This window comes from Pseudochaenichthys georgianus, chromosome 13 (assembly GCF_902827115.2).
Source record: "Pseudochaenichthys georgianus chromosome 13, fPseGeo1.2, whole genome shotgun sequence".
NCBI classification, from domain to species: Eukaryota; Metazoa; Chordata; class Actinopteri; order Perciformes; family Channichthyidae; genus Pseudochaenichthys; species Pseudochaenichthys georgianus.
This window is the reverse complement of record NC_047515.1, coordinates 19,005,338-19,293,695: the sequence shown is the minus strand read 5'-3', so window position 1 is coordinate 19,293,695 and position 288,358 is coordinate 19,005,338. Positions and strand designations below refer to the sequence as shown.

Here is a 288,358-nt window from a genome sequence, read left to right as displayed (position 1 = left end):
GCCAATCTGGGACAGGACACGACTAAATGCTCCAATGTTTCTGCCATAAAACAGAACGGACAGCCTCCCCTTGTGCCTGGGTCAAAATGAGCTCTGTATTTGTTAGTGGCTATTGCACCGTGTATAATTCTCCATTGGATGTCAGCCATCCGTTTTTCAACCGGAGATTTATACAGGATCCGCCAGCTGCCCTGAGGGGAAGAGCCCAAGCCAAACACATCCGTCCACCTCGACTCTCTGACGCCTGCAAGCGAGCTGAGGTTTAACACCTTTACGCAGCTAAGGTATAGCTTCTTCCCATTGCAGGCGCTGAACGTTCCAGGTGTTAGAGTCCCCAGTGATAGCAGGAGACCCTCCTCCTCTCTCCATTCCCCCACCGCAGGACCCACACTCAAGGCAGGAAAGACATACTCATGTCCCTTTCTCCACTGGTCAGCCAGATCTGCATCCAGAGCAAAGGTCAGGTGGGATGGCGACAGCGACTGCCACACCTCATCTACCAGGTTCTCCAGAACTCGGGTTGATCGAATGCCCGTCACCTCAGCCAGTGTTTCCATGGAGACCCCCGTCAAATGGCCAAGTTTTACCACTCCCGCTTCAATGAACGCGTTCTTTAGGGTGGCTGAAGAGAAAAGGGTTCCAGAAAGAAAACCAGTGTCAAACAGTGGCTCCTCAAACAGCCACATCCCAGGCCGGGGGTCGGGTGGTCTGGTAAAACTCAGAATCTTCCAGGCATTGATGACTGAGCAGTAAAAAGGTGTAAGTCCAGTTATCTTGTACGCAGGGGCCTTCAGCAGAAACAGGTGTTTATCAAAACCAAAGCCCCCCGCCCTCCAGAGCAACAGCCGGGCCATAGCCAGCCAGCAGGGAGAGGCACCATACAGCAGCCGCTGAGCTGCCTGCAGTCTAAAAGCAGCAGTCCTTGCAGTAATGTCCACGAGGCCCTGCCCCCCCTCCGCCACAGGCAGGTACAGGACCGATGCTGGCACCCAGTGATGACCCGACCAGAAGAAATCCACGAGGAGCCGCTGCAGTTGTTTCATGAGGCCCGGCGGTGGGGTTAACACCTGCAGTCTGTGCCACAGAGACGAGGCAACCAGATTGTTGGCGACAAGAACTCTTCCCCTGTAGGACAGCTGGGGGAGCAGCCATTTCCATTTGGCTAATTTTGCTTGCACCTTTTCCAGCAATCCCTCCCAGTTCTGTGCCACCATGTCCTCGGACCCCAACCAAACTCCCAGGACCTTTAAACCCTTGTTTCCCCAGCTAAGGTTACCAGGAAGACTGGGCCTATTTTCAAGACTCCACTGACCTACCAAAACTGCCTCACTCTTCTCCCAATTAACTTTGGCTGAAGCAGCCTTCCTGTACAAAGCTAGACTGTCCTGTAGCTCCTGGATATCTCGCTGACCCTGGACAAAAACACTGACATCATCAGCATAAGCTGATACAACCACCGGGGGGGCCTGAGCTGACTCTGGCAGACACAGGCCCCTCAGCCGGTTTCTAAGTCTGCACAAAAGCGGCTCGATGGCAATACTATACAATAGGCCTGAGATAGGGCAGCCCTACCTGATCCCCCTTTTAACTGGTACAGGTCTGCTCAGCCCTCCCCCCACCTTCACAACACAACATGCATCACTGTACAAACACTTCACCCAGGACACAAAATGCTCCCCAACACCAAAAGCCTGCAATGTGGCCGCCAGAAAGGTGTGATCCACACGATCAAACGCCTTCTCCTGGTCAATAGAAATAATACCAACATTTATATTATACAGTTTACAAACATCAAAAGTGTCTCTCATCAAAAACAAATTGTCCACAATTGATCTGCCAGGGATGCAATATGTCTGATCAGGACCGATAAGAAGTTCGATAAAAACCTTCAGTCTGTTAGCTAAGACCTTTGACAGTATCTTATAGTCCGTACATAGGAGAGCCACAGGTCTCCAGTTCTTCAGCAGGGTTAGATCTCCTTTCTTAGGCAACAGTGAAATCACTGCACGCCTACAGGAAGCTGGAAGAGTCCCTTTCCCAAAGGACTCCATCAACACTTCTAGCAAGTCATGTCCCAGAATACTCCAGAAATGTTTAAAAAAGTCTGCAGGTAAACCGTCTATGCCGGGAGCCTTGCCGGAGGCCATCTGTGTCACCGCAGAGGTCAGTTCCTCCAGCGTAATGTCAGAGCCCAGGGTGTCACTTTCGGCTGGACTCAGCTGTGGAAGACCCTGAAGAAGTTCATCAGCAGCTTCCACGTCACAACCTTCAGCTTTGAACAGGTCCGTGTAGAAGGACACTGCATGCCTCCTCATCTCAGCAGGCTCAGAGGTTACCTGTCCATCGGGGAGACGCAGACATACCATCTGCTTCCTTTGGCCCACAGACCTCTCCAGGTTGAAGAAGAAGGTGGTTGGTGCATCAATGTCTCTCATGGAAGTGAAACGGGCTCTGATCAGGGCTCCCTTGGCCTTCTCCTGAAGAAAACAGTTAAGCTGTTGTTGTTTTAGGAGGGACTGTTCTATATCTCGAGCAGACACACTCTCTAACTCTCTGATCTCCCTCTCTAACTGCTCTATAGCTCTCCTAATGTTTGCAGTGGAGTAGGCTGTATACTGTTGGCAGAACACTCTAATCTGAGCCTTTCCTACCTCCCACCACTGACTCAGGGAGGGAAAAGACTCTTTCTTTGATTTCCAGTTGATCCAAAATAATTTAAAATTCTCACAAAAAGTCAAATCTTGTAAAATTGTAACATTAAACTGTCAGAACGATCTCGGCTTCTCTGTGTTGGATAAAACTAAATCTAAAGAAACTAGCTGATGGTCTGTGAAACCAACCGGTTGGATGTGACAGTTCACTGCACGAGTAATAGAAGAAGCAGACATGTAAAATCTGTCTAGCCTGGCTGCACTGACGCCCCCATCTAGCATTCTCATCCAGGTGTATTGTTTAACAGAGGGGTGTTTCGTCCTCCACACATCCACTAAGTCAGCCTCTCTCATCACCTGTGACAGTAAAAGGGACGACTGAGGATGCGGCTCCCGTCCTATTCTGTCTAAAGTGACATTAGTGCAAGCGTTCCAGTCCCCCCCCAGTATCACACTCCCCCTGTACACTAGTGTCCAACTCATCTTTTAATAACTGAAACACAGATACACGTGCAGGGCCCTGATTGGGTGCATAAACATTAATAAAAGTGAAAAAGAACTCTAACAGTTCCACCTTCACCATCAAGGCTCTACCTGCCACTATCTCTGTGCTGGATACAATCTTAACATTTAGAGAGGGGGAGAAAAAAACAGCTACTCCAGCACTGAGGTTTGAGCCATGACTGAGTACATACTGACCCCCCCACCACATCCCCCAGTCCGTCTCATTCAGGCTATCACTGTGCGTTTCCTGCAGAAATATCACATCTAATTTTTTCTGATTAAAGACCTCCAGCACTAAAGCTCTTTTCTGTGCACTTCTACCCCCGTTAATGTTTAAAGAAGCAACCCTTAAAGCCTGCATCAGAGGAAGGAGATAGAGAAAGATAACAGACAGGTACACACAGCAGAGAGGAGACACCCAGTGTTGCATGATCATGTTGACATTATTTAGACCTTTTCAGTTTCCCCCCTTTTTTGCTTCCTTTCGGAACTTTTCTCATATTAGTCACATGCTTCCTGAGACGATAGCGTTTCTTTTCATCCAGCAGGTCTAACCCTACAACTTTCTGAAGAGTGCTCACCGTGTGAAGAAACTTGTTAGTGTCAGGGAAAAACTCTCTCACTTCCACTGCCTTGCCAAAGGACTCATCTAAAAAGACATTAATTTCTTCCAAAGAATATATCTCTGCGTTATGAGAGAGACTATCTGCAATTGAAACACAGTCAGAATCCCCCTCACCGTCTGTGTCCATCTCTGTCACCTCATTAATGTCTGCAGCCTGTTGAAGCTCTTTTTGCCTCCCAGAGCCAGACGGCAGCTCCTGCTGCGTGCCAACAGCCTCCACCTGTCCCACAGCCCCGGTCCTCACCTGTCCCGCTACATCATCTCCCACCCGTTTACCTGTTTCCACATGTTCTCCTCTCACACTCACCACATTCTCTACAATCCCCGTTTCATCTCTCCCGATATTCATCTCTACTTCATCCGCAGCCCCTGGGGCCCCGGCGGGTGCAACAGCAGCCCCCGCGACACCGGGCTCCGCGGCCGCCGACCCAGCGGCCCCGGCCGCCCCAGCGACTGGCTCGGCGGCCACGGGCTCGGCGGCCACGGGCTCGGCCGCACCCGGCGGAGCGGCGTGCCGTCTCTGTGGACATGCAACACGTTTGTGACCCGACTCCCCACACTCAAAACACTTTACGTTCCCTGAGCTCGCATAAACCATATAAAACCCCTCTTCATGCCTCACCCGGAAAGACACATCCAGTGTCTGAGTGGGACAAGTCAGAAACATGAACACCTGTCTCCGTAGAGATTGGACATGTTTTAACTTTTCATCTTTACACCCCAGAGCAACAGTGCGGAGATTACTGGCAAACTTACCGAACCGCTTCAGCTCCCGTTCCAGCGCCTCATTCGGGATGAATGGAGGAACACCAGACACAGTGATCCGCGTGGACGGTGTCGCCAACGGCGAAACTTGGATATATTCCTCGTTTACCATTAATCCGCTCTCAATAAGTTCGGTTACATATTTCTGGTCTTTCAAAAAGACCACGACCGCTTTGTTCATGCGGGAAGCATAGGAGATGTTTACATGGCCTACCTGCTCCCCCACAGCCAGCAGCACCTGCTCCACTGTGCTTGCGGCCTGAGCCACCAAACGCACTCCGTGTCTCAGAGACACCGGCGGCGCCCCGAAGGACGCCATCCCAGCCACGAGGCACGGAAAAACAAATTAACCGTACTTGGAAAGAGTACAAATATCCCCACGTAAGATCATACAGTGAAAGAAAACGATTGAAACAGAAACAAACGAACTAAAAATGAAAATCCCTCTTCCCTCTTCAAAAACACACCTCCACCACAGAAGAAGAAGAAGAAGAAGGGATGGAGGGATGTATATGCAAGGGGATTTCGTGAAGCCTGTGAGCGCGGGATGAGAGAAAGGTTGACATGAGCAGATGTCAGACACAGAGAGAGCAGGCACAGAGGGCAATACGACCTGGCCCCCACCAGGGGGTGCTGGTGAGTCGGGCTGTCTCCGAGGAGGAAGACGGAGGCCTGTGACGTCACGACCCGTGGTGCGCGCACGCCGTGCGGTGGTTGGCTCTGGAGCGGGAAGAGCTGTGTGTGTCGTTGTTCTTGCCGTTGTGCTGCTGTAGGCTTTGTAGAGGTTGAACAGTCTAGCCTTGTTGTCATTTCGGTGAAAGTGGATGCCGTTTTCTTTCAGGAAACGTTGGAGTTGAATGACTGTCCACCTCCTGAGTTCGGGCTCCGTTTCGGAGCGTGGCTCCGTCCGAAAGGCAGCGAGTGCGCCGCTGCGAGTGGCCGGGGGCTGCTAATGAGGCAGGCTGCCGTTGGTGGGGAGATTGGAGCTGGCTGTGCCTGTTGTGGCCCCGGTTGTTTGCCCTCGCTGGTGGAGTAGACGAAGCCTGGGACCTGTCTGGAGTTGGAGGTGTCTCGTTGGGGGAGCTTGAGTGGGAGCGGTGGCGGCTGGTGTGTGGGACACTGATTGCCGAGCGCACGCGGCTCCGTTCGGATGCTTGGCTTAGATCCAACTGCTGAAACGTGGATGGCGGGTAGCCGATGTCGAAGAGATCTTCGTCTGACTCCGGTGAGTTGATCAGCAGTTCGGGATCCATGGTAAGTTGAATGTTCTCGTGGTAGCGTTTAGCTTGTTTGAACCGTGACGACGCGCTGCGTGAATCACGGTCTGGCTGTCAGTCCTTGAAAGGATGGAGACAAGCAGTGGCCGGAAGTTTTGCCGGATATAAATAGGGGTGGCCGTGGTTCGAGGCGGAGTTTTAGGCGTGGCCATGCTCCTGAACCTATGTTAACAATTTAACCTCATTTCATAACGAACGTAACGTGGGAGAAAATACGTTTCTAGCTAAATGTAATTGAGAATGCAGTCTAGTTCTGTGGGAACGTACTTTTTAGGAGACAGGGTTGCCATAATACATTCTGACGAATAATACAAATGATTATGAATACAAATAAAATAAAAGAAGCCTCCCGTGAGTTACTACAAGCTATAAAGTAGATTTTAAAAACGTTTTATAGAATAAAAAGCTCACTGCAGGACTTTGTAGAAATGCGTGTGTGCACCACGACAAAGGAGCCTCATTCACTTTACATTGGCTTTGTTTGCGTGGTGCAGACACGTAAATATAGCAAAGTTCGTGACTCCACCACGCAATGCGGTGTTAAGGAGTCGTGGTGGAGTCACGCATTCTGGTGAGATCAGGTTGCAACTGATTTTAGCTATTTTGTTTCAAAATGTTAACAAAATTAACTCTGCCAAGGTATTATTAGGATGTTATTACATTTAACATGTCTGCTTGACAAAATGTGTTTGGTGATTAACACTGAACCCACCTGCAGGGAGGTCAAGTTATAGGCTACTTCCCTTGTTGCTGCTTTGTGTGCAAACTGTTTCAGGCTGTGACCTATTTAATGCCCGATATGTGGTTTGTACTTGCTGTGGAAAACAGCCTTTGGTGAGTTGTGCTTATCTGTGTTATACAGAAATGTACAAACTCAGCATTTTACTGAAAGCATGCATCGTAACTAAAATCTCGTTATGGCCGCCCATCAGTAGCCTAGTTTTTAAAGTAGTAAATAGCCACAATACATATTTTTTAGATCACATTTATCAATTTACGTATATACTGTATGTCAAATGATTTCTTAAACATTTAAAAAAGATAAAGGATATATCCCAGCATGTATGTTATAAGGATTTCATTGTTGTACAGTGTGAACTCTATATTCAGCTCCACATGTCAGCCAGAAAAAACAGTGACTATGCTTGTTGACATCGTCCTGTCGTCCCCTGTGTAGCTATACAAATCAATAGAAAAGGAGAAGAGGATAACCACAAGAATCATTTTCAGCTTTGCACGTTAGGAAACTCCCCCCCCCCCCCCATATCACTAACCAAACCCAACTGTCTCGTTTCAAAGTTAAAAATTAACCTGCCAGGTTTACGAGTTCATCTCAGCTGAACATTACTTGAGCATGTTGATCCCGCTTCTTCTGCAAAATATGTTTATACTGTGCACACTAGACTGCCTGTGGTTTCCAGGGGGATAAAAGGATCAGGAGCAAATCTTTCTTTGGCAATTAATTCTACTGATTATACAAGTTTGAATAAATCATATCTCTGAAGAGCACACGCTGTTTATTCATTTGGTTCTGCTTCAATTGTTCACCTTCATTTTGTCTTTCACAATGCAAAAAAACCCAGATCTTATGGAGCTACGTAGTAAGATCGAGATACCTTTATCTACCATCTTGGATTAAAAGGACATTTCAAAGCAGAGAAATAACATATTGACTAAAACAAAAATGCTAAATGTTTATCCGTTCCTAGAGCAGTCAGAACATTCAGACCAGTTAAATATTGATGACTTTGTTAACAGTGGCGGGGAAAGATGTGATTTCTGAATGAAGGGACAGAGCCTGTCACATCTGATGCACTGTGAGCCGTGACATGTTGCTCCAGCATCCGACCCTATCCTCTCCTGGGGGCATTTTGGGTAATTGCTTTCTCAAATGCAATCTACAGATTGTCCTTCCCCCCCCCCCGCCCACCACCCATCCTTTCCTAAATTCTTAGTAATTTCTCCTGACCCACAACTGAATTCAGAAGTGTGTGTTATAGGCTAATATAACAGGATTGTGTACGCATCAAAGCAACCGTGCTTTACGCCAGTGCTGTGCTATCCACAATAATTTGTAATCTTGCCTCATCCTTTTGGTCGTTTCCTAGACTTTCCCCAAACAGCTAAACCGTTTACTCCACTGTCACGGCTGCAGGCAACTGAGAGGAAAAGATAAAGTCACATATCGTGAGACATACAGGCGACTATTTTACAACAAAAAAATCAAACAATCATGCACAACTTTTAAAATAAGAAAGATTTCAATGTGTTAAAAAGTAATACTTAAAGGAGACCTATCATGCTATATTTAAATGATATAGTGTATGACCATACCTATATAAGGTATATTTATACATTTTATTTTTCAAAATACCAAACAGATAATTTTTTAGACATGCCTCGTTTCGCTCATTTTCGCTTTATTCTAAGCCTGTCTTTGAAAATTCTGAGCAGCAGCTGACCACGCCCCCCTGCAGAAGAGCAGGCATGAGCCGGCGAGAGTCACGTTACCGTGCTTGCTGTGATTACGAGTGTGGAATAAACATGTCATCTCAGAGCAAAGCATGTGTTCAAGCATATTATCAATTTGATCCAGAAACTGACCCTGAAGCAGCGGAGGTTTTGGTGGAGGTGCAAAAATCTCGGTTGCAGCAGGACGTTTCTGAATGGTTAGCTGACAAGCTGTTGTCCCTCCTTATTCCGTTCATATTTTGGCTAATTAGCAAGAATGCAATGTGTACAGTTTGTAACGCAAAAACAGCGATATATATATATATTTATAAAGGGAGACATTCATATTTTCAGCATATATACAATGGCTTCATTGCGTTTATTAATAGTTTACAGTCCTTTTCTTCCAACATCGTGCAACAACCGTTGGAAAGTTGAATAACTTAGGATGATAAAAAGTATAACTCCAACAACACCTCAGTTGTCAGCAATGTGTGTAGTTTCATGTGTTTTTAAAAGCTCAGTTATTGACTTCTTTGTGCAAATTGCGCCACGATGCCTTCTGAACAGAGAATGTGTGCTGCATGGAGATACCACAGGTAACATTTTTGACAGCTTTACTAAGTTGTCTGTTTAAATACATTTCACATGTCATTCAATATATGTTTATCACAATGTGTCAAGACAGATGCAGTAACTTGAGGACTCTGTAACCTGTATGGTGGACCATCCTGGATTGGAGCCTGTGTGCCTAAATGTGTTCTCCCTGCAGAATGCATTGAATATTTACAGAGCTGAACATGGTGGACTACAGTTGAGGCAAATAGAGCAGTTAGTGGTTTGTTTGTTTTGACTGAAATTGTAAAACGAATGCTAATATTGTTCATGGAAATACATACTGGTGTATATTGTAAGGAAATATTTGTATGTATTCATGTATGCAAACTATGAATAAGCTTAAAATGGGAAATGATTTGTGTAAAAACTGTGAGCTGGATTTGGGGCCTGTTGACATGTGGTTTTTGAGAACAAAGGAAGATGGGGGAAGGTAAGGGTTTGATTTACAGTCAACTCAGATCTAGGAGATAATGAAGCTAAGCTACTGTGATTGGGGAAACTTAAGAAGTGAGGTGTTGGTGATATTTGGGCAGCCAATCACGGAGGTCTGGAAGGGAGGATCAGATAACTCCTCCCATTGTAAGCGATGTATTAGACAGGAACCACGCTGTGTTCAGTCTCTTTCCTCTGGCTGGCTCACGTGAGTATCAGGTAAATATGGGATCCCAAAGATAACTGTATTGAATTTGTACTGTATTGATTGTATTGCATTGTCATATTACCATTAAAGTAGATTATTGTTAAACGGTTAATTGTATGCTCTAGATTCCTTCCTGTATGATAACCAGCTTGTTAGGGACGCACGGAGATTTGAAAAGCGGACTAGTAATCCCTTCAAATTTCTAACAAATGGTGACCCGACGTGCCTGGTAAACAAGGTTGTGGAAAAATCCGGACGACCGGAATGGGTCGGGAACAAACACTTTTAGACATCTCAGACAATCAGCAGGGCCCTGCAACTACAAATAAGGTAAAACTTTAGGATTGTCTGTAGGCGTTTCACAGTGTTTTGGAAGTTTAAATGGAATATACAATGCATATTTTACTATGTTAGGAAAGTTATATACAACACGTGAACGTTGATCGCAAGGTAGACAGAAAGTCTGGCGTAACGTAAAATAGAGCAGTTTGGCGTGGACCTCAGGTATACTTATTCCTGAGTGGCGTGGAAACGGTGCAGTTTGTGGGTTGCGAGGTTATATTCCTGCACGACAAAACCTGGAAACTCGATATTTTAGATCGGGTCGCCGTTTAAAACTGGGGTTAAATAGCAGACCAAGGCTAAAAGCTAATTGCCAGCGGTCTGTTATATGTTGAATCGGGGGAAAGAGAACACGGACCTCACCGAAATTGTGACGGGACCGGCTCTCGTTTCCCTTTGTCTGTAAACTTAATTTGAAAAGCTAACGTGTGATAAAGGGCTCGCTAAGATGCCCCATGGAATGGTCACATTCTTTATGGGTGTCGAAGCGGGGTCTTGTTTGTCTGTTGAAATAAACATCACATTATCAAGCTGGACAAACTGTACGGGGAATAAATCTGTGTGATTTTTACCTAAAATACCTGTGTGAGCGATTGTCTGTGGAACTCAGACAATGCACTCAGAAGAGTGAAGCTCATTTGTGCTCTGCTGCTGCCATCTAGTGGCTGAAAGGGGGGGAAGCACGTTAACAACGACAATAGCCCAGTATATTAATACAAGTGAACACATATTAATTAAGTCAGATAAATAAAAGCGAAGTGAATATGGAACGTCAGAATGGTTAAGAAAATTCTGAAATTCCAGGGAGTTACCGGGAGCAATGGGAACAGATTAAGAGATTGATTTTAAGTGGAATCAAACAGGGGGCTAAAGAAAAGGCTTGTATATTTAAATAAATAAGAAACATTGCATTGTGAATTTCGTACTATTCGTCAGTAACTGATCATTCAAATATATTTCAGAGGAACTTAATTGCATACAGTAACGTTGAGGGAAAGTAGAAAGTAGTTTGCTGAGTAGGCTATATGTAGTACATGCAGGTTAAAGTTTGATTAAAATTGAATATAATAGTGTATTTTTCCACCTACATTACACATAGAAAGATGAGAATTTGTTAAACATTAGATAACGAACTCACTGTAAGAAATATATATTGTAATGTTATTTAGGAGTTGTATTGATCTGTTTCTTGATTGTTCTGTCTGTTGGTTGTCATTGTTGATTAGTAAAGACCTTGTTTTATGTTGGTAAATGTAATGGTAAAAGAGCAAGCTATTCATCACAATTGTATTTTTAGGTTATGAATAAAACAAAAAGTAGTAGCCTAAGTGATAAGCAGAAGAGTTTTTGAACGCTTGTCAGTCAGAAGGAATCTATTAATGTTTATATGACAGGGGTGCTTATGCCCGCTTCGGTTTTCAATGTGCGCCATCACGTTAAAACAGAGGATTGGTGGCATTTTCAGTTCATTGCTTGCTTCCACACGCCTTTCCCCCTCCTTGTCTCTTTCATGACTTTAGTTAATGCATTAGAACGATTGTTATCGTAACTTTCCGTGTTTCTAGAAGTCAAACTCACTGTTCATATTACGGTGTATATTTCCGGAACGGCCTTTCAAAATAAAAGCCAAAGGCCGCTGTTCGCCAGAGATGCCTTCACAATAAAACAGTAATTAGCTTAACAATATATTTAACTTATATTATGTCCTTAAATATTGATTTTAAGTCATTACAGTTTTCAAATACGGCGCGGATTGAATACAGTTATTTGTGTATTCTGTAACCTCACCATGCTTGTAACACAACTTAGATAAACAATTTGAAAATGAATAGAATTAACCAAGTAGATAGAATAAGCAAGTGGTAAAGGGGGTTTCCTGTTTGGCTCATTTGGTTTAGAACTGAAGTAAGGAAGAATAGTGTTTTATGAGAACTGTCATTCCTCATGGTTTCTAAAGATAAATCATCAGTTTGTATGGACTTTGATGTAGAGATAGGATCATGGTGGAGAAGGAAGACCTTTTTTGGTTTCAAATTAAAGAAGATTTTAAAGATGAAGTAAGCAGGACTTCAATTAGACAAAAGAGATTTTACAATGTGGTTTTACTACTTTTAATGGAGTAAAGAATCTGGGTAGACTACTGCCATTGATTTGTTTTAACATTCACATGTTTCAGCATTCCTGACCATATAGACACTCAGCCGTTTTATTTTGTAACCCGTTGGGAGAGAGATTTAAATTGAGTTTTTCTCAGTAGCTGAATGTGATTACAGCAGCATTGGATAGTTCTGCACCACCTTTTGGGTTCTCTGAATCAGTGTGTTGGTGAAGAGTTGCTCACTGCGAACAGAAGAAGTGTGCAAAGAATGCATCTCTGAGGAGATATTGACATTATGCTTGTGCCTCGTTGTCAAGGCAACAGTGGTGTGAAGAGGTATTGGGGGATTTCTGCCGTACAGAGGACAACGTGTGTCAACGTGTGTCTGCCAAGTGATTCCTTCCCTCATCTCAAAGCCAGGGAGAGTTTCCTTGGAGCCCACTGACCAGGGCCGGTCCTAGCTTTTGGGGACCCTGCCACTGACAACAGCTGCATCACTGACTGTGCTCATTATGACAAGATCTTGAGACATGCTTGTCTCAGATTGTTCTGGAGGAATGATGCAATGATTTTACAGCATAATTGTGCAAGAGTTTCCCAGTTGGTGGTGTAGAAACCTTAATGCTTAGTGTTTAGATAGGAGGCTGCTTGTTTATATGATGGTCTGGAATGCTGAAAAGATTAAAGTTTAATATTCTTGGTTAGCAAACAAGACATCTGATTATTATGTCACACGTAATAATCTTGTTATAGAAACTAGCTATGGGTAAAACGTGTGGTTGTTATACCATTGTTATCATGAACAAAAGATAAATAAGGAAATAGTATCTGCTTAAAGATGAATGGATTTCATATCCTAGAGGGGATTAGTTATTGTGAATACTCCACAAGGTATCTACTAATGTATTGTAAAGAACTTGAATTGACTTGATAAATAAGTGAAGATAAGAAGATGTATTAACCATAAATTAGTCAATTGGTTAATAAAAAATAGCGGTAAAGAGGAAAACTATTAAAGTGAAGTGAAAAATCATTCTAAAACACACTGATAGAAAAGGGAGGTGGGGCATGATGGAAGTATGCACTAGACTTTTTATTCATGTGTGAATTTGGTAGTGTTTTAATTTGTTACAGTATTGATCAGTTCAAGGGGAGAGTTTTAGTAACAGCTCTATAAGATCAGACAAATATGTATTTACATAGGTCATGTTGAAGGGAAAGCTAGTTATAAACTAAATATAGTATTTCAATTTGAGGTACTGGTTCCACCATTGTGGCATAGTTATTACCATAGGAGGGCTTTCGGATGGACATACGAAAGGACTTCTGTTTTTAAATCCTTGATAAAGTAGGGAGTAATTGTTGCATGTTCGGACACCCAGGGTTCTACGCACTGTTAAAGAGGGTAACATTGTTCTTTAAGTACACCAGAATTGAAGATAAATTAATAGAATGAGTTATGGAATACATAGCAGAGCTTTACAGATCCTAGTAATGTTTTGACACAATATAATAGTGATGTACACAAGTTTCTGAAATATATCTATTAGTCATTTTAATACTAATTAGGTGTAAATGAATTGCAGTAATAGTAGTAGTACTCTAAGGAGGTGACATTTTTTTGGCTAGACACTTTTCAGGGAATGTGGGAAACGGCAATGAGGGGTTGGAGATATCTTGAACATTATAGTTGTAATTGTGAATTAATAAATGATGGCGCTCCATATATACAGATTTTTATAGACGGAGGATGCTGGCCTGTGCTGGAACATCTCTGCAGAGCACGACACATGGCCAAAAAGACTGAGACCAACTGACCTTTGACCCTGACCGACAGGGTAACTTGGGAAGGCACTGTCACTGACTGACTCTGAGGTGTACCTGACCAAACTTGACTTGACAACCTGACAGTGTGAGTGAGTGTATGTCTGCATCTGATCAGTGCAACTGCATGATTTAAAACAATGACTAATCAAGCATGTTTTTGGACTAACACATTATTTTTGTGTGATAATAATGTGTGAAATGAGAGGTTTCCTAACATTGCACAAAAGGGGAAACCGTTTCTAATCTGCTTGATGATATTTCACTCCCACAGGAGGTGGCGGTTTGCAGAATGTGAAACTCAAACTATGACATTTGAGGATTCTGTTTCTTTTAGGACTGAAAGAGGGAGAGAAACACTTCATTTCACTGAAGTGTTTACTGTGGAAATAATGGATGTACATTTGGGAAAAATGTTGGGTATTGTCTTATAATCCATTATGACCTGAAGGTTTTCTTCCCATACAGGATTTTATTTACACATGAGTTAATGTGTAAAAAAGGGGGAGTGTAAACTTCACAATGTACATTTTTCATTTAGGGACTGAAAGGAACCGGCTGCTCAAACTCGATTGTTCAATCTGATCATTGATTGACAGTTTTAGAATTGACCTGCTCCATATCTGGGGATAAGATACTGTTTTATGAATGTTGACATGTCTCTAATATTGATTTAGTTATAGCAGGTGACACAAATAATGAATCAGTGGCCAAGGGGCTACCAGAGAGATGTAAGTCCAGAATGGAATACTGAAGAAGCTGACCTGTGAGTAATGTTTCAACAGGTATTAAAGTAACTGAGGTTTGAAATGTAGAAAGAACATATTTACAGTTAAGTTCAAACATAGTAATGTAATGAGACAAAATGTAATTTAAACACCATCATGTAACTAGCCTGGTAAAGAAGTAAGAGCCATAGACTTTATTGTTTAGGTCATTATGGGGATATACATTTCATCTACATTTATAATAGAAAGATATTTGATGACAGTTTGTGGGAATTCTGTATTCATTTTTTCAGCGGGATAATATCTAAGCACTGACGGGTAGAAGCAGTATCACCAGGAAGACATTCACTTTGTTAGTATTGTGATTTTGGTTGTTTTTGAATCACAAACATTAGTGTGTTTCTTTACCAGAAACATTAGCAGTTCAAATCATATTTAGATTTTTAATGGGATCTCAAGGATTTCATTTGAAAATAAACACAGATGCTTGTCAGAAATTCAGAGCTATTGAAATATGTTATTTAGTTTACCTAAAGATGTTGGGGTTCTCATTTAGTTGGCACAGTCCAAGTATTAAGATTCTGAAGCTGCACAATTAATTTAGAAAACCTGTGCACAGACGTCTGTTGTTTTAAGACACCCCACCAACAGGCTCCAAGTGGCCACGCACTGGTGGGTCAAACAGCCGAGGGCCCCAGAGCCCGGAGCGTAGGCTTGAGGGATTTGTATCAGATTTCTCCACACAGGTTGTTGACGCCAAAAGGGGGACCCGAGACGCAGGAGGCTGACTGTCAGCAGGACAAAGTGGATCAACCCCAGGCTCTCTGGCCCCGACCGAGTGACCCAGCGGACATCCCATGCCGTCCGCCTACAAGGAAAGGGGGACAACTGGTACCACTGGAGCCAGTGTGCGGTCGGGAAACCACCTGCTAGGACCAGGGGACGACATCAGGACGGATCTGGCTCTCGTCATGGAGGTCGACTCGGATGCTGTCATCAGCGGACTGGAGGAGAAGGACCTCGAGGACATCCATCCAGCAGTTGTCCCGGGAGGCATCATCATCGGACCGGAGAAGGAAGATCGGGAGGACATCTATTCAGCATCGACTCGGAAGCCGCTATCGGCGAGCCGGAGGAGAAGGAAGACATCTCTCTAGCAGGCAACCCAGAAGCCGCCGTCAGCGGATCGGGGGGACAAAGACACGGCAAGCCAGGACGGCACAGGGGACTCCACTCTCCGCTGAAACAGGAGTGTGTGTTAAGTACAACAAGACGGTGTATGGAGCCAGCCAGGCCTGCCAAGCTATGGGCAGCCTCTACCATGACAGCTGCTTCACCTGCAGCGCCTGTAGTCGAAGGCTGAGAGGGAAGGCGTTCTACTATGTCGGAGGAAGGGTTTTCTGTGAAGAGGACTTTCTGTACTCTGGGTTCCAGCAGTCTGCAGACAAGTGCAACGCATGTGGACATCTGATCATGGACATGATCCTGCAGGCCCTGGGGAAGTCGTACCGCCCCGGTTGTTTCCGCTGCGTCATCTGCAACGAGAGCCTGGACGGAGTGCCCTTCACTGTGGACACTGAGAATAAAATCTACTGTCTGAAAGACTACCACAGGGTCCTGGCGCCTAAATGTGCTGCGTGTAACCAGCCCATCCTGCCCTCAGAGGGGTCTGATGAAACCATTCGAGTTGTATCCATGGACAAAGACTATCATGTGGGTGTTGTTGTGTGCCGTGCATCCGCTCATTATGTGTCAGACTAATCAGTTCCACCATTGAGGGAAAAGCTGCTTCTCCCCCTCCTGCCACTGTTGGCCTGTGCCTCGGAGGGAGAGGACGAGTATGGAGACTCAGCAGACAAAGACGCAGTTTTTTGACATGTTTTGGTCTCTCTCTCATTCTGCCATAAGAAATTGCTATGAAGGGCTGTTTCCAAATGTTTAAAGGGCTCTAAATATAATGTTGAGAGATGAAAACAGTGGAGAGGAGTGACAATAGTTATGTTTCAAAATGCCTTGTGTAAGTTTATCTCTTGAGAAGGAGATAAAAAGGGGGAATTGTAAGGAAATATTTGTATGTATTCATGTTAGCAAACTATGAATAAGCTTAAAATGGGAAATGATTTGTGTAAAAACTGTGAGCTGGATTTGGGGCCTGTTGACATGTGGTTTTTGAGAACAAAGGAAGATGGGGGAAGGTAAGGGTTTGATTTACAGTCAACTCAGATCTAGGAGATAATGAAGCTAAGCTACTGTGATTGGGGAAACTTAAGAAGTGAGGTGTTGGTGATATTTGGGCAGCCAATCACGGAGGTCTGGAAGGGAGGATCAGATAACTCCTCCCATTGTAAGCGATGTATTAGACAGGAACCACGCTGTGTTCAGTCTCTTTCCTCTGGCTGGCTCACGTGAGTATCAGGTAAATATGGGATCCCAAAGATAACTGTATTGAATTTGTACTGTATTGATTGTATTGCATTGTCATATTACCATTAAAGTAGATTATTGTTAAACGGTTAATTGTATGCTCTGGATTCCTTCCTGTATGATAACCAGCTTGTTAGGGACGCGCGGAGATTTGAAAAGCGGACTAGTAATCCCTTCAAATTTCTAACAAAATGGCTTTATGCAATCTTTCATTCTGTCATTGTACATGTACTATTATATTATATACTACACAGCAATGGCATAACACACCCATGTGTACGACAAAAAGGTCCACACACAACCTTATGCTTTTGAAATCAGAATATTCTTTACCCATCCGAATAATCACGACACATTTGATATCAACTCGGAACTTTATTGTCAAAATCAACGGTTAAAAAAACCCATAAAAAAAACTAAATGTAGCCTAATTGTATTTTGTATAAATGACACTAAATATTTTACAGAAGCTTTGTGAGCTGGTGCTGGGGCTTCCTTGGACACAGGATCAGAGTGGTGATTCCGGCCTGCGTTGTCCTCAGGATACGCAGGGAGTTTCCTGATCCGTGGAATGTCGATGTTGGGTTCAGACAGCAGCCAAATTGAACCGTGTAGCGATGACCTCCTCCCTGTCAGGTCGCTCATAATGGTGCCGGGTCCACAAAGACTTGGTCGAAGATGAGGTCCATCAAGTAGGCCACGTAGGGCTGTGCAATGGTAAAAAAAGCACAACATGAAAAAAACTGAAACTTCTTTCTAATGTTTTTATTTTATATTTGTAAATAGTTGTATAATAAATATTTTAAACACTTACAGAATGTGGGGTCAGTCTTTACTGGTTTTGCTCTGCATTCTCCCTTCCTGGCCTTTGGGAACTGCAGTTTATACAGAGGGTTTCCAGTGGATGTAGTGGCTTGTGCACGCTCAGTGTTTTCATTGTAGTGCAGGGCTGCCAGGTACAGTCTTTCATTTCCGCCATGATACAAACAAATGTAAATAATAGCAAAGGATGTACAAATTGTCACTAATTAGTAAGTATGTGAGGTGCTAGCCTGTAAAGAAGAACACATAGTTAGAACAAAATCATGAGAAAATACTATTTGGATAAATATAGTCTGAAATCCCAAAAGATGGGGCTAAAACTCTCTATTTAGCAAAGCTCTCTATTTAGCAAAGCTCTTTGCTTAGCCTTTTCCAATCCGAGTTAGTTTTGAACCGTAACGTGCATGCTGTGTTTCTGACTCAATACAGATGATGTGTTGGAGAGGGGCTGAGCTCAGTAGACTGACTGTAATGAGTGCTAGCCACTAATTAGCCTGTTGCTAGAGGTAAGGCCTTGTCAACAACAACAGACCAACAGGGCTTTAGCTCAGTTTTACTCGTGGTGTGTCCCCCCCCTCGCATACATACACAGTGTTGTATCCTAACACACCCCCATTTATATTCAGGTGCGCAAACAAGTAAACACACAAAAGCTTTTACATATAACGCTGCAAAAACCGGCATGTCTCATTAGCGTAGCGTAGCGTAGCTTAGCTTACAGATCGATGATATCTGATCGTTCTTACAGACTACAATCACAAAAGCTTTTACATATAACGCTGGAAAAAACGGCATGTCTCATTAGCGTAGCGTAGCTTAGCTTACAGATCGATGATATCTGATCGTTCTTACAGACTACAATCACAAAAGCTTTTACATATAACGCTGGAAAAAACGGCACTTGCCTACAGAAGATTACGTTTGTTATTATAACTTACTCAATATGATTTTAGAGGATACAAAATACTAATAAATAGGAGAATAAATACTTGTGTTATCGCCTAGGGCGTGGCTTTACAGCCTTCACACAGATCGCCATTACGGCAGTATGTCTGAACATGTTAGCAAATGCCTGATAATTCAAATAAAAGACAAAGCAAAGACTGCGGAGCGTACAAAATAAAATGCTACAAAAATATATAAACACCTAACCGATTACTATTTGGGTTTGAGGCGACATTGATACGGCGAAGCTACATGCTACATGCTACAAGCTAGAGATAGCTTTATCAGGAAAAACACCGCTAAATAAAAACTTACAGCTTCAAAATTGGATGTGTCCTCACTGGCCTGGTCCCGGATGGTTGGTATTGATCCCGGGTTTAGCATTACTTTGGAGGCATATCCGTGTTGGACTTGAGACAAGTTCATAAACATGTCCGTCGTAAAATGTTTGGAACACACAAACAGAAATCTGCCGTGGTCTTCTGGCACATGTCCCTTGTAAATTAAGTCTAGCCACAGATTCATTTATTTTTCCACTGATGGCATTGCATGCAGTCCCCTGTCCCGAGTCTTGCAGCCAACAACAGCACAACGTTTAACTGGCTTAGACATCCTGGCAAGAGCAGGCAAAAACACAGATGTGGGTTGATTTAGCCTGCGGATAGCCTATATGCGAATGAGAGGTTTGGCAATGCACGTGGCCGTGGCTCATTCCCCTGATAGGTGGAGAGTTTGACCAATAAGCCGAGGACTTCTCTGTGACGTAGAAAAGTATTGAAATCTGGATCCGTTTTTTTCAGATCCGTTGCAGCCCCTTTTTTAGAGATTTGGCGAAGGAGGAAAATAGAGAGGGTTGTGTTTTCTGACACTTGGTGAGTTCCGTGGAACACCGGGGACACATATTCATGTATAAAAGACGTACAAAGGTGCATTTTGCATGATAGGTCCCCTTTAAACAGGCTTGAACTAAACATTAGTGTTGCCATGCCAGCTTATCAGAGGCACAATGTTTCAATCTTGGTCTCTCCTTGCGGACCTCAGGAATTAAACAAATTCTCTCTCTGTCTCTCTCTATCTCTCTAGGCTGCTCTGGCCTGTTGATCCATTCAGATTGTAATGCATTCTTCATTGCTGCCCTGGCATCCACATATCACCTGCCAGATCACAGGACAAATTAAACTCTTTTCTGCTGTTTCGGAATGACAATTAGGCTGACTCAGTGGTGTTTCGGCCAAGCAGAGCTGGAGGAGGTCATGGTGTTAAGTTGCTGCTAGGTAAGGTAACTGACTTATTGTATATTGCAAAGATACACTTAATTAACTTAGGCAAGAAAGGATGATGGTTTCTCTCATATGGAAGCATCATGTTGTAATCTTTGACCAGTATTTCAGATGCGCAGGTGTTATGTTAAATAGTAGAGGGCATTTATGTATTACAGAATATCTTATAAGAAGAGTGCTCTTCAGAATTTCCTCAAGTAATACAGTATAGGTCTACTGCTGCATGCTGTGTTTTGCCATGCAGCTGCAGCACAAAAAACCCTGCAACAACAGAAAACAAAGAATTATAGTCAGATCCAAAAGCAGATTTTGTGACCTCATTTATCCAGAAGCATTATAAAAGCAAGTATGGCAATTAGGGATGCACCAATAGAGACACAGATAGATGCTGACTGTATTCATTTAATCTAATTTACTAATGAGGACAATACAAATATACAGAGATGGTGATATAATGTAAAGTATCTTTTGCAACACCAGATTGAGGATACAATCAGCAGAATAGATACAATAGACTGTGTATGTGTGAATGATTGTTTATGCACTGATATACAGATAAAAGTTGTATGATTGTAAGTGTATTCAGGCATACATGACAAGTGGATCTGTTCAGTACTTAAGGTGAGTGGAAGTTTGCTGACAAACATGTTACTTTTAGCATTTAAGAATTGAAAAATTGCTGTTTGCAATAAAGAGCACACTCCCCAAGGAAGCAGGTTGAGCGCCTTGTTGATTGGTTAAATAGCGGCAGTCCATTCTTACTTAAGATTCTGAAGAGAAACTGTCCTTGATTCAATATATTGATCATCTTAAGTAGTGAATCAGGGAAAGAACAAATTAGAAGAGGGACAAAGATGGTGCATTTTTTTACACTGATTTATTTTTGCACAAACGGGCATAACAACGGGGAGTACAGGGACACAAATTGAAAGGACTTGGAGCAGGGCCGGCCCTCGGCATAGGCAGTATATGCGAATGCTAAGGGCGCATCAACCCAGACCCGGCGTCATGGGCGGATACTACAGCCATACCAATAAATGGCTCAGCCCCACCATGAAAAATTATGTTAAAGTAGGAAAAATAAAGTCTGCCAACTCGCGCGGAGTAAATTGCACAGACAGCAGTTAGTAAGATTGATTTCAGCAGTCACTTGTCTGGAAATACCGAAGACTAGAAACGGGTTTGAAGGTTTTGTCACGTAGTGATCGTCTTCTCAATAGAACATCTTTGATAATGTCTTCTGGCCAATCAGAATCAAGATAACGGCGTGGTGTTGTTGCAGGAAGTCCCGACGGAGAATACTTTTGCTGTAGTACATCCTTTATATACAGTCTATGAGTACATCTAATATACATCGATACAACATTACATGTTGATAGGAATCGATGTCGATGTCGATCCCCTCAGACCCCCCTGCAGGGGTTGGGTTTTCAGCATGTCAACTATTTCACCTGTGGGGAAATAGCAGGATTGGCTCCAGGTCGCCCTTTTTATTTACTACAAGACAAATGTCCCTTTTTATTTCATACAGTTCAATTTGGATTGAGACAGGGAAATAATCTAAACCTCACGCGTGGTGTTTCACTGTCAAGGGGAGCGTGTATGTAATTACATTGCAAATACTGACTTGAGCCCCACCACTGTATGGGTTAGCCCTACCATAGATTACCCAACACAAATACTCTGGAGCCGCCACTGATTATGTTTATTGTTGTTATTTGTAGGGCTTTGTCCTAATATATATATTTTTTTAAACTATGTTGAAAGATTAGTTTAATATAATTTTTTTTATTTTGCTATGAAATTCTGAATGAAATTCAGAATGAAAGGCTGCGCGCGAGATTGAGTGATCGCTGGGTTGAGTCGTGTGGGTTTTTGAATGAGATGCGGCACAGCAGCCTGTCAGTTTACTCTTGCTAGGTTAGTTTGGCTATTATCATTTCTATTTATCTGCAACAATGGATATCAGGAAGTGGTTCACGAAAGGAATATGGCAACTCAGCGCCAGATGCAGGCACATTAGAAGACATCAGTTACGTTACCAACGAGCTAGCAAGCCATCCAGGGACAAGGGAGGCTGGCAATCAATTATATATTTTTTTACATTTCATAACAACACAATTTCTCGATTTTGGATCAACAAAGTACATCTTATTATCTTATACTAACAGAACTACGCCTATATTGCGTACAGCGCACATTAACTATGGCACCCCCCCCCCCCCCCCCCCCAAGTTGAACCGCCCCAGCCCCAGTAAGATCCAGAGGTTTATGTGAAATTGTTCTTTTTTGGAAATAATGGTAGTGTGCAATTATAGGTTTTAATTTTGTTAATTTAAAATAAATCAAACTCCCAAAAAACATACACAGCTTCTGTGTGCTTTTATTAACATTGGAAATTACTGTGTAAGCGGCCGCGGGGGGGGAGAGCTTTAGAGAGCTCTCTCCTGAAAGACTGAGCGGCTCTGATAACCTCAGCTCAGTGAGGTAAAGGCACACCTTTATATGATCATTATAGTTATAAAAAAATAAGAGAATAGGTGAAAAACAGGAATAAAATACTATATGACAGTACAAAAAAGTTGTTATTAATAAACAAGAATACAGTTTGAAAGGGGAGTGATTTGTAAAGTATCCATAAAGAAAAAGAAAATCTACTTACAGTTCTGTTTCATCTGGGTGTTGAGAGATGTATCCATAGATCTCTTAATGTTGCTCTCAAAGTGCACCAGATTGATGCTTTTAACTTCATCATTTAAAAAAAAAAGTCTTCCCCCCCCCCACACTTAAATCATGTTCAGTAATGGTTGCTGAGCTTTAATCACTTAAATCCCTGCCATCACTCTGAGTCTAATCTTCCATGCGAATAAAGAAGCCTACAGTATAAGAAAGCAGCAGTCCTTCCTCTTGCATGGGAGCAATTGCGTTGCCTCTTTTTCCAGACCATATGTTGATGGTAATACTATACTAATGATGTCTAAATGTTGCTTGGAGAAATCCAACTCCAGCTCATTATACCAGATGCCTGGGGAAGGAAAACTCTTTATACAGACTCAAGATAGAGGTAATTGTCCTTGTGACCTCACTGTGTTTAATGCAACGCAAAGATTTGATATAATGGCTCATATGTTCAGGATTTGTTCAGTGTGCTGTACTGTTCAAAGGGCTTATTAGTGTCGGAAAGAAGACCATTTAAAAGCTGCAGGCTCAGCAGGTGAATACTCAACATGCTTCTGGCACTTTTCCTTTTTACTAAATGATCTAATTTAACGCAACCACGTCTGATTTAACAGCTCAAGTTTGTGAGTTTATACAATTACTGGACAAAATTGGTCACATATTTATGTGTTGCATGCCCCAGCCTCATTGAGCTACAGTAGTATGCTGTCAATAACTGATTGTAGTGTAAATAACTCAACACAATAGCAACTTGGATTTGCGCATTGTTGAAATCAATGGTTCTTACTATCAGCACTAGGCGGGGAATTGGTAAGTGCTTTTATTTCTAGCAATCACACAGGCTTGTAGCCAATTATTAGTAGAGCAGAAGTGCTGCTCTGATGATGTCCTGAGGCGGAAAAGAGTCACCGTAAAGCCAACACTCCATATCTCTAATCAGTGCAACATCAGACCTTCTGATCCACAAGTATTTTCTTTAAGGAAAAAAAGAAAGTTAGAGTGAGTGTTTATTAAATGTGACTCTTCAACCTAGTAAGCCCTTCAATGCATGTCCAAATATTTTTTTTTTATCACACTTACAGTAAGTCCTATGCCCCCATAGTAACTCTGACCTTGAAGAAAAAAATGAAGCTTATCACATATGAGAAGAATGTGAAAGGAATAATAACACACAGCTCTGGAGCAAAATAAATGATTCAACTGTGAAATATCTTTATTTATGCAATAAAGATGGACTTAGTCCAATAAACACAATAACATATTGGTCACCAGGGGATCTGTACAAAACAATACACATTGGTCAAAAGGCCAGTGTCTAATACTATTGAGACTAAACATAAGACCACAACAAAAATATATCACTTTTTTTTAAAGAGGCTGCAACACAATGTTAGTCAAATAAAAGTGTATACTACTTTATAAGTTATACTTATAGTTAACAAATGGCAAATTATGTCAATACCTAATAGTTAAGTCATGAATGGTAAATACCCATTGAAAACATCTATCAGTACTGGAGGTTTGTTATATTTAATTGAAGACAATAATTGTGTGACGGTTAAATCTCTCAATAAAGACAATATTTTTTACCTTGTATTTTTGTCTTTGATATTAGGGTTATTTTGTCAAGATGAACCTGGAATGTATATGATTTCCATAATTCTCACTGAATAAGTGAATTTGTAAGGCAAAGGTGAGAGGTAAAGTCACAATATTAAATAACAATATCAATTATAGCATTCTTAACATTGAAAAATCAGCTCGTTATTAATAATTCAAGTACTGATGTGCATTTACTAAACATTCGGTGGTAGGATTTATGGTAAAGACCATTTATACCAAAGATCACAATTGATTGCCATTAGTTAACAATATCCAATAATTAACATGCAGAGAACAATCATCAATTTAACCATTAGATTATTATTTGCCATTTGCTAAGATTGTTGTACCAAAATGCTGCCCACTCCTCAATGGTATCGTCATGGCAGTAAAATATCAATATGTGTTATAACGACTTTTAAGTTGCTATAACAATTGTGTATACATTAGGGGAAATGATCATATTGATGCTTTTATAACAATGTTTCATTATTAACAATCGTATTCCCAAACAAGAGAAAGTTAAGTATTTCAGTATTGTTTCTATAATATTATAATTACCAAGTAATGCACTGAAATTACAGGGGTGGCACTAAGGGAAGATAGACATACCTATTAGTAATCAAACAGCTAATTACCGGACCACCTATGGTGTACAGGCGGTGAAATAAAAAGGCAAGACAGCTCTCTGCTGGTTAGCACGTACCATTTCGCTGTGCAGGTTTGCAGTTAAATACACCCGAAAAACTCAGCAGCCTTTTCCCCTTTCATAGCAGGTATCAGAACCTTGACTAAGTAATCCTCTCACACACTGCTTCAATCCAAATCTATAAAACCTGCTCAGTCCTGAAAAGAACACAAACGGAATTTTAACACTGGCCTCCTTTTGTCCTCTGGTTCTGCAGAGAAGTGTGCTGTATGTGTCATAGCTGTCTTTATGTTCACAGTAAATACAACTCTACAACAATTACCTAGACACTCGTACACACACATACTGTAGATTTTGTCTAAAACATGTCGTAAATAATCAACTCGATGTAATGCACTTTGTCATGAAGTAACAGTGAAACGTAATGCTTTGGTCAAAGACATTAAATCATTTTAAATCTCTTCACAACATCAAATACAATTTAAGGCAAAAATCAAGAGTAAAGTAAAAAAAAAGTTCAAAAACATACATTGAAAATATTTCTTTTTACAATATTTCCTCATAGAAAAATATGTTTGACTTGCACAGAGTTTTTAACACGACCACAGTAAGACTCATTTCAACCCCCACTAGAAAGCATCAGATATCATCACAAATATATTGGTTCCACTGCAGATGTAGTAAATGGATGCAGAGCCATCCTTGTGGAAATTCGACTGGCATGGGCCGAATTGTACAATGTCCCACAAGCTATTGCTATTACAAACCAGCTAAACTACTGTTGTTAATAATGATATTACACTGCTATTAACAAGTTTTGATCACTTTTTACATCCATCAATCTGTAAACATGTTTTGGTCAAACCAACACTGTCCTACAAACTATCTGAGTTAAATGTTCTATTAGTTATATTAACCAACAGTGCACAATCTGCAGGTAAAACAAATACGATAAAATACAAATACAACTCTTTGTTTTGAAGCAATTACCGCAGCTAAATTGAGAAACCACTTCAATAGTGCAAATGTGACCTCAGCGGCTGAAGACCCGATCAGATGTGGGTGTTGAAATGCCTGTTCTGCCAGACTGGTCAAGGGGACGGTAGGGAGTAGTAAGCCGGCCCCAACGCGAGGGAGAAATCTAACAGTGGGAGTGAAATAGAGACAGAGGTCAGATCTTTAGGGCTCCAAATCGCAGAGCTGGTGTGCAGCTTGAACCTAAATGTCAGTGTCCAGAGGCCAATCCTATAATCTGTTGCAAAGTCTCAACAGGTTCAGAGTCATCACCGTCTTCACAGATTTCATCCTCTGAAGCTTGTGTGTGTGTGAATGAATACGAGGTACATTATTTTGATTTGACAATGAGACACATTTTGAGCTCCACACATACATTTGCAAAACATCCTTGCTGTCCCCTGGCAACTGCTCATGCACAAACATTGAGTGACAATCCACAGAGCAGGTCACAAAAAAGGGCAGAGTGTAGAGGGCCAAGCGTGAGCTGCAAGCGATGCCAGCAGAGGATCCAATGTACATGTACAACAGGTAGAGGTGACACTGTCAAATAATATAGGACATATTAGTTAAGTCTCATGTTCTGTACGATTAAATCATTTTGATTAGCTTTTGCGTGTTCTGTATTAGCATATTGTTCCGACAGGCTGTCACAGTGACTTGGCTTTAATATTCATAATTGCTCTGACAATATGTCCAACTCTAGAAATAGTCAATTTCAAGCATGGGAGAACATTGCATTGTAGCTCATCAGAACTTGGTTTATCATAATCATGGGCGGATCTACATTCTGTCCTAGAGAGCTGCTTATGATAGCATTCGTTTACACAGGTTGCCAGAAAAATGGCTCATTGTTACTTTTCTCCTGCACTGCTTCCTTCATTAATGATTTCTGTTTTCCTTCTTTATGTTGCGCTCTTAGACCCTACCTTGGTAATAAAATGCTCAGTGACTTAATGTGTAAAGGCTTTAATATATAAGGTACATCAAAGAACATTATCTAATGAAGGTGGGCGTTTATTGACTTGGTCAGGAGTCAAGACTAGCAAGCAAATCAATCTGTATTTGCATCAAAGCTACGCGGAGCATCACGCTCTTAGATGGCTTAACAGACGTGAGAGGCTGCAAATGTTCAATAAAATAACAGGTCTTGTTATTCTCTAATGGAAAACAATCAACCACACATTTACATTGCTTACAGGCACTATTAGAATTGTGTTCATTCTGCAAATTTCAATTTGATTATGTGACACATCAAACTGTGCAAATCCAGAAGGGCAAGAAACAGGTGATCACAAGTTGCAAACAAGCAAGCGCAACTAAAATGGAAGTAATAATTGCTTGTTGTACATGATCAAATGACTGCATTTGGTTATGCTAGGATAGTGCAAAGGAATTATTTTTGTAAAGAAGGGTGGCTAAAATAACAAAAATAAGAAAGGTTGTTAGAACCTGTAAACATTCTTTAAATCTTCCATATTTAAACACAAGATCTCACCTTGGCCCAGGACACTATGACCTCTTTGCTCTCCTCCTCGTCTACCCTCTTGCAATCCTTCCATCTCTTTTTTGACGTCAGGGAGTCGTGTCTCCACGATGTATGGAGGGCCGTCCCCATGGGCCAAGTCCTCCTCCACCTCCCCCTCCTCCCCCGTGGTCCTTATCTGACTCCGGCTGGCTCTGAGCACGCTCAGGCTTGGGGTTGGGGGTGCAGGGGGGGTCTGGCTGTTGCACAGACATGGTCCTGCGCAGGTGGGTGCGCTTACACAGGAAGTCAGGCTTCGCTGAGAGACCAAATGAGCCCTTCCTCAGGACCATTCGAACTGAAGGGGATTTCTTGGGTCTGGTTCTGTGCCCAAACTGAAGCGTGGACAAGTGCGCTGCATAGCCCTCGCTCAGGAACTGCATATACGACCAATCAAAAAGGGTTGGAAAACCAGAAGGAGAGATTAAAGTAAATGAGAAAGGCCAAGAGGAAAATGAAAGACTTTCAAATGAAATAGGAAGAAACTACGACGGAGTATTAGGGCCACACTTAGAAGAAAAAAGAGATTAGAAGAGATTTCGAGAATAAAGTCGTAATAATAAGCGAATAAAGTCATAGTTACGAGAATAAGTCGTAATATTACGAGAATAAAGTCATAATTACGAGATTAAAGTCGTAGTTTCATAAGTGACTTGAGAAGGAGACAACAGGAGCGTCCTGCAATAACATGAGGAATGTGGAGCATCTTGTGAAGCAGTACTTTAGTTTAGGTTTCTCAAATAACGAAATACTTAATCTTTTGGCACATCAGCATCAGATTATCATAAGTATTAGAACTTTGAAAAGGTTGTGCAAGAAACTATGTCTATTATTTCGAAGAAAGAACCAAACGGACTTGGAGGAGATTGTCTCCTTTCTGCAGGAGGAAATGGCTGGTTCTGGCCGACTACAAGGGTTGGTTACATCTACGAGCTGTTCAAAGGGGATTTGTTGTTTCACAAGAAACTATGACACTTGTAATCAAGGCTTTGGATCCAGAAGGAGTCAAACGATAGCCTTAGCCTTGTAGTGGAATCGGAATGAGCTCCCCATTGAAATCAGGACAGCAGAAAGCTTACACATCTTCCGGCGCAGACTAAAAACTCTCTTTCGATTACACTTCGAGCGTTAGAATTACGAACAAAGAATTGCTAACAAAGCACTTATATACTAATAAAGGACTGGCTAATCTAAAGCCAGTTGAGTAGCACTTGAAATGTTTTAGCTCTATGAAACCTGATGTACTTATATGATTCTGTTTTCTTCAAGTTTGTATCTTGGTGGTCGAACGCACTTATTGTAAGTCGCTTTGGATAAAAGCGTCAGCTAAATGCAATGTAATGTAGTCGGCCAGAACCAGCCATTTCCTCCTGCAGAAAGGAGACAATCTCCTCCAAGTCCGCTTCTCAAGTCACTTATGAAACTACGACTTCAGTCTCGTAATTATTACTTTATTCTCGTAACATTACGACTTTATTCTCGTAATGTTACGACTTTATTCTCGTAACTATGACTTTATTCTCGTAATATTACGACTTTATTCTCGTAACTATGACTTTATTCTCGTATTATTATGACTTTATTCTCGAAATCTCTCTGTTTTTTTTCTTCTAAGTGTGGCCCTAATACTCCGTCGTAAGAAACACAACACAATTCTGTAAAAAATGAAGATGATAAAAGGAAAATGAAATATAAATGTACATACCTGGCACTGATTTTGGTACTTCTTCGAAGGTCTGCCAACAATATAAATTTGTGAGGGACCAAGGCCAAGCATGTTGTAAACAGTGATGTCCTTCATGGAGCCGTAAGCAGAGTTGATCTTAATGTGACACTGGTGACAGAAGGAATTATCAGTCAGAGATGTGTATGGCATTTTGAAATAGCATGACCCAGCGCTACAGCCCTGTTAGCTTGCAAAAGAGTGATGTGAACAGACTGAAATCAAAATCAATTTAGGGCAGAGAACTAAATGTTTTACATGCTTTGTAAGAAAGGTGACGTGCTCAGAACAACGGTTTGTGAACAGTACCTCCTGTACGAGGTTCTTGAGGAAGATGGTCTTTTGCCGCAGGGGATCATGAACCAGGCCTTCAGAGAAGAAGATCATGCCATGGGGAAAATTGTGCTGAGAGAGCCAGGATACCACACGCTGCTTCTGCATATCAGGACGGCCTGTGATGTAGATGATCAGATATCCCAGGTCCTGCCAATGCCTGCATGTGAATACATTCAACAATTCAATGCCTTTACATTTTATCGGCTGTTGCACTATAACAAGAACCACAGGCTTTAATGCAGTAATCGCTGGCATACACATTCACTTCTGAAAGCATATCTTTCTAAACCTATTTGTCAATCTCTGAAGATGTGAATGTCATGTAAACACACACACACACACACACACACACACACACACACACACACACACACACACACACACACACACACACACACACACACACACACACACACACACACACACACACACACACACACACACACACACACACACACACACACACACACACACACACACACACACACACACACACACACACGCTGTTGCTAGTTACCTGACGACATCCACAGCTCCGGGGCGGACCTTGGGGTCACTGCCCATGATTGACACACTAGCAGCAAAAGAGCCATCGATGCTAAAGACCACACACTCCATGCCCCGTGGCAACACAGTCAGGTAGGCCTCTGCACTCGTTTGATCGCCCCTTTGGTATAGAAACAGAAAGAGTGAATGCATTTACTACACATTGTTGTAACTCCCTTCATGGCCTTGGCATCTTCACTCTAGCTGGACAAATACGGGATAATTCAAAAATGCTCTCCTCCATGCTTTGTATGATATGCTTACTTGACAACCATTTTTATTGGATACACTCCTAGGCCCAGCTTCTTGCTCTTGGGTACGGTATATGTGATTCTGCCGCTGCTGTTGGTGACGTCCGTGTCAAAGTGCACCCAGCGACTAGACTGAGGTTGTGTCATTAGCAGGATGTCCACCTAACAGGGCAGGATGAGTCAAGAGGTTGGAGATTAACAAATATTTATACCAATAGATACGTATATCTGGAGTAACCAATCATGTTGCTGAGTTTCACCTTTTCTCCGGTCAGAGTGACCATGTCCAAGGGGCCGTACATGAAGCGACCAACCAGCGTTTGGGGCCCATCCTCGGTCGCAATGACGTCATTCACCCTGTGGTTGGCAGTGACGTTCTGCAGTAAATAAAAAGAAGGAGCACAAAACACAATTCAGTTAGGAAACAGACATAAGGACAAAGACATTATTGACTGACTGGATTCTGAGTTTTAGACATTTTTTTCAACATTATGATCCCCAAGTTCAAAGATTAACATTCATTAACACCAATCAAACAAACATCTTGGTGAGTAATCGATTGACAAAGGGTTGGAGATGATTCAAAAATCAATCCGCAATCAATCAGCAAATGTTTGGCAATCAATCACTACGACACGTGGCGTGTGTTGGAGAGTGTTTCCGCTGAAATGCCAAATGCCTCTGAGGTAAGGCCTTCCAGGGATTTTTTATTGGAGTAGAGGCTGAGATGATATTCTGTTGACTTGAAAATGCACTGCAGTTTATTGACAGCACTCGCTAAAAACCTAAGTGAGCATCTTCCAATAAAGATATGCTGATGAGATCAAACATGTTGTGCTTGTATTTTACTGTTTCACTACATTGGCTAATGATAATTGATTGAATGGATGTGACATCGACCAAGGAAGTTAAACATTTCCAGCTGTTACCAGCATGAGGTTCTACTTACTGATTCACTGATAACTAGCACGCAGATTAAGCAAACCATATATGCACATACCTGGACACACAAACAAAATACAAAAAGAATCACAGCTACTGTGTGACGTGAGGAGTCCTTACAGTTTTCCCTGACACAATTCACTCCGTGTGGTCATACAGGAAATCTACATGCACCTCAGTATTACCATCCACTCACAAACAGGGTAAGAAGCAACATCCAACCTAGTGGTCCCTCTGCAGCTGTGACAAACTCCTTCTTACCAAGTCAAGGAAGATCACAAATAGAAGCCAAGTCTCATTGAATAGTATCACTCTGAATGAGATGGGCAGGCTGTGCCCAGATTGAATCAGCACGCAACATCTCTCATTTTCCACATTCTGAATCAAATACAGTAAAAGACAACTTGTTCAGAGCTGCTTTTCTTTGAGCTCTTACATAAGAAACATGTCACTGTGCCAAGATGACACTGAGAAAGACCTTCACAGACTAAGATACAGAAATGTTTCCATGTCAATCTGGCAATATCATTCTGATAATAGAAATATGAAAAGCAAGCAGTCACTTGTCTTTTGAAGAAGGCAGATCAAATGAAAACTCTTTGAAGTGTTATGAGATCGTGATTGTTCCTCTCTGCAGGGCCCAGAAGCATCAAGTATTTGTGTGCATCTTCATGCTTCAAGGTGAAAGATTGGGAGTTTTTAAATAAATTCAGATCACAGACCACTCACACAGTCCATAATACCACAACCTCGGCAGTGAGAGAGAACTCTATTTTTGATATAAATGAATGCAAGGCAGTTGCGGCAGAAGAACAGTAGCTGCTGTTCGGCTCTGAGTGTAAAGTGCTGTGTAAAGTGCTTTGTTCAATTATTCATGAATTCTTCCACGTAAAGTTTTAATATGAGCTTTTAAAAGTTAAATGAGCAGCCATAAATGTCATATTTCTGTTAGCAGAGAAAACTGGGTCAAAAGTGTATTCATATAGATCAAAAAGCAAAATAATTAATTACCCTTAGTTTGACATGTGTCCTCCTTCTGAGCCATTTTTCTCGTGGGCTGGAGGGAGAGAACGAAGTGGAGCCCAAACTGTCCGCTTCCTGGGTCTTCAAGGAGTCACATCGCATGAGCTGTCAATAAACACATGCGTATATCAGAGCAGCAGGGATAGAAGACATATTCATATTTGTATTTTTACCAGACAGCAATGCCCTGTAAAAAGCTAACTTTTGGATAGAAAATATTTTACTCAAGGGGGTGTAAAAAAGTAACAACATCGAAATAGACATCAGTACTGATAGTTGAAGTTCTCATTTTGCAGAATAATGTATATTGATGATTATAATTATTAATGAATTAAGGTGTTGATCAGTTTAATTTTAAAGCTTGTGAAAGTATTTACATTGCATAATTTTTTATCTATATTTTTTACGAATGATCTGAATCTGACAAGTAACTGATGATGTTACATAAATGTCGTTAAGCAAAAGTGTACAATATCTGCATCTCAGATGTAGTACAATTCAACTCAAGCAAACTACTGTACAAGTATCTACACATTTTACTTTAGTTTACTACTGGAGGGATATATTTAGTCATTTCTCAACTGAAGAATAACCGTTCACACATCAAATCACATCGTTCAGTTCAGCACACAGATCAGTTTTCTTTCTAATAGTAATAACCCAGTCTCATGTCAGTACCTTTTCCGTAAGATTTATAACATGGACGTTTTACCAAATGAAGTCTTGGTACAAAACCTGGAATTATGTTTCGGATCATCAATCACATCAAATGAGAACCTTTTATGTCAAGAGCAACACTGGCACAGATGAAGGACTGAAGGGGGGATTTGGAGTACTTGAATAAAATGACTTTACTTGAAAGAAGCCATGCATATCACTCCCCACTCTTAGACATAGAGAGGATATTTGTTTCATATAATTGTAAGACATTCTCTCACATACTGAGTTTGAACTGTCAAAACAGTACATAATTTAGCTTCAAAAAATGATGTTCCATGCAGCCCTTAAACTCCAAAATGATTATTTAATATGAAGCAGCATCAAGTGGAGCTGCCAACCGCTGAACCAAAATAATGATCTAGCTTTATTAGCTTCCTAATGGCGATAATAACGCTTATTTTTTCTAAGTGTTTTTTATTCCTGTCACTAGTCTCACAAAGACACTCTGCTCGAGCAGATATTGCTCCTCTGCTTTCATATAATCGAGATCAAAGCCAACGTTCGAAAGGGCTCAGACATGATCATAGGCGGCGCGTGAGGCTCAGGTTTGGGAAGGCTAAATAACTATTTTTACCTGACGCTGCCCGCCTCCGGCGTCTATAGAAAAGAGCTAAACTCAGTAGGCTTGTTTGAGACAAGCAAGACCTGCGCAGTTGCGATCAACGTCTTGCTAGTGCGTTGCATGATGGTTAGTCATTTTGTCCGACTTGCTCTGGAGGCTCGCCCACATGAGACTTTGAAATCTCGCGGGACAAAGACGCCCGCAGCCTTGAGAGCGAGGCGAGGCGAGTTGGCGCAGTTGCTCTCCACGAGCTGCGGAAGCGAAATGCTTGATGGGAAACGGCTCGCTGGTATCTCGAGCTGAGCGCTCATTGGTGGTTTTTACCACTTTCTGCTGATGAAACTCTCCAATTGGCTGGCAAAAGTTTGTTGTTGTTTTGTGTCAGTTTTACGTCACCACATCCATTCCCATTTTTCATCATTGTTCCACAATGTTTCTCATCATGAAATTAATATCTATATATTTTATACTATACTGCTTACCGTTTTCATACTTTATATATCTTAGCATATTCATACACACTGTTCATACTGCTCACAGGCTGATATCTAGTGTATTCATACCCCACTGTTTATTCATCATTCAATTCATTCTATATGTTATTCTGTAGGTTGTGTACATTACTTTCCACTTCACTACTTGTTGCACCTGGTTAGAAGCTAAACTGCATTTCGTTGTCTCAGTACCTGTAATATGTGCAATAACAATAAAGTTTATCTTTAAGTTAAACCAAATCATTAAAATAAAAATCTATTGTAATGTAATGATTTGGTGTAACCTTATTTATTGAATACATCATTTAAAATGGCAAGATTAAATCAAATTACATCCATGTTGTACACATCATAAAGCTTAAAGTGGCAGCTAAAGAATTAACACAGCAGCAGGTCTGTTCAATTCATGCTCATGAAGCTTCATGTGTGCGGATCTGAAGGGACTGATCATTTGTAGCCTGTCCACCTATCAGTTTTGCAAACATTAAGAGGGAGGAGCATTTCTAATTATGGAACCTAGTCACTGGTGTGGTTCCTCATCATGACTGAATTAACAAACCTATATAAAGCAATGGAGATCACCTTTGTCTACAGTGGGTAAAATGGAATTTCCGCCATTGCAAACCCAGCCAGTCAAGCCGACTCCGAGTCCGAGCTGTCCGACTTAAGACGAGCTTTTTGACACCTCCCCCGGCTGCGATCGGCTACTCTCGTCTACTTTCGAGGCGAGCCGCAATGTGTCTCAAACAAGCCTATTATTAACCAGCATCGTAGGACCGCTTAGCGAGATCTCGTTTGTTAGGGTTAGTTAAGATAACTCAAACATATCCAGGATGTGTCGATACGTCACGTTCACAGTCCCCAAACTCGCGCCGAGTAAATTGCAGACAGACAGCAGAACTTCTAGGATTAATTGTATATTTCGGATGGATAGATTTGTTCTTAAACGCCCTCGCATTGAGGTACAAGTCGAACAGGTGCCAGAGTCACACGACCCACCTGAAGAGTGAATAGTGAGTTTTGAATATATTTTGTAATAATGGGTCATTTGAAAAAGTGTTTTGTATGACAATAGAGATACAGGCCACCTGTTGTGTGCTGTGTCTGTCTCTCTCTGTTTACCTGTGTCTCTCTCCCTCTGTCTCCCTCCCTCTCCCTCTCTCTCTCTCTCTCTCTCTCTCTCTCTCTCTCTCTCTCTCTCTCTCTCTCTCTCTCTCTCTCTCTCTCTCTCTCTCTCTCTCTCTCTCTCTCTCGCGGCTTTCACACCAGCGCTTTTCAGTTTCTAGCTCCGAGCTGGAGCTTTTCTGGTTCAGCTCCGGTTTCCCTTTTCAGCTCCCGCTCTGTTCACACCGCCCACTGGCGCCCCAGAGCTGCCCCTGCTGCGTCATGGCGTCACCGTTTACATCGCTGCTCCCCAACGGAAGCCATTACGGCACTCACAACAACAACTGCGTCGGGTCGATGATCGTGTTGCTTTTAATCACACGAAGCCAGAATAAATTGAATAACGACTTCTCCAACCTTATACTTTGCTCCAGAGTGCCGTGGTTCATTGTTTATTAATGTGTTTCTGCAGCATTTACCGACCGCTGCAGTATTGGCTGCTCTACACGGGAGTTTATTCTCCCGTTAGCTCCCGGTTAGCTCACACTGCAGCGGCCGCTCTAAAGTATTCACTGTCCGACTCACACAAGCAGCTGATGCATATCCCCAGTTCCCCTTAGCCTAAGTGAATGTGTGTCAGTCTGAATTGACACTGTTTGGTATCACAACGCTGTTATGAAAGACGTAAGAGAGACGTAAGCGACGTCGCCTCTTAGCTCCAAAGCTCTTGCCTCTGGACCGACAATTTTTTGGAGCTGGAAATGAAGCGGATTCCGGAGCTAAGAGCCGGCGCCGCTGCGGTGTGAACAGGAAAACCCGGCGCTTTTCAGGCTCTAGCTCTGAGCCGGAGCTGAAAAGGCGCTGGTGTGAAAGGGGCATCTCTCTCTCTCTCTCTCTCTTCCTCTCTCTCTCTCTCTCTCTCTCTCTCTCTCTCTCTCCTCTCTCTCTCTCTCTCTCTCTCTCTCTCTCTCTCTCTCTCTCTCTCTCTCTCTCTCTCTCTCTCTATATGCCAACTTCTTTTGTTTCTGCCGCTGCGTAGCATGTTGTAACAACGTGGAATTAGCAGAATAGGCTATTGTATTGTTTAACTCACACCTGTTGCTCTCGATGTAATTTAGCTGATAAAAGGAGACTAATAAAAGCTAATAAAAGCCTCACGCGTGCGTTTCACTGTTAAGGGGTGCGATATAGCGTGTATGTAATTACATTACAAATACTGACTTGAGCCCCACCACTGTATGGGTTAGCCCTACCATAGATTACCCAACAAAAATACTCTGGCGCCGCCACTGATTTTAAGCAACACATTAAGTTGACGAAACACTCAACTCAAATGTAATTAAAGTCAGATCCACTCGTGTCTTAGACGGGGCAGTGATATCATAAACCTGTTGTACGCTTCCAAACACTCGGTAGTTTATTTGTTTTTTAACCAGTTGTTCTGTGTTCACCTTGCAGCAACTATGTGGCTTGTATCCTGGATTATATGTTTAAATCATGGATGTTTAAAGTTCATATTTGTCTAATATTAGTTTACTTTTCATTAATGAAGTATGACGCTGCGCTGTAACACAGTACACTTGTCCCTGTTTGTGATTGGTCAAATGTTTCTAACCCCACCCCTTTCACGTGAACGCGCTCTCAGCTGGTGAGAGAAACCCTGGCTTGATTTACCGAGTTGATAGCTTCTTATTATACATCCATGGTTGATAGGCTTGTTTGAGACAAGCGAGACCTGCGCAATTGCGATCAACGTCTTGCTAGTCCGTTGCATGATGGTCATTTTGTCCGACTTGCTCTGTAGGCTCGTCTACATGAGACGTTGAAATCTCGCGGGACAAAGACGCCCGCAGACTTGAGAGCGAGGCGCGGCGAGGCGGCGCAGTTCCTCTCCACGGGCTGCAGAAGCGAAATGCTTGATGTGAAACGACTCGCTGGTATCTCGAGCTGAGCGCTCATTGGTGGTTTTTACCCCGTGCTGCTGATGAAACTCTCCAATTGGCTCGGCAAAAGTTTGTTGTTGTTTTGTGTCAGTTTTACGTCGCCACTTCCATTCACATTTTTCATCATTGTTCCACAATGTTTATCATCATGAAATTAATATCTATATATTTTATACTATACTGCTTACCGTTTTCATACTTTATATATCTTAGCATATTCATACACACTGTTCATACTGCTCACAGGCTGCTGTGTAGTGTATTCATACCCCTCACTGTTTATTCATCATTCAATTAATTCTATATTTTATTCTGTAGATTGTGTACATTACTTTTCACTTTACTACTTTTTGCACTCCTGGTTAGAAGCTAAACTGCATTTCATTGTCTCAGTACCTGTAATATGTGCAATAACAATAAAGATAAATCTAATCTTGAGCAGGAACAAATGTATTTACTTAGTACATATTTGACATAAACGATTAAACACATGTGTGCATTCTTTATAAATGCAAACAGAGTCAAGCCGACTCCGGAGGTGGCGGTATGCACCTTAAAGTTGTTTGCAATCCGCCAAAAAAACCGAGAGAAGAAGAAGAAGAAGAAGAAGAAGAAGAAGAAGAAGAAGAAGAAGAAGAAGAAGAAGAAGAAGAAGAAGAAGAAGAAGAAGAAGAAGAAGCCGACTCCGAGCTGTCCAACTTCAGGCGAGCTTTTTGAGACCTCTCCCGGCTGCGATCGGCTATTCTCGTCTACTTTCAAGGCGAGCCGCAGCTCGTCTCAAACAAGCCTATTATTAACCAGCATCGTAGGACCGCTTAGCGAGATCTCGTTTGTTAGGGTTAGTTAAGATAACTCAAACATATCCAGGATATGTTGAACTGGCTTCGTAGTAGGCCTACAGGGCACAGGTGGCTGCATAGCAGCGCTAATAAGACACATTATACATTATATATTTATTTTACCAGGATGCTGTGACAGAAATATTTGGGAAGGCTTAGCCTTCCCTAGCCTACAGTACCCGCCGCCCCTGGACATGATGTGATACACCGGTCCTATTTATTTATTCTTTTTGGCCTGCTCCATGTTAGTTTCTGAGGATAATGGCAGCTATACACACATGGTGGATGTAACACTATAACTACTCAGCTGAGACAACACGTGCAGACCTTTAAAATACTAACCAGCCATAGAAGAGTTGGAACTTCTTAACGTCTGCATTTTGCTAATTCTAGTCATGCCAGTATACATAAACCAGCATAAACCTCCTGATCCTGGTAAGATTTGTTCAGATTTCAGTCCTAAAATCAAACATTTATGAAAAAAATAGCTCCCTCTGCTATGAGGCTCAGCTGTGAAGTGTGAGATGAATCCTAAACATCTTTGCACTAGATAAAGTATGCAGACCTCTTGATAATGATCCTTTCCTTTCATTTTGTGGACCACTGCACAATCCTCACGATCTTTAACATGATTTATCTAGGCTAAAATGGGTGAGGTAAAATGGGCATTTATCATGAAGTGTGTTCTTTACTGTAGATACACATTTCATGACTCATGGAAAGTAGCTCAACTTATGGTGTTCTTTATTCAAACAGAATTTACACATTAATTGTTAAATTGTTATGGTACATTTCTTTATATATTGTGTATTTTGTAGGTTTGTTGATAAAATGACCAACTCATGGCCAGACTTTTAGTTAATACATATGTGGTTTGTTATCTGTACGGAAGGAGATGATGATGTAATGACATCAGGACCTGATTACCTGCTGCTCTCATTTTGCTTTAACAATGTCATCGAAGTAAAAAAAAAAAAAAAAAAAAACCTGAGGATGCGGACTTACACTTAAAAAAATGTGCAAACTAAATACTGAGACAATCATTTTTCTCAATCTGTGAGAAAACAATAGCTGTCAACGAGGTTTTCCCACCTGCCGAAGAACAAAGGCTGCTACGTCAGTGGACTCCCAGTAGGAGGCATGAAAAAGGTGAGGCAGAGCCACCGTTGGGAAGGCGGTCAGCACATCCGGGCAGTACAGAGCATAATCCAGTCTCTTGGAGCCCCACCAGCTACTGGAAACTGAGACACACACACAAAACACACAAACACAAACATGTGAAAATATGAGGTCAATTTAAGAGCTGTGGAACCTCATGAACCTGAATAAACGAGACAAGCCAGTGAAGCTTCTTCTCTCTCCCTCCCACTCACTGTTAGTGATGGTGTTTCCCAGCTGGCCCATGAAGCAAATCGACATTTCACTTTCCACACTGGTCACGCTAGCTCTACGACCTCCCTCTTCTACTCCTCCTTCAGGCTTTGTCTCAGAGGACGTCTGTGAAGCTGGACCTCCAGGAGTTTTTCCACCTTCCAAAAACACATTTGGATGGCTTTGGATACTCTCCGCTAGGGAGGGTGAGAAGAGGAGAGAAAAGGACAAACAGAAAGGAGGATAAAGAAATGCTTTGATCATATAACAATTGACTGGCTTCAAAACGGGTCTTTAAATCAATGCTGTTGTTTTGCCTAATAATATGCTATGTATTGATTTGCTTTGTTCTTTATCAGGGAAAAATACAAGCACCATCAATGATGATCAAAACTGCTCCCACTCTTCATGGGGTTGAATCCAATTGTATTGACTGCAGCAGTCCTGAAAAACATGTTGCTCTTGGCTTTTGTTGACAAGTAGAATAATGTATCTGTAGAGGTTCCTCTCTCCCAGTGACGTCCCGACACATCTCCAGCCTATTTGTTTTGCGCTAACACTGTAGGAAAATTAAACATTTCCCGTGAGACCTGATTTCATCAGACATCATGGAAAACCATGTTAGATGCATAGCCTAGAATCACATAATTACAAATGAATATGTATGTTTCGGTATTGTATTTTTGTATACATAGGCCTATATCATTATTATTCTCCTTTTGAAATGTCTACTTGTGTTTATTGTTGTTTTTTCTTGTATGTATATCTTTAAGTTATGTGTCATGATGTCCCTCTCTTTCTTTGAGAACACTAACTGTTTCCCTCTTACTATGAAACTCAGTGTTTCTTCTAGCCAGACTCTGGAGAGTGCTCATTATCCTGTTACCAAGACCTTGTTGTTGCTGTGGATGTTGACTCATGTCTGAATGAGCCAGTCTATTCCACCGCTGTGTTGCACAGTGTGCCACAACTACTAAAAAGCAATGTAATCTATATATTTGTATGTGTGTCACAAGCAAACCAAGACTCAATTTGCCGGTGATCCCACTTCAGCAACATGTAATTCACCCGCTGCCATTTACTGTAATATGTATCAATCCACTGGGATGTCTTGTCTTCTGATGTGACCGAGTGGATATAAGGTAGGTACAGAGATCTGGAACAGGTGCAGGCTAGGGAGAGCCAAGATGAAATAAGATCAAGTGTGGTTGAAAATGTTTGCCTGAAAAACTGGGATTAAGAGGATTGTGCTGCACCATATTCTTTTAGTTTTCCCTGATACTTTTGTGAGTTTGCATGACTTCCACTCTCACTTACACAGACATTAGCATTACAGACTGTGGCTCCACTCTTGGCTGCTTTCAATATTTGTAAATGGGAATGAGTTTGGAGGTGCATGTATCCAGTTATCACCCAGAATAGTCAGTTTTGCTTCATGAAGCTGCCAGTAATTGGCAGATTAACCATTTCTCCGCATCCTGCTGGATAGGTTATAGGCTGTCACATGTTGCGTGTTCTGTCTGTGAAGGATCGGCAACCACCGCTGAATACAGATTAGGAGCCAACCTCTCAGACGAGGGGGTGTATCAGGTGTGGTTAATAAATATGGGCTGTACAGGTGATGAAGGTTATGGAATCTGACACACACTGCGATCGATTCAGTGATGCTAGATAGGATGTTTTTCGTCTAATGGCCCAGCTGTTCAGGGGTAGAAAGTATTTTGTTGGTTAGGGAAATAGTGGGTTTTTCATTAAATAAAGTGAACATATTTATCTTGTAATTTTTTTTAATGAATTCCCCCAAAAATATAAGGAAAGGCCTGTATCATTTATTTTCCTCTAGAAGTCAAAACCTCAAATCAATTGTATTCAATTACAGTATGAACATGGATTACTCTTTGTTCTTTATGCTTTTAATTTATGTTGACTTATCAAGAAAACACTGAGTTGCTGGCACTGAAGTACAAAAGGTATTTCAGAATTATTTGTGATATTGGTCACTCCAAGAACGCAGAGCCTTTACTGGCAGGGCTCCTGGATTATGGAAGGACCTGCCTGAGGAGATCAGGGCTGCAAACTCGCTGCACATTTAAATTCCTCTGTGTTTTCATGTATATTCATTTATGCTAATTATGTTTTATTACTACTGTTTGTTTTACTCTCTGTTTTTAAGTGGCTTATTTTTAGGTTATGTCATTCCTTGTGTGTATTTAAATGCATTCTGTTTTTCTGTAAAGCATTTTGTAACTCTTTGAAAGGAGCAATACAAATCAAGTTCATTCATTATATCATTATTATTGCAAAGACAGTTTTGAGGTTTCTTAGAAAGCTAACACAAAGCATGCTCACACAATCCTTCATCATACACTATCATTAACACTATGTAATATTGACTTTTTATGTAGATCTAATAAAGAAATACCAGAATGGAAAAAGTCATCACTTTACTGTAAGATAGACTTTAAAACCAGGAAAATACACTTATGGGATAATATGATATTAAATACCTAAGAAGAACAACCTTCTGGATCCGCACCAGTCTGGTTTCAAGGCAGGTCACTCCACAGAAACTGCTCTCATTGCTGTCTCTGAGGAACTGCACACTGCCAAAGCAGCATCCCTCTCTGCTGCATTCGACACGGTGAACCATCAGATCCTCCTTCACACTCTTCAAAAACTTGGAGTTTCAGGTTCTGCACTTTCCCTCCTCACCTCATACCTCAAAGACCGTACCTACAGGGTAACTTGGAGAGGGTCCGAGTCTGACCTCAGGGCTCTGTTCTTGGTCCCCTCCTCTTCTCCCTGTACACAAACTCGCCCGGATCAGTCATTAGCCCGCATGGTTTTTCATACCACTGCTACGCTGAAGACACCCAATTAATTCTGTCCTTTCCCCGCTCAGAGACCCAGGCCGTCGCACGCATCTCTGCTTGTCTAGCTGACATCTCTCAGTGGATGTCTGCTCATCACCTCAAGCTCAACCTTGAGACTGAACTGCTTTTCCTTCCGGGAAAAGATTGTCCCACTCTTGACCTGACAATCAACATCGGCACCTCTGTTGTTTCCCCGACTCAGACTGCAAGGAATCTGGGTGTGACCCTAGATAACAACCTGTCCTTCACTGCAAACATCGCTGCTACAACCCGTTGCTGCAGATACACGCTTTACAACATCAGGAAGATACGTCCCCAGCTGACCCAGAAAGCCACGCAGGTTCTGGTCCAGGCTCTCGTCATCTCACGCCTAGACTACTGCAACTCCCTCCTGGCTGGTCTACCTGCATGTGCCATCCGACCTCTGCAGCTCATCCAGAATGCAGCGGCTCGTCTGGTCTTCAACCTTCCAAAATGTTCCCACACCACGCCGCTCCTCCGCTCCCTCCACTGGCTTCCGGTAACTGCTAGAATCCACTTCAAGACACTGGTACTTGCGTACCATGCTGCGAATGGATCTGGCCCTTCCTACATCCAGGACATGGTTAAACTGTACACCCCAGCACGTGCACTACGCTCTGCATCAGCCAAACGACTCGCTGCACCCTCGCTGCGAAGGGGACCCAAGTTCCCATCAGCAAAAACACGTGGGTTTGCTATCCTGGCTCCAAAATGGTGGAATGAACTCTCCATTGACATCAGGACAGCAGAAAGCTTACACACCTTCCGGCGCAGACTGAAAACTCATCTCTTTCGACTCCACTTCGAGCGATAGAATTACTAACAAAGAACTGCTAACAGAGCACTTATATACTAATAAAGGGCTGGCTTATCTAAAGCCAGTTGAGTAGCACTTGAAATACTTGGCTCTATGAAACCTGATGTACTTATATGATTCTGTTTTCTTCAAGTTTGTGTCTTCCTGGTCGAATGTACTTATTGTAAGTCGCTTTGGATAAAAGCGTCAGCTAAATGCAATGTAATGTAATATTTAGTCTCACATTAAAATATTGATATATGATTAATATATTTCCCAGGCCAGCCCTAATGATGAATAATCAATAATATGAGAAAAGAAAACTAAGAAACCACGAAAAACAATAACAATATCACAATTTACATGATTTACAGTTTTCTATATTAGTGGTTTCATCCTGGAAATAGAAGTAAAAAAAAACTAAAAACACTTATTGCCACTAAAAGCACACAAACAGTACAATGTGAATCCCAGACTATACTCTCAGTAATAAAAAGGTTTGGTTAACTCAGATTACAAAAAAGATAAATCAAAAGGCTCTCAAAGGCAGAATTAGTTGTCTTTGTTCACACACACACATGCTCACACACATGCTCACACACACGCGCACACACACACACACACACACACACACACACACACACACACACACACACACACACACACACACACACACACACACATATACATCTGTTATTAATAATAAGTCTTGCTTTATATCTCTTAGAGGGACATAATGCTTTTTCAGTTTCTGGATGCTTTTCCCAGCACAATGAGCAGCGAGGGAGAAAATATTCTGACAGAGAGATAGAGGAAGGAAGAGGAAGAGGGAGAGAGAAAGGACAGATAGGTCCAATGACTGAACAAACATGCAATTTCAAAAGTTATGCTGGTGAGAGAGAATAAGGGGCATCAATAAATTGCTAGCAGGACAATGGTGACAGAGATAGACATAAAAGCCATTAATCAGGGAAAGCAGGAGCTTGGAGTTGTGTTTGTGAATCAGAGAATATTTTAAATACAATAAAAAACGGTTATACAGACACAAAAGGTCTATGAATGTCCATGATGGAAACCTAAAGATTGTAATTAAAGGGGAAAGGGAAGCAGCTGATGATGGTGGTAAAAAGAGGGACAATTAGAGAAAGCACAATGTAAAAGAGGATGATTGCACTGAGGCCTTGAAACGTCTTTGTGACTAAAAGAGACAGAACAACACTTTTGACTCGGTTAGGAAATGCCAAGCAAATCATACACCTCCATCTTAACATGAAAGCACTGTTAGCCACACGATTAATACTCATAAAAATGACAATAACTTAATGTACATTTTCTGTCTTTTACCATCATATTTCCCATTGGACCAGAGCTGGAAATCAATAGGAAGAGGGCTCGTGTTCTCCCTATTAGCAGCATTCATCATAATAAAAGCTCCACCGTTGACATGTGTTGATGTCAGCCTCGTACCCACAGGGGCCTGTTTTCATTGGCTTTCCAGACCTTCATAACAACTAATTACTATATTACAGTGCAGGAAATGGGTGATGTGTGCCCCTTTTTCCTCTGTGTGAGCCAGCTCCTTGCACTGTACAGTGTATGTCTGCAGTGTCCGTGTGCATCTGTCTTTAGTTTTTAATTAAACACAGAACTTGACAGCATCCACGCCCGATCAATGGAACGGGGCTCCAGACCCATAATTAAAATCTGGTGTAGCTGCAAGCCGGCGCTGTGTGTCTGCCTTTACACTCCATCACCTTTACTGCAGTATTGGCTCTTAAAGGCGTCAAGTATCCTACTTGGTGACTGTCTGAGAGTTATATCAAATTAACAGATCATCTACTTTATATGGGTAATTTAATATTATGTGTCAGAAACACAGATTACTCAGCAAATACATTTAATTTGTGAAGATTAGTACAATGATTTTGGGTGTGACTAATTTTAAATGGAACAATTACATTGCTGGCTTCTTCTGTCTGTAAATGTAGCTGTGTTTGGGCTCAAAACATATTTGTTTTTCATATAGTTATACATATTTCTATAGCCACAAAGTCTTATTGTTTTAAATAAGCAAACTGTTAGTTAAAGCGATCAGTTCTTGCCCTACTTTTCTCTCAGTGAGGAAGGTTGACTGAGGCGCAGGGGAACCAGGCGATGCATCTCTCTACTGATGTTTAGAGCTGGTCTCTAAGTCCCAAAAGTGGGTTAAAACATGCTTCAATAAATCACTGGCTCATTAAGACCCCATCTCTGCAACCAGGCCCTCCAGTCAGATTACAGATTAGTCTGGCATATACTGTGCTGGATCATCTAAAACAGGGGCTCCCAACCTTTTTCCCCGAGAGCCCCCCCAAATTACTCCTGTTGGAAGTTGCACCCCCCAAGACAAGACAAGGCAACAGCGGTAATTAAAGTTTAAAAGTCTCAAAAATGCTACAACTACTGTCACAAACTGGATGAATGTGAAGTATTTTGTTAAAGGAGGATGAAAGCGTAATTAAGGAGCACTATTGGAGTGACTTTGATGGTTATTGGACTCAGGATTAATTCATTTGGATTGCCGCTGTATGAAGAAATTAAAGGACGGCGCAAGTGGAAACAATTCACAAAGGTATTAAACTGTTTACAACACATGCTCAAAGTAAGCCGGATTTTGCCGATGTGTTTATGTGGATTCAAAAGTCGTAAATAATCTACAAAATGGAGGAGACCGATCTGATCGGAGCAACTGTGACGAATAATCCAACTGAAATCGGCATGGACAATGACTATGTTTTAAAAATGGGATGGGATATATGCTCCGTTTGCACATGTGCGCCTTTGATAATTCTCATTACTAAATCATGGAATCTCTAAACTGCTGTAATAGAATTCCTCAAATATTTCATGCAGCCTGGAAATTGAAAATCCACAAGGTTATTAATATGGTAATGCTATTATACCAGAAGATGGATTAACCAATGCAATATTCAAGAGAAGCTGCTCTCACTCAAGATTTCCAATGTCGAATCACACGTCCTACCTATGAGCATTGAGCGGCCGTCTCCGAGAGGGTAGCGCTGGTAGCGCGGCACAGCAAAGGGGGGCAGCTTGTGGAAGAGAGGCTGCAGCAGCGGCTCCAGTCTGGAGGCTGAGGGGTCCGAAGGGTAAAACAGGTTGAAAATCTGAGAGCAGGCTGGATGCAGCTGGCTCACTGTGGGTCAGAAAACACAAAGGAGAGGTAAAGCCATTAGGAGGTTTGTGTTGCAGCTGTGTCACATAAAAAATGTTTGACAAAGGTGGTTGGAAACAGGACAAGACAAACACAAAACCAAACCAGGTGAAAAATACTTTTATTTTTTATTTTATTGCTTTGAGAGCAACATAATCGTCAGTTAATTTGCATTTTCTGCATGTCTCTATTAGTGTTCCTTCTTGCAGTTACCCTGTCTGTTGTAAACTAAATTGAGTAGAGCGGAAAAAACGTAAAGATATGTTCTTTTAGTGTAAATCGTGAAGGGTATTTTTTAATAATTTCCTGGTAAAAGACAATCCAGTTAAAGTCGGTCACCTGACTGAGGTTGCATGTTATTGGAGTGTTTTTTCAGGTAAGTTCACATTAATAATAAGACAATAGAAGTGTGCAGAGATGTGGATGTGAAAAATGGCATTTTCTGATATAGAATGGGTTTTTGAGTCTCACCCTGGACGGTAGGCAGCACGGTGCGTCTCATGGCCAGCACCAGGCCCAAAGGGCAGCCCAGCAGGAAACAGTCTGCCACCTCAAAGTCGAATCGCCCCGGATTCAACACCAGACTGCTGCCGCTGCCACCACACACCTCCACACTATCCTTCATCAGGCTGGGGACACAAGGTGTAGAATGTTATCTGTATGTCGTCATGGCCTACCAGTCCAATTGTTTGCTACAGTAGTTGAGCTCAGATGCTTGCTCTGACAGTCCAACCCAGTCTCATGGAATTTCGTGTTCACCAACACCATTTTTAATCTATTGATTCGTGTTGGTTCACCAACACGATTTCCCCCTTTTTTTCGTGTTGCACAGCACGATTTTAAAAGCAATGTATTTCTACTGGTAATGTGTTTCGTGCCTGCAGCACGTCTTTTTCTCCGGTCGGGTCGTGGAAGACCGGAAGCTGTGTGGTTCATAAAAACATGTTCTTACTCAATATCAAGCCACAATTATTGCTTTTATTTTAAATCGTATAATTTCGGACTTTTGTTGCCGTCTGTGAGGAAAATAAATGGCTCAGAGCCTCAGGATACTGAAATCTGTATTTTTAAAATCTTTTGTTCCTTCTAATTTGTTATTCTTTTCAAAATAACACACTGTTATTTACTCACCAATAACACACAATTATCCTTGCTTTTATTTATTGGTTTAATTCCATAATCTTGGACTTTTTTGGCGTCCGTCAGGAACTGAATTTCAAAATAAAAATAACCGGAAACAGACGTAGGCCTGTAAGGGACATTTCGAGCATCATTGCGATTGTCAACATTTCTGAATTTAGGATGGCCGAAGACACTACACTACCCATAATCCCCAGCTATCGTTTAGGACTACAGTCCCCGTAAGGTTACAACGAGCGTCAAACAGCTGTTTGAAATGGAACGAAACCACGCCAGACTATCCAAAACTGGAATCGAACACCCCCCAGAACTACACACGCTGGCTATTGTGTTTCGCAAAATGTTCTATGGGACATCTCTACTGAACGTTTTCGTTTGTCCCACAATTAGAAGTTGCCAGTATTAAACACATTGGTATTAACAAATGTAAAACATATAATTAATAAATGGGTGAAAATCGCTTGTGTCCATAATGCGCAGCATTAATATATACCCACATGACAGCTCATGGTTACTTTGTAATTCTACTCCACTACAATTCAGAGGGTAACCTGGTATTTTTACTCCACTCCACTTATTTTAGTTACTTTGCAGATTCTGATTAATGATGTGAAATATAAACAACCCTTAAATCAGACTTTAGTTACACCTGAGTAAAATTCAGGGAAGGTGATTGTCAAGTGCCAACAATCAGGAGAGATATTTGATAGTTGGTGCTTGAGAAGACTAAACATTTATCTTTAATTGACATGAATGGAAACGAGTAATAAAGTATATTCATTACTCGTTATTCTCTACTAATAGTTAATTAAAGACTGTATGTTATGGCTATTTTGTACATCCCTTTCAAGATTTCAAGATTTTCAAAGGTTTATTGACATAATCATATACACAACTACGGTGTATGCAATGAATGAAAATCTTGGGTCACAGGTTCCTCAACAGTGCATTACAAGACATCTATCAATATGTGTGTACCTCCACCATTAAACTGTCAAATTCTGCACATTTCTTATACTATCTACATACATAAGAGTATAATTAATGTGTATAATATCAGTTAAAATAAGTGCTTCAACATAGTTAACATTGCAGGAAAGCAATATATTAGACGTTAAGTACTTTGTCAGGCTTAATATTTATCTGTAGATAGATACCCCCAAAGTTTTTTTCTTATTTAAAAGAAGACCTTAATCAAAAGTATTATTTAATGTTTAAATAAAGGTTCATTAATTTTTCTCTTTTGCACCTCCTCCTATTAATATCTTTGTACATCCTGCACTAAACTGTTTTATTGTAGAGATCACTTATAGTATCTTGTTGATTTTTTATATTCTATATTTCTATCACAGACCTTCTACTTTCCCCCTATGAAAGTATGTACTCTTAATATTTTTTTTATCAAATATAAGACATAAAAACAATAATTCAATAACGTGCTTTAACCACTAGGCGGTGCACACAAGGTACACACAGCCATAATAACGTTGTATTATTAGTGTTGGACACTTGTGTATGTACAACATCTGAAGATGTGTAGTTTTATTCATGCTTTCACATCATTTTACAGCATATTGCTATACTATTTCAGACTCAGTATTTACATTCTTATATTCAAAGAAAATCAGTAATATCTTTAAAAACTACAAGTCCTTTTCTATCAGCTGTGCACCGTTATGGTGTAAATATAACCTATCTATGAATTAGATCAAATGTAAAAGTCAGCCGAATTAGTGTTGATACTGCAAGGAGACGTATTGTGTGAAGAGAAATTGAAGATGTTGTTTAATTGTTGATATATTTATGATCCACGTCAAGTATTCAGTTTCGGCGGCATTTCTTCCAGTTTTTCCAAAGGTCTTCTCATCAGGGCTCTATAAGTAAAGAACTACGGCAGATCTGTAATATGTAATGCAGCCGAACCGTGTATTACAATGCCGTTATGTGATGACTTTCAAAGAGAAAAGCAAGAACACTCGGAATTAAGTATTATTTTATTCTTTGAAAATGATTTCCGGATTTCATATAATATAAACACCAAATCCCAGCATGCATTGCGGCTAAAACATCCAATAAACGAGCTTAAACCATAGCTGAGGATCTTGGGTAATCGCTCGAAATGCCTACGTCTGTTTCCGGTTATTTTTATTTTGAAATTCAGTTCTTGACGGATGCCAAAAAAGCCAGAGATGATGGAATTAAACCAATAAATAAAAGCAAGGATAATTGTGTGTTATTGGTGAGTAAATAACAGTGTGTTATTTAAAAAATACAGATTTCAGTATTCTGAAGCTCTGAGCCCCATTTATTTTCCTCACAGACGGAAACAAAAGTCCGAAATTATACGATTTAAAATAAAAGCAATAATTGTGGCTTGATATTGAGTAAGAACATGTTTTTATGAACCACACAGCTTCCGGTCTTCCACGACCCGACCGGAGAAAAAGACGTGTTGCAGGCACGAAACACATTACTAGCAGAAATACATTGCTTTTAAAATCGTGCTGTGCAACACGAAAAAAAGGGGAAAATCGTGTTGGTGAACACGAAATGCCATGAGACTGGGTTGGACAGTCAGATGCTATTCTTATTGGCTAAAGGTAAATTGTATAGCATTACACATAGTGATAGTTGGCTTGTCAGGATATAAGTATGTAACTGAGACTCCAATTACAAATTGATGCTGCAAGTATCCTTTGATAAGTATTTAGGGAGATGATATTAGATTGTTCATTTTATGATTAATAACGAACAATTAAATGTTTCAGGTCAGTAATAAAAGGAAAACACAGATTACTTTTATTTACTCTGTCAATTTAACTGTCATTATTGTGTATGTTAGAATTTGGAAGGCAAAAGTCTCAATGTTCACACAGATGAGTCAGTGATGCTTTTGCTTTGTTTTGAATCAATTGTAGGTAGGATAGTCTCAACACTCTGGGGTTCTTGTCAGTTTCGGGCCTTTATGACTCACAGCCTTGCAGCCGAGCCAGTCTCAGCCCAACGAGATCTGCCTGCTATCTAGAGTGCCAACATTTCCACATTAACGGCACGTCCACACTACAGCGTCGACAGCTTCAATCTGCCCATTCACTTTGAATGGGGTGACGTCACGTTGCCTCGCTTTTTCGCCAAACTGAATTGTGGGTAGCATAGCGGTCCGTCTCCGCCGTCTCCGGCGTAGCCATCGCCAGCCAATCAAATCCCATTTCGGAAAATCTGACAGCTCAAGCCGTAGCCAATCAAACCGCGTCTAAGCTGGGAGAGATATCCCGCCGTTCATTTCTATATTTCAAAAAAAGATGGAGGAGAAACTAATTATCGCTGTAGCAAATCACCCGGTTTTGTATGACCAGACCCTCTTCACCTACCGGGATACAAACCGGAGGAACCAGGCATGGAGGGAGGTGGCAGAGACAGTGGGTGAAACTGGTAGATTTTCACCTGTTTGGGGAGTTTATATATATATTGCTCCCATAAAATCCCCGGGGTTTTTTGCTTTGTATGTCGGGGGCGGGAGATTCATGTGATTGGTTGTTGGTCGCGTTGCTTGAATAAAATCCCCAAGCTACAGACACGCCCAGCTCCAAGCTTTTTTTGAAGCTGTAGTGTGGACGCTCCGTTAGTCCTGCATGGGGAGAACGGATTAGACAACAGTCTCTAGCCATCTTTAAAAGCCAAATCAATAGTTCGTTGATTGCCTTCCGATTCCATTTTTTTGTTCTGTTTTCTTTCCTCCGTGATGTGTCTGCTTCACTTCTTATTACCTTATTGCCACGCCATTAAAACATATTTAGTCTTTTGGTCTGCCAAAATGTGTTTTACTTCTGCTAATTATCCTCTCATGTATTCATTTCCTCAAAGAAATGTAAAGAAAGTACGAGTCGTACTGATTTTGACTTGAACTGACAGTGAACATGCACAATAAAAGTATGGGCAACTGTATGTTTTGTTCTTAATAGACTCAAGTCCCATGTTGCCATATTTAATTCATGACAGTTAGTAGTCTCTCTTAACAAGTTGACTTTTCATTCAGCAGCGTTGCCTGAGGGGTAGAAAGTAAAGTGGGATTTTTGCTGCCTGGATGGGCTACATTTCCATTTAGCAACTAAAGCACTTCACTGCAGATGGTTAGCAATATGTTAAATAAATATGACACATATTGCATTGGCTCACTATTATTGAGGTGGTTGTCGTGGTTTTATGAGGGAAAATGGGCAATGAACAGATGATGTGTATCGAAATGCCCCGCTCTGACACTGATGCCTACCTTTTAAACTAAAACATTGCACATTTAACTCCTGATGAGCACTAGACTATCACAAAGCCTATTAGAAGCTCTAACTGCACATAATCCTCTTTAGACTAGAGCATTTTAGACTAGACATCTACATTTGGAGAACTACGTCCGTTCCTCAACTTAGGAAGTAAGTTTATTTACCATTTGTTTAAATATCAGTGGAATTAGCCAGAACACACATCCCTAACAAAGATAGATTGGTGAGTCAAATTAATTTGCGAATGATCTCACAGCCAATTCCCAGTCGGGGACCAAGCAGAGTAAGTGTGCATGTGGAAAGGAGAAACCAGAGATAGAAATCCATCCTAGAAGCCAGTCCTATAGGAGGGATAATGTATGTAAGAGGAGAGGAGCTTTAATAAGTCCCCATGTTGACTGGGAATATCCACTGGGAGGTGCTGGGTAAAAGAGCTTATCCAGGAGTGGAGGTTACCCTCCACAAAGGAAGGCTTGTGATTAATCGCTATAGCAAGAAGTGAAAGGGCAGAGGAAGTGCACAGTATGAACACAATGTGGTGTAACTGTGAATAGGTGCGATTCTCTCTTCAGTGCCTCTGTTACTGTGATGGTGTGAGCCTAGTGGAGCATGTGATTTGAAATGGGAACACTGGTTGCATGAACTGAGTAAACGTGGCAGTAAACCCCCTCCATCCACCCTAACTGAGTTGAATTCACCTCCAGCAGACTGTCTGGCAAATGCACAAACGGGCTATTTATAGTCCAGTACAGACAGGTAAGCCAGCAGGGCAGTCAAGCTGATAATATTGATAAAGAGCAGGAGTGAGACAGGGTGAAACACTGGAAATCTGGAGTCCATCTGAACCCCTGACATTTGTGATCAACAATGCTATTTGACAGAAATAAATGTCAGCTATGTACGTCAGATGTTTTGTTTTTGCAAGGTTTGGAAGTTTGCGAGAACAACTATTTTTGGACAAAAATTGTAGTATTAATTGATATAATTGTATTTATTTGGCTTTTTTCAAAACGGTTCATCCTACAACAACCATTGCTGTGTTAAAGCAATCTGATAAGGATTAGGCATTCACCTTTAGGAATGTATGTGTAAAAAAAAATCACCTTATTTTGGAATTTGGAAATCCTGTTTATTTTGTACTGACAGAGATTTGATAGAGTTACTAAATCTTTCTCTGACTTAATGTATAGTGTGCCTGTGCATGACTGTGAACTGAATGTGTACCACCACTAGTATAGAAAAAGGAGAAATATGATGACCGGAATATCTGTTACTATTGACTAATTGAAATAATATTGAACCTCAATGAGGCAAAATAATTTATGAAAATAAAATGATAAATAAAATCTACCTGATTAAAAAAAATAAACCATAATTATTTACCTCAAATTTATCAAGAAAAAAGAAACGACTGAATACCTTGTTGATCTTTGATGGTAGACACTTAACTCAAATTCTTCTATATATTGTGCTGTCAAACCTTGTGGTATTTTCATGCTGTCCTACCTGGAGAAAAAGCTGTGCTGGCCTGTGGACGAGGTGTCTCCGTCATACGAGTCGCTCTGCTTGCGGCTGAGTGGCGGCCCGCTTTGGCTGTGCCCTTCGTTTGGGGCGGAGATATCGATGTTGCTCTTACTGAGCCTCTTGCTAGAACTCAGACCCAGGCTAGACTCTCCCAGTAGACCCAAATTATCCTGAGGAAGCAGGAGAGTATGTACATACTGTAAAGCCTATCACACTCGAAGCGATAGTTGCATTAGGAAATTACACAAAAAAACAGATGGGAACTGGAGCTTTTCTTTTAGATATGAGAGGATTTGAATGGCAAAGGGGAGGAGAAGAGATGGATGGCAGAGAGAAAGTGGAGATCCTGCGATGCTTAGCAGGGTGAAAAAGGACATCAAATGACAAGCTGCAAAAATATTAAACTGAAGATGTTAAATGCACACCATAGAAAAAACTACAAATGGTGCCCTGAAAATTTAAGATACATAAAATCAACCTCTGAAAACATTTGTGTGGAGGTTCCATGGTTCAAAATGGTGGACCAGAAGGTATGTGCCATTTACAGAGGCATTGCTACTTGCAGTAGCTTTATGGCACTGCTGTGATGCAGAGAGAGCTGAGCCAGAAGGGAGATCTCTCAATCTACTGATCCATCTTCATTCCAACCCTCACCTATGAAGGATGGGTCATGACCGAAGGAACAAGATGAATACGCGGCCTCAATGGTATCTCTGTTGGTATCTCCGCTACCCAACCCTGTATAAATGATTGACTAAAAAGACTAGTCAAGCTAAAAGACTTGCAAAGCTCGTACAGGCCAGTGCATCACCATTATTATCATCATTATCATCATGTTATAGCTGTAACAGTGAGTTCCTACCTTCAGGCTCTCAGTGCTGTTGTTCTTGCTGCTGTTGTTGGGGCTTCCAGGTCTCTGGTGGTTGCTAAAGCACAAAGCATCGAAGCACAGTACACCTCCCACACAGTCACCCATTAGGCATACCTGTCCGGAAATATATATAATTAGGTGAGCCTCCAAACACTGTATGGTGCACACAGTCAGGGAAAGATTTCAAAGGAAGACAATTGTATAAAAGAAATTGAAAAAAACATTTCTTAACTGGGACAGGTTGAATCATTGTTTACCAAATCCAGACAATATACAACTAGGATACAAATGTGATATTACTTACTAGTATGTTTGTGTTTAAACTTGCAATACATCTTTTGTTTTGTACACACTATCATTCTAGAGTTGTTCATCACAATTCAGCACCATTTATTTTTAATGTTCTGCAGCTGTGAGCAGTCTGTTGCATTTTGGGGGATCATCAGCTCACAAATCAAGCATTTTTTCCTGCCGCATTCCCAACATATTATTCAGAGTGTAATTTACGAGCAGTCATGTGGGAAACGGTTCACATAGCCATAGAAGTTGTAATTCTGAATCAGACATAATGTGATTTTCTGACATCTATAATATCTCACACGGTCCTGGTAGTGTTTTTCTTATCTTCCCTTTCTCCTCACAGGGAATTCATCATTAGTAGGTTTTTTTCCTTAGTTAGTTGAGGTGTTACCATCGTGGATCCATATGACTACTACTGTATCTGAAGCCAATGATTAATTAAAAATCCCAAGTGTAAGAAGGTAAATCCTCACAGATAATTATTGCAAACATAATAACCTTTCAATCAATCTTGGGGAAAATGCTGAAGCAATAAGAAGAAAGGGATTGAATTCAAAAAACGTAATTAGCGAACCAAAAAGTAGGAAAGGGACGATTTATAATATCACATATCAACATCATGTACCACAAACTCTACAGATATTACAAACCTATTGCAACCACAACTTTTGACAATAGCAATAACAAGTGCCGGTGTAATTTCTTTTATAGATATAACCTGTGGGGTTGAACCTCCTGAGAGTCTGTCTCATGAGGAGTGTATTGATCAGTGACTGTAATAACGTGCCTTGTGGTTGGTTGTATGTTCTGTCAGTTATCCCATGATTTTACTGTACTGTAATTGCCTTACATGGAGAGAAAAAGGTTTAATGAATACTTGGCTTAAGAAATTGAGGGTTTGCATTTCAAACAGGCGCTACACCAGCTTCACTATAGCAGCGAATAGAAAAAATTAATTATCTACAGAAAAACAGTAATTATTGTAGACGCGGCCACAGCACTTGACCTGCCTTTTAATGACACTAAGATTAGAGACTAGGGTGAAGACAGACCTGACCCGTGAATCCCTGGCCGTCCTCTGACTGCAAGAAACTGCGGTAGACCTGGTTGGCTCTGGCGATCACGGTTGCCACGGCATCCTGGTAGCGAGGTGAGACGATAGCGAGGAGGGGGAGAGCAGCCAGAGGCAGGTGGTCCACGCTGCTGGACACACAGCTCTCATCATAGCTGTACGGGTTCAGACTGGATGAGAGAAAAAAGGGAAGTAACAGAGATGCAATACAGTGTAACAAATTATAATAGATTGCATCATTTTCCGCTACTTAAGAAAGTCCTTAAGTAGTGTTTCCTTCAACTTTGTAAAAGGCGAGTCATCGGTTTTTAATACACAGTAATGTCCCCTTGACTTTCCTAAATGTATTAATATCTCATCTAATCTGATCATGATGTACTTTATCTAATTCGAGGCAAGGCTGTGTGTTTGTTTGTGTCTGAGAGTGTGTGTGAGTACTCAAGCATGATAAGGATAAGGAGAAGAGGGATATTATCTCGAGGATTGATATAAAAGAAGACATGGTGTCTTTATTGCTGTTAAGACATTCATTGAAAGACAGCAGATGCAAGTCAGGCCCTTCAGACACTTCATGTGACAGCTGGGGGAAAAGTAAAAGATGGCGTTGCCCTGGACTCTCTCCTTGAGCAGACGTGCCACCCCTGTCATCATCCATCAGATACTCTGATTACAGGAAGGAGACCAAACACCACATCAAGGCTGAAATATGTCGGCAGCCATGCACCTCACTGCAGAGAAGGGCACAACCTCTGTACAAGCATAATTCAACACTTTGGAAGGACACATTTGCTCTCCCTGATACCACTAAGATTTTAATATTAATCATTAATGAATCTCTATTCTATCTATTCAATTGAAATATATACTGTATATGTCATATATTTAGCGTGGCTCAACAAATTCAATAGGATTTAGATAATCATTCTTTGGGTAAGCATGATATGACCAAATACTTTTTTAGGAAATCTGTCTCAATATATTCAAACATCTGTCACACTTACTATAAGCCTGAAATCACACCCTCTATATACCAAACCCTTTGAATTTTGATAAGGAGACAGGATACAAACTACACATATTAGTCACACAACCAAGAGAAAAAAACATTGATAGCTTTTCATGGGCATTGGCAATTTGGAATGTGTGAAACAGAATTTCAACACAAAAGTATAACTTATTGTAGCTTATTAGCTATTGCCCAACACCTGGGCCCAGTGGTCTTGTTACAGTTCCTGCACACTTTCCATCTCCAATTCTAAACAAGCCCCAGGTGATACCTCACAGTATGTTAGCCAACAAGATAGATCTCCCAAAATACTCTTGCTATTCTGTTCTGTTTTATTTATTGGTATGCGAGTAACACCAAGCATGCCCATTGCGCTTCTGAGGTGTATGATGATGAAGTCTGTTCATTTTTTTATTTATTTTTTTAAGTTTCTATGGTAACAATATCCCTTGAAAATGACTTGTGGTAGTTGTCAGCAGTTATTGAGTAAATGGTTCTCCAACTCGGGGAATGATTGGCACCGGAGCAACTTAATATTCTTTCACTGATTGTGTCCCACTGTATGTTAGTCAGATTCAGCCAATTACTTGATTGTTTATACTGACTGCATGATTGTGGAAATCTTCTCATTACAGTAAACATAAAAAATAAAACACATTCCAAATCTAATTCATTGTATAAGGCTCGAGTCAAACTGTTTTAAAGTGTGTGCAGTGTTAAATTGTTTCGTTTCTGTTAAGATTTCGGCTTTCATTCATCTGTTTTTTGCTCATAAGACAATAAGATGTATGTAATACAGGTTTTATATGCATTTGATCATCTAAAAAAAACAAAAAACATCTTTGCTGGTATGAATATGTTGCCAATTAGACAACATGGTATATAGACAGATAGATGTATAAATGGATGGCTGGTTTAAAGAATAAGAACAAATAATAAACAGCAAACATACTGTGTGGTCCTTTGTTCAGGAGCAAAGTACTTCTAATCATATAAAAAAAACTCCATTATCATCATCATTTCGTCATCATAATTGTCCAACACCACATGCTCAAAACAGCCACAGACAATCTCGCTGGGATTTCAAAATAACATTCTAGAGGCTCTGTGAAACCTTTCTGGCAGAAAAGAGACAATTGATGTGATTGTTTTGCTTCCAGCAACGACATGTTCACCAGTCGGTCTACCACATGCAGGGGATAAAGCCACCTCCATAATCCACACTGCCAACACAATAGCAGACAATGACAAATCTGTGTTGTAGGGTGATTATTTACATCAGCCATCAGAGTAAATGGATTAAAAAACCCATTCTATTTGATATAAATATGTGAAAATTCAGCTGGAAAGCCATACACAACATTTTATCATTTGAATATGTGTATAATCATGTTTTGTTGGTAAAAGCTACATAAAAACAAAATCACAAAAGACAAATGTAATTTCAACTGTTGACCGGCTCCAAGCAGTTGGGTGCCGAGATGTCACAAAAACAAAGTGTGTCGAAGCTTCCCTTAGGAATAAAGGGAAATTGTTACAAAAACTCCCTTTACATGTATATGCAGTCAGAATGATTTAAAGTGAAATAAGTTGAACTCATTCATTTATATATTCTAAAGTTGCACCTTAGATAAAGTACATATGTGCATAAAGTACATGCTAAATATCACGAGATAAGGCTTTAAGACTAACATATGAAACCTTAAAGATTGTATTTCCCTGCTTTTCAGAGAAGCTTTTATGTTACATCCAGCATCAATTGACTAAAGTAACCTCACACCAGTTCACTTCACATCACTGACATCTATAAATGATCCAAGCTCAGACTCCATGTCATCTGTGTCCTCAGGGCACTGTCTGTTGGCAACCCCAATCCGACTGTTCCCCTGTTCTACAAGCATAATGTTTTTTTGTACTGTCTGTATCTATATGTCGGCATATATCTGTTGCTTTGTTTCTGTGTCCCAACTTAGCTAGAATCTATGTAATGTGATATAGTGAGAAATGTATATAATCAAGGTGTACAAACATTGATTATACTTAAACTAACTCCACATGTTACTGTGATAATTCAACCTTAATTGCAAGAAGAATTACATTGATATAAATAGATAGAATTGTTTACATGGGGTCCGCCTATGTTTTATGGCCTTAATCACATTATAATTATTAAACTTCAATTAACATGTTATAAACTGAATAGAGGCAGGGAAAAGCTGCCAAACAAAACAGCACTCAAACGGCAACCTGTGTGAGGACTCGGTCTGAACACAGCTATCAAGGGCAGTTTTTTAAGGCAGACTACATTTTGAGCCGCTTTCATGCAGATTTGAAAGAGAACAGCGGAAAGAAACCTTTCTATTGTATAATGTGTGACTGAAATAGCACTGCACACAGTTATTTGCATAACAAAGGTGTCACTGCCTCTACGGGAAGTGTGGTTTGAAATATTCAGCTCAGGAAATTCAAGCACAGCGTCATTTTTGCTCCAGGTGGAAGACTTTCTCTACAATAAAGTACCATCAGATCTCCTTAAACTTTAAACCATTTGTTTATCAGGTGCCTGTTTATTAAACTTAAGGAAGTTAAATGGAAATCCCAACATCCCAGCCGAGTGTAGTCCATGCTTTGTAGTCGCAGAGCCTTGATCTTATTAGAGTTGTGTTAACAACTGCTGCTCACACGTGCTCCCAATACACATACTTGCTTACTGAGAACAAAAATAAAAGCCTAAATTAATATTCCAATCACATTTCTACCTCTGAGCAGGTTCACATGACACAGGATGGGAACAGAAGTTTACCACCTGCTGCACTGCTCAACAAATGAGAGGTGAGAAACTCATTATTTCTGTTGCATAATAACTTGATTAAGCAAGCACTTGTTACGAAAGAGCACACAACAGAGGGCACATAAACAATTTGTTTGTGTGTCACAGAAATGAATGTGTGTCGGTTTGTGTGCAAGGCAGTTTAGTGGTGTAACATCCTCTCAACTACAGATTACTTTGTGTTCAGAATCGATGGTCCTTAATTAATTTAAGGCAAACAATTACGTCTTTGTCTATCCAAACAGATGCTTTGAAACAAATACTGTTCGATCAAACAACCCCAATCCCTTCTTCATTTACTGGCTTTAATTAATCTCAATAATGCCAACACTAGTTTCCACTAAAATGATGGTGATTAATAAACTGGGTATCTGCTTTCTGGAACAGATGGTGCTGTATAGTGTAGTTAGGATTTGATAGTATTTGATCAAGAAAAAACGAATTTGTTTGTCACACCACAGAAAAAGACCCACACAGTTTTAATGATCTTTAAAGAAAATGTTTCAAAATGTTCAAACAATAGGAAAATAATTAGCTTCTACAAAGTAATGTTCCTGTGGTCATTTCAAAAGCAGTAAAAGCTGGCATACCCAACTGTTAGATGTACAGAACTTTTCCTCAAGGTTTCATGGTAATGTGATGATGAAGTGATCCATTAACAACAGTGGGAAGAAGATAAGGCTGACTGAGCCGCTTATAACTCCAATCAGCCTCACCTCACGCAGCATAACCTTGATATAGACTCTATTATGCTGCCCCGCTATTCTCTTGGCTCTCGCCATATAATGTCAAACTGTTAAAGGTCCCATGTCATGCTTTTCCGGTTATTGCCCGTCCCCTTGTGTGTTATGAAGCGTTTTATGCATGTAAACGGTCTGCAGAGTCAAAACCCTCAAAGTACACCCTGTAGCGAGTAAACTCTAACACAGAAAATACCTCCCCCAAAAGCCTCGTTGGAGATTTCTCAGTTTCCATTGTTTACTTCCTGCCCCGTGTGACGTGGCTGCACCGTGCTACGTCACTTCTTCTGCTGATTGGTCCAAATTGACCAATCCACGGACTTCCTCACGCACTCAGTGCTGCAGGCAGCTCAGCTGATTTCTCCTCCCTGCTGCAGGCTGATAACAGACTGCAAAATTCTCTCTGCAGACCCATTCTCACATCGTTTATCAACCTTTTTCTTACTCAATATCAAGCCACACTTATTGTTTTTACTTCGGCTGTGACTTTGTGTGTGCTCAGGGTGAGTTTGGCTGTGTATCGCTAAACAAGGAAACAACACCTCCACGGAGCTTAGCGCGATTCACAACGTGAAACAATCGGACGTTGTGAATCGCGCTGAGCTCCGTGGAGGTGTGATTTCCTTGTTTAGCGAACAATAAGTGTGGCTTGATATTGAGTAAGAAAAAGGTTGATAAACGCTGTGAGAATGGGTCTGCAGAGAGAATTTCGCCGCGATCCCAACTGTTATCAGCCTGCAGCAGGGAGGAGAAATCAGCTGAGCTGCCTGCATAGAGTGTGTGTGTGAAGAAGTCCGTGGATTGGTCAATCGGAGCACACTGGGCTCACAGGGAGGAGGGGGGGGGGGGCAAGAGCTGCAACGAGCCGTTTAGTGGAGAGAGTGAATACACGTAGTTTACAGAGATGCTGAATGCGAAACAATGTGAGTTTGGAAAATTGCACAGTATAAATCTATTCTAGTAGACCTCAACAATGGAATTATGATCAGTGGAAATGGCCATGACATGTGACCTTTAAATCTGAAGTCAGATTCCTGCTTAATTACGCTTCCAATATTTTAATGGCTGGCTTAGCACTGCTCTGAGTCTTCTTAATTAGGGATAAGTCCAATAAATAGTAGCGAAACATCCCCTGCTGCCGAAGGCCACATCAATGAGTCTCTATCTCCCTAACCTGAGGTCACTAATGTTGCTCACGGACAAGTGCACGTTCTCCATCCATCTGGTTTCCTTAGTCGAAAAATATCTTGCAAAATGATGCCAAATGTAATGAGAGATGAATCCATTTAATTTCTCCCTCCTATTGCTAACGTGAAGTTTTCAATAGATTTGTTTATTTGTTTATGTTAAACTATGACCAAGGCGGTGTGCTGGCTTTGACAGGAAATCAATTTGGGAGACTTTTTCCTGTTGCTGTTAATTGGACAGGGTTGGATTTTTTTGTGTGTGGGATGTGCGAGCGTATTTATGGACAGCACCCGTCTGTTGTCTTGACACCCAGCTACTTGCCAGTAGTCAAGGTTAGTTCATTAGCAGGCAGAGCTAATAATGAGCGCTTGGATCCACTTTGAGCACAGCAGGCCTTCCACCAACACAGCAACAAGGACGACACAAGCTTAAACAATGTTCATTCTCTATGGGGACATCCTACAGTAAATAAGGAATTATAAAGCACTGTGACAGAAGTCTCCTGTTTGTGTGAAAGTTTGTTTTTGAGGCGCTAAGAGGTTTTGCCACCTCGACTCTGTGGTACGATTTTCTGCCAAGCTGTTACCCAGAATTTGAGTAAATTACCCACACAGCAGTGATTCCTTCCCGTGGGCCAGCCATTCCATTGTTTATGTTGGCAAGCAAATAAATGAGCCTCCGAACACCCACAAGTCTGACTCTGTCATTAGAGAAAACACTGCTGCCCGTTCAAATTGAAGGTGAATAAGTGTTTTTTTCCTGCTGTGTGGGCTGTATGAATGCCTACTAACTGCACATATTTTCATGTGTCACGTTTTAAGGACCTAGAGCCATCTAGGCACAAGTACCTTTTGTTTAATTTCACTGAAGAGAGCTAAAACAAACTTCTCATTGTTTTCAGAGATCAAATAATAATGTACGTATCCACCTCAAAGATCTGGTCAGGCTATAACAGAACAATTACATTATGAGAGAATGTAAAAAAGGATTTATAAAAGTATAAATGAATAAATTCAACGATACAAGAATGCACAAACGGAGAGACCACAATTCTGTTGATAAAATTAGGTACCGTTTAAAGCAAATCATTTCACAGAACAGTCTCGAAAGGGACCCCTTTTTGAGGGAGATCTCAAAGAATCTGTGCAGCAACAAGGAGCATGCTAGTAAAACATATTCCTCTTTAATAACATAGACAATAACCGGATGTTTATAGCATACCATTGCTTTTTACATATTGTGTTCCGCTCGACATGCAAATAATTGGGTTGCAAGGGTTGAATCAGATTGATATGACTCCGGTTCCTGGGCGACAGTGCTGTGCGTCCTCTGATCAACACTGATAATGTAAAAAAAAAAATCGTGCTCACGAGATACTAACCCGTTATCCCGACTTTTATTTTTTTCTCTCTTTTTTTATTTTTTTCGATGTCCCTTTAGGGGCTCCGTAAAAATAACCTCCTGTAGGAAAGAAAGTGTAAATATAACAATTCAAAACAGCATAAATACTGTGGAATTATTACACATTGGGCAACCTGTTTCTGGTTGTTTCTTTATTTTTCCATTGAAATTGTATATTTAATTCTCCTTAATTTACAATTGTATTTGTTCAATAATGTATTTCCTAATTACACAGTTTTGTTCCTTTGCGAGATAGCATTTCGATATGAATTAGTCTCTTTTAAATGTAATGTGTGCACATGCAAGAGCAGGCTGCAATAATGCAGTAAGGCAGCGATGCTCCACTCCAGTGGGAAGTTGTTGTTTTTAATATTTCATCTCAGGGTGTGGTGAAAGCTAAGCAGGCGTCAAGCTGTCGAAAAGAACTCAAATCTCTTTACACTTGTCCTGCTTCCAGTCACTGCCTCGCTCCTGCTAATGTCAGCCAAACGCATTCTCCCAGCTACGGTGATTAGTGACAATTCAGACAATAACATCCTTAGCATATAATTGGAGAGCAGCGAAAACTAAGTGACGCTGTCAAAGATAAAACTGGTGACCAGTGGGACATGTGGCATTAAATGTGAAATGAAATCATTAGTTACGCCTAAGCGACTCTCTGCACAGGCAGCAGACAGGACTAAAAAAAGAGCAAACGCATGAACACAGACACATTATAACCCTCTGCCTCTCAAATAAATCTTCTAGCAAGGAAAAGGACCTGTGAGTTGTAATGAAGATAATGCTGTATGACTTTTAATAAGGGGAGAATCATCTCCTGACTGCTGTTCATCACTGAGGAACGGCCATCCACAATTAACTACCACTCCTAAATTGATGCCACATGTGAAACCTGATTATAAAAGAACAGTAGCTTAATAGAAAAGGCAAGGCAAGGCAAGGCAAGGCAAGGCAAGGCAAGGCAAGGCAAGGCAAGGCAAGGCAAGGCAAGGCAAGGCAAGTTTATTTATATAGCACCTTTCAGCACCAGGCAATTCAAGGTGCTTTACAAAAATGAAAGACATTCAGACAAAGGCATTTAAAAACAGTAAAAGATAATAAAATAAACATTAAAAGAAAAACAAAAAAATGAAAGACATTAAGAAAATGGCATTTAAAATCAGTCATTAAAAAGAAAAGCTAATAAAATAAACATTAAAAGATCAAAGTTACAGTGCAGTCTAAGATATGAATAGTTCAATTATTTCGGTTCTTGATTTTAAATGTATTCACAGAACCTCCCTTTGGAAATCTGAATATTTCCGTCCCGATTGTTAATTTAGACTGATTGTTTTCACCATGTTTTGCTCGCATTGCATCCACAATCGAACCCTCAGGAGGGTGTACTAGCCCCCTACTCTGCTTTGCGTTCCATAACAAAGTCTTTAAGTGTTACCTGAACACCCCGTGTTACCAGAACACTATTTTTCACCCGTCGGTGCTGTGATACTTGTTCCTCAGTACAACTCACCTAAAAACTGATCGTAAACCCTGGCTACGATGGATATCCCAAATATCCTACTTTCGAGCAGTCCCCCTCATAAATGTCATGGAGTTTCAGACGGTTAATTACGTTTAAATTTAAAACATTAAAAGAAAAAATACATGGATCAAAGTTACAGTGCAGTCTAAGATATGAATAGTTCAATTAAAAGCAGTGACAAAAAGAAAAGTCTTCAGCCTGGATTTAAAAGTAGTAAGAGTTGCAGCGGACCTGCAGGTTTCTGGGAGTTGGTTCCAGATATTTGGAGCATAATACCTGAACGCTGCTTCTCCATGTTTAGTTCTGACTCTGGGGACAGAAAGCTGACCAGTCCCTGAAGACCTGAGAGATCTGGATGGTTCATAATTTAGCAGGAGGTCAGAAATGTAATTTGGGCCTAAACCATTCAGTGCTTTATAAACCAGCAGCAGTATTTTGAAATCTATTCTTTGACACACAGGAAGCCAGTGTAAAGAGTTCAGAACAGGAGTGATGTGATCCACTTTCTTAGTGTTAGTGAGGACTCGAGCAGCGGCGTTGTGAATCAGCTGCAGCTTCCTAATAGATTTTTTAGTGAGACCTGTGAAGACACCATTGCAGTAGTCCAGTCTACTGAAGATAAAAGCATGGACAAGTTTTTCCAAATCCTGCTGTGACATTAGTCTTTTAATCCTAGATATATTCTTTAGGTGATAGTAGGCTGATTTAGTAACTGTTTTAATGTGACTGTTGAAACTCAGGTCAGAGTCCATGACTACACCTAGATTTCTGGCTTTATCTGTTGTTTTGAACATTGCAGACTGAAGCTCAGCGCTAACTTTTATACATTCTGACTTTGCTCCAAAAACCATTACCTCAGTTTTATCTTTGTTTAATTGGAGAAAGATTCCTTAAATAACCTCCTGTAACATTAAAGTCCTCAACAGTCAGACCATAACTGCTCTATAGCAACTGTGTCCGTCTGTCAAGCTAGTAAGAATGTCGGTTGAATACAAAAACACAAAATAAAAACAAATTCAGGGAAGTGGTTGGAAGCGGTTGACCCAGGTTAACTAACATAATTATTATCAATTATAGTATTTTATACATCTTGAGAAGATTGGATCACGCTCTGATGTAAAAATAAACATTTTCACAGCAGACCTTTAAATATTTGGTATGAAAAGCCCAGGTTTTACAAATAAGACTAACTCTGTTACACAGTACAATTGCCCCATTAAGTCATGACAGCATGACAGAAATTACCAATTTCCACCTTATTAACATCTGTGCTGTTCTCCAACACACTACCTTCTTGTTGTGTTTTGGAAATGTTTTCAGATTTTCTTATTGTTGATATGATTATTATCTTATGTTCATGTGTTTTTTTCCTTGACCCTGAGAGGATTCTTTAAACTCCCTCAAGATTCTTTAAACTCCCTCAAAGAGCAACGCTTTTTCACCAGATCTCTCCTTGAAATGAAAAATGACTTGGCGTGTTTCTGGCTCATCTTCTGGGAGAAGTTGAAAAGGCATTAATACATCCATCTATCTCTACAAGCTTTGTACAACTTAACTCTAAGTCTAATTTTGTCATTACTTACAGGGTCTGGCAGCTGATAATGGCTGCTTATGTGACACTGAAATTCGCCATCTTTCTCCCTGTTACTTTAAAGTGTCAGAAAGGAAGCACTTCAGCAAACTCAGCAGCTGAAGGTTAATTATGTGTCACTCATAGTCCATCCATGTGTTTGTTTTAATTCATTAAATGGAATGTGTTAGATAAAATATCACTCGTCACCGGCTTGAGTTTCAATATCAGGATACATGTATTTATTATCCTTGCAAGAATGGAAGTAGTCATCACATACAGAGCATATGATACAACTAGTTCCAGAACAGTGTCCTTCAGATGCCTGATACAAGACAGGGTGTTACACAGTCACAAGATACATGTATACCGGTTCAAAGCAGTATTCTGGCATTAGTTCAGATTAGCTAAGGCCTGTATAAGCAATAAACATGACAGTCATATACCTATCTCCCTAGAGGCTGTGTCATCATGTGTAATCGTTGGAACATAGCTATGTTCAACACAGTGTCTCATAAGCTTCTTCTGGTAATCATACATCCGGTTACGTACACAGTTACAGTTAGGCCTTTGTTATCATGCTACTCTGATATTGAAAGAGTACATTCAGTATTTTCCCAACAGAATGGAAATAATTCCTCTGGCATTTTTCATGTTAAGATTCAGCAGTACCACCTACCCATATTTGCATGCAGCAATGGAAAAGTATGATTGATGCAATCAGCTTTGAGATCTGGCTCAGGGAAACAAATATACAGATGGGTGACAACTTAAAGGAAATAACCATTATCCATCTTATTCGTAGGTTGCGTTCCAATTGTCAGTTAACCCTAGGAAAGTTTCTAACTGAGTGAAATGACCCGGAAGTACCCAAGTGGCAACCGAGATAATGAATTCTCGAGATGATAGGAAAGAAGCTTTGGAACTTCCTTTATAACCTCCTTTAGCTTAGTAAACACTGGACCTTTCTTTACGAAAGGAAAGGAGAAAATGCTGCCCCAAAAGTGTAAGTGCAGTCGGATTCTCTGAAGCCCGGTCGTCTATTCCTAAATCCTTTTGAAACTATTCCTTAACACCGTGACGTTTCTCACAGAGGTCAATAAATAGTGGTTAGGAAAAGAGGATAGGTGCGTTCTTTTGTGCAATTTGACCGAAACCCTAGTCCCATTATACCTTGTGAGAATGATGCACTTCCAATTATTCCTTTACTAAATGTGTGTCTATGAGGGCAACAGGTGCTTCCTTTTCCTGAAACTTTTTGGGAAATAAATGAAATGCGAACACTACCTGTCACACTTCAAATGGGATAATGTGATCCTCCTTCTACAAAGGGATTGGGTTGGGGGGCTAAGCTACAAATAAAGCGGATAAAGTGTATTAAAGCAGCTTTAATGCTAGCTGTATAGATTATTGAAACCTTTAGAATTACACTAGAGGGATCTTCATGATTCTTTTATAATACAATGTTAACAATTATGAAAAAGACAGATCTAGGAGTGTGAGTGTGAAGCAAATTAAGGTTAACGAAAGCCTTTAAAACCACATATCGATTTTATCCATGTGAGACGCTTGTAAACGCAGGTGTGAGGGGCTAATGAGACCCCCTGTTAAGCTAACAGCACTCACTTGGACACCAGGGAGAAGGCCTCGGCGCAGACAGCGGGACATGGCACCAGCTTTATCTTCACGTGTTCTGCGGCAGCCTGGAAATGTCCCCGTGTTACCTTCTCCAGCACGGAGGTCAGGGTGTCCACATCTCCAGACTTTGAGCTCGGGTCTCCACCTGCTGTGTCCAAAATGTTCCCCCCATGCACCACTAGCAGCAGCACATGCGTCTTGCATTTTCTCTGCAAAAGGGTTCAGGTTGTAAAAAGGAAATACATAGGAAGATAAAAGAAGGAGTGTTACATACAAGCAGAACTGTGGGTATTTGTATAGGGTCTGGGCTTCATAATGATCCTACCTCGATATCCTCCAATCCATCAATGCTGCTCTGAGGGGCACAGCGAGGACCTCCCAGCTGGTAGAGACCCTCTGCATTAGATGAGAATCAGGAAATGTCAGGAAGGAAGGAAAGAGGGCAGAATAAAGAGAGAGAAAAGGGGAAAAGAAAGCGTCACTGCAGGAGCCACTTCAGCCAGATGCACCAGTATCAGAATCATAAATGGATATTGATCAGTAAATATGGTCAATATAACTAATGGCTCTTCATCTCTCTTCATTCCTACTCCAAACTGGGTGATGGGTCTATGTGCCCTTAGGCTTAAATGGCATAAAAATGTGATTCAGAAGTCAATACAGGGTTTTGGCTTCTCAGGCAGAAACAACAATGGACTTCTTTTCTAAAGACTAAGGATGAGAAAGATTGTTTCGACTAGAAGCATCTCTCGCTTACTCTCTCTCTCTATGGTGCAGTATTTCATGGGAATCTGGCCAAACTGATTACCCTCTCCGGAAGCCCCTCCATACTGTCATATTATTCCTGAGCTCTCTCCTGTCTCTCTTTCTATTTCTTTCTCCAGGCTCAAGTTGTTGTTTATTTGGCTTCCTCGTCTGGGGCCGACTGTCATGGGAGGATCTCACAGGCTCACACACTGTCATCTCCCTTCTACTCCGTTTCCTAGCCCACAGCTCTGCCTCCTCCATCAGCCTGCTTGTCTAGAACAGCTCAGCATGCACAAGCGACTTCAGCACACTGCACTATTTTGGTCGCAAAGTAACAGAAAATCAATGGAAGCAGGTTTTCTTTCTTCTGAAAGAGCAAGTTAGGGCACACAAATTCCGCCAAATGTCGTGTAAAGTATTTAAGAGTGGAAACTGTGTTGTGGGTTTTCACAGTGAGCTAAAAAACTAGTTTGAAAAGAAAGTGGGGGTTGTTATATGTTTACTGTGATTTTGAAAAACAAAGACACTGTTGGACAAGCTGGTTGCCCTCTGATTACAGGAAATATGATATGTCTAACACCATATTGTTTATATTGATAATCATTCCACAACTATGTACGGTACTAGAAGGTTTTCATAATCAATTCCCACAAATGTTAATCAGAGGCTTCCTGTAGAATTCAGCTAAAATTAAAAGGCAAAAATGATTTTCAAAGAAGAGCCAAACCTTCAGTTTCTTTGTAACAGAAAATCAATGGAAGCAGGTTTTCTTTCTTCTGAAAGAGCAAGTTAGGGCACACAAATTCCGCCAAATGTCGTGTAAAGTATTTAAGAGTGGAAACTGTGTTGTGGGTTTTCACAGTGAGCTGAAAAACTAGTTTGAAAAGAAAGTGGGGGTTGTTATATGTTTACTGTGATTTTGAAAAACAAAGACACTGTTGTTTTATATTGAGCAGCAACAATTATAACAATAATTGTAGATTATAATGTGTGAAAAATAACTATATATCAGCTTTTGGGGACACCAAACTATTTTAGCGACATCCAGCGTAGTGAAGATTTCTGAAACTCTAAGGAGCATAATATTTAAGGATCATAAATCAGTTGTACCTTTCACTTTAAAGTAATCATCACATTAAGGGCTATACAAATATATTCATATTTAATCACTGAATACACAAGAAACTATGAGAATTATATAATAAAGAAGACACTGCCAATTTGAAGATCCCTTAATCTTAATAAAATTCACTAGAACATGTTCTGTCTGCATTCAGCAGATTAGAGGAAGTGGCAGAGCTTCGCTCACCTCATCATTTGTGTGAGTAGCACACATGGGCTTCTAGTGGATCCAACGATAGATAAGACATTTCTCTGATATTGGAGGTATCCGACAAAATCTGTTGCCTAGGCTCAGTACAATAAACCAGCTTCCTGCAGTTTCAATGCCGGTAGAACAACTATTCTAACAATCCATAAGATCATTTTTTATTTTCATTTCATGTGCTTTCCCTAAGATGCTAATTCCTGACAGTCAATACCGTCCACCAGGTGCCTTGGGGGACTTCTTGGAGGAATTAGATAATCTCCTCTCACACACCCCTGAAACTGGCCCTCCCGCTGTACTTCTCGGAGACTTCAATCTCCAGACAGGGAAGATAGACGAACTAACATCTCTGTTAACCGCCTTTGCTTTCTCACTGTCTCCTTCCCCACCAACTCATAAAGCTGGCAATGTCCTTGATCTCATTTTCTCAAGGAACTGCACTACTTCTAACCTCTCTGTCAACCCGCTCCACACATTCGATCACTTCTTCATTTCATTCTCTCTACCCCTTTCCAAACATAACAAACTAATCTCTTCTCATCCTGCACCTGTCCGCCGTAACCTTCATTCCCTCTCCCCCTCTACCTTTGCCTCATCGGTGCTCTCAGCCCTCCCTTCCTCTGACTCGTTCCAACTCCTACCTCCAAACTCTGCTGCAGAAACTCTCCTTTCTACTCTCTCATCCTCTCTGGACTCTCTCTGTCCTCTCACATCTCGGCAGGCTCGTCAGTCCCCTCCGGCTCCCTGGCTAAATGACGCACTGCGTGCTAATAGAACCGTCCTTCGGGCAGCAGAGCGGAAACGGTGGAGATCCAAACACCATGACCACCTCCTAACCTAATCAGGCTCTCCTCTCCTCTTTCTCTGCTTCGATCTCTCAGGCAAAAAGCACTTTCTTTCAAGATAAGATCCAATCTTCCTATTCCAATCCCAAAAAACTATTTTCCATCCTCTCCTCCCTCTTGGACCCCCCCAAAGCCCCTTCCCCCTCCTCCCTTCTGTCAAGCGACTTTGTTAACCACTTTGAAAAAAAGGTTGATGATATTCGCTCTTCTTTTTCTGACTCACCTCTACTCACCACTGGATCACCAGACCCTCCTTTCACCCACACACTGACCTCCTTTTCCCCTCTCTCGCCAAGTGAGGTTCTTACCCTCATTACCTCTGCCCGCCCTACCACCTGTCCTCTGGACCCTATCCCTTCAAACCTCTTTCAGACTATCGCTCCTGATATTCTACCGTTTCTCACCCATTTCATCAACACTTCTCTAACTTCTGGTCACTTTCCAAACAGTCTCAAGGAGGCAAGAGTAAACCCTCTCCTAAAGAAACCCACTCTCAACCCGTCTGATTGTTATAAACTACAGGCCTGTCTCTCTACTCCCGTTCCTGTCTAAAACACTTGAACGTGCTGTCTTTAAACAACTCTCCTGTTATCTCCATCAGAACAACCTTCTGGATCCGCACCAGTCTGGTTTCAAGGCAGGTCACTCCACAGAAACTGCCCTCCTTGCTGTCACTGAGGAACTGCACACTGCTAAAGCAGCCTCCCTCTCCTCTGTCATCATCCTTTTGGACCTGTCTGCTGCATTCGACACGGTGAACCATCAGATCCTCCTTCGCACTATGCAAGAACTTGGAGTTTCAGGCTCTGCACTTTCCCTCATCACCTCATACCTCAAAGACCGCACCTACAGGGTTACTTGGAGAGGGTCGGAGTCCGACCCTTGTCAATTAACTACAGGGGTCCCTCAGGGCTCTGTTCTTGGTCCCCTCCTCTTCTCCTTGTACACAAACTCGCTCGGATCTGTCATTAGCCCGCATGGTTTTTCATACCACTGCTACGCTGACGACACCCAATTAATCCTGTCCTTTCCCCGCTCAGAGACCCAGGTCGTCACACGCATCTCTGCTTGTCTAGCTGACATCTCTCAGTGGATGTCTGCTCATCACCTCAAGCTCAACCTTGACAAGACTGAACTGCTTTTCCTTCCAGGAAAAGATTGTCCCACTCTTGACCTAACAATCAACATCGGCACCTCTGTTGTTTCCCCGACTCAGACTGCAAGGAATCTGGGTGTGATCCTAGATAACAAACTGTCCTTCACTGCAAACATAGCTGCTACAACCCGCTGCAGCAGATACACGCTTTACAACATCAGGAGGATGCGTCCCCAGCTGACACAGAAAGCGACGCAGGTTCTGGTCCAGGCTCTCGTCACCTCACGCCTAGACTACTGCAACTCCCTCCTGGCTGGTCTACCTGCATGTGCCATCCGACCTCTGCAGCTCATCCAGAATGCAGCGGCTTGTCTGGTCTTCAACCTTCCTAAATTCTCCCACACCATGCCGCTCCTCCGCTCCCTCCACTGGCTTCCGGTAACTGCTAGAATCCACTTCAAGACAATGGTACTTGCGTACCATGCTGCGAATGGATCTGGCCCTTCCTACATCCAGGACATGGTTAAACCGTACACCCCAACACGTGCACTCCGCTCTGCATCAACCAAACAGCTTGCTGCACCCTCGCTGCGAAGGGGACCCACGTTCCCATCAGCAAAACACGTGGGTTTGCTATCCTGGCTCCAAAATGGTGGAATGAGCTCGCCATTGACATCAGGACAGCAGAAAGCTTACACACCTTCCGGCGCAGACTGAAAACTCATCTCTTTCGACTCCACTTCGAGCAATAGAACTATTAACAAAGCACTTATATACTAATAAAGGACTGGCTTACCTAAAGCCAGTTGAGTAGCACTTGAAATGTTTTTGCTCTATGAAACCTGATGTACTTATATGATTCTGTTTTCTTCAAGTTTGTATTTTGTTGGTCGAACGCACTTATTGTAAGTCGCTTTGGATAAAAGCGTCAGCTAAATTCAATGTAATGTAATGTAATACGTGCTTAATGAAGCTTAGTGGTAGTTAGCAGCTGTTTATCAGCCCCCATTCTCTTCTAATAATTGACCTTACCTAGAGAGCACCCTTTTGGAAAGGCAACAATGGCGCAGTTCAGCAGCCTCATGGCCATTTCCAGTGGCTCAAAGCCCAGAGAGGCACACACTCACTGCAGGTATACAAAGTGCATCTGTTATGTACTGCAGTCTAAAATATTTGTAAGCTTATCTATGAGAGAGAAAGAGAACATTGGAGGGGTTGTGAAGATGAAAAGGCTCTACAGGGAAGTAGGAGAGTTGAATAAGAGAGGATGACATTGATTTATTGATCCAAGTCTGTTAGTTTACTCTTGTAATTCTGTCTGTGCAACTATGATACACAATGTAATCTCCCCCATCAAACCAAGGGTTGTCTTTTTGCAGCATGCCAAGTTTTTATTATGTGTTTCTTCTCAGATTTTGACCACATATATCTTTACATTATGGCATGGAGTATCTTTATGGAAATGACCTGCTGTGGTCATAAGTTGGAGCACCTCTTGACCTCTATGCCAATCATTTAATTTACATGACTGTTATGCCCCACCCTTTGGCAACTTTAGGAAGCAACTTTCTCAACTGTCCACCCAACCAAAATAAATCACAGAAGAAACCTCTCAATGTCCAGATCATAAGCACTCGTTTGACAAGTCTCTGAAAAACATCACTTCACTGAGCATGTAATTTGCACTCCAGTCAAGAACATAACAAAAGATGCTAAGAGCACCCAGCACTGCAACCATGACTCCTCTTCAAGGCTCAATGTGAAGCGGCTGATGTATTATCCTCATAACTTTATCAGCAACATAAAGTGCATGCTAGAAACACACAGTGTCCACGGATGTAAGGAATGGATGCAACCGATCTTCATGGATGGAAGAAAAGCAATCTATTTTTGTAACAACAAATTCTGGAATTCTTTCCTTTTTTTGAGAAAGGTCCCCAGTCCCCGAGCACATGTTGATTGCATGGGTTACAGAACCATAAGAGTTTCTATAGTTAAGATATATGTAAATAATTGACCTGGTAAGATGATAGACATTTTAAAAAGGGAGGTGAAGAAGTCATGTATCACTTGAATGGAAAGTGTGTCATGTTAAGTAGCACAAGGTTAGGGATCTCATTTGGAGGTGCGCTGCCTCCTGACTGGCTAAACATCCCCCTCTGACCCCTGGCACGGTGCAGGCATGCTAACACACTCAGCCATCTGCTCACTGCTGCTGGAATCAGGGTCTGTTGTGTTGCCCTACTGCGAAAAGACCCCAGGAGACGCCACCAGCTCCACTGCATGACAAACCTGCCGACACACACATGCACACAGCACAACTCACTCATAGACATTTATACATTCAGTGAAACGCACACACAGTCTATCCCTAACAGATCCCAGCTGCGCACTGTCTACATGCTGCTGTACTGCAAGATATCCTCCTACACACACACTCAACAAATCCTTCTAAAACAGTTTGTATCTTACGAAAAGTAAACATTATTACGGTGGCCCTGAAGTGCAAGACACCACAGCATTTCAGAAAACACCACAGCATTTCACAAAACACTACAGCATTTCACAAAACACCACAGCATTTCACAAAACACTACAGCATTTCACAAAACACTACAGCATTTCACAAAACACCACAGCATTTCAGAAAACACCACAGCATTTCAGAAAACACCACAGCATTTCACATTGGACGGAAAGGGTATTCCTTTAGGGAGAACACTTCTTGTTTGTGATTGGACAGAGCCAGCCAGAGAAGCACTGCTGTGATTGGTTGTTTTTGCTGCCAGTCAAGAAATGACGCTTCGTGATTGGTCAACACCCGACAGCCAAATATGTCCCAACCATGGTCCCACAACGTATGATCCCATTCCCAACACATCAGCCGTTAGCACACACTCAGAGCTCACAGCTCCTCATATCTGTTCAGAAACTGGACAAAAGTTAAACATGTACAAACCACAGACTGTCTATGTCATGGCGAATACAGTCGCTGCTTTATTTATGTCTGTATGACGTTGTTGTGAGTGTGGACGGAGCAGCTACAGGTTAGTTTAGCCTGATGGATCCGATTCAGAAAACACGCATTTTAAAAGCTTTTCGCCTGCCTGTCTGCCTGACTTGTCAAAGCGTTAATTCATGGTTTTTACTAACTGTTATCAGTATGTAGTTACTTCGGCATCACTTTGAAACGTGTATTACAATTAAATCACGGTCAAATATGTTCATTTTGTTGTAGGATTTACATGGAGATACGCCCCGTCCCCTCTCCAGCGCCTCTTGTTTGAATGACAGCATTGACAGGAGCAAACACAGCTGACAGCCGCGGTGAAACTCGAGCGATTAGAGCGATGCGAATATTGGGTGGTCTACCATAGTATTTACATGGAGATAAGCCCCTTAAAAACCATGAGTTAATAAAGCATTAATTATGTGTTTACTCCTGTCATTCAAACAAGACGCTGGAGAGGGGGCGGGCCGGATCTCCATGTAAATCCTATCGGAATCGAATCCATCAGGCTAAACTAACCTGTAGCTGCTCCGTCCACACTCACAACGTCATACAGACATAAATAAAGCAACGACTGTATTCGCCATGACATAGACAGTCTGTGGTTTGTACATGTTTAACTTTTGTCCAGTTTCTGAACAGATATGAGGAGCTGTGAGCTCTGAGTGTGTGCTAACAGCTAACGGCTGATGTGTTGGGCTAATCACGAAGCGTCATTTCTTGACTGGCAGCAAAAACAACCAATCACAGCAGTGCTTCTCTGGCTGGCTCTGTCCAATCACAAACAAGAAGTGTTCTCCCTAAAGGAATACCCTTTCCGTCCAATGTGAAATGCTGTGGTGTTTTGTGAAATGCTGTGGTGTTTTCTGAAATGCTGCGGTGTTTTCTGAAATGCTGCGGTGTCTTGCACTTCAGGGCCACCGTACATTATTGTACGTTGTTGTTACGGTAGAGCGAAGGAAGCAGGTAGGACCCAAATGCAGATTAAAGTGAAAAGAATTCCTTTATTTCAAGGCTATATATATATATATATATATATATATATATATATATATATATATACATACACACACACACACACATATACATATACATATACAGGCAGAACAGAACACTCACCGAGGACAAGCCAAATCACAAGACGAACCAACACTCAACACTGGGAGACAGGGGAATTTAAACACAGGGTAACTAGACACAGGTGGGACCAATCAGGGGTGGGGCTGACACTGAAGAGCACAGGAGACACACAAGGAGTGACAGGTGAAAACAATCAGGAAATTAGACACACCAGGGAAACTAACGACAGGAGGAAAAACAACTGAACTGACCGCCCAGGGGCACGGCAGAGGACCAGGAAGGGGTCTCGGGCGGACGGCCCGGGGGCAAGGCAGAGGACCAGGAAGGGGTCTCGGGCAGACGGCCCGGGGGTAAGGCAGAGTCCAAAAAGTGGGATTCGGGCGGATGGCCCGGGGGCAAGGCAGAGGACCAGGAACGGGTCTCGGGCGGACGGCCCGGGGGTAAGGTAGAAGCCGAGAAGGTGGACTCGGGCGGACGGCCCGGGGGCAAGACAGAGTCCAAGGTGGGGGTTATGGAGGGGCGAAGGCCACCGCAGCCGGGAAAGTCAGGGGGCCGGGCTCGAGGGCAAAGGCTGTGACTCTCAGGGGCCCGGGATCGAGGGTGAAGGCCGTGGCTCTCAGGGCACCGGGATTGAGGGTGAAGACTCCGGCTCTCAGAGGGCCGGGCTCGAGGGCGAAGACCGGACAGCTCCGGAGGCCGGGCAGGAACCGGTGTCGACCGGACCGGATCCGGAGGCCGGGCAGGAAAGCGCTGATGGGACAGCTCCGGAGACCGGGCAGGACCCGGTGTCAGCCGGACAGAAACCGGAGCCGGTCGGACAGGCTTCGGCAGGATCCCCCACGGAAGTAGACCAGGAGTTGGCAGGAACCCCGGCGAGACAGGTGATGGACATGGGGCTGGCAAGGCCCCCGGTAGAACCTCCAACGGCACGGGATATAGGGTTGGCAGGACCCCCGGCAGGGGAGCAGACAGCGGGACCTCCAACGATACCGGACCTAGGGTTGGCAGGACCCCCGGCAGGGGAGTGGACGGCAGGACCTCCAACGATACCGGACCTAGGGTTGGCAGGACCCCCGGCAGAAGAGTAGTCTGCGGGACCTCCAACGGGACAGGACATAGGGTTGGCAGGACCCCCGGCAGGGGAGTGGACGGCAGGACCTCCAACGAGAAAGGAGAAGGAGCTGGCAGGCCCCCCGGCAGGAGAGTAGACGGCGGGACCTCCAACGGGACAGGACATGGAGCTGGCAGGACCCCCGGCAGGAGAGTAGACGGCGGGACCTCCAACGGGACAGGACAAAGGGTTGGCAGGACCCCCGGCAGGAGAGTAGTCGGCGGGGCCTCCAACGGGACAGACATACGATTGGCAGGACCTCCGGCAGAGGAGTAGTCGATGGAGCCCCCAACGGGACCCGAGAGGAGACTCGAGAGGAGAACCAAGGGGGAACTCGAGAGGAGACTCGAGAGGGGAACCAAGGAGGAACTCGAGAGGGACTCGAGAGGAGACTTGAGAGGGGAACTAGAGAGGGGACTAGAGGAGGGACTAGAGAAGGGAACTCGAGAGGGGACTCGCAAGGGGAACTAGAGGAGGGACGAGAAGAGGGACGAGAGGAGGGACTAAAGGAGGGACTAGAGCAGGGACTAAAGGAGGGACCTCGAGAGGGGACTCGAGGGGGGACTCGAGGAGTGACTAGAGGAGGGACTAGAGATGGGACTAGAGATGGGAACTCGCGAGGGGACCAAGAGGAGGGACGAGAGGAGGGACTAGAGGAGGGACTAGAGGAGGGACTAGAGGAGGGACTAGAGGAGGGACTAGAGGAGGGACTAGAGGAGGGACTAGAGAGGGGACTCGAGAGGGGACTCGAGAGGGGACTGGAGAGGGGACTCGAGAGGAAACTTGAGATGGGACTGTGGCAGCTGGAGCCGGAAACCTGGCTGTAAGGTCCGGAGCGGAAGCCTGGACCCTGGCTGTGTAAGCCAGGTAATCCAGTATGGACGCAAAGCTGCGTGGGCCGGTACTGGAGCATGGAGGCATGGCTGCTAGCTTGGCTTTGCGCCTCCTTCTCTTAGCAGCCGCCTGTGGCATCAAAAAAGCTGAATCCGCTGGGTCCATCTTTGGTTGGTTCGTAATGTTACGGTAGAGCGAAGGAAGCAGGTAGGACCCAAATGCAGATTAAAGTGAAAAGAATTCCTTTATTTCAAGGCTATATATATATATATATACAGGCAGAACAGAACACTCACCGAGGACAAGACGAACCAACACTCAACACTGGGAGACAGGGGAATTTAAACACAGGGTAACTAGACACAGGTGGGAACAATCAGGGGTGGGGCTGACACTGAAGAGCACAGGAGACACACAAGGAGTGACAGGTGAAAACAATCAGGAAATTAGACACACCAGGGAAACTAACGACAGGAGGAAAAACACAGGGAAAAGGACCAGACAATATACCAAGAGGAAAACATGACGGGGAGAACAGCAAAACACCCAAACCAAGACATAGAAAACGTGACATAACACAATAATCGTAACAGTTGTCCTATACATTTCCAGCAAGACGAGTGAGCAGGGCGCCAACGTAACCCCCTGTATCTTAAATAAGTAAATGTTGACTCGGACAGAGCTCTCCACGGAGGGGAACGTTTTTGTTTTACCATCTATCCATTCAGACTTCCTCCCTGAGACGCTCTTTAAACTACGCCCCCTTACTTGTTTAAAGGCAGCTATGCAAGTCCTACATATATGAATATATGAAAATGAGTGCCAACTTTTCGTAGATTTAAGTATTGTGAATGAGAACAGCTAGACACACACAAATACAGCCGGTGTAAGTTTGGCAAGAGAGGCTCATTCAGTGCCTGTACCAAGGGGCATGCTGATCTTATATTCACCAAGCACCCTGGAATAAACATGTTGACAAATGTACCCTGAAATGTCATGTGAATAATTGATAACTGGTTGCTGCCCAAAACACTTAAGCTGGAGGTAAAAAACTAAATGTGAGAAAATAAAGACAGCAAGAAAAGTTCAATGATTACTGGATTATTATCAGTGAAGTCAATACGCTAAACGGTTTTTGAAGGATTTTGGAAAAGACAATTGTTAGCGAAGTAGTTTCTAATGATATAGCCCAAGGTCACATTTGTCTAAGAGTGGTTAATGGCTTTAGAAAAACACAAGTTACTATATCCTCAGACCTTTAATTCCTATAAGGAAAACTGCTCAAATAAATTACACTGATTGGAAATAAGAGCAGAAGTAAATTATTATGTGAAGCACTACTAGATGAAGGAAAGTCATTAATGCACCACATCACAGAAAGAAGTAGCTTAATGGAAAGACATAGTAAGGGTTTAGGGGCAATTGACCTTTTTCTACCTCGCTACAATGACGTGTTGTAAGGCAATTCTGCAGCACATAAACACTTATGACCACAATGCTCAATCAACATTTCGAATGGGTTCAAGGGAAGTTTTGCTGACATAGGTGGCTTTCTGCACGTGTGTGTACCCTTTCATTTCAAACATCTCTTCCCCCCATCTCCCATCCCACTCCTCCAGAGCTCCAGGCAGCAACAGAGTTGTTTGGCTGTGATTATATGCTCTCAAAGTGGGAACACAGCATTTCTTACTTTATATCCTGTCAGAACCACATACACACAGAAACGCAGACATGCACACACTTAATAGTCAGCACATAGAAACCGACTGTAAACATAAAAGATGATACTCCTGACATCGAGTCACTTGTTATCATTTTCTCACCTCTCCCTCTTTTTGTGTGCTGTCTCCTATTATAATTCTGCTACTTTTATCTTTGCAGCCGTTTTAAGTATTTTAGTTTTGTTTTCGAGAGACAGCCATGCAAGAGAAACCTAGACGATTGTGCCTTTGTGAAGACCTTGTGCTAAATATGACCAAGGAAAGGTGATGTGCAAAATACAGATGAGTCTCTATCTAAAATGTATTTTTCTTTCCACTTCTCTCTCCGCATGTGTTTCTGAATTGAGCCACAGGGTGCATGAAGAAGAGAAAGCTGTGGCGCTCCACAGAGAATGGATAATACATGTCTCTCTGGGTCACTGGAAACTACATTCTCACAATAGAGGATATTATGTATGGTTTTTGTTGGGTTGTTGGGCAGGACTTATAACTACGTCATCCCTGCATGATTTCACTGACGCATTCATTTCAGTTAATGTTATCCCAGCTTGGCACCCACACAAAGAAGCAGCCGACAGTCGGAGTTAGTAGTTTATCATGGAGTCGGTCAATTAACAAAAAGAAAAGATGCTTATGTAACAGCAGTTATTTCAGGTTAGACAGAAGTATACGGCACCAGTGAGTGAATTAAGTAGGGAAGAGATTGAGATAAAAAAAAGCACAGCATAAATATGCCGATAAGAGTGTTAGCATAGTGAACAGATGGGGAGCCCGGAAGATGCTTGAGTATTGGCTGATGCTAGATCGCACAACGTTACAGGGAAGCAATGAAGAAGAAAGAGTGCAGCAGAAAAATAAGGAGCTGTTGTGCTCCTGGCATTCCTGTCTGTCACTATCAACGTTGCCTCCGTTGGGAGGGAAAGACTTTACAGTAGCCGGTGGCTTGTGGAGTTATGAATGTAGGAAGATAGAGAGGTGGAAATATAAGAACATGATGAGGTGATGCGATTGGAGGAGAGTCAAGGAGCAGCGAGGCCGGGGGCAAATGGGTGGTTAGAGAAGCTGAGGAGAAAAAAGAGAGGGATGATGGAATAATGAAGAGCAAAGGGAGGGAAATGTATTTGAGGAACCGACAAATAGATGGAGATAAAAGTGTAGTGGAGGTTGCCGCTCAACTGCTTCACAGGCTGAGTAGTCCAGCTGCACCTTTAAGGTTTCCCGATTACTACGACACAATCTGATCCCGACTTCTCCTTTTGAAATGAACCACTAGAAATACATCATAATAATTTAACAGGTGGGGACTTTTAGCTGCCGTGACCCATTAGGTTTCAGATATGACGATTCAACATGATAGTATCGCGCTTTATACTGTATACCTGCAACATAAACTGAGCAGACCATTCATTTGGATGTACAAAAGAGAGGCTGAAAGCTCCACAGTTTTAGGGGTCACTCATAGCAAGAAACTCAGAAGTAGCACCCAACTTCCGCTCTATGGAGATTCATAGTCTCTTTGTTCTTAATGTTGTTCTTTAACTGTTTTGGATTACTCTCATCGCGCCATTAACATAATTTTCAGTAGCATCAGGCAGATGTTTCCTGCTATAACTCTTGATAATCCCCCTGAACACTATGATTTGACAACACTACATGATTCTGTTTGTTCCACTTTCGTTACTTTATCAGAGGATATGACCTCAGCCATTTGTAGTTGGTGGTGCTTTTTGAGATCTTCATTGCTGTTGCTATGCCCGTTTTCACCAAGCTAATCGATGTCTTTAAAATGCATGTGCCCCCGCAAGTGTAGGATGTAAACAAACAACTAAAGAACCTCAGCAGGCATTCTCATATTTGTTTGCAGCACTGTGTCTCTATTTTGGTAGCGTTTGACTGTGCAGGAACATAAGTATGAGGGACAGGGAGCGCAGAGAGGGAGAATTCAATTATCAGTACATAAGGGCTGTCCACTCCAAAAACGACAACTATAATTATAACTGGTAACATAATGATGTCAGAATCCACACTGATGAATAGTAACACAGTGGTGCCAACTGAACTGCACTGCATCTGTCTCTTTCAGAAACGGTCAGCTAGAAATGTTAAAATTGTGTATAGAAAACATAAAGGGCCTACTTATGAACATTCACCTGAGAAACATGCTCGAGCTGTTTACACAATAATCACAAAAAGAAGATAATAATCATCAGTCCTTTCATTTCGTTTTCTAGGTCAGAAATGGAAGGACTTGCATGGCACCCTGTATATGTGTTTGGATTTTTTTGGCTGTCAGGGTTTCCAGCATTGATCAAATGACTCTAACAGTGACAAAAAAAGAGACCTTTTGCGAATGTCATTATACTATAAACTGCCATTGTCTTGTGTGGTGTCTCGTCAATTGTGTTAGTTGTGTTTGTTTTATGTCTGTCATTTCATGTTTAGTCAGGTATGTAATTCCAAGTCTAGTCAGGTTTCTATGTAGAGTCAGGTTTTCTTGTTACTTCACGTCTTGTCTGTCTATTTTGAGTATGTCATCTCTCGTCAAGTCCCCATGTTTCATGTCATGTCTCGTTTTCCCATGTCCTGTTTTATTTTGTACTTACCTCTTGTCTTTCTCTTCAGGTCCTGTTACTTCCTCACTTTGGGTGTTTTTCCGCCATCGTCAGCGTCTGCCCCGCCCCTGATTGTTTCCACCTGTTCCCAATTCCCTCATGTTTAAATAGTCCTTGTCTCCCTTTCTCTTGTGCCAGTTCGTCTTGTTTCTATGTCCAGAGACCCAGCGTTAAACCAGAGAGGAGAGTTACCAGAGAGGAGAGTTTTGTTTGTTTGAAATCAAGAAGTTTTGTTTTGTCCTCGCAAGAGTGATTTTTTGTTAAAACTTTGTTTTGTTTTTTCTCATTAAAATATGAGTCGTCGCATTTGAGTCCAGTATTTTTGTACCCCGTTCTATCATCTTGGGTTGGAACTATTTTAAATAAGAATATAATTAGCATTATCTTCATATGAAAGGTCCTTTTTAAAAGGCTCAAGCTGAATGCTTGAAAGCAGTGTATGGGTATTAAAGAGTCCTGGAAACAGCAGTCTAGGGATTTTAGACCAAGGGATTTTAGACCGAGGGTTTTTAGACGCCTTCAGACACAGTACTTCAAACCCTCCGTATAAGGTAACATATACCCAGTCTTATTTAGCAGAGCTAAAGTGTTCGTACCAATGTCCCTTCTCCAATCCTCGACCCTTAAGTACGTGACCCAGTGTCATTCAAAATGTATTAAATGCACATGGAGGAGTCAAGGAGAATGAAGAGAGGAAACAGAAGAAAGAAGGCTTCCACGAAAGCAAGGATACACAGGTGCAGTCTATGAGGAAGTGTTATTGCTACATGACTAGAAATGTCATGACATGAGCCATAATAGGAAAAGAGCAAAATGTGGTTTCTGACATTTAGTATTAGAGACGTATTCCTTGAGGTTACACTTCATAATTAAAAGCAGAATTAATTGTATATATTTTTTTGAAAATATACATATAGAACTAAATACTAGTGATGGTGAGATGAAGCCTTATGAAGCTTTCCAGCCAATTGGTTTGCAAAAGGGTTCATCTCATGAGGCTTCATCATGGGCTTCATTTGAACACAAACCCCCCTGTTGGTCAAAGTGTGTAAAACAGGTAGATTGGATATCTCAACAGTGTGCTCTCTCATACCGAGTTCCCAATGAGTAAAGCCTTTGAATAACTCTAAACAACGAACATAAAATCATATTTTCATGTTAACAATATTGTATTTATTCCAGTTTAATGATTGTGATTGAAAAGCCTAAGGAGGCTGGTAAACATTGCAAAGAGGGATTTGAATTCCTTAATAATATTCATAAACTTAACCATGTTGTAGCCGGAGAAAGGCTAAACCATATCAAAGAATACATTTATTAACTACAATTATCTCATTTAGCTGTAGCTTTTATAAACAACAAAAAATACGTATTGTTCAGTCGTTGAACCAGGGACCCTGCGGTCATGAGTCAACTGCTTTCCAGCTGAGCCACAACACACACACTAAAGCTCCCTGAAAACACTGCAACATATTTATTCCTGTATTTATTTGTTCATGTTTTTATTCCTACATTTATTTATGCTTGTATCTATTTATACTTATGACATGTTCCGACCTCTATAAGTGAGGGTCTGAGCTCTCTTGATTCCATCGTGTCACCGGGCCCGGGTACAGGAGGGGTAATATGATTCTTAGTATACATCCATGGGTATTATGAGCGTTGTGGTTCAACCGATCTGAATCGCTTCGTGAAGCAGTCACGTGGTATCGACAGGCAGCGAGGCTTCGTTTGTCATCGATGACGTCACTGGCCCAAAACGATACAAGCCTCGATACATGCTTCACAAAAAGCTTCGGGGATTACTCGACACACGTTCCGAAGCCTCGGCGCAATACGTAACATCACTACTAAATACGATACTATACTATGAGGGATGTCTTACGCATTAAGCCCAGTGACAAGTGATGCAGTAGTAACGCTACAATTTTAAGGACGTCGGTTAACCGTGATGCTCCAGTGAACGAGGATGTCCAATTTCCCAACCGAGGACTCCTGTGTCATTCCATCGTTCCCTGGCGTCTAACAAGTGTGGAGCAAGGAAGATATGCAAGCAATGGAAATAAAAATGCAAATTGAGGTAATTGGGTGAATGTATGCTGAACTTCTTTAGCACCACTGATATGCGTACCAGCTCACCTGTCAGTAATGGAGACATGGCGCACAGTAACAGTGATCGGAGATGTGATGCAGGAGCGAAGAAACTCACTGGAACTGTCGACAGTTGTACGAGGAAGATATCAACTACATCCTGTCATGTGCAATCAACAGCTCTCGTCAGTTACTGTACCTTGCTCTGTGCTTTCGAATATATCTGTATTTTTATGATCAGTATTTTTAATATTGCACTTCACTTCAACACTGACATATTATAAAGCGGTATTGAAAACAGTTGCCCATTTATTGCACTACAGACAACATCACATTGGAAGATACTCGCTTTATACGTCCAACTCAGACTGCTGAGGCTCATCACAGAAACCTGTAACTCTTCTTAAAAATTGAAATTTGAGTGGCATATGACTAGCAATATTTAATATTTGTTTAGTAGTAGGAATGTATTGTTTGTTTTCATTCTTTTCATAGGAAAAAACACAGAATATCACCTTAAAAAAAATATATAACCTATCCTTGACCAACTAGGGCAGCTCTTCACAGGCTCTGGTATTGCTGCTGCAGTGGACCACTTCACAGATAATTTCTAGACTTCGTGAGTGGTTTGTTAATGGGATGTGTGGGGGGTGTAATTCACAGTGTGCCCACTTCTCCAGTTACCACCACATGAGTTAGTACAGCATCCCTGCAGGAGCGGGTTCTATTTCGTCCCTACTGACCGCCAGAGGCGGTGCTTTAGCACTGGATATGTCCATCGCACGCATGCGCAGCTCGAGTACCAATAACAACAAAGTCACCTGTGACCCACGTGACACCGGCTATATCAGCCGGTATTGTCAGAGGATCTGTTCCTTTCATCTTCTCGCTGCGCGAGGGTACCGTGGCTACATTTTTGTAGCCTACAGCGTTCAGGTTTGAACGTTTGATCTGAGGGATTTCTCTGCAAGCAGCTGGCCGTGTGCAGCTTCGCGACTGACAGTCGGAGCTACGGGTCGTTAAACGCGTCCTCCAGGAGCTGTGGCCGGCTGTGCGCTGTGCAGAGCCTCGACAGACAGGTTTGTGTAAGCTTGTTGCTGGTGATGGCTGTGTTTCCACACCCTCTCCCAGCCAAGTTGTCCTGATTACCGTCTTATTGTTTGTGGCTTAGACTTTCTGGTGACGACAGTGTTCCCGCTTCCTCTCCCATAAAGTTGCCCTTATGCTCTTTTGAAAGTTCTGCTTGTGGTGTTGTGCCCGAGCTATCATTAGCATTTGAGTCCCAGCTTTGGCTGCGTCCCTCATTCAATTTAGTATGGAAGCCCAGAGGGTCATACTTTAATCCCGTTTTTCGTTTAGATGCAGAAAGTAAGGTAAGTACTTTCTATTTCTTAGAAGCTATTATCTGGTCTTAACATTTGTGTTCTGACTTGGTCGCTTGATTGTTAGCAGCAGCCGCTTGGCTAACACCTTGCTAACTATTAACTCAGGGCAGTGCTCCCGCTATCTGTAGCATAGGGTTTGATTGCAGTAGCGCTAGATCGTTGTATTACTGCTCCTAGTACTAGACTCCTAGCACTAGGATGATATGCAGAGAACATCTTCACGGCGGGTGCTGTGTGCTCGGCATGTGCGGTTACTACTGTAACCAGGCACGGTTCTATGCGGGCTGTTCTCTTTCTTAGAAGCTAATTATCTGGTCTTAACATTGTGTTCTGACTTGGTTGCTTGATTGTTAGCAGCAGCCGCTTGGCTAACACCTTGCATGTACGGTTAAGCTTCATTATTTAACTCAGCCGGTGAGGGCAGTGCTCTCGCTGCCGCTCCTGGTAAACGCATGGTATGGTTGAAGTAGCGCTATATCGTTGTATTTACTGCTCCTAGTACTAGACTCCTAGCACTAGGACGATATGCAGAGAACAATCTTCACTGTGTGTGCCGTGTGCTCTGCATGTATGGCCATTAAGGAGGATTTCATGCTCCCAATATTATATTGTCTAGTGGGCAGCCGTTGGCTGACACTTTTAGGCACCGGCCACAGTTACTATTGTAACTACGGTTCCAAGCTGTGTAAGTACTGGCCATAGTTAATACTGTAACTACGGGGTTAAGCCGTAAGTACTGGCCATAGTTACTACTGTAACTACGGTTCCAAGCCGTGCAGGTACTGGCCATAGGCAATACCGTAACTACGGCTCTATGCTGTGTAAGTACTGGCCATAGTTACTACTGTAACTACGGTTCTAAACCATGTAAGTACTGGCCATAGTTACTACTGTAACTACGGTTAGATGCCGTGTGAGCCCTGGCCATGGTTACTACTGTAACTACGGTTCTAAACCATGTAAGTACTGGCCATAGTTACTACTGTAACTACGGTTAGATGCCGTGTGAGCCCTGGCCATGGTTACTGCTGTAACTACGGCTCTGTGCTATTCTCTTCTTTAGAAGCTAGTTATCTGGTCTTAAACATGTGTGTTATTTGACTTGATCTCGCTTGATCGTTAGCAGCAGCCACTCGGCTAACGTCTTGCGTATACTGTTAAGCTTCTTTATTTTACCCAGCTAGGTGAAGGCAGTGCTCTCGCTCCCGCTCCCTCTACCGGTAATGCGGATGTAGCTACATCCCTTTTTCTGTTCGGCGAGTAGTAGCACCGCTCTACTCTTCCCGTTCAGCAGGTAGCTGGTGAAGGCTGTGTTCCCGCACCCGCTCCCGGTTACGCTGCATCTGGCGTTCGACTCTAACTTAACCAGTGAAGGCAGTTCTCGCCCCCACTCCTGGTAGACGCCAAACGGCCTCGTTTTTCCGTTAAGCAGGTAGCTGGTGAAGGCTGTGTTCCCGCACCCGCTCCCGGTTACACTGCATCTGGCATTCGTCTCTAACTCAACCAGTGAAGGCAGTTCTCGCCCCCGCTCCTGGTAGGCGCCGAACTGCCTTGTTTTTCTGTTAAGCAGGTAGCTGGTGAAGGCAGTGTTCTCGCCCCCACTCCTGGTAGACGCTAAACTGCCTGGTTTATTCCGTTAAGCAGGTAGCTGGTGAAGGCAGTGTTCTCGCCCCCGCTCCTGGTAGACGCTAAACTGCCTGGTTTCCGTTAAGCAGGTAGCTGGTGAAGGCTGTGTTCCCGCACCCGCTCCCGGTTACGCTGCATCTGGCACTCGCCTCTAGCTCAGCCAGTGAAGGCAGTGTTCTCGCCCCCGCTCTTGGTAAACTGCCTTATTTACTAATCCAGCTAGGTGAAGGCAGTGATCTCGCTCCTGCTCCCTCTGCCGGTAACGTGGGTGTAATTACATCCCTATTTCTGTTGGGCGAGTAGCGGCGCGGCTCTACTCTTTCTGTTAAGCAGGTAGCTGGTGAAGGCTGTGTTCCCGCACCCGCTCCCGGTTACGCTGCATCTGGCATTCGTCTCTAACTCAACCAGTGAAGGTAGTGTTCTCGCCCCCGCTCCTGGTAGACGCGGAACTGCCCTGTTTTTCCGTTAAGCAGGTAGCGGGTGAAGGCTGTGTTCCCACACCCGCTCCCGGTTATGCTGCATCTGGCATTCGTCTCTAACTCAGCCGGCAGTGTTCTCGCCCCCGCTCCTGGTAGACGCTGAACTGCCGTGTTTATTAATCCAGCCAGGTGAAGGCAGTGCTCTCGCTCCCGCTCCCTCTGCTGGTAACGTGGGTGTAATTACATCCCTCTTTCTGTTCGGCGAGTAGCAGCAACGCTCTACTCTTTCCATTAAGCAGGTAGCTGGTGAAGGCTGTGTTCCCGCACCCGCTCCCGGCTACGCTGCATCTGGCTACCTACAGAATGGTTCATTCATGTAGCGCCTGTATGGCTTCTCTTGAGCCCGAGGACGGCCACGACCGCTGCCCCTCCTGCCTCGGCCACTTCTGGCGGTCAGTGGGGACAAAATTTGAGCATCTGAGGGAGGTTCTCACGGTAAACGCCTGCATGAGCTGTAGCTGCATGCCTCGGGTGCTCAGAGTGGCTCGAATCACTGAGGTGGAACGTCTGGCAGCAGCCAACAGACACCTCTCCTTGTCACGTCCTCCTCCAGATCAATTCGGCCGTTCCCGGCGACTTGAGGGAGCGATGGCTATGTGTGCTCCCCCCAATAGAAGGACTAGAAACAGGCTGTCCTCTAAAGTGGATCGGCTAGCTGCCGATAGGGGCATGATGAAGTCGCCTCTTGGCCCTTCAGCCTGGGCCCGGTGTAGGGGCTGCTAGCGGGCCGCCTGTCGTCCCCCCCCCTCCTTCGGTTGGCGCCCCTCCTACGGTTGGCGCCCCTCCTTCGGCTGACGCACCTCCTTCGGTTGACAGAGAGTCCTCCGTAGCGTACCAGTCGAGCCAGGGGAGCTGTTTAGATCAGCTGCCCTGGAGGCACTGGAGCGTGCCGCCCAAGCTAGGCAGACCAGGCAGCAGCACTCGGGTCCTCGCAGACCTGTGCCCGCTCCCAGCAGGCCCAGGGGCCGCTCTAGCAGCCGCACTCAGCCGCCGGATTACAGGGGTGGTCTGCAGAGGTCTTAGCGGCCCACTCAACCGCCTCCCAATGATTTTCGTGCCCCATGTCGCCCGCCTTCCAGGCGACCTCATGCCCCAGAGCCTTACTGGAACCCCCCAAGAGGCTCCAGGGTCCGGGGGGCTGGGCTCTGAAATCCCGGGGGTGGTCGGCGGCTGCTTTCCCAGCAGCAGCTCAGTTTCTGGGCAGTCTGTAATTCCGTCCCTTGGGTGGTTTTCACCTTAACCCAGGGGTACGGACCGCAGCTCCGGCCCCTAGCTTTCGGCTGGGTCTAATTGACAGTCGTCAGCGATCCGGCAGGGGCCCTACCTCTGGGCCAAGAGTTGTCCGTCCTTTTGTCCAAGGACGCAATCAACCCAGTAAGACCCTCTGCTTAGCCAGGGGGTTCTACTCGGCATAATTTCTCGTGAGCAAGAAAGTCGGCGGATTTTGCCCGATCTTGGACCTCAGAGGAATCAACAGATTCCTGAAGGTGCTGCCATTCTATAATTGCCTATCATTTGGCAGTGTATGATATTGAAGCAGACTGAAGAACAAAATTCTTGCCAAACACAAAAATACTACGAAAAAAACAGTGTCTAACGATGACCAACGTATTGTGTGAAGGAGTGGAGTACGCACAGGTGGAGTGGTTCTCAACCGAGGGATGCCTACTTCCACGTGGGCCGGGCAAGAGGGTGCCTTATATTCAGTTCCTCCGGCCCTTGGGCAGACTGGCAGCTGCCTCGGCCGCTGGGCCCTTAGGCCCGCTGTCGTTGCGCCCCATGCAGATGTGGCTGAACAGCCTTCACTTGGACGCCAAGTGGCACAGGCACAGTGAAGTCAGGGTGTCGCAGCATTGCTCCACTCTCCGTCACGCTGGAGGGGCAGGACCTATCTCCTGGTAGGCGTGCCCATGGGCGCCATCCCATCCCGCCAGGAGACCATCACCATAGGTGCATGTCTCTCAGGGTGGGGTGCAGTGCGGCAGGGCAGGACCGTTCAGGGTCAGCGGTCTGCCCAGCAGAGTGCGCGCCGGGTCAACGTGCTAGAGCTTCGGGCCGTGCAGCACTCACACACTTTCTACCCCAACTGGGGGGCAAGAATGTGCGTGTTCCTTGGGGACAGCATGTACATTGTTGCTTAGACAACAGTCCCTTCTAGATAGTGGACGTTCTCACTCCACTCTGAATTTATGTGGCTGCGATTCTGCCCGACATGTTCGGGTCGACGGCGCCACGGCGGGGTGCCACAGGTCGGTGTCCCTCTTTATGAGAGGGGCTTTGCGGCAGCGTCCCCCTTGCACCCCGAGGGCTCCGGCTTGGGACCTGCCCTTGCTGCCGGATGCCCTATCATCTCCTCCCTTCGAGCCCCTGGCCCAGGTGGGGCTTAGGTGGCTGCCCACGAAGGCAGCATTTCTGCTTGCCATAGCCTCAGGGAAGCGAGTCGGGGAGTTGCATGTCCTTTCCATAAACAATACATGCCCGAGGTGAAACTCTCAGGCGTTGCCCTTTGGGCAAATGTGGCATTCCCGCCCGGGGTCCTTCCACAAACTCACTTCAATCAGCCTGCCCAGCTGGCACGCTTTGACATTCAGGAGTACGGCACATCGAAGTTGCTGTGCCCTGGGGGTGCCCAAAGGGCGTATATCAAGGCTACTGCCTGTATACGGCAGGAGGAGCAACTCTTGAGTTTGCCCTGGCGGCACTAAAGGAGGTTAGGCCCTCTAACCAGTGGCTGCCCCACTGGGTTGTCGATACCATCTCACAGGCTTACGGGGCCAGTGGCCGCCCCCTGCCATCAGGCTGAGATGCCACTCTACAAGGAGCATCTCAACATATTGGGCTGCCCTGAGAGGGGTGCCCCTGGAGACCATCTGCGCCGCGGCGTCGTGGGCGTCTTCTGGCACATTCTCCAGTTGTCATCAGGTCAATGTCGCCACTCCCCATTCTTTGGGCGTGGTCCTTTTGCCGAGCTCCGCTGCTTCCAGTGGTGAGCAAGGGCTTGGATTCTTCATGACATTGTTGGTATAAGTCATCCAGTGCTAAAGCACCGCCTCTGGCGGTCAGTAGGGACGAAATAGAACGATAGTTACGGCTGTAACTACGGTTCGATGAGTCCCGGATGACCGCCAGAGTTCCCTGTCACTCAGAATTCTTGTGTGCTCGCGAGAAGATTCGGGGAACAGATCCTCTGACAATACCGGCTGATATAGCCGGTGTCACGTGGGTCACAGGTGACTTTGTTGTTATCGAGCTGCGCATGCGCGCGATGGACATATCCAGTGCTAAAGCACCGCCTCTGGCGGTCATCCGGGACTCATAGAACCGTAGTTACAGCCGTAACTATCGTTCTCTCATCTCTGCAGGACCAGACTGCACTCACAATGAAGCTCAGTGATTACAAGCTCTCACTTCAGATTGTCAGACCTCAGAGCTGGCCTTTACACCGAGAGCCGGTTCATTTGTCAGTAAACAAAATCCAAAACGAATTGATTGCTAACAGCACAGGACTGACAGGGGAGCTGTGAATCACTGTTGCTATTGAATCCATGTTAATATAATATAATTTAGTTCTTTTTTGTTGAACTGATTGTGATTGTTTCTTTGCTGCCATTCAATTTAAAGCCACATTGTTTTTATCACCTGCTGTCTCGTGACATAGGGAAGCTTATGTAGCAAAGAAATAAATGTATAAATGATATAGCAATAACAATTTTATTTCAAACAATGTTTCAGATGCGCATAAAGGCACCGCAGCAAGAGAGCAGAACACAGACATGTATCGAGCTCAGCGCTCCTCCTCAGGCATCTGCGACCACAGAGCAGGAGCACTGAGCTCGAAACACATTGTTACTGCATTGTTAGATCTTAGCCACAATTATGTTTATCTGCTGCTCACTATGTGCTTTCGTTTATTCAGGCTCATATAAAGCCTCAATGACTAAATGTTCACCCTTTGCAAGCATGGAGCCTCCAATCTTTTCCCTTTTAGAGTAAACTGTGAGCTAATAAGATGTTTTCACAGGAGTTGGTTGACCGAGGCATAGCCTGAATGCCCGTAAATGAGAAAAAAAACATGTTGTTAGATAGCCAGAAACACATCTGTTATGGGAAGCCCATTTAGCTTTTTTTCTGCTGGATATGCTGCGCACAAACAGGCAATAACACTGTGTCCTGTGGGTCCTGTCCCAGCTTTGTTCACACCACAGTGCAACAGCATTTTGCCAAGCACTTTTCTTTTTCTAAAAAATAATTTATTAAACCATGTGTGTCCAATTGAGATGATAAATATAATCTCCAAGGGAGCCTTGTACTAATTTCCATCAAGAAAATACATATTACTTACAATTAGGCTATAAAATTGCACCTCAAAGATGAATAAAAGTCTTGTGTAATAAACACACACTAACACAAGCCCCTGCAGTGTTAATGTGTAGATTTATAGTGGGTCTCAGCACAGTTGAAGTGAACAATTTTCCTGTACCCATTGCACCTCGATAAATGAAACCAGGATTATTTTCCTTTTTGTTTTACTCTTTCTGCCCCTAGAACTCAAACATGACTTCATACAGCTTTAAATAGAAGCTACAATTCATCCACCGTATCCACCATTATCATCATTCAGTGACTCATAAATCTGATTACACATTTGTGAATTTGTGTGTGTAGCATGTGTGTGTATCTGTTGCTGTGTGTGTTTGTGTGTGTATTGTACCATGCGACTGGTCCTCCATGTGTCCCATAGTTTCGATCTGCTCCACCAGGTCATTTGAGTTCCACTGACTCATGCCCAGCAGAATGGCGCTTTTCCCCTCCATAACATCTGCTGGGGCACACATAGACACACCCACAACAAGTACACACACACATACACACAGAGACACACACACAGAAAAAAACACACACACACACACACACACACACACACACAAGGAGTTAGACATTACAGCATAAGACAGAGACACATTCCTCTCTGCATATTAATAATATGGAAACTTATTGTTCTTGAAGCTCCAACTGATCAAAGTTAATCAGGTGATTTTTTTTTGCCTGAATACATCTCTTTTTAGGTGCCTGACACCCCCTAATTAGCTTTAAAAACCTGTGTTGCAGAACATTTACACCTTTGAACCCGACCAGCTGTGATTTACTTACAAAAACATCCTCCTCCCTAAAAAAAGAAAGCTTAATGTGCAGCAAGTAAACAATACAAGAAAACACAACAACAACATGGGAGACAGCGTCTGATAAACATTCACATGGCTTGTCATGGCTGAACACAAATGGAATAGCTACTGTGCTGCCTTTGCCAAAGATATTATGTAAATGTATCCAGAATGATGTTGACACATATTAATTACACCCTAAAGACTTTGGTACAACATGTTTATCAAGCAGGCCCACCAGGGGGGTATACTGCGAAGCAGGATTTTCGCTTAGCGGGCTAAATTCAGGGAAAACTCCGGCTTTCCGGTCATCCGAAGCTGGTTCTCTTTTTAGCAGGCTAGATCTCCATGGTAATATATGCTAAGCAGCTAACCTGGTCGGGGCCAGGTTAGGTTGCAGGCTAAGAGCTCAACTCAGTGAAAGCACCGCCTGCTGACCAATCAGAGCTCAGTGTGCGGAGTTTAAAGCGATCAAGTCATATTACAGGAGAAAGGAAATACAGAAAAACTGCCGTCGCAGGAAAGACGGCCGGCAAAAATCACCGACTGTGTGAACGTGAACATTAATAGAATATCACCTCCATCTTCAGAGCAATCTGACTATTATAACATTAGCGTTAAGGAAGCTTACTTAAATATCGGCCACAACATAAGTAACCGGATCAGAGTACATTAAGTACAGTCCGCGGCATATCACTTCATAATGTATCATATATCTCCTTATCTGAGTCAGCTGAGCCGTATCTGGCCGTGCAACACTCACAGTGTCACATACTGTATGCAGAAGTATTATTTTAAGCAACACATAAGTTGACGAAACACTCGAGACAAATGTAATTGAAGTCAGATCGTGTTTTAGACGGGGCAGTGATATCATAAACCTGTTAATGTACGCATTCAAACACTTTTTCTTTTGCCAGCTGTGTTCACCTTGCAGGTGCAGCTATGTGGCTTTTATCCTGGATAAAGTGTTTAAGTCATGGATGTTTAAAGTTTAACTTCTTCATTTTTGACTAGTATTAAAGTTCACTTTTCATTGAGGAAGTATGACGCTGCGCTGTCAGTACGCTTCTCCATGTTTGTGATTGGTCGAATGCTCCAAATACCACCCCTTTCATGTGAACGCGCACCTAACTAGATAGGACACGGCTGGCTTGAGCGATCCACTTGATAACCAGCGTCGTAGTACAGTTTAGCGAGAGCGCGTATGTTTTGGATTAGGCCAACCGGCTAACTCAAACATATCCAGGTTAGGTTGAACCAGGTTCGTAGCATAGGCCCCAGATGTATATATGTGTTTATCTACCCTCCACGGGAAGCAGTGTTACATCTTCAGCCACATTACTGGCTGCTGCTTTTTTATTAGCTAATACAAATTCAAAGTCATATTTGCCACACCACATGCTGCATTATAATGAAATGAAACCTGCAGTGTTCATGTCCACGTTACATGAGATAAAAATATGTGTATACCCTGGACCTTTGGAGGACACATTGATAATGTTATTACCATGTTGCTATTAACCGTAGATATAATAGAGAAAAACAACTTCCTCAAATGCTCATATATACTTATAGTTGTTATAATAACTACAGGGCATAACCCATCACATAATATCACATCAAGATTTCATTATTCATAGTTTTTATGTGTAAATGACTGCAGGGAGCTGAAATGTGTTACTGGAGGACCCTGCACATCTTTACCACTTAGTCTCTCCCGCACAGATAGCAATACAATGATCTTTTAGTACATAAAATACAGATGTTGTTTTTTTTCATTTTTCCCTTTAAACTGGGTTTTCTCCGGAAGTTTTTCCTTGTACGATGTGAGGGTCTAAGGACAGAGGGTGTCGTATTGCCACACTGATATTATGTACAAACTGTGAAGTCCACTGAGACAAATGTAACATTTGTGATATTGGGCTATATAAATAAACATTGAGATGTCAAAACATCAGCAGCTGGCTAGGGCCATTCTTGCTCATCAACACATTGCTCCATTGCTGATACAGTCAAAACATCCACAGGATAACTTTAAGGAAGGTTTATTACAGCAATATGTTCATTGTAGACCACCATCAGGTTTTTTAATTGCTTTCTCTAAATAGTGAAACATTGCTTTAAAAAGGGTACAACAAGCAAGAATAGTCATAACAGGTCCTAAACAAACCCCAGGTTAGTCAACGTTTCTTGTAAGAGAAAATCAAAGTGAACAGTGTTGTTTTTGTGTTTATTTATATCACACAATTAAGCCTGAGCAGAGGTCTAAACAGCCAGAATAACTTAAAACATGGACTCCCAAACATGGTGAGTGACGTGCTCTGTTGTAGTGGAGAATATCAAACTAAAAGAGTGGTTCAACATGACCAAAAGTGTTATACGCTCGTCTGAGACTGCCATTCAGTCTGAGACAGGGTGAGTCATGCAGGGAGAAAATCCTCTACCTCTACCTGACACGACTTCTCTCCTCTCTCAAACGTTCGTGCCTGGCAGCTCTGAAAGACACTCTGGGAGTCTACACCGCCTGTCCATTTGGATCACACAGCGGTCTGTCTTACGGTCACAGTTTGTCTTTTCCTATCTGCTCTGTCTCCCTCCACCTTTGACGCACTTTCTTCCCTCTTTCCAGATGTAACACTAGCTGTAATTAATGATGAAGGTACAGAGCGCACACACATGATTCAAACACACACAGAAAAACACAAAGAAAATGGAGAGGAGAGAGGAAGAGACACACACACAGACAGACTTGGTTAGGAGCCAAGCGTCGCACGGTGTAAGTAAGCCTCTGTTTGGACAGGAGGAGAATTTAAAGCAGGCTTTACACCCTCTAAATGCAGGTTACTGAGTCATCTCCTCGAGGAGTGAACCTCGGAGACACAACATAAGCTCTTGGAGGAGCAAAATGTGTTTGAGCCGAATGAAAAAAAAGAGCCAGGTGCAACAAAAACAAATGAAATGTACAAATAATCCTGATAATGAGGCCAGGAACAATAACACCTGGTGTGTTTGGAATACATGCAAAATCAAATTTGAACAACAGAAGAAAAAAGACAAGTGAGATCTGCCTGCAGCCAGAAACCCAGAGGGAGAGAAAAAAGAGATTTAGAAACATCCTTCAACCTGTCAGCTCACGGTGAGTAAGTGTCAAGTGGAATAGAGAGAAATGGATGCTGCGATTTTTGAACAATGAGAAAATGACCTCAGGTGATTTCTATCACTTACAATTGTTTTGTTGGCGCTGCATTCTCTCTTCTTCTTGATCTTACCATCCTGCATTAGTTGGAATTAGCATTGGAATTACTAACACAAATCCTCTGGCATTATTTTTAGGCTCCTTCAACTCCCGCTGCACTATAAAAAGATTGCTTAGGGAATGGGGATTATCCTCTAAAATGGCGTAAACAGTCTGTCAGGTGGCTAGGCTAGCAAAGATGGATGGCCTTAAAAACACCATGACTACAGCTCATCAGCATATATCATAATAATACGTGTGTAATCTGAAAATTGGATAAAATAATAGGGAAGATAATTGACACAAGAAATTGTGTGGAACTTTTACATGTTGTTGAGATTTAATTATTGTTTACTGTACACACACTGAAAATACAAAACCTTTAACTCATTATTTTATGTCTTTTGTTTTGTTTGTATGGTGCAAGAAGCCTTTTATATGAGTTCAACATGGAGTATATCTTCTTCATACATCTTGTCTTCCTAGAGCTGTCATATGGGCCACTTGGCAACACATTTAATCAAAAGCTATTGTGTATCCCACTGTTACAGATTTGTTTTTATAGCCTGCTCCTTAAAACAGCAGCTCTTCATGTACAGTATGTTTATTTGATACAGCTTATTTTATGTGGAAATTCTGCATGTGGCCTGAATACTTTCACATAGGTGGCCTGTTTTCTTTGTATTATTTTAATAGAAAGATCATGGTTATTTGAACACACTTTCTATGTTATAGAAAGTAGATGTTATCTAGGTTATTTCTTTGTCTTATGCTTGCTTATCGTTGTGCAGCCAATATATACGAAGCAGGTTTGTTTGTGAAGCAGTTTCATTCAAATCAAACCCTGCAGCAACTGATTTTCCCCATAAACACATCTTCAATGGGAGAGGAAGGAGTAATCAGTGAAATGGCCACCTGCAGGGACTGCTTCACAATGAGAAATGTATTGGTCCGTGGGTCAAATCCACTCAAGCTGATGTTGAGTGTTAGCAACACGCAATGTACGAACTGTTCCAACACCAAACTGTGCATATTCCCAAATAGCTTACACAGTATGTGTTAGTCCTTATTTAATTTCCTCTTTAATCTTGTAGGACATGGAATACCACCAAAGTGTAAAAGCTGAATAATGCTGGTTAAAACACTCCTAAAATCTGAAACACAGCCAAAATATAATCAACAACCAGAGAGGTTTACTGGTAGACAAAATACAAATGATACATTCAAAAATGTTAAACAACATGCAAACAAGATACAGGAATGTTGAGTAAATTGCTTCCCGGGCGCCGTTCAAAATGGCAGCACACTGCTCCTAACACAGGATGGGTCAAATGCAGAGAAACAATTTCCCCACGAGGGATTAATAAAAGTCCATCTTATCTTATCTTAAATACACTATCTTATGAGACTGGTTTCTTAGGGAATTTAACAAAACAATTCTGAGGAGAGATGGAATAAATCTATCTTTCATTTACTCTTTCTCGATGCTGCGCATGGATAGTCATATTGATGTAGGAGTAGTGAGTGAAGACAGGCGAGGGAATGGAGTAAATTACTTTAAAGACACATTGTTTCACCGAGAGCTCAGACAAACAAAATCATGGGGGAATGAGATGTGTGTCTACAGTACAGTATGTGCTCCAATAGAGAGGCGAAGTCCCTCCCTTTCCGGGAGCCTCCATGGGACCCCGGAAGTGTAAAATTATACATTGAAGTCAATGGAGAGAGAAAGGTTATCTTTTGATCCCGTTTGAATTGTGCCACGAATGACACATATGATGTTTGTCAATTTAAAAGAATATTTTGCAAGTCAAAAAAATTAAAATGTGTCGTAAAACTGTGAAGTTACACATTTTTTTGTGTGAAACCGCTGAGTGAACTACAGTTCTCTGGTCTCGCACAATACGTGTCACCATCACAAAGACGGCCGTCACGTTAGCCAATTTCACCTGTTTCTTTCAGAATGAGAATAAAAGTATAAAACGAGGTGAACATCACTACAAGTCTGGACACGTTGAGAGCTGGACATACACGAAAGGGGAGTTAGTCGGTTCTGTAGCGGGACCGGCTTTACAAGGTTTCGGTGAGTAATATGAGTGCAATGTGTAACGTTAATGTCAGCTAGCTAACATTAGCTAACAAGGTACACTAACGTGTTTTGTTTCAGTAACTAGTTTTCTCCTTAAGAACTTCGTGGTCTCTGTGTATGCTGTGGATAACATTAGTGTTCACAAGAACAAGGTACACTCCCGTGTTTTGTTTTAGTTGCTCTTCAGATTGAAGCGGCCAGTTTTATATCGACTATACTGTATGTCCTTTTACATCTCGTTGTGTCATTTGAGTTTATTTGCTGTGTGTAGAGTCAAGGGTTTTGGTTATCTTGTCAATTTGTTTGGTTATCCAGGCACAGCTGTGTGTGACTCCCTCTGGTACACTGGTATGTGTTTTCCTAATGTAGAGAGCATTGATTAATTAATAAACTACACACTGAGTCTAGATCCTGACCACATCCTTTTTTATTGTTGATCAAATGTTTTTCAAAAATGTATTTATACACATTTAGAAAAATACAATGTACAATCACAACCAGTACAACACAAATTACAAAAAATACAGAAAAAACAAACAATAACAACAATCAGACAAGAGGACAAAACTATGGAAAAATAACCCCTCCCACCCCCAGATCCAGACCATCCTTGTATTATTGCTCATTCAATCTATTATAGCATGAGACATACAACCCACTGGCCAGAGACATCGCCAATCAGGATGTAGACTGGTTCAGGTCTGCACTGAGGGGTGCACAGTGTGGCATGGCATGGCTTTTGTCAGGCCATTGTCACTGTGCCGGAGCTGATGAAGGGGCATGGGGGTCGGGGGCTTGAGGCAATGCTTGCCTCAATGCGACTGAGCAGAGACCAGCAAGCTGCCATCCAGACAGTGAAGTGTCCACCATCATTATACATGATGGTGTATATAGGATATATATATATATATTTGTATACATATCTGTAAATTGTATAATTGTATTTGATTTAAAAGTCTTTTTGATCTCTCTGTCTATAAACACAAACTGAGTAAGATTGACAATAAAGTTGACTTTGAAAAATATGTATATTCTTTATGAAAATAGTTGACTGTTGGAGAAATTAATTGATTTGATTTTCTGAAGTTAATTTAACTTTGGCGACCATGTAAGGTCATTATTAAAAAGGTACAATCAATTTGTTTAGGGTTGACTAAAATAATGATAAACATTTAATTTGAATAATTTACTGACAGAATAAGAAACTCAATGATGCTCTACTCACCTGTTCCTTTTTATAAAGTGAAACAGTTGAAACGATAGATTTTAGTAAACTTAAAAACAACCTTCTCCAAAAGCTATCAAGGAATATACCGAATACTTGTTTTAGAACTTTATTTTTATATAAATAGTTTGAATGATCCATAATTGACAGAAGTTTGTGTTTACACACTGATCTGTTACTCATATATTAATGTCTTTGTAACTTCAGTAAACCACTACCTCACTAATTTCTTTCATTCATCACGGTTCAGTAAACTAAGTGACACATGAACCAGTTTAATAATTATAATAACGTAGGATTGCAACTCTTTGAAACTGTAGGTGGCTCTTAAAAGAGCTTTTGTGTTTGGGTGTGCTGGTCTCAGGTCAGTTTAAGCCCTCTCTCGCGGATGCAGCGGGCCAGCTGGATGTCCTTGGGCATGATGGTGACCCTCTTTGCTTGGTTCATCTTACCAATGGATGTCGGTGCAGTCCACAATCATTGTGCAGTTGAAGGCAGAATGGATGAAGGCAGAATGAATGTATTATTGACTCCGAATGAAACACAACTTCATGTCATACAATACATTGACTTTATTTGTAATTGTGTAAAAAAATATGAGCATTGATTAGCAAGCAGGACCTGCAGGAACAGAGCATGGTGATGGATGGAGCTGGGAAGAGAGAAGAATAAAGAAAACAGTTCAACTTTATTATCGGATATTAAAAATTCAATTTCAAAACAAGTTGCCGCTCCTACAGTTTTCTAGTATGTAAAGATGATTTCACATGACCTATGCACAATATCACACTCAATACATGTGTGTCTCTGGGGGGTGCATTGTGCCTTTGATGTATATAAATAATATACCATAACCAAATACTATTACGTACAGTGGAAATCAGGTTGCCAGAGCAGGTCAGTCCAGTGTGCATGTTCCTCAGGGTCTCAGCAGTTACAGGTGAGGTAAAGAAAATAAAAGAGAAAAAGGTCAGTAACAACACTTTAAAGTAACAACACTTTGAATAATTATCTCTTTTAATAATGTTCTATCAGTAATCACTCAACTACTGTCTTTCCAACAAACAGATTGACTCACTATCATCACAATGAAACACGTCCAGAAGAATGTACCACAGATGGAAATTAGCTATTAGCTATAATCTGGCATATTGCATCTCTTCTCTTTGCTGAGATTAATGTTTTTGTATGCATGGTCCTTCTATAAATAAATACATGTCATGCAAAGCTGCCTGCCTGCCTTCCTTCCTTCGACTCTCCCTGAACTGCCTGATCTTTTAATGTTCAATTTTAACCATTTGAGCAGATAGCATTAAGTAGAAAAGATCGCAGATGCTAATGTGCCGTTAGCCTACCTCCCGCCCCCTTAGCACCTGGTGGAGGGGGCGATAGGCTCCTCTTCAAATGTTTCACAAAATACTTACCATCATGACTACTCTTACTGTTTAACATTTGGGTTTATTTCATGTTAAGGCTAATACAAATGACAAGGCTAAGTAATGTGATGCTAACTAACGTGCTCGCTACTAGCTATGTAGCTAACTTGACTATGTTCCATGCAAAACATGTGTATTACCTGATATGTTTGGTCCAACGACTCCTGGTCCTTTCATCAGACGGGAAGCGATAGAACGAGCAAGTGGTATGATCACTTATGTGATTACAACCTGGTACAAAGCACACAGGCATCTTGTAAAAGTGAATTTATTTTTAGCAATCTCTTATTTATTGGAGGGAATAAATCAGTTATGAGATCTTCTTCTTCTTCTTCGCTTTAATTACGAGTCGCAACCACTTGGAGCATTATCGCCTGTGACATCACTTACGCGAGCCAGAATGGGATTTGGGATTTGTAGTCTTTGTAGTCGCGTATTTTTCATAGTCTTATATTTCAACAGTTTTACGACAAAATGTGACTTTTTTGACATGGAACTTATTGTTTAAGATTGACAAACATCATATGTGTAGTTCGTAGCACAATTCAAACGGGATCAAAAGATACGTTTTCTCTCTCCATTGAATTCAATGTAAATGTTTCGCTTCCGGGGTCCCATGGGCCGGAAGTAGATGGGCGTGACTTCGCCTCTCTATACTTCTATCAGTGTGAGGACCAGCTTAAGTCGCATGACATGTTTGTGAAAAGTATTTTAACCATTTCAGTGGGCTGCTTCCACATCTCGTGACTTTGTCTTTGGATTTTAAGGGATGAACTTGCTTGAAGTGAATATATCTGCACTTTCCTTGTTGTTCGGAGTTTGATTCTTTGTGGTTTTTGTACTTATTGTAAGTCACTTTGGATAAAAGCTACGGCAGTTAAATTATATGTAATGTAATAAAATGCAGACGCATTTAAAATGCTTGCTCACACTAAAAACAACAAAATAGTAAATTAGTAAAGTAATAATGCACAAATCATCCTTTTGCCTTCTTCTTTTGAATTATTTTTGGTTAAAATCTTTTATCAAGTACAAGTACAAATAATTGTACCAGCAAGTTTAATTATTATTTTAAATAGGCTACTTGCACATAAACATAATTTACTTCCAGTGGCAATGTATTATGAATTTAACTGTAGGAGCAGCAAACACCATACATTTCCTTTCAGGCTAAATCTGCCTGTTCCCCTCATTATTTAAATTCCTGTCATCAAATTGTAAATCTGGATAAACCCAAAGTAAACAGCTCACATCAATGAACATAGTGACACTTGAGTTGGCATTCCCTGAAGCAGCCTGAAGGCACATTCAGTATTTTAATCCTGTGCACAAATGTGTGTAGCTGCACAAACATATGAAATAAACAGAGGTTGATTGATGCTGAGGGGTTGTGAGGCAATACCAGCAGTATGCTGAGAAGAAGAGAGGTATGATTTTTCATTTTTACTGTGGAGGTGCCCTTTAATTCATCGGAATATTCAGATGGCGTAAACTGCAAGTGAAAGCAATTCTGCATAAATACCTCCCACTGCTGATAACCACAGACAAAACCGCCAAGAAGGAGCTAAAACCCTGTAGTCAAAGATCCATTTTAGATGTATTGATATGCATTCAGACTGCAGGTAAAAGTGCCAGAAATCACATGGAATCTGTTATTTTGAATGCATCCTAAGTTTGTGATGTCGTATCGTAATTCATACAAAATGTCCATCTCTGACTCAGCTGGCTCCCATTTATAAATGAAACTGTGAATACTGACTTCAGTGAACTACCTGTTTACTTGCATGTCACATCTCTGCTTTTGTTCTTTTGAGCATCCGGGTGATTTGAGGACCTTTAACAGATCACACTGAAACCTGATATTGGCCACATGGTCAAAATAGTGTGAATAGCCAAACAAAGAAATCAGATATGAACAAAATATCTAAATTTAGCACCAAGCATCAATTCTGAACATGACCTTGTGTATGAGATAACAAATCACGAGTCAATCCTACACTTCAACGGGGTTAAATGATTAAGAAATGCTAATTTATGGAGCTTTCTTTTAAACGTTTTTAATAGAAACTCACATGGCGAAATAAATCTAAATATTGTGTTCACATCTCACGCTTAAACTGACTGTTATCCTCAACCCAAAAACAAAACCAAATGTTCTCGCTGCCACTGAGCATTTTGAGAAAAATGTAGCTATTGGCAAAATAAAACCATTGATTTGAGAGCAGAGCCTGCAATATTTAAACCTGTAAAAGACATTCAGTAAAAGTTGCTTTTATGTCAAAACAACATCAAGGAAAATAAATGCCTGAAGCTCTTCATTTTAAGTGGTTTATAAGCCTTTATTCTATTGGCTTGTTTAAAGATAAATGTATGACTCTCCACCGTGTTTCTGCACAAAGCTCCTAACACTTTAATGGTAGACAATTGCATTCTCTGTGTGAACCACTACAATTGAAATTTCAACCTTTTCCTAAGAAGAGTGCTTCAGAGTTTGCTTTTCTTCTTTTATTGTCAGCTTCAAATGCCTACTTATCTTCTTTCTTTCATTTGAACTGTCACATTTGAGAGCTTCTGTATCTGGATTATAGATAAACTGGACCTTTACCTCTCCTTGCTGGGAGAAGCATGGTGGTAGTGACTGAGAAAGTGGACGGCCCATGACGCCATTCAATATATCCTCTTAAATCTGTCTGCATGTCTGAGACTCTCTGACAGCAGTTTGTGTTACACCTCTGTTTTCATCATCCCTGCAGGCCACCTCGATGGGGCTGCGACAATAACAAAACTGATCCTGAGAGTGTGTTTTAGTTTGTGTGTGTGAGTGCAGATTTGCTATGGGGCTAGCGTGCAGATGTAACAGGAGTCCATCAACAGAGACGACAGCTTCAAACCATCCAGCCGACACCATGGCACACACACTGACTGACACACAACAATCTAAAACTGATGGAAACTGAACAACCTGTTTCTGAGTTCATATTAGAAACAACATACACAGACAGGTCATGGATTTTAACTTGGACATTTGACTCAACAAATGAACAGCATTAATCCTAAAACCCTTAATTTTGATTATTTTATTTTATTGTACCATTGGTAAAGTGCATTCTGTGGGAAGCCGCTTGTGTTATTGAATCAGCTCCAGAAACATTTCAAATGAACTCATCTTGAGCTGTAATCACCCAGTTGAGAGGACCCAAGTGGTTTTTAATAATAATAATAATTCCTTACATTTATTATAGCGCTTTTTCAATGACTCAAAGCGCTTTACATATACACACATTACACATATATCATACATGCAATGGTCAGATACTGTGGACAATACCCACAGGAGCAAGTTCAGGTGAAGTGTCTTGCCCAAGGACACACCAGCTTTACAGACGCAGCAGCGGCGGGTTTCACCCCTTGATCATTGCACAGCACACTGCGCCACACCGTCCATCTTCACGCCTCAAGGTCATCGAGGCGCTTTTACAAGTACACATTGGTATTATACATGTACTGTGGACAATACCCACAGGAGCAAATCCGGGTGAAGTGTCTTGCCCAAGGACACAACGGCCTGACGCAGTGGCGGCAGGAGCGGGTTTCGAACTGGAGTTCCCCAGCACTCCCCCTTGATCTGATGATCGGATGCACAGACCACTGCGACACCCGTCTCGATATTTTTTTTGATATTCAGTTGACATTTATTTATGAAAAATGACTTTAACAGTCTTAACTTTGCTGACTCAGAGTTTTGGTAGACAGATCTACAAAAAGTGATGGAGCCTACATTAAAGAAGCTGTAAAAAGGAACATTTCAATGGTAAAGTAAATGTCACTGGCCCATGCCGCTGCCAGAGTAAAAAGATGTACCAAAGCAACCTCAACTGCTGATGGCTATGTCCAAAAACCTTGAAGCAAAATGTTTGTGAAAACAAGTGAGGAGATTTCAGTCTTAAATAGGCAACAAATGGTAGTCTACCAGCCGCAAGTCAATAAATGACACTTCATACTTCCGTTGTTGCTTTGGTCAAATTATTAGGATCATTGTTGAGCTGTATTGTCTTAAAACTAAGTATACTTGTCCTACATTGTTGACCCAGTATGATTGATAAGAAAACACCAAACTACCCTCAAGGATATACGTCATCTCTTATGGTGATGGTTTTCTTTGAAATGTTATGGGCTGATAATGTCTTATACTTGTGACCTGCACTTTCATCTTGCACACAAAGCTTTGTTCTGCATCTCAGAAGTACAGTGCACTTTAACACTACCCACTTACATTAGAGTGCATTGAAAGAATTCACAGAAGGATCTCTGAATATAGCCATTTGTAAACACTCAAGTTCAAGCATGAGCCCTTTGAGGTGCCTCGTCTTGTTCATAAGAGATTCCGGAAAAGATATTACATTTAGAAACAAATCCATACAGAGATAAATAGAAAGAAAAGCACTATAATAAAAAACGATAACAATCAGGTCTCCCCTTTTTAGCAGAACATTGAGCACATCACTGACAGTCTTCATTAAGTCTGGTGTTTTTACTGGCTCCAATGGGTTAGGCAGTGTGGATGAAAACATTCATCATAACAACATAAATAAAACCTCCGGGCTTATTGTGAGAGTTTGAGTGGTATAGGCCTATCGTATATGACAAATACCCTCTCCATCGCTCTTCAGTGTAATTTCTTTCAGTTTGTCCATGCTTCTCTATTAAAAGCTGAAATTGCTTTTGGCCAAAGAAAACATATATCCAGTGCGCCTGGTAGAAATAAATGATACCAGCTCTCTGTAATAATAATAATAATTCCTTACATTTATTATAGCGCTTTTACAATGACTCAAAGCGCTTTACATATACACACATTACACATATGTTTTATACATGCAGGAGCAAGTTCAGGTGAAGTGTCTTGCCCAAGGACACACCGGCTTTACAGACGCAGCAGCGGCGGGTTTCACCCCTTGATCTGATGATCATTGCACAGCGCACTGCGCCACACCGTCCATCTTCACGCCTCGAGGTCATCGAGGCGCTTTTACAAGTATACATTGGTATCATACATGTACTGTGGACAATACCCACAGGAGCAAATCCGGGTGAAGTGTCTTGCCTAAGGACACAACGGCCTGACGCAGTGGCGGCAGGAGCGGGTTACCAGCTCTCATATGAAATGCAGATTGTGAGTCAGTCGTGCATTGAAGAACTGCACTGGGTCATAATTTCAACAACCTTTTTATGTCCTTGTTCTGTTTCCCTTTTAAGGGGATGCATGAGTGCATGTTTACATTTGGAATAACTTGCTGTGTGGCCTCTTCTGCAGGACTGAGCTCCACTAATTCCCCTGAGCACAGACACTATTGTCACTAAGAGAAAACACATTTCTAACACATCCTCCATCATTTCTTGTTTTTTTAGCTTTGTTCTATTTCATAATTCCTTCTTTAATAGAGCTGTGTTAACTTGGACAACCTTGCTTTCCTAAAACTTGAATCGATAATCAAAGGTTTTTCACAAGAACGTAAAAATATTGGCCCGCCACAAAGGTCGTTGTTCATCAATGAGTGATGGAAAATTAGATATGAAAGGGTCTCTGAAGAACAAGCCAGCCAAAAAATAAGCAGATTGGAGAGGGAAACAAACAACCCAAATTCAAAGACGGGAACAAAATAAGAGGTACCTTCACCACGAGCATATGGACTAAAATGCCGATTTGATTAGTTGGGACATTTTGTTGCAAACCATTTATATAAGCCAATTCAGCAATGGCACTCTTGATTAAAAATAATGAAAATGTAAAAATAAAACCCGCTTTAATATTAGATATGCTGGTGGGTATTTGTCTTTTTTGTAAATATGAACTTTGTTCAGCACACACAATATTTTGTGAAAAAAGTAATGATTATAAAACGTTGTGCTCCAATTATACGCTCACACCATTACATAGTAAATCCATATTTAACACACCTGCATTTAAGTAATAGTTCAACATTTTGAGTAATACGCTTCCCGGCCAGAAGTTTGATGTGAATATCGATTACACTTTCCCGGCAGTCCATTAAATATGAAACGACATCCAGCAGCCAGTTAGTTTAGCTTAGCATAAAGAAGGAAAGCAGTTTGAAACAATTGGTCTGGTTCTGTCGAAATATGAAAGAACAATATGCATACCAGCACTTTAAAAATGGTCCGGATGCAATGACTTCTGCTGATCGCCTGTCGCGATGCAACACATTTCATTTAAACACGTCACTTTTTTGTGGATTAAACAAAAGGATGCTGGTAGCTGGATTTGCTATGACATTTGGATAGAAACAGGCTAACTTTTTTCCTGTGTCCAGTTGTTATGCTAAGCTAAGCTAACATGCTGCTGGCTGTATTTCCATATTTATTGTTCAACTTGAGTGGTATCGACTGTCTCATCTTTCCCACTGCAAGAGAAAGAATAAGAGTGTTTCATAAAATGTCCAACTATGCTTTATGGACTAAATAACATGAATTAAAACCACACACATAACAAACATCTTATTATGTATAAGCCTTTGTCTGACATAAAAAGCCCCAGAGTGCAGCCTCTCCCTGTGCTATTTAATTAAAAGAGATAAAGCCCTTCTTTGATCTCTGCTCCTGCACACTCAGTAAAGATATTTCACGGCTGAGTGGAATTGCATGCGATAGATGTATAAGTGGGGATGATGCAGTACATATGTTCATAGGGAAAACAAATGCACATGATATCTCATTCCCTGGTCTCACAAAATGAATTTTGAGCAATACACACCTCTGCTCAGTGACAGCTGTGATAAAGATATATATTTAATGTTTTTCTAGAAGTCTGCGGTGAGCATGCCTTTTTCTGGCAAGCATAATATGTGAGGGAAAAGGAGTAACATCTAAATTAGGAGGATGAGAATCAAAGGTTAAGGCATGAAGAGTGAAATGAGATAAACAAGTGAGAGTGAATGACGAAAGAGAATGAAATTTGAATAAATCACATTTCCTTAAACAAAAAATGGGACTTTTTACCGCAGCTTAACATTTCAGTCATGAACCACAGTGGAGAAGGAGCAGTGCCTGTAATCTGTTACCCACTGAGCCCTATTTTCTGTCACAAGTTAGACACATCTATTGTTGTTTGTTTGGTTCATCTTAACTCTCCTGTCATTTCAGATCCTGCCTTCCGGCCAGGCCCTTGTAATCAGCTCCCTTCACCTGGTCTCCCCAGCCCTTCCCCTCACCTGTTACTCATTCCCTCATCACCCCACAGTATTTATACCACCTCACTATCAGTTGTCCTTTGCCAGATTGTCTTGTCGTTTCCGCCAAGCTCTCCAGTGTGTGTTATTCTCTAGCCTAGATTTTTGTCCTGCCCGGTTTTTGACCCCTGCCTGCCTGTATTCGGATCTCGAGTTCCTGCCTGCTCCCTGTTTGGTTTTGGTTGCCTGTCTGACGGATTTCCTGGTTTTGACCCTGCCTGTCCCAGACCTGAATAACCTGAACATTGCAAAACACTGGTTGTATCTGTGTCGTGCTATTGGGTTCTGATCTGTACCTGTGATCGTGACATTTTCAGCTTGTATATGACATGAGGATTGTTGGACACCAGAAACTCTCAACATACCCCTGGCTATTGACTGACTTAATGTAAAATAAGAACATGTTACAATAATAACACATCATTGATAAGTATATCTCGGGGGGAAAAGCACTTGTAGTGGATAATTGGGATAAATATTCCACTTGTTCGCTGATTAACTCCCTTTGGGACTGTGAAAAGGCTAGTAGTGGAAAATAAGTCATCAAGTGTGTCTATGTCTGGTCAGTCTGACATCTTGCATACAATTGTAAAAAAAAAAAAAAAATGTATCAGAGAATTGGACAGTGAAATCATTTAAACATGATTAGGCATGATGAAAGGTAACAAATTAATTTTCTATACATTGTGTCTGGTTTGTTCTGAAATCAGATTTTCACTCAATTTAGTGATACAACAAATCATTCACATACTTTAAATATCATCCACCCACAAAATAGAGAAATTTGCCATTATATTTAGCTGAATCTTATCAATCATGACATTTCCCCAACTTTAAAAACAAGACCCAACTGTCCTTTTTCACCACAGGAATTAATAACCTGTAATGTATGGATTCCTATAATCTGAAATGAGACTCAAGTGGCTTTGATACAAGGTTATTCCAATAAATGTAGGTTTTGAAGGTTAAAACAAGAAGTTAAAAGATGCTTGAAGAAACAGTACGTCTCACTCAGCGCCAAAATGTATCCCAGAAACTTGGAAAAAAAGCAGAATCCATGAAAATGACTACCTGTTACATTTCATTAAATTCCTCGAGTCAAAAGTATTCCCTCTTGATGGAATAAAAAATGTCAGTTTAAAATGCTCATACACACTTTCACATCATTCTGTGATTGCTGTTGGAGAGACAGATAATCTACAAGGTGATGACAGGATAAAATGGAGGAATAAAATGTAACTAACCTCTGGCATCAAAGAACTCCTCATCGGAGCTGTCAACTGATTCCTGTGCAATATTCTGCAGACACCAATGAGTGGCGCTGTGCTTTCGTGCTGATCCTGTGGGTCAGAAGAAGCAAATAAGATAGAAAATCCTTTTTTCGAAAGGATGACACACAGGGTCGTGTCATTAATCATAGAAATCAAGGAGAGATCAATCACGCATATCATATTATTTTCCATTCCTTTTATTTTTTAGTTGAAAGCTCTCACAGTTCAGAATGAAAAGCAAAGTGTGAACGCCCCAGGGTGGGAACGATGGCCTTTCAAGTGTCACAGCAGTTGAAAGACCCAGACTGACTTTCTTTGAGCAGTGTCATAGCACACAAGTGTGTCAGCAAGGAAGCATAGCAGTATTTGTATTAGCTCCTCATACAAGAGCAGGGATGAGAGGGGATTTAGAGCACTGGCATCACTGGCAAACACACAGGCATCTCCATGTTTAGGCCACACTCAGACAAACACAACACACTCTCATCAAACAACCAATTTTATTTTATTTAGGTATCTTTCCCCTTTCTATTCCTACACATTTATGTATTCATTTGTTTATTAATGTTTGATATAAATGATTTGACATATGTTCCTCTGTTATCAGTCTTTTGAATAATGATTATTCAGTTAATTCCTTTTCATCTAACCACAGCTGAATAATGAAGATGCATTGCCTCGGGCTGGGCCCTTGAGGCGGCTGAACTAGTTTAGGGCGACTTGGAATAAGAGGACCTGTTTTTTGATATGCTCTTCTACTTATGTAAAGCTGCTCTTCAGACCCATTCAAAATACCCCTACTGATTGGTTGGGGGCTAACATTGCCATTAAATAAAAGATAAAACAAGCAAATGAACAAAAACAACTGGGATGAAAAAAAAGATTTAACATTTGGTCCTGACCCAGCTGTTATCGATGCCCCGCTCCAGTTACACCCCGGTACCTTCTCTGCTCATGAGGCCAGTGATGAGAGCATTGTTACGTGTACTCCAGCCTATATCGTTCACACATAGAGCCCATCTACCCACACACTGCTTAACCCATGCACACTGCAATGAAGAAAACCACAGCAAACATTATGTCCTTTTATAAATCAATGTTTTTGGTCGTTTCCATGATGGTCACAATTGCAACTGCTTTCCAAGACAAAAAGCCAACATGCCAATGAAGTTGGGAATGAACTGAAGATCTCTTTTCTACCTTTGACTTAGTCGCAACTCTGCCCATCAGCACAATCCTTCTCCAGAGTCCCCTGAACCTCTGCAGAGATTGTTTGGCCTGTAGCCAACTGGAAGATAGGGTACGGGGGCTCAGAGGATCAGTTCTGTCCTTGTGTGAGCACTTATTGTGAAACAGACAAGCAGCAGCACTGACAACCAAACATAGACATACCAACTCTGAATGTTTTTGTCCACTAAACTATCCTATACACACAAGAGAATTTAGCTGGATGACACAATTCTCTCCTCTTGTACCAAGATGATTACTGTTCTTTCTCTGGGAAGCACTTCTCTCTTTGAAAATGAAAACATGCCTCCCACCACTTAAACAAAATAGCAACAGAAGCTATAAATATAGCTGAAATCCTCAGCAAACTCTTGACCAGAACGTAGGTCAATAAACTGCACAGAACGACAGAACCGCACATCACTATGATGCAACTGTGTCAGTGTTTATAATGTTGTTAAACAATAGACGCCTGCCGGCTTGTGGTTCCCTCCCAACTGCTCATTTATGTGTCATGCTTTGTGTCGGACACTAGTGGAGACAACACACTCAGCATGAAGTACTAAATGAGATGGATGAATATCTACATTACAAAAACCTCAGTGTTTTCTGATCCTTCCCTCACTTCACTTTAAAATGTAATACGTGTAATTTAAAAATAAAGGTTTGGTTCCTTGATTGTATTAGCTGTAGCTACTTAGCTAGTTAATTAAGATTACGGTTGTGAAGACAATACAATCTGTGAAGGGTTCTTGACTTTACCAACACTTACAGTTAGAGATGTCCCGATCCGATCACGTGATCGGGGATCGGAGCCGATCACGTGATTTGCAAAAGATCGGAATCGGGAGAAAAAAATCGGGGATCGGGATTTTTTTTTTTTAATTATTTTTATAAAATATTTTTAGAATTTTATTTAATGTTACAAAACAAAAATGACCATGTTCACGTCTTAAAGTCATCCTGAGGCTTTAGTTTTGGTTTAAAATTACACAACATCATGTATGTGTTGCTTCTTTTGGGCTTGTTTTCAGCATGGTTGCTTATTTCTCTCAAAGCTGGCAACAGAGTGGGCGCAGTGTCTAATAGTAGCAGTAAGCTAACGAGAGGCTACGTTCAGCTGGTGACTCGGGAGTCGGGACAGAGAAAATGTCAGGAGTTTGGAAGTATTATAAAATTGAAAGCGAAGGCAGTGTAACAGCCAGATGCAATGTTTGCAAGGTGGAGGTTCCGCGTGGTGGAAAGAACAGAGCTACGTTCAACACGACCAATCTAATACGCTACCTGAGAAACAAACACCAACAACAACACAGCGAATACACAGCGGCCACTCAGGTAACGGCGCTGAAACAACCGACACTTTCAGAGACTTTTAAAAGGAAAGAGAAACTGCCCCAGAACAGTGAAAAGGCCAACAAAATAACAGCCGAGATAGCTGAATTCATCGCGTTGGATGACCAGCCGTTATCTGTTACCTTTTTTTTCTCTTAATGCATTGCATACAGATCGGATCGGGAAAAATCGGTATCGGCAGATTATCAAAATCAAATGATCGGAATCGGATCAGGAGCAAAAAAAGGTGATCGGGACATCCCTACTTACAGTACATGATGCTTTTATCTCATCACGTTAAATGGCTGAAGTTTAACTGCATGTGTCCACAAAAAGTCAGCATACTGTTGAATCCATGTAGTACTAGTAGACATATATAAAGAAGCAGCTTCATTCCCGCATACAGCGCTAAATAGTCTTTGAAAAACAAATTATGAAAAAATATGGCTGTTATTTCATGCAAACACTGTTTTGCTACTTGGCTTCCAATTACTGGATAAGCAAGGCAGAGGTTAGATTTATGCTTTCTTTGTTTGAGTTTTCGAAAAATATTGTTGACTTAATGTTGCAAGAGAAAAAGCTTTTCAGGACTAGCATGGATGGATTACTGAACGTGCTTACTGGACATAGACAGAGGCCCATAGTGCCACGGCCTTGCTGGCCTTAATTTACAAAATGTTTCTTAAAGAGATACATATCAACCAGAAAGAGACTCAAAGGTCCCATAAAGAAACACCAAAGGGACACAGAAAGAGAAACCAAAACAACTATAAAGACATGCAAAACATCTGAAAAGAGAAAGAAAGTGACAATGAAAATGGGCAGAACAACCAATAAAAGAAAAATGTTTACTACAGAGACTCAAAGAAACTACCACGAAACTCAAAGAGATGACCAGTTTACACAAAACATCAGCAAAGGGGTAAATAATAAGTACAAAGTAATATAAAAGTACTGCATAGAGACAGAGACAAAACAACAGAAACAGATACAACATGTTTCATTGTGTGTTTTCCTACTGCATGAGAGGTGCTGGGGTCTTTAGCATGTCTGTGCCCAGGGGCCCATTGTCACATAATCATCCCATTGACTATAAGCTAGCCTTTTCTTTCTGAATATCAAAAGCCTGGTTGAGTTAAGAGTTTAAACTTCCCCAAATCTAAAATATCAGGTCAGTACTGCTACAGTGAATGGGCCATGTTTTTTATATAGCCTGTGACCCCTGTGAAAAGGTCATAACACCCATCAAAATAATTGTAATAACTGTGTCCATGAAGCTAACAATGGGTTGTTTCTAATGTTTGCAAAACACAAACTTAGGCCTGAATGGTTGCACATTTCTGCCTGATTTTAAATGCCATTTTCTTAATGTCTTTCATTTTTTGTAAAGCACTTTGAATTGCCTTGTGTTTAAAATAAATAAACGTGCCTTGCCTTGGTGGTGTGCAGCATCAAACATTGGAAAGTCCCTCCGCTGTGCTTTTCACTTGACTGCGAGGATTTAGGCAAGTCATCCTGAGGAGTGTTGAGAGCTCCTGTGTGCACAGGAAGCCTTTGACAAGTGGGTAAGAAGAGCTGATGGTGTGCACAGCATGAGCAAAGAAAAGTAACTACTTTGAGAAATAAAAACACTCATTCACCAATCTTATCCACCTGCTGCCCTGAAAGACTGCCAAACAGCTCTCCATCATTTGATTTGTTGAGTGCATAGACTTCCAGTCATCTTATGAGACCTGCCAAGAGATCTTTTGTATTATCTAATGCTTTGAATGCTAGTGCACTCAGTTTACCCTTGGATCTGTATACGTGCATGTTGAATTTATGACACAGTTTAAGAATTGTAACCAATTTCTTGAGTGGCTGAAGCAAAACACCGGAGGGTCTATCACCAAGCGATGCTTTCCCCTCTGGGTAATGGGAATGATAGCTGGAGCTCCTGCAGGGCAGATACAATCTATCCGCACATATACTGAGTGAATGCTTGAAAGAACTACAGACTGTGATCACACAACAAGCAGGAGTGCAAATCTGAGCGACAATCCTGCTTGAAGCCAGGAGAAAGGGATAGGAACATTTTGTCAATAGTGAATGATGTCCCCACTTTTCACATCAACAGTACTCGCCAATCCCTGCAAGTTGTCTCGCTCTTTATGAGAACTGGGCTTATGATTGTTTCACAAAACAGCGTAGGGGAAGTTTGAATTATTTGATTGTAGTCCCAAGCAAATTTGATATTGATTGAGCAATGTTCATTGTGGTTGATAATTCACAACTCTTACAACATTAATTGAAAGTGACTAAGTATTTCAATTTCTCACACTTACAATATAGTGATGTCAATACACTTGTTCATTTATGTACAATTCAATCCCATACCAATGCTCTATGAGGCTACTTGAACATATGAATGCTCACAAGGACAATGCAACATGCTGTTTGCATCTTAGCATGCTTACAAATTTGCTAAACAATGAAAAGCAAGTGCAGCAGAGGCTAAAAGGAATGTAATTTGTTTTTCAGATAAGAATTTGACCTGATGAGGGTGCTATCGGCAAAGTCAGATGCTTATAAACGTTGGAAGGATTCAACCTCGGGATCATGAATGTTGTATGACATTTTATTGTAATCCATCGAATAGTTTTTCAGTATTTCAGTCCGTCCAAACGTAAGTCAAACGTATAGGTACCGCATTATACATCTGATCATCGGATTGATGGCGGAATAATAGCCTTTATTTCGTCAGATTGTCTATTTCATTTTCAGTCCCAGTACAACCCCACACTTTTTATTTTTAGACTAATCATTTTGCACAACACTTGAGTTCTATGAGTTGGCTGATTTCAATTTGAAAGAGACGGCCCTGAAAAATAGCTCAAACTGACACTGTGAGAGCTGTTATTTTAATGCCATGTTCTTAGGAAGGCATACGCACACAGCCCTATGGACTTGATATTTGTTTATCATTTCATGCACTTTGATATAATTAAACACTAAGACAGACATATTGGAGTTATGACAAGCATTTGTCACGGTTCATGACTTCTCAACCTTAACTCCTGACAGTTTAAAAGAGAAATAATTGAAGTCTCAGTTTTGAGTTTGCATAAGGTTTCACGCAAATGGTTCATGCCTAATAAGGATAATTCAAAGTAAAAGAATAATCAAAGTATCAAGGATTTATTCAATTAGATATTAGGATATTTCAAGAATATAACATGCTTAAATTTGGTTTCACAGTGTGCAACAGAATCACCTTGAACAGAAATTGGTCATTCATTAGTTACTCAAATCAATTTGTTTTTGCCTGCAAAATGACAGCATACCAGACCAAAACTGTTTGATTTTTTAAACAAAAGATGGCAATTATAGAAACTAAAAAGGAGAGAGGAAGAGAGTGGGTAGAGGTCCTGCACTAACTGGGCTCTGGTCATATCAAATCTGTGCACAAAGATCTAAAAAGCTTTACTTCAGAGCCAGACAACAGAAGAGGTTGCTTGTGATTCATCTCAACCTTCTTTCATCTCTGTCTTTTCATTATCCACTCTCGCCGTGTTTACAAAGAGGCATGCAGCCAGTTGAAATGTTGGGCTGACAGCATCAATTACTGGAGCAGCTCCATTGCAATCACAGGTCACACCTCCTATATCTGTCCCTCACACACAGGTATGACTCTCTATCTTTGCCACACACACGTGGCTGCAGTGTTACTCATGAGTGAGTGTTGCGATCTGATTTACCACAGCACTACTGGGTCAAATGTTTGACTTTCGATGGATGGCTCAGTCATAGAGGAAAAAGGCACTTCAGGCAAAGTGCTTTTGTGCCAAAATATTGGCTCTAAAATAAGCCAGGTTGGGTTAGAGATGGAGGGTCTGTGATCCCGCAGCTTCACTAAGAGATTAACGTTTTCAAAAGTGTTAATGGCCAGTAAACACCTCCAAACAGTAGGCTTGTTAAACCACAGTTTCTTTTTTGTTCTAAATACGCCATATTTGTCATTTGGTTGTGGTTGTGGAGTTCATGTTGGCAAAAACAGTAAACAGTACTTTTAACTTACTGTGTTTAAGAAACGTCTCTGGTCTAGTATTGCAGACAGAGGGAGAAGGTCAGATGTGGCACAGCTGCTGTTAGAGGAAGCTGTGCTGTATGTCTCTATAACGTTTAGGCAACAGTTATTGAACAGAAATATCTAGACATTGTTCTACCATTTCTTTGGTTTTCATGGGTGAAGCTGATAAAAGTGATTCTAGTATTTACATGTTACAATCAATAACCAGCTGTACCTGTCGTGATGATGTGCAGCAAATGTGACTTTATTTTTGGATCATGGACTTTGCTATGAAAAAAAGTTGTTGTATTTTTTTTTTTTCATTTTGCATGACTTTCTTATATGATATATTGACATGATGAGATCATCTTTCTCAGTGGTTATTTTCCTGAAATAAACTGAAATGTTCCATTGATTGTCAGTGTTATTTGCACACTAGTCACATGTGACCTACAAGGATAATCATCACAGACACGGTGACCTGCAGGGCTGAGATATGAAGGGACATTTCTCTATTGGAAGGCAGCTGTTGAAGGAGCTGGGAATTTATGGATGCAACTGCGGGAGACAAGTCAGGAACACTCTATCTCAACTGCAGCTTCTGAAAAATATTATAATTGGACCCATTCATCTTTCTATCTTCCCCATTACATATATTTTCCTGACTGCTCCGACAAAAATGATATTAAATAGATAACATTCAACCTTGGACTGCACAACTGCCTCAAGCTGTACAGTTAATGCGTTGGAAATGCACATACATTCTATTACTGAGCCAAGTAATAGATTGTACTGAGCCAAGTATTCACTGAATTGTAAAAGCAATGATAAACATAATAAAAACAGGACAAATTAAATACAAATGTGTATCTAAATAGGTAATTTAAATGTGTTAATTTAACCTGTAAGGTTTCTAAAGGGGACACTCGTTCTCTTGTACTGCATCTGATCCTCTGTTGGTTCACCTTGCAGCTGGCTTTAATTACAGTTGATTCATCAGCAGGTGGCTTTCACAGAAAGGCATCATTTCCACAATCTCACAAGATATATGCATGAGCATTTTCTTTATCTGTTCTTGAATCTCCAAGAGGCACAGATATGGTGTGATATCTTGACAAAAAAACTGAATTATAAACCCTTGAGAGTGGAAATATTAATATCAAGTATAACTTTACATAAGCACTTCAGCATGTAACAAAGGAAAATGTAGGTCTAAGATTACTGGACCATTACTGTTTTCTCTGTACATTAATGACTTGATGTCCTGAGTTGAATGTGCAAATGTATGCCGATGATGTGGTCATCTTTGTACATGGGAAAAACACTGAAATTATCTCATCCTGTCTCTCAAATGCTTTGGACAAGGTTCAACACTGGCTGAACAACATTTGCTTACAGTTAAATGTAAAAAAAAAACAGTGTGCATGATGTTCAGTAAACGACCAGTCAAAATCGAAGGATCCAATGTGTTTTTAAACGGAGCAGAAATAGAACTAGTCCCCCACTTCAAGTATCTTGGAGTCATACTGGACTCGAACTTGACTTTTAAGAAACATATTAAGAAAGTATCCAATACCATTAAATTGAACTTGCAAAATGTTAAACAAATTAGACCTTTCTTAACTGTCAATGCTGCAAAGTCATACCTCCACTGTATGATTCTATCCCACATTGAATTACTGTTTGACAAACTGGTCGTTTGCTTGTGCCACAAACCTGAAACCCATAGAACAGCTGTACAAGAGAGCTATCAAGGTGTTTGACAGAAAGCCAAATGCATACCACCACTGTACCATCCTTGAAAAACACAATTTCTTGAGTTTTGACCATTTTAAGTCTTTTAAAAGTTTTTTTTATAAATGTTTACATGGACCGCCCCCCCCCCCCCCCCCCAAATACCAACACAACCACTCTAGCAAGCCAAACATTACAACTTTTGTGAAAAAAAATTGTGTGAGACATTGAAATTGCACATAATGGTTTGACCCGAAGTCCTCAAAAATAGGTGCAATGGATTAACTGTAGAGGTTGATTCTGAACCAAGCGATTCATTTCAGCCAGAAAAATGGTCAACTATTGCAAACAAAGTCATCCTACCATGTGTCTGCAAGACGAAATTATTCTAGTTTTGCAAGTGAAATTGCTTTAAAGTGTACTTGAAGATAGTAATCACAAAGTGTTCGGGGTTTTTTTGCAGATAATGAGCAACCCCACAGTGCTGAGCACGGCCTCAGGAGAAATCTGCTTTTGATGAGTATACCATCCTAAAGGAATTTCTTCTTTTATCTCATTGCCCTCTCTCCTCTCAAACCCAGATGGTCTGTAAGCTTAGAGAGTGCCAAAATCTCCTTATTTTTAATTAACAGCATTTCATATCCAAGGTATACTAAGCAACTAAACGGCACCCAAAAGAGCTGACGGCTCATAAGCGATGGCAACGGCTGCCGTCACGCAGTGAGAGAGTGAAACAGGGCTATCTGATGGTGCAAACCTCTTCTGAGTGAACATTGGACAAGCTACAGAATTAGTGTGTGATATTTACCATGTCAAGAAGACATCTGATAATATCATTCTTCTGTGCTTGGAGGAAATGAAAATTGCCTCTGCATCTCATTTTTGACATACTACTCCCTCCAGTAGAAACTCAAATCCCACGGACCCCCTGAATTAACATGATATTATACTGAGAAAAAAAAATATTCTTATGTCCTGCCTGATACTCTGTGAGCTGGAAATTGCTATGAATAGCCTGTCCTCTAATTGAATTGAACCCCATTTCAACAGAAACTTCAAATCAATCTCTGCAGCCAGTGGGAGACATCGAGGAGATTGTTCTCTCCTCAAAAATATTGATGCGGTCACAAATTCACCTTCTACACATTATCCTCCTGGACGCTAATTATCCCAATCGGTCTGTTAATGGACTGCAGAACAACTAGGTGATAATCACTGTTACTAAGCCTCTCCCTCTGTCTACGCAATGATTATATACAGTAATACTCCAGCTGAGGATGACTGCACGTGAAGGGGTTACATTTGAAATCTCTGCGCTTATGATTTTCAATACATGCTGGGTTTTGTGGCATTCAGTTATTGACAGCTCACTGGTGAGAACATAGCTAACGGACCCAACTAAAACTTGTGTTGATGATTTAAGTGTTTGATTAGACATTTAGGAGGGCGAGTAAGTTAAATCATTTGTATCTTCTAACAAGCACAGCATCAGCATTCATTTTGAGATTCTGTCCACCTGGTCAATGCGAGTTCATTATTCACTCATTCATTATTCACTCATTCATTATTCATTTTAGCTCTGGTTTTGATCTCTACTAACTCCAGTGAAAATTGTCAGTCCCTCGGGCCTTTAGCTGATTACTGCTCCACTTTGTTTTATTCAAAACTAAAATCAGCTGTCTGCTAAGCAAAAATGAACCTATGAGAGTTGAGAGTCAACCGAAAAAGTTAACAAAAACATTAGGTCCCCTCGACCGCCTTAGTCTTACGTGTCCCGATTAAACTAACCGGCCATTTGTATAGACTAAGCTTTTTTCGTTTTACAAACTGCATATTCAGTGAACAGCCATAAAAGACAGACAAAACTAACACATGTTCCCATCTTTTGCATTGTTTCAAGAAAGATGATTTATAAATTAAATTGATAATCAAAATGTTACATGATTGACCTTTTAGTTAATTGTCAACTTCAGCTCTAATTAACAATTAAAAAAAGTACTTTTACAACCATTAGACCGAGTGATTGAGAGTTCAACTAGATGCTCTCCGTCAATTATCACTGTTTATTGGCTAAAACCTAAAATTGTACAAACCAGTTATCCCAAACTAGTGGATTCAATCTAAATTGGTTTGTTAACAGTAAGTGCACCTTCAAACATCCTATTAAGAAACTCTGAGAGCTTCTTAATAGCCAGAAAATCAGTGATTCACCAAAGGTCTTTTTGGTTTCCATTCAGTATTCAGACCCCATTTTAACGTTACGACATAAGGCTGTACTAAACAGCAGTAGACCTGTGTGAGCTCCAGGTGAGACAGTCCCTTGCCACTGCCTCGACCTCAAATAGCAGCGGGCCAGCTGCTGTGTGCATTGTGAATATCTGCTCCCTGACACAGGCCCAGTGTGCTTCCCAATGGCAAACACCCATTAAAAATAAAATTAGCACTGTTTTGTATGATCAAATAAAAAAACAGAGGTCATGGGCTGAATGCATTAACACACGCCTCTGTACAATTCAGAGAACATTGTGGTGCTGCTTGATGATCCGGCTGCCTGGGGACTATTTGCCAGGACAACAACCCAACACACAACAAGCTACTGCAGTATGATACAGTTTATGAATATGTGTGTCCTTAACTGAGAGACAGGAACTGATTTTGGGAAATCAATTTGCAGATGTGCCAGCCGTATATTCCTTAAAGAAAACCCCATTCACCTTTCCTCAGACAATGAAGCAGATAGAAAAAGAGAGGGATTGTTCATCAGCTTCCTACAGCTCTATTTTAGCTCAATGCTGAATCCCAGCAAAGCAGCAGGTAGGCTACACATTTATTCTATTTGGACAGCAAATAAAAAACACCCCCACAGACTGATCCAATTTCATCAACTATGAGGATTACAAAATTCTCTGAGGTGCAATACCACACTGAGCGCTGGAATGGTCCATGCAGTCTAACGGAGCATTTACTCTGGGAGGAGAGGATGACGGAGATTGAGGGTGATTTGAAAAGCACAAGTTATTTTGGCAACACAAGACTTGTCTGGTTCTGAACCGCGGTATGCAAGTGTTTGAAATTAGCGTCAAGGAACAAGAAACAGCTGCGTAACTAAAGAGTCTGGGGTTTGAATTCCCATACACGCGGGTTAAACGGTGGGTTCCTCTATTACTGTCCTCATCAGCTCCTCAGTGGCCGATGAAAAGACTGAAATGTGTGCAGGTGTGAAAATTATTGAAAGAGAGAAGAGCACAACTGGGACTTATAAAAAGCTAAATTAAATAAAAACATTATATAACATGGGCTGCCTTATAGCCAGTTGGTATCATTGTATTTGTATTCAAGAGCAGTCTACTGTACAGCAGTGGCGAGCCGTCAGGGCCCTCTGTGAGGGCCTAAGATATTCAAAAAAATAATATTTGAAAACATTAAACAAAAAAAACAAATTAAATATTTTTTTTATATGTTTTTGTTGTTACATTTTTCATTAGTTTTACCAAAATAACTTGATTTAATTGTATGTAAAATAATATTTCCAAAGAAATAAATCCTTCGAATCTGCCTGTTCAGTTTCTGTTAGAATGTGAAGGGTTAAATGCCGTCTCTGCGAGTTAACTCAATGAGAGAGTAATGTCAAATGACAGTACAATTGACCAATCATATCTTCCCTCTAAATGGGCGGGCATTATTTTCGCGGACTTTATGACAAGTTCCGCCCGCTGTGAGGTCGATGCAAGTGGTGCAGTGACGCGTCCTAGAACCCGGAAGTAAGCTGCGCTCGGATACCCTCGACAGAAAGCAATGGGATTTCTCCATAGGATTTTGGAAGATTGCTTGAAATAAGGTCTGTGGAAAACGAACCTGTTAGATAAATGCACGTTTTGTTCAGCCGGATAATATCCACATGTCTACCCTACTTTTATTATTTTCGAATCATAAATCTAAACGATAGATTTATGATCGATAGATTTATAATTAGCATAAGTTCGTTCATGATGGCTCATTTCAGTGATAGTGATTACATCGTTGCGAAATTATTAACCGAGTCATTTTCAAGATTGAGTTACAATGATAAACTGGAGTGGCAAAGGATCAGCTGCATGACCCGCAAGTGCTTCATCCAAAAGGACAGGAGGATGGACTTTGTGTTTCAGTGATTTGATCATCAAAGGTAGGCCTGAGTAATTTCAATGTGGGCCGCCGCGCCGACTTAGTTCATTTGTAATTGTTACTTGGCTGTGGGTGCCCTGTCATGATAGGTGTTTATATAAATGGTGTTGTTTTGTGTGGTAGAGGGTCGCTGTCATTGATGCGTTTTGCTCCCCGGGCCGTTGTTTTGATATTCCGCTGAAGTATACGCTGCAACGTAATATCTCTTTTTTTTTTTTCGAGGAAAGGGGGGTCAGAGGGCCTAGGTATAAAAGTCACGGCTCGCCACTGCTGTACAGCCATGCTAGCAGCTCTGCAAGGTTTTACTAGGCAGGATGGAGTTAAACGCTCTCGTCAAATATACGATGCTAACAGTGATACTGCTAAAATGCTGATGTTTAGCAAGTATAATGGTTACCATGTTTACCAGCATCGAATCATGCTAGCCTGCTAAAGTACATCTGAGGCTGATGGTAATTAGTTTGGAAGGTATAAACCAGTGTTGAAAACATTTAAAATGACGTCCATATACTGATAGATCAAACTTGAAGACATCTCCAAGTTACTACAATTCATCGTAAAGGGGAAATGAATGTTTCAAGATTGATTGATTTGAAACCATAAATCTTATTATTATGATGGCATGAGGAGGAAGAAGGAAATTGAGGGGATCATACTAGCTAAAGTCATAAAGATACATCATCTGGAAACATTTCCATTTCGAAATGTTAACATATTGGCAACATATTGCCAAGTGGCAGTAGTGATGATTTCAAGAAAAAGCCAATCATCTGGGGACTATGAATGTGTTTACCAAGTTTCCTATAAATCCATCCGATAGTTGCTGGGTGGACAAATCAAATGTTGACAATGCCATCCATACTAGCATGCTTAATTTTGACGATTAGAGCCTCACTCAGCACAGCACTCATTATTTCTAAGCCCTTATTACTCAGCTCAAATTATTTTTCAATATTTGCATGATTAAAACCGGGGCTGTCATGTTTTAAGGTAGCCAGTGAATCTGAACATGATGCCATCTTTTCTGCAGAAGCTAAGAAAAGACACTGCAAACAGTAAAGATTTGCTAGTCCATAAACATGGGTTGCCATTCTGTAATGATAACATAATATATACAACACTCACCTTTTGCCACTTTTTTCCAGATGTTTTTTTTTTTATTAAACAGTCCCCATTTGAGATAATTGTGCAGATGTAGCTCTCAAGTTAGTAAAGAGAGGACATTTAAATTAGAATTAAAAAGTGTATTATGTGTATTATCCCTTGCAGCCCTCTTATAATTGAAAGTGACAAAGATAAGATCTGCGTTTATAAGTGAAAGTCATGAAATTAAAGGGTCTGCCCTGTCCAAGTTGTTGTGACTTTGAAGAACAATGTTTCTATGAGACCCGTTATTCTTCACAAGTTGTAGAGTGAACTGAGGTCAAACGATAATCACTGCATTTCAGAGATATGAATGCTCTACCAGTAAACCCAAACAATCTGCACAACCTGCCAGCAGCCTGCTGAAGCATTGCACTGTTCACATAATTATATAGTGCTGGACTGAAATAGGGCCTTAAAGTGTAGTTTTCTAAGTTTTTTTAAATGTCAAGGTGAAGCTCAATATAATTAGGATTGACCCCAGAAGAAGATATCCAATTGGTTGCAGCTGTTAAAAAAATATATTGTGTTTTGATGCTTTCAAATAATCTTATTTTCTTGTGAGATTGTCTATCAAAAATAGAAGTGACTTTTTTACAAAATAGTATTTTCATTTTTACAACGACTCACTTACAGAATGAAAATTATCTCCAGCAACTTGTTTGTATGTATTCCCTTTCATATTTGTATAATGAGTAAGGCATTTTACCAACCCTATTGGCTCGTATCTCAAGTTGAATTTGCTGTGCTGTCAGCCTTTGTTAAGTTGTAATAGTTTTTTAGAAGAAAGGCACTGCACTCCAATATCATAGTTGGCTTCATAATGTTTCCTTTCCAGATATGCAGTAGTACTCCTCAAAAATGTGTAAAATCATGTAGAAACCCAAAATATTCCAACCACTATTCATGGTGCATCCATAAAAAACATACTTTTTTTTGCTTGAAATAGTTCACTCGCTGAATTGCATATTTATAGAGTATAGCCGCAATGAAAAGTGGGAATAATACAGAAAAAATATTCATTCTATGTTTGAGTAACTTAGGTGGGGATTTGATGGGTTATTACAACACCTGATCTCAGCCTATAACACTTTGTTTTAATCAACTTCTTGTTGAAAAGGTAAATATAATATTCTTGACTTGAGAGACTTTCCACTGTCATTGCACCCCAATATCTAGCAATGGTATTATTTTAAATCCAATGCAGCAATACTTTAAAGCCCAAACCACACTAAATAAAATCCCCTCTCTATCGTGACACTTATTGTCACTACTGAGAAAATAATGATCTGATGTTTATTGATCCCTGCAGGAAAATTATCTTTCCACTCTCGCTTTGTGTAAAAGGTCAGAGCACAAACGCCACATACAGAAGAGCAAGCCTGGAGCTGGAAGGGATTCAGTGATTTGCTCAAAAAGACATGCATGATGACACAAGGAAAATAAACCTGGACCTCCAGCTGAAAATAAAAGCCTAATAGTCAATGCCTACCTGCTGACCCAGCATTATTAACATTACCTTGACACTAGCCTTGTAAGTAACTACATTAATCTGAATACATATTAACACAAATCAGCAAACACACATAAAAGACATAGGCTTTCGTAAGTCTTATACTGTTCAATGTCTGAAATGTGCCATAACATGTTTATACAAAGAGGCAATCTAATAAATAAAGTGCAACCCCCTATAGCATTGCAATGTTTGACAGATCATCACAATTACTATAATGCTATTTCTGAGCAGCATAACAATCTTTTTAATGTGCATTAATAAACCTTTAATGACAGAACTGTCCTTTTTACAACGCCTATACCTTATATCCAAACAACAATTAAATGAGCAGCATAAAAAACTGCCAGCTATTATTAACAATGCACCAAACTGCTCTGTATTATTATGATTAGGTTTTACATCTCCTGGATTCACTTTCTCCTGTCTTATTTTCTGATTTAATGTCTGGTGCTAACATAGTGCTGCTGCCTCTGTTTACATGATTCTGTGACCTGATTGGGAATATAAGAAAAACTTTTTTGATTTTAATTATCCTTCATGCTCACATCCTGAATTGTAATAGCTGATGCTAAAAATAGAAACTAGAGTCATACCATACCACACCACACCATATGCATAGTAGCCTACAGGGGATCCTAATATAGCTGCAATAGCGGGTGACTACAAGTCTGTCGGCAGGTCACCTCACCTTTTACATTAAGTATTTGTTTAGCCTATTTGACCTTAGAGCGTCGACGGGTCAAATATGTCGGTGTGACACTGGCATGGACAAACAGAACCAGACAGACTTAGTGACAGACATATAGGTATAAGGACAGACAGATGAAAAGACAGTCCTGGACAGGCAGAGGTCTGTTTCTAGAACGTCGTACATTCCTACAGATTGCCTCCCATCCATGCAGCACGCGGATGAGCGCGTCTACCTGTTAGCACGAGACTATGCATAGTGTTCCCTTACCTCTTCCTCGCGCCTCCTTTGACATAGTGTCCTCTGCCGTGTGTCTCCGTCTACGGTCACTCAGCAAAGCCGTCACGTTATTTTATGCGACAACGTGAGGTCGGATGGTTAATTAAACAGCGGCTCTTCCTCCGTCCCTCTCCCGCCTGCTGCACCTTGAAGCCTGGCAGACGGGGTGAAGCACTGCCGTGTCTGTCTCCTCTCACTGAGCAGAGTGGGAGTAGAATATCACCCCAAAAAATAAGCTATGTTCTCATTCACCTGTGCCAAGTCCGTCAGAGCACGCTGCCGCAGACATACTTTGGAATGTTGTCTCTGTGCGGAGTTGGTTCAAAATGTCTCTCTGCGCCGTTAACATCAGTCAGAGTTCCTCCAAACAAGACCAGGACTGCAGCGCGACTGCCTCCAGCGGTGCGCGTGCGTCCGCGGATGCTGCTCTGAAGGGCGTCCTTCTTCTTCCCTATCACCGGTTCTGATTTAGCAAAATTATTAAGAAGTATATCCAACATAAAGAAAAAAAAAATAGTAACTTCATGCATTAAAACCATAGGGCAAAGCCTAATGTGAAAGCTGTATTGTCATTGGCACGACTCATTTAATTAGCCCAAATAGCCAAGTTTCATCCATTCCATTGGATATATCATAGCAGAATCTGCATAGAAATATTACAGGAATCAAACACAATGTTAAATATCAAGTAGGTAAATGTCATAATGCCACACAAGGAGCACATGTTGTATGTTCCCCTATTGCAGGGTGTGGCTGTTACATAAAAGTAGATGAGGTATGAAGATGACACAATTAAAACAGAAGCATAACTTTGTAGACAAATAACAGGAATTGGACCCATTATTAAATATAAAGTGTTTAAATTAGTTGTGAGTCTCATAGTGTGTTGTATTGCTATAGGTTATGACAACACATCCTCACTCCCAGGTCGGCCTATGTTGACGTTATGTCAAGTCCCCTGCCGGCTTTTTCCAACGCAAGGGGGGGGGGCTTAGCGTCCATTTTCAACGCAAGGGGGGGGGGCCTTAGCGTCCATTTTCAACGCAAGGGGGGGGGGCTTAGCGTCCATTTTCAGCTTTCCGGGATGTCCATGTGCTTCTATGGACGCTCATGGAAGCACGGCATTCATTTGTGTCGACTGCCCTTAAAGGCAATGTGAGCGTCCATTCTCATTGGATAGCGGAGAATTGTACACCCGGAAGTAAATATTCCCCTTACTGACGATTGATTTTACAGTGATATCTGCACTACTCATCGACTAAAAAACACCAGATTATCCTTGTTAATTACACAACATTGATTGGTTTAAATTGTGTGCAATGCTTTTGTATTTTTCCCCTTCGATTCGGAGAAACAAATCTTTTTTCGGAGTAAATGATGGCAGAAGACACTACACTACCCAGAATCCCCAGCTATCATTTCTCCCTGCAGAAAAAGAAAACATGGCCGAACTTCGTTTTATTCTGGGTGTAAAATGCCTATTTTAAAGTTAGTTTGGCTATTAAAATGCGTTTTGATGTCATTTGATGCGAGAAATATGAGTTGTTATTTCAGATTATGTGTGCAGTGGATGTACATGATCTTTAGTTTGCTAGTTATTACGAAGATTACTTCAGGAAATTGCGTCCAACGTTTTCATTGTTACCAAGGTGGTTGCTAGGGACGCTGCTATCGATATTATTTCTGTTATGTTGTGTAACTGTTTAATGGTGTTATCTTTATTGCTACCCCCTTCCCCGTCAATGTATAGTGTTGGTCCACAGCGCAAACATATTAGTTAACAAAATCCGCATCTAAAGATACGTTATTTCCCCCTGTGCAATTCCAGTCTCACATCTCACAGCACATCGTCATTAACAAATACCGGAAACAGACCGAAAACGTTTAAAGAAAATAAAATAATACCTTATTCCGAGTGTGCTTGCTTTTCTCTTTGAAAGTCATCACATAACGGCATTGTAATACACGGTTCGGCTGCATTAAATATTACATATCTGCCGTAGTTCTGTATTTATAGAGCCCTGATGAGAAGACAAACATGAGGAACTGAAAACGTGACGTGGATCATAAATATATCAGCCATTAAACAACATCTTACATTTCTTTTCACACAATACGTCTCTTTGCCGTATCAACACTAATTCGGCTCACTTTTATATTTGATCCAATTGGTAGATAGGCTGTATTTACACCATAAAGGTGCACAGATGATATAAAGAGACACCTGGTGGTTAAAGCATGTTATTGAATTTCATTATTTTTATTATTAGATATTAATAGGATCCCTATAAAGTATATTCATTACTCGTTATTCTCTACTAATAGTTAATTAAAGACTGTATATAATGACTATTTTGCACATCCCGTTCAAGATTTCAAGATTTTCTAAGGTTTATTGACAGATCATATAGGCCTACACAACTATGGTGTAGTTCTGCACTGAATGAAAAACTTGGGTCGCAGGTTCCTCAATAGTGCATTACAAGACATCTATCAATATTTGTGCATACCTCCAGCAATGTTAACTATGTTGAAGCACTTATTTTAACTGATATTATACATAATGTATTATGCTCTTATAAGATGTATGCAGATATTTCATCTCCGGCCTTGTCAGGTATTGAACAATCAATAAATAAAGAACACAGAATTGTTAAATATAAAACACAGAATTTGTGTGATTATACTAAATGATTTTCAAATAAACACCACTGCAGATTTAACTGTTACACATGCTGATGTAACGCAAATGTTCCAACTTGGGATCAATAAAGTATATCTTATCTTAAGCTGATCGATGGCTACTGCCATATTTGCAAAATGTGCCTATGAACCTTGACAAGTGCATGTTTCAGGCTTATCAATTAATGTAATGTAATGTAATGTTATCAACAACAGGAGGGGTCACAAACATAAGTCCAGCTGTTAAATAAAGCTCTTCTGACCTTAGCTGGCGTGTGGGTATATATATTAATACTGCCCATTATGGGCACCAGCAATTTTCACCCATTTCTTAATTATATGTTTTAAATGTGAGTGTTTCCTGTCCCCTAAACCTCCAGGGATGTACACAGTTAATACTGGCAACTTCTTATTATGGGAAATACGAAAACGTCTTTTAAAAACTACAACTCCCAGTAGAGACGTGCCATAGAGAACATGTTGCGAAACAGAATAGCCAGCATGTGTAGTTCTGGGGACGGAGTGGGGGAGGGGGGGGGGACGCGGTGGACCCGTTCAAATCCAGTTTTGAACAGTCTGCCGTGGTTCCATCCCATTTCAAGTGCTGTTCGAGGCTCGGTAACCCTCGGAGCACACTCTCCAATCACAGAGCTTGAGGACTATCACGGGGTTTTGTCAAACAGAGCACATGGTGTAGTCCAAACGATAGCTGGGGATTCTGGGTAGTGTAGTGTCTTCATTGCCTTTAAGGGCAGTTGACACAAACGAATGCCGTGCTTCCATGAGCGTCCATAGAAGCACATGGACATCCCGGAAAGCTGAAAATGGACGCTAAGGGCCCCCCCCCTTGCGTTGAAAATGGACGCTAAGGCCCCCCCCCCTCGCGTTGAAAATGGACGCTAAGGCCCCCCCCCCTTGCGTTGGAAAAAGCCGGCAGGGGACTTGACATAACGTCAACATAGGCCGACCTGGGAGTGAGGATGTGTTGGTTATGAAGAATGGAGATGAAAGACACCAAATTGCAGCAGACTTTTACATCTTCGCTGAAATATTACAAGAATTACACTGAACATAAAAATTAAAGTATAGGTAAATGCTTTTGAGTGTATACACAAACACTTTATTTTCCCTCTGTTGGGTGTGGCTGTCACATTCAACTCAAAGAGGGTGAAAATAAAATGAGGTTTAAGGATGAAGAGCAAAGGACACTACATCACTGGAAACTAGGGATTAAGGGGTGAAACTACAACAGTCCTGTCAGCCATCCATCACCGAAGCAGCAGGTGCCATCTTGGTCACGCAGAGACCGTCACCCAGACAGAGGAGAACATCAACAAGTGCCACAAAAACCAAAATCAAAATAAAGCCCTTTGCCCATGACTAAGTCTGGTTTCTTCTGTTGTCTTTTGCTTTCTAGGAATAGCGGGAACATTCAGCATATGAATCATGTGTTCCCTCAGCTTTAAATCATTTAAATCCAGTTGTGAGATCGGCATTAATCCGACAGACGCTTTACCTAATGGGTGCCTCTAATTCATTATTTATCTTATCTTGATATTTGACATGAATTGCTGAAAATAGGTTTCTCACTGAGCGCTCAGGGCATGCGGTACACTCCTGCACTGTCATGACGTAACAGCTGCTGTGTCCATCCCTCTTCTCCTTATATGACCAACACACACCCAAGACAATGGATTGGTTGCCCACGTCATGTAACACAATTGAATATTGATGGATGATATGCCTACGGCTGAACCATTGCCCTGGAATCTGAGAGCCGGACACACTACATTACCAAACTCTACTAGGAACACATGCAGCCAATTTGTATTCATCAAGAGAGCCAATGAACAATACTTCTGGCCCTGAACACTGAGATGAGATCCCCACTAAGAAAAAACAATAAGAAAAAGCCTCCTGGCCAGAGAGACAGCAAGACATATAGCACCGATTACACCAAATGGCTGCACTACTGGATCCTATACTGAAAAAAAACTAACGGCTAATTGAATTAATGAGATTTCTTTCGTGAAAAGAATTCTCACCATGCCATTGAGCACATCATTCCCATTATACAGCACAACCTCAGCAGCAGAGAACGGCAAAGAAAAGGCTTATAAAATAACACATTTTATTGAGATGATTTTGTGCCAACATCCAGGCAGCTTAAATGAATGGTAATGTTTAAAAACAAAGAACAACTACACAGGGTGAAGGATGTTTATGACGGCAGATAACCACTGCAGGGCTTTTGGAAAACGAAGGCAGGAACCAGTTTTTGGCAACCTAAAGTCTTTTTTGGGAGCCATAAAGAGTGACAAAATACAATATGTTGCAGCAGACCTGAATTAAGCCGAGTTGCATATTCATTGTTCTTTCAAAGCACAGTCCGCCAACAAAATCTCTATTATTTTGGCACTTTAAAGATATGATGATTTATTTTTAAATGGTCTAGGGGTAAACTCAAATACAAATCTTAAAGGTCCAAAATAAATGTTTCAAAAAGACAAAGGTCCGTTTATTACTGTCATTCAAACTTTTAAACAATTGCAACAAGATTCTTAACACGAGGTTGCAAAAACAAAAATAATCTGTATACAGCAGTTTTCATTGTTATTGTGTCTGTGCTTTCTTTTTGTCGCTCCTTTTAATTGAACTATTCATATCTTAGACTGCACTGTAACTTTTATCCATGTATTTTTTCTTTAATGCTTATTGTAATAGCTTTTCTTTTTAATGACTGATTTTAAATGCCATTTTATTATTGTCTTTCATTTTTGTAAAGCACTTGGAATTGCCTTGTGTTGAAAAGTGCTATATAAATAAACTTGCCCTGCCTTGCCTTGTGCTTGACCCCTCAGAGTCGCAGTATAAGAGCTGCACAGTTATGAATAAAGGCAGCTGCACCCTCTTTCATTCAGCATTCCCATTATTGTTTATAAATGTCTTGCCCCCTTGTGTGTCCACTGAGGTTCGTCAGGCCCAACACATCTTCAACAAACTCCCCCTTTGCCTCATCATAAAACTCACAAACACCAGCAACTGAGCATTGTCAGTGGACTCACCCACAGCTAAGGAAATGCACTGTGCATTTTTTTATTCCATCACAAAGCTGATGAATCAAATCACCAGCCAGTGAGTAAGTATGTATGTTCTTCTGGTTGCTGTGGAATCTGAGAGGGGGATTTGCTTGATTTGAGCTGTTATTTTCCTCTTTTTGTTTGCCTTCAACATGGTCTCCATCACTTCAGTCATGCATTCTTTTATACTTCAGTTATTATTCAGTGGAAAGTCCTTACCTACAGGCCTAGTTAAATCAAAGTGGTTACTTTTTTTTTGGCTGGGCAGTGTAGTTTTACACACCGTCTTATTTGACTTTCTCAGGACTTAACACTGTTTTTTGGGGGAAGACCCCCTCAAAGAAAAAAATATATTTACACACGTAAGGTCATCATCTTAATAGTTATGTATGCTCTTTCTCTCATAAATGTCCGATGAGCCACAACTTTTCTTTCAAAACAAAGCTGCCAACTGGCAGCTGGGGTGGCAAGGCCTATTTTTAGGGTGTCAGTTGCCACCCCGGTAGGTGAAACTAGGCTACTAGCTACAGTACAGATGGAACAAGATGAGCTGTTAACTCTCGCTCTGATTTTTTTTTTTTTAACTCTCGCTCTGACTCAGACAGGTTGAAAGGGTTGAAAGAGACGAGACACACATTTTTCCCACCCGCATTCTGCGAAGACCCGCTATACTGTGCCTCTGATTCGCAGATTGTTTGGGGGACAAAACTATGGATGTATAGAGAGGCGAAGTCACGCCCATCTACTTCCGGCCCATGGGACCCCGGAAGCGAAACATTTACATTGAATTCAATGGAGAGAGAACACCTATCTTTTGATCCCGTTTGAATTGTGCCACGAACTACACATATGATGTTGTCAATCTTAAACAATAAGTTCCATGTCAAAAAAGTCACATTTTGTCGTAAAACTGTTGAAATATAAGACTATGAAAATACGCGACTACAAAGACTACAAATCCCAAATCCCATTCTGGCTCGCGTAAGTGATGTCACAGGCGATAATGCTCCAAGTGGTTGCGACTCGTAATTAAAGCGAAGAAGAAGAAGAAGAAGAAGAAGAAGAAGAAGAAGAAGAAGAAGAAGAAGAAGAAGAAGATCTCATAACTGATTTATTCCCTCCAATAAATAAGAGATTGCTAAAAATAAATTCACTTTTACAAGATGCATCTGTGCTTTGTACCAGGTTGTAATCACATAAGTGATCAAACCACTTGCTCGTTCTATCGATTGTCGTCTGATGAAAGGACCAGGAGTCGCTGGATCAGACATATCAGGTAATATACATGTTGTGCATGGAACATATAGTCAAGTTAGCTACCTAGCTAGTAGCGACGAGTAGCGAGCACGTTAGTCAGCATTACATTACTTAGCCTTGTCATTTTTAGTAGCCTTACCATGAAGTTATTATTTTATTACATGAAGTAAGAGTAAGAGTAGTCATGATGGTAAGTATTTCGTGAAACATTTGAAGAGTAGCCTACTGCGCCATCCACCGGGTGCTATGGAAGCAGTCAGGAAGAGTCGAAGGCAGGCAGGGAGCTTTGCATGACAGATTCTTCTGGACGTGTTTCATTGTGATGACAGTAAGGGTGAGTCAATCTGTTTGTTGGAAAGACAGTAGTTGAGTGATTACTGAGAGAAAATTATTAGAAGAGATAATTATTCAAAGTGTTGTTACTTTAAAGTGTTGTTACTGACCTTTTTCTCTTTTATTTCCTTTCCCTCACCTGTAACTGCTGAGACGTTGAGGAACATGCACACTGACCTGCTCTGGCAACCTGATTTCCACTGTACGTAATAGTATTTGGTTATGGTATATTATTTATATACATCAAAGGCACAATGCACCCCCCAGAGACACACATGTATTGAGTGTGATATTGTGCATAGGTCAAGTGAAATCATCTTTACACACTAGAAAACTGTAGGAGCGGCAACTTGTTTTGAAATTGAATTTTTAATATCCGAAAATGAAGTTGATTTGTTTTCTTTATTCTTCTCTCTTCCCAGCTCCATCCATCACCGTGCTCTGTTCCTGCAGGTCCTGCTTGCTAATCATTATGCTCATATGTTTTTTACACAATTACAAATAAAGTCAATGTATTGTATGACATGAAGTTGTGGCTTCATTCGGAGTCAATAATACATTCATTCTGCCTTCATCCATTCTGCCTTCAACTGCACAATGACTGTGGACTGCACCGACATCCATGTAGCTGCCCCCCAGTAAGATGAACCAAGCAAAGAGGGTCACTATCATGCCCAAGGACATCCAGTTGGCCCGCTGCATCCGAGGAGAGAGGGCTTAAACTGACCTGAGACCAGCACACCCAAACACAACGGCTCTTTTAAGTTTCAAAGAGTTGCAATCCTACGTTATTATAATGATTAAACTGGTTCATGTGTCACTTAGTTTACTGAACCGTGATGAATGAAAGAAATTAGTGAGGTAGTGGTTTACTGAAGTTACAAAGACATTAATATATGAGTAACAGGTCAGTGTAAACATAAGCTTCTGTCAATTATGGATCATTCAAACTATATACAAATAATATGTAATAAAGTTCTAAAATAAGTATTCGGTATACTCCTTGATAGCTTTTGGAGAAGGTTGTTTTTAAGTTTACTAAAAATCTATCGTTTCAACTGTTTCACTTTATAAAAAGGAACAGGTGAGTAGAGCATCATTGAGTTTCTTATTCTGTCAGTAAATTATCCAAATGAAATGTTTATCATTATTTTAGTCAACCCTAAACAAATTGATTGTACCTTTTTAATAATGACCTTACATGGTCGCCAAAGTTAAATTAACTTCAGAAAATCAAATCTGTTGAGAAAAAACTAATACATGTTTAAAGATAGGAACTTGCCATCCCACTGAAAAACAGTCCGTAGAGATTTAAAGGCGTAGTTGTAGTTCAGTCCAACGTTTCATTTGGATTCATTTCGCCAACAGTCAACTATTTTCATAAAGAATATATATATTTTTCAAAGTCAACTTTATTGTCAATCTTACTCAGTTTGTGTTTATAGACAGAGATCAAAAAGACGTTTCCAGCAATCCCAAATACGAAAAATTAAATTATACAATTTACAGATATGTAATGTATACAAATATATATATATATATATCCTATATACACTATCATGTATAATGATGGTGTATGATGTAGAAGGAAGTGTGGTAGATAACAAGTAAATATAGAGTTACATACAGATCCATGTTACAGCAAAAGATGGAATAACTAAGAAGCACGCAGTATAATAATAATTACATGCAACAATTAAATAACTGCTCAGCATCTCCACCACAATCCCAATCTGCTGTGTCCTGTTTTCCTCCCCTCTGCATAACACACCCCATCACACATACGGAACACAACGCAGAGTCTGAGGGTGTTAAGAGTATGTTTATTTAAATGTCCTCCTCTCTACTGGCCAACACAGGGAGCATATGCTGGCTGTAGAAGTTCTCCAGGAGGAGATTTCCATGCCATGCAGGGTCTTTGGGGATGAGGATGATGATCGCCTCCTTCGTGGTCCACACAACAAAGTAGCAGAGACTCCGGTCTGTGATGTGCAGCTGCCCTTGGACCTGGTGCCAGTATGGGTGATATATGACCCACCCTCCTCACGGAGACAGAAGGATGGTAACTGGACTGCCTCCGCGATGGTCATGTTCATGTCACCAAAATCCTTGAATCTACACGCAGCAAATAAACTCAAATGACACAACGAGATGTAAAAGGAGATCACACATACAGTATAGAATATACTGTTTAGTCGATATAAAACTGGCCGCTTCAATCTGAAGAGCAACTAAAACAAAACACGGGAGTGTACCTTGTTCTTGTGAACACTAATGTTATCCACAGCATACATAGAGACCACGAAGTTCTTAAGGAGAAAACTAGTTACTAAAACAAAACACGTTAGTGTACCTTTTTAGCTAATGTTAGCTAGCTGACATTAACGTTACACATTGCACTCATATTACTCACCGAAACCTTGTAAAGCCGGTCCCGCTGCTCTTACAGAACCGACTAACTCCCCTTTCGTGTATGTACAGCTCTCAACATGCTCAGACTTGTAGTGATTTTCACCTCATTTATACTTTTCGCCTCATTCTGAAAGAACAGGTGAAATTTGCTAACGTGACGGCGTGTAAAAAATGTGTAACTTCACAGTTTTACGACACATTTAAATTGTTTTGACTTGCAAAATATTCTTTTAAATTGACAAACATCATATGTGTCATTCGTGGCACAATTCAAACGGGATCAAAAGATAACCTTTCTCTCTCCATTGACTTCAATGTATAATTTACGCTTCCGGGGTCCCATGGAGGCTCCCGGAACGGAGGGACTTCGGCCTCTCTATAATAGAGAACTGGATACAAGCGTGGGAGGCTGGGCTCATTCATTCCTATGAGAGTTGCTCATTAGCGCATGATGATAAAATCATAGACATATAAAGAGCCTACTATGAATATTAAAATACGCCGAATCATGTGTCAGGTATCATGCCTACATATATGAACGTTTGCAGAAACTTCCCCCCCCCCCCGGAAAATCAGTTTTGGTATTCAGCGAGTTATGATTGATAAAATGCGCTGACACTATCATGGCGCCTGCCAGACAGATTACACTGAGTGGAGCGGGTGACCGGTCCAAGATGGCGGCCCCACGGCTCGTCAGCGCCAATAGGCAGCAGCGGGTCCGATGCGGCGTCTACTCTTTATATGTCTATGGATAAAATGGCCCAACTTTTGAGAGAGTGAAACGTCACAGATTACCCGGCATGCCTGAGAAGTACCCGTATGTGTGCTCATAGCGCATGCGCACACTTAACCAAATGCTCGTTCACACAAGCACGTCAATTTGCGTACCAGTAACAGCACCCGTGCGTTCATGACAGCATGGTAATGGTTGTTATTATGCAGTTAGCAGCTAGCGGCTAGCTAGTAATTATGCTATGTACACATCAATCGTTATGTACTTCTATTACGCTGTAACAGGATCTAGTGATATCCAACAGAGCTTCATTTAGCATGAAAGAATTATTGCACTGTGCATACAAAGTGCAATAAGCTTGTTAGTGCAATAAGAAGCTACAGGAACGTTAATCTACGTCGGTAATATTAACTTTATTTAATACAACATTTACGGTACAAGATTTACATCATACAGCCCATGTAGTATAATATTTTACAAATGATGAATTACAGCAAACATGTGCAATATATCCATTATTACAGCTCCGTGGGCGGGCTGGCAGTAAGGCGATATGGTCCGTTGTTATTGTGCATCCATGGGTAAAGAGAAACTCATGTAGTACTGAACACGTAAATTGAAACGTGCCGGGCAGCGCGATCCCGTGGGTTAGATGCACGTTCATAATGCAAGAGGGAAATAACTCTCAGAATAACGTTATTAGCACATTTTTACAACTTGAAGAACGAATGTTTTTAATAATGGGATATACAAACGTTACATACTGGGTAGTTTATTTAGTTTAAAAATGTATCCAACGAGTTACAGACCACTCTTTCCCCATGTAAGTCAATGGGGAAAAAGTGTTTCCGGGCCCAGCAACCTAAAAGAAGTGTAGTACCGCCGTTTGACCAGCACGAATATTCTCATCAGACTCCGGCGCACTTCCTGGGGGGCTTGGGAAAAAAAACATAGACTGTATATATGGGAAAAAACGCTGACAGGATGCTGAATGTGATTGGAACAATGCGTTGAAAGACACACACAGACAGTGGAACAGGACATGCAGAGCGCTGTTTGCAGTCTATGGACATAGCGGAAGATCATTTGATTGACTCGTTGGCGTTGTGGCGATGTCTCGCAGATAACACAGATAATACATAATGAAAAGTATAATTTGCTCAGAGTCGAGAGACAGTTTGTGGTTCCGTCCGGATCCGGACCGGAGTCCGGACTTTGAGGATGCCTGGTCTAGACTGATATCTGCTTTGACTCATAATTTCCATCTCACAATTCATCAATGTGAATTAGTCTGTGGGGAATCTGCTTCCTTACTCGTTTCATTACTATGGATGATTATACCAAGACCATTAACTTACCCTAATAATTAATGCTGTGACAAAATGAAATGATGCATTGCACACATTCAATAACTGCCCAGCAGTTGCATGTGTTTTATGGAATCTTAGACAGTCTCTGAAGCCTCAACATCATTTAAAAGAGCCTGTGACAAGCAATCCCAACAACTGTTTGTGCAATGAAATATTGGACTACTAGTAATCTCGAACCGTCCAGGTTAAAAAAGAAAAGCGATACCGTTCCGTAAATATCAATAATTTCGAACATCGCGGGGAAATTCCTTCGACTCATTTTGAAGTTTTGGGGGAAGCCGGAAGTGACGTCAATGCGGGAACGCTTCACTGTGCGGCGAGAGCCAAACACGGACAAAGTGTGTTGTCATGCGTAGAAATGGTGAATTACTGAGATTAGGCACGTTAATAACGTTTTAATGAAGTTGACTACAGTATATTCATATTTGTCAGTGCTTTCATGTCAATTCGGCGAACATAAACATAAATGATCGTGGTGAAGATGATGATTACATTAGGATTACAAATCGGTAGTGAGAGCTACTGAATTTCCTCCCGTCGGATGTGATATAAAAACAAATCGATTATTTAAGAGGAACTTTTTGTAGGGGTTGAATGCAAACAATGGAAGTATTTGCACAACAAATTGCTCACTGATTAGTCAGGTTAGCAGAAAGCATCCCTTCACCACTTCAGCTCCTAGATATATCCTTGAGAACAGCAAACATGAGTAATAAGTCATATGATTCATATCCATAGTTTGAGGACAGAAACTCAGCTGCAGGTGACACAGAGCAGCCTTGATTCACCTGTATAGTAAAGTGCTCGCTCTCAATGCATGATGAATATATTGCAGTCATCTGTGTGCTCACCGATCCTGAGATGACATCTGATGAGCAGTCAGAGCTGGCTGGAGGCAAGGTTTAAACCTCTCTGACCATTCGAAATTATAATAATGTGTAAACCAGTGCTAATGATGGTCCACGCACAGGATCATGTTTGTGAATGTTCATGCTTATGCAACAGATGTTCACTGTACATAGAGAAATACATATTTTAAAGAGAAATAAGCAGGTATGGGATTCTCTCACCATCTCCCAGTCAAAGTCTAAGTGATGGCTGCAGATACAAACATGTATTATCTTTTGAATGTCTCTTGGCAGAGGCATTGGAATCTTCTGAACCATAACAATAGAACATTAGAAATTAGCACCTCTGAAATGAACAGATTAATTTAATGCCTTTAGTTTCACCATTAGGAATATAAAGCTTTAGTTCTGTACGGGCAGTGGGAAGACCTCACTTTGAGCCTACCAATTTCTATCTGTCCTGGATCGAAAAGAGGAAACCAAGCTTGCGCCTGTGAAAGCCTTCACGTATTCAGACGCCCACGCAGAAGCCACCCCGAGAGGAAAGAGAGGCAGCTGATTGAATGTGAGCTAATGCATTCAGTCACTGTATGTCCCCTGTCAGAGGCTGGTCCCACAGACCAACACAACATTTGAATGTGTCTTTTTCTGTCTGGATGGCTTTCATGTTGCTCTCCAGGGACATCTTCTAACACTACGAAGCCCAACCCTTGTTTATTTTCATTCAACATGAACAATTATGCAGGATTCAGTAGCAAACAGTTTATAAACTAATGGCCATTTGTTTTGTCTCTGTGGGAAAAATAAATCAAGAAAAGACTGAAAATCTCTTTATTTAGGGGTGTTAAACTAAATGTCCAACATGTTAATATTTCTTTTCCAAGAACACATTTACTAGCGAGGGAGAAATTACATTTTTTGCTGCTTTTAGACACTTGTTAAGACATTAAAGCAAACAAAGCCAATCAGGTTACAAAGGTTCAAACACGATTGTTGGCTTCCTGGTCATTTTGTTGGAGACGACTCAAATTAATTTATTCCATATTCCAACATGGAAATAGAATATGTGAGATATCCTCAGGGAGATTTAAACCAAGTGCAAGGGAAGAGCTTTAATCTTATAATCCTCTGTAATGTCATAATGGTCTCTCTAAGCTTATCTAAAGTAAAGTCACTTTCCCTGTGAATTCAATCGCAGATACAGAAGGACCATGAAGAGTTATGTGACTAACGCTCCCTGTGAAATACTACACTGTCGCGTCTGCCGCAGCGTCATTAAAAACGTGCCTATAATCCAAATGAAATAGAGATCTAAAAATATACACAATAAGTACATACGAGAAACAGTTAATTCCAAAATGTATATATAGAGAAACATGACTAATATCACATTCTTGTCGACAAAGTGAAACTAGATCTTTGATATTTACATCGTTTTTGCTGAAAATAAATACATATTATAGCCATTTGTAAAAAAACTGCTACATCCATGATGCTCCATAATACATCCTATTGGCTGACCAAAGCTGCAGCTGAAGCAGGAGGCGACTGGATTGGCTGAAGGAACTCTGAGGTGAACACGGCCTCTGCGTACTCCTCCACAACATCTTGAAACTCTGCTGCCACATCGGCCAGAGCCTCGGACAGCAGCTCCTCCGCCAGGCTGTGGAACGAGGAAGAAAAGAAGCAAGATATTCTCCTTGAAACCAAGATGCAAAGAAAGCTCCCATTCAGTTAAAAAGACATTTACAAACTTTAATTGACTTTTAAATTGACTTAACTTTTAAAAGTCAAAATCTAACATCTGACAATTCTTGTTCTGCATCACAATAAATGCAACAAAGAGAGAATATATGACAAATGACAACTGTAAAAAGAATCAATTATTCTTTGATTTGAGACTAGGGCTTTTTAAAATAGCTTAAATCATTTTTTTAAATTAATTTCTATACATAGATGGATACATTACTTAAATGTGAACTGATTGACTATATTCGAGAAAATGTCAGCCTCAAGTTGTTTTTCTGACTTTCGTTCTGAAAGTCAGAAAAACAACTTGAGGCTGACATTTTCTCGAATATAGTCCAATCAGTCACATTTAAGTAACGTATCCATCTTATGCATATGAAAAAAAGGAAAGAAAATACGTCAAAAGAGCGGTGGTAAACTGCAGCGTTGTGATCATTATCTGGGCCTCACAAACACACTGAAGCAGGGCCGGTGCGACTGGCGTACAAAAACTGAATTATTAGGTTGTCGGTGCAATACAAAACAATGAGAGTAATTGTGTGATGTTGAACTACCTTCAACATACCTGAGAAGAGCAAAACAAGATTGCTTTGCTCTTAACACTTTATACAGCGTAAATTAGAAATGGAACTAATCAGGAACAGCTATTAGGAAACATTTTATAACACTAACATGCTAAAAGCTAATCTAGCTCTACTGATTGACTTTTCATTATTCTGAATGTTTACTGCTTCAAATATTATGCAATTCTCAGTTCATTTGTATAAGTAATTATAGAGCACAATCTTCTCATTAATATGAAAACAAAAGGAATATCTTCTCTTTTTAAGACTAATGTATTATTAGGGCATGGTCCTAAATAAAGATGTAATAGTAATAATGCAACCCTGAATTATTATGCCATTCTGTTTTGCAGTGAATTTTCATATTCATCCGTCGACTAGAATAAAATAAAATATTGAAGTGGTTCAATGATGCGATGAATAGCTTGAAGTTAGTATGTTTTCTGTGTTTGGTCTGTGCCAAAGTTGTTTTATGTTGCATTCAATCTGTTGACAGACAGAATGAATGGTGGGTTTGGATCCACTAGGCGCCTCATTATCGACTCATCAGACACACAGGATGCTACAAAGTGTGTCAAACTGTAGACGTCTGTATGTTTGTGTTCGGTTCTTTTAAACACTGAGGTAACTGGATGGCTTCGACATATCCTTATTTTTCCTTCTCGCAAATTCAGAAAAGCACAGACCATTAGTTTTGGTTTATTGATGTTGGACAGTTAATGAGCCAGCAAGAGAAGCAGTCAGATCCCATGAGTGGGGAACCGGGCATTAGTCTTTCTGCTCTGAAGCAAAAAACAATGTATTGAGCTGTTTACAATCCCACACATATCTATGACTCAGGGAGACCTACAAAAACCCTCTGAAGTGTAGATCTGATACATCAAACACATGGATTCAGTATGCTCAGTAAGAGGAGAGGGAGTATTCTGCATTGCAGCAACTTAAGAATTCTGTTAAGTATGCAAATGTGTAAATGTATGAGTGGGAGAACAACAGTGAACACCAGGGACACACTATTGCAAACCATGAACTCCTTTTGCTCAGAGAATTGAGCTCGTCCAAGGACAAAATAGAGAGAAGAGAGGGCAAATGTAGTTTCTATGTGGCTCTGGTAGCACAAACTAAGCATTTGATTCTGCTAACATGTTAGAGAGGAGCCCAAAGACAGGGGAATAAACTGTTAGACGCTACCTGTCTGCGATGGCCCAGGGGTTGAAGCTGCCGACAGCCTCGTGAGACACAACGCGCAGGTAGGCCTCGTAGTCTTCCCTGTACCACGGATGTTCCTCAGCATGCTGCCTGGCACAGAGATAACAGTCCCCCTGCTCCTTTCCACTGGGCCTGGGAACACGGTGCTATGTCTTGGCTGTCGTTCATCTTGGGAAGCCTCCTCTGTCAGGCTGTTCTCAGAGAGGATGCTATGTCTGAAGAAACACAAGAGGAGGATCATGAGAGGAGGCAAGCTGGTAGATCTCCACGACACCTTTGTATTACCTTTAGCGTATTGCTGTATGAAATGGGCTTCAGAAGGCTGTGAAGAAGAGGCAAACACATGTATTGATGTGGTAGTCAGAATAATGGAGTGCAGCACAGTACTGTCAATGACCAGAAACAATATTTGTGATAAGTGTATGAGAGGTGTCCAGCAATCTGGTCTGCCTCTTGTTTAGAGAGCCGGGGCTCAGCTGGGCATTGCCATGGTCTGGCCTGATAATCCTCTCTGCTTGAACAAATCAGTCTGGATGCTGCGACGCCGCTTTCTGTGCTATATTTAGTGTTGCAGCAGTTCCCAAAAGCATAGTGCCTCCCCTTTGTGCTCCCCGGCTCGGCTGAACCTGTTTCTATTTTGACTGTGAGGGCTGCAAACCAAAATAAATACCAAACTGTCAGCACTGTCAACTCTGCTTACAGTCTGCAACAGGTCGATTCACTGTCTGATGGCCGTCTGAGGACCATTGTGGTCAAAGAATTCACTTCGTATTTATATTTGTCAGAATTTCACCCTGCTTTTTGTGCCGAAATCAAAAAGAAGACTCACAAACCTGCCTGCCTTTCTTGTAGACATTCAGACCGCGTGGATGCATCTTCACAGCCAAGTTTAAACTTCAATACATGTGTGATTGTTAACAGAAATCTTATGACTATTTGTCTGTATTTATTAGGATCCCCCATACTCTTAGAATGTGTGCATTAAGATCAGAGGATAAAAAGAAAACATAACATATAAAGAAAACAAGACAAAAAATAAAAGTACAACTACCAAATCGGCTCAGCGCACAGGTTAACCTTCATACGCATACATTACAATATTTACTGAGTATTGAACTCATACATCTTTATTTTATTTAGTACACAACTCTGCGCTTGTTGATAGGGTTAAAGGACAATAAATAGCTGAATACGACATATGTAGTGAACATTTCATTAAATCATTCCTCCTGTGTGGTCACAAGGGTGTGTGTTTATGTGTAGGCTGTATGAAAGGGTAACGTAAATTACACGGTTAAAACTAGGGTTGGTGAGAAAAAAATGTATATGGAAATAAATCATGACATTAATTGCTGATGCTACTTTATCGATACAGCAGCCACTGCTGTGAAGGCAGTTTGGGAGAAAAAAACATGGCCTATGGTGCAGCAGAGCAAGTCTTAGCATAGGCCAGTCCACATTAAACATGGGGCATGGCTCGATTTTTAACAATCATTCAAGGTAGCAGCATGGAAAACATACACATCCACTAGTATCAAAACTAAAGGCAATAGGGTAGCATTTTAGATGTATTGCCAGTTGGGATGTGTTGTAGTACATTCAAAAAACACATCTCAATTAGTATAGTATAGTTAGATTGTAGCCCTAATAGGAACATTTAAACAACGTTTCTAATTTACAACTTGCACCACCTGGAAAAGACCAAAAACGAATGAACAACGTCACCTAATAGCAAGATCCCATCAATTGATTTCCAAGTTTGCCTTCTAGTTTCTGTAAAAAGCTCCACTCATGAATTACATGGCACCCCCGGACCCGGCCACGTTGCCAAATGAGAAATATTAAAGGGATGACGGCTGTGCTCAATCCGAGTTGGACAAAGCCAAATGTGACTCAGAGAAATCAAGAGGTTTACAAGGTAGATTCACAAGGGAGCTTTTGAAAACAGCAGGACCGATAGGTGGAGGAGAAGTAGCACGGAGGACAATTTATAGTGTTGCAATTTCCGTGCTTATTCAGTGAAGCTCTACCCAGACCTCCTTTATATTCCAGGTGTCTGATCTCTTGTACGTTAATCAGGTGGAATCCCCAGTCTTTGCAAATCTGAGGTCATGACTGGATGCAATGAATGGGACATTGCAAATCTACCAGACAACCGGTTACTGTGCAACCATAGACTGTGCAACGCGGCTTTTGGCTTGTTTGTAGTACTTGGCCTAAAAGGACTGTAGCTGTTAAACAAAGAGGCCGTGGAAGTGAGAGAGCAGATAAAAAAGAAATACATGAAAGGGTTTGAATATGGCTGAGTAGGGCTTTCATCTTTTCATTGATTTGTTTGACCTGCTGATGCAGCTGGGGTTGGTCAGTCAGCGTTAGCAAAGAGGGGGGGGGACAATCTGCATCTGCATCTGGGCTCTTCGCCATGGATACATAAATCTTATCTGCAGCTCTGCTGATGTTTCCAAAGATGAAATCTCTCACTCCATTGTCTGTGTGGTCGCTTGATAGCACTCTCACAAACACAAGCGCAAAGACAGCCGAGGTAAAGAATAATAGATTCTGTTTTCGGGGGAAAGCACCTGTATAGAATAAAATAAATCTGTTCAATTTCCTACTTTCTCAATGTGTCCGATTTGAAAATGGCATTCCCACGTTAGTCCTCTGTGCCTCTATAACAGCACTTAAAATAAAAGTTGTTATACTTGTTAACCATAACCATTAACAGTCTGTCAGTGTCCCAGTCATCCTTCAATACAATCAAATGAGCTACAAAACATTTCTGGTGTCACAAATGTGGTTCCTTGGTGTGTGTTTAAAATATGTGTGTAGAGATAGCATGCAGGACTCTGTTTTCCTGCGTACAGTAGCCACTGTTGTGTCCCTTTGGACAGACACATGTGGGTTACAAGCAGCCAATCAGGGCAGAGACAGCACATGATGAGCTCTTCACACATTTTGCTGTTCCAAACCCCCAAATGTAAGCCTCACTTCCTACTACACTGAACACTTGAAGAGTCAACACTGACAGAGGATTAACACACGCCAAAAGTCGAACTTAAAATGCATTCCTGGGCCATTTTTCTCTCTTTAGAAACTGAGTATGTTTTATTCCTCTGCTCAGTTGCTGTACAAGCTAAATGAAAGCAGAGTCTGACCAATCTCATCAATCATGTTCTATTCCCTCTCTCCTTAAGCCCAGTATACTTCTCGCTTATTGCACATTACTGTCAATTATCTGATAGCATGCATTCGATTATCTAGACGGACCTGAAGCTTGCTGCAGTTACGAACACCTAATGGGACTTGTGTTTTTCGCAATAACACTTTCCACTGTCCATAGAATTACTGTTCCTAATGAGGTCAGTATGTTGACTCTGGGATTGAACTGACGCAAAAATCATTAAATCAAGCTTATTTCCTCAGGCTGCAGACTGTCAAGAAGGATTACTTCAGATTCTGTCATTTCCTGTTTAAGACCTCCACATTGTGACAATTATTCAACAACAGCACAATTCAACCAGCAGACTGCCACACGATTGGGTCAGGCTAGTTCTGTGTTAATGCGGCTCTCGCTGGTATCGCTGATGCAACACGCCACAGGGTTTTGTAGTCAAACTTATCTTCCCTTAATCTCCACTGTGATGTGAAATGTGCCACCCGGGTGATTTTAGAGCGAGCAACACTGCAGGACAGGCAGCCCGCTCCTCTCCCTTACAGCTCAGCTCTGTTTACTGAGCAACTCCTTGGCCCCAGAAGACAGCTCTATAAAACAATGTGCCTAATAAATACAAGTTCCCCTTCTATGTCACACCAAATGACTCCCTACTTCCAACTCGATTCCTTCCAAAAGGAACTGAGCCCTGTGGGAGAAAAATCGTTTTCAACAAGTTTTTCTTGCACCAGGATATATAGCTTAAGAAAAGCTACAAATCTGCTTTTAGTATAGTTCACTAACCGCAACAATTGTTACATTTACTGGCACGTTTTTCTCTGTCAGCTCTTTTGATGAAGAAAATATGGAAACTTGAATTACATGCATGCATATTAAGAGCTCTATTTCCAAACTAAAGGACTAACTTATCCAAGTAGCTGACAAGTTACTTCTTAAAAAAAATGGGGTTTTCATTCAGTGGAGACTGAGAGCGATGGAAATGTCGACAAATAATTACCATAGATTGTTATTATTTTGCTAATGCTACTGACAGAAGAAGTGCTTGGCAATTGTTTAGCCACATAATATTTAATTTACATAACTTTCATTAACAAAGTTGTGCTGTTATGCTGAGTGAGACATTTTTAAAAAGGACTATGTTGATCAATGTACCGACATAAACCAATAAATCCAACGATAGTCAAGAAATATCAGATGCCCCCATTCAAAATATAAACCAATATATGAGTTCTATAGAGAATACATCAACCACTTATTGTTAACACACCAATGCTAACATTCGTATTAAATAGTTAATGATATCTTCTGTTCTATATTTGTCATTTATTCAGGCCCCTTTACAGAGATTTAGTTTCACTCTGACATCAGAGATTTTTTCCACCGCTCAATGTCAAAGAAATCCTAATGACATCGGATGTGAGTCCATGTGTCAAGAGAAAACATGACAAGGTCCAGCCGAGTGCCAAAACATTTAAAAAATATATTGTAATTTGGACTGAGTATGAAAGTGATGCAGGCAGATCTGTCTCTCTTTGATGCTAAAATGAGTCGGGGAGTTTCAGAACAAACGAGCTGACAAATGACTTTATCCCTGCTAAAAGCTGCTAGCATGGATACTAAAAGCTGCTAGCATGGATACCTCTGAAGAAAACAAAACCCAATAAACTGAATACTTGACATCCCAGCACTCTTGTCTGTCAGAAAATAGAGCTATTACTGCATGGAAGAAGACTGAGTCCAAGATGAGTCAAAGTGGATCAAAGGGCAACCTGAGGCACTCCATGTCTGACCGACTTTAATTTACTAATGTTGCTGCTTGAATTTGAATTTGTTTGATCCTGCTTTTCTGTATCAACAACTTCTAGTCCTTCCACTCTCTTAGCTACTCCTTCCAAGTTCCTCATTCATTTAAAGGAATGGTCCACTCATTAGATAATTAATCAAAACTTCAGTATTTAGTGAAACATTATGTTTAAACCATACCCTGAAGAAATCAGCGATATTCCCCGGTAAATAATGATTTTATAGCTCTTTTTTATCAAAACCTTTATATTCCGTCTGGCCGCCGCCATTTTTGCCATTTTCAGTAGTCACGTGATGGTCGTGACGTCATCCATGCGTTCACTTTGTCAACACACGGAAACATGGCTGAATATTTGAGTTCGGACTCGTCAGCAGAGGTAGAAGTTTTGATGTTTTATCAGTATGACAATACGACACCCTCTGTCCGTAGACCCTCACATCGTACAAGGAAAAACTTCCGAAGAAAACCCCCAGTTTAAAGGGAACATGGGAGAAACCTCAGGGAGAGCAACAGAGGGATCCCTCTCCCAGGACGGACAGACACCGTGGTACATTTGGTTTTATATTGGACGTTGGATATTCGACACATTCGAAAAATCTATTTAACACTGGCTTCGATGGATGATTTTTTGTCAAACCAACTTCGATGTGTTAATACAAGGCCCGCCTATATAACACAAAGCTTTTTTTTTCAAAAAACCCACCTTTTGATTTTATACTATTTTTTTTGTGTTAAACAATCCTATACATCTATTATGCGGCTTGACCTTTTCACCTACCCATGTCAAAACACATCTGATGAACTCAGCTAACTGCCCTACACTTAACACAAAGCTTTTTTTTTTCAAAAAACCCACCTTTTGATTTTATACTATTTTTTTAATGTTAAAAAATGCTATAAATCTATTATGCGGCTTGGCCTTTTCACCTACACATGTCATAACACATCTGATGAACTCAGCTAACTGCCCTACACTTAACACAAAGCTTTTTTTTTTCAAAAACCCACCTTTTGATTTTATACTATTTTTGTAATGTTAAAAAATGCTAGAAATCTATTATGCGGCTTGGCCTTTTCACCTACACATGTCAAAACTCATCTGATGAACTCAGCTAACTGCCCTACACTTAACACAAAGCTTTTTTTTCAAAAAACCCACCTTTTAATTTTGTACTATTTTTTTAATGTTAAAAAATGCTATACATCTATTATGCGGCTTGACCTTTTCACCTACCCATGTCAAAACACATCTGATGAACTCAGCTAACTGCCCTACACTTAACACAAAGCTTTTTTTTTTCAAAAAACCCACCTTTTGATTTTATACTATTTTTGTAATGTTAAAAAATGCTAGAAATCTATTATGCGGCTTGGCCTTTTCACCTACACATGTCAAAACACATCTGATGAACTCAGCTAACTGCCCTACACTTAACACAAAGCTTTTTTTTTCAAAAAACCCACCTTTTGATTTTATACTATTTTTTTTGTGTTAAAAAATGCTATAAATCTATTATGCGGCTTGGCCTTTTCACCTACACATGTCAAAACACATCTGATGAACTCAGCTAACTGCCCTACACTTAACACAAAGCTTTTTTTTCAAAAAACCCACCTTTTAATTTTGTACTATTTTTTTAATGTTAAAAAATGCTATAAATCTATTATGCGGCTTGACCTTTTCACCTACCCATGTCAAAACACATCTGATGAACTCAGCTAACTGCCCTACACTTAACACAAAGCTTTTTTTTTCAAAAAACCCACTTTTTGATTTTATACTATTTTTTTAATGTTAAAAAAATGCTATAAATCTATTATGCAGCTTGGCCTTTTCACCTACCCATGTCAAAACACATCTAATGAACTCAGCTAACTGCCCTACACTTAACACAAAGCTTTTTTTTTCAAAAAACCCACCTTTTGATTTTATACTATTTTTTTTGTGTTAAAAAATGCTATAAATCTATTATGCGGCTTGGCCTTTTCACCTACACATGTCAAAACACATCTGATGAACTCAGCTAACTGCCCTACACTTAACACAAAGCTTTTTTTTCAAAAAACCCACCTTTTAATTTTGTACTATTTTTTTAATGTTAAAAAATGCTATAAATCTATTATGCGGCTTGACCTTTTCACCTACCCATGTCAAAACACATCTGATGAACTCAGCTAACTGCCCTACACTTAACACAAAGCTTTTTTTTTTCAAAAAACCCACCTTTTGATTTTATACTATTTTTGTAATGTTAAAAAATGCTAGAAATCTATTATGCGGCTTGGCCTTTTCACCTACACATGTCAAAACACATCTGATGAACTCAGCTAACTGCCCTACACTTAACACAAAGCTTTTTTTTTCAAAAAACCCACCTTTTGATTTTATACTATTTTTTTTGTGTTAAAAAATGCTATAAATCTATTATGCGGCTTGGCCTTTTCACCTACACATGTCAAAACACATCTGATGAACTCAGCTAACTGCCCTACACTTAACACAAAGCTTTTTTTTCAAAAAAACCCACCTTTTAATTTTGTACTATTTTTTTAATGTTAAAAAATGCTATAAATCTATTATGCGGCTTGACCTTTTCACCTACCCATGTCAAAACACATCTGATGAACTCAGCTAACTGCCCTACACTTAACACAAAGCTTTTTTTTTCAAAAAACCCACTTTTTGATTTTATACTATTTTTTTAATGTTAAAAAATGCTATAAATCTATTATGCGGCTTGGCCTTTTCACCTACCCATGTCAAAACACATCTAATGAACTCAGCTAACTGCCCTACACTTAACACAAAGCTTTTTTTTTCAAAAAACCCACCTTTTGATTTTATACTATTTTTTTGTGTTAAAAAATGCTATAAATCTATTATGCGGCTTGGCCTTTTCACCTACACATGTCAAAACACATCTGATGAACTCAGCTAACTGCCCTACACTTAACACAAAGCTTTTTTTTCAAAAAACCCACCTTTTAATTTTGTACTATTTTTTTAATGTTAAAAAATGCTATAAATCTATTATGCGGCTTGACCTTTTCACCTACCCATGTCAAAACACATCTGATGAACTCAGCTAACTGCCCTACACTTAACACAAAGCTTTTTTTTTCAAAAAACCCAACCTTTTGATTTTATACTATTTTTTTAATGTTAAAAAATGCTATAAATCTATTATGCGGCTTGGCCTTTTCATCTTAACATTTTTTAAGGTGATTAGGCTACATGGAATTCTTTAAATGACTTACAATAGCTAAATATACATCTTCACATAAAACAACCAAAGGTTGACACAGGCAATAGTAATGAAAGTCACTTTTTTTAATTATTATTTAAGCATTTTCAAGGATATGCCAACAGAAAGGCACCTCAGGACGACAATAATTCGGATATTACTAAATCGCTTCCATATAATATAAGGACTTCAGAAATAGTAGGCAAGAGGATATTTTTAACTGACAGTTGAAAACACTGTATATGTCCTATATTGCAACATGGTCAAAAAGACAAAAACAAAGAACTGTTATCAATTTTGATGATGAGGAACATTTTAACAATCAGAGTGTTTGCTTTTTCTCATGCAGAGGGTACTTTTCTTTGTTCATCGGATGTGTTATGACATGTGTAGGTGAAAAGGCCAAGCCGCATAATAGATTTATAGCATTTTTTAACATTAAAAAAATAGTATAAAATCAAAAGGTGGGTTTTTTGAAAAAAAAGAAGCTTTGTGTTAAGTGTAGGGCAGTTAGCTGAGTTTATCAGATGTGTTTTGACATGGGTAGGTGAAAAGGTCAAGCCGCATAATAGATTTATAGGATTTTTTAACACAAAAAAAATAGTATAAAATCAAAAGGTGGGTTTTTTGAAAAAAAAAGCTTTGTGTTATATAGGCGGGCCTTGTATTAACACATCGAAGTTGGTTTGACAAAAAATCGCCTATCGAAGCCAGTGTTAAATAGATTTTTCGAATGTGTCGAATAGACAACGTCCAATATAAAACCAAATTTACCACGGTCGGACAGACGTGCAATAGATGCCGTGTGTAAATTGAAGAGATAATACATTTGCAACATAGGTAGTCCAAATGTTTGGAAATGCATGTGTGTATAATAGGAAGATGATATAAGATACTATATGTATGCATGTAGTACCACCCTTGCTAGCGATTCCCTCTCTAGTTTAGCATACTCAGCTTCGTTGTCCCTGGCCATAGAATCACGATTTTATGGGGCCGGAAAAAACTGGGGGAAAATACACACTAGCCGGTACTACGCTATATGGAAAGGCCACCAAAAACTGTCCTGGCCTGGACGCTAAAGGATGTTAAAACGGGGCTAGCCGCTGCAATGGAAATGCGCTATAACATACCTTATTCTTACTCCGAGCACTACTTCTGCTCCTCCGTCGCTTCACACTTGCAGAGGGCGATTTCTCAACTGGCCGAACTGGTGTCCTGGTCGGTGATGACACCAGAAAGACCGATGGTACTGCATCTCCATTAAGTAATGGTTGTTCCATAAATCCCATGTTATGTTTTATCATACTCTCAGAGTAGTCGTCCGGAAATTTGAAATGTTCGCTGCATACATGAGCCTGTGAATCTTTCGGTTCGGGCCGGCCACATTTCGCTAGCCACTGCCTCCGAATGTACTTCTTACGCTTACCTTTTGGCAACAGATGGAACCGAGCATTCCGTGGATTGTTCCTATCAGAATTGTGGCAATATCTCGCGATACAGTGAGGCATATTTGAAGAGAGAAACTACAGTAAATAACATGGAGATCAACGTGTCTTCGAAAACCAAACGCATGGTTTACGTCACGTCCGGAAAATGGCGGCGCCCACAGTGTTGATGTTATTTCGGTATATAATCAGTTTAAAATCACTGATAATGTCGTCGGATTAAAAAAAAAAAAAAAAGACTGGCAGAGACTGGTCTGTTTTATCGGATGATAATTATTTAAAAATGAGTGTCATGAGCATACCATTCCTTTAAGCAGAACAGCAGCTGCAGCCAAAGCCCTGGGCAGTGGAGGATCTCTCTGTGAGGTCTGCTGCCTGAGTCAGGAATAGACTTTGCCCTGACTACGGGAGCCACCAAGTGAGTGTTTGTGGGATGACTAAGATCTCCCAGTGGGAGTGCGATTATAGGACGACCATTATGTGGGAAAAAATGTGCATCGTTGGAGAAACATTTACCACTTTTTGTCAAGTCTTGAAGTCTAATTTAGCCTGAAGTGACTTCCTGTGGATGAGGCTGCTATTGCTTTTAGAATTGTAACAGCAGTAAGTCCTGAACGGCAATTTAAAACGTTTATTTTCTCATATGAATTGCAATCAAAGTTACTCGGCTACGTTCACACAGCGCGACCCAATTGCTGCCAATCTGTTAACTTTTCGAAGATGAGCTGGCCTCTTTTTTTGTTTCTAAATCACGCAACGAGGTGACAACCAATCAAATTGGTCTTCCTGCCAGCACAGAATGATGACAAATGATGATCTACAGTGACCTGAAGGCCCACGAAATGATATGACCTTTCAGAATGAGATGGATTGCAAAACATCAGTATTGTATTCAATTAGCCTACAATCCAAAAGATCACATTGTATATGATTTGTGCACAAAAAAATACTATTTGGGTTATATCATAATGTCATCAACTAAATGTACTGTATTTTCTTGGAGCCATGACTACTAAAATAAGGGGCTAAGATCTGGGAGGAAGTTAAATAGGTCAAACCCTGATGCTGCACTGCAGCTAATATATTCTGGTAGCACTCCCGGATGTGACTACTGCGATTAGAAGATGAATAAAACAGCGAGGTGGGAAAGCAATCAGTAGGAAGATGACATTTAAAAATGGTGGGTTATGTGAGTGAAAAAATCAGGTGAAGGACAAAGTAACCCACCCAGTCTCCACGGGTTTCTGTAAGACAATATCTGCTGCAGATCCCTGCCTCAGCACTGGCCTTGTGAGTCTAATTGGCTGAGGAGAGGCTGGCCTGGAGCCCGGAGCACCGCACTGAGGTCCTAAGGAGAGAGGAAGGGGAAAGGGGGGGATGGGGCGGAGCAGGGGGATAGACAGAGAGACAGAGCTTACAGTCAGAATGACAAGTATTCACCTATTCTTATCAGCTGTAGCATTGTCTCCACCTAGAGGAGACATGTGGGAAATGATTTCTGTGAATGCTGAGGACAATCAAGAGTTTAGTTTGTCTACCTGCTGCTGATGGTTGGTCCCAGTGAAGAGGGTCTGAGTAGGCGATTGAAGCAATTCGTCTCCTCACTTCCTCCTGATCTTTCTGCTCAGACACAGACAGATACATTTGTTTTATTATAATAATAATTCAACTTTGTGATGTACCACCTTCTAAAACACAGTTACAGTGCTTTCCAAAAAATACCAAACACATATAAAACACAAAGAGACCAAAGCAAACAATTAAACACATCAGAAACACAGAGAATGAAACAAACACAATGTAATGCATCTAAAAATTCTTAAAAAATAGCTGAAAAGCGTCCATTCCTTTTGTGTATGTATCTGGACCTTCTTGGAACGACTAGGAGCGACATAACTGTGTGGGAGGGTACAATGGGCAATAATAGTTCTGATGAAACACCTCAGGACAAGGCTTTGAAAGTAATTAATAAAATATTTCTAAAAGCAACAGTTAGCCAGGGTAAGAAAGCCAGGATTGGTGGGTTGTGATCGTAATTCCTAGCTTTAAAATCCTAGCAGCAGTGTTTTGTAAGCAAATTCTCCACCTGCCAATCGACACTGCATCAGTAAATAACACCAGACCGAAGCTGTCACAGGACATCTCTATAAATAACAGCCCAATCACTGGCAACCTTTGGGGTTCCAGACTGACCTTCTGTTTGAGGGTCTTTCTGCCAGGCAGCTCTCACCTGTATCTCCTCCATACGAAGCAGCATGCTCTCCAGGGTGGGGGCCTGCAGCCTACACTGGGCCGTGCCCTCCAACTCTCTGTCTGTCTCGGCCGCCCACGCCGCCCGGGCAGTGTCCTCCAACAGATCCTCCAGCAGCGCCTCACTCAGCTGCTCAGCACTCTCTGCTGCCTGTGGAGGACAGCGTTCACAACAGAAGAAATACATGAAGAACAGTGGGTGGAATTCAAGGGCATGATCCCAAACTCAAAGTGTATTCAATAGCAAGGGAAATTGTCCTCTCCCCTGTGAAAAATGTGGCATCAGCAGCACAGCTCACCCTCTCTGCAGGCTGCTCAGACAGCTGATCCCTCAGTGAGGAGCTGATCCTGGTTCTGGACTCACCAATCTGAAGGTTAACAGAAAGGCAAATTCAGTCCAACTAATCTCAAGCAAGCATCAATCATTATCTCAGTCCATACAAACAATTCCATTACAAAAAGTCAAACTGTATTAGTCTTTTGGTTAATATAAAATGCACTGTTCCTCATTTGATGAAATAAGATGTATATATTGTTATATTGGTATATTGCCTCATCAGTTAAGTCAGGGGTTCCCAAACCTTGCCATGCCAAGGACCCCATATAGCATTATCCTCTGGCAGGGACCCCCCTGTTGCAATTTTTTTTTAAATGATGTGTACAAGTGCCTCCCGATGGAACATGCCGTGCGTTGCCACTACATTTGGGGCCTTCTGCCTGATAAAAGCTGTCACTCTTTTTTTGCCTGTCATAGTCCCACTGCCCCATCTGAACACACACCCAAACAACGAGACCAGTCAAGTCCATTTGAGATGATGTACTCATCTAAAACTTGGAAAATGTCTCTTCGTGTGGTCCTACCTTCCAGTGCTTTGCAATATAATATTTTCTCAACAAAGTTGTCTTCTGAAATAAATCTGATGGATGCTAGCAATTCTGCGACATTTGCTACATCCGTGCTCTCATCCAGCTGCAGAGCGAAATATTCACTAGCTCTCACTTGCTCCAAAAGCTGGGCAGATACTCAGTTTCACTCTCAGTAGCGGCAGCTCGATTCTGATTGGCTTGAAGGGCGGTCGTGAGATTCAAAAACAAAAAATATTAAAAGATTGGCATCAAAGGACACATAGATTGATAGATATGCAGTTATAAATAACATCGGAAAAAAAATCCCGTTTCCCTCAAACTTTGCGTGACCCCCCTGCCGCCCCCTGGCGGCCCCCCGGGGGGTCGGGGCCCCCGCTTTGAAAAACACTGAGTTAAGTTATAAGTTAGCTAAATCAATCAAATGAATGATGCGTGATACTTGAAAATGCTTTAAGAAACACAACAGCCTACATCACAGCTTACCACAGGTTTTCATATATTTTGTTGGCAGCTCAATCTTTAAAACAGAAGCTTCAGATTGCTTATAAAAAGAGGAAATATAAAGGGTAGATTTCAAGCTTGTTAAGTAATTAAGTATTTAAAACTTCAATTGTCTGAATCTATTTGAAAAGTGGGCTTATTACCACACGAATACTGTGTTATATATGTTTGTAACAGTTACATATATATTTAAGAAGTACTATATATTACAAGCACAAGTTTCACTTTTCCACCCTGCCCCAAATGGTCCTAGACGTTGACCCCCCCCCCCCACACACACACAACCTTCCCTCATCCAGCACCAGTCACTTTTCTGCCCATCTCCTGCACTGAAACTGTACTTTGAACATTTTAAATATATTATTAACATTTTAAATTGCATACCCCGTTTATCTAGGCCCTTTTTGTTTTGTTTTATGTATATATGTCACACTGTGGGACTGCGGGAAACGGTATCTCGAGATTTCTGGATGTACAACACATGTAGTAATTTTGACAATAAAGCTGACTTTGACTTTTGACTTTGACATTTGTAAGAGAACAGATGAGTCTTTGTACCTGTGCTTGGTCCACAAGGGGCTGGATTCTCTCTCTGGTCCTCTGCTCGGCTCTCTCGCCCCACCGAGGAGAGACAGCTTCTGACCTGTAAACCAAAACACATCGACACTGCAAGCTGTCACAGAAGTTCTGTTCTTCTAAATACACGTACTATATCTTGCTTTCAAGCCTGACAGGTTTCTACAAAAAAAAGCAGTCTTTGTCAGGCTCTGTGTTAAACGGAAACATTCACATTGCCTGCAAACGAGCGAGTTCAACGCTATCAAACTATGACCTCTGAATATAGGCAAACCTTGTGAAACCCTTTTGTGAATGTATCCTTTCACTGTAGAAGCCAAATCATTTTGTTGTAAAGCCTGACACACTCCTCACAATGACTCCAGCTGAGATCAGTTCAGGGCATAATGACTAGAGATTAAACTGATGAGTGTGACAAGAGCAACAAATAATCTGTAATGAATACCCGTCACTTAATATAAGGTGAGCAGGTGGAGCAAGCAACTCCTGGCCCAAAACACAGTTAACATATAAATGGCTATCTGACTTTAGTCCATTTTCTTCACTATAAATTCTACATTAAATGGGTTAAAATACTTTTCAAGAAAATTCTTGTACATTCAGTCATAACATTACAGAGTTTTCTTACAATATATTGATACTATTATATTCAAATTGCAGTTGCTGTTTTGAGTCCAATAACAATTGTATTCATAGCCAGTGAGGCAGCAACTCCACAATGCAAACACTTGGCAGAGTCCGGGTACTTCCTGTAGCAAAAGAAGATGCATCTTTGTGTGTGGGGAATCAGAAGAATGAAGGACAAACCTGCTCAATGCAGAAATTGAATTAAAGCCTTACGGAACCAATTTGGACTACAACCCATTCACTGCTCCTGCTGAGCGCTGCTGGCCTTGCAGAGTTTAACTGTCCAAAGACTAATTAGCAAATGTGAGCAAATCTATAGACCATTATGCTCTCTGGTGCTGATGGGATGTTGCTGCAATCACAACCTGCATTATTTTCTGCTCTATTGTTTGTAGGTAATTATGCCCATGCTGAAATTCTAATTGAACTGATCAGTTAATTGCTGGCATGGTGCATTGAGCTGTACGGCAGATTGCTGAGTGTATTACTGCCTTGGGCTGGCAGCAGATTTACGCGTTGTTGGCTTTACTGGTGGGAAATGTTTCTTCTTCTTGCCTTGAATACACATGTTTATAAAGGACATGTTATCATTATTATGTAATCAGAAGAATCAGAAACAGGTTTATTGCCAGGTTCGCTCATACTAGGAATTTGACTTGTCATGGCATACATAAAAATATAAAAAACAAGAAATCTAATATAAAACTAAAAAATCTTTTACACCGTAATAAAATATAGTTAAATAGCAATACAAATTAACATGGAAATAGAATGCTATGAATACATTTTAGAATAATGTATAATGAATTGATATGAATTAGTTATATATATATATATATATATCTATATATATATATATATATCATAGTTAGAGGGGCGCGAGCAAACAAACAAAAGCATTGAAAGTGGGGACTGACTCAAAAGAAAAATGACATTACAGCCTTAATAACTGTAACGTATTAGGTAAAAATGATAGGAATTGTCTGCATATTTTATTATGCTTTTCAGTGTTTCTTATAATTATATTAATATAGGCCACATTATGTTCACAGATAGAATCAACAGAGCAATCTGCATTTTGGCTGGATCAATATCCCACAACATTATGACCTTCAATATCCCCTCTGTTTTTTTAAACCTGCAAATCTGTTGTGATATTTTCCTCACCTTAATGTCTGAATGCGCTCAGCCTCTTCTTTACTCAGCTGGTTGAGCTCTTTCAGTCTCTGCATCGTCATCCTATCCAACCAGGCGTTCCTGCCAAGCCAGTAATCATCAAATTAAGCCAAATGTAAGCGGTTATGCATTTCATGTAATACGTTATAATCCTCACCTCAAACACAACAAATCAGGCCCCTGATTTGTTGGAGTGCACAAATAGTGATTACGATTTGATTAAACAGACCTATAGGGAACACTCACTCAATGAGCCACTTGTGAGCACTGAAAGCAGGCCAACTATAAATCACTCACAAAGAGAAATGGCTGCAATCTAGCGGGCACGAATTTATTGGAAAGAATTACATTGGAATTAGAATGAGAGTATTGCCTGTGGCGCTCAGCAAGTGGGGTCTGACAAAGAGGATATAAATAACTCTCTGAATACAGAAGGACTCATTATGATTCCATTTGCTTTGCGCTTTCCTCTTGCCAGGACAGACAGTCTGATGTTCAGTGTGTATGAAGATAATAACAACAGCTTAATTAAACCTAAAATAATAACGAATCTGACAAACAGTTAGACTCCATTATAAAATATCTGATAAAAACAAGAGATGGAAAGCTGGATATAAAGTTATAGGAGATGTTGTTCACCTTATAGCTTCATTCTGAGCTTGGTTCTTTCGTTCTGAGCTCAAGGCCGGCTCTGCCCCCCAAACCCCCGGCCAGGGTCTGCCTCGGAGGGCTGGGCGAGGGCTTCACAGGAGAGAAGAGACATCGAGGCTCTGGTCGTTTCCCTTGAGGGGATCTGCAGAGATAATAGCGGAGGGATGAAAAGATGAGATAAAAAGGCAAAAGAGATATACGCTGAATTAGAATAGATGGTGTGGGAATTGAGTAGGAGGAATATGGAGATGAGGAAACAGTGAAAAGTAAAGAGAGAATGGCCTGCAACATTTACACTAAATAGGGGTTTTCAATACAAACATTTTTCTATGTCACATTATTTGATTAAAGTTGCTATTTCAGAGAGAACAGATATACCGTTGCTGTGTTTTATCCTTTAAAACTTGGTATGAGTGTATTTTATCATTGTACAGTATATTCCATTGTTGTTTCCTGGATAGCATTCAGCTATTTATCTAGCAGATAATTACACAGCTTTGCAGATAAAGCCTGTTCTCGTCTTTTTCCAGCTGAAAAGTTGGATATTAGAGGTGTCTTTTAGCACTTGTTTCCCTATATTTAAACATGTAATTGTATCCAGACCTCATTGATTCACAATGCATTAATGCTCAGAGGATTCATAATGATGAACCTTAACATTAGAGTTTTAGACATGACAGTATACACATTATGTAATGAACTTAATCATCCAGTGTGCACTGAGAGCAAAATCAGTGGAGAACAATAACAGGTTTTTCAAAATGAATGTGTCATCAGCTTTACAGACTCACGGCTGCCGGGGGGGAGAGTGAGGGGAGGAAGGGATCCAGGGCACGGAGCGCTCTTTCTGAGGGAGCTGGTTCACACGGAGCTGAGAGGAGACTGTGGGCTGCTGGAAACCGGCTTCCTCTTTGTGATCACGCTAAGACAAAAGAAGATATAAAACACAAGTTAGATGTTTGCAAGATGCACAGATTTTTACATCTTTGAAGTGGCACACCTTCGTATGCCTTTTGACAGGATTTAAATCAAAAGCCAAATCACACTGCTTCTAATATCATATGAAGCATTTCCTGTGTGGGATAGATAATGTATTGGTACCTTATATCAGCAGATAACATGCCTTAATATTAGTCACAAATTCCAATTCTCTCCAGTCTGGCATGTAGATATGTTATATGAAGAAAAACATGACATTTAACCTGAATTAAAGAGATTTTCTTATCTTGCACAGTGGATTTTTGTACATTTCGAAAAAACATTGCATTTTATTACTACTTTTGCTAGTTGGCCATAATGATAACAGTGGTTATCATAATAAGCTGATTTCATTATAGGAGGGACTTGATGTTCTTAAGCAGGAATAAAAAAACATGTGTGAATATCGGCAATCAGCCAGGTGATTTGGAAAATAACAGCATATGCAAAATCGGCAAAAATCTAATTGTGTCACCCCTAGTAACAGCATACATAATTCAGCTTTGTAAGTGTCAAGCCGCCACTTTAACAGAATGTCAGCCTTGCTTCTCTCAGAGTGTAGAGCGGCTCCCTTCCTGCAGGTGGTGTTAGACGGAGGTCTCAGCTCTCTCTGGGCGAGGCTCTCCACGCCTGCTCTCAGCACCTCTCTTCTGTTCAGGAGCTGCAGAGAAGTAGGTTTGGGCTTCTGTGAGGCCATTCTTCTACCTGTTGACAAATATTAAAACATTTGACTTTTTTGTATCTATACTCAATGAAAAGAGAAATAAAGGAAGAGCTGCTGTGATTCATCCCAATTAAACATGAGTAGGGCTTGTCGTAACACAACACCTCGATTACAGTGAGCTTGACAGTTGGAAGTCTGAACTCGTGGTAGGTGTTTGCATCATCTCTTCCAGCAGCATGTCTCTCCGCCCAATGGGAGCCTTCAGGAGTTAACTGATCATGACACTGAGCAGCAGGGGAACAGAGGCCGGGGTTCTGCCCTTAAGTTCCTGTTTTTCTGATCATTACTTCTCTTATGCTCATTATTCATTCTCAGCAATTTAGGCACAGATGAGATGCCCAAACACAACTGCCACAAACGCCCTTAGGGGACTTCTAGATACCCTGGGGGAACTCAACCGGTTGTCATTTGTTATTACACAATTTATTCTGTGCAGCTTTTAGAGGCTTAGTCAGGAGGTAGGGCTTTGTCTTAAAGAGGAATACATTTACAGGATTTATATAAAATGTTGCAAGGTTTGAAATTGTATGATGATGATCAAGGTCAAACATTTGAAGAAAGATATCCAAAAAATGTGCACCAAACTAGGGCTGATCAATTAATCGTATTTTAATCGCAATTACGATTATGGCTTGCAACGATTACGAAAACAGCGTAATAGAAATAAAACGATTATTTTTAATTATTATTATGATTTGTTCAGTTGAATTATACTTAAAGTTCAGGGTAATCAACTGTTAAAAACATACTGTTTCACGTTTTTTTCTCCAATAAATTGATGTATTCAAAGTAAATGGATAATCGTTTTTAATAATCGTGATATCAATTATTGACCCAAATAATCGAGATTAGGATTTTTGCCATAATCGAGCAGCCCCTAGCACAAACTCAAACGTTATATACAAAGAAGTAAAGGCTTTAAGATATGTAAAAGCTCCAGGGAAATGAACACACCACGGACACCTCTTTTGGGATTTTCTGGTTTGCGAGGCCCTCTCACGGTTGAGGTGCTGGGACCCTTGGGTGCAAGAGAAGGTGACCTGCTGCGATGAGGAGACTTCCTGTGTGGAGGGCGTGCTTGGGCCTGCATCTTTTTTCAAGCAGCTGTTGTTTACTGAGGGCAGAATCCAGAGTCTAAGAGGAATAGAGTGACACGACTTTAAAATGTTGGATAAGTCACAAAAAAACATCTATAAATGGAGATCAATTACAACAACATTCCATAATTATGTTCATAAATAAACAAGAAGATAATCATTCTGAATAGTGATACTATAAACTAAAAGCCAAATGCAGTGCAGTCATATGGTGTATGGATGGAATTACAAAAATGACTTAAGTCATATAAGTGAAAAACAAACAACAAAAGTGAAAACAAACAACAACTGACATGTTTTCCCTTTCCAGGGCTGCAAGACCTGTGCTGCATTTATCTTCACTAAAAGATGGGGGATTTTATTGAATTATGTTTGTATTCAGGAAGCCATTTGAATTGCCTTGTTGTTGAAAGGTGTGAGAACATTTATTTCCTAGCTGTATCTTCAGTAAGTAAAAATGCATGGACTGTTGTGCTCAGATGGCCTGAATATCGATTCACAAAACAACTCTATTTAGGTCTGTGTATAATTATGTTCTTGTATATTGCCCTTAAATTGGGGGACCAAGAGTCCTTTATACAATAGTTGCAACATTTCACTAAGGTAGATGAGAGATAGAAAAGTGAAATGACATGTTACTTATACCCTATACTTAGATTTGTTCTTACCTCTAGTTTCTGTAGGATGCTTAGGGCCGTCTCAGAACAGCTGAACTCTGTTCTATTTCAACCTTGGCTGAGCACAGAGAGAGCTGTCGGATCAGCTGGCCTAGCTCTTTGTAATAAGGGGGGACTTTGCCATGAGATAAATCTGAAAGCTGATGCGTGACAACCTGTAAAGCTCTGAGTGTCCCACGGGTGGGCAGCTGCAAGCCTGCTTATTGCCACAGACTGAAAAAAGAACAGTCAAAAATGACACAGCGCTAAAATCTTAATATTGATAAAGATAGAAAACTGTGTTATTTTCCTCAACAAATACACAAATGGGCTCAGCTCTACCTAGCAGGAAATCTGTAATAATGTTAAAGGCAAACCTTTTTCGTGTCCCACAGTTTCTGGCTGCGCAGTCTCTCGATATCTTCTTGTATCTCTTTTACCTATCAAATAGAAATCCACAAACCATTTCTTATAGATAAAAAGCTAATCAAAAAGTCAGTGAAGCTTTATGTGGTAGATATACATACCTGTTGTTGGAGAACAAAGATGACCCTGCTGAGCGGGCTGCCTGCTTCTGTCTGCGTAACTCCAACTTGTTTTGTTCTTCAGGCTCAAGTTGATCCTCTATTTTCTCCCCTGTTGTTTGAATCCAATTGTTCATTATTGTTTAGTTAAGTCCATTATTTGTGCTATGAAAACACATATGAATAGTGTGCCCATTGTGGTGCCAACATTTCAGAACTTTTGTCAAATCATATTATCAACAGTAAGAAAAACAAGTTTAATGTAACAAGCTTATTGTTTTTAGTCTTTTACCTCTGTTGGCTAGCTCGTCTACTTTCTGAATATAAACTTCCAGCTCATATTGAAGTTTGAAGATCTCCTGGCTTAAAGGAGCTTGTTTGACTCCTTCAAATCTTCTCAGGCCAGGGTCTCTTGTTGGGGGGGATTTGCCAGTCCGAGGCATGGGAGAAATGGGATACTTCTGCTGTGTGTGCACTGACATTTGGACTCTAGGTCGCGTTGCTTTCTCTTTTGGACTGGAGGTCTTTAACTTGAACTTACTCGGAGTGGCTGCAAGCTCCTATAGAGAGAAGAAGACTCGTTGACTGAACAAAGCAGCAATCATTCATTAAAAAAGGACATAAACCAGGAAACTATTCATTGTAAAATGTGTACTATTTATCAACATGAGTTACCTGGAGTAGCTCTACATCACTTGTTTCAAGAAGAGAGGCATCCTGAGAGAGTTTGGCAGGGGATTTTGTCAGTGACTCAAGACGCCTTTTCCTCAGATCTCGTTTAGCCAGTTGAACCGCGGCTCGCAGTCTCTCCTCTGAGAGGGAGGTGAAGCTGATAGAGCTTCTGGTGCTGTCAGCTGTCTCACGCTGCTCTGACAGTGGCAGCAGCCTCTCTATCACGATGGGGGCTGGCGGGCACACATGGGTGGCACGGTTGCTGGTTCTTGCAGGGATGGCCTCATTGAACAAAAGCTGTGGTGTGTAAGATATCAGTAAGTCTTAATGAATCTTCAATGTGATCAAGCAGACATTGTGATACTCAATCATGCCTTTCACACCACTTTCTCAACAAGTATTTTATTTGTTCATTTATATTCAAGCCAGTTGCCACATTACATCCGGCCTACAATACGTTTTTTGTTTTAACTTCTTTTTAAAAGCTGTTGATGTAACTTCATTATCATTCAAGAAGAGTGCAATAGTCGGTTCTATCTAACTATGTTGTGCTGTATCGATGGATGTGTCATCAAGCCTTTCCTCACTGATACAGAGGGACACAATCATATACATTATTGTTCCAACAGCACCAAATGCCACAGTGGAAAACTTGATAATTTAACCTTTTCAAAGTACGATTTATTGCAAGGCTGATCGGAATTTGGTTTATCTAACGCTAGTTGTACTGAATAGGACTCGGTGTACATGTATGCACTTGTAAAAAGGTAGAATGATTTATCTATAATACAGATAGAGCAAAGGTGAATGTTAACAGGCGTTTCATACATATGGACTTTCAAGCGTCTTTGAGCACCTGTAAAAGCGCTAACAAATTAAATCTATTATTATTATATATTATATTGTTGTTTACCTTGGTTTGGGACATCCCAGTAGTTAAAACGCTGTTGGTGTGAACAAACCAGTCTCTCCCTTGGCTTTGCTGTCCTACGAAACTCGCAGGGCCACTCTGCAAGAACCGTGCAGTCATTGTAGAAACTACAATCACCAACTCAGTCAAAAATAGGAATCAATACTTAATATAAAGCATTAATGCTAGTGAGAGTTAGCATTAGCAAGCTCACTATGCTTTGGAAGTGAAGCCGCAAACATTTATGTTAATCCAAACATCATCCATTGGACCATCGCTTGTTACGGTCTATACAGAAATAATAAATTAACGTTTCTTACTGACTGTTAATGAACATAGGACACACGGTTGACTTGTTCAAGTTTAGTGTAAGCTTGTCAACAATTTGAAACGCCGCCATGACAACAACAGTACGTCGCCTAGCGGAAGTAGTTGTATTTCTTAACGCCTAGTACGGAAGGTGAAAGTAGTCAAATATTAATGCAACCGCATTTTTAATAAACACATGCCAAAAACAAATACTGCTTATTCCCCTTTCTGTGACATAGTTATATGTGTAATATACTGTGAAATACTGTGCCATTTGGTTATAAATGATTGAACCGGTCGGTGACCGTTTTGGCTACACGGTCCCTTTAAGAACCTTTGCACAACCGGAAGTGGTACTGTCACATTTTGAGTATTTCTACGAGGTCCAGTGTGAAGAGGAGCATCATTTCTGAAATAACACTTCTTAGGTCTTGATAGCCTTATATTTTAGTGCATTTTCCCACTAAGTCAGTCGAAACGATGGCCCACTACGAAGAGGTGACTGTGCGCGGCTATGATGAATTCTCTCAAGCTATATCTGAGAGAAAAGGAAAGGATATTTTTGCTTATTTCTCTGGTAATAAAGACGCCCAAGGCAAGAGCTGGTGTCCAGACTGTGTGACAGGTAACTTTATATATCGTCTACCTGTAAAATAACTATAAATAACCCATCATTGTATGGTTACCTACTCGTTTGGAACACATCTTCTACTGGAATGGTTGTTAATCTATGTTGCTCTTATTTATCTTGCACTTTGGTACATATCCATTCAGTCAATTGTTAACAGTTTACGATCTTGTATTTCAGCGGAGCCAGTTGTCAGACGAGAGATGACCCATCTTCCTGAAGGTTCTGTCTTCATCTACTGTCAAGTTGGAGAAAGGGCTTTGTCAGTATTTTATTCTGCTTTTTATGGCAAACAGTGCTTTCACAAAACAATATAAGACCCCATATAAACTAACAAAATATATGTTTCTATTTTGTTATTGTGTTATTTTAATCATCTGTTGTATTTGTTACTATGAAAATACATAGTAATCACAGGAGTCCATGTATGGTCTTTAAACATTTTAATTTACAGTTTTGTTTGATTTTATGTAATATCATTTTTGAATCATTATGAAAAAGAATGACTTTATTTATTATTTATATATTATTTATGTAGCAACCAACCAATAACAAACTTTAGTTTTTAAGTGTGTTAACTTTTCAAATATGGTGGTATTTTGATATTTACACACATACAGTCATACGTTTGTATCATATCTGTATTATTCGCAATCAGTATTCTACCATAATGCTACAAAAATCAGATGTGGGAAAAGTACTCAGATCTTGTACTTGTGTAACAGTAGAATACCAGAGTTTAGGAATAATCTGTTACAAGTAAAAGGCCTGCATCCAAAATGTTACTTAAGTAAAAGTAAAAAAGTATTAGCATCAAAATATACTTGAAGTAACAAAAGTAAAAGTACTCACTATGCAAATTGGTCAATTTCAGAATAATATACATGATATGTTTTGATAATTATTATTGATGCATTAAAGTGTTATCAAAGCTAGTTTTAATGACTTTGTATACTGCAGGGTAGCTTGTGGATTTACTAAAATGCTATAAATCTATTATGCGGCTTGGCCTTTTCATCTTAACATTTTTTAAGGTGATTAGGCTACATGGAATTCTTTAAATGACTTACAATAGCTAATATACATCTTCACATAAAACAACCAAAGGTTGACACAGGCAATAGTAATGAAAGTCTTTTTTTAATTATTATTTAAGCATTTTCACAGGATATGCCAACAGAAAGGCACCTCAGGACGACAATAATTCGGATATTACTAAATCGCTTCCATATAATATAAGGACTTCAGAAATAGTAGGCAAGAGGATATTTTTAACTGACAGTTGAAAACACTGTATATGTCCTATATTGCAACATGGTCAAAAAGACAAAACAAAGAACTGTTATCAATTTTGATGATGAGGAACATTTTAACAATCAGAGTGTTTGCTTTTTCTCATGCAGAGGGTACTTTTCTTTGTTCATCGGATGTGTTATGACATGTGTAGGTGAAAAGGCCAAGCCGCATAATAGATTTATAGCATTTTTTAACATTAAAAAAATAGTATAAATCAAAAGGTGGGTTTTTTGAAAAAAAAGAAGCTTTGTGTTAAGTGTAGGGCAGTTAGCTGAGTTTATCAGATGTGTTTTGACATGGTAGGTGAAAAGGTCAAGCCGCATAATAGATTTATAGGATTTTTTAACACAAAAAAAATAGTATAAAATCAAAAGGTGGGTTTTTGAAAAAAAAAGCTTTGTGTTATATAGGCGGGCCTTGTATTAACACATCGAAGTTGGTTTGACAAAAAATCGCCTATCGAAGCCAGTGTTAAATAGATTTTTCGAATGTGTCGAATAGACAACGTCCAATATAAAACCAAATTTACCACGGTCGGACAGACGTGCAATAGATGCCGTGTGTAAATTGAAGAGATAATACATTTGCAACATAGGTAGTCCAAATGTTTGGAAATGCATGTGTGTATAATAGGAAGATGATATAAGATACTATATGTATGCATGTAGTACCACCCTTGCTAGCGATTCCCTCTCTAGTTTAGCATACTCAGCTTCGTTGTCCCTGGCCATAGAATCACGATTTTATGGGGCCGGAAAAAACTGGGGGAAAATACACACTAGCCGGTACTACTACGCTATATGGAAAGGCCACCAAAAACTGTCCTGGCCTGGACGCTAAAGGATGTTAAAACGGGGCTAGCCGCTGCAATGGAAATGCGCTATAACATACCTTATTCTTACTCCGAGCACTACTTCTGCTCCTCCGTCGCTTCACACTTGCAGAGGGCGATTTCTCAACTGGCCGAACTGGTGTCCTGGTCGGTGATGACACCAGAAAGACCGATGGTACTGCATCTCCATTAAGTAATGGTTGTTCCATAAATCCCATGTTATGTTTTATCATACTCTCAGAGTAGTCGTCCGGAAATTTGAAATGTTCGCTGCATACATGAGCCTGTGAATCTTTCGGTTCGGGCCGGCCACATTTCGCTAGCCACTGCCTCCGAATGTACTTCTTACGCTTACCTTTTGGCAACAGATGGAACCGAGCATTCCGTTGTTCCTATCAGAATTGTGGCAATATCTCGCGATACAGTGAGGCATATTTGAAGAGAGAAACTACAGTAAATAACATGGAGATCAACGTGTCTTCGAAAACCAAACGCATGGTTTACGTCACGTCCGGAAAATGGCGGCGCCCACAGTGTTGATGTTATTTCGGTATATAATCAGTTTAAAATCACTGATAATGTCGTCGGATTAAAAAAAAAAAAAAAGACTGGCAGAGACTGGTCTGTTTTATCGGATGATAATTATTTAAAAATGAGTGTCATGAGCATACCATTCCTTTAAGCAGAACAGCAGCTGCAGCCAAAGCCCTGGGCAGTGGAGGATCTCTCTGTGAGGTCTGCTGCCTGAGTCAGGAATAGACTTTGCCCTGACTACGGGAGCCACCAAGTGAGTGTTTGTGGGATGACTAAGATCTCCCAGTGGGAGTGCGATTATAGGACGACCATTATGTGGGAAAAAATGTGCATCGTTGGAGAAACATTTACCACCACTTTTTGTCAAGTCTTGAAGTCTAATTTAGCCTGAAGTGACTTCCTGTGGATGAGGCTGCTATTGCTTTTAGAATTGTAACAGCAGTAAGTCCTGAACGGCAATTTAAAACGTTTATTTTCTCATATGAATTGCAATCAAAGTTACTCGGCTACGTTCACACAGCGCGACCCAATTGCTGCCAATCTGTTAACTTTTCGAAGATGAGCTGGCCTCTTTTTTTGTTTCTAAATCACGCAACGAGGTGACAACCAATCAAATTGGTCTTCCTGCCAGCACAGAATGATGACAAATGATGATCTACAGTGACCTGAAGGCCCACGAAATGATATGACCTTTCAGACTGAGATGGATTGCAAAACATCAGTATTGTATTCAATTAGCCTACAATCCAAAAGATCACATTGTATATGATTTGTGCACAAAAAAATACTATTTGGGTTATATCATAATGTCATCAACTAAATGTACTGTATTTTCTTGGAGCCATGACTACTAAAATAAGGGGCTAAGATCTGGGAGGAAGTTAAATAGGTCAAACCCTGATGCTGCACTGCAGCTAATATATTCTGGTAGCACTCCCGGATGTGACTACTGCGATTAGAAGATGAATAAAACAGCGAGGTGGGAAAGCAATCAGTAGGAAGATGACATTTAAAAATGGTGGGTTATGTGAGTGAAAAAATCAGGTGAAGGACAAAGTAACCCACCCAGTCTCCACGGGTTTCTGTAAGACAATATCTGCAGATCCCTGCCTCAGCACTGGCCTTGTGAGTCTAATTGGCTGAGGAGAGGCTGGCCTGGAGCCCGGAGCACCGCACTGAGGTCCTAAGGAGAGAGGAAGGGGAAAGGGGGGGATGGGGCGGAGCAGGGGGATAGACAGAGAGACAGAGCTTACAGTCAGAATGACAAGTATTCACCTATTCTTATCAGCTGTAGCATTGTCTCCACCTAGAGGAGACATGTGGGAAATGATTTCTGTGAATGCTGAGGACAATCAAGAGTTTAGTTTGTCTACCTGCTGCTGATGGTTGGTCCCAGTGAAGAGGGTCTGAGTAGGCGATTGAAGCAATTCGTCTCCTCACTTCCTCCTGATCTTTCTGCTCAGACACAGACAGATACATTTGTTTTATTATAATAATAATTCAACTTTGTGATGTACCACCTTCTAAAACACAGTTACAGTGCTTTCCAAAAAATACCAAACACATATAAAACACAAAGAGACCAAAGCAAACAATTAAACACATCAGAAACACAGAGAATGAAACAAACACAATGTAATGCATCTAAAAATTCTTAAAAAATAGCTGAAAAGCGTCCATTCCTTTTGTGTATGTATCTGGACCTTCTTGGAACGACTAGGAGCGACATAACTGTGTGGGAGGGTACAATGGGCAATAATAGTTCTGATGAAACACCTCAGGACAAGGCTTTGAAAGTAATTAATAAAATATTTCTAAAAGCAACAGTTAGCCAGGGTAAGAAAGCCAGGATTGGTGGGTTGTGATCGTAATTCCTAGCTTTAAAATCCTAGCAGCAGTGTTTTGTAAGCAAATTCTCCACCTGCCAATCGACACTGCATCAGTAAATAACACCAGACCGAAGCTGTCACAGGACATCTCTATAAATAACAGCCCAATCACTGGCAACCTTTGGGGTTCCAGACTGACCTTCTGTTTGAGGGTCTTTCTGCCAGGCAGCTCTCACCTGTATCTCCTCCATACGAAGCAGCATGCTCTCCAGGGTGGGGGCCTGCAGCCTACACTGGGCCGTGCCCTCCAACTCTCTGTCTGTCTCGGCCGCCCACGCCGCCCGGGCAGTGTCCTCCAACAGATCCTCCAGCAGCGCCTCACTCAGCTGCTCAGCACTCTCTGCTGCCTGTGGAGGGACAGCGTCACAACAGAAGAAATACATGAAGAACAGTGGGTGGAATTCAAGGGCATGATCCCAAAACTCAAAGTGTATTCAATAGCAAGGGAAATTGTCCTCTCCCCTGTGAAAAATGTGGCATCAGCACACAGCTCACCCTCTCTGCAGGCTGCTCAGACAGCTGATCCCTCAGTGAGGAGCTGATCCTGGTTCTGGACTCACCAATCTGAAGGTTAACAGAAAGGCAAATTCAGGTCCAACTAATCTCAAGCAAGCATCAATCATTATCTCAGTCCATACAAACAATTCCATTACAAAAGTCAAACTGTATTAGTCTTTTGGTTAATATAAAATGCACTGTTCCTCATTTGATGAAATAAGATGTATATATTGTTATATTGGTATATTGCCTCATCAGTTAAGTCAGGGGTTCCCAAACCTTGCCATGCCAAGGACCCCATATAGCATTATCCTCTGGCAGGGACCCCCCTGTTGCAATTTTTTTTTAAATGATGTGTACAAGTGCCTCCCGATGGAACATGCCGTGCGTTGCCACTACATTTGGGGCCTTCTGCCTGATAAAAGCTGTCACTCTTTTTTTGCCTGTCATAGTCCCACTGCCCCATCTGAACACACACCCAAACAACGAGACCAGTCAAGTCCATTTGAGATGATGTACTCATCTAAAACTTGGAAAATGTCTCTTCGTGTGGTCCTACCTTCCAGTGCTTTGCAATATAATATTTTCTCAACAAAGTTGTCTTCTGAAATAAATCTGATGGATGCTAGCAATTCTGCGACATTTGCTACATCCGTGCTCTCATCCAGCTGCAGAGCGAAATATTCACTAGCTCATCACTTGCTCCAAAAGCTGGGCAGATACTCAGTTTCACTCTCAGTAGCGGCAGCTCGATTCTGATTGGCTTGAAGGGCGGTCGTGAGATTCAAAAACAAAAAATATTAAAAGATTGGCATCAAAGGACACATAGATTGATAGATATGCAGTTATAAATAACATCGGAAAAAAAATCCCGTTTCCCTCAAACTTTGCGTGACCCCCCTGCCGCCCCCTGGCGGCCCCCCGGGGGGTCGGGGCCCCCGCTTTGAAAAACACTGAGTTAAGTTATAAGTTAGCTAAATCAATCAAATGAATGATGCGTGATACTTGAAAATGCTTTAAGAAACACAACAGCCTACATCACAGCTTACCACAGGTTTTCATATATTTTGTTGGCAGCTCAATCTTTAAAACAGAAGCTTCAGATTGCTTATAAAAAGAGGAAATATAAAGGGTAGATTTCAAGCTTGTTAAGTAATTAAGTATTTAAAACTTCAATTGTCCTGAATCTATTTGAAAAAGTGGGCTTATTACCACACGAATACTGTGTTATATATGTTTGTAACAGTTACATATATATTTAAGAAGTACTATATATTACAAGCACAAGTTTCACTTTTCCACCCTGCCCCAAATGGTCCTAGACGTTGACCCCCCCCCCCACACACACACAACCTTCCCTCATCCAGCACCAGTCACTTTTCTGCCCATCTCCTGCACTGAAACTGTACTTTGAACATTTTAAATATATTATTAACATTTTAAATTGCATACCCCGTTTATCTAGGCCCTTTTTGTTTTGTTTTATGTATATATGTCACACTGTGGGACTGCGGGAAACGGTATCTCGAGATTTCTGGATGTACAACACATGTAGTAATTTTGACAATAAAGCTGACTTTGACTTTTGACTTTGACATTTGTAAGAGAACAGATGAGTCTTTGTACCTGTGCTTGGTCCACAAGGGGCTGGATTCTCTCTCTGGTCCTCTGCTCGGCTCTCTCGCCCCACCGAGGAGAGACAGCTTCTGACCTGTAAACCAAAACACATCGACACTGCAAGCTGTCACAGGAAGTTCTGTTCTTCTAAATACACGTACTATATCTTGCTTTCAAGCCTGACAGGTTTTCTACAAAAAAAAGCAGTCTTTGTCAGGCTCTGTGTTAAACGGAAACATTCACATTGCCTGCAAACGAGCGAGTTCAACGCTATCAAACTATGACCTCTGAATATAGGCAAACCTTGTGAAACCCTTTTGTGAATGTATCCTTTCACTGTAGAAGCCAAATCATTTTGTTGTAAAGCCTGACACACTCCTCACAATGACTCCAGCTGAGATCAGTTCAGGGCATAATGACTAGAGATTAAACTGATGAGTGTGACAAGAGCAACAAATAATCTGTAATGAATACCCGTCACTTAATATAAGGTGAGCAGGTGGAGCAAGCAACTCCTGGCCCAAAACACAGTTAACATATAAATGGCTATCTGACTTTAGTCCATTTTCTTCACTATAAATTCTACATTAAATGGGTTAAAATACTTTTCAAGAAAATTCTTGTACATTCAGTCATAACATTACAGAGTTTTCTTACAATATATTGATACTATTATATTCAAATTGCAGTTTGCTGTTTTGAGTCCAATAAACAATTGTATTCATAGCCAGTGAGGCAGCAACTCCACAATGCAAACACTTGGCAGAGTCCGGTACTTCCTGTAGCAAAAGAAGATGCATCTTTGTGTGTGGGGAATCAGAAGAATGAAGGACAAACCTGCTCAATGCAGAAATTGAATTAAAGCCTTACGGAACCAATTTGGACTACAACCCATTCACTGCTCCTGCTGAGCGCTGCTGGCCTTGCAGAGTTTAACTGTCCAAAGACTAATTAGCAAATGTGAGCAAATCTATAGACCATTATGCTCTCTGGTGCTGATGGGATGTTGCTGCAATCACAACCTGCATTATTTTCTGCTCTATTGTTTGTAGGTAATTATGCCCATGCTGAAATTCTAATTGAACTGATCAGTTAATTGCTGGCATGGTGCATTGAGCTGTACGGCAGATTGCTGAGTGTATTACTGCCTTGGGCTGGCAGCAGATTTACGCGTTGTTGGCTTTACTGGTGGGAAATGTTTCTTCTTCTTGCCTTGAATACACATGTTTATAAAGGACATGTTATCATTATTATGTAATCAGAAGAATCAGAAACAGGTTTATTGCCAGGTTCGCTCATACTAGGAATTTGACTTGTCATGGCATACATAAAATATAAAAAACAAGAAATCTAATATAAAACTAAAAATCTTTTACACCGTAATAAAATATAGTTAAATAGCAATACAAATTAACATGGAAATAGAATGCTATGAATACATTTTAGAATAATGTATAATGAATTGATATGAATTAGTTATATATATATATATATATATATATATATATATATATATATATATATATATATAGTTAGAGGGGCGCGAGCAAACAAACAAAAGCATTGAAAGTGGGGACTGACTCAAAAGAAAAATGACATTACAGCCTTAATAACTGTAACGTATTAGGTAAAAATGATAGGAATTGTCTGCATATTTTATTATGCTTTTCAGTGTTTCTTATAATTATATTAATATAGGCCACATTATGTTCACAGATAGAATCAACAGAGCAATCTGCATTTTGGCTGGATCAATATCCCACAACATTATGACCTTCAATATCCCCTCTGTTTTTTTAAACCTGCAAATCTGTTGTGATATTTTCCTCACCTTAATGTCTGAATGCGCTCAGCCTCTTCTTTACTCAGCTGGTTGAGCTCTTTCAGTCTCTGCATCGTCATCCTATCCAACCAGGCGTTCCTGCCAAGCCAGTAATCATCAAATTAAGCCAAATGTAAGCGGTTATGCATTTCATGTAATACGTTATAATCCTCACCTCAAACACAACAAATCAGGCCCCTGATTTGTTGGAGTGCACAAATAGTGATTACGATTTGATTAAACAGACCTATAGGGAACACTCACTCAATGAGCCACTTGTGAGCACTGAAAGCAGGCCAACTATAAATCACTCACAAAGAGAAATGGCTGCAATCTAGCGGGCACGAATTTATTGGAAAGAATTACATTTGAATTAGAATGAGAGTATTGCCTGTGGCGCTCAGCAAGTGGGGTCTGACAAAGAGGATATAAATAACTCTCTGAATACAGAAGGACTCATTATGATTCCATTTGCTTTGCGCTTTCCTCTTGCCAGGACAGACAGTCTGATGTTCAGTGTGTATGAAGATAATAACAACAGCTTAATTAAACCTAAAATAATAACGAATCTGACAAACAGTTAGACTCCATTATAAAATATCTGATAAAAACAAGAGATGGAAAGCTGGATATAAAGTTATAGGAGATGTTGTTCACCTTATAGCTTCATTCTGAGCTTGGTTCTTTCGTTCTGAGCTCAAGGCCGGCTCTGCCCCCAAACCCCCGGCCAGGGTCTGCCTCGGAGGGCTGGGCGAGGGCTTCACAGGAGAGAAGAGACATCGAGGCTCTGGTCGTTTCCCTTGAGGGGATCTGCAGAGATAATAGCGGAGGGATGAAAAGATGAGATAAAAAGGCAAAAGAGATATACGCTGAATTAGAATAGATGGTGTGGGAATTGAGTAGGAGGAATATGGAGATGAGGAAACAGTGAAAAGTAAAGAGAGAATGGCCTGCAACATTTACACTAAATAGGGGTTTTCAATACAAACATTTTTCTATGTCACATTATTTGATTAAAGTTGCTATTTCAGAGAGAACAGATATACCGTTGCTGTGTTTTATCCTTTAAACTTGGTATGAGTGTATTTTATCATTGTACAGTATATTCCATTGTTGTTTCCTGGATAGCATTCAGCTATTTATCTAGCAGATAATTACACAGCTTTGCAGATAAAGCCTGTTCTCGTCTTTTTTCCAGCTGAAAAGTTGGATATTAGAGGTGTCTTTTAGCACTTGTTTCCCTTATATTTAAACATGTAATTGTATCCAGACCTCATTGATTCACAATGCATTAATGCTCAGAGGATTCATAATGATGAACCTTAACATTAGAGTTTTAGACATGACAGTATACACATTATGTAATGAACTTAATCATCCAGTGTGCACTGAGAGCAAAATCAGTGGAGAACAATAACAGGTTTTTCAAAATGAATGTGTCATCAGCTTTACAGACTCACGGCTGCCGGGGGGGAGAGTGAGGGGAGGAAGGGATCCAGGGCACGGAGCGCTCTTTCTGAGGGAGCTGGTTCACACGGAGCTGAGAGGAGACTGTGGGCTGCTGGAAACCGGCTTCCTCTTTGTGATCACGCTAAGACAAAAAGAAGATATAAAACACAAGTTAGATGTTTGCAAGATGCACAGATTTTTTACATCTTTGAAGTGGCACACCTTCGTATGCCTTTTTGACAGGATTTAAATCAAAAGCCAAATCACACTGCTTCTAATATCATATGAAGCATTTCCTGTGTGGGATAGATAATGGTATTGGTACCTTATATCAGCAGATAACATGCCTTAATATTAGTCACAAATTCCAATTCTCTCCAGTCTGGCATGTAGATATGTTATATGAAGAAAAACATGACATTTAACCTGAATTAAAGAGATTTTCTTATCTTGCACAGTGATTTTTGTACATTTCGAAAAACATTGCATTTTATTACTACTTTTGCTAGTTGGCCATAATGATAACAGTGGTTATCATAATAAGCTGATTTCATTATAGGAGGGACTTGATGTTCTTAAGCAGGAATAAAAAAACATGTGTGAATATCGGCAATCAGCCAAGGTGATTTGGAAAATAACAGCATATGCAAAATCGGCAAAAATCTAATTGTGTCCACCCCTAGTAACAGCATACATAATTCAGCTTTGTAAGTGTCAAGCCGCCACCTTTAACAGAATGTCAGCCTTGCTTCTCTCAGAGTGTAGAGCGGCTCCCTTCCTGCAGGTGGTGTTAGACGGAGGTCTCAGCTCTCTCTGGGCGAGGCTCTCCACGCCTGCTCTCAGCACCTCTCTTCTGTTCAGGAGCTGCAGAGAAGTAGGTTTGGGCTTCTGTGAGGCCATTCTTCTACCTGTTGACAAATATTAAAACATTTGACTTTTTTGTATCTATACTCAATGAAAAGAGAAATAAAGGAAGAGCTGCTGTGATTCATCCCAATTAAACATGAGTAGGGCTTGTCGTAACACAACACCTCCGATTACAGTGAGCTTGACAGTTGGAAGTCTGAACTCGTGGTAGGTGTTTGCATCATCTCTTCCGCAGCATGTCTCTCCGCCCAATGGGAGCCTTCAGGAGTTAACTGATCATGACACTGAGCAGCAGGGGAACAGAGGCCGGGGTTCTGCCCTTAAGTTCCTGTTTTTCTGATCATTACTTCTCTTTATTGCTCATTATTCATTCTCAGCAATTTAGGCACAGTGAGATGCCCAAACACAACTGCACAAACGCCCTTAGGGGACTTCTAGATACCCGGGGGACTCAACCGGTTGTCATTTGTTATATACACAATTTATTCTGTGCAGCTTTTAGAGGCTTAGTCAGGAGGTAGGGCTTTGTCTTAAAGAGGAAATACATTTACAGGATTTATATAAAATGTTGCAAGGTTTGAAATTGTATGATGATGATCAAGGTCAAACATTTGAAGAAAGATATCCAAAAAATGTGCACAAACTAGGGCTGATCAATTAATCGTATTTTAATCGCAATTACGATTATGGCTTGCAACGATTACGAAAACAGCGTAATAGAAATAAAACGATTATTTTTTAATTATTATTATGATTTGTTCAGTTGAATTATACTTAAAGTTCAGGGTAATCAACTGTTAAAAACATACTGTTCACGTTTTTTTTCTCCAATAAATTGATGTATTCAAAGTAAATGGATAATCGTTTTTAATAATCGTGATATCAATTATTGACCCAAATAATCGAGATTAGGATTTTTGCCATAATCGAGCAGCCCTAGCACAAACTCAAACGTTATATACAAAGAAGTAAAGGCTTTAAGATATGTAAAAGCTCCAGGGAAATGAACACACCACGGACACCTCTTTTGGGATTTTCTGGTTTGCGAGGCCCTCTCACGGTTGAGGTGCTGGGACCCTTGGGTGCAAGAGAAGGTGACCTGCTGCGATGAGGAGACTTCCTGTGTGGAGGGCGTGCTTGGGCCTGCATCTTTTTTTCAAGCAGCTGTTGTTTACTGAGGGCAGAATCCAGAGTCTAAGAGGAATAGAGTGACACGACTTTAAAATGTTGGATAAGTCACAAAAAAACATCTATAAATGGAGATCAATTACAACAACATTCCATAATTATGTTCATAAATAAACAAGAAGATAATCATTCTGAATAGTGATACTATAAACTAAAAGCCAAATGCAGTGCAGTCATATGGTGTATGGATGGAATTACAAAAATGACTTAAGTCATATAAGTGAAAAACAAACAACAAAAGTGAAAACAAACAACAACTGACATGTTTTCCCTTTCCAGGGCTGCAAGACCTGTGCTGCATTTATCTTCACTAAAAGATGGGGGATTTTATTGAATTATGTTTGTATTCAGGAAGCCATTTGAATTGCCTTGTTGTTGAAAGGTGTGAGAACATTTATTTTCCTAGCTGTATCTTCAGTAAGTAAAATGCATGGACTGTTGTGCTCAGATGGCCTGAATATCGATTCACAAAACAACTCTATTTAGGTCTGTGTATAATTATTGTTCTTGTATATTGCCCTTAAATTGGGGGACCAAGAGTCCTTTATACAATAGTTGCAACATTTCACTAAGGTAGATGAGAGATAGAAAAGTGAAATGACATGTTACTTATACCCTATACTTAGATTTGTTCTTACCTCTAGTTTCTGTAGGATGCTTAGGGCCGTCTCAGGAACAGCTGAACTCTGTTCTATTTCAACCTTGGCTGAGCACAGAGAGAGCTGTCGGATCAGCTGGCCTAGCTCTTTGTAATAAGGGGGGACTTTGCCATGAGATAAATCTGAAAGCTGATGCGTGACAACCTGTAAAGCTCTGAGTGTCCCACGGTGGGCAGCTGCAAGCCTGCTTATTGCCACAGACTGAAAAAAGAACAGTCAAAAATGACACAGCGCTAAAATCTTAATATTGATAAAGATAGAAAACTGTGTTATTTTCCTCAACAAATACACAAATGGGCTCAGCTCTACCTAGCAGGAAATCTGTAATAATGTTAAAGGCAAACCTTTTTCGTGTCCCACAGTTTCTGGCTGCGCAGTCTCTCGATATCTTCTTGTATCTCTTTTACCTATCAAATAGAAATCCACAAACCATTTCTTATAGATAAAAAGCTAATCAAAAAGTCAGTGAAGCTTTATGTGGTAGATATACATACCTGTTGTTGGAGAACAAAGATGACACCTGCTGAGCGGGCTGCCTGCTTCTGTCTGCGTAACTCCAACTTGTTTTGTTCTTCAGGCTCAAGTTGATCCTCTATTTTCTCCCCTGTTGTTTGAATCCAATTGTTCATTATTGTTTAGTTAAGTCCATTATTTGTGCTATGAAAACACATATGAATAGTGTCAACATTTCAGAACTTTTGTCAAATCATATTATCAACAGTAAGAAAAACAAGTTTAATGTAACAAGCTTATTGTTTTTAGTCTTTTACCTCTGTTGGCTAGCTCTTCTACTTTCTGAATATAAACTTCCAGCTCATATTGAAGTTTGAAGATCTCCTGGCTTAAAGGAGCTTGTTTGACTCCTTCAAATCTTCTCAGGCCAGGGTCTCTTGTTGGGGGGGATTTGCCAGTCCGAGGCATGGGAGAAATGGGATACTTCTGCTGTGTGTGCACTGACATTTGGACTCTAGGTCGCGTTGCTTTCTCTTTTGGACTGGAGGTCTTTAACTTGAACTTACTCGGAGTGGCTGCAAGCTCCTATAGAGAGAAGAAGACTCGTTGACTGAACAAAGCAGCAATCATTCATTAAAAAAGGACATAAACCAGGAAACTATTCATTGTAAAATGTGTACTATTTATCAACATGAGTTACCTGGAGTAGCTCTACATCACTTGTTTCAAGAAGAGAGGCATCCTGAGAGAGTTTGGCAGGGGATTTTGTCAGTGACTCAAGACGCCTTTTCCTCAGATCTCGTTTAGCCAGTTGAACCGCGGCTCGCAGTCTCTCCTCTGAGAGGGAGGTGAAGCTGATAGAGCTTCTGGTGCTGTCAGCTGTCTCACGCTGCTCTGACAGTGGCAGCAGCCTCTCTATCACGATGGGGGCTGGCGGGCACACATGGGTGGCACGGTTGCTGGTTCTTGCAGGGATGGCCTCATTGAACAAAAGCTGTGGTGTGTAAGATATCAGTAAGTCTTAATGAATCTTCAATGTGATCAAGCAGACATTGTGATACTCAATCATGCCTTTCACACCACTTTCTCAACAAGTATTTTATTTGTTCATTTATATTCAAGCCAGTTGCCACATTACATCCGGCCTACAATACGTTTTTTGTTTTAACTTCTTTTTAAAAGCTGTTGATGTAACTTCATTATCATTCAAGAAGAGTGCAATAGTCGGTTCTATCTAACTATGTTGTGCTGTATCGATGGATGTGTCATCAAGCCTTTCCTCACTGATACAGAGGGACACAATCATATACATTATTGTTCCAACAGCACCAAATGCCACAGTGGAAAACTTGATAATTTAACCTTTCAAAGTACGATTTATTGCAAGGCTGATCGGAATTTGGTTTATCTAACGCTAGTTGTACTGAATAGGACTCGGTGTACATGTATGCACTTGTAAAAAGGTAGAATGATTTATCTATAATACAGATAGAGCAAAGGTGAATGTTAACAGGCGTTTCATACATATGGACTTTCAAGCGTCTTTGAGCACCTGTAAAAGCGCTAACAAATTAAATCTATTATTATTATATATTATATTGTTGTTTACCTTGGTTTGGGACATCCCAGTAGTTAAAACGCTGTTGGTGTGAACAAACCAGTCTCTCCCTTGGCTTTGCTGTCCTACGAAACTCGCAGGGCCACTCTGCAAGAACCGTGCAGTCATTGTAGAAACTACAATCACCAACTCAGTCAAAAATAGGAATCAATACTTAATATAAAGCATTAATGCTAGTGAGAGTTAGCATTAGCAAGCTCACTATGCTTTGGAAGTGAAGCCGCAAACATTTATGTTAATCCAAACATCATCCATTGGACCATCGCTTGTTACGGTCTATACAGAAATAATAAATTAACGTTTCTTACTGACTGTTAATGAACATAGGACACACGGTTGACTTGTTCAAGTTTAGTGTAAGCTTGTCAACAATTTGAAACGCCGCCATGACAACAACAGTACGTCGCCTAGCGGAAGTAGTTGTATTTCTTAACGCCTAGTACGGAAGGTGAAAGTAGTCAAATATTAATGCAACCGCATTTTTAATAAACACATGCCAAAAACAAATACCTGCTTATTTCCCCTTTCTGTGACATAGTCTATATGTGTAATATACTGTGAAATACTGTGCCATTTGGTTATAAAATGATTGAACCGGTCGGTGACCGTTTTGGCTACACGGTCCCTTTAAGAACCTTTGCACAACCGGAAGTGGTACTGTCACATTTTGAGTATTTCTACGAGGTCCAGTGTGAAGAGGAGCATCATTTCTGAAATAACACTTCTTAGGTCTTGATAGCCTTATATTTTAGTGCATTTTCCCACTAAGTCAGTCGAAACGATGGCCCACTACGAAGAGGTGACTGTGCGCGGCTATGATGAATTCTCTCAAGCTATATCTGAGAGAAAAGGAAAGGATATTTTTGCTTATTTCTCTGGTAATAAAGACGCCCAAGGCAAGAGCTGGTGTCCAGACTGTGTGACAGGTAACTTTATATATCGTCTACCTGTAAAATAACTATAAATAACCCATCATTGTATGGTTACCTACTCGTTTGGAACACATCTTCTACTGGAATGGTTGTTAATCTATGTTGCTCTTATTTATCTTGCACTTTGGTACATATCCATTCAGTCAATTGTTAACAGTTTACGATCTTGTATTTCAGCGGAGCCAGTTGTCAGACGAGAGATGACCCATCTTCCTGAAGGTTCTGTCTTCATCTACTGTCAAGTTGGAGAAAGGGCTTTGTCAGTATTTTATTCTGCTTTTTATGGCAAACAGTGCTTTCACAAAACAATATAAGACCCCATATAAACTAACAAAATATATGTTTCTATTTTGTTATTGTGTTATTTTAATCATCTGTTGTATTTGTTACTATGAAAATACATAGTAATCACAGGAGTCCATGTATGGTCTTTAAACATTTTAATTTACAGTTTTGTTTGATTTTATGTAATATCATTTTTGAATCATTATGAAAAAGAATGACTTTATTTATTATTTATATATTATTTATGTAGCAACCAACCAATAACAAACTTTAGTTTTTAAGTGTGTTAACTTTTCAAATATGGTGGTATTTTGATATTTACACACATACAGTCATACGTTTGTATCATATCTGTATTATTCGCAATCAGTATTCTACCATAATGCTACAAAAATCAGATGTGGGAAAAGTACTCAGATCTTGTACTTGTGTAACAGTAGAATACCAGAGTTTAGGAATAATCTGTTACAAGTAAAAGGCCTGCATCCAAAATGTTACTTAAGTAAAAGTAAAAAAGTATTAGCATCAAAATATACTTGAAGTAACAAAAGTAAAAGTACTCACTATGCAAATTGGTCAATTTCAGAATAATATACATGATATGTTTTGATAATTATTATTGATGCATTAAAGTGTTATCAAAGCTAGTTTTAATGACTTTGTATACTGCAGGGTAGCTTGTGGATTTACTCCAGGTGGAACTAAAGTCTTATTAAGTGTTGACTATATATCACATCATTAATCTATATCTGTAAAGTAACTAAAGGTACAAAATAAATATAGTGGCGTAAAAGCTATTTACCTCTGAATTGTGGTGGGGTAGAAGTACAAAGTAGCATAAAACAGAAATACTCAGTAAAGTACAAGTTTCTGAAAATGGTATACAGTACTTGAGTAAATGTACTTAGTTATTTCCCACCTCTGTTCAAAACTGATGTTATGGGTTGCTCTCTAAAAGGTATTTTTTTGCGGCTCTGGTGAATTGTATCAGTTAATCATTTTTTTCATGTTTCAGTTGGAAGGATTCAAATAATCAATTCAAGAAGACACTAAAGTTGAGTGGAGTTCCGACTCTGCTGCGATATGGCACAGTAAGTATAATTAGTTTTACAGAAAAAAACATTTAATTTAGATTATATAGATCAGGTAACAATCAGTTTCTTATAAAATGTTGCATATTAAAAAGCGTAATCTATTACTGTTACTGTAGTTTTAATGGACTATACCTTCCTGGTATACAGAAATGTTAAAAGCCCTGTCATCCTGTTTCAGCCTCAGAAGTTGGTGGAAGATGAATGCTTCAAGTCTGACCTGGTGAGGATGATGTTCACTGAGGACTGAGGGATCCATTGCCTGTCAGGCATCATTTGTTCAACGTTGAACAGTTCACTTTACCACCATTCAATTCCAGCACCATCACAAAGTATAGCTCCTTCTGTCATGTGACGCTAATCAGCAACTGTGTAAGTTCACAACCAACCAATAAATGATGAGCATCCTAACGCTCATCTCCTCAATTAATTGTATACTGTAACATCTGCATAGACAAACATGTGTAATGCATGTTACTCGTACTTATGGTTCTCATGCTGCTTTATGTGCAATCACTCAATCCTGATTTAAAAATGTAGCTTGATACATTAATGCAAATGATGTGTATCGCACTATTGATCATTACAAATATTTTGTCTGTACTGTGACCATTTATATGTGATTATTTTGTGTGGCCTTGCATTAGGTATTAAATAAAGTATGACTTGAAGTGTAACATTCATAACAGAGAAATTGTTATTTTCTAATGTGTTATACAGTATGTTTGCATTCTTTATTTTATTTAACCAGCCATCTATCGATTCCTCTATATATCTTTCTGCTTACAAATCTTATTGTCTTAAGGGCAAAACACCATAAGATGCCGGCAAATTTACAAAATTGAAACCCAGCCTTACTGTCTTTGTGTCCTACATACAATCCTACCTGGACACACTATCTGTCTGTCTGTCTAAATCCTATTGTCTTATTAAAATACCATATTTGCAGGTCTCCCTTGAAAAAGAGATTGTTGATCGCAATGGGATTTTCACCTGGTTAAATAAAGGCTACAAACAATTTATGCAAGCACATTTGCAAAACAATGATGTCTTGAAAACATAGGCAAGCATAACATATTAAACACTAAACTACTGCACAAACTCTAAAACTATTAGAGCCTTATATACTTAATTTGATCATTAACTATTTTTGTTTTTGTATTATGTGTTAGCTGTTACATGATGAAGCCCACACCTTCATTTGCTAATCTTACAATTGTGTGTTCATTTGAGGCAGGATATTTTGACAGTTTAAACATTTGCTTTTAACTATTGTTTGGCAATCATCTTTCTCCTCGCATACACCTAATAAATATGTGAAGTTGTGTCACATCTTTGCTCTACCTTAACATTTGTTGCAAGTAAGTAGTATCTTCTTATGAAAACTAGATGGCAGTATATCCCTAGAAATAGGGAGTGCCCCAGCCTTATATTTTTTTAATGTACTCAATCTAATGTAATGTTGTCTAATGAAGCTTGATAAACCAACAAATTACATACATTTAATTACATATAATGTAAGTTTGAGTTGGAACCTACATTCCGGCTGCTTTTAATCAGAAAATCCGAACAGTTTTAGGTTATGCAAACTCATTCATTAAAATAATAAGATGCATTTTCTGCTCGTACCAAATCTACATCCACATACAAAAGTGATCAGAGTATTTTATGTGAAGGTACAATTAACTGAGGTTTTAAGTGTAGCCTATGCTATGGGAGGAAACAGATCGCAACCGCTGTTGCAGTCAGGGCGATTTAAGCGGAGCGCATTCCTGCACAGCGCTCACTCCGGAGGACGAGCCGCAGTGAAGCACACACTGCAACGTCTCTCAGGAGCTGGAGCTCACCTACAACCTCACGTCGGGGGTGGAGGAAGTGCCGGGTGTCTCCTGAACATAGCGGGTACATGTACATTAGCTTCGGCCGAGGGTAACGTTGTGTGTTCGAGGACCGTACGCCGCGATGTCGGAGTTCCTGGTGAGTCTATTCGGAGAGCGGCTCGTCAACAGCGAAAAAGCCGAAGTGGACGTGCAGTCTCTGGGCGCCAAGCTGTCTCTGGTCGGGCTCTTCTTCGGATGCAGCCTGAACGCACCGTGCAAGCAGTTCAACGGCAGCCTGTGCGAGTTTTATACTAGGTTCAAAAAGGCGTGTGAACACAAGGACAAATTGGAAATCGTCTTCATCTCCTCTGATCAGGACCAGAAACACTGGCAAGACTTTTTGCAGGAGATGCCATGGCCCGCCTTACCTTTCAAAGACAGACACAAAAAGGTAAGATGGGCTTTGGTGATGAGGAGGAACACTGCCAAATCAGTGCTTACTCTCTCAAGAGGTTATAGTGTTTTAGTGGGCTATAAATCAGTGGAAAACACCCTGTAGGCCATGTCTGCTTCTTTTGTCTTTGACAGGTGTGTGTGGTCTAATTTTGGGTGATTTTCATTTGTTTCACAACCATTTTATTATTCAAATCAGATCCCCTTACATTTGACTTTAAGCTACTGGACCACTGCCATCCTAAAATATATTACAATATTTTGAGCAAATGAATATACTTATTGAAAACAAACACATTGTACTGAATATATATAAAAAAAAAGTAAAGCCATGTTTAAAACAATTAAATTAGTACAATGGGGAAATAAATATTACTTTTATGACAAAATATATTTTATAAATATTGTTTTATACCTTTGAGAGGACTTGCAGCTAGCAAATGAATCATTTTCTCCATGTATCCTGACTTAATTTACCAAGATAATTTAATTGTGACAGACCAGACATTCCTAAATTGTTATGAGGAGCGGAAACAGAAAGAAAGACTTAATTTCACTTTGTCTTTTCACTGACTAACATTTCTGTTAGAGGAAAGGGTATTGGCACATAATATTTAAACAAAAGATCTCAGAGCACTGTTATGTTTGCATCCATCATATTATCCATGTTGCTGTTTGTGCAGCCTGCCCAGTAAATGCCTTTTTTATTTTGCCATCATCTAATCTAAACATTTTGCTGATTTGCTGTTCACTGTCAACTACTTATTATGGACTACCTTTTTGTATTTGTATATTTTTTGTAAAAATTGTGAGTCAGCATGGATGCATTTTTCTGTGATACTTATTTTGAAAATGTATTACAAAAATAGTGGAAATAGACAAAGATAATGTATTTCTCTGTTTAGGATGCTACTATATTATCAAATTGCACAAGTGTCTCTTTTTATAATTTGAATTTGTTATCTACTATCTATAGTTTTAACATATAAGACAAATATTGACAGTTTGTTTGGCTCGTAGCCTGAACTGCACCACAAAATAACCCATAAACATTTAGTGGATGTATTACCATTTTTCATTTAAAAAAAGGATTGATTTTACTAGTAAAGGTAAAAATGTTGCTATTCATTTGAAATGATAAAAAAAAGGGTACAGAGGATTTGGAACACTTTAAAAAAAACAAAAACAAGAAAGCATATTATATTATATTATACAGTATATTAAATAATGTGTTTAACCCTGGTCATCTTATACAAAATACGTTAAGAAAAACATAGCGGCCTATAATGTTTAGTAGCCCACATTGTGTATTTAACAGTGTGTGTGTTTTGCAGAACAGATGCACATATTTGTATTCTTGCCACGTTTAGCCATGTCCACCCTAACTGCTCTTTGTGTAGGTGAGGCATGACCAGCTCTGCATCATTGTCTTGTAAATTCTTTTAGATTGCCAATGATGATTTACGTTACACCTCGTACTGAAGTCCAGGCGTGAATGAGAATCAGAGATAACAGGGGAGGGGGGGGGGTTGTCTTGTTGTTGTCTGGGGCGGAGCAAATCCATCGCCCCTTACTGCTTGTGGAGAATATGTGTAGCCTCCACATAACCATTGTGCATGCTCTTTTCTCTGTGGTCTACCCGTCGTCTCGGCCTTATGAGTAAATCAACCCGGTTGTGTATCAGTGTGTTGCTGAGGCCTGCAGTTTTTATTCAGTTTGGGCTTCATCCAACCTTTCGGCCTATTCTCTCTTACCGATATAACTCAGCAATGGAAATGCATGTTTCAGTAGGCAGCTTAAGTACAGTAACACAATATCTTTAGCAGAAAATATTATGCATAATTCAGGCTTTTTTTCTATTAATCTTCTTGGTTAACTAGATATGTATTAGTAAGTTTAATTATGTATTATTCTAATGGAAAACATGCCAAATATGTTGTCTGCGATATGGCAATTTATTGTTCACTATTTTCCTATTAGTGATAATAAATATATTTTCTACATATGTTAAACAAAACAATCAAATAATTATAATAAAAATAATTAAGTTGTAGCTCCAAATAATTGCTTATTCTGTCTGGATTCAAAGTATGCATCTTTTTGAAACACAACGTGTTCAATTCAGGACAAAATCACACATTTTCAATTTTGGGTTTTTATTAAATGTGTGAGACCTTTCAAAAAAGCAGGCGTGAAATTAGCTGTTGGATAATTGGATCATAAAGTAATTTCTTCTGGTTCTAAAGCGAGGTGTACATGTTTGATTGAGAATGTTACAGTGACTGAAGAGGATGTACTGTGTGCGGTTTGGTGATGTTGACCCAGTGCAGGGCCGTGTTGATGTTGTTGGTCAGCAGAGATGAAGTGCCCCTCTCACCTCTCCTCTCTATTTGACTTGGTGCAAGCCAAACTCATCCTCTAAAGGATGCAATTTCTCTCCGACGAGTATTTTAGAGCCTCACCGCCCACCTGAGAATATCTGGCTGTACCTCCTCCCCTCTCTCTGCACTGTACTGACAGGGCTATATAGCATGCACCAGAGGCTGTTCCCTTTTTTTTTTTACTCAGGGGTTATCCAGGCCTTCCTGTTTCAGAATATGTTTGTTATTACACCTGAACTGATAATATTCCTGATTTATATACAGAGTGAAAGGGAAGTCTTAAACCTATCTTGAATCTTGATCTTGAAAAAAGGAAAAAGCTGTCATGTAGTTCTCTGGAGGTTTTGTTATCAAAACAAATAGACATTTACATCTTGGTGCCAATGGGTTTTAATTATGTTATTTCTTCATGCGCCTGTCTAACTGACATATTTTGATTCCATAAAGGTCACACATGGGTCTGTTGAAGACTTCTTAATAGTGGAAAATGTCCATGGTCTTTCTTATCAGATTTTCTTCATTCTGAAGGTGGCGTCACTCTTAAACCCAGGCTGATCCAGAGGTCATAACATTGTTTTGGACTGCTTTGAGGATACCTACTAGTGTTTGTCTTGGGGAATCCCCGAATAGCACGATCCCAGTGAGTGGTCGTCTGCTTGTTGTCCACGATCGGCCAGCTGTCTGGCTGCTGGCACTGCCTTACATGGACTTGTGCAGCAGGAGTGAGAGCAGAGTTCCATGTAAATCAATTAAAGCCTTGGCCAACTTGATGTTAAAAAAAAACTAACTTGACAGAGGTAGAGAGAACAAGCTGAGATGCTGCCAGAGCTTCGTCTGAAGGAGTCTGAGGGGGGAGGAGAACATCGTGGTGAGAGAAAGGCCTCTTGTTCAAGTCCTCCTGGTCAGAAGCTGCGCTGTAGTCGGCCCCTAGAGATAGGACGCACGCTTGGTCGGCTCATAGCAAGGGGCTCCGGGTGGAAGGGGCTTCAGAGAGGGGCTAAAAACACCTTTCATGAATATGCCATTGATCTGCTGAGAACCACATTACAGCCCATAATAGCTCTTTGGGCTGTGACAGTAGAAATGACTTGAAAAGGGGACCCTAACTGTTCTATCCACAGGTGGCAATTCCCTCTTCTTGATCTGTCAGTGTTGCATTTGGTTTTTGTGGGCTTGAATCGTTAGATGTTTTACTCTTTGTTGTGTTCTAAGGCGCAGTGCAGGATAATAACGTCAAGTGACTGACATTTTTGAGGCTTCTGTGATGTAATTGAGAGCTTTAAAGTTAATTGTAGGATTCTGAGAGGATGTATATGTTACCAGTTTCACTCTTCAGCAGATCTGTGCTGCGGCTCATGGGAACAAACTTTGTGGATGGTATCATCAGGATAACAAACTGAGATCTTTAGGATCACCATGTGTCTGACTGCTCCTTAACAGAATGTCTAATCTTAATTCTAAGACAAATAAAAGAGAATCCTAAAAATTAGCAGAATGCATGAGACTCAGATTGACTGGGACTTCCCCTAAGGAAGTTTGTAGAGGGTAAAACAGTCAACAGTCCCACAATGGATGCCAACTTACTGTAAATGGAAGGAAAAAAATAGAACAAGTGTAGTGTAATGCAACTCTAAAGCAGTGAACTGGAAGTCGTTGCACTCTCTTTCAAATTCCTAACCCTCTCTTTCAAATTCCTAACCCTCATCAAAGTACTGAGGCTTTAGTAAATAGCCTAATAAGAAGTTGGCGCTTAGACTAAGTGGAAAATAAGATAATCTGTACTTCAAGGCATTTGACCCTTGCAAATTAGATGACTAATTCATGAAACCCTGAAAGAGGACTGATCCTATAGTTTCATGATGTTTAATTTCTTTTAAAGATCATAATTAGAGATGATCCGATCACGTGATCGGGGTTCGGAGCCGATCACGTGATTTTCAAAAGATCGGAATCGGGAGAAAAAAATCGGGGATCGGGAATGTTTTTTTTTTTTTTTTATATAAAATATTTGTATTTTATTTAATGTTACAAAACAAAAATGACCATGTTCACGTCTTAAAGTCATTCTGAGTCCTTAGTTTTGGTTTAAAATTACACAACATCATGTATGTGTTGCTTCTTTGGGCTTGTTTTCAGACCTGGTTGCTTATTTCTCTCAAATCAGGCAAAAGAGTGGGCGCAGTGTCTAATAGTAGCAGTAAGCTAACGAGAGGCTACGTTCAGCTGGTGAGTCGGGACAGCGAAAATGTCAGGAGTTTGGAAGTATTATAAAATTGAAAGCGAAGGCAGTGTAACAGCCAGATGCAATGTTTGCAAGGCGGAGGTTCCGCGTGGTGGAAAGAACAGAGCTACGTTCAACACGACCAATCTAATACGCTACCTGAGAAACAAACACCAACAACAACACGACGAGTACACAGCGGCCACTCAGGTAACGGCACTGAAACAACCGACACTTTCAGAGACTTTTAAAAGGAAAGAGAAACTGCCCCAGAACAGTGAAAAGGCCAAAAAAATAACAGCCAAGCTAGCTGAATTCATCGCGTTGGATGACCAGCCGTTATCTGTTACCTTTTTTTTCTCTTAATGCATTGCATACAGATCGGATCGGGAAAAATCGGTATCGGCAGATTGTCAAAATCAAATGATCGGAATCGGATCGGGAGCAAAAAAGGTGATCGGGACATCCCTAATCATAATGACTGCTCAAAACTCCAGAAATTGTACTTCATACTAAATACAGTCAAACATTACGATTTTCTTTCTATACAAATAAATTACATTAACACAACTTGATAAGTTTTAAATTGCTAAACTAAACTTTGACACAGGGGCTCTATTTTGGTGGTACATGGAAACTTCTTTAGGTCAACAATACTTAAGGACCTCTCTTAGATTAAGGCAAAGAAAGCTCTATGTTTTTGGCATAATTGATCTAATTTAATCTAATCTATATAGTCATTTTGTTTAAATGACATGTTATTACATGGGGGGGGGGGGAAGTACAGGAAATCCCTCAGACATTTATCAGGCATCTATTAAATCAGGATTTGAATCTCTGCATTTTGCACTTCAGGCTGTGTGTTTGTTTTAATAGCTTTATAGGATATTTTCAATTTTTATTTCTGCTCAACCGCTAAAACACTGGTTGTGAACTTGGATCACTTCCTCAACATTATATCAGTTGTGTCCTACGAATGAACCAAGGACAACTTATTAAAATGTCAAAGCAACTGTAAACGTATCTTGGCTTTTGTTATACCATACCATTTATAAATTCCTTTGGGTTTTGTGTTACACATACTTTTAAGTTTTGGTTTGCTGACCTTGCAGTCACTGTTACCTTGCTTCAGGCTCAGAGTGTGCATGCCTGGCTGCAGCACTGTAGTTTAATGGGACTCCATTGTCCTGCAGCTGTGAGGCCTCGTTGCTGTGCGCCATGTTTGACAAGAGCTTATGTAAAGAATGTGGGCACACACCTGCTCCACTGAAGCCGTTCAGGGCCAGAGGGCATGGAAACAGTGTATGTTTGTGAGGACTCGGGATACTTGGCAATGCCAACTGTTGCATCTCACACCACCTGTCTTGTGTTACTGCCCATTGTGTCCCCTATACTGCGAGATCTGTAATATTATGAGTGGTGACAATAGAGATCAAATCGGAGGTGAAGTTCGGAGGCTTTAGTTACCCAAGTGAGAGTTTAGGGAACACTCGCGCTGTGTGCCTCGTAAAACCCATTCCCTGGTGTAACTAAATCTGTTTTTACTTCCGTTATCTACACGTTGTAAGACGACACACAATAGCTGTAAGGCTTCGACCTCTGTCCGCGGTCCACAAACCTCTGAAACGATACCCTGGGATGGACTTTTCCTCCTTTGTCCCCGTGTTCTCCAGCTGGACTGCTCCTGGACTCTGTGTGGTTTTCAGTCCGGACTTTCCGAAGCGGAGTGACGTTGAAGATAATAGACATGGGGCTAATGTGTTCACCGCAGTGTCTGCAGAAGCACTCGATGAGAACAACAGATGATCATCTCTTGCGCACAGTACCCCAATTGAGCCCCCAATGGTCACAAAGTCCAAACCAGGGCAGCTTATGAATTGAAAACTTCATATGAATTGTGGATGCTACTAGTGACAGGAAAGCATATTTTTACTAATGTTCTTTCCATTGAAATAAGCAGATGGTAGTTGTATTTCAATTCATATATACACCATCATCTGCTATCTGTCTCCTTTTTTTAATGTTGTTTTTATACTACTGCTGCCGTATTCGGGAGGTTCCTTCCTTGTTTTTGGTGAGCTGAGAACACTTCGTGGACGGGTTGTTGTGCCTGCCCTGGACCCTCCCCCACTCAATCCTCCGGTCTCTAATTGCCCCACACCGCAGCTCAGCAGCCCCTTCCAACATAATAACAGCATAGTCGCCCCAGGGGCATCATGCCATCCGGAGCTGTCTCGTCTTCCTTTTATTATCTCGCCTAGATTGAATGTTAGCTCTTTGTTATCGCCTGTGTTTCCCCCTCATCAGCACCACTGATCATATTTCTTAAGCTAAATGAGAAGACACAATGATGGATGCATGCTAGGGACTGTATACACTCACTGCTAAATGCAATCTTTATCTTTGACACTCGATGATACCTATCTCCTTCAGGATATCTGCTCCATCAGTGGGTGGCAGTGTTTATTCGATGTAAATGTATTCATAGTATGACCATTTCTGGGGTGACAAGTTTCCCCTTGGACGATAACCCCTCTCTGTGACCATCACCCTAAGGATGGAAGCACTGTTGTGTATCTGCAAGCTGTAAACCCCCACCTCACCATGGTGTTTTCATTCAAGTCCAAGTGCTCCTGCAGCTTCGGCTCCTGTCTGAAAAGAAGCTCTGCGTACAAAGAGACCCACTGTCTCAGCATGAAGCATGGCACGCTGGCACCAGCCTCGTGCCTTGCCTCCAGTTTAGCTGTTGCATGTGGTGAAGGGATTTTTATCTTGCAACAATCATGCAGACGGATAGCAAAAGCTATCATATTTTGTCACAGGTCTTCTGTTTTTCTATTGTGTATTGATTCAACTTAAAGTCTTTACATTGGTGATGACAACCAATAACCCTGGGGGTACATTTGCAATTATGGAAAGGAGGAAAAGCTCAACTAACTAAAAAGAAAAGACGTATCCAAATACCGTATTTGTATATTTGAGTAAAATGTATGTCCAGTTTGTATTACGAATTTGTGTGATGAAAGAATTGGATAAGAGTAAGAATAGTAACAGAAAATGAATGCTTAAATGGTTAAAATCGTTGGCTGAAAATAGTAGATTCAAGTTTAAATATCGTAACGGATACATGGTGAAAAGCATCAAGCCTCTGCCACTCTGAATGTAATCGGAATGCAAACCTGACCAAACTTAAACAGTTGGACTTAATTAATATAAAGTGTATGAAAACATTATAGTAACACGGTGGGCCGTGCTGAAAGGGTACTTGATGGGGATGTGGGGATATGTCAGAACATTTTAATTACCTGCTGTGCTGTGATTTAAGTGAAGGGACAGTAGTTGTGTGTGTAAAGACTGAGGAAAAAAAGAAATGGTGGCCCCCCTCCTTAGGCTAAAGGAATAAGTGGATATAGAAATGGCTTCACTGTGCTCTGATGGACTTTGCGGGCAGTGTGTCTTATTTACTGTCTGCCACTGTAATCATATCATGGGATTTTAATATTGCGGATCGATTTTAGAGGCAATGATTGTCCAGATCATGGTACACTGCATTAAGCTGAAGATCCCTGAAGAGCCTTAATCAAGAAATAATTTATGAATAGATATGGCTGTTATAAAGCTATGATGTGTTAAGTATCAGACTATAGTGGTCAATCGATTTACCAAATTGTGAGCTTTTCCTTTAACCAAGTATTGATAGTATACATTGATAGTATTTTCAAAATACAACTCTGGTCACTGAGCAACAGAGAGCCTGAAGTTCCCGGAGAACCAGTGAAAACTGAACAATATTAAAGTCCAAAAATAGCACTTTGTCCCAGTTTTTGACAGTTTTGAGACACTTTCCTCCCAGTATACCCAGTCTCCACTTGGAGAGCAGGAATATGCCATGTCCCCACTGTTCCAATGTATTTAAGTACATGGACAGAACATGGGGTTATGTTTCCATATTGCTGATTAAATATTTCAGATTAGTTGGTTTATCCTTACTCTGCTCCTGTGCAGATGCCAGTGAGCTGTTAATCTCCGGCAGGATATGATGAGCCAGCGGAGGGTATATCATGCCTAAATTGTCACTGACCGCTTCCTAGCACAGCCTTTTTCATAAAATCGTATCGGCTCTTTTTAAAACATTTTTCATAGCGTAGCATGGTTAAGAGCTTTAACCGTTGCTAAAATAACCAAGAATTATAAGTGAGCATCTTTAAAAGTACTTTTTGTCTGAGCTCAGCAACTTGGCGATACTCGAGGGTTTTCTAGCTAATTCAAATGCCATCCTTGCTAATTTGGCATGTTGCATTAAGTACAAGCTAAGAAGCAGATCTTATGGCCTGTACTTGGCACATTATTTTAGTAATAAAACAGGGTCACTTGGATTTCCAGGCACACCCATCCCCAACTCCTCTAGGATATTGCACACACCATGCACTTAATGTGTTTATATTTTGATTATTAACCCAAATATCCCAAGCTCTGTGCAGCCAGGTTCTCTGAGTTTACAGCGGCTGTGTTATGGCACACCAATGCAACAACACATAATTGCGTATTACATCTACTTTGACAAATGGATATGTTGATATTCCCAGTTGGAATCCATCATGGTCTGTGTTTGCACGCCCATGTCACGTGATTATTTTAGAATACATTTGTGAACTATTACTCAAGGTCACTGCTGGGCTAAGCTAATCTGGATAACAAATAATGGTGCTGCAGTGTTGCCAATGAATTGATTCATGCTGTTGTATTATCGGTAACATTACATTAACAATATAAAGCTGGGCTTGGTTTTCAGCTGGCTGCAACATATTTACTGGCTCTAAAAGTCTGTGACAATAATAATAGTGTAGACTTGCATGCATCTGAGAGGCATCTATGAATGTTTCTTAATGTTAAGATGCAAACATTGTTGAAATGCTTAAACCTTCATTATTAAATAAATGATCAATTCATTAAAAAATCTAATCAAAATTGATATTCAGACGCAGGGCAACTAAAGGTAATCAATACACGATATGGTGGGGTGTATTAGAAAACAATTACGTATTCACACATCCAGAACACGTGAATCCCAGGTTCACATTTTTTTATTTTTTTGCTCCACTTTGGTCTCCACTAATTCCTGTGAGAAATATCTGATTTCTCAGCTAATAAATGCTAAACTCCGTAGTTTCTAACTGTCTGTGTGCCACATGGTGTTGGGGGGAGGGGGGGTTTGTCAGTTAGATTTTCCAACAACATTGAGGAGAGATCTAGTAGAAAAAAAACTATAAAGCTCTGTAGAGCTGACGGGAACTTCAGAGTTAGGTGAACTGCAGTCTGTCACTACTAGTGTTTTACCCTTCACATGAGATGTTGTTATTTGATCCATTATTTGTATGAAATATAATTCGAAAAAACGTTGTTGCTGTGTTCTAATAAATCTACTCTAGAAGAAACAGTGTGTTTTAGTAGTGCAACAGACTCCAGTCAAAGTCCAGCTTGATTTTTCACTTCAGCTGTATCAAGTAAACAAACGCAGAACATGACCTTGCTGCTGAGAAACACATGGAGTCTGTACAAAAAAAAAAAAAAAAAAAAAGCACTGAGCAACTGATGGAAGCCCATATGGATGCATTGGCAATGTTGTTGGCTTTAATAGGGAGAAAAATGGAGCATAAACTCCATGAAAGGCTGGGTAACGCTAACCATGACAGGCAGCAAGCGTGTCGTGGGAGGTGCTGATAATCTGAGTGAGAGGGATTCTCTTTGAACATATTTTTGAGTAAAGAAGTAGCCTTGCATCTTATGCTAGCAGTGTGTCTGAGTGTTTTCCCGTCTTCTGAGGCTTGCGTGTCCACACATTTCTCCAGCTGTCACATCACATTTTCAAATCAACTATACGCTACGTCTTTGTTCATTCAAAACCCCTACCACATGCATTCCACTCATATTCCAGCTCATGTCGTTTTCTCTGAGGAATGGGTTCTTCAGAAAAACCTCACACAAATCATCAGACACTCTTGGTGGTTAAGAGACTGGACCCCCTGCTGAGGCTACACTGTGGCTTAGTTCTGCTTCTGTGTTTGGGGCTAATCGCTGTTTTGATTAGTCTTTTTTTTACCCAATCTGTTTGCACGGACCACCGATCCCACGGCCATGTTGAATGAAAGGGTCTATCAGCTTAAGCCTGTTGTAAGGAGCACGAGAGGTCTCATCTTTTCACTGTGGAACGAGAGCGGCCCTCGGACACAAGTGTCCAGGCAATTAGAGACGCCGGGGCCTCAAAGACAAATTACTGGCACACAGAGTTGTGGCCGGCGTCTATCTTGTCCCACACATTGTTCAGTCGCTGTTGAAACACATGATGGTGGATGCTGGTTTCTCAAAGGGCAGCAGAGGAGGAGATTTGCAGGGCTCATATTTTTGGGAAGATTATTTGGATGCAACATCAAGTTATAGACTTCATAACTCAAAATGGTTTTCTTACAGACTGTTGGCACCAGTTAGTCTTGCACCCCAATGCAGTAGCAGGCTCCACATGTTTAGAGGACAATATATTATGTCTCCTGTAAACATAACATCAGGGTAGCCTTGTGACGTAGTGTGTATACTGTAGCTATGAGTGTAATCAATCCCAGTTCATTTAATGTACTATTGATATTGAGTGATGTAAAAAAAATACACAAGCCATTTCAACCACTTATACCTACTTCCTTTAAAACAAAAAATTGCATTTTTATAGATATTATTTTCTGTCTACACTCAAATGTGTCACTTTTACTTATTTCACTTATACAGTCTTCAAATCAAATTCTGCTTCAATTAGTTTCGCCTGGCGTCTGGAAAGATTGTGACTTCATTACTTCAATTATTATGACTACCTTTTTAAAATGGCATATGAAGAGATGATAGTAGCACACAAGAGCTGTGTTGTTCACTCAAAGGTTAAAGCTCAAGCATTCAAACACCTTCAGTTTTTGCCAATTGTTTTTTAGGAAATTAAAAAATACGTATTTTGCAATGTCTCAAAATCCAAAATGGCTCAAGTCAAAATATTGTTTTAAATTGAAATGCATTTTTCTAATCATCGTGGATGTGAGCCGGCCCTGAGGCTTACTTCTTTTATGGTTTCTTCCTCTGGAGGAAATTAACTTGCAGAAAGAATATGAGCTTTAAAGTGAGACCCTTCCTGCTGTTGAGACTTGTAGCCCATGAGGTGTTGTATTGAGTTTGGTGACCGTGCGAGTATGGGGAGTGGGTAAACACAGACGGAATATGTAACCCTCCTTCTACTCCACAGTTCACCAGTATGTCACTCGACACCTGCTCATTTGACAGAGCAAAAGGAGCAGGTGTGCTCTTTAAGACCAAAGGTAGCAGGTTTGGCTCTGACAACCTCGGTCTGTATGTTGTGGCTTTCCTAAAGCTGAAATATAGACTACATCGGGATTATTAAGTGTATTTAGTGTAGCCGCATCAAAACCCAAGCGTTTGTTTGCACACAATCTCCCATCGAAGCTTACAGAGTTGATGCAGAAAGAAAACACCAGATGAAGGTTTCATGTCAGGAATTTCTCTGTTTCTGCCAAGTCGTATACCTTTTCCCCCTCTCCCTTTTCATCTATCATATAATTATAGTGTGTAACTAGCGGGAGGTATGTACTATGTTTTTAAAAGGCGGAAAGGGAGGTAATAAAGCTAAATAATTACCGTTGCGGAGGAAAATATGTCTGGTATAAATGAAACCAGGCTTAAAGAGAGAGGTGAGATCCGATCCATAACGCCCAGTTTATTTTATCTGTGCTTCTTTGTCAAGAGTGCTCTTTGTAGCTGAAAACCAGACATGTGGAATCATTTCTCTCCTGTCCGCGGAGTTCTTCTGCGTGGCCAAACCCCCTTGAGAAACAAAGGCTTCAACATCACTTCATCGCTTCCCCTCAACGCTTTGTTGCTCCAGGTGTCCGCTGTCTGAGAAATCGAGATGAACTGCAGATAGAACGTGTGTGTGCAAAAAATATTTTAAAACGAGAGAAGAAAATAGCCAGAACTTTCAGCAAGGCTGTCTAAATTCTCACAGGTGTTTTATGAAACTCTCCCTCAGACTCCTTTTTAAGCTTGAAAGGAGAAGTGAGGGCGAAGAAAATCCTTTCAACTTTGCTGTGGTGAGAGCAACAATCTGGGTATGGATCTACTAGTGGGGTGGAGATATGTTCAAAATGTCTGCTGTATTTTCCCTCTCTAATTACTAGCATAATCTCAATCAAAGTGGTATTTGACATCTCTTTTGCTGTTGGCTGAGATTGGTGTTGTCTGTTTTCTAAGGCACAGCAATTCCCATTGACAGAGCTGTGGATTTTACAGTTAAAAGCACAAAACAACTTATAATGCCTTGGGAATAAAGGTGGGAGTGACTATAGTCTGGCTTTCTAGTTGTCCTTTGGGCTAACATGTTCTTCCCTTATCCATTCTCAGAAAGGCGAAGCGGAGCCAAGTTAAATACCTGGCGTAGCCTCAAAGCTCCAAATATTCTATGGAAAGCCGAACCGTTAGTGTAAGTTTGTGGATAGAGATAACAGATTGCATGTCTTTTGTGGCCAGTTAGTTGTCAGTTTTGGAGAAATGGGCGTACCAAACACTGTTCTGGGCTATTGGTAATAATACACTGGGGCTTATCAAGTTAAACCCCTTTGAACTTGATAATGCTGGCATAAGAGACAAAGTACATCAAGAGTATAAATAATGAGTAACATTTAAAAACACAAGTATGTCTTTACAGTAACACATAGTTGTTGCAGGTTTGGTTTGATTCAACTGGCTCGGTGAAATAGCTTATTTCTTGTTTTACAGCCTCCTGTCAATAGTGGTCTTTTTTTTCTGCTCCTTTTCCACTCAGCCCTTCTTCCGTTGTGGGACCTTTGAGTTATTTTGGCCTTGAAAGCCAAACATGCTGTCCCAGATGATGATTCTTGATTTACGTTATCACCCACAGGACATCAGAATAAGACATTCAGTCAAGCCTGCAACCTTCGTGTCCTTTTTTCCTTTTAGATTAAAGACAGCTACGAAAACAGGAAGGAAATGGAGCATTTTCAATGATCTGTATCATCTTTGATCTTCAATTAGCAGCCATTACTTACCATAATATTCCATGTAGAATTCCTCAAATTTCCATTGCTTTTGATGCTAATTCAGACTCAGGCTTTCATATCGGCCTGCTGTGATTATGAATGTAACTTCTGATTTTCAGGATTTATGGCTTACAACAAATAACACTATAGCACCTCATTATGCAAACATCCAGAGAACCCTGAATGATGAGAATCTGTTCCAGTCACAGTCTGTTTCAATACTGAAAATGCCAGTGGGGATATGCTGGTGGTTTTAGGGTTTAGTGATGCAGTCGAAGGTTATCACGGTTTCTGTACTTGGCACAAAGTTAACAGATTGAGAGACAAGAAACACGAGCGAGGATCCCACCACGATCCCCGGCCTGCTTTTGTGTTTGCCAGTGGTGAAGTGTGAGCAGCTGTAGGATGATGCCAGCATGAAGACTGAAATAATTACCACAGTATGCTAGCTTACTCGACACTGTTTGACTGCAGCTGTTTCCTTTTGCCGGTGAAAGAATTTCAAAGGATGTAATGTAGCTTAAAAAAATAAGTGGAGCCATAACTACCTTGCAGCGATTTTCTTGACTGGTGCAATTTTGGAAAGTAAATACACATAAAGTTTAATGGTTTGAGTCTGTGACACAGAGTGGGAGCTGACACTTAAGTGTGGACAGGACCTGTCCAAAGATTTATGATCAACCTGGAGGGTGTGCGCTCACAGCATTCCGCCATGTTGTTTTTTTATAGACTCCACCCTCACAGCACTGTCCTCTTCTATCAACACAAAAGAGAGCAGGACGGGCAAACTGGGTCAGCTTTCCTTCTATTTATGGCATGTATGTGATTCTTCCATCTCATCGGGAATCTTAAACATTTGGATGTTTTTTGTTTCTTTTTCTATGAGGTGCAGAGGTGAGAAAAGCTCCCAAAGCAGCTTTTAAACTATTATAAATCCTTAAAGCCACTGAAAATGTGGTCTCAAATATTTTCTTCATCACATATATGGCTTAATGAGTTAGGGGTAAAACATCCTCAGTCCTCTGAGAATCTGTTTCATTAGGGCCTTATGTTCCTGTTTTGATAGATCACGGCCCTTGTAACATAAGCAAACAACCCCACATCTGTCTTCACATTTTCATTCATGTTGTTGCATGGAAGTATGTAATGTAACGTCCCCTTTTTACACCTGAGCTCAGCCTACTTTAAACCAGTGAGAAGAGCTGAAAACAAAATCAGCAGAGGCAGAAATGTCTCATGTGAAATAATTGAAACCTTCGTGCAGTCATGTACTCGTTGTTAACGGTGTGAAGCTGGTTGAGAGGTATGTTTTCAAGGCCGATTCGATTGTGTGATAACAACATCATTTGATATTTTTAAATGTGTGCTTAATGTAAGCACAGATTCTTCGTTCATGCACCAAGGTCAAGGTCCTTTTGATAATTGCATTCACAGACATGGTGGGGTTTTGCCTCTCAGCAACATCCCCCTGCCCAGCCATTTCCCAGATGAGCAGCACTTTGTCATCTCCGTCTGCCAAACGCAGCCGCTGAAAAATGGAAACACTCCAACAGGCAATTGCTTTGGCCAAAATTATGCTAAACAGGCAGTTAATTCGCATGCTGCACTGCTCCCGTGATGTGTATATCTTTTTTTGCTCAACACATTTAGTGGATTGCTTATCTTCATGATTTGTTTCCCTCCCTGCACAGACAGAGACATCAACATTAATGTTATTCCAGTGCTTATGAGCGAGGGCTGTGCATTATTGCGCAGACCTGTATCTCACAGTTTCCTGTTTTCCATTAGTGAGGCCCGAGTTTCAAGTTTGTTTCCAGAGTGTGTGTGCCACTCTTCCTGCGCACTTTCTCAGACTCTTACAATAGTCCCCTCGTCGCTGGCCCCTCATAATCCTCTTTACACCCCCCCCCCTCCCCTTCCCTCCTCCACCTTCAACATTTCCTCTTTCCATCTTCTTCACTCCATCCATAGGCCAAGCAACTCGCTGAATTGTCAAAAATGCAAATCATGCAGAGATGTTAAATGCAACATCTTAAAATGTTAGGAAATACTGCAGAGCTGCTTATATGGAAGTTAGTAACAGAGACTTGTATGTGTAGTCTAGAGGAGGCTGAGTTATAGATATAATCTTGACTGCCCAGCTGCTGCCAGAATGTTGTTGCCATTTGTATTTGTTGCTTGCATTACTATTTTATGAGTGTACCTTTATGGCAGCACATTCGACAGCAGATCAAGACAATAGCTCCACTCCTCTTCCTCCCAGTGTTTTGTGTTGTTGTTCTCATTATGTTTTATAGAATATTCAGCTTTGATATCGCTCTCTGTGGTCTCTGTGTCTCTCCATGTGTTGAGAGGAGGAACAAAAGAGTGCATTGTTTTACATTCATTTGTTCAGTCAATTTCTTTTATCTTGAAAATTGATTTACGTTTTTTGTTTGTACAGGATGTTTAACAACTGTGTTTGCATAGAGATGCTCCATGTGGATACTTAATGTCAGTAAGATACTATTAAGTTAAACATCTTAATATAGTTTAAGCTTCTTATCACACAGGGAGGGTCCGTAGTGCTTTTCATGTTCCTTCTAAATGAGCAGACCTTTTCTCCTCACTCCCCTCTTTTATTGCTCAAAAGATTATGTCGGCTTGATTAAAAATGTAATTATTCACCCATGTATCCCTTTATGCTTCAAACTGCCTTTGTTTGTTCAATGGAATGGCAACTGATGGGTGGTAAATGCAGATCAAGGGCGGGGGGTAGCCCTCGGTCTCGAGCTTTGGTGGCCAGCTTCCCCTGAACTGCTGATGTGTGGGAACTAGAAACAGTGCAGCTTATGAAGTCAAACCCTACTCACAGCGGCGGTGGCATCGTTCCCGTGCCGACAGCACAAGGGCTGCTCTTTTCTTTCCACCCTACAGAGTGATCCCTGCCCTGCTGCCCCGGGCCACAACAAGCCTCGTTGTCACTCAAGTCGAGTGAGGGGCCTGAAAGGCACGGACACTCCAGAAATCCACTTCAAACTAACAATTGGAGCATGCTGATACATGGGGTTAATAGGCTTTTATGAGTAGGTTGAGGTAGTATCATTAGCAAGGTGAAAGGGAAATCAATGTAACTGTTTCAGGTGATGCATAGGAAGTTCTTTCTGTGGATGTGTTTTTGGATAGTGTGGATTAATAGTGGCCTGTGAACCATGCCCTTCCTGAGTACTGGAGCGGGGCCTCATCAGCTCCCACAATACTCAATATATGCAAAGCCGACACTTGACAGGGCTTGTTAAGCATCAACACTACACACCTCATTTATTTCAATATGGGTCATTATTACTGTTAATAAAGTCTCTGCTCAACTGACTCCCTTTGTGTTTCAGGATCAGTAGAGGAACTATGTTTTCAAGCTGCAAAGTGGAATACATTTACCAATTATCTTTACAACCAAGCAATTTAGCATTCACATTTACAAGTATTCAATAAACTGCTGTGGGATGATAGAGATGACGTGATGTTAAACATTAATCCAACATTTTACACAAAGAGTTGCTGGAATGTCTTGTATGACAAAATAAAAACCTTGAACCTTGTTTCATCATTCAGCGGTGGAAATAAACATGACGAAAAAGCCCAAACAGTAATAATATACAATTATCCCTAAACTCTACATTTTCATAACCGTCTTTTGTTCTGGTGTGTGTCTAAGTTAAGTCAGGAAAAGAGGAATCTGAACTGCAAAATGATCCTTTTTCGAAACTACGTGAAATGTAGTGTCCATGTTTGGCTGCAGAGTTAGCCAACAAACCATTTTAAAATAATTACACGTATGCATTACCATGCAATGTTCCTTTTTCTGGTAGGAATACAGTAATACTAATTTAAGATGGCAACATATAGAAATGCAGAACACAGATGGTTAGTCTTCTGCGTCCACCAATCTCTTTAAAGCATGTTCTTCTTCTACAGGCAGACTGCTTTAGAAATATCATTAGTACAATGAAAGGGACCTTTGACCAAAATGCCTGCTTTATTTGTCACTCTCTGTGCTGCTCATCATGGCCTAATGGAACACAGCACTGCAGCAATTAGGCAGCCATTTGGTATACATCAAATAAACCTCCCAACGCCATTTTTCTAGATGGTAGGTGTTCCCAGAGAAATCAGAGTAAGGAGACATCGACATTTTGAATCAATTTTAAGTTATTCCAATTAGAAAAATATACTGTGGTTATAAACTGATCTATGTGTGCAATGCATCTTCATTTGATGCTGTCTAGTGGTTGTGCTAAACACAAAATGGCAGGCATGAAGGATACAAATATACTCAAGTCCCTATAACATCATGTCGAAGTGAAATAGCTCCTAAGAATGGTTGCTGCTGTAGAGAAGGGATGCTCCCATAATGGATAAAACTCTGTGATTTCAATTTGACTGACACAGGAAATTATCCTCGGGCTGGAGATCTCTGTTGCTAAGGGACCAGGCTGGTGGGCTCCTAATGGCTGAGTGGACCCTGAGCAATCTTGGACAATTACTCCATCCAATCATTAAAATCTGAAGAAGGGTGGGGCGCTGTGAATTCATTCTAGGGTTGAAGCACAAGATAAGCTGTAGTTGTGGAGACATGAGGAAAAATTGACTGTGAAAGGCGCAGACCCAAGTGCTCATGTTGTTGGTCGTGCAATTAGAGATTATTGGATTTCTGTTGCCCATTATGGAACGGACTGGAAGGAAATCAATTATTGAAGCATCATTGCATCAGGTCCCTTTTTGTCTTCATATTCCACAGTCACTCTGTGTAGGCCTCAGTGGGCTTTTTGTTTTAGTTTTTTTGTTGTGTGATGTATGAAAATTGCTGACTGAATCTCCTTGGGGAAACAGTAAGGCAATTCAGGATGTTTGAGAGCTCATTAAATCTGGGGGGGAATGGCAGCATTGTCAGGTCTGTAATTTCACAGGAGAGAAACGCATTAGAGGAAAAAGGGCTGTCCCATACAAAAGTCCAATCTGGGCTGAACCAGTCCAGGGAAGTTCATTCGCTGCTCACTTGGCCGGACCACCCAGAATGATCTGGTGGGCTACACAAGTGAACATTGTATTCCTCTGGGAAAAAGATTATCTTCTGGCCAAAGGCAAAAGGATTAATCAACAAAAAGCTGAACAAAGTGTCAAGTCACATAATTGCCTTTCATGCCAAATGAATGTGACTGGTAATTCTAAAAAAGGTTTCCGGATGGAGCTCCATATCGACTGGCCAGATGGACAAAAGATATGGATATTCTTCAAACTTACCTGACATATTGTATAGGTGTTTGTGGTCCCCATACAATGAATGCAACACTTTACCCTATGTCCTTTTACATAGTAATGGGTAATCAAACTTACCGTTCTCCTGAACACAGTATTCATTTTATGGGCAGATGGCGATAAAACTTGAAGGGATGATGTTCTCTAGAAGAGGCACCTTACTGATTTCCAAAATACATGTCTGAAGCCAAAATGCTAACATGTAAGCTACTGCCTAGTTAGCTCTTGTTATCATCATGTGAGAAGTAGCACATTGTGCTGACACATAATACATTTGGTTTAATTGTGTTTTCTTGATGCTTACATTTCATTTTCTGCTGAAGCGTTAGAACTTGCAAAGATAGCAAATATTTAGTTTTTTTGATGCCACCCAACACACAACATCTTTTTATGGGCTACTACTAGGTCGTTTTGAGTTTGTTTTAATGTTGTTAATCTTATCCATGTAAAATGCCAACAATCCACCAATTTATAAAACATTTTTAAAGTGGCAACTTTGTAATGCCAATGGTTTGCTTTTATTTATTTTTAGTGAGTATATTTATAACTTCAGACATGTGTATGCACATTACAGTTATTATATTAAAAAGAATGTGAACATTCTTTAAAGACAGGACTTTGAGGCCATTTCCTTTTTTAAGTATCTCTTTTCAGCCAACCCAGGAGTGTCGGAGTGAATTCAAGCTGTTTTTAAAGTGGACTGCTATGGTATGGGCTAAATGAAATAGCAGGATATGTCTGTTGGGCCATACATTTCGGGGTGAGCAGAAGTGACATGCAGCAGCAAAGACCAGGCTGTGCGGTCTCCTTGCGGTAGGTTATCTGCCAGAATTTATAAATATTATTTGAACTAACGCGTTTCTAGCTCGCTCATTGCTGTCCATGTGAAGCAGTAACCAGTGAGATATAGACCAGTTGTTCTGCTGTCTCAACAAATGTGACTGAGCCAATAAACAGAGCCGGGCGTGCAGCAGACTCCCATTTGGACTCCCTTTTTGTAAGAACACTGGCCTGCTGTTTACATCTCAAGGCTCTTTTGCTCAGATATCGTCATTCTTTTTATTTTGACCACTGTGTAGTTCTCCAGCTGGATTCAAATACAGTAGAGGATGTGAAGTCAGAGCAATAATTGAGTGCTATCCCGCACAATTTGCTCCGAGTAAAACAGAATTGATTTCACACATGATATCTGTTAATTAGCATGCAGCTCATTGTCTGCTCTGACTGAGGCATGCTTTGTCCAATATAAGCAAACCCACATTCAGCCCTCAGATTGAGCTGGTTGTTTATCCTGGGGAATGAAACCACTTGCAAACAGTGTGCTTTGTAGGCCACCACATATGTGTTCGACGGACCACAGTTTCCTGGTTGGTATTTGGAAGCAATCGGAGCACAACACAAGCTACATTGATTTAGGTGCAACACCCTTAACCCAGTGACATCGAAATGACTGCAGGCAAAGATGGAATATATAAGTTTAACCCAGAAATATGAGGTAGAGCTAAACCTGTAGTTTTAAATTGGTGTTACACCTCTAGGTATCACCAGGGCTACATAAAGACCCTTGAAAAGCAGCTTCACTGTGGCAATCTCAACATTGTGTGGCCATTGTGTGACTGTATCGCTGCCGCCATGTTCCACCACCCCAATTCACAATAGTGGTGGTCATCTGTGTGTACGGATGTCGGTTTCGCTTGTGTCTGGCAGGATGTGTGTATTTTCTAGGAAGCTACTTCGTCCGGTTCCTGCTCGTATGCATTACACCGAATGCCACTCACTGGCCAGAGAGAACAGGCAGAAATCTGTAGGTTTGCTCAATCCTGTTAATGTGGAACAGCATTTAATTAGATCCGCTCTACATCGAGCAGCTGCATCTGTGTCTGCAACATAAGAACACTGCATGTCGCTAAACACTGAATTTAATGCTCCGACCACTTTGAATTATCCTTTTTAAAAGTAAACAAAAATCAAAGGCTGTGAGTGTAAAGAAGGACATTTAAAGTACAACGTTGTTCGACTTTTGTGTGATGTTAACACGTTATCTACAAATTACATATAAGGGCGATACTGATTATTACCGTTCTATTTATCTATTACTATGGATCATTACATTAATTAGAAGCCCCAGATTATGTCTTCAAAACCTTATTATTATTATTATCAATTAACCTGCAGGTTATTTTCTGCATTAACCTATAACAGAGAATTCTAAATGTTTTTCATAAAATGATAAGAACTGGAACAAACGTGAAGATTTACGTAACTAATTAATCCATCACATCAAACATTGAGGTTTGGCTTGATTCATTGGGACTTCCCCTGTTTGTATTGTGTTTTCACTTGACCCAAGTGTATTGTTTTCACATCAGTTCATGCAACAAAACTGCACTCCGCTTGAAAAAAAATGGAAATTGCCATTACTAGTGGAATCTTAAATGATTGATATTCTCTTTTTAGGAGGCTGACTAAGATGGATGATTTTCGTCTGTGTTTTTAAATCTTAACAAAGAACCTACTATGTCAGATGTCACTGAAATCCAAATAATTTATAATTGTCAATATAAGTTTTTGCTGTGGAAAATATTTCTCTCTTTGTGGAGGGAAATCTTTCGTTGAGGTGTTAACAGCAATGATACATTTGAGGCAGATGCATTATTATCGATCTCTGTGGTTTTTCCTCCATGTCATTGTTGACTCTCGCTAAGGAGAGGAATGTTGCATCCTTCCCAGGGAAAACAGAACTGTTCTGGATGATATATTTTCTTTGTGGCGTTGTTGAGAGAAAACTGTCATTGACAAATAACGCTGGAGACCATAACAATCCAGTTTTTTTTTTTTTCGGTGAACAACCGAATATATTGTCCAGCCCTCCTCACTTTCAATTTCTACTGTGTGTCTGAGAAAGCATTTTAATGTGGTGTGACTGTCTTTTGTGCAGTCCATCACCTTTTCACCCCCTCCTCCCTCATTCCCTGCCTCTCTTATGGGCTCAATGCATACCATTACAGTTCTTCTATAAAAAAAAAAAAGAAGAAGGTGGAGCGGTGAGGGAGAGAATGGAGGACTGGAAAGGTGACGAGAGGACTGAGAGATAAAAACCAGGCTGATTTCAATCTTGCTCGAGCGCCATGCACAGGCAGACAGGTTTCTCCTCCCCAGCAACCAGGACAAAAGGGATGAATGCTGTAATGTGGTAGCATGGATTGATTCTCGTCATAATCTGTCCCTATCAGCTCTGATGCAGCGTATAGTTTGCACAGAAAATTCTTCTGTGCAAAAGACAGCCTGACACTTTTCATGCCATTATGCCATGCAACCACATTCTTACAGCCACATTGTCTCGTTATTTCCAGAACTACTTTATTGCTGTTTGAGCTGATACGTAGTCTAGCCGTTTGGTCCTAGTCATATATCTCCAGCACAGGGAGTGCTTTTACGGTGGGTATGTGGAAAGATTGTGAAGTAGCTGAACAAATTACGAAAAGAATGTTCAAATTACACTTACACCTAACTGTAATTTGAATTTTGTTTTCTTAATTTGTTCAGCTACTCCACAAACACCACATTGAGAGTCCTCAAAACTTCAGCTAACTGTTTATTAGTAAGCTAGTTAGCTGGCTAATCTATAGTAAGTAATTGTACAATTAAAGGTTTCTTTGACAGTATTCTGGAGCTGCAGAGATACATGCATGCTACTGTAGATGCTGGGAGGGTGGGTGTAACGTGCACTGGTGCCAACTGCTCCGGTGAGATGCTGGTAACCAGGAGGGCGGAGAGGTTGCTCTGCAAGAGTGGTCCTGCTTAGAACAGCAGCGCCTTTTGTGTCTGCCTGTTTCTGGCGGTTATTTATAAACTCAGTAAACCCACAGCACATTCCTGGCTGCCACATACGCTGGGAGAGCTGCACCTCACCCATGTGTGTCCTCTTTGTCTCTGCGTGGAGCTCGATCCTAGCTGTCAGGACCAGGGAGGACGTAGCTCAGCACGAAGAACACAAAACAAATCTTGTGCTTTTGATTTATACCTCGATTCTGGAGGTGCATGAAAAACCATTTAACTCCCCTTTTTTCTTTCTTGCTTTGGCACTTCATTTGCTGTCGGCAGTTGCATTTTTATGATGCTGCTTGTGGTCTTCCATGAGTCATATTAATAAGATGGCCTCCTTCCTTGGCAATACATTCCTCAGTTTAATGTTAGCCTATTACTGAACTTGACTACTTTTGAAAAAGTGCTACTCTCTGTCTTTCTCTCTCTCTCTCTCTCTGTTAAGGACTCCTGGGAATTCCTTTTCTGAGTATGTGGAAAACATTAATCACATTTCCCTGGAATGCTTTTCAAAAACCAGCACAGCCCAATAATGCATTCAGGGTTTTCTCATTATCAGCATTGCTTTATCTTTAGAGTCTGGATCACCCTCAGGAAATTTGGTTTTCTCATGTTTCCTTATGCAAGATGTTGTTGCTGATGACAACTGTTTTATTTTCTTACCCTCTTCCATTTGATTTTTGGCTGCAGTTAACTTCAGGTTTCCTGTAGCTGAGTCCAGAGAACTGTTGGAGGAAGTACAAAGACTAAAGGTCTGAGTAAATGAGCTAATGGTTACACATGTAACGGAAACAGTATAATCCTGGCATTCATTTTCTTCTGGATTTGTGTGTTTGACTTGTGTGGTGTTTCCAATGGATGCTGTTGTTTTTGCTCACAAACATACAGATTGGTTGCTCTGATACTCAGTGCTTGTAAAAGGAATGTACCAATCTTTGTCAAAAACAACAACATCGCTGTGTTTTTCTCTGCACCTTCCTGATTATTGGCAGGCTTTGAAATAGTTGTTCCCTTTCTAAAAACTATTCTCAATGCCTGCTTTGTTTTGCTTTGCATTAAGTGTTCAAAATGTTAGATATATCCTGTAATTTAAAAAAAGGCGGGTATCTTCAATCTTTATTTCAGACTCAAGGTCCATATCACATACGAAAAAACAAGACTCACATATCTCCATCTCAACCGAGGTAATTGTATCTCTGCAGAGCGGCAGTCATGGAAATGTATTGTTTCTGAGCTGCACTATATATCACAAAAGATTATGGCTTGATTTGTGGAATAAATAAAGCAGCTTTGATGTAACTTGTTACTTTCACATTCAACTCGCCCATTGGTTACTTTAACTACTGAAGTCAGATGTAATCACAACATTGTTCATGTTTCATTCAGTATGCCATTTTGGTGAAACTGAAGAGAAAGCTACTAACTAGTGATTGAATGAGTGATGGGTTGTGTCTTCCTGGTCGAATGTACTTATTGTAAGTCGCTTTGGATAAAAGTGTCATCTAAATGCAATGTAATGTAATGTACTGGGTCAAGTCAACATACATAGATGGCGAAACATGCGCACTTTTTCCTTGAAAGGATTTCATAGTGTTGCACTCGTGAAAATGTTACAAATAGGTGTGTCAGGAGTGATACAAAGTTGTCAGCAATTCCCGTAAGCAAGTCAATGCAGGAAGAAATCTCACTGTGACCTCGTCCAATCAAACTATAATTGTACAACAAGGTTCATTCCGGTGTCATTGTAAATGTGTAAGGAAACATTTCCTTTCGCTCCAGCATTAGTCATCTCTGTGAACTTTATTCACTTTTCTTTTACGTCAACAGTTAATAAGAATGATCCTTCATTTTTACTCCATATTGTGACCAAGCTATGTTTAATTTACACAAAGCTGGGGCCACAGGCTGCTTTAATTTAAATGGTAACAAGAAATCTGAAGGACACTTGCATCATTAAATCTGTCAAGTTGGTAATTCCCCTCACATGTCCTTTACTTTCTGTCCCGACTGTAAGGACATTGCTTGAAACTGAAAATCATTGCTGATAAAGTATTTAATTTCCAGTGGCTCAAGTATTTTCAGCCTTAAATGGTAAAAATGTAAATGAATAATTGAGTAGTGTTGGGTTGAGCGTGAAGGATTTTAACCTGGGGATTACATCATATGGTCTGAAAAGCCCTTGAACTGCTGAAATAAGATATTAGAAGAGTCTGTACGAAGCCGAGGCTCAGAGAGGGCTAGTAACCTCTGCCTGCATCAGTGGGGGGGCTCAGATCTGTATGTCAGGCTTGTGGAGCTGAATTCCAAACACACCGCCAAGCGCCCACTTTCCTCGGATGCTGGTCGTGTTTTTGATGAAGTGGAAGCTTGAAGCTAAGACGCTAGACGGCTTGTTTCTCCTCCGTGATTTGAAATCATTCAGTCATTATGTGTTAGTTTTTCTTGGCTTTGTTTCCTTCTGAGAGTCTTTAAAGCCAGGTGTGTACGAGAGAAATACCACTTAAAGAGGCCCTCAGGTCGACAACAAGGTGGTGAGTGGGGAGATTACTGACTGTTTGTTTAAGTTTTTTTCTCTTGTAAGCGTTTCATTTAAGACGGTGATTGCGGGGAAGATCGGAGGTTGCGTGGAGGCTACGGATGAACACATTTCACAAAGGCTGTGCTGTTTTAGCCGGGCTAATAAAGGCTTGAACTTTAGACCCGTGCTCTGCCCCGTCAGTCAGCCGTCCACCAGGGTGAAGTGACCCTGAAAATTGACACTCGCTGTGTCTCTGTCCCTCCTCTATCAGTGGTTCTGCTCTTGCCTTCTTTCATCATCTTGGTTCCTGCTGTTTGCTCACTCTCACTGGCAGATGTTTGTTTACAAATGTAAAACTCTCATGTTACCTTTCAACACAGCATTTCAGCAGCATGCAACAGGAAATGACTTCATTGCTTAGTTAACGTTGTTTACTTATAGTTTGTGGAAGCCATACAATGCATGTGCCCTGGAAAAAGGGTGGAGTTGTGTTTTATAAATATACACAAGCTTTTTTTTTTATTTGTTTAAGGCTTCTCGGGTTTCACCACATCTGACCAAGCCAGCTCTGACAACAACGTGCCCTTGTAAATTGTACCAGCTCTTCAAGATAAAGTGATACTAGTCATATAGTAACCATACTGTCGGACGGGTGTTTGTTGACTAAGCAAGAAAGAGGGAACAATCAGCCTTTCAGAGTAAAAAACACATGAAACACTAGCAACCCTCATTGCTTTTGAGTCGTAACATTCTGTGTTGTTCCTTAATGAAGACCAAACTAAATGTTGTATTTTATGATCTGAGCTACACATGTACCTGCTGACCATTCCCATGCTATAATTTAGAACTGCCGCTAAGTATAATTTTGTCTGCAACTAAAGGCCGCTACACGCCAACCTGAGACCAAAGAACGCGTACCGAAGGCGTCCCGACTTTTACGTCCGCTACGTCGCCTGTGTCTGCTACGCCGCCCGCCTACGAACACACCACAAAGACTTCAGTCGACGAGTGGCAATAACTGTCCGTGTGTATTCGTCATTCAAAAGAGGCAACAGCCAATCAGAGTGATTTCTTTGGCCTACTTTCTTTGGCCAATTCAACATGTTGAATCGGCCGCGGGAGGTATGCGGGTCACATCAATCTGAGTAGGGCGCCGCGAATGCCCGACTGCCTCTGACGGCCTCTGACGGCCTCTGACTCCCAAAATCGGGTAGGTGTGTCAGGGCCTTTGAAGGCCCTGACACACCAAGCAGTCACCAGAGGACTAGCTGACGCTGAAGTCGGCTGTTGCCTGGCCGTGTTCTCCTGCGTTTTGGCCATGTGTCGCACGGGAACACACCGCACCGACTTCAGTGCATGAGTGGCAATAACTCTCCTTACCAGCAGGCGGCGGTAGTGTGTATTCGTCATTCAAAAGAGGCAACAACCAGAAGACAGAGAAGAAGAAGAGTATCTTTTCTCCGTAATATCATACAGAGCTGGCCTCTCCTGGATCAAGGTGATGAGCAGGTCTTCGTTTGCATCATTCCAGATCACCATGATGAGATGAAAATGAATAGCAGTCTGTGTGTGCCTTCTTAAATCGTTTGTTTACGTCCCTCACTTCCGCTTCGCTTCTCATGCACTGATTTGCTAGCTGAACAGCCAATCAGAGTGATTATTTGGTCCGACTGCCAGACACGATGCATGGCCGATTCAACATGTTGAATCGCCGATTCAACATGTTGAATCGCCCATGCATCGGGTCTGGCAGTCCAAATAAGGCGTGTCACAGTCGACGGTGCGGGACACACCAACCTGACTACGGCGCCGCGAATGCCCGACAGCCTCTGACGGCCTCTGACTCCCAAAATCGGGTTGGTGTGTCAGGGCCTTAAGCTGAAAATCAACCTGCAGGGACATGAAACTTGTCTGAGACACTAATCCGTCTATATAAACATCCTTTTTATTTTCTCACATTACGTATATTGTTAATGTTTATAGTTATTTAGTTGTGGGCAGGGACTGTTTTGAAAACTCGTTCAGGGACAATGCGAAACTGAAATGTATAGTTGCATCAACATCTTCTGACTTTAGGTGTTCTAACAGATATAATGACACTGCCAAGTTGAACTGAACAGAGCCAGGTGAGGTGGTCCAGGCACCTGATAGATGTTCTCCCCATCCCTACTGTCTCTCAGCTGTAGATCGTGCAAGAGAAGCTACAGGAAGTTGTAAGAGGGAAAAAAGATGCTTAGCTTGCTGTGCTGCCACCACGGTCATGACCTAATGTATCTAGACAATTGGTGGATGTTTAGCTTGAAGCTCAGCAGGGGATTGGCTCTGAGCTACATATCAGACCTCTTTATAAGCACTTTTGAGGGGGAGCACCGCTGCCTGTTCCAAGGCTCATAACAAAAGGTAACCTGCTCTTTGCTGAGGTCTGTAGCACTCTGCCAGAGCTGAGGCTAGCCAGATCAGTAGCATCTTTTAAACCACTTCTCAAAGCTCAACTGTACAGGGAAGCATTGTTACAATGTGCTTTTATATCTTGGTTTATTGTTGTCCCGAGCCTGCCTGTCTTCTCTAAAGGACATTTTTATTTCCATTGTCTTTATGCCTTTAATCCAGTTTTTAAAAGCACTCTGGTTGATGTAAACATAGTGAAATCCCTTATGTCCTAATACAATGTAGGGAGTCTAGATCAAATTCAGGGACAATCAAACGGTCAGACATATTCTCATTTTCAAAGATCACCTTTTATATGAAGTCATAATTAATAGCATAAATGCAGCTTGGTTCCTATAACTGGGCCTGATGAATTGATTTTATTTAAAAAAAATAATTCAATGGATCCCTAGGCGTGCAACCCAGACTCGAAGGATTTTTGATTTGTACGATTTCCCTCACAATATTGTATACGGATAGAATGAAATGTGTACCCAGGAGTCTCTTCCACTGACCAATTTGGGCTAAATCTGTTGGAGAGGGAGCTTATGGGAGTCTGAATGAGTTGCTCCTGCTGTGAAAAGTGTCTGGGGATGGGGGGTGGGGGTGGGGTAAGCCTGGAAAAAGCGGTGCGTGGAGTAGGACAGCCATGTTGGCCTCGTGCGAGATACGAGAGGGGACCAGCTGTACAGCTCGGCTATAAAAACTCACAGAGTCGGTATGCAGCCAAACAGATGTTACTTTTCATGAGCGTAACACTAGAGGAGGAAACAGGCTAATAGATGGAGATAAAATGTCACCAAATGTCAATGTAGAGATTCATGGAGCGCAGGTAATGGGCAGAAAGAGCATCCTTTCCCCCAGGATATGTGAACCATTGTTGATGTTGCAGCCCACTATTGTGCATCGTAGCCCACAGCGGCAATATAGCTTTTATGTTAAGTGAACAGTTGTGCTCTACTTCCTGGGACAGAGGGTGGCTGTCGGGCTCATATGTCTATATATAGTGTATATATATCCTACTGTGTTTGTTTCATGAGGAAGAGTCATTGTGATTTAGATTTATGAGGCTCCTTTCCGGCTGTTGAGGGTACAAAAGGACCACAAATATAAAAAAAACCTGCCAAGTGCAGTTTCTCAACATCCCCTACACTTATTGGGTATGTTTGATCTTGAATACATCTCATAAACCATATCAAGTATTTTTAGGATGAGGTCGTTGGTGGAATTAGTCATGTGCACCTTTGGAATTCGAACTGAAACAAACAAAGATTATAAGAGAAACTAGTCAAATCCTTTGTTCATGCTTGCAATAAAAAGGCGTCACAATCTTGGCTTTTTATGCATAAATGAGCCAACTTTATTAAATGATGCACATTGAAAACATTAGCTTTTAATATTGTTAACACAGCACCATTTAAGGTCCCTTTGTTTTGAAAAGGAAGTCTATATTATGTGTGTATGGTTTGCCTTTGTTCAGTTTTGCCAGGATAACATAGTCCCAATTTGAATACCATTATAAACCATACTGGAATTGCATGCATGCAGTTTTTTCTGTATATCCTATGCAGATTGGCTAAATGGGTGAGTGCAGACATAATACTCAATGGAGCGCTAACCAGCCAACTAAATGTAAATATGTGTTACATAGATTGTTGTATATAGAATTCAGAGCTGCCTTGATTATTCACAAAATTCTGATAATGTGTCTGAAATGTTCCCTTTGCATTTCCATAAATATTAATGTGTGTGATGGGATCGGGATTGAGCTGCTCCCAGGGCTCTAGCACGAGGAGGAGTGGTGGGAGTTAAATGTGGGGTCAAACAGAGGGTACAACAGGGAAGCTGTCTAAACCCGACACCCAAAGCCCCCCCACCCCTTACTCCGTCGGCACTCCAGGAAACTAGGGTACCACAGAAATAGAAAAGTGGAGGCTTATGGGTAGAATTAATGCACGGCTGCTGTGGGTCTGTTTGCTGAGCGTAGCTAATTGAGCAGCAAGTGTAAAAAGAGCAAGCACAAAAATCAGGTTGAGCTGAAAGGCTTATTCTAATGTGTTTTGTCTCATTATTAATATGTAATAGCCTGAGATTCCCCAAGTGCAGAGGCATAGTCTTAATGAGGTTATACAAAGTTATTTTCTTTATTCAAGACCCGAATCCCTCCATACTGTAATGGAATACAGTTGACAAAGAGTAGAGTGTGTTGTAGGCTATTACCTTTTGGCGAACACACAAACTCTAAAAATGCACCGGGCTTTCCAAGTCATGAGTTGGCAGATGACTGAGTTTATAATGCCAGTCTCAGAGGGTCACACTGAGGTAACTGATAGAGCCGGTCCAGCTGGTTCGGTGCCAGAGCAGCTTCATATTATCGCTGTCCGTCTGTCTGTTAGACCCTGCAGGCCTCCTGTTGATGAAACGCAGACTGATGGTGGTGAGTCTAGGTGTGAGTTACAATAACTGAGAAATCATGACACAATATTCACACAACAACGAGCTGTTATCCTGTGATAAAGTCGAGGTAAATCATCACCATCGACTTGAGTTCATCAGAATTTAATCAATAAAAACACTAAGGAAAAATTCCTTTTTAGCTTTAAGTCAGGGGAAAAAGTGTCATGCTAATTTATGCATTTGGCTTACAAGTTACATTTGAACCAATTTATGAAGCTAACATCAACTTATTTGACTTGGTGGCTTCAGTCCATACATTCGGTCAGCAAACTGTTGCAGACTCTGAAATTCGAAGAATAGTTTCATATGTCTGAAATCAAGAGGTCATTGTTTAAGAAATGACTATGATTTTCTGTTGCAAGAACGGAAAGCTGAGGCATGGCTGAGTTTGTTTTCCCATGGTCGAACACAAAATAAACTAGTGGTTTCTGAAGTGGTTTCTGGTGATGGGATGGCACAAGGCAACATGCTGCTTTCTACTGGAATGTTATTTAAGTTAAAATCAGAATTGTTACATGCATCACATGATAAACAGCCTCAAGTCACATGATTTTCATTCTCGTCCGGATGAAGAAGCATGTTTGTGGTTGAAAATGTCTAGCATGCATGAATAAATCCACTTCAGTGTGGATATGGCCAGTGTGAAATGGGTTTACACTTTGCTCTACTATAAAGAAAGAGGACTAGATGGAGAGAGAAATAAAGAACATTTATGTCTGTAGGGAGGCAGGCAGGATGGACTAAACACCACTGGGAGTGAAGAATGCACCCCCTGCAGTCCTGACCTTTGACCTCACCAAATGTAGGCCTCACGCCTGTGGAGAAACAATGACTTGATACCTATTGAGCCCTGGCTTTTTAATCCTTTACAATCCCCCCTGCTTTTTACGCTGCATTCTTTACTACATGAAAACTTATTGCCATACAGGGTCCAAGTTTGGATTTAGAGGCCTGTATTCAGGGGGTGGCTTTTGTGCCTCCTAACAAGGCAAAGGAGGAGACACCCACACCTCCCTCTCTCCCTCTTTTTCTCACTCCCTATTTTTCTGCTGGGTTATTTCCCCTAAGCCCTCTGACATTCTGGCACCTGTTTTCCTCACAAAACCGTTAATTTATCACTGAATTATTAACTAAGAGCCCACAATGTGTCTGGCACTCGGTGACATGCCCTGACTCTGTGGTGGAGAGGGGGTGTGGTTGCTGTGGCAACGGGGGGGGGGAGGCAATTTAGCCAGCGAATCCCGTCTGCGCTCTTAGAGGATCCACCACCAAAATGTCTCTATCGGAGAATGTTATAGGATTAATAAAACACATGAGATAGCAGCAGCTTTTTGCCTTTCAGAAGACAATTTTCGGGGAAGAGCATTTGCTCATCATAATGGATGTATAGTGCAGGATGAGCCTCTGTAATGAGCACATTGAAGTATGCTTGAGTGAGATGCCTTTCTTTTTTTATATGTTAGGAATATTGCTGACACTAAAGGGACAAAATGGAAGTGGCTGGAAAACAGAACAATTGGGTAACATTCTATAAAATCATGTGACAACAGATGAGCAGAAATCTGTAGTAGTAAAAGATGAACGCATACTTCTGTGGTGTTTTTATGTAATGCAAAACGACAAGAAAAGCGAGATGAAGCACATAAAGAGAGGTCATCAGTGTAGCATGGAGAAAGGGCAGCGGCTGTGCAGCTGTCACTGGCTTTGAAATGTGTATTTCATCACAGAGGGAGCGGAGAAGACCCTTGACCGGGTAAAGTGATAGTTTAGTCGGAGCGTCACAGATTGAAGCGTGAAGTAACACACACTAGCCTGCTTAGGGTAGGCTGAAGTACGGCAAAGAGGTAGGAGGGGAGGGCTCCCTTTGTAGCCCTGAAGAGCAGCAGCAGGGTTTTGAAGTGGATACAGGCAGTTCCTGAGAGCCTCGGGAGCAGATTGAGCAGAGGTGGGGGGGCAGTTTGGAGGAATGTAAGTCAACTCTGGCTGCAGGGGCCCAGCCAAAAGGGAGTTACAGTGGCGTAGCTAGGGAGATATTAATGAGTTCGTAGACTGGAGTTCAACCATAGACCCAGAAGAAAATGTAAAATGTTAAGACTTTAACCTAAAAGCTGATTGGTGCGTTGTGAATGAGCTTCTGTGCAAAAACATGTTGGATTAAATCCATTTATCAAGTTATAGACGTTGCCCGGGTTTTTTTAGAGAAGCTTTTGTTAGTGCCTGCCAAAAGGCTAACGGAGAGTCCAGTACGGCCCGCTCTCCCCTACTCACCACTACTGTAAGTCTTTACGGTCAGAGATCATACCGCCTGCAGGCACTCTCAATAAAAAAAGTCCCAGTTAAAGACAAATGCTTGTGTTGAACACGTCTTGTGGGAGGCCCATCTTATTACAAATAGCTGCACACACTCACAGCCAACATCCATCAGGAAGAAGCCATTGACCACCTGACTTTTATCTCCTCGTGCATCAGATCATTGAACAAATTTGAATTTTATTTTTGAAAAACTCCTCTTTTGAAGATTTAAATCAAATCAAACTAGAATGTGATTCCCTCTGTGTCCTATGTTAGAGTCCATCAGTTTTATTTTCTAATCTCTGCTTTGAACTGTACCAAGAAATTCCTCTTTGCATGAATACAAAAATGATATGCGGGAACATTTCTACAATACAATAATAAATGCCATTGAGAATTCTTGCGTAGGTTAAATTAAATTCGATAAATCCACTTGAGCAGTTGGGAATAATCCAAGTTGCTTATCTTGATGAAATGGAATGAATAACACGAACATTTGGTTGAATCCCCCCTTTTTCTTTTTCAAGATAAGAATTGGATTATCATCATTGGTCCCTCGCATAATACTCACAGATAAAGGGCTGTGCTGCTATCAGCGTCACAGCAGGATACCTCTCATGTCCCCTGTTGTAAATGGCTGACTTTCCTTTGTAGTTTCGCTCTTGTAATGAAGCAGCGATGGGAGCGTCTGGCAGATGCCTCAGGCCTAAAGTAGATCTCTGAGAAGATGGGGCTCCAACAGTGATAGAGGAATTGGGCACGTTGAGTGATGACATTTCTTCCACTCTAGTTCTCTCGACACGCACACACACACCACCAGAGCCGCTACAGAGCCCTACTGGTTACTTACAGGGTAGACTGCACAGGTTTTCAACACACACTGTGTCAAAACCGAAACGACTTGTTCAGATTACATACTTTTAACCCTCAAATCTCTTGGGGGTAGATGGAAGCTAACCTAATTTTTCAAAGAGCAGAACATGGCCCTAAAGTGCAACAGTGCAAAGGGTAATGCAAGTGTTTTCTACGCATGACATTTAACATATAAATGTTGGTTGTTTTCTTGCAGTTCAGAATACCAAGCTACGTATAGGTAGGACATTAAAGCAGACATTGATCCCATCAGAAAAAAGTAGCTACATCTAAAAAAAATAAACCTGCATTTCCTTTGATCACTGGGGCAATGAGAATTTCCACCTTGGTATGTCCATGCACTCCGATCTACTGGCCCCTCTGTGGGTTGATTTGCTGCTCTTCTGGGTATGGATGTGCAGCCATGCGTGATCCAATTAGCATGATGAGCACTGGGCTTAGTGTGAGGCTAATGTCCGCATGTTCACGAGAGTTAATGGATTGTTAGTATGGATCCCAGCTCTCCCTAGAGTCTTAGCAGTTGGTGGGCTCTCTGCAGGGGTTATTGGCATATTTAAACCTGTGTGTAACGTTATAGCCAGGCCTCCTGCTCTGCTATATGGTTTCACAGTCTGTTGATATTGATAATGAATAGAGGCGCCCTTAGAGAAAGCCAGATGGCGACATGCAATCTTGATGCAGTGAAGACAACCTGTGAGAAGTTTCCTTGTGAATTTTGATACGGAACGTTTTATATTTCTCCAACAGAAATCTGTGATGGATTAATCTTCTGCGTATTTTCTCAGTTGATATTTTTGTCCAGGAAAAAAAATGAAACATGATTTTGATCCCACCAAATGTCCAAAACCAAAATACTGTATATTAAAGATAAAATGATGTTAAGCAGAGAAATGTAAATGACTTCCTCAAATGGATATGAATTGTCATAATCGATACAATGCCAAGATGACAAAGAGATGGAAGCTGTTTTTCTCAAAACAAGGGATTAGAGCAGATTTGACAGTATGATGTAAGTTCACATTCTGTATTTATTGTCTCAGATATAATAGACAGCCTGTGGCTTTTGATGATGGCTTTGTGTTTTGGAGAATGTGATCCTCATTTTTTTCTCAATTTGACTAGAAGGACGATGTTAGGGTAATGGCTATTGTCTTTGATGTTTTAAAGGAAGATTTATGTGTTGAAATTATGTTGTTTGTGAAAGACTCCAACACATATAGCTTTTGTTGTTTCAAGTCAGACTTCCTCTTCCCCAGAAATCATAACAGACATTTCAATTTAAACTCAGATCACAATTTTACAGAATTTAGCATCCTAGGGCTACTCTGAGCTGGAGCCAAAGCACCAGGCAAACAGGAGGAAAAACTGGTTCTTCCTCTGAGGTTGCTATAAGTCTCTTTTCTGCTGCTTGAGATAGGGCTACTCAATTAATCGTATTTTAATTACGATTATGGCTTGCAACGATTACGAAAACAACGTAATCGAAATAAAACGATAGTTTTTTTTATAATTATTATTACTTTTTTATATAATTTGTTTTGGTTTTTCAGTTGAATTATACTTAAAGTTCTGGACAATCAACTGTTAAAAACATACTGTTCACATTTTTTTCTCCAATAAATGGATGTTTTTAAAGTTAATGAATAATCACATTTAATAATCGCAATTACAATTATTGACCCAAATAATCGAGATTATGATTTTTGCCATAATCGAGCAGCCCTAGCTTGAGAGCACTGTAACAACTCTGAGAGCCTTACATTTGTTACCCATCTTCTTTTTCTCTCTTAACCTGTGTGTAGTTTCTATTATTAGCCATGCTAGCATCCTGACCAAAATCCTTTTTCCTCAGTGCCGATACCACTTTGCCTTGACATGGAATACATTTCTTGACATTTTAGTGCAAGTGCGGAACAAATCACCTTATCACTCAGCTTTTGTTCCTTCTCTCTTGTGTCCCTCTCTCACTCTTTTGGCTAAATCCGGTTCTAAATCTCACATCATCAGCCCCGGATGACAGCAGCAGGCGGCCAAGTGAAATGGCTGCAGTCACACAGATGCAGTGTCAGGCACGTTAGCTTTCCGGAGACGGTCACAGTTAATGCCCCTAAACCCCATTAATTTGTGAGACCAGATTGAGTTTCCAGAGCAGCGTGGAGCGTGTGGTAAAACTGTTGACTGTGGCAGACACTGCAGTTTGCTTTTGAGGGACTTCCAGACCAACATTGTCGGGAGGCTCCGGGTCGTCTTGTCTTGTGGACGAACCGTTTGACCTGCTGTTAGAAAGGGCCTGTGGTCAACCTCTGTATGACACTATATGTACAATGAGGGAGATACACAATGCGCGTCAAACATATACTGTGAAAGCTTTCCTACTAGGGATGTAACGATACCAAAAACTCATGGTACGATAATATCACGATTAAAAAGTCCACAGTACGATATTTATCGTGATATTGAAATTGAATTTTCTTTTTTACTTCATTTTTTTTTCTTTTATTAAATAATAAATCTGATTTGTACAGCATTTTAGTAGGATAGTAGTATTTTAAAGTGTCAACAATATAATAATCAGACCCTGCAATAGAATAAATTAAGTTTCACTTTAGTTTTTCAAGTAACTCAACTCTAACTCACTCACTCAGCATCATCAAGGTTATCTTTTAGGAATATGAGCATGTCCACATTTCCAGATAGATGCTGGGATGTTTGGGCGTTTACAATATCCCCTGCTGTGGAAAAAACTCTCTTGCTTGGTACTGATGTTGCTGGGACAGAGAGATATGCTTTGGCCATGGGTAACAGCAGTGGGTAAAACTGTGCATTGTCTCTCCACCACTTCAAAAACAATACAGTTGTTGCCAAGAAGGTGAGGCTTATTGACAGGGCGAGATATACATATACTGTTGGTACTTGTCAATGTCTCTATGTACATGTAGCCCTGTAAATACAATGTCCTTTTGTGTTATCTGTTGTAACCTACTTGCTGCCATGTTGGACAGGTCTCCCTTGAAAAAGAGATCGATGATCTCAATGGGACCATCTGGTTAAATAAAGGTTTTTGTTTTTTTAAATGTAAAAAAAATTCAAAATTATTCAACTTTCTTTTTTTTAAATCGCGGTAGATTGTCAGACTCACGACGGTATTGAGACATTTATTTACCGTGATATTCGATATATCGTTACATCCCTAACTACTGCAGCATCCAGACAGCGCAGATGTATACTTTATATTGCATGGGTAGTGTACTTTAAGTGTTACTCTGAGTATAGCAGGTTATATGGGATGATGCAGTGTGACATGTGTTTATCTGGCAAAGATTAAATCACTTTTGTATATAACTCGCTGTAGTATACTCTCCTATACTTGTAAGTTATGGGATATTTGACAAATAAAAGAGGTGAAACTATATTTCTAATTTTCACTTAATGTCTGAATTTCTGATCTGGTTTTCATGTGAGGGATCCCCTTCTCCCTTTCCTGCAATTGCTGAAGCAGCAACATTGCTCAGCCTCACTTCACAAGGCTGTTCTCTATTCACAGCGTAGGACTTTTCTCTGTGATATGGAAAGTGAGTCTCCGATATGTTAAATGCTTGATCTGTTCTTTGATGTTGAGGATTACACTGACATTGTCAGTTCATGCACAGATCTTAGGCTAAAAATGATCATTTCTGACTTTATGAGGTCGTATTCATAACAACGTGTTTCTTATGATTAAAATAAAGGTCAAAGGACAATCGTAAATGCTTATTCAAGCTTGAATCTTCTATCCAAGAAGCTCTTATAATTGCACTGCTCAACATTCAAGAAGGATTCAGAAATGTATTTTTTTTCCAGCATGCTTTAAATCTTGTTCATGACACAGCAAGGACGACATTACTTTGCTCCAGTTCACCCTCAGCAGTGTGCTTCTCACCCCACTGAGGGTATCCTCTTTTATTGTACCTATTCTCCTGAGTCTCTTTTCCCACTCTTGTTGGGCATGTTGATATTCTGTTTGACCTTTTAAACTACTATATGTATTTGTTTCCATTCGTTTTTTTTAATACTGCAGTATTTTAGTACGCTAGTGAACTGAGACCGGGTTTTTCCAGCTCTGAAATTTAATTAAATATGGTCTTTCCATTACCATTTTTTCCAATTTCTACTCTCATTTTTTCCCCATCTCAGATGAAGCTGTGGAACAAGTACAAGGTAACCAGTATACCATCTCTGGTGTTCGTGGATGCCTCTACGGGGAAGGTGGTGTGTCGAAATGGGCTACTGGTGGTCAGAGATGACCCTAAAGGTGAGATTGGTGGTGTCTGCAGCGTGCACACATACACATGTAGGCTATTATAAGTGAATGCATCATGCTGATTTAGTTGTGTCCCCTGACCTCGAGCTCCGACCTTAATCCTCTTTAATAAATGGTTAACCTTAACCCCTGACACTAACCATTCAGCCCTAAAAATACAACCTGCTCTAAATTAGGTAATAGACATTTAAGGGTAAAAAAGACAGAACAACATGCATCCATTTCTCACACACTTGTTTAAACCACTGTAACCCTGGATTCTTGGGTTACATTCTTGGTCATCAAAACGGCAACAATTTGCACACCCTTGCTCTGGGTTCAGTGTAACATAATATATTATTTCAACTGGTCTAACTACCACAGTGTGTTGTACCCAACATAGATATGTTCGATTAGCTTCAGAAATGAAAGTACACCAAGATGTTGATGAGGACAGAAGTCACACCTGCATACACACAGTCACAACACTCATTCTCTGTAATGATGTTTACCAAATGCCTGCTCAGAGTTCCCTGTGGAGATACTGCCACATCATTCAGCATTTGGACGAAACATTTTGCGATTACGTGTTTGTGTTGATGCTGCCGTAATTAGGGTGCTGGATGAATATTATAGCGTGGCCATGTTTCACTCCCTCATCTGAAAACCCTATAATTTCTGCACTTTGAAGTAAAGGCACGGAATTAACAAGAGTGTACTCTGTACACAGGATGTCCTCTGTGGCTGTGAAGATCTACATTTTAAAAGCATTACCTTTTCAGGTCCAGCTAGGTCAGCGTGAAAGAACTCATTAGTCATGAGAGAAGAGAGAATAGCGCCTCTGTGGAAGTGCTGCGGTGAAGCAGAATGGGTTTCACACGAGGATTGTGACACATTTTGCTCACTGGCTAGTGAAAGCCAGTCCCAGCCTGCAGAATTATCATTAGCTGTTCTTCCAAACTAGATGTAGCCGGATAACCATTTAACGGGCTCCCAATTATTTTCTTTTTTTTACATTTTGATGTGTTTTCATTTTCATATTATTTGAAAGGCAGACAAGGAGTAGTTTCTGACATGACAAATCAATTCAGCTACAGCTTGGAAGAGGGATATGGAATTAAGAGTTTGCTATGCATCGAGACTGGGAGGGGCATTTGAACGATTCAGGGCTCTCAGCCTTTCACTCTCCATGAAAGACCGAACTTGAGTGGCGGCAGACTAGCCTGCAGCGGAAAGAGTGCACTTTTACAATCAGGACAACAATAAAAGGCTGTGTCTGCGTGGTGCAAACGTGTCATTCCCGCCTAATGAATCCCTGGACAATCACGCTTGCATAAAGAGCCCATTATGATGCAGCCATACAAGGTTTTTTATGAGTACCTCCTTTTTCAGTTCCAAATACATCTCTAAAGCTTGATGGTAACAATAAAGTGCGGAAGAGAGCTGGAGGGAAGTATTCCTTGCAACCTGTATTTGCTCAAGAGGCTGTATGTACAGTACTAGATGTGATTTTAAAAAACCTGTATTTAATGTATACAGAACTTTTTGTTAACCAAGAACCGGAAATAAACAATGTCTGGTTTTAAGTTGTGTAGAATAGGCAACACATTTATTAAGTGATAACTAATTAAATCATTTAAAAAAAAAATGCATTTATCTTTTTGGATAATTTGAAAAAAGTGAAGAAATTGAATGTGAATTGATTATCAATGGTCTTAGGTCATACAAAGCAGGACCTTTTGAAGATGTCGCCTTGGATTTGGATGAATCAATGACTAAAAAAAGTGTTAGTTGCAGACCTAATTTGGTTCACCAACTTGCCTGACCCATGTTTTTAAACTACTCTGGTGCCGTGTCCAGACGCAAATATTTTGACAACTATTTGATTTGTAATACACCTTACTATTTATCTAGCCAACACACTCTCACTCCCTAAGCGTCCAATAGCGACGTTTGGTCAGTGTCCGTGGCGTCCAATTGTGACGCTCCTAGGCTCCTTCAGCGTCATAAAGGGACGCAAATAGCTTTCAACTGATTGCAATGTATTCCCATCTGCGTCGGGATTTGACGCTCATGGAAGCACGGCATTCGTTTATGCCGGCTGCCCTTAAAGGCAATGTGAGCGTCCATTCCCATTGGATAACGGAGAATTTTACACCCGGAAGTAAGTATTCCTCTTACTGTCGATTGATTTTACAGTGATATCTGCACTACTCATCGACTAAAAAACACCAGATTATCCTTGTTAATTACACAACATTGATTGGTTTAAATTGTGTGCAATGCTTTTGTATTTTTCCCCTTCGATTCGGAGAAACAAATATGTTTTCTGAGTAAAGGATGGCAGAAGACACTACACTACCCAGAATCCCCAGCTATCGTTTGGACTACACCATGTGCTCTGTTTGACAAACCCCGTTTTTTTTTCACCATTCATTCCGATGGCTGGCGTCTATGTCACATGATCTTCAAATGTCTCCCTGCAGAAAAAGAAAACATGGCCGAACTTCGTTTTATTCTAGGTGTAAAATGCCTATTTTAAAGTTAGTTTGGCCATTAAAATGCGTTTTGATGTCATTTGATGCGAGAAATATGAGTTGTTATTTCAGATTATGTGTGCAGTGGATGTACATGATCTTTAGTTTGCTAGTTATTACGAAGATTACTTCAGGAAATCGCGACGTTTTCATTGTTACCAAGGTGGTTGCTAGGGACGCTGCTATCGATATTATTTCTGTTATGTTTTGTAACTGTTTAATGGTGTTATCTTTATTGCTACCCCCTTCCCCGTCAATATATAGTGTTGGTCCACAGCGCAAACGTATTAGTTTAACAAAATCCGCATCTAAAGATAGCCTACGTTATTTCCCCCCTGTGCAATTCCAGTCTCACATCTCACAGCACATCGTCATTAACAAATACCAGAAACAGACCGAAAACATTTTTAAAAAATAATAATAATACCTTATTCCGAGTGTGCTTGCTTTTCTCTTTGAAAGTCATCACATAACGGCATTGTAATACACGGTTCGGCTGCATTACATATTACATATCTGCCGTAGTTCTGTATTTATAGAGCCCTGATGAGAAGACAAACATGAGGAACTGAAAACGTGACGTGGATCATAAATATATCAGCCATTAAACAACATCTTACATTTCTTTTCACACAATACGTCTCCTTGCAGTATCAACACTAATTCGGCTCACTTTTATATTTGATCCAATTGGTAGATAGGCTGTATTTACACCATAAAGGTGCACAGCTGATATAAAGGGACACCTGGTGGTTAAAGCATGTTATTGAATTAATTATTTTAATTATTAGATATTAATACGATCCCTATAAAGTATATTCATTACTCGTTATTCTCTACTAATAGTTAATTAAAGACTGTATGTAATGACTATTTTGCACATCCCTTTCAAGATTTCAAGATTTTCTAAGGTTTATTGACATATCATATAGGCCTACACAACTGTGGTGTAATTCTGCACTGAATGAAAAACTTGGGTTGCAGGTTCCTCAACAGTGCATTACAAGACATCTATCAATATTTGTGCATACCTCCAGCAATGTTAACTATGTTGAAGCACTTATTTTAACTGATATTATACATAATGTATTATACTCTTATAGATGTATGTAGATATTTCATTTCCGGCCTTGTCAGGTATTGAACAATCAATAAATAAAGAACACAGAATTGTTGAATATAAAACACACTTTTAAAACTACAACTCCCAGTAGAGACGTGCCATAGAGAACATGTTGCGAAACAGAATAGCCAGCATGTGTAGTTCTGGGGACGGGGTGGGGGGACGCGGTGGACCCGTTCAAATCCAGTTTTGGACAGTCTGCCGTGGTTCCATCCCATTTCAAGTGCTGTTCGAGAATCGGCTTAACCCTCGGAGCACACTCTCCAATCACAGAGCTTGAGGACTATCACGGGTTTGTCAAACAGAGCACATGGTGTAGTCCAAACGATAGCTGGGGATTCTGGGTAGTGTAGTGTCTTCTGCCATCCTTTACTCCTGGGAATGGACGCTCACATTGCCTTTAAGGGCAGCCGACATAAACGAATGCCGTGCTTCCATGAGCGTCAAATCCCGACGCAGATGGGAATACATTGCAATCAGTTGAAAGCTATTTGCGTCCCTTTATGACGCCGAAGGAGCCTAGGAGCGTCACAATTGGACGCCACGGACACTGACCAAACGTCGCTATTGGACGCTTAGGGAGTGAGTGTGTTGATCTAGCACCAACATGAGGTCAACATTTGATTGGCTACAGTATTTTGGTTTATGACAAATTACAAGTAACATTCTTTTCAGCTTCATCTTATTATTATTATTATTATTATTATTATTATTAGCCTCCTAAACTGAAATGTACACCATCAGGTAATGGTAAAAAATCAGCATTTTAAAATTGTCATTGTGAGCATGTTAGCATGCTAATGTTAGCATAGCTCAGAATGGCTGTGCTACAGCTTCACAGGCGAGCTAGATTGATTTTTTATCTTCCTCTTACTGATTCTTTTCTTTTCCATCCATCTCTTCTCTTTGCCCCCCTACCCTCTCCCAGGCCTGGAGTTCCCCTGGGGGCCAAAGCCATTTGCAGAGGTGGTGGCAGGGCCTCTGCTCAGGAACAACAGGCAGACGGCAGACGGCACCTCTCTGGAGGGACACTACGTGGGAGTGTACTTCTCGGCACACTGGGTGAGTACAGGAAGCAGAGAAAAAGGACAAAGAGAAGCATGTTTTTATTTTATTTCTGGCCTTGTAGCTGCCAGAAAAGTCTAAACATTGGGAAAAGAAAGATATGACCAGCAGAGCGGACCAGGAAGAGGCAGCAGTCAGTCAAGACTGATAAGAGAAGAGGAGCAGCAGGGTGGAGGCGACTCCATTGTGTTGGCATGTTTACACTGACTGTGCTTAGCTATCCCTGTCAGTCCTTTCACCACCACCTCTGGACCTTTTTAAAAGTAGGCATTGGTCTCCCCACCCCAATGACATCATCCCTATTGTCTCTTTACTGCTGGACCTGCTGATAGCCAGGGAAGGTCATGACTCATTGATTTGTGAAAGGAGGACTGTTCCTGATGAGATGCAGCAGGCCACAGGGACCAGTCGGCTCAGCAGCTGCCAGAGCCGCAGCCTCAGAGAGAGGAGACGCCTGGAGGCTGGCTCTAACCCCAGACCCTTACAAAATTGAATAGAACAAGTCACAAAAGTCATTATAGGAGTTTATTTGGGTTTTCTTTATACACCACGTTCCCCCTGGTTACTCGTGTAAATCTATCCGCTATTAAAGTAATTTTAAAAACATGAAATGCCAGTACCTAGACTTGGAATCCATTAACACAGAAGGTTTTTTCTTTTTTGGCACACATTTGCTTTTTGGCATGCAGTGTTAAGGAATTTTTCTTTTAAGTCATTAAAATAAAACTGAAGCTAGAAGTGTAGTCACTAACATCCTCAAAGAATAGCCCACATGACTAATACAAAGAAGTATTGACACCACATTGTGCAAACTATAATACAGCATAACTGCAATAAACTGCATTTACTTATTTTGAGTAACAGAGGAAGTGGTCAATCAATGAGCAATATATTGATTGACGCTATGTACTTCACACTGCCCAACCCAGTCAACCACATGACAGCTCATTGTTACTTTGTAATTCTACTCTACTACAATTCAGAGGTTAACCTGGTATTTTTACTCCACTGCACTTATTTGAGTTACTTTGCAGATTCTGATTAATCATATAAACAACCCTTAAATCAGACTTTAGTTACACCTGAGTAAAATTCAGGTAAGGTGATTGTCAAGTGCCAACAATCAGGAGAGATATTTGATAGTTGGTGCTTGAGAAGACTAAACATTTAACTTTAATTGACATGAATGGAAACGAGTAATAAAGTATATTCATTACTCGTTATTCTCTACTAATAGTTAATTAAAGACTATATATTATGGCTATTTTGTACATCCCTTTCAAGATTTCAAGATTTTCAAAGGTTTATTGACATATCATATACACAACTACGGTGTAGTTATGCAATGAATGAAAATCTTTGGTCACAGGTTCCTCAACAGTGCATTACAAGACATCTATCAATATGTGTGTACCTCCACCATTAAACTGTCATATTCTGCACATTTCTTATACTATCTACATACATAAGAGTATAATTAATGTGTATAATATCAGTTCAAATAAGTGCTTCAACATAGTTAACATTGCAGGAAAGCAATATATTAGACGTTAAGTACTTTGTCAGGCTTAATATTTATCTGTAGATAGATACCCCCAAAGTTTTTTTCTTATTTAAAAGAAGACCTTAACCTGAAGTATTCTTTAATGTTTAAATAAAGGTTAATTCGTTTTTCTGTTTTGCACCTCCTCCTATTAATATCTTTGTACATCCTGCACTAAACTGTTTTATTGTAGAGATCACTTATAGTATCTTGTTGATTTTTTATATTCTATATTTCTATCATTGACCTTCTACTTTCCCCCTATGAAAGTATGTACTCTTAATATTTTTGTAATCAAATATAACACATAAAAACAATAATTCAATAACGTGCTTTAACCACTAGGCGGTGCACACAAGGTACACACAGCCATAATAACTTTGTATTATTAGTAGGGCTGTCAGTCGATTAAAATATTTAATCGCGATTAATCGCATGATTGTCCATAGTTAATCGCGATTAATCGCAAATTAATCGCACATTTTTTATCTGTTCTAGAGGGATATTTTTCAAGTTTTCAATACTCTTATCAACATATGAGTGGACAAATATGCATTATATGTTTGTTTATCATTTGAACAATAACAAATATTCTCATGAATATTAAACACACACACTCTGAACATTACAAATATTCGGTGTGTGTGTGTGTGCGTGTGGAGACACTGTGATGGATCGTTGGAGCTATGTGCAGCTCAAGACATATATGCTCGAACGGGAGCTGCCTGGGACGCTGCAATCATGTTGCGCACACTATCAGTGCTGAGTCCTGAGTGTGCTGACTTGTCGTACAATGTCGCACTGTCTGGCTTCCTGCATAAAGTCAAGTGCTCGGCGCAGTTGTCGGCGAAATGTCGCTCCTCTCTTTTCATTGAAACAGCTCCTTATATCCGTTTTCGCAGCTAGCTAGCACCAGATGCTAACAACAACAACAACACGTAAGGTGTGCCTCGCTCGCGACACACATACACACACCCTCCCGGTCCTCCCGATGGCCAGTCAGGGCCTGCCGGTGAGTGTGGAAGTGTGGTCTGCCACAAGTGGGCGGCAGAAGCGGGGCTGTCAGCATCAGCTTGTAGATGGTATTTTAAACTCGATGCGCTCTGAAACTACGGGGCGGCCGAGGACAAAAAATACACATGCGTTAATCGCCTTAAAATAATTAGTGGTGTTAATTTTTTTTTCCGGTAACTTGACAGCCCTAATTATTAGTGTAGGACACTTATGTATGTACAACATCTGAAGATGTGTAGTTTTATTCATGCTTTCACATAATTTTACAGCATATTGCTATACTATTTCAGACTCAGTATTTACATTCTTATATTCAAAGAAAATCAGTAATATCTTTAAAAACTACAGTCCTTTTCTATCAGCTGTGCACCGTTATGGTGTAAATATAACCTATCTATGAATTAGATCCAATGTAAAAGTCAGCCGAATTAGTGTTGATACTGCAAGGAGACGTATTGTGTGAAGAGAAATTGAAGATTTTGTTTAATTGTTGATATATTTATGATCCACGTCAAGTATTCAGTTTCGGCCGCATTTCTTCCAGTTTTTCCAAAAGTCTTCTCATCAGAGCTCTATAAGTAAAGAACTACGGCAGATCTGTAATATGTAATGCAGCCGAACCGTGTATTACAATGCCGTTATACAATGACTTTCAAAGAGAAAAGCAAGAGCACTCGGAATTAAGTATTATTTTATTCTTTTAAAATGTTTTCCGGATTTCATATCATATAAACACCAAATCCCAGCATGCATTGCGGCTAAAACATCCAATCAGCGAGCTTAAACCATAACTGAGGATCTTGGGTAATCGCTCGAAATGCCTACGTCTGTTTCCGGTTATTTTATTTTGAAATTCAGTTCCTGACGGACGCCAAAAAAGCCCGAGATGATGGAATTAAACCAATAAATAAAAGCAAGGATAATTGTGTGTTATTGGTGAGTAAATAACAGTGTGTTATTTTGAAAATAATAACAAATTAGAAGGAACAAAAGATTTAAAAAATACAGATTTCAGTATTCTGAGGCTCTGAGCCCCATTTCTTTTCCTCACAGATGGCGACAAAAGTCCGAAATTATACGATTTAAAATAAAAGCAATAATTGTGGCTTGATATTGAGTAAGAACATGTTTTTATGAACCACACCGCTTCCAGTCTTCCACGACCCGACCGGAGAAAAAGACGTGCTGCAGGCACGAAACACATTACCAGTAGAAATACATTGCTTTTAAAATCGTGCTGTGCAACACGAAAAAAAGGGGGAAATCGTGTTGGTGAACACGAATCAATAGATTACAAATCGTGTTGGTGAACACGAAATGCCATGAGACTGGGTTGCAACCGCCACAGTACCTTTGTGTCAGTTTGATGAGTATTCATGACTGGATCATTGGAATCATATGCTTGACATAATATATCCAGTGTCACATGGAAAGACATTTTGAAAATACCCAAAGTAATGGAAGCTGCTGCAGCAACCCATCGTACTTGATTTTTGTATGTACTGTATTTCACTCCCTTCAACAATCCCTTTTTTTCCCCTCTTCTCTCTCCATCAGTGCCCTCCTTGCCGCAGTTTGACCCGGGTCTTGGTGGAATCATATCAAACCGTCAAAGAGGCGGGTCAGAAGTTTGAGATCGTGTTTGTCAGCGCTGACAGGTAAAATTCACCAATATAGACAAGATCATTTTTTTTTACACATACATTGGTCTATGTAATAAAGAGAATACTTATCTGTTTGGTGCTTTCCTCTCCAGGTCAGAGGAGTCCTTTAAGCAGTACTTCAGCGAGATGCCCTGGTTGGCCGTGCCGTATTCGGACGAGGGTCGCCGGTCACGACTCAACAGACTTTATGGAATACAAGGTACAAAACCACTGATCTTAAAGCTGAGAGGAGAGAGTCGAGATAAATGTTTTATTCCAGGCTTTTTTTACACCACTCACCGAAACACTGGCGCAATGGCTGACGGATTCCTTCACTGCTGGAGGAATGTGGGCTGCTTATCAAGTTTACAGTCTTGCCCGTTACGGAAGTGCTTCGCCTCTGCCTCGCTCTATTTCTCCTGGTGTGTGTGTGTGTGTGTGTGTGTGTGTGTGTGTGTGTGTGTGTGTGTGGTGTGTGTGTGTGTGTGTGTGTGTGTGTGTGGTGTGTGTGTGTGTGTGTGTGTGTGTGTGTGTGTGTGTGTGTGTGTGTGGTGTGTGTGTGTGTGTGTGTGTGTGTGTGTGTGTGTGTGTGTGTGTGTGTGTGTGTGTGTGTGTGTGTGTGTGTGTGTGTGTGTGTGTGTGTGTGTGTGTGTGTGTGTGTGTGTGTGTGGTGTGTGTGTGTGTGTGTGTGTGTGTGTGTTGTGTGTGTGTTGTGTGTGTGTGTGTGTGTGTGTGTGTGTGTGTGTCACAAAAGGATGGTGCGAGTCAATCACATGTGGTCAAAAGAAGGGTAGGTAACAGATATAAGCAGACATAGAGGCAGAAACTGGTAAAAAAAAAAAAGGGTAAAAAACATCCATACAACAAAGAAAATCACAGCGGGAGCAGTCTGCGTCATGAAGCAAACACTTACCAAAATTACCCTAATCACCTCCCACGCTGTTGCTCGTTTCCTGCTTTCCTTTTCCAACCACCTTCTCCTCCTCTTCCTTCCACACCAGGTATTCCCACACTGATTCTGCTGGACACAGAGGGTCACATGATCTCGCGACAGGGCCGTGTGGAGGTGCTGAACGACCCAGAGTGCCGGCTCTTTCCATGGCACCCTCGCCCTGTGCTGGAACTCAGCGAGTCCAACGCCGTGCAGCTGCACGAGGGGCCCTGCCTCGTCCTGTTTGTGGGTGAGTGGACGGGCATTTTTGATGCAGCCTCTGCAGCTCCACATGGGGCACAGGAGCTCCGTGTGCTTGAATGGAGTGGCATTTATGTGGACCATATTGAATGTCAGACACTGTGGAAAATGCTTGAAGTGTTGATAGGTCTAAAGGTCATGATTTAGTATTTATCTATGTATATGCAAATACAGAATGTAGAAAGAAAGGAATAGCAAGAGGTTTCAGAATGATATTAAAATGTACCTGGACTGAAATGGACTAAAGGCCAGTTTTACAGTGATGATCCTCAAAATATAAGACTACCCTGGCCTCTTGCGGTATAACTGGATTACAAAACAAGACAAAAGACCACACTTTCTTTAATGTCCTCACTTATCTGTCCACCAGTCATCTCCACTTCCTTGCTTCCCATGCATTTTTCTTCTCCCAGATGTTTTTTTTTTCCAGACTTTCAACTTCTTTCTGTGTCTCTTTTCTGGTTCGCTCAGACGCGGAGGAGGAAGGTGAACTGGAGCCAGCCAAGGAGCTGATTCAGCCAATAGCGGAGAAGATTATGGCCAAGTACAAAGCCAAGGAGGAGGAAATGCCGCTGCTGTTCTTGTGGCTGGAGAGGTGAGATAAGCCACTAAAATGCCATTTCACACAAACTTGCAAAGCTAAAGTCGGGTCAATTATTTTGTGCTTTACTTACTGATGTGCTTTACTCACGATAGGGCATACAGTGTACCTGCTCTTAAGACAAATTGCTTTTCAAAATCATTCATCCTCTCAGCACTCAAACTTTTGAATTCTTGAAAGGCTTTTTAACTTGATTATTTATTTATTATTGTGATGCTATGAACTACTTATCGTGTAAATTGGAATGATCTACATCTCTGCTCCCGGGTGTATCTGTGTTTTCTTCCTGTATGTTCTTGCCCGTGTACATGACATAAGCTGCTCATAACCAATTGCCCCTTGCGGGATTGATAAAGTTGTTAATTGATTGAGATTGATACTTTGAGAAGATACTTTGAGTATCTTTTTGATACTTTGAACGAAATCTCATTAGCACCAAATATTTTTAAGATTCTTTAAGAATTATAACCCAAGGACATACTTAAAAGTGTTAAAATAATCTTGTCATTGCTTTCTGGTGGACAATTAATTTGAAGTTGTGTTTGAAGCTCTGTCTTTGGACTTTACCAACTCCTAAGGGATATATCTGGCTCTCAAGCTCCTAAATCTTTGTTGGCCGTCATGTTGCTAAATTGTTTGTCTGCTGTTAAGTGCTCAGCAGGTAGAGTACACTTTTATAGCTTTTTTTGGGTTTAATTGGAAGTATTGAGAGTGTACCGAACATTGAAGGTGCGGGCTACAAAAACTTAAACGATCAGCTAAAAACATTTCAGATTCAGGTTATCAGTTTGGGTTTGGGGGTTGTTGGTTTGACATGGCGAGTAATGCTTTTCAAGCACTTATAGGATTAATTGATGATACTAAAATATAACATTTAGCCATATTAACTTTTGTTATTTATAAGCAAGATATGCACTGATCGGGACTCCACACAGTTGAAAAATATATATGTAGTACACCAAATACAATATTTCTGTAATATGCTAAAGTCAGCCATTATTTGGCCCATCTGGTTCTTATCACTTATTGTATGTCCCTTGTTTGGATCCGCAGCCAACCACTTGTTATTGTTGCAATGAAAGCATTAGAGGCCCCTCTTCGAGCCTCTTGAAACGGCAAGAGTCACACCTATCCATGACCTACAATTCAACTTGGTGCCTTTATCATGACGGGTAGACCCAGAGCGTGCCAGCAGCCAGCTTTCACTACACCAGTCCAAATAATCCTTCCATCTATTCGTTTTTCCCCCACGTCCGCCCTTCTGCGGCAATCCCTGAGGTTTTCATAACTCTGGTTATCTTGTGTTGTTCTGTCTCAACCTCTCCAGAGCTGGTGGAGTTAGCAGCAGCAGCAGCAGCAGCAGCAGCAGCAGCAGCAGCAGCAACAACAGACAGAATTACCAGATTAGCTCCCTCTCCCCAGCTCCCCTGCTCTCTACCCTCTAGCTCCCGTTCCTCTCTGCCCACGACCTGGGAGAACGACGCTGGTTTCTCATGTCACACGCCGAGAGCAGGCTCAGGTTGCTCTGCCGTGGGGCTTGCACATCTGCTAACTGTCTGACCCTGTGTGTCTGTCGAAGGCCACTCATCAGCGTTGAAATGTCACTGACATACAAACACTGAACAAGAAAAGCTCACAGAAAGACGGGAGGTGACGTGATAGTGTGTCGAGGACATTGTCTGTATGCCAATATTTCTTTGACCTAACACAAAGTCACATTGTTGCACTTGAGCTCGAAGGGATTTAGAATTCTTAAGTTTGCCGTTTTTTCCAGATATGTATACCTTCATGCAGTGCAGGTATCATTTCCTGGCTCTTGCTCAACTGGCTTTGAAATCACCAGGTTTCACTTCCATATTGGATTCACAGTCAGATTTCACTTCCTGTTTCAGGCGTTCAGTGAGTGTAGCTTCCAGGCTCTGGGCTCAGACGGCTGCACCTTGCCTCGGGTTGGCCCTGGTAGTCACAGGCTCCTTGCCAGGCCAGCTGCTGGGTTTTCTGTGTCCATGAGACAGCAGTATGTTGGCTGGGCTGAGCAGAATGACACAGATCTTCTTACCATTCTGAAAAAAACAGATGACACAGAGTAGTATACAGATTTTATTAAAGCAGAATAAAAGATATTTTGTTCTCATTTCTGCTGAGTATTGGCATACACAATTAACTTTTAGTAGTATTATCAAATCACATAAGAATATAATCTGCATGCAGCGGTGATTCATCTTTTCAATTGATATGCTTCAATTGGTAAGAGCTTAATTCATATTGACCAAAATAACAGTTTTGAAAATGAATTGATCCATTCCTTCTTTAATCCAGCGTTTGGTAGAAAATGTGCACCTTTTTTTCTTGACCTTAAAGTATTCCAATTAGAATATTTTTAGGGTTTTTGACTATAGGGAAAATAAAAAAATATATGTGATGATTGGTTATAGGATCCTACCAAACGATTGATCATATGATCAAGGAAATAACCGGTGAAGAATTGCATTTGGGATTCTGAGTAAACATTTGAACACCTATTAATTATTTTAGAATGATTTGTGTTGCCCCCCAAAGCATGAGTCGGTGATACAGTAATGTGTGATCTAGCGCCATCGTCAGGCCAAATGTTGAATTTGTTCAATATTTTTAAAACTAGAGAACAGAGTGTCCAGTTTTTAGCTAATGTTAGCCTACTCTCATGCTAAACTAAGGTGGTGAACAAGGTATACATTACACCTGCTAAACGTCAGCATGTTAACATTGTCACTGTGAGCATGAAAGCAGACGTTAGCAATTAGCTAAAATAAAGCTCCCCAGAGCTGCAAGAGTGTCATGTAGACTTTCAATAATCTTTATTAAAAACACATTGAATGTTTAATTGTGTCTTTGCTCAAAAGACAAAAACATAAAAGTGTGACTGTTAGCACTAAAGCTCAATGAATCATTGTATTCCACTATCCACAAAGTCTAAATATTTAAAAATTAGTTATAGTATTTAGATAAAGAGGACTGCAGCTGTTTCCTTCATGTAGGGTCAAATACATTGTTTGTGCATTCTAGGGATGTCAGCGATTATTCGAATATTCGTTACAGTCTACATAATTTTTAAAATTCGATTTTATTTATATATATTTTTATTATTATTTATGTATTTTTTTTTTCTGGCTTAGTTTCAACCAAAAATATAAACTAATGCTAATAATAGTAATAGTATTAATAATTGTAAATGGCCATTGGTCACACCACCAGTTTGTTTTACTGTAAACTTGGAGGAAGCCAGCAGCACAGGCTGCGCAGAGTGCAGACTGCTGCACTCTGCGCAGCCCTTCGTAGACCCCCCCCCCCCCCCCCCCCCCCTCTCCGTCACACGTGCGATTGATTTATTGGAGTGAGAACACAACTAAAGATGAACAAAGGAAAGAAGAGTTCCTCGTGGAACTACTTAAAACTGACAAGTGCAAATGAAGTCAAATGCAAGCTCTGCGAAAAGACTTTGGTGTACCACAGCTCAACATCAACAATGCGTTCGCATTTGAGTGCGAAGCATGCCAAAGAAGTGCCTGCAGAGAATAATCGATTACACAGGGATAAACAGGGCTGTCCGATTTTGATCATGGTCAGTTTCTGGCATCCCTAGTGCATTCATCATTTTGTTTTTGTCTTGAGCTGAAGTTTTAAAGGGATTCTCCAGTTTATTCCACCAGGCAAAGATGTTTTTGCTTTTACTAACATAAACTGATGAGCAATTGATCTTGGGAAAACCAAAGATTTCCCAATAATGACTTTATCTTAAGACTTTGTGAGAAGGACGCAGCCTCTGCTCAGAGGCCAGTGGGGAGGTTTGTTCATCATTACCAGTGCAGGCCTTATCAGCTGGTCATCGCCTGTGAAATGCCTCAGTGCATCAATAATCTGAATAATCCTGATGGGGGGGCCTCTGGTATGGCTGCCCCTCACTAGAAGCAGTGTACACAAGCAGAGAAGGCACACAAAAGAAGATGCATGACTTCCTAGGAAGGCCAAGACCGATTCAGAGATTACATCTCCTCATATCGGCGAGCCTGGAAAGGCCACAGTGACAGATTGTGGAATTTCACTGTTTGTGGCTTCTTTACACAGAGTGCCCAGATGATCTATAATCTACACTTTGTAGGCCTGCAAGAAAGCAGACAATGCAAAGCCTGTATTTTTAGTAGGAAAATCAACCAGTATTTTAACAATATTACCCTTTGTTGACAGTTTACATCTGTGAGAATCAAGTGGATAATCTAAGGTGATTTGCAATAGAAAAAAATGGGTTCCATTCAGAGGAAGTTAGTTAGACAAAATACCACACTGCAACTCATCTGTTACATCTGTTAGCAGTTTTGCGAAGACGATGTCACAAACTTCATCTTGGAATACTTATCCTTTTTAGGTAGCAGCTCAGCAGAGCTATTCAAGGAGAAGTCTGAGGGATGATTGGGTTTTTTGATCCATTGAGCAAGAATAGCTGCGGATTTTCTGATAACAGGGAAGACATAACAAAGAGGCCTGAAAGCAGAGAATGCTTGAGCGTTTAATGTAGCTGAAAATCCATCCAAAGTTGCTTCATCTTTGACTTTGTTTTGACAACTCACATTGGCACATAAATCAGTACCAGTATTAACATCAGAGAGGTCCAACTCTTTGTTGCAGTGCCACCCTCTGGCCCTTTCCTGTTGGTTCTGAATTTTCAACATAATTTTTTCCATATGAAACTGATGAAACTTTAATCTTTTGTGAGTCTCCCTCTGAGCCAGCCAGCTAGCTAAGCTGAGGGGAAATCATGTCACGCTGTCATGAGTTAAGGAGAATGATAGTTTGCACTTCTAACAAGGGAACTGTGTGACCCTTCAAAACATAACACAAGAAATCCTTTTGATCTAAAGAACATTTTACAGGAATAATATAACTCGTTCAAGGTAGGAATTCCAGAAGCACACCCAACTGAAACTAGAGCTGACTTACATACAGTGGGGCAAAAAAGTATTTAGTCAGCCACCAATTGTGCAAGTTCTCCCACTTAAAAAGATGAGAGAGGCCTGTACTTTTAATCCTAGGTACACTTCAACTATGAGAGACAGAATGGGGGGAAATAATCCAGGAAATCACATTGTAGGATTTTTAATGAATTAATTGGTAAATTCCTCAGTAAAATAAGTATTTGGTCACCTACAAACAAACAAGATTTCTGGCTCTCACAGACCTGTAACTTCTTCTTTAAGAGCCTCCTCTGTCCTCCACTTGTTAACTGTATTAATTGTTTGAACTCAGTATAAAAGACACCTGTCCACAACCTCAAACAGTCACACTCCAAACTCCACTATGGCCAAGACCAAAGAGCTGTCAAAGGACACCAGAAACAAAATTGTAGACCTGCACCAGGCTGGGAAGACTGAATCTGCAATAGGTAAGCAGCTTGGTGTGAAGAAATCAACTGTGGGAGCAATTATTAGAAAATGGAAGACGTACAAAACCACTGATAATCTCCCTCGATCTGGGGCTCCACGCAAGATCTCACCCCGTGGGGTCAAAATGATCACAAGAACGGTGAGCAAAAATCCCAGAACCACACGGGGGGGACCTAGTCAATGACCTGCAGAGAGCTGGGACCAAAGTAACAAAGGCTACCATCAGTAACACACTACGCCGCCAGGGACTCAAATCCTGCAGTGCCAGACGTGTCCCCCCTGCTTAAGCCAGGCCCGTCTGAAGTTTGCTAGAGAGCATTTAGATGATCCAGAAGAGGATTGGGAGAATGTCATATGGTCAGATGAAACCAAAATAGAACTTTTTGGTAAAAACTCAACTAGACGTGTTTGGAGGAGAAAGAATGCTGAGTTTCATCCAAAGAACACCATACCTACTGTGAAACATGGGGGTGGAAACATCATGCTTTGGGGCTATTTTTCTGCAAAGGGACCAGGACGACTGATCCGTGTAAAGGAAAGAATGAATGGGGCTATGTATCGTGATATTTTGAGTGACAACCTCCTTCCATCAGCAAGGGCATTGAAGATGAAACGTGGCTGGGTCTTTCAGCATGACAATGATCCCAAACACACTGCCCGGGCAACGAAGGAGTGGCTTCGTAAGAAGCATTTCAAGGTCCTGGAGTGGCCTAGCCAGTCTCCAGATCTCAACCCCATAGAAAATCTTTGAAGGGAGTTGAAAGTCTGTGTTGCTCAGCAACAGCCCCAAAACATCACTGCTCTAGAGGAGATCTGCATGGAAGAATGGGCCAAAATACCAGCAACAGTGTGTGAAAACCTTGTGAAGACTTAAAGAAAACGTTTGACCTCTGTCATTGCCAACAAAGGGTATATAACAAAGTATTGAGATGAACTTTTGTTATTGACCAAATAATTCTGTCTCTCATAGTTGAGGTATACCTCGGATGAAAATTACAGGCCTCATCTTTTTAAGTGGGAGAACTTGCACAATTGGTGGCTGACTAAATACTTTTTTGCCCCACTGTAAGTGTGTGATTTCATATTCAGTTCCATAATTAATGGCCCTTTCAAGCTTGTGTGAAAGTCCCTGGCTGCCTTCTGGTTATTCATTATGTTAACTCTGGCAACAGGGGTTGCAATCCTGATTTGTTAAAGTGTGAAAGGTGACATCAAGCCTCAGGCAGAACACGAGTAAAGCCCTTTCAAAATAACTGCAAAGAAATACAAGTGGAATCCCCTCAAAACCCCGCAGCAATATTTTTGTAACATATTCCTTCACAACTCTGCACCGCTCCTGTCCTGCCCACATGTGCCATTCAAACGCTGTGATGAGATTTATATCTGACCTGAGTGAGCTTTTGAAAACTGACAGATGTTGTTGGACCCCCACCTGGTTCCTTCCTGTCTTCCCAAACTGCAGGATGTGTGACTAAGCACCAACACTGTGGCCCCTCAGGGTCGGCTCCCTGCAGGAAGACGAGAGAGAGTTTCATTTTCTCTTTCAAGAAGAGGGTTAAACATTGTGTGCTGCACTTTTGAATTTTACAGGTTAATTTTTACTTGGCATTGTTTGAGCAATGGGTGCTGTCCTAGTTTCCTCAGACAAAGGCAAGTCTGGAATGACAGCAGTGGAGGAATGTTTCTCCTCTCAAAGATCCTATCCAGTGTTTGACTTGCTTGTTTGTCAAAGTCATTAAAATGCAATGTGAGCGTGAAAGGATTATGAGATGAGGGCAAATATAGAAGCCCAACCCCACTTACACTGCAACCAGTCACCAACACACTGTAGATTGTTCATGCTGTAGATGAAGATGGCAGTCTAAACCAGTGGTTCCCAGCTTAATGTGTGTTACCTGTAACCCCTTAAAAAAACAAAACATCTCCTTGGCACCTAGTTGATTGGTGTGCAAGAAAATGATATCATAGAAAAGAAAAAGGTTGAATTCCTGCACACATGTTTCCTTTTTTTATGAACTTCTCAGCACTAGAATCCAGCTATCCTTATCATTTTCCAATCACCTTTAGATTACTCCTGTGTTGGGTCTCCAATCATATTTGCAAACCATTTTAAACATTTTGAGCAAGCCATAGAAGATAATACTGAGTTCTTTAAACAACTTTATGAGGAAAGCTGTGGAGAAAAAAGTTATATTTTCAGAGCTGAGCTATTTTGTGTTGAAACATTTGTTTGAACCGCTTTACCATATTTAAAGTAGACTTAACTTTTGCCAGGGTATTGTCAGAGAAAAATGGCAGACATCTCTACTTTTGACTTTCCAACAAGATAATTTAAGTTTCCTAAAACAGAAGCTTTAGTTAAGGCCTGTTCCCAGCAATCCAAAAATGCATGTGATGAATGTTCTATTGTAACATCATGTGCTCACACACCTAATCAGTTTTTCCCTCACCACAGGATGACATGAGTGACTCCCTGCGGGACTACACCAACCTCCCAGAAGCAGCCCCTCTGCTCACCATCCTGGACATGTCGGCCCGGGCCAAGTATGTTCGCGACGTGGAGGAGATCACGCCGGCCGAAGTGGAGCAGTTTGTCAACGACTTCCTGGCTGAAAAGCTCAAACCAGAGCCCATCTAAAGAGGAAGATTAAGTGTAATTCGGACCTACTATATGGGACTCACTCCATCATCGAACCCTGACCTGTTGCTACTCCCCCTCACCCTCCCACTATCTCTCCCACTTCCCCCCTGACTTTGTCAGGCTGTTAGAGAGATGTCTCAATTTTTACTGACATTTTAACAACTTTCTTTTAGACATGTTCCTCTTTTCATCGAGTCCTCTCTTTCTCCTGTGGTGCCTTGCATTGATGATAGTCCCTACAATAATACAAATGGAGATTCTGTTGTTTTTTGGCCGAAGAACACGTATTTTTTCTTTTTTTTCACCCAATAGCATTTCTGTACTCTAGACAAAACCAGAGAATTACCCAGTGGACCTACTTATTCAGCTGATTGTGTGCTTTCTGTTTTGTCTGCGAGATCTTTGTTGCTTTAGGTTTCTGAATGATGTTGAGAAAGAATAAAATGCATTTTTACAGTCGTAATTCACTAGTAGTGCAAATGTGCTGAACCTCAGCTGGATGTATTTAAACTAAAAAAACTGGTGCACATACAGTAATGATCACATTCTACTTGCTTGTAACAGACCAATGACTGAAGTGTTTGAACCCCTGTGTCTTGTTGTGCATGTGTGCTGTGAGTGAAAGTCCTCTCTTGTCAGTTGTTAATGGTGGCTCTCATCTCAAAGTCATTATGAGGATTTTCTGTGAATATCCCCTGATGAAAAGGCCAGGTTATTTCTAAAGGCACAGAAATGACATTGGAAAAACGTTGAATATATAAATCCCTGTATTTTACTTCAGTCATGACTTCTCACACCCATTTAAGTTCTGCTCCTTTTAACTTCCATCAATAAAGTTAGCTCTTGGATATTTAAAATGCATATATTGCAATGAATCACCATTTCTTGTCAGAAGTATTTTAATAAGGTGTTTGGGCTCAATGCAAATGTTCTATTTATTATGGCAGACAGATCATTTGTTAATGTGCAGACTTGGGATAAAACTGTAGTGTCTTCTGCATATTTGCAATGCGGCAGCAGATATAAAAGATAAGACTGTCTTTTACTTTCTAAATCTAGATTATATATTCGTCAAGTGCTTCTATCTATATAAGGGTCGGAGGTGAAAGAAAAGGGTGGGGTACTCGTTTGAGTTTTTTTTTTAGGAAGACCAGGAGTCAATAACTTTTTCTATGCCAATCTTTATTTTAGCCAAAAAGTTTCTTATTGTGAATGAAACATGGCTTTTCTTGTCTATAGTAGTACACTGCACATATTTTTAGTTTAAGAAGGTAATTTGAGGGTTATGAGAATTTCAACTTCCTTTCATTTTACATACAAAATTATCAAGATGAGAATTTACAGATCATTATGTTGGAAAAATAAATCCCAGTCAAAAATAACGTGAACAATTATCACAGTTAACTAAAATAAATGTGACAAAGAAACTCATGACACATAATATTCATTGCATACAAAATTCCGTTTTTTATTAGCAGGACAAGATGTAAAATTAGATCAGTCAACTCAGTCTGTAGTAACAAGGACAAATTGACACCAGATGTAACACACTGATATTTAGAGCGGTCATGAAAACTGCTGCTGAGCTTTAGATGTTGGTTCCTTCCAAGTGCCTAGGTGAGTTTTAACAGCTGTTTCCTGGCTTCAAACAAAAGGATACTGGCAGCCATGGCTGAATTCAAGCTGTCCATATCCGGAGCGACAGGAATAAAGAGCCTGTGACCGGAAGTTTTCTCAGCCAGCTGTACTGCATCTACACTCAGACCATGTGTCTCTCCGCCTATCACAAGAGCAGTGGGACTCTGAGCCCAGCTCTCATGGTACAGCTTTGAGTCCACTGTGGGAAGTAATTGTGCCCCCTCCTCACAATCTGAGTCCGTGTCAGAATCGTATTCCTCATAGCGCACGTTGTTGCGGTTAGACCTCGTGCTGACCCATCCATAGTCTCCTGCTTTGAGCTTCTTGTGGGACACGTTAACTTGTAAATCCTTTATTTCTTCACTTCTGTCAGTGCCGCAGCTGCTGTCAGCCACATGCACAATCACAGATTTCGGGAGGTGCTTCTCCATATCATCCCAGCTCAAGCTCTGGTAGATGGGAAGGCGGAAATGGGCGCCCATTGCTGCACGCAGAACCTTAGGCTCCCAAGCATCAACACAACCTGGTGGTGGAAAAATGTAACAGACTTTAAAAACACAACTTAAGAAGAAAAGCCATTATCAAAGGGTGTAGTTCACCTGTATGAATGTTTACTTAATAAGAATACCTTTGGTGAGGAGGACATCATGGCAGCCAGCAGCAGCAGCACATCGCAACATAGTGCCAAGGTTACCAGGGTCTCGGATGTTGTCGCATATCAAGGACAATGGCACCGAGTCACTTTTGTTAGCAAAGTTCAACCGTAACGGGTCTGGACGAGCAAATATTGCTGCAGAAGAAAAAGTAAAAAAGTCAGAAACGGCTCATTGTACCTGTGCTTCATTATGAAACGAGTCTTAATATGTGACACTCACCAATAACCCCTTGTGGGGCCACAACGTCAGACCATATCTTGATGTCCTCAAATTTGACCTTGACCAACGTGGCCCTTTTCAGCTTGTCTAATGGGAGCTCTCGGAGACGGTCTGCGGTACTGAAGAACACCATATGTGGGTTGGCTCCAGCATTCAGGGCATCACAGATCAGACGCCTGCCCTCCAGGAGGATTTTACCTTGGTGCTCCCGAAACGTCCTGGAACGAGTGATGCTAACTAACTTCCTGAAGGAGGTTCAAGGGGAGATGGAGAGACAAGGATCAATCACAGTTAGTGTGAATATGAGTTATTGTCAACATTAATACCATTTGGGAAACGGACTTCAAAACGGACTTATGTTACACCTTAATCTGAGACTGAAAAAGAAAATAAAGTAATATGATTAAACAAAAAGAACCTTTAGCTGTAATGCCAGTATTGTTAATTGCAGTGGTGGAAAGTAAGTTACTCTATGTTAAGCAAAATACACAATATCTCTAGGCCTACGTATAGTCTAGTAACATAATATAATTCTGATATTAGATAAAACAATATCTAAAAAGCAGTTTTGCAAATAAGTACTTCTACTTTAATTTATATTTTTACTTGAGTTGGATTTTAAATGATGGACCTCAACAGAGGGTTTTTTACACAGTAAATATTGCTTATTTCAGTAAAGTAAAATATCTGAATAATTCATTATTGTAAAACTTACCCCAGTCTTTTATCTCCAGGGAAAGCCCTCTCGAAGCGCAGTCCATCAATGTGATCCTTTGTACCTGTAACATGGGCATGTGTTGTAGTCGCCTGCACATTACTCCTCGCTTTAACAAAATCTTCTTCAGGATGCTTTATTGCAGCTTTGACTTTTTGCCCCTTCTCCCGATGGACGTCTCGTCCTGCTGGCTGAGGCCGAGGCTTGATGACTTTATCCGCCTCGTTTTCAGGGAACAACACTCGGACTGGGTTCCTCCTCAGTCCACGTACATACCGCTTGGTTTCCACAATAACACCACTTCCCCTTGAGTGTAGAAAAACGTTTCGCTCAATGGAAACAAGACATATCATGCTTCTCATGTAGGCAGCCATGTTTGCCCCGTGTCTTCTTCTCTTGTTTCACAGAACGTTGCACTAACACAAGCTCTGTCGCCTATCGCCTCGGTCTGGAGTGAAGGCAATACTACATGTAATCTTCATCTAGTGCCTCAGTTCGAGTTAAAATATACCCTGTGTAGCTAACACACACACTTTACATGTTTTTGAATGTTGTATCTTGTATTCTTATATTTTAATTTCCTATTTTGGAGTGTCAAAGTTGTTGTTGATGTTGTTGTTTTTGTTCAGCATATGAATGAGTTTGGCCATTAACCGTAATTATGGGGTGGGGGCAAACGTATTGTATATCTATTATTTGTATTAAATACAAATTATATTATTGATACAATAATCATTATATTATATGATTAACAAAAGTATTAAACATAAATGTCTAAAGACTTTAATGCTGTTTTATCACTTATATTTACTTTTCGCTCATCGATGTCAGAATAATCGATCATCAAGGATGACTAATCGTTCCCTGAATCTCGATCGGCACTACAGAAGACATCCTCCTGTCACTAAACATGGCTTTGAGGCGAGCGCTGCATTTTGTTTTCAAAGTTGGTGACAGGGCCAAAACTGCCACGTTTTATCGAGATGTTCTGGGCATGAAGGTACTCTTTTTGAGGTTCATTTTATAGCCATTCATTGTCATTGATTAACTTTTGTGTTGTACAACGTCTGTAGCTAGCTAATTCCTCTTCTGTCACATGAGTGAATCCCAGCTAGACTCCATTATATACATATGAAGTGTATATAAAACCACTTATAGAGCATATTTGGTACAACCAGAGTCTTTTTAATAAACGTGTTCTCATACTTATTATTCCATTTCAGATTTTACGTCATGAAGAGTTTGAGGAAGGCTGCAAAGCAACGTGTAATGGGTAGATATGACACCTTTGAATTTACACAGCTGTATAACACAAACGTATAGAGCTGTTATTGTCCTTATACCGACGTCTCCTCTCCCCCTGTGTCTATACAGTCCCTACGATGGCAAATGGAGCAAGACAATGGTGGGCTTTGGTCCAGAAGATGACCATTTTGTTGCTGAACTGACATACAATTATGGGGTGGGAGAGTATCAACTTGGCAATGACTTCCTGGTGGGTGAGAGTTCATCTTCCAAACTTACAGCACCATGTCATGTTTTACTGGGTACGACAGTCTTCTAAAAGGATATTGACACATATGTTTACTTCAGGGACTCACTTTGCAGTCGAGCCAGGCTGTACGCAATGCTAAACGCCTGGGATGGCCTCTCACTGAGGTGGGAGAGGCTCTGTATCTGACCCAGGCCCCCGGAGGGTATCCATTCTACCTTGTGGACAAAGAGCAGCCTTCTAGTGGTGAGTGTCACATGTCTGCATGTTGACAAGGAGTCATCCCTGCAGTTTATCCAGCGTTTAAAACAGTCCAATTTTGCATTTCTGTCACAGATTCACAAATGCAAAGCATTATACGATGTATGTATAGCAAAACTCATTCCTTTTTATTTTACTGGTAAAACTAATTAAACTAATCCAAATATATGTTCTATTTTATTGAGTAAATAATTAATTGATTAATTAATAAACAATAACATTGAATGAACAAATTATAATTATCTGCAGGTGCAAATACTTTAAAAAAAAATTGAAATACAGATAAACAATTGCTTTGTATTGAAGCCTCTAGTCTATAGTATGTTATAATATGTCATTTTTCACTGTCATTATTTCCTAATGTGATTTCTATGCAAACGACCCATATTAAAAACGAAGTCCTTCATGCAGTACTTAGCAGCAGGCGCATTTGTTCTAAGACCCCGTGCAGAAGGTTTGTCTTGGAGTATCAGACCTCCAGAAATCAACCCACTACTGGACTAAGCTCTTGGGAATGAAAGTTCTGGAAAATAATGAGGAAAAGAAAACTGTGCTGATTGGATTTTCAGACAGTCAAGTGAGTCAAGTATTTCATAAATGTTTTTTGAGTTTATGAATTAGAACATTTCTTTTACTCAGACTTTTTATTTTGTATTTTGATGCAGTGTAAACTGGAGCTTCATGATAACAGTGGGGCAGTGGATCATGGAACTGCTTTTGGAAGGATAGCATTTTCATGCCCACGTGAACAAGTACAATATTATTTAATGGATACATTCTTGGCTGTTAATAACATTAAAAACAATCATATCTTTTATCATAAATCATTTTTATTACATTCCACAGCTGCCTGGCCTTGAAGCCTTGATGAAAAAGGAAAATCAGAAGATTCTCACTCCCTTAGTCAGCCTAGACACTCCTGGAAAGGCCACAGTAGAAGTGGTCATTTTGGCCGACCCAGTAAGTGCATTAAAAATATAGCGCTGTAATTAAAGTGAAATTAGACTCTGTTATAAATTAAAAAAACTTAACTGGACAATTTTTGTTTTAGGATGGTCATGAGATTTGCTTTGTGGGTGATGAAGCTTTTAGCCAACTGTCTATGGTGGACCCCAAAGGAAATGAATTGCTTGATAAGGTTGGTGTTACTCAAGTATTAAACTCTCTTTAATATGATTGAATATGCACCATGTGTTTGATATTCACTATGTCTGTTTTATTTCAACTTTTAATCTTGTTTTTTTTCAGGCTATGGCCGAAGATAAAAGTGATGAGTGGTTTGCCAAACACAACAAACAGAAAGCTGCGGCATGAGATGAAGAGGTTTTGCACCACCCATTTCTCAACAGTTCATATAATGATAAGATGCTTTAAAATGCACATGTGGTGTAAATCTCCTTGTTATGACAACTCAATTATCCTAAGGCTGGCAGTATGAAATACATTTTCACCTGGAAGCATGCCATATGGCACAGTTGCATTGGCAGCACTTTGTGAAAGGACCACTTGTTCATTATGATGGACATTTTTCCATATAATGTTTCTATCAATAAGGAAGAGATAGGGGCAATGTTAGGATCCTGTCGACCCTCCATAAAACCATTGTATAATACTATTAGGCTGCAAGATTCCTGTGCATAAGTTGGATGGATAAAACATTGTCATCTAGAACAAATCTACAGTGCAATCAAAACACAAGTTTCAATGATAAATATTAACATGATGTAATAAAATATCCTTATTGTTGCTATTTGAATGGTGTCATGTTGTAGCATGTTGTAGCAATAGTTCAGTCATTTGTTAAAATTACTTATGTGTAAAGATTCATCATGTTGAAATAAATGTTGTCTCTTTAACTTTTCACCTTCGTAAAATAGTTTGATTAGGACTGTGGGGTGTTGGAAGAAATATGTAAGTGTTTCTCTTGATTGATATAGGCTACCACAGCATAGAAGCACAAATCAAAACAACAAATCAAAGTCCTCATTCATAATGTTAAATAAAAAAGCATTGGCATCAATATATTTAAAGTGCATATAGTAAAAGTACTTGGGCAAAATGGGCAATTTCAGAATTATATATTACAATACTTTTTTATAATAATGCATTAATGTGTGTTTCATTTTAATGTTGCTCATGGTAAAGGTGGGTCTGAATTAAAAATGAACTTTCTCTGTGTAGCTGTAGCCATTGACGGTGTTGATTTATTTTTGTGATAATCTAAATGAGCTTAAATACATGTAGTAGAGTAAAGAATACAATATTTGCCTCTACATGTTAAAATAAGTATAATGGAAAAGCAGTAGGCTACCTTCAAAATGGACTAAACGTTAGACTCCACGACTGTGTGTTTGTTTTATGTGTGTATGTGTGTATGCATTTGTGTGGGTGTGACATATAAAAAAATAGGTGACCTTTTTGTTTGAATGCATAAGTTAAAGATTAATATTTGCATACACAGTTTTTTGTTGGCGGTGCTCCAGCCACTGTAGTGCCAGTTCTGGGCTGCAGGTCAGATGAAGTGCCAGCTGAGCAGGGCGGAGCACAGTGTTGACTGAGCACAGAGTTACTGTCAGATGAAAGGGCTCTTTGCAGCGAAACACAATGCTGTGAATATGTCAGGGTAAGTCATCTTTATACTTAACTGGAGCCTGCGAAAGCAACATAAATCTACACTAGTTACCATAAACAATGCCAAGTTGTGTAGCAGTCTAGCAGCTGTGCTAGCAAAGTTAGCTGTAGCGTTAGCTTGTTAGCACAGAATTGCTGCTGATTTTTGGATGACGCGGCGACAATCATCTTTAACTATTTCATGACTGACTAATTTGGGCTAACTATGCTACCCTTAACGAGCCAATGTTCTGCCACTGATTGGTAGTAAACAATGACTTAGTTTATGCGACATGTTTTAACACTGTTAGTGACTGAGCAGGTGATACAGTTTAGCTACATATTCTGTTTGTGACTGCACTTGTTAACTAGCCTTGTTAGCATTGTGATGCTAGCTGTTAGCTGAAACAAACAGAACCAACGTTTATTAATTCTCACAGCAGAGGTTGCTTAGCCTGTTGCAGTGATGGACAAGTTATTGATTGTCGTTTTATAGCAACCCGTCAGGCCCACCTGAGTGTGAGGTGTGTTGAACTGAAGTGCATCTCTTCCTCTGACAGCAGCTGATAGAGGAGCAGCCAGACCCATGACCGAGATTTGGGTGTGAACAACTTGGGACACCATGTCTCTCTTGCTGATATCCTTCCTGTTAATTCTTCTGCTTGGGATTTTGTTGTTATGTTTCATTTTCAGGTAAGAAGTAATTTAATTCCTACAGTATATGTGATTGCTAATGATACTCTGTAGGCAACATTCAGTTTACCCCAGATAGGTCCTGTCCTTGGTTTTCATAGTTTTCTTTACACATTTTTACGAAATCAATGATTTTGTGCTCTTGTCTTTTGCTCCTAGGTGGCTCGTATGCACCCTGGCTGTGCGATTCTTCCAGACAGCCCTGAATGCTGATCTAAAGATCAAATCAGTCGGGCTGTTTTCTGTCCAAGGAGTTAGTATCCAGTTTCACCCCCAGCATACTCTGGTAAGACACACTGTGTTTACATGACATTTATGTAGTGAGCTCATTGGAGGCCACTATTCCCATTTCAGGAGTAACAGTTTGACCCGGTAATGGCCAGTAAACCTTTTTTGTTTATAAACTGTCAAAAATTATATCAAACGTACTTTTTGACTTCACCATAAAAAGGGATTATCTTTTTGACAGGAAATTGACAGAATATGGATTTCAAGTAAACTTCTCAACCAGGATTTGCCGTAAGTTGTCACATTTCTTTGTCAGTTGGATAGTTAGAGATAAAATCTATCGGCAAATCAGTAAAATATTTGAATCCTTTTATATATGAAAATACCGTGGTTATTTGCAACAGCTAGTGCATGTTTGTGTTGCAGGAGGTACCTGGCGTTGTGTGTTGGCGAAACCAGAGTTAGGTTTGACTTGCAAGCACCACTCAGATCTACGGTAACGAAGAGCCATGGGAAAAAGTCTGGGAAGTTTTCCGTCAGCCCCACAACGCTACGCTTTCTGTCACAAGTATGGAGCCTCACAGTATCTCAATCTTTAAATAGACTTATTTGTAGACATTATCTTACCCCTTCTTATCTATCTATTTTCAGCTACTGTCGTTCCACATCAGCTCGATCAATGTGATGGTCCTGAACCTAGCACTGTCAGAGTCTCTATGGCACATGACAGTTACAGGCATCACCTTGTTACTTGACCACCAAAGTAAAAGGTGATGCACTCTATCATTTCTGTCTGCTATTGGTCTGATTTTACTATTACATTTAATAGAAATATACGGATGATGCTACAATTTCATTAACGTTTTAACTTTCATATCAGGTTGGCGTGGGACTTCTCAGTTGGACAGCTAAGCAGTAAAGTGCTTAAAAGCAGTCAGTTGGTAAGTTTTTGTAATTTCTCTGAGATGGACACTTGGGATTGAATGTGTGACTAACATGCTCTCCACTGTAGGATATATGTTTGGCTGAAGTGGCCCTGAGCCTGCTGCTGTCTGGAGAGGTGAGCCTACCGGAGATGAAGCCAGGCGGTCTGTCCCTGAATGTGAGGACACTGATCGCAGAGCTGCATGAAGGACTATTTCTCAGCCAACTCCTGCTGCCCTCGTCTCCCAAAAAGAGCATTCAGGATGCATCTGGTGAGCAATCGCATGCCTAATCCCTGAAATGTCAAAAGCATTATTAAAATAAAGTGACAAACTTGCTATAGCAATGACCAATCAATCTTGGGATGTTCAGCTCACATCTTGCTGGTTGATTGCAGGAGTGCATGTCAACATTTATAACAAGTATATAAATGTAGTCCAACTGTTGGCTGTATTTTTTTCTTTATTGCCTAATATAATCCTCTGTACTTGCACTTACAACAAGTACAGCATACGTTAACCATGACAACACTAAGGGTTATTTCCACTGACTTACATCAGAAAGCTTCTGCTTATTCTAAAATGTCTGGATGTCTACTGCAGTCTGTGATATTTTTAGCAGTTCTGCTAACCGCCAAGAAAACGAGGACAAGGTCATGTCGTACAACAACCTACTTTATTAACCTCTGTGGTTGTTGAAATCTCTACATGCTCAGGGGAAAAGATAACGTTTAACCTCCTCGATCAAATGAAGTGTAGGTTATGCTGTCATTTTAAAAATGGAGAAGAGGTTGGTAAAAATGATGTCAGGTATTTAGAATAACATTTACATGTGTTATTGCATTTATTTTAATTCAATTTGATATATCTGCAGGTCTTTTGGGACATTATTAACTACATGAGAAATTAAGAAATGCATTGTTAATAAAGTAGCATAGACATTGTTAAGGTTGATAGTGTTGCCTGAATGTGACATATTAGCTCACTCAGGTTATCTGATATACAGCACACACAAAAACAAGTTGAAAGAAAAATCAGACAAAGGATTTATATCAAATGGAAATGTGATAGTATTTGTTTTTTCAATTGTCAAATAGATTGTTTAGCTGTAGCACTTTCAACATCTTTGATAGAATCGTACATAATATTTAGATTATAATATTACTAATATTTCCTTTCAGAGTGTGAAAACATTGAGTTTATCCAGACTGAGGCGGTGGAATGGTTTCATGGGCTGGTTCCCCAAAAAGTCGATGTGGAATTTGATAATACAAATGTAACTCTGTCCATGCACAGCCAGAAAAGGTGAGTAAACATGTTAACAACGACTGAATTTAAATGTTGTTTTGCACCATTTGATTCCATATTGAATGACCTTCTGATTTTAACATCATACCTTGTTTTCTTGTCTGCACAGACACCTGAACTGGACTCTGAAGTCTCTAAAAGTCTGCTATGGACGTGACGATGAACAGCTTCATCTTAAAAGCTTCACTCCAGAGCTGAGCTTTCCTCAGAGCAGAATGGAGCTCGTTCTAGAGGGTGAGTGGACGGACGCAATGCAGAGAGACGCGAATGAATTAAAGAAAGCAATAATAACACATCCCCTGTTTTTCACTGGCAGATGGACTTCTCCTCTCACAAAGTAGGCAAAGAATCCTGTGTGTGAACACGCTGAAGACAGTCCTGCAGGTGAGGAAGATACTTGAAGGTCACAACACAAAGCTTCTGAAACCTATGACTCATATTTGACATTATTTTGACTGTCTCTTGTGTTTTCCTACATTTAGGTTACATCAGTGGACATCTCAGGGTCGTTCACTGTCAATACTTGCATCATCCACTACCGTCACCAGGAGTTCTCCCATTGGCTAAATCTATTTCCATGGGAACAGCTTATCCACAGGAAGGCAGCACATAGAAAAAGGCAAGTCTCAAAAGGAAAACGGAAGGGTTAGATTGCTGAATGGCAATTAATATTCATGTTGGGGTTGAACTATGACGATATCTTTTCTGGAGTGATTGGATCTGTGTTCAAGGTCACCCACTGCAGTGACGATAACATACAATATCATCTAATACCCTTTTTACTGTCTTCTCTTCCCTATCCATGTGTGTTTGCGCTCATTCTGTATTGTTGTTCCATGACGTCGTTGTGTTGTGTAGTCCATTAGATTATTTGCCCACCCTCCTTTTCCTCAGGCGCCTCCCTCACTTAGATGCCCCTGTGATGATCACCTCCTCCGTATCCAACGTCAACGTGTCAGTTCAGCTGGGAGACACCACGCCTTTTGCTCTCGGGTTTCTCTCTGTCAGTGCAGGTACTGTAGGTCTTTCACATGCTGCACACATGCACATTCACACACAGGGAGGCAGGTGAACATCCTAAGATGTTATTGCTACAGAGCAGAATGAGTGTATGGTGCGTTGAAGTTTAACCCCACTTCATGTTATGACTTTACATCATCATTCTTACCTCACATTTCTGTTCAATAAATCTTTCTGCTTTGTATTCTGCAGGCAACTTTTGTGTCAATCTCTGCCAAACTAGATTAGATTACATCTTTTATTAAAGTGCCCTTTTAAACGTTACACATTAACTTGAGTTTTTTATAACCCAGTTGCATTTAGTTTTTGGAAAACAAATGAAATCTTTATACTGCAGCCACTTTAAATGTACTTTCTGAAAAAAAAAAATGTATGATGACATGTGTGTCCTGTGTCCATAGAACTGCGGCATCTTCTTGACATTAAAGTTGACTACGAGAGCACAGAGTCCCAGAATGTGCACCGACGTGCCTCACTGTCCCTGGACAACTTCTGGTGGAGGGTGGGTCAGGGGTCTCATATCCAACAAGCACCCCACCCTCCTGGGAAACATGTGTGGGGAGAAGCACTAATTCTAGACACACTTAGTCTCCAGGTAGGTACACACAAATATAAGAAATACTCTTCTCGGATATACAATGGTTTTTGTTGAGTAAGTGAGTTAACCAGAGGATGAATTGGCATACTCAAGTTTGTTATGACCTCATCCCTTCAGGGGAGTTTAATTCGGCCCCACATGGAGTCGAGCAGCCAGTGTCCGAGTTTGAGCGTGGAGTCCAGCCTGAAGGGGCTTCAGGTGGAGCTCTCGGAGACCTGTGCTCTGTGTCTGTCTCGCCTGCTGTCCCTCATCTGTGTTCCTCGTGACGTGGTCTCTCCGCTGCCAGATGTGACCTCACCGCTGCCAGATGTGACCTCAGTGTCTCCCTCCAGTGGCCACACTGTCCAACCACATCTGCTCTTTAAACTTGACTATTGTCTGGAGGACGTTAATGTGTTCACACTATCCAATCTAGCAGGTATGTTATTTCAGATTATGTATGAATGTTGTAGGCTTTGTTTCATAATTCACTATATGTGACATACAGTTTAACCGTTAGCATATATTTAGGTGTGCCTCTTAGTTGTTTGACAGAAAATACATGTCCTAATTGCTGTTTTCATTTACATTTTTCTCAAGTAAGCATTGCTGTTGTCTAAAGGGACTTAACGTCCCAAATAGATGTCATTTATGTGGAGCCAGCACGATTATAGAAATATACATTTTAATCGGCAGCTGTTTTTGATAATTATGAGGCCATTTTTTGTTCGTTTGTCCAACAAATACATCTCTATGAAGACTTAACCTTGGGTTTAAAGGAATTTGTATTCTCACATTTTTACCATTTTATGGCAATAAATAGGTCAGGAAATATTTTTTGTGAAAATAATAGTCAATTTCCAGTTGGCCAAAAGTATTGGAGCAATACACTTTAGGGCTAGAACAAAAGTAAGTTGCTATCTTCTTACAAATGCCCTTTGGCCTTAATTATGTTGAGTTAAAGACCACTGCTTATACAAAGTACTCTGCTCCTCAGTTGATCATCATGTTTGATTATCATTGTTTATTTCATGTGTTCTCTTCAGGAGCTGTGTCTCTGCGAATGGACACTGTCAGAGTGCAGAGCTCTGCAGACAGCTCCTCGGTGTCTCTTCAGGGTGTTAGCCTGTCAGCGATCAAAGCACTCACAGAGAACATAGAGTCGTGTAGCCCCTCCTCCCAAACCCCCAGCCCCGTGCTCAAACTCACCAAGATAGCCTTTTCTTACTGCATCACCACCCACACCTTACAGGTAATCACATCTCCTTCAGTTGTATTTGTCTTGAATGATGGAATATCTGTGTCAATATTCATATTATATCTTAATCAGGTTCAATGTGAAGAGGAGCTCTCCGTGGAATGGACGCCACCTGACCACATGGTCTTATATCAGCACCTGAGTGAAGCTCAGGCTTGTTGGCTTATGCTTTGCGGAGAGAGAGGAGAGGACAGTCCAGTCGAAACCACAGAAAGTGAAATCCTGCCGGGTCAGAGCAGAGCGCTGTGTGTGCGCATTGCACTGGGCTGCACTCGATTGACAGCCCATGTTAGTGAACACAACTACATCCTCCTGCACACAGAAGCCCTCACAGTGTCCAAACACACAGACTCCATGCACATACGCTCTCCGTCCGTCATCTTCAACTTTGATGGCCACAACATCGTCACCTTTAAGGGTCTGTCTGTGGACATACACTCGGAGCTTCCTGAGATGTGGCTGCACAGAGAAACCTTCCCCTTCCTCGAAACTCCTCACAACTGTGTCGGGGTCCTCACTTGCCCCTCTATGACTGTGGAGTTCCCTTACCAGTACGACTTCTCAAACACCTTTGACATGGCCATCAGCGTGCAGAAGTGGCTGAAGACCCTGCATCGCTCCGCAAGCCAAGCCCCCGCCGCCCCCCGCCTGCCTCCCGACCTCGTGTTCAAAATCAGCCAGTTCTCCTTCGTCTTCCTGGACGATATCTTTGAAATCAAGCTGCGAGACAACTACGAGCTGCTGAAGGATGAGAGTAAGGAAAGTGCCAAGCGTCTTCAGCTTCTGGATAAGAAGGTGGCAGATTTGCGCAAGCAGCATGGAGAGCTTCTCCCTGCCAGGAAGATCGAAGAGCTGTACAGCTCACTGGAGAAAAAGCACATCGAGATCTACATCCAGCGCTCACGCCGCCTCTACGCAAACACGCCCATGAGGAAGTCTCTGCTGACCTGGACTGTGTCCGACCTGGAGTTGGTATTCCTGGCTGATCAGTCTCTGCACGGGCCGGAGAAGGTGAGAGAGCAGCTCAGGGATATCGACAGGATCAGCCCCTTCCCCAGAGACGGACTCTCTCTGGTGGTCCAGTGGTGCCGTGCTATCAAGTTCAAACTGGCTGCATTTTTGGGTAAGTTCATACAACAGTGATTTGCAGATTAGAGACCGGATTTAGATGAGACTAAAGTGGAAATGACCGTCCTACCGGTTTTACTACAAAAAGTATTTACTGTGATTTCTCTCTTTCTGCCGTGTCAGTGAGAATCCGGGATTACCCTCGCTACCTGTTTGAGATCCGGGACTGGGAGCTGTCGGGGCGTCTCATTGGGACGGAGCAGGATGGACAGACCAGGGCTCATCGCAAAGAGACCGTCCCACTCGGTTCGCCATGGGGAGACGTGACGGTCCACAGGAATATGCCACCACTGAAGTTCTACTATGATTTAAAATGTGAGTTACAGGAATGATGCTGTCAACGTGTTATCCTACCATCATTATTTTAAGTCTTTTTTTTCATGAGTTTCCATCAGGTATACCATCTTGTAATTCTGCCTGCCCAGTCACAGCTTTTGTATACAGTAACTATTTATGTGTCCAAACAGAAGTTAAAAGCAGAAGTAAGGGGGCAAACGGCGAAAGGAACAATGCCTATAGTTAATGATAAATGTTGGATGTCCATATTACCGAAGGAAGGATAACGTTTCCTTTAGAGGCATATAACTATTTACATAATTTTAGCTCCAGTTGTGCAGTCCTACTGTTGGCTAATGGGAAGAATACTCTTCAGACACTGTACCTTAATTTCTCTTTCTGATCATCTTTTTCTTACAGCAAACATCTCTCTGTACACCATTGTGTGGGGGCCATGCTGGGACCCTGCCTGGACTCTGATTGGCCAGTCCGTCGACCTGCTGACCAAACCCACTGTGGATCCCTCACCTCCTGTGGCCTGGTGGGACAAAAGTCGCCTCCTTCTGCACGGGCGCTGGGTTATGGACATCGACCAGGCCAACCTTCATCAGCTGGCTACAGAGGTAAAACAGTTTACAGCTTACAAATGAAATTGTTGTGAATATCAAATCTATCACTTAATTCATTTGGAATGTGTACACTCAGTGTGTCACAGTATGTTTCAGTTTGTTGGGGTAAGCAAGCCATGTTGTGGTAAATAATATGAATCACTTTATCTAATATAAAGATGAATCTTGATTCTTGCAGGACCCTTACAACACCACAGAAAACCTGCACTGGGAGTGGAATACACTGAACTTTGACTGGAACCCGGGCCAGTTTGTCTATAAAGGAGATTTAGATGTTAATGTCAGAACAGCATCAAAGTAAGTAGAGGCATCAAAAAGAGAAATGTAATGCAACTTTAAGCTGTATTTGTCAATGATTGTTAAGTAATATAAATGCTGTTTTCTCCACACTAGGTATGATGATATCTGTTTCCTACACCTGCCCAACCTGTTTATGACCCTTGACCTCCAATGGCTTTGCCATGGCAACCCCCATGACCACCATGCTGTGATGCTCTGCTGTGCGGAGAACGTTGCAGACGTGACTTCAGGACAACCTCATGACTCCTACAGAGCCTTTCGCTCCGAGAACCTCAACTTCTCCATCACCATGGACCTGAACCAGCACTGTGGCACAGGTACCTGCAACTCTGATCGATATTCTATATACAAAAGCCCACTGTGCTGGAAAACTAGCATCATAGAAATGTAGAACCTCCTCTCTATCCCCATACGAACCAAGCTCCGAACCTGGGGGGACAGAGCCTTCTCCATCGCTGCCCCCACCCTCTGGAACTCCCTTCCACAACACATCAGAGACTGCACCGACCCCCCCACTTTCAAAACACTGACCACAACACACCTCTTCAGACTGGCTTTTAATTTGTGAATTATGCTGTGTTGCTGTTTTAATATTTATTTATTTTTTATTTCTATTCTTTATTCTATTTTATCATGTTTTATAAAACCACTGTAAAGCGTCTTTGAGCACCTATTGAAATCAAATATATTATTATTATTATTATTATTATTTAGCTAGATAACTATATTCACTTTCTTTTGTAGAACCCTCCCAGCCGAGAATGCTGTTGTACAGCAGCACTCTGCGCTGGATGCAGAACTTTTGGGCCACATGGACGGGTGTATCTCGACCAATCTGTAGAGGCAAGCTCTTCCACAGCCTCAGGCCTATCCGCAAGAAGCTGGGTCAGCACTACAAACAGATGTCCTACACAGCTGCCTTCCCACAACTACAAGTAAGGGTTTTTCTAGGCTGTTGTCCAGCAACAGTCCACTTGAGATATGCTCTGTGTTTACCATTTGTAGTCACACAGGACAGTAGTAACTTTGATTTTGTACACATTGTTGAATCTATTTCTTTACACCTAATATCTTCCATGTGTGCACATTTCAACATGTTATCTGTCCTCCAGGTGCATTACTGGGCCTCCTTTGCCCAGCAGAGAGGAATCCAAGTGGAGTGCAACAAGGGACACGTCTTCACCCGAGGGGCACAGAGACTTATTCCACAGGGTACAGGCGTCTGCATGATACAGTTTTAAAAAACAAACAATAATTCACACACACAGATTGGGGCTGTAACTGTTTGTGTATTTGTGCTGACTGTCATGGTAGAAGGGGTTACGGTCCAGTGCACACAGCCGTCGTGTTTGTCTTTAAGACTGTTCAGCTGTGTAGCCCAGTTTCAAACATTTGTTGTAAACATAATGAAAAAGTAATGTAGAAAATGACATTACTTTGATCAAGGAGTTAAAATATTTACATTACATTTTTAACTGAGTAAATTGTTATCTGAAACCTAGCTTTTTAACACTGCTAAGGCGCATTGAACAACATGACCCGCATGCAAAAAGCAACCGCCAATTAAAATGACTTATTGTCAAACCTTTACGTTTATAGCCTCTTGTGAGTGTAATGCAGAAAACAAACAAATGTGAATGGACTTGTTTTTTAAGGGTTTTTATTATGTGTTTTTATTTTTCCTTCAGCTGGCACAGTGATGAGGAGGCTGATCTCGGAGTGGAATGTGACTCAGATGGTTAGTGAGCTGTCTCAGGTGACGGTTCACCTAATGGCCTCCACCTGGGACGAGACAGCGGACCACCAGATGAACGCTCAGGTGAAGAAGACCCACCTGGTCAGCCTGTCCTCCCTGAGCTACCAGAGACAGAGCAACCGCATGGAAGAGGTAAAAGCCCAACGAGAGCTGTAGTACCTGTCGTTCTTCACTGTCGAGGAGTTCATAATCACACAATTTAAATATGTCTTACAGGAGGTGAACCAGAAGGACGAGACGAATGCCTCGTACACTCACAAACTGCGCCTGGTAGACCTGCGTGCGTCCTGGACCACCACCAACAGGAACATCGCCTTTGGGCTGTACGACGGTTATAAAAAGGCGTCTGTGTTGAAGAGAAACCTCTCCACTGAAGCTTTGACGGGCCTGAGGATCGACACTCAGCTGCAGACCAAAAAGCTCAAACGCTCTCCTTCCAACTACTCTCCCACCACAGCCCCCACCACACCAGTGATGCCCACCGTCAGAGCAGAAAAAAGTCAAAATGAAGGTGAGGAAGTAGCTTCAATAAGAAAGACATCAGTCAAGTCTTTTTATAACCACTAAACGATTTTATTTTCCGCTTTTTGCAGGAACATCGATGCTCCAGAAACTAATCGAGGAAACAGACAAGTTTGTGGTGTTTTCAGAGGAGGATTCTGGCGTCAGCGACCAGCTGTGTGGCATTGCAGCCTGTCAGACCGACGATGTATATAACCGCAACTGGTTTATCGAACTGGTTAACTGTCAGGTAAATGCCTTTCTGCTGCAGGACCATTTCATCAGAAACAGGTTGATTGCCAGATACATTGACACAATTTGACTTGGTGTTGTGGTGCATACATAAACATACCTACAAATGAAACCAAGATTAAAAACACAGACAGAGAACTATGTTAAGAAAACTATAATAATGTTAAAAACATTAAGAAATATAGCAGTATTTACATTGGTTGAAATTGTAGAAATAGAATTGGAATAAAAGATGTGCAGTAATGAAAAAGAAGATATTGTGTGCATTAATGTAATGCATAGAGTCTAGGATGTGGCTGAGGTACAGTGTCAGTCAGTCCCTACCTAATGTCATCATAGCAGGGTTGTATGTTTCCATGTTCAAATTCACAAATAGTGGCTGTTAAATTCTACACCAAGATAAAGCCCTATCAAAACAACAATATTGTGTTCTCTCTTTCTTGAACGTTTTCTATTTGTTGTTTATTGAAATGCTGGACGATTTGCCCCAACGTTTCATTCTCCTCCGCTCTCCTCAGATGATGCTGCGGGGCACAGAGACGGCAGGCTGCGTGTTGGTGTCAGCAGCGAAGGCTCAGCTGCTTCAGTGTGAGCACGACCCATCCTGGTACAACGACACCCTGAAGCAGAAAACCACCTGGACCTGTCTGCTGGATGGCATGCAGTACTTTGCCACCATGGAGCCCAACCCATCTGAGCAAGAGGACCGACAGCTGTGGCTGGAGGTAAGCAACATTCATAATCCTTTTCATGTGACATATTCGCTTGGCCTACTCATGTTTTACTTTATCTACTTCTGTTTCGGTGGAACACTTAATGAGGTTACATTGCCTTTTAACTGTTTATTAACCATTGATAAAAAAGTGTTCAATTAGTTAGTATGGCAAGTTTCTGTGTTATGCCATGATTAAAGATGAATAGCATGTTAAGCTAGTTTGAATACCAACTAATCAACTTCGACATCACAACCAAAGCGATATAGTAACTTATTGGCGTGGAGTGTTGTTCTGCTCTGATTTGCTTTGTGTGTTGTGTTTAGGTGAAGAACATAGAAGAGCACCGGCAGCGTAACCTGGACTCGGTGCTGGAGCTGATGGAGAGTGGCCAGGCTGTGGGAGGAATGGTTAGCACCATTACAGCAGGTACATGAAATATCAAATGCAGGATCGTCCTTCCTCACCACATGGAATAAATAGGCATCTTCGGACCAAGAGAATCCGAAATCCTCTATTAGTCCCACAGCGGGGACATTTAAAGTGTTATGGCAAAAAGTGGCATAGCAGGTAAAGAATAAGGCATAATCGAGGAAATATTCAAAAGAATTATGAATAAGCTAACTTATTAAGTATAGAGGGGAAAAGCAAACGTTAGTTGCACTAGAATAAAAATAAAGGCAAATGGTGATTCATGGTCATTTTTCTGTCTGCAGACTGGAACCAGCCGGCCCAGGTGAACGAGGCTCAGCAGGTCCAGCGGATCATCTCGCGCTGTAGCTGCCGGATGCACTACATCAGCTACAGTCACGACATCAACCCTGAGGTGGCCACACAGATCAAGCCCCCAGAGCTGAGGAATAACCACGAGAAGGAGGACCTGCTGAAGAAACAGGCCGGTATGTCTGGCCACTGTTTACTGTTCATCCAACACCTGCAAGGAATAATGCATTAGAGTTCTTGTCAAGATTCAAGGCTTTATTGTCATGTTCAAGGTTGTGTCTTCCTAGTCGAATGTACTTATTGTAAGTCGCTTTGGATAAAAGCGTCAGCTAAATGCAATGTAATGTAATGTAATGTGCACATTAGCTACAGTGTAGATATGGCAATGAAACACTTAGATCACAGGCTCCTCCAACAGTGCAACATGACTATATATAGGACATGGAACAAATAAAACAGATCAAATAGTGCAAGAGAATGTTTTGAAATGTGCAAGTAAATACAAATAAAATAGAAATAGTGCAAGAAGAGTCTATATACAAGTAAATGGAATACGATATATTAGATAAATCTTTTGCAGGATGAAAACAGATGAATGTTTATGGATGTTCTTTTAAAAAAAGGGCATTTTACTGCTTTTATACTTATTACAATAAAGAAGGTTTTTACTCAGTCACCAAATATGACATATGTGCTTTATTATGTGGATTTAACAGGAGCTGTGGACACCTTCACGCTCATTCACCACGATCTAGAGATATCCACTAACCCTGTTCAGTACGCTATGATCCTGGACATCGTCAACAACCTGCTGCTGCACGTGGAGCCCAGGCGCAAGGTAGGCCGGAGCATCAGATGAAAGTACCTTTCCTTGTGCTTGGCGATGCTTATTCTTTATGTTTCACCTGCAGGAACACAGTGAGAAGAAGCAGCGTGTGCGCTTTCAGCTGGAGATCTCCAGTAACCCTGAGGAGCAGCGCAGCAGCATCCTGCACCTCCAGGAGGCCGTCAGGCAGCACCTCGCTCTGATCAGACGCCTGGAGAAACAGATCTACTCCAACATCAGGGTGAGGCATCAGGCTCGTGGGTGCTCAACTGTTATATAAAAGTATGAGTTTACATTTAAAAAAACTGATGATGTTGTGTTGCAGGCACAAACTGAGGAACTGAGCGGCGACGAGCTGATGGAGATCAACACGAGACTGCAGAACCAGCTGAACCAGGAGAAGAACGACATGCAGATGAAGAGTGAAGAGCTCAACATTCTCATCAGGTCTCACATCAGCACTCATTCACATCGAGAAAATATTGCACAAATGACTGAATTAATATATTTCTTTTTTATTTCAGGTGTTTTAAGGACTTTCAGCTGCAGAGGGCAAACAAGCTGGAGCTGCGTAAGCCCCCGGAGGATGTGAGCGTGGTCAGGAGGACAGAGATCTGCTTTGCCCAGGCCCGCTGGTGTCTGACCGAAGAAGACGGCCAGCTTGGCATCGCTGAGTTAGAGCTGCAGAGATTTATGTACAGTAAGGTGAGCGGTGGTTATTATATAGGAACACTTCTTATCTTCCACAGTGCTGACAACTTTCCTGACATCTTACTACATGATCTGTCCACTCCAGAGTTTCATAGTCCCACGGCAGATTTATTTCCAACTACTTTGATAACAAAGGTTTTCATGCAAAGGTTCTGTGTTCCGCCACTCATACATGTAGATGTGCTGCTTTTCTCTGTTTAATATCTTAAACTGTATGTCTTGGGTTTTGAACTAACAGTGGAAGACTTTGTGAAACTGGGTTGGACATTTTTTTGTACTTTTTAAAAAACGTTTTATAGACCAAAACATTAATTTAATAATCTAACAAAAAATCTCCATATTAATCAATAATGGAACAATGTGTGAGTTGCAACCCTAGTCTCTCAAATCTTCTTTTATTACACGTGACCGACTGTAACCCTTATTTACACTTTATTCAACATTCTGTATTCCCCGAAACATACTAGGATAATAGGAATATATAACATGTCCCATTCAACCAGTGTATCACATGTTATCTTACTGCTGACATCACATATTTCACTTATCGCTGCTGGATGGTAGTCGTTGATAACTGTGAATACTTTGTTCCCACAGCTGAACAAGTCTGACGACACAGCCGAGCATCTCTTGGAGTTAGGCTGGTTCACAATGAACAACCTGCTGCCCAATGCATCTTACAAGGTACGTTTCACTCATTATTCAGACATTGTTTAAACCTAAATTGTGCAACAAAATGTAATCAAATCCACGACAAACATCCTTTTTAAGCTGACTATTCTCGAGAGACGTTTTCAACATGTATTTCCCAAAGATCTGTGATATTTATTGACTCTGCCTGGTTTCCTCTGTGCAGCGTGTGAGGGTATGTACAGCTCGAACAGTGACTCAACGTCTGTGTAAATCCATCCTGTTTGTCCAGTTGGGATCACTCAGTGACTCTTCAGAATGTCATACTCATCGTTGCATGTGCACTCAACAGTTCATTGATGCATGTGAGGCGAGGTCTCAAGCCGGTTCACTTGACCCAGTGCTGTCGCCCATTCTGTGTTCATACCATTAATAATATGTGCTCTCATTTAGAGTTGGATTTTCTCCTTGCACCAGAGCTTGATTTTGTGCGATCACCGAGGATGAATTGAACTCCTTTTTCTTTTTTTAGGTTGTAATCCGTCCGCAGAGCACATGCCAGTCAGCACGGCAGTTTGCTTTGCGTATCTTCAGTAAAGTGCGCCCCCCTGTGGGAGGAATCTCTGTTAAGGAGCACTTTGAGGTGACGGACATCACATCTACACGCAACCACATTCACTAGAAATGTTTGGATTGTGATTAATGGAAGTGTTTCTATCATCAGGTGAACGTGGTGCCTCTCACCATCCAGCTGATGTACCAATTCTTCAAAAGGATGATGGGCTTCTTCTTCCCAGGACGAAATGTTGAGGAGGAGGAGGTCACTGATGAGGAAGACAAGTTCAGATTGGTCACTACAGGTGAGGTGTTGTCGCTCAGGACGCTAAGTAACTCAGTCTACTCTCTGTGGGATCACCAGGCGGAAATCTATACCAACAAACGGATCAATAGTAGTTTCCATTTTCACCGTCGGATGTGCACTTGGTATCAAATAGCCCATTACTGTGTTATATCATCGCTCTGAGCTATTAAAAGGCTCTGTCACGACGGATATGACCTTGAGGTGTGTGTGAGAGACTTGCTGGGAGTCTAAGGTGTAGGGTGCAGAGTCCCCCAGGGGCCACAGTGCTGACGCCCTCTCTGTGTCACAGGTATCGCTGTCAAGTCCCGGCAGTCATCAGAGGACACCATGGGTGCTATGGGCCCCAGCAAAGGTGTCACCCAGGGGCTGAACCGCACCGCGGGGGTCCGGCGGTCCTTCAGGAAACCTCCAGAGGTAAACGGTGTTCTGATTGTCTGTGCCTGTATGTCACTAGTAAGAAAATAAGGACATGTGATTTAAGTCTTTGTTTCCTCCCACCAGCATCCTGTTGATGACATTGAGAAGATGAAGGAGCGAGCGGCTATGAACAACTCCTTCATCTACATCAAGATTCCACAAGTGCCCCTCTGTGTCAGCTATAAGGTGGGATTTCTGTGCATTGACTGACATGTTTTATTAATTTCCTTTTAGATAAAGAACTTGTAGAGGAATATAACTGAAGAGGATTTGTCTGTTATATTAAAACACCTCAGGTCTTTCATAAAAGATCTCTAATTGTGAAAAATGATCATCACTTTAACTTTGACATTTTGGATTATGCCGTGTTGACAGGCGTTAGAATAGATTACATGTTTTATTAATCACCTCCTTTACAAATATTGAAGTGATGTAAAGACATTTGGTGGAGACAGAAACATGACCCAAATAAATACAAATGTCGCTCTGGCTGGATATATAAGTATGCAAAAAGGTTTGTCATATCATCGTCATGTTTTTCAGATATTGAACTAATGCTACATATATAAACATCCCCATTCTTTAGGGAGAGAAGAGCAGTGTGGACTGGAAGGACCTGAACCTGGTTCTGCCCTGTTTGGAGTACCATAACAACACCTGGACCTGGCTCGACTTTGCCATGGCTGTGAAGAGGGACAGCCGGAAAGCTCTTGTAGCACAGGTACAGAAGAACATTTATGACTTTGACTCCTTATCATATGCTCACAACTTGAAACCTTCAAGGTAAAATAGTGTGTTAATTAGGATAATACCACCAAAATGTGCCCTTTTTAAAACTGTTAAAAAACTATATTTTGTTAGATTTCTCTCTACTATTTAAATGCTTAAATCCTTTTCTGTGGACAGTGTGATGTGAACCATTTAAATGTATTTGCCATTACTAAGATTGACTAGGGTCAGAAGTAACCTTCATTTGCCATGCCATTGATAAGTTCTGTGTTTATAAACTGTTATTTGTCCTTCGCTCTGCTCAGATGATAAAGGAGAAGCTGCGTCTGAAGCCGGCCTCAGGCTCAGACCAGCGGGGGAAGGCGTCCGAGGGGAAGTCGGACAACAGCATGCAGCAGCAGGAGGAAGACGATAAGGCTCGGCTCCTCATCGGCCTCAGCTCCGCAGACAAGAGCTCCGGCAAGAAGAGCATCTTCAGTCGGCGTAAGTGACAAACATCGTGCAGCTCGACTGGAACGTCCACGCAGCAGCTTCCACGCGCCCTCGGTGAGAGGATCAGGGACAAACTGAATATCAGTCTGGCTTTGTGTATCACAATGAAAAAGGGAGATGGTCGAGCATTTCGTTTATGGGGATAACTTACTGTGTCATGAGCCTGCTGAACATTAATCTTATTTGAAAAACATACTCCAGATGTGTCTCAGATCTGAATTTGTGGCAAACACCCCTGCAGGGAACTCAAAACAGCTCCAGTATTAACCAGGGCGCCATTTTGACCAAATATATATTATTTTCTTGTTTATTTACGTGCCATTCAAAATTCTCTCTGCATTTCATACACACAATGATGACCACTTGCATTGAATGTAGCGGGGATATTTTCAGTGTGTAGCGAGCACTTCACTGTCTCCTCTGCTTCTATAAATGTTAGACTGAGAGCACCTTTTCCTGCTGGCTCAGGAACACTGTGCGTCTGCTCCAATAACTCACCCAACTGAAAGCACCTTCATCGCTGTCTGCTGCAAGAAAATATATTTGATTTTGAAATTCCATAAATGAATATATTATATCCCTATATGTTTTATCGATTACATATATTGTAAAAGGCTGCATGAGTGTCTCTGACAGGAAGGCCTTTTACCCACAAATGACCACAAAAGATTTTATATTTTACCTTAAATGACTGTGTGCATCCTCAGCTAGCTGTTTTACTGTACCTCACCCCTGTGCAATATATCAAGAACAGAGCAGCAAAATCATGTTTATGTGTTGTGTAATGTCGCACTTGGTTTGATGGTATTGTGGAAAATATATATTATGTTGCAGCTAATGCAGAGTGTATGTTTTGTAATTTTATTACTAAAGCACCTTTTTATGCAAAGTATTTTGATATTTTTGTAACCACGGTTGTCTTCTGTTTAATTACTTGTATAACTGTGCTGCTAAGCCTGTCACATTTCTATTAAAAATAATTACAAACGCATCATATCACAAAAGCAGATGTATTCACATTTCTATCAGCTCTGTGGCTTTTTGTTTATCCGTCAATAAAAAGTGTTACATTCTCTCAGTTGTGTTTGGGTTTTTGTGCAGTATAGAAAAATTAAAGGGGGGGGGGGGGGGCAGGCCTGTGCGTCGCAGGATATTTGGGAGCAGAGGGCTGAGCGATGATCGAGCTGGCAGCTTCAACTGGAGCGGAATCCAGACCCGCCGCAAACACAACACAACAACACGTGGATCAGAAAAGGATGCCAAATAAAGGACTGAACGAGTTGAGTTTTTACAGATTTGTGCGTGAGATACAGATCCCTGTATGGGCAACGACATCAGTAAGGTAGGTTCAGTGTCATCTGTCCGATACATGTGAATCATGGAAGTGGTTGTTGGGCTGTCGCTAATAAGTAGCCTATTATAACAACAACAAATAAGATATACAGCGATCGCATGTGTGGATTACTGTTGATTTAATGTGCAACTACTGGTGGATCATATATGATGCATACAGCATGTCTAGGCTGAAGAGTCAGAAATAGAGCTGTTATCAGTAAGTGATACCCCGAGGGGCAACACACTGATTCTCTGCAGCCCTGAATGAATAGCTTCATGTGTCATTGCTGGAAACTGTAGCTGTCTAAAGCTCTGTCTTTCACACATTAAACATATAAAGCTTCTCCAGATTTGTTTTTATTTCATTCATATCTTTATAAAAAGATGCAGTATAGTATACAGACAGAAGGCAACTTGTTAAGTCTTAGTTTTGTTATTAGATCTTTGAAAAAACTATTATACCATATATTCGTAAGAAACAGTTGTGTTAATATTCAGTCACTAACACAGTTCTGCATTGAAATCAGCTAAATGTATACACTAATACAAATTATGCAGATGCTTTCAGCTATTATATTATATTTTAAATGAAATGGATATTATAACTACATAAACAAATTGTGTATCTTCATGTCGAACAAGTCAGTGCTGGTTTTAAACAACAAAAATATAAAAAGTGTACTTTTACTCCTCGCTCATGTCCTTGAAAAGAGATGTTAGTCAAAAATATTTAGTAACCCATAATTTGGGGTCTAACTTAGAAATGCAAATGAAATAAATATATATACATTGTATGTTTCATAGTGCCTTGCATTTCATTATCCAGACAAAGGGACCGCCTGCTCAGCGTCGCCTCAGTCTGGGGTTCTTCTCAAACAGGAGGGTCTCCATCACCCAAAGACTCGGACACTCTGCTGTGTTTTCCCGGCCTGTTGGTCCTGATGGCAGACCCCCTGACCCCAACCCTCTGCAGCCTCCAGACCACACAGACACTCCTCCAGCTCTCATCTCTGTCTTCCTACCTGAGTTCCCACAGCGAACACTTCCTGGACCAGAGCATTTCAAGGTATCACAACAAGGATGCTCAACAGAATTGACAAAGCAAAGAATGGGAAACATTGAGATAAATGTGATGTATGTCTTTTTCACAGATCCTGGGATTCATAGCCAAAGGCTCATATGGACCCATCCTGAAAGTAAAGGACTTTTTTAAAGAGAAGACCTACGCTGTTAAGGTTAGCCATAATAATCAGTACTATAAACAAACAGCATTAGGAACATTGAATAGTTTTTGTGTAATCCTTTCTATATTGTTGCATAGGTTCTACCAAAGTCAGACATCTTGAAGCATGGAGTGCTTGAGCAGTCAAAAGAAGAAGTCATCATTCAGGTATCACAGTGTACACTCTCAGCTGTGGACAGCGTGTACTGTGACTATACTGTTCTTATTCTGCTGCAACAATTAGTCCATTCATGGAAATAAATGATTTAGAAATCCATTTATAATTTTTCAAGCCAAATATTTGCTGGTTTCAGCTTATCAGATATTATGATTCATTACCTATATATACAGTCTATGTTCATTACCCATTATCTTAGATCAGTTCAACAATAACTTTTTGTGTTTGTTTTAGGATTGTTGGTCGAACAGTTCAAACAATCTAGGGAAATTACTTTGGACACTGAGAAGTCCTGAAGGCTGTTTTTTTTCCAAACTTTTTAAAATTTCACAGACTAAGAAATAATCATGAAGAAAGTATGATGAAAATAATTGTTGGTTTTGGTCCTACTTACGAACTATTGAAAAATGTAATGAGGTTACTCAAAGTACAACTTTTGCTAAAGGCAATGTTTTACTTGCATTTTTAATAACCAACAAAGAATAATATGTTTAAATGATCTCTGAATGATTCTGTTTTGGTTTGTCATCACTCTCTTCTACAGTTTATCATATTGCACAGAAGTTCCCTTTCCATCTCACTGTTATATTCACTTTCACTCTGTGTGTGTGTCGACTGTTGAATTGCAGCGGCAGCTCAAACACCCATTCATCCACAATCTGCAGGACTGCTGGCAGACACAGCGCCATCTCTTCCTTAGTGAGTTATTAAGAATAAGCGATGGCACAGTTCAACCCCTCTTCCCTTTAACTATCCTACTATTTGTGTCCCCCTCCCCAATCCCCCTCTTTGTCCCATAGTAAAATAAATCAGTTCAAACCCCAGTGCTGGATATTGAAGAGGTGTACTGCCATCTAATGAGAAAGCTGGGTAAAGCTCAGATGCTGCAATGCCTGCATGACTTTCAAGTTTTTAGCCATGATCATTTACATTTACATATGTGTAATATTGTAAAGCGCTTTGAGCACCTTTAAAAGCGCTCTAATTAAAAAATGTAATCCATTATTATTATTATTATTATTATCATATATTTGTACATCCAAAGTGGTATTCAAATATGTGACCCAACCATCAGGAGACTAACAAGTCAGAAGCATGTGTGTTTCAGTCTTCATCTTCTTCCTTTTCCCCCCAGAGAGAATGTGCGATGAGCAAGGCTTTTTATTTTTCTTCCTTTTGGGTTATAAGGATACTGGCCGCTGACATAAGAAGTGTGTGTGTGTGTGTGTGTGTGTGTGTGTGTGTGTGTGTGTGTGTGTGTGTGTGTGTGTGTGTGTGTGTGTGTGTGTGTGTGTGTGTGTGTGTGTGTGTGTGTGTGTGTGTGTGTGTGTGTGTGTGTGTGTGTGTGTGTGTGTGTGTGTGTGTGTGTGTGTGTGTGTGTGTGTGTGTGTGTGTGTGTGTGTGTGTGTGTGCGTGCGTGTGTTTTATCCTCTGCAGTGTGCGATTATTGCAGCACTGGAGACTTATACACTTGCTGGTTACTGAAGGGCCAGTTTAGGGAGGATGAGGTCCGGCTGTTTGCTGCAGAGCTGGGCAGTGCGCTTGGTTAGTGATCATCAAACTTTTATCATTAAGATGTTATCATATTGACCTTTGACATTGTAAAAGACTTTGTAAAAATGTATATTTTAAACTATTTTCACTTCCTTGTTATCTTGTTTTTATGTCAAGTATCTCACCCTCTGTTATTTCTAGGATTTCTGCATGACTTAGGGATCATACATAGAGACGTAAAGGTATGATGTTTTATATGTAAGGTTATTTCCCCATTTATAATGCATAATCATGACTTTTTACAACATTCATTATTTACTGTTTTTGACTCAGATGGAGAACATTCTTTTAAGTGATCAAGGTAATGCACGTTGTCTACATTTTTGACCTACGACGTGTAAAGACATTTAGTGTGGTCATTCATTTAAAATACATGTTGTCACTGTCACAGCAAAAAGTAAGACTAACACATGCCACTAAACAAAAAAACAATGCAAATGACATTAGTAACAAAAATACTCATCATAAGCTTGCCCATAAAATACGTATACACATACAATTCAAGACTCTTCTTTCTAAATCATGATCTATAAATACCAGTGCATTTGTATTTCAGTGTGTTTTCAATGACCCAGGTCACCTGCGTCTGTCTGATTTTGGACTTGCACAGCGGCTAAAAAGAGGAGGAAGAGCATTCACGATATGTGGGACGATCCAATACATGGGTGAGATTTTAATTTCCTTTTCTCACCTAGAGGTAAATGTCATATTTCGAAGCTACAGTATGTAGTATCAGCATTAGAGTAACATTGTAGCAGCATCTACTCCCTTTGGATTCAGTTGACCCAGTTATGAATGTGATGCACCTGCGCTTCGGTTCATGTTGCACATCTTTGTAATATTCCCATTTATTGTCTAAGTGATGCTCATTTGTCATTGTAAGGTTTGTTTCCATGATTGTTTCCCTTTTTTGTCTGAACAGCTCCTGAAGTATTAAGTGGGGGTCCGTACAATCACGCTGCTGACTGGTGGTCTTTTGGGGTTATGCTGTTCTCACTGGTGACAGGAAAGGTGAGAGCACAACAACTCAATGTTTATTAGTTTACATGTCGTTAGCCTAATAGCGTAATTGCCTAAGTAATTTTTTGGCCAAATTGTGATATCTGCCTAACTTTACTCTCCTACCACTGCTGCATCACCCTGCCTTATTGCCGATGTCCTCAGCCTATCAGAACGCATTTTAGAGTCCAAAATCACTATCTGCCTAAGTCATCTCTTTGACTTAGGCATTTTTGACGCTACATACAAAGATGGCGGACCGCATGAGACAGAGGGCTCTGCTGACCACAAGTGAAGCATTAGCTCTTCTTTTTGATTCATCTGGTGAGCTAGTTCATATTTCTTCAACTTTCTAGACACTAAATGTACTTTCAGTCAATCAAAGAGATTAGGAACTGTGTGTTTAAACTTTTAATCACATTTCTGCGACAAGGTATGATGAAGTAGCAACACTCAGCAACTTTATTTTCTTCTGCTTCAGGGTCAGGAAATGAACTTGATACAAATTTAGAGAAGGACTCAGAGAAGGATTTAGATGACAGTAGATGTGAGAAAGAAGGAAATGACATAGACACCGGGCAACGGATTGAAGAAGAAACAGCCGATGAAGCCTCCAGAGCTGATTCTGATCCTGATTCATGGTCAGAAAGTGAACACGATGACTCTGTCTTGGATGAGGACTATAGACCTAAGAAAGATGACCGCCCAGATGATGATAGTGATGCAGACATGGCTCAACATAGTGAAGAAGAGGCTGCACTTGAAGCTCCCGCTGTTAAACGTCATAAGCGTCCAAGGTCACATATGTGGAAGCGACAGGTGATAAAAGAGAAGCGCCTTAAGGGGGAGAGTAACAAGAATGCAACGGGACAGGAGAGACAGCCAAAGACCATGGGCCCACCCTGCACATCACAGCACTGCTTAAGGTCGGAGAAACGAAGTTGTGAACTGCTGAGTGAAGAAGAGAGAACGGATATCTTCAACAATTTCTGGTCCATGCCCTCCTGGGAGACACGCAAGCTGTAGCCTATATCCAGACTTTAGTGGGAAATGTGCCTATAAAGCAGAAGAAAGGTAGTGTTGCATCAAGGAGAAAAACGTCCCTATCATACCACCTGCAACTGGCAGATAGATGTAAACTACCTGTGTGTAAGATTATTTTCTGTTCAACCCTTGGCATTGCCCCCAGAACCATCGGATCATGGTTAACTGTGGACATGAAAACCAAAACTGATCCGCCCAAACCCAAGATCAATAAGACTGGTCCACATATGCCCATATCAGATGCTGACCAGACCTTCCTGAAAGAATGGCTCTCTGGGCTACCTACTGTTCCATCCCATTACTGCCGTCAGGTTCCCTCCTATCAGGATAAGAAGTGTGTGGAGCCGGGAACAGTTCTAAGTGACCTTCACAAGGAATACCAGAAAGCTGCTGGTAAAAGTGGAGCACGTGTTGTGAGTGAGACATATTTCAGAAAAGTGTTCAGTGAGCAGAAATACTCTGTGTTCGTACCAAAAAAAGACCAGTGTGATGTATGTATCGGCGCCAAGGTGGGAAATATAGATCAGGATACCCTTACTACTCACATGAAATTAAAGGTTCAAGCTCAAGCTGAAAAAGCTAAGGATAAACAGGAATCCAGTGTTCTTCTGTGTCCCAAGACAAAAGCTAGCAAGATGTATTACAAAACTAAATTACAGATGCACAACTTTACTTGCTTCAACCTGGGTAACAAAGATGGGTATTGTTACGCCTGGGAGGAGCATGAGGGCTCCCTCAGCAGCGAGGTTTTTGCCCATCTGCAGTGCAAGCACTTTGAGTCAGTCCTAGACGCCAACCGAAACATCGAAAAGGTCCTAGTCTGGAGTGATGGCTGCGGCTATCAAAATCGATGTTGTACCATCACAAATGCGTACCTAGATCTGGCCATGAAGCATGGTGTCACCATAGAACAAAAGTTTCTGGTTGCAGGGCACACACAAATGGAGTGCGACTCCATGCATAGCCTCATTGAACGGCGTACCATCAAAGATATTCATACTCCACGTGATTACATTGTCATCCTTGAGACTGCACGTTTGCACCCATCCCCATACAAGGTGACCCAGCTATACCACAGTGACTTCATGAAGTTATCTGGGGCCTATGTCACCAAAATTCGACCAGGCAGAAAAGTTGGTGACCCCACAGTCCATGACCTTCGGGCTCTCCAGTACTTGGCAGATGGTCGAATCCGGCACAAGTTCGATTTTGAGTCTGACTGGGAGGACCTAACTCAGCGACTCAGCATCCCCGAAGAACCGGTCCACTGGGTCCCACTCTTTCCTTCCCAATCGCCAATTACTCTCAGGAAATACAATGACTTGCAGGCAATGAAACCAGTACTACCAAGAGTGGCCCACCAGTACTACGACAACCTCCCTCGTCAATAGAAAACGAGTTCACACAGCACCTGAGTAGGATTTGGTTAAGGTTAAACAAGTAAAACAACTTGGTTAAGGTCAGACATTTAGAACAACTTGGTTAAGGTTAGACAGGTAACACAACTTGGTTATATTTAGGAAAGTAAAACTACTTTTCTATGTTATGTTTGTATTCATGTGTAAAAAAAGTTGTGTAAGAAAAATTGCCTAAGTCATGGCACATTCTGCCTAAGTCATTTTTATTTGTTATGCAATTGATGTGTCTTTTTTTTGTTGCACATTTGTTCACACATCTGGTTGAACTTACTGTTACAAAATCAATAAAAAAATACCAATGTGCTTGCTAAAAATTGTGTTTTTTCTTGTTTTCCAAAAACATTCAAATATGACTTGGGCAATTATGCTATTAGGCTAACGATGTGATTTTGTGTCAATTGTCTGAGACCTTTTTTTTCTTTTGCAGTTTCCAGTACCTGCAGAGCCAGACCACATCATCATGTTAAAAAAGGTCAAGGATTGTCCTTACATCCTACCTGAGACCTTCAGCTCTGCTCTGATCTCCCTGCTCACTGAGGTTTGTAAATGTGACTTCCATTTCTTTAATGTGGAAGAAATAATAATAATAATAATAGAACCATATGTCTCAGTAAATATTCTTATTTATTTTTGCAGCTTTTGTGCAAGACTCCAGTGAACCGGCTTCGTAACCTGGAGTGTTTAAAGATGCAGGCTTTCTTTCGTGGCACTTCATTTGACTCACTCATCCTTCAGAAGACGCCTGTTAAAGTCATCCTGGAGCTGAGGACTCATCCTGATTGGCCAGCTAAAGCCTTGAGAGGCCTTTCATTAGACATATTTGATGACTTTGACTGCGATAAAATCTTTCATTCTCCTTCAACTCCCACTGAACTGTCTCCTACGTTGGCAACCATGGACCTGGCTACAGAGCAGACGACTGGACAATGTTAGTGAAGAAGTTAACTGGAAATAAACTATATTTTACTGCCACATTTGTATTTCTGCGAGTATATAATGAAGCTGTTTGAAAGCTAAGTTATCTACATTATTTAAGATGTATCCTAACCTTTTGAAATGAATGTGTTGTAAGCTAACATGTTGTGCTCCTTGGTACAGCAAATGTCTTAGTGCATTATTGATTTCTATGCATCACATTACCTTTATTATTTATTTGAATACTTACGTATCACCAAAAGTAGTCTGGGTATATGTGTTTCATTTTACAATCAAGTAATAATGGGATGCGTCTGTGCATATTCAGTTCATTCTAATCTGAATGTGAATTGTGTTGGCAACTGAGCTCCAACAAAATATGTAAACTAATGTTTTAATAAAACAATATACTGCAAATGTAGCCTTTATCTCCAGCAACAAAAATAATCTCAATCAAGGCTCTATTGAAATGTGTCTGCAGGATCAGTGACACCTTGGGTCGACCTATTTAAAGGAGTGCTGAAAAACCTATCGAGGACAAACTTAATAGGACAGAAAATGAAGGACCAGATAAAGTATCATCATTAAATATTTTTAATTAGGTAACGGAGGGGAAAAAATGAGGGCCCGGCGGAGGAAGTCACGTATAATTGCTGTTCTTATTGGAGTCATCTATCTATTTTAAACTTTTTAAACTGTATCTCCCTGAAAGGGGGGCTCCGGGTTCTCCTTTCGCTGCCTCCTGACACTGAATACCTCTCAGGCCCTTGTCTTAGACAGGTCCCTGTGTTGCTGCAGTCCAGTGACCCATATCTAGTTTCAGAGGCACAGTGACCCACAGTAGTGAAGGGAGGAGTCCCCTGAAACACTGCTGACTATCCCACTGAATATAACCTGATAGTAACATCATATACCAGGAACACACAACAAAAAACATGCTGTTTCCTGAACATATAGCTCATACCTCAAATTCAAAATTAGAAACATGGTGATGATACTGTTAAGCTCACAGAAATGTAGTCACATTGTTGTATTTAACATTATAAGTATGTTGTAGTATGTATGTATTTTTGAGAGGAAAACATACAAAAATTCCACCTTCAAAAAGGAAATGATTTAGCTGACCTATTTCTGTCTTTAATTTAGGACGTTTCACCACGTTCATTTACATTGAATGTAACCTGGAAATGTACTTCTTTAACAACAAAGACAGCCGAGTGCCGGAATTGTTCTGAGACTGAACCCCCCCCCGTGAATTCAGGGATGAAGACCAAATTATCTTGAGACTTAAAATATTCCTCTGGGCACGATTTGACTCATTAAAATAAAAATAGCACACCATGGGGTATAGTTAAATGCCTTAAATTAGGTTGCTTTATGGGTAGAGGATTTCCTAATACGACGTATACGTAATTGAGACACATCAGCATGTATGCAAAACTTAAATATAAACATAATTGTTATATACATCCAATTTACACCAGCACTGCAAGTTGGAAGCACAAGAGTAACATCAGCATAAAACCAGCATATGTCTGTATTCAAATGGAATGATTCATCAAAAATCTGCTAATTTATATAGGGCAGATATGGGTGTAAGCGCCGCCCAGGGGTGTGGGCTTATGAGGTTTGACATACTTGAGCTGGATACAAAATGAAGCTGACTGAGAGTCTCCGATCAGTGTTCATCACACCAGAGGAAAGGACATATTTGATTTCTGTCAGGTATGAACAGCTCATCTCTTATTTAAATGTAGGATTATATCACTGACTTCAATGGGTACATCTGAATGTACCTGCATAAAGTATGATCTGTTAACTTGCTGCTTTAAGAATGTTGGTGTAAACCAAAATGTAATTTGTACTTGAGAGAGAATTTAAAGCCGGTTTTATATTTTATCAACAGTGCTATCAACGTGGTTAGTAAGTTTGACGATTGTCTTTTGTTTCTTGCACCAGTTTCCACTTATTTAGCCTGTATGCTACAACAACACAGGAATGTAACACTGTAGGGATCAACTAATACTTTTTGTGGTTTTTAGTGAATGAATAATAATAATAATAATAATATATTTTATTTATAAGCGCACTTTTCATTTGCGTAAACAAAACTCAAAGTGCTAGAATGATGAGGTTTAATTTGTATGTTGGACAACTATAGTTTAAAGTTATCACTCAATTATTTACGTTATCAATCAATGATGCACGAGTTAACCCAGACAATGTTTTCTTTACCTTTTGTGAACAGCATCTATAGAAGCTGATGCTTCAGTAGGTTGTTCAGCGCTCTTTGGAACCAACATGAGAAAATACCAATAGGGGCCAATATGTTGAGGGAGACAGAAGAATAGGGGCAACTAAAGACATTTAACAAACAGCAATGCTGGGTTATATCCGTCTAATTTTGGTTGTGAATGTCTGATAAAACAATCTTAAGGCGACTCCTACCAAAGGCTGCAGGACAATCAGTCAGGATGACACATCAGTCCCCAACGCTCTCCGAGGCGCAGAAGAGGGAGCTACATGAGACCGCTCTACGCATAGTTTCTCCAGGGAAGGGAATTCTGGCTGCAGATGAGTCTGTAGGTCTGTAGCACTTTTACTTTTTCCTAAAACGTAATTAAACATGTGTGCCATTAATATATCAAAACAATTATGTCACAAATAAAGGCCACCAAGTACCAAGAGTTCACAGTATGGATACTAACATCCCATGTGCACATCATGTTGGTTTCAGGCAGCATGGCTAAGCGGCTGGCTCAGGTGGGAGTGGAGAACACGGAGGAGAACCGCAGACAGTACCGGCAGATTCTCTTCAGCGCAGACGATCGAGTCAGCGGCTGCATTGGAGGAATCATCTTCTTCCATGAGACCCTGTACCAGAACTCTGATACAGGCATACCCTTTGTGAAGATGATCAGGGACAGGGGCATCCTGGTTGGCATCAAGGTGTGGCAGTTTACTATCAAATATTGAATAATCCTACCCTCCCTTGTGGTATCAAGATTGCATCTGTAATAAATATGTAAGTTTGTGACAATTCATTCTGTACGCTGAGTAAGGGTTGTGTCTAAACGGTAAACTTTTGCAAAACTCTTGCAAAATGTTTCGAGTTAGGCATTGACCTTCAATTGTTACGGTTATAATAGCTTGGCAGGGAGACTCATAAACGTTTTAGCCAAGTTTCGCACGTCAATGTTTACCATCCACAAACAACCCTTATTTAGTTGTTTTTGTTTATGAGACTTTGACATCACTTCTCACATTTGTATTCGCAGGTAGACAAGGGTGTCGTGCCCCTGGCAGGATCCTTTGGAGAAACCACCACGCAGGGTCAGACAAAAACTACTTTGTGCACTGCTTATTTCACTCACATCACCCGTATATTACAAAACAAAAAAATTATATTTTCTACACCTCTGCCGCAGGTCTAGATGGATTGTCCGATCGCTGTGCACAATATAAAAAGGATGGAGCAGTCTTTGCAAAGTGGCGCTGTGTGCTTAAAGTCAGTGAAACTAATCCATCAACACTGGCTATCACAGAAAATGCAAATGTTCTTGCACGCTACTCCAGTATCTGCCAGCAGGTAAGGACCCAATATTATAAATAATCTCTATATGAGATGCAACTGTATTGTTTTAACAAGATGTCCATTTTCGAGCAGCATGGCATTGTGCCCATCATTGAGCCGGAGATTTTGCCTGATGGAGATCATGACCTAAAACGCAGCCAGTACATCACTGAGAAGGTGCGTGCCTCTTTCCGTACATACTGCATGTGCATGGGTGATGTTGTTATTACTGGAGAAAGAAGTGACACAGTGAGGAGGGGGAGTACCTGTGTGTTATCTCTTTGGGAAACAATGTGTATATTGTAGGTCCTGACTGCAGTGTACAAGGCTATGTCGGACCACCATGTGTACCTGGAAGGCACCCTCCTAAAACCCAACATGGTCACCTCTGGACACAGCTGCTCCACCAAGTACGGCCCAGAGGAGGTTGCAATGGCGACTGTCACCGCCCTGCGCCGCACTGTCCCCCCAGCAGTCACAGGTGAGCCAGAGAGAGGGTTTTACACCTATATGTTTGAAGTTTGCAAAAACCAAATGAGAGTAACATGATGTGCCTTTGTTCCCCGCAGGTGTGGCTTTTCTTTCCGGTGGTCAGAGTGAAGAAGAGGCTACTGTCCATCTCAATGCCATTAACAACTGCCCTCTGGCCAAACCCTGGATCCTATCGTTCTCTTTCGGCCGAGCGCTGCAGGCGTCTGCACTGAGAGCCTGGAGGGGACATAAAGAAAACGAGAAAGGAGCCACTGAGCAGTTCATCAAGAAAGCCGAGGTAAGTCCAGCTTATTTGCTGCAGATAAAACACATGTTCCTGATCTTATACGTTACACATAATTACTCAATGTTTGCTTTTGTATTGCTTATTTATTATTATGTATCTTCTCTGTCCACAGGCAAACAGTCTGGCCTCTCAGGGGAAGTACACTGGTGGTGATAATAACTCCACTGATGCTGGCCAGCGCAGCTATGGTTCCTCTCATGCATACTGAGTAGCATGAGTAGCCATGTTATCATTAGCATTGTGTTTTCTTTCATTACCATAACAACTATTGTGAAGTAGATAAAAGGGTTGGTTAAAAAATGTGACACTTATGATGATGATGTTACATGTAAACAAGTGACAGTGTGTTTGTTTTCCTTGACAAATGATGACAAACAGAACGCAGCCTTGGGTTTCTAATGCATGTATTGAATGAAGAGTGCTAGCTTTATCACTTTACATTGTGCTCTTACTGCTTTATAAGATTACCAGTATAACAAATAATGACGAAAAACGTGGCATTGTGGCTGCAGAATAATTACTACATTTCTGACATACAATTTCCCTCCTGTTCGGGGAAGTATCTTTAAGTTGTGCAAAATGTCTTTGTGAATGAGTCTGTATACTTTAGTTTTGTTAGTGAACATCCTCACAAATATAATATGCCTCCGCAGTCGATATGAAATTCACAATCTTCACTTCATGGAACTCAAAATGTATTGTGATTGTGTGTGTAGTTATTTTGAACAGTTCTCTCTAATTGTATAGACATTAAAGCATTCAAACAATAAAACTGTTCAGGTTCCGTGTGGGGTCGATATCTTGTTGTATTATACCATCAGCCAAATCACATGTTTCCAGTACAAGAATCAAACTAGAGAAATTAGGTATTGTATTTACCATTGATAGTTAAACTTATTTTGTCATCTCCTTCAAATATATAGGATGCAGTCAGCTGTAGATCATCAGAGTTGTAGATAAAGCCAAAAGCAATCCTAAAGTGTTGTTATAACATCCCCAACATGCAGACATTATTACTTTTTTTGGAAGTGAAATATATGTTTCATAAAAATCTGTTTCCAATCTGTAAGTAAATATCCTACTATCTGTATGTATACAGATACATTAATATATTATATTCCTTATAACGACAGCAACAGGTCTCTATATTAATGTTTCAATATCAAGTGCTTTCATTAGTTTTATTTCCATATTGTTTATGTTAATGATGTTAATGAAGAGAGTGTGATGTACACAAAATCACTTGATACATTATTGGGCGTCTATTGATTACTAAAGTGTACTTTGGCAAGAAGGCAAGAGGGCAAAAGATGGTTCAAGGACTTAAAAGACCAATAGAAGGCCCAAGGTGGAAATAGAGAGCATGACATGACTGCTTTATGTTGTGAAAATTCAGCTTTTTAATTCATCTTCAGATTCCTGCTCCATCATTTGGCTCTTACAGCCACATTCAAAGTTAAACTCAGCCTTCATACAGCAGCTAACATCTGCCCCAGCCCCAACCTACAGCCTCTGCCAGCATTCTACAGAAAAATGTAGGTTGCAGACACCTGCAGCCTGAAGCTCCACCTACAGTCATCAAACTGAATCTGCACTTCCGCCTCCACCTGAAGATTATACCAGAAACCTTTCGATCCACTTGTTGTCTTTCCCAGCAACCTTCACCACCAGTTTCCATTTTACCGCTATGTTGAGACCAGGGATACACATGTAAATATAATCTTTCAGTTAACGTGAATGAATGCCTGGCCAAGCAGTTTACTTCTTCTTCTGATTTCTAAGAGGTATTTCTTACGTTGTGTGAAAGACAGAGCAAACATTCATCAAGACTACGCTACCTGACCTCGCCACCTCCTGCTTATCTCCCAAACTAAGATCGCCCCTCCCTCTCTCTGGCACCACATCACTTTAGCAGATCATTGGAGGTCTGAAGAATCTAGAGACAATCCACCTGATACTTCAGGGCCTTACATTGCCAACCATGCTCCCTAAAAACAGAGAGTTTGCTCTATTACCGTGTACTTTAAGCCTTTGCTCTGTTGCTTAATATTTGTTCATTTGCGTATGCCTGCAGATATATTTTCATACTAATTAATTTATGATAAGTCACCCTTATTAAGGGTTTATAGGAATGATTATATCGTTTTTAATGAATGCCTCTCACTTTCTATTCGGCTATTTTCTCTGCAGTAAGAAATGTTAAGTCATTAATTGAGGGTCTTGAGTTTAGTTGCTACTGTAGTAATTTTTTCTGGCTTATTCCTGTCCCAGCTGGAATATGGTGATACCATTTATAGATTTGCCTGTCCCACTGTTTTGGCCAAACTTGACCCACTCTACCATGCTGCGCTGCGTTATATATCAAATGCACCCTATAGGACTCATCATTGCAAACTGTATAGCCTAACTGGATGGTCCTCACTTACTATGCGTAGGATGCAGCATTCCATCCATCCATCTTCTCCCGCTTATCCGTGGTCGGGTCGCGGGGGTAGCAGTTCCAGCAGAGAGCCCCAAACTTTCTTTTCCCTGGCGACATCAACCAGCTCTGACTGGGGGATCCCAAGGCGCTCCCAGGCCAGCGAAGAGATATAATCCCTCCACCTGGTCCTAGGTCTACCCCTTGGTCTCTTCCCAGCTGGACGTGCCTGGAACACCTCCCTAGGGAGGCGCCCAGGTGGCATCCTAACTAGGTGCCCGAACCACCTCAACTGGCTCATTTCGACGCGAAGGAGGAGCGGCTCAACTCCGAGTCCCTCCCTGATGACCGAACTTTTCACCTTATCCCTAAGGGAGACACCAGCCACCCGGCGGAGAAAACCCAGCTCGGCCGCTTGTATCCGCGATCTCGTTCTTTCGGTCATGACCCATCCTTCATGACCATAGGTGAGGGTAGGAACGAAAATGGCCCGGTAGACAGAGAGCTTTGCCTTCTGGCTCAGCTCCCTTTTCGTCACAACGGTGCGGTAAAGCGACTGCAGTACCGCGACTGCAGTACCGCGACTGCAGTACCGCGACTGCAGTACCGCTCCCGCTGCTCCGATTCTCCGGCCCATCTCACGCTCCATTGTTCCCTCACTCGAGAACAAGACCCCGAGATACTTGAACTCCTTCACTTGGGGTAAGGACTAATTCCCTACTTGGAGTGGACAGTCCATCGGTTTCCTGCTGAGAACCATGGCCTCAGATTTGGAGGTGCTGATCCTCATCCCAGCCGCTTCACACTCGGTTGCGAACCGATCCAGTGAGTGCTGAAGGTCGCAGACCGATGAAGCCATTAGAACCACATCATCTGCAAAAAGCAGTGGTGCAATCCTTAGTCCACCGAACTGCAGACCCCCTCCCCCACGACTACGCCTCGAAATCCGAACCATGTATATTACAAACAGGATTGGTGACAAAGCGCAGCCCTGGCGGAGGCCAACCCTCACCGGAAATGGGTCCGACTTACTGCCGAGGACCCGGACACAGCTCTCGCTTTGGGAGTACAGAGATTGGATGGCCCTGAGTCGAGACCCCCTCACCCCATACTCCCGCAGCACCTCCCACAGTAACTCCCTGGGAACTCGGTCATACGCCTTCTCCAAGTCTACAAAACACATGTAGACCGGATAAGCGTACTCCCAGGCCCCCTCCAGGATCCTTGCGAGAGTAAAAAACTGATCCGTCGTTCCACGACCAGGACGGAATCCGCATTGTTCCTCCTCAATCTGAGGTTCGACAATCGGCCTGACCCTCCTTTCTCGAAAGGAGGGTCAGGCCGATCATACAGCCCATGTAGTATAATATTTTACAAATGATGAATTACAGCAAACATGTGCAATATAGGCGCCGTTTGGCCACCACGAATATGTTACGAATATGTTACGGCGGTACCACACTTCCGTTTGGTTGCCAGGCCCGGAAACACTTTTTCCCATTGACTTACATGGGGAAAGAGTGGTCTGTAAATCGTTGGATAATTTTTTTTAAACTAAATAAACTATCAAGTATGAACACTTGTATAGCCCTTATTAAAAACATTCGTTCCTCAAGTTGTAAAAATGTGCTAATAACGTTATTCTGAGAGTTATTTCCCTCTGCATTATGAACGCGCATCTAACCCACGGGACCGCGCCGCCTGGCACATTCATGTTACGTGTGGCTGGAGCTATTGGAGCTACAACGAGCCGTTAAAGGCAGAAAGTGAAATTCAGTGAATACACGTATAGATGCTGTATGAGAAACCAATGTGAGTTGCGTTTATCTTTACCCATGGATGCACAATAAGAACTGACCCATATCGTCTTACTGCCATCCCACGGAGCTGTAATAATGGATATATTGCACATGTTTGCTGTAATTCATTATTATACTACATGGGCTGTATGATTAAATCTTTTACCGTAAATGTTGTATTAAATAAAGTTAATATTACCGACGTTATTAACGTCCCTGTAGCTTCGTATTGCACTAAGAAGCTTATTGCACTGTATATATATATATTAGGGCTGTCAAGTTAACACGTTAATAACGCGTTAACGCAAAAAAAAATGAACGCCACTAATTATTTTAACGCGATTAACGCATGTGTATTTTTTTTTTCTCGGCCGCCCCGTAGTTTCAGAGCGCATCGACTTTAAAATACCATCTACAAGCTGATGCTGACAGCCCCGCTCCTGCCGCTCGCTTGTGGCAGACCACACTTCCACGCTCACCGGCAGGCACTGACTGGCCATCGGGAGGACCGGGAGGGTGTGTGTATGTGTGGCCCGAGCGAGCGAGAGAGAGACCTTACGTGCATTGTTGTTGTTAACATCTGGTGCTAGCTAGCGGCGCTAACGGATATAAGGAGCTGTTTAAATGAAAACAGAGGAGCGACATTTCGCCACAACTGCGCCGAGCACTTGACTTTATGCAGGAAGCCAGACAGTGGGACATTGTAGGAGAAGTCCGCACACTCAGCTCGGATAGTGCAACATGATTGCAGCGTCCAGTCAGCTCCCGTTCAGCATAATATGCCTTGAGTTGCACATAGCTCCAACGATCCATCACACACACACACACACACACACACACACACACACACACACACACACACACACACACACACACACACACACACACACACACACACACACACACACACACACACACACACACACACACACACACACACACACACACACACACACACACACACACACACACACACCACACACACACACACACACACACACACACACACACACACACACACACACACCATTTTTATTGTATGAGAGAGGTTCCAGGTTGAATTGAGGCGAATATTTGTAATGTTCAGAGGTTGTTGTGTTTAATATTCATGAGAATATTTGTCATTGTTCAAATGATAATAAACATTAGCATAAAGCATATTTGTCCACTCATATGTTGATAAGAGTATTAAAAACTTGAAAAATATTCCTCTAAGGTACATTTAGAACAGATCAAAAATGTGCGATTAATTTGCGATTACCTATGGACAATCATGCGATTAATCGCGATTAAATATTTTAATCGACTCACAGCCCTAATATATATATATATATATATATATATATTATATATATATATATATATATTATATATATATATATATATATACAGTGCAATAATTATTTCATGCTAAATGAAGCTCTGTTGTTTGGATATCACTAGATCCTGTTACAGCGTAATATAAGTACATAACGATTGATGTGTACATTAGCAGAATTACTAGCTAGCCGCTAGCTGCTATGTCATGAATGCGCGGTTCTGTTACGTGTACGCAAATTGACGTGCTTGATGTGAACGAGCATTTTGGTTAAAGTTGCGCATGCGCTATGATCGAACATACGGGTACTTCTCAGGCATGCCGGGTAATCTGTGACGTTTCGCTCTCTCAAAAGTTGGGCCATTTTGTCATCATGCGCCAATAGAGAACCGCAGTGACGCGTCCTAAAACCCGGAAGTAAGTTAGCATTTTTACCACGTCCGGTTCCTTCGATAAAAAGCAATGCAATTTCTCCATAGGATTTTGGAAAATAGCTCCAAATAAGGTCTGTGTTTGACACAAATTGAAGAGACAGATCACGTTTTGTTCTACGACATTAAATACATCAGCAGTGACCCCGCTGGTGATTTTTGAAGAGTTTACGTGTCTGAAAAACGATGGTTGTTAACAAATGGCTGAATAGGACTACAGAAGTTGTCCAGGCCGTTTTACGTCATTACACCGAACACGTAAAACACTCCCGCTAAGTTTGTTTGCCCTGTTCTGCTTGAAAGCAAGTACCTGCCTCCTGAAAACTGTTCAAACAAACACTTCAACTCGTACCATTTACAATCTGTATGTTTGAATATGGATCTTAAATTGGCGTGACGTTGAAGCAGCGACCCTGCTGTAGTTCCTTTATAGCATAACGTTAGCATTTTGCTTCTTGCGACTAGATTTATGCTTTGAAAATTATAAAAGTAGGATAGACATGTGGATATTATCCGGCTGAACAAAATGTGATCCGTCTCTTAAATGTGTTTCAACCACAGACCTTATTGCGAGCTATTTTCCAAAATCCTATGGAGAAATTGCATTGCGTTTTTGACGAAGGAACCGGAAGGAGTTTAAATCCGGGTTTTAGGACGCGTCACTGCGGTTCTCTATGAGCAACTCTCATAGGAATGAATGAGGCCCCGCCTCCCACGCTGTATCCAGGGTTGCGTTCCGATAATCCAAAAATCAGATCCTAAATTCTAACCCTATCTCCTATTCCTTGACCTCTGAGTGAAACGTCACGGGGTTAAGGGATAGTGGATAGGAGAATTCAAAAGGACTTAGGAGAAGAGACTGCGGTACTTTAGAGAATCCGAATGCACTTTCACTATCCGACGTGTTTATGATGTGCCAGCGGACGTCATGAATGTGCGTCTGCTGCTGTGGGGAAACTATGGAAACTACAGCGGACTACAACATGGATGTTTAATAAGAACGAGGGACTACTGTAAACTCATCTAGAGACTCTGCACCGTGCTCTGATGCTGTTGTTTTATGCTTTATGAACGTGGAAAACAGAGAAACATATTCTTCATGACCAAAGTTGGAATTGAAATAAAAAGGAAAGTGAAACTTATGCTCATCACCCTCTCCCTCCGATCCACATTAATACAAATGATCCCAATACGTATGATTGTATGAACTATGAAAATATCTTCAAATCAATACAAATGTATTTATTATAAACGTTAGTCCTTAACATCTATCACTGTGTATATCACCATTCAAACATATTTTAAAAGTTGAACAAAATCCACACAGCTCAGTAAAGACTGTGAAATGTTGACTTTATTTGATCATTTCAGTAAAAACTAACGTTCATATTTCTCTTTTTGATTATAATACTGATGAACGTTCAGAACAAAGCACTTTGGCAACTTACCACATACGTTTTAAAATGCTTAATAAGCACTGTAACGTTCATGATATAATTTCTCGGTCATAATCGGTTGTTTCTGTGAACGGCCGACTGTTGAGTGACGGCAAATGCTGCGGCTGCAATGCATTGTGGGGCAGCATTTTCTCCTCTCCTTTCGTCAAGGGAGGTCCAGTGGTTCCTAAGCTAAAGGAGGTTATAAAGGAAGTTTGAAACCTCCTTTAATTTGGAAAATTGGAACGGCACTTAACATGGCTGCCACTCACAACTTCCGGGTAATTTCACTTGGTTAGGAAGGTTCCTAGCTAAATGGACTATTGGAACGCAACCCAGTTCTTATTATACATCCATGGTCCGACCAGCCACGCCCCGACACATGTGGTCTAGCCGGCCAATCACAAAGCTTTGATGCGTTCAAGTGCATTATTCTGGCATGGGAAGATTATATTATAGGCAGTGTTGTGCTAGTTACTGAAAACCAGTAACTAGTTACCATTACTAGTTACTTCATTTCAAAAGTAACTCAGTTACTTACTTTACTGATTACTACGGTGGCCCTGAAGTGCAAGACACAACAGCATTTCATAAAACGCCGCAGCATTTCACAAAACGCCGCAGCATTTCACAAAATGCCGCAGCATTTCACAAAATGCCACAGCATTTCACAAAACGCCACAGCATTTCACAAAACACAACAGCATTTCACAAAACGCTACAGCATTTCAGAAAACACTACAGCATTTCACAAAACGCCGCAGCATTTCACAAAACGCCACAACATTTCACAAAACGCCACAGCATTTCACAAAACGCCACTGCATTTCACAAAACACAACAGCATTTCACAAATCACCGCAGCATTTCACAAAACACAACAGCATTTCACAAAACGCCGCAGCATTTCACAAAACGCCACAGCATTTCACAAAACGCTACAGCATTTCACAAAACACAACAGCATTTCACAAAACGCCGCAGCATTTCACAAAACGCTGCAGCATTTCACAAAACGCTGCAGCATTTCACAAAACACAACAGCATTTCACAAAACGCCGCAGCATTTCACAAAACGCCACACCATTTCACAAAACGCCGCAGCATTTCACGAAACGCCACATCATTTCAGAAAATACAACAGCATTTCACATTGGACGGAAAGGGTATTCCTTAGGGAGGACACTTATTGTTTGTGATTGGACAGAGCCAGCCATAGAAGCACTGCTGTGATTGGTTGTTTTTGCTGCCAGTCAAGAAATGACGCTTCGTGATTGGCCCAACACATCACCCGTTAGCTGTTAGCACACACTCAGAGCTCACAGCTCCTCATATCTGTTCAGAAACTGGACAAAAATGTAAACATATACAAAACACAGACTGTCTATGTCATGGCGAATACAGTCGCTGCTTTATTTATGTCCGTATGACGTTGTTGTGAGTGTGGACGGAGCAGCTACAGGTTAATCCGATAGGATTTACATGGAGATTATTTCACACACACATACAGGTATTGGGCCGAGGGCGACACCGTACTTCCGGTATCCGCCATTTTACGCGAGGTGCAAGCAGCCGTACACCGTCTAGGTGTTGCTAAGCTTCCAGTACTGAATATCATAGTCTATTGCCTTAATCAATATCTAGTCAACTCTAAAATACCACATATATACAATGGCTTGATAATATTATTGTGACAAGTGGGGTATACCAACTACAACAAAATGAACATATTTGACCGTGATTTAATTGTAATACACGTTTCAAAGTGATGCCGAAGTAACTACATACTGATAACGGTTAGTAAAAACCATGAATTAACGCTTTGACAAGTCTGCAGATAAGACGGCAGGCGAAAAGCTTTTAAAATGCATGTTTTCAGAATGGAATCGGATCCATCAGGCTAAACTAACCTGTTGCTGCTCTGTCCACACTCACAACAACGTCATACAGACATAAATAAAACAGCGACTGTATTCGCCATGACATAGACAGTCTGTGGTTTATACATGTTTAACTTTTGTCCAGTTTCTGAACAGATATGAGGAGCTGTGAGCTCTGAGTGTGTGCTAACCAAGCGGCAAACTCTGGGGAAGAGCCGGAACGCCAATATGGAAGTGCCACACACTGCAGTTGTAAACTAAATGAAAATAAATGTCAACTAAAATGAACTGTTCAAATTTGGAGAGCACAGACATAGGGCCACAGGTGATGTAGGGTTCGCACAGTTGAAAAACCTGAAGTAAAACTAAGAGGTTGGGGAGCCCGGTGTAAAACTTTGTCTTCTCTTCGTTCTTCTCAAAGGACTCCTGGTTGAACTTTGTGTCCAGTGCCTTTGTCCGAAGATCTCCCAGCTCTGTTGTGTTCTGTCTCAGAACATCCTCCATCCTCTCGATATCCTCCATCGTTAAATCAGTCTGGCATCCTGCATCTGCATACAATATAGCAGTAGCAAGCATAATTAGTTATTTAAAATAGTCAAATATGAATGTGAATTGTTGTGAAGTTATCTTTTTGACAACCTTTTTACAGACATGCAAGTTCTCTGTTCCAATTATTGCAGATTCTCAAGTTAGTACTCTATTTTCTAAACCTAATTAAAAGTTTGCATTGATTTTCTGACAATCACATTTGTAATATTTAATAATAATAATGGTGGTTAATTTACCTTGTTAGTCATTTAATATCCCACTGGTGTCCTCTGGTTGTGGGCTGTCAGACGGGAGCTGCGTCGGTTCTGGGCTCTCGGTTGTCTGCAGGAGATCCAACAAAGCCTCTGCACATTCTGATCGTCTTTGTTGGTCTTCCTTGAGCTCCATCCTCTGCTCTCGTCGAAGAGATGCCTCTGATCTGGGCTTACTTGCTGTGTGGTAACCGAGGCTAACAGTGGGAGCCCAGTCTACCGACTCAACGTCACCCAAAGCGCTAGGGCACCCTAAAAAGTCCCAACAAAGTCCATATTAGACTACAGGTAACTTAAACATGATCAGTATTACTAAGTAAATAAGCATTTAACCACAACCCAATAATACATAAACAAAGCCACAAAAACCAAGTTAGCTAATACCTCTGATGAAGTGGTCGCTGCAGACACGTGCATTAGACGACTCTGCTCCTCCCGACCGCAGATGTAGGTTGGAAAGCCATTTTTTCCGGCGTTCTTAGGTTAGCTTCTTAAATTGCTCAGCTTTACGGACGACAACCTTCGGCACTCAGTAAAACCTCTTCGGATCGATTGGAACAACCGTAAACGACACAACACACCGGCATTTTCACAATGGTAACAGCAGCTAGATCCTCTGTCGAAAATTACTTCCTGACCTCCAATGGAATTTCACGCCAAAGGAACGCAGCGGTGTGACGTCAAGTGAAACCAAGCTATTGGCCGATAGGCGATGGCTGCAGAAAGGAGCAATTTCCATTGACCCCCATGTTAAAATGCCCAATTTTACAGCAGAAAAAAACATGTTTCTACCCCTGGCTCCATACATTTTTATTATCGATATAGTTAGATTCCACCTTCATGATTATGG

General features: G+C 41.0%; 11 protein-coding genes across 19 annotated transcripts; 7 read left to right on the top strand and 4 right to left on the bottom strand.

Moving 5' to 3' along the window:
- Positions 1–23,947: 23,947 nt before the first annotated feature.
- Positions 23,948–125,406, bottom strand: pitpnm3 (PITPNM family member 3). Of its 4 annotated transcripts, none has more exons than XM_034096771.2 (20): positions 125,052–125,406; positions 108,903–108,998; positions 91,973–92,083; positions 67,623–67,693; positions 67,286–67,506; positions 55,383–55,572; positions 54,022–54,144; positions 53,142–53,329; positions 46,690–46,847; positions 46,030–46,200; positions 39,320–39,514; positions 39,039–39,187; positions 32,273–32,389; positions 30,580–30,696; positions 30,333–30,481; positions 30,040–30,189; positions 29,496–29,679; positions 29,169–29,297; positions 27,437–27,840; positions 23,948–26,065 (listed from the first exon to the last, which is right to left on the bottom strand). In XM_034096771.2, exons 1-19 carry the CDS (start codon positions 125,074–125,076, stop codon positions 27,514–27,516), a joined length of 2,871 nt encoding a protein of 956 aa, XP_033952662.1. In that variant the 5' UTR covers positions 125,077–125,406; the 3' UTR covers positions 23,948–26,065; positions 27,437–27,513. The 4 variants fall into 4 exon arrangements, with proteins under 4 accessions (XP_033952662.1, XP_033952663.1, XP_071061235.1 ...); XM_034096772.2 differs by having other exon boundaries at positions 91,973–92,080; XM_071205134.1 differs by lacking the exon at positions 91,973–92,083.
- Positions 125,407–139,174: 13,768 nt separating this feature from the next.
- LOC117456829 (protein moonraker-like) lies at positions 139,175–163,593 on the bottom strand. The gene is given in 25 exon segments (XM_034096652.2): positions 139,175–139,438; positions 141,279–141,363; positions 141,366–141,511; positions 152,193–152,313; positions 152,504–152,585; positions 153,196–153,366; positions 153,515–153,583; positions 155,142–155,226; positions 156,954–157,043; positions 157,602–157,660; positions 157,662–157,755; positions 158,405–158,522; positions 158,937–158,956; positions 159,122–159,296; positions 160,270–160,408; positions 160,411–160,449; positions 161,081–161,115; positions 161,118–161,268; positions 161,270–161,302; positions 161,446–161,508; positions 161,596–161,624; positions 161,627–161,704; positions 161,885–162,152; positions 162,268–162,561; positions 163,178–163,593. Coding segments are annotated over 25 exon segments (2,715 nt in total). The 5' UTR covers positions 163,295–163,593; the 3' UTR covers positions 139,175–139,284.
- A 246-nt stretch (positions 163,594–163,839) lies between these two features.
- LOC117457693 (thioredoxin domain-containing protein 17-like) lies at positions 163,840–164,519 on the top strand. The gene is made up of 2 exons (XM_034097896.2): positions 163,840–164,108; positions 164,292–164,519. The coding sequence occupies exons 1-2, from the start codon at positions 163,964–163,966 to the stop codon at positions 164,426–164,428; spliced, it is 282 nt and encodes a 93-aa protein (XP_033953787.1). The 5' UTR covers positions 163,840–163,963; the 3' UTR covers positions 164,429–164,519.
- Positions 164,520–167,556: 3,037 nt separating this feature from the next.
- LOC117457575 (protein moonraker-like) lies at positions 167,557–179,240 on the bottom strand. Of its 3 annotated transcripts, XM_034097728.1 has the most exons (17): positions 179,142–179,240; positions 178,825–178,920; positions 177,916–178,209; positions 177,533–177,800; positions 177,257–177,366; positions 177,107–177,169; positions 176,742–176,963; positions 175,929–176,109; positions 174,775–174,956; positions 174,060–174,190; positions 173,257–173,409; positions 172,609–172,698; positions 170,787–170,871; positions 169,158–169,226; positions 168,839–169,009; positions 168,147–168,228; positions 167,557–167,956 (listed from the first exon to the last, which is right to left on the bottom strand). In XM_034097728.1, the coding sequence occupies exons 2-17, from the start codon at positions 178,837–178,839 to the stop codon at positions 167,814–167,816; spliced, it is 2,259 nt and encodes a 752-aa protein (XP_033953619.1). In that variant the 5' UTR covers positions 178,840–178,920; positions 179,142–179,240; the 3' UTR covers positions 167,557–167,813. The 3 variants fall into 3 exon arrangements, with proteins under 3 accessions (XP_033953619.1, XP_033953618.1, XP_071061347.1); XM_034097727.1 differs by having other exon boundaries at positions 178,825–179,240; XM_071205246.1 differs by having other exon boundaries at positions 175,938–176,109; positions 178,825–179,240.
- A 250-nt stretch (positions 179,241–179,490) lies between these two features.
- Positions 179,491–181,818, top strand: txndc17 (thioredoxin domain containing 17). The gene is made up of 4 exons (XM_034097381.2): positions 179,491–179,759; positions 179,943–180,024; positions 181,066–181,141; positions 181,323–181,818. The coding sequence occupies exons 1-4, from the start codon at positions 179,615–179,617 to the stop codon at positions 181,389–181,391; spliced, it is 372 nt and encodes a 123-aa protein (XP_033953272.1). The 5' UTR covers positions 179,491–179,614; the 3' UTR covers positions 181,392–181,818.
- Positions 181,819–182,915: 1,097 nt separating this feature from the next.
- Positions 182,916–240,726, top strand: nxn (nucleoredoxin). Its single transcript, XM_034096868.2, has 10 exons — positions 182,916–183,412; positions 220,984–221,101; positions 225,678–225,811; positions 229,929–230,029; positions 230,128–230,234; positions 231,016–231,195; positions 231,678–231,801; positions 233,253–233,337; positions 233,700–233,756; positions 239,680–240,726. Exons 1-10 carry the CDS (start codon positions 183,104–183,106, stop codon positions 239,860–239,862), a joined length of 1,398 nt encoding a protein of 465 aa, XP_033952759.1. The 5' UTR covers positions 182,916–183,103; the 3' UTR covers positions 239,863–240,726.
- Positions 240,727–241,308: 582 nt separating this feature from the next.
- Positions 241,309–243,531, bottom strand: mrm3a (mitochondrial rRNA methyltransferase 3a). The gene is made up of 4 exons (XM_034097225.1): positions 243,094–243,531; positions 242,379–242,623; positions 242,132–242,293; positions 241,309–242,026 (listed from the first exon to the last, which is right to left on the bottom strand). The coding sequence occupies exons 1-4, from the start codon at positions 243,465–243,467 to the stop codon at positions 241,479–241,481; spliced, it is 1,329 nt and encodes a 442-aa protein (XP_033953116.1). The 5' UTR covers positions 243,468–243,531; the 3' UTR covers positions 241,309–241,478.
- A 431-nt stretch (positions 243,532–243,962) lies between these two features.
- glod4 (glyoxalase domain containing 4) lies at positions 243,963–246,707 on the top strand. The gene is made up of 9 exons (XM_034097410.1): positions 243,963–244,093; positions 244,317–244,366; positions 244,468–244,588; positions 244,687–244,831; positions 245,287–245,423; positions 245,512–245,598; positions 245,693–245,806; positions 245,898–245,984; positions 246,095–246,707. Exons 1-9 carry the CDS (start codon positions 244,004–244,006, stop codon positions 246,158–246,160), a joined length of 897 nt encoding a protein of 298 aa, XP_033953301.1. The 5' UTR covers positions 243,963–244,003; the 3' UTR covers positions 246,161–246,707.
- A 656-nt stretch (positions 246,708–247,363) lies between these two features.
- Positions 247,364–265,486, top strand: LOC117457103 (bridge-like lipid transfer protein family member 2). 3 transcript variants are annotated; one of them, XM_034096977.2, is made up of 40 exons: positions 247,364–247,469; positions 248,020–248,149; positions 248,309–248,435; positions 248,619–248,668; positions 248,804–248,945; positions 249,029–249,147; positions 249,258–249,318; positions 249,390–249,573; positions 250,482–250,605; positions 250,718–250,842; positions 250,925–250,992; positions 251,091–251,227; positions 251,467–251,621; positions 252,030–252,223; positions 252,344–252,644; positions 253,252–253,457; positions 253,536–254,586; positions 254,715–254,906; positions 255,288–255,490; positions 255,675–255,793; positions 255,890–256,113; positions 256,541–256,731; positions 256,909–257,008; positions 257,485–257,684; positions 257,769–258,063; positions 258,146–258,303; positions 258,824–259,030; positions 259,345–259,447; positions 259,735–259,917; positions 260,458–260,579; positions 260,653–260,808; positions 260,893–261,014; positions 261,092–261,272; positions 261,876–261,962; positions 262,441–262,551; positions 262,633–262,768; positions 263,060–263,184; positions 263,272–263,373; positions 263,774–263,908; positions 264,222–265,486. In XM_034096977.2, exons 2-40 carry the CDS (start codon positions 248,079–248,081, stop codon positions 264,405–264,407), a joined length of 6,753 nt encoding a protein of 2,250 aa, XP_033952868.1. In that variant the 5' UTR covers positions 247,364–247,469; positions 248,020–248,078; the 3' UTR covers positions 264,408–265,486. The 3 variants fall into 3 exon arrangements, with proteins under 3 accessions (XP_033952868.1, XP_033952870.1, XP_033952869.1); XM_034096979.2 differs by having other exon boundaries at positions 248,017–248,149; positions 251,503–251,621; XM_034096978.1 differs by having other exon boundaries at positions 248,017–248,149.
- Positions 265,487–265,585: 99 nt separating this feature from the next.
- LOC117457752 (ribosomal protein S6 kinase-related protein-like) lies at positions 265,586–273,405 on the top strand. 2 transcript variants are annotated; one of them, XM_034097975.1, is made up of 12 exons: positions 265,586–265,750; positions 266,570–266,809; positions 266,895–266,978; positions 267,065–267,133; positions 267,773–267,842; positions 268,581–268,688; positions 268,839–268,879; positions 268,971–268,998; positions 269,273–269,362; positions 269,620–269,708; positions 272,586–272,696; positions 272,795–273,405. In XM_034097975.1, the coding sequence occupies exons 1-12, from the start codon at positions 265,730–265,732 to the stop codon at positions 273,089–273,091; spliced, it is 1,248 nt and encodes a 415-aa protein (XP_033953866.1). In that variant the 5' UTR covers positions 265,586–265,729; the 3' UTR covers positions 273,092–273,405. The 2 variants fall into 2 exon arrangements, with proteins under 2 accessions (XP_033953866.1, XP_033953867.1); XM_034097976.1 differs by lacking the exon at positions 268,971–268,998 and having other exon boundaries at positions 269,254–269,362.
- A 1,314-nt stretch (positions 273,406–274,719) lies between these two features.
- Positions 274,720–278,209, top strand: aldoca (aldolase C, fructose-bisphosphate, a). Its single transcript, XM_034097493.1, has 9 exons — positions 274,720–274,798; positions 275,511–275,659; positions 275,811–276,022; positions 276,352–276,406; positions 276,502–276,662; positions 276,741–276,824; positions 276,954–277,128; positions 277,217–277,416; positions 277,538–278,209. Exons 1-9 carry the CDS (start codon positions 274,728–274,730, stop codon positions 277,631–277,633), a joined length of 1,203 nt encoding a protein of 400 aa, XP_033953384.1. The 5' UTR covers positions 274,720–274,727; the 3' UTR covers positions 277,634–278,209.
- The last annotated feature ends 10,149 nt before the right edge of the window (positions 278,210–288,358 follow it).

What these genes read in the sequence shown, in the direction of transcription:
- pitpnm3 (XM_034096771.2), bottom strand. Translation starts at nt 125,076, where the DNA reads ATGTCAAAGGAGGCGCGAGGAAGAG. An exon ending in AAAGGAGGCGCGAGGAAGAG is followed by an intron (nt 108,999 to 125,051) that starts GTAAGGGAACAC and finishes TCTGACCCACAG; the next exon opens with GATCAGCACGAAAGCACAGC. An exon ending in CATGGAGGACCAGTCGCATG is followed by an intron (nt 67,694 to 91,972) that starts GTACAATACACA and finishes CATCTAATGCAG; the next exon opens with AGGGTCTCTACCAGCTGGGA.
- LOC117457693 (XM_034097896.2), top strand. Translation starts at nt 163,964, where the DNA reads ATGGCCCACTACGAAGAGGTGACTGTGCGCGGCTATGATGAATTCTCT. An exon ending in GTGTCCAGACTGTGTGACAG is followed by an intron (nt 164,109 to 164,291) that starts GTAACTTTATAT and finishes CTTGTATTTCAG; the next exon opens with CGGAGCCAGTTGTCAGACGA.
- LOC117457575 (XM_034097727.1), bottom strand. Translation starts at nt 178,941, where the DNA reads ATGACTGCACGGTTCTTGCAGAGTGGCCCTGCGAGTTTCGTAGGACAG. An exon ending in TCTTTGTTCTCCAACAACAG is followed by an intron (nt 177,170 to 177,256) that starts GTATGTATATCT and finishes TCTATTTGATAG; the next exon opens with GTAAAAGAGATACAAGAAGA. An exon ending in TCCCAAAAGAGGTGTCCGTG is followed by an intron (nt 174,957 to 175,928) that starts GTGTGTTCATTT and finishes ATTTGTCAACAG; the next exon opens with GTAGAAGAATGGCCTCACAG.
- txndc17 (XM_034097381.2), top strand. Translation starts at nt 179,615, where the DNA reads ATGGCCCACTACGAAGAGGTGACTGTGCGCGGCTATGATGAATTCTCT. An exon ending in GTGTCCAGACTGTGTGACAG is followed by an intron (nt 179,760 to 179,942) that starts GTAACTTTATAT and finishes CTTGTATTTCAG; the next exon opens with CGGAGCCAGTTGTCAGACGA. An exon ending in CTCTGCTGCGATATGGCACA is followed by an intron (nt 181,142 to 181,322) that starts GTAAGTATAATT and finishes ATCCTGTTTCAG; the next exon opens with CCTCAGAAGTTGGTGGAAGA.
- nxn (XM_034096868.2), top strand. Translation starts at nt 183,104, where the DNA reads ATGTCGGAGTTCCTGGTGAGTCTATTCGGAGAGCGGCTCGTCAACAGC. An exon ending in GGTCAGAGATGACCCTAAAG is followed by an intron (nt 221,102 to 225,677) that starts GTGAGATTGGTG and finishes ACCCTCTCCCAG; the next exon opens with GCCTGGAGTTCCCCTGGGGG. An exon ending in CAGACTTTATGGAATACAAG is followed by an intron (nt 230,235 to 231,015) that starts GTACAAAACCAC and finishes CTTCCACACCAG; the next exon opens with GTATTCCCACACTGATTCTG.
- mrm3a (XM_034097225.1), bottom strand. Translation starts at nt 243,467, where the DNA reads ATGGCTGCCTACATGAGAAGCATGATATGTCTTGTTTCCATTGAGCGA. An exon ending in CCTGGAGATAAAAGACTGGG is followed by an intron (nt 242,624 to 243,093) that starts GTAAGTTTTACA and finishes AACCTCCTTCAG; the next exon opens with GAAGTTAGTTAGCATCACTC. An exon ending in GGCCCCACAAGGGGTTATTG is followed by an intron (nt 242,294 to 242,378) that starts GTGAGTGTCACA and finishes TTTCTTCTGCAG; the next exon opens with CAATATTTGCTCGTCCAGAC.
- glod4 (XM_034097410.1), top strand. Translation starts at nt 244,004, where the DNA reads ATGGCTTTGAGGCGAGCGCTGCATTTTGTTTTCAAAGTTGGTGACAGG. An exon ending in CAAAGAGCAGCCTTCTAGTG is followed by an intron (nt 244,832 to 245,286) that starts GTGAGTGTCACA and finishes ATTTGTTCTAAG; the next exon opens with ACCCCGTGCAGAAGGTTTGT. An exon ending in GAAATGAATTGCTTGATAAG is followed by an intron (nt 245,985 to 246,094) that starts GTTGGTGTTACT and finishes GTTTTTTTTCAG; the next exon opens with GCTATGGCCGAAGATAAAAG.
- LOC117457103 (XM_034096977.2), top strand. Translation starts at nt 248,079, where the DNA reads ATGTCTCTCTTGCTGATATCCTTCCTGTTAATTCTTCTGCTTGGGATT. An exon ending in TCCATGCACAGCCAGAAAAG is followed by an intron (nt 250,606 to 250,717) that starts GTGAGTAAACAT and finishes TTGTCTGCACAG; the next exon opens with ACACCTGAACTGGACTCTGA. An exon ending in CCTGCTGAAGAAACAGGCCG is followed by an intron (nt 259,918 to 260,457) that starts GTATGTCTGGCC and finishes TGGATTTAACAG; the next exon opens with GAGCTGTGGACACCTTCACG.
- LOC117457752 (XM_034097975.1), top strand. Translation starts at nt 265,730, where the DNA reads ATGGGCAACGACATCAGTAAG. An exon ending in CATTCTTTTAAGTGATCAAG is followed by an intron (nt 268,999 to 269,272) that starts GTAATGCACGTT and finishes TCAATGACCCAG; the next exon opens with GTCACCTGCGTCTGTCTGAT. An exon ending in TGATCTCCCTGCTCACTGAG is followed by an intron (nt 272,697 to 272,794) that starts GTTTGTAAATGT and finishes TTATTTTTGCAG; the next exon opens with CTTTTGTGCAAGACTCCAGT.
- aldoca (XM_034097493.1), top strand. Translation starts at nt 274,728, where the DNA reads ATGAAGCTGACTGAGAGTCTCCGATCAGTGTTCATCACACCAGAGGAA. An exon ending in TGGAGAAACCACCACGCAGG is followed by an intron (nt 276,407 to 276,501) that starts GTCAGACAAAAA and finishes CCTCTGCCGCAG; the next exon opens with GTCTAGATGGATTGTCCGAT. An exon ending in AGTTCATCAAGAAAGCCGAG is followed by an intron (nt 277,417 to 277,537) that starts GTAAGTCCAGCT and finishes CTCTGTCCACAG; the next exon opens with GCAAACAGTCTGGCCTCTCA.